We start from the raw sequence: 251082 nt of genomic DNA on the forward strand, positions 1-251082 counted from the left end.
AAGTGTTTCCCCATCTTTAGGAAGAAAATTTTCTCAATTATTCTAAGCACGAAGATATTCTTTTATTCCCAAAATGCTTTATAAGTGGTTCTACAGTGCACGCCCTTATGACACCTGTGTGAGTGTTTTTCTTAGCATTCTAACGTGTTTCTTGAACAACACTGTGTGGTACACCCCCCGGGGTGCCTGAGATGAGGCCCTTCCTGAACTGGTGGTCCGATTGGAAAATATGATGTAGAAACCATAACTCTGACATGATGTGTGTCGTGGTAAGCCACGAGTATCTTGGCCGGTGGTGAGGGGTAAAAGAATTTACCAAGGCCGGACATGGTGGCTCATGCTTGTAATCCCAGCACTTTGGGAGGCCGAGGCGGGTGGATCACCTGAGGTCAGGAGTTCAAGACCAGCCTAGTCAACATGGTGAAGCCTCCTCTTTAACAACAACAAAAAAAGACAAACAACAACAAAAATAATTTACCAAGAGAGTTGTAGATAAAGAAGGACAGATTTATTAGAGAAAGTAGGAAAGTATGGCTGGGTTCGGTGGCTCACGCCTGTAATCTCAGCACTTTGGAAGGCTGAGGTGGGTGGATCACCTGAGGTTGGGAGTTCAAGACCAGCCTGGCCAGTTTGTCAAAACCCTGTCTCTACTAAAAATACAAAAATAGCTGGGTGTGGTGGCGCATGCCTGTAATCCCAGCTACTCAGGAGGCTGAGGCAGGAGAATTGCTTGAACCAGGGAGGTGGAGGTTGCAGTGAGCCGAGATCGCGCCATTGCACTCTAGCCTGGGCAGCAAGAGCAAAACCCAATCTCAAAAAAAAAAAAAAAGAAAGAAGAAAGTACATTGTATGTTGCCAGGGAGCAGTGGGCAAAACCAGCAGGAGAGAAGCTGACTGCGAAGTGACAAAGGCTGGCTGGGGATTTTTATAGGGTGGTTGTTGGGTGAATTGATAACACCAAGGTAGCAGTGAGCTAACCTGCATTCTTCTATCAGCTGAGATGTTTGACAAATTGAGGCATTTGATGACAAGCAGGAAGCCTGTGAGTTCTGCACCGTATTTGCTCAGGAGGGCTGCATGTCCTGGGCCATAAAGAAAGGCAGGCCTATAACTTATCTCCTTCCTCTTTTTGTCTATATGTTCCGGACCATAAGGGAAGGCAGATCTATAGCTTATCTGCTTCCTCTATCTTTTTGCTTTCTCCTGGTCGTGCCAGCCTGACTCCTTTTCCCTAATTAGGACTCCACAACGTGATAGGGAGCATTGTGTTTATCATAGATTCATTCAAGAGGACCATGTTTGTTTGGAAGAAAATGTTATAGGCCTATTTGGGAGAGGAGCTAAGGCTTCAGGAAGCTTGGGAATGAAAGGAGATGCTCTGAGGCCAGAGTGGCATTTCGCGGGTTGAGCCTGAGGGATAAGGAGAAAGGAAGAGCGTGGAACCCTTGGGAAGAGGGAGGTCATGTGCTTCCTCACGTCGCCAGCGTGGTATGACTTTCCCAAACTGGCATGCTGCATGGTGAAGAATAAAAAAGCACCCTGACATAATTATACTGAGATACTGAGAAATCCGTAATCATAATGTGATATTTAACAAATCTTTTCCAGGAATTGATAGCTGAAGCCAAAAAAAAAAAAAAAAAAGTAAAGTAAGCAAAGGTAGTAAAGTTTTAAGTAGCATAATAAAGAAATTGAACTGAATAGGTACATATTTAGAACTCTAAGCCCAAACATTTGAGAATACACACGGCACATTTGAAAGAATTAACCATTACTAAGCCGTAATGTCAGGCTCAACAAATACAAAAGTATTGATTTTATATGGACCTTGTTTTCTGACCAAGGCAGTCATTGATGGCAACACAAGCCCAGCCTCCATATATTGAGAAGCTTATAAAGTAGGCTTCTAAATGATAAGTGGTCAAGTAGAGATGACAAAAGAAATTATAAAATACTTGGGACTTAGTGACAGTGACGACAGTGTATATTACAAATTGTGGGATATAGCTACTGCAGCACTTAGAAAGGATTATAGCCTCAAACATACATATTAGCAAAGGAGGAGATTGAACACAGCATTAGACTCTAGAAGTCTGAACTAGAACCACAGTAAAAATATGGAATTACAATCCAATGCAATGGAGTGTGAGAGAGACGCACCCACAGTGTTACAGAAGCACACAGGAGGGCCACCTAAACCATCCTGGAGGGGACTCTGGGGCCAGGAAGTTCTGCCATGAGGATATGATACTGGAAGGGGTTCCAAGAGGACATGGTGATGTTAGGAAACTGACTAGTGTGAAAGGAAAATAAATCTTGGGACCCCAAAATCACTAAGCTGAAAAGTCAAGCTGGGAACTGTGTCAGGCAAGCCTGCCTCCCGTTTTATTCCTAAATAAATAGCTATGAAGGTATTAAAGATACATACCTCCCTCACAATCTGCCTACAAGGAAATTCCTTGTGGGCCTCAAGGTCTTTACTCTAAAAATAGTTCTATTGAGTTTCACCTTGGCCATGTAAATTGATAGCTTATCTTCACAGGTACAGGATAGAAAGTCATCGCTCTGCTCACCTGAGACAAATGCATATCTGTTTGCTTCTTCTGCTTTATTGTTTATGTAAAAATGCAGATTCACTGAGCTGGACTAAGGCACACATGACTGTTCCTCTACCCCTCTCTCACATGTAAGTTGTGATTTCAGTGAAAAGCTGATCAAAGACCCAAAATAATGCAGCCTTTTGTCTCTTATCTATCCATGACCTGGAATCCCCCAGTTGTCCTGCCTTTCTAGACCAAACCAATGGACATCTTACATGTATTGATTGATGTCTCCTGTCTCCCTAAAATGTCTAAAACCAGGCTGTGCCCGACCACCTTGGGCACCTGTTCTCAGCTCTCCTACCGGCTGCATCATGGGCCAATGGTAACTTATATTTGGCTCAGGATAAATCTCTTCAAATGTTTTACAGAGTTTGACTCTTTTCAGCGACACCAGGCTGATGGGGAGGGTAATACAGGCAGCAAGGACTGCGTAGGCAACTGCAATGGCTCGCAAGAACCTGGCAAGTTTTAAGAACCCCAGTTAACTCAGCGTAGCTAGATTCAAGGCAGTAGATGAGGGGGTGGTATGAGATGCTGAAGCTGTGATGCTCATGAACATAGGGTGTGTTTTTTCATCCATGACTTCTTTAGTCATACTAAGGCAGGGGTCCCCAGTCCCCAGGCCATGGACTGGTAGCTGTTACCAACTGGGCCACACAGCAGGAGGTGTGGGGTGGGAAGGAGAGCGTTACTGCCTGAGCTCTGCCTCCTGCCAGATCTGCATTATTCTCACAGGAGCACAAACCCTTTTGCGAACTGCGCATGAGAGGGATCTGAGTTACATGCTCCTTATGAGAATCTAACTAAAAAGCCTGATGATCTGAGGTGAAACAGTTTCATCCGGAAACACTGCCCCACCCAACCCTTCCGTGGAAAACTTGTCTTCCACAAAACTGGTCTCTGGTGCCAAAAACATTGGGGACTGCTGTACTAAGGGGTGTTAACTATATTTTGAAAGTACTAAGAATTTTAAGCAGGACAACGTGAGCAGACGTTAGCTCTGCAGGGCACAGGAGTCTTATATTCATTCATTCCAAAGATATTTATTGAGCATCTCTTATTGTTCTAGGTCCTAGTCACAATTTTGAAAAGAAACGTCTAGATACAGGAAGACATACCTACAGATCATTTTAACAATCCAGATGAAAAATGAGGGAGCTGATATTGGGCCAGTGCTGGTGGGGGTGGCCACTGCTTCCCTGTGGGGTGTGCGCAAGGAGAATCTTGTACCTCCAAGCCCAGCAGAGTTTCCTGTTTCCTTCCTGTGTTCTGTCTTGGGCAGCAGCTGGTGGTAGGCCTGGGGCACAGGGACAGTGCAAACCTAGGGAACAATGCCCGGCTGGAAAACAACATATTGCCTGGAAGATAAAGGGACTAAGGTATGACCTCTGAGTGTAAGGGTTGCAGAAGCATAGGTGCCCTTTGAGGATGCGGCATTCAAGTTCTCTGTCCTTCATGAGCTGTGTGGCCATCCCCACTGGAGTAGGTCTCCACTGAGTGTCTTGAGTGCTTTCAGGATTCTGAGAATCACCCAAGAGGACCAAATACATCCACTCATCCTGATTCTAAATTTCATGGGAATATAATTTCATGGCTTTAAAGATAGAGTATAGAGTCTTTTCTTTTTTTTTTTTTTTTTTTTTTGAGACGGAGTCTCGCTCTGTCACCCAAGCTGGAGTGCAGTGGTGCGATCTCGGCTCACTGCAAGCTCCGCCTCCCGGGTTCACGCCATTCTCCTGCCTCAGCCTCCCGAGTAGCTGGGACTACAGGCATCCGCCACCACACCTGGCTAATTTTTTGTATTTTCAGTAGAGACGGGGTTTCACTGTGTTAGCCAGGATGGTCTGGATCTCCTGACCTCGTGATCCGCCTGCCTCGGCCTCCCAAAGTGCTGGGATTACAGGCGTGAGCCACCACGCCCGGCCTTAACTATAGAGTCTTATCCAGAGCTCTTATCTGCTTGCTCAAGGGGCATGGTCTTGAATAATTTCTGGGGAAAAGGTTTCCTGTGGAATAACCCTCTTCATGTTAGAAACCTGGGAAATCGAATTATGTCCCCCCATTTCCAGTCCTGGAACAGGGTATCCAGAACCTCTGCAGTGGCCACCACCAAAAAGTATCCTTCCTATCCTGGAAAGCTCTGAGTCACATAAATTACTCTGTCAAATGCCTGGCCCAGAGCTCTTTGGAAGAGCTTTCCCCATTCCAAAGCCCTGAAACCGAGGGTTGACCCTGGCCGGGACTGTGTGTAAAGTGCAAGATCTCAGTAGCAGAGGAGGGAAAAGAGCAGAGGCCCAGGTCTCTCACTGGTGCCACCAGGAAGTAAACACTCCATGGTGTAATTTGTGTGAAGAGAAAATTATCTCTAATTGGAGGGCTGGAATAAAAATAACTCCCATCTATAAACAAAGTAGTTGGAGCATCCTGGAGGCACAGAACTGGAGCACCAGAGTGCTGCAGGTACCCTGTGGGCCACCCCACCCAGATTGTCTTAGCCCCAACCCACAAGCAGCGGGCGCTCCGGGACCTCACCTGAAGCCAATGAAGGCGGCATACCTGTCCCTGGGGCTCATCAGTGTCCTCAGCCCCAAGGCACAGTCCAGAAAACAGCTTCTCACCTTCTCCCCAGGCCAGGGCAAATATTCAACAAGTCAGGTGAAGAGGGTAAAAAAATGCTGGTCTGTTTTATGTCATCACGGGGATCCCTCCTGGAAGGTGACTGGGGACTGCTGTTTACTGGCTATCTCAGACACCTTTTCTCAGACACTTTTTCTTTGGTGTCTGCAGGGGCACCTGCTTCTCCACATCCTCAAAGAAAGAATTGAGGCAGACACCCTGACACAGGCAGCATGGGTGATATTCTTCATGGGGCCTGAAGTGAGAAATTCCCAGGAACATCAGCCCTGGGGAAGCAATTGTGTGTCAAGGGCTTTCCTTGTGTTATTGTCCACTGTTGGTCGTCCTGTTGTGTTTTAAGGTGCACCAGTAAAGAGCCCTTGGCTGATAGAGACACCACCAGTATACTTTAACTCCTGCCCTAGCATAAGGGTGTGACTCTCTTTAACTCCTGGCATGTACTACATTTCTATTTAAAGACACACACACACAAACAAACATATATACACAAGCACACGGACACCTAGCCTTCTTTTGGTGAAATGTGAAAGGTTTATTAAATAGCTGCTTATGAAATCCTCTCTCTAGGAAGCCACTTGATCAAAATCTGCCATTGGTATATAAACTTTTTCAGCAAAGGAGAGAAATGTGCAAATAGATCGAACTGCAGAAGAACTTTTCTTCTTTTGCAGACCACAAGCAGCATATGTTATTGGAGGAGATGGAAGTTTTGTCTGCTACTGTTTCCTTAGAGGGAGGTGGGAGAAGGTTCTCCTATTTAAATAAAATTAAAGAAATACTTGGAAAGAGCAGGCGATAGAGTTGAGATAAAATGTGGGATAACATAGTTGAAAATATTGTGAGGAAGATGGGACTTAAAGAGAGGGGAGATGGAGAAACAGAAACATACCCAGGTGTTTGAAAAGCCCTGAAAAAGAATGCTTTAAAGAAGGACTCTGATTTCAGAGACTTCCATTAGTCAAAGAATCCCACTTATCTCATGCGATGCGGGTTGACTTCAGATGATTGTTCGGGGCTAGAATAGCATAGTAAAGGAACAGAAGTCATGGATCACATTCCTTTTCTTCTTTTTTTGAGACGTGAGGCATCGGTCAATACATGTAAGGTGTACATTGGTTCTGTCTAGAAAGGCGGGACAACTGTAAGTGGGTGGGGTTGGGATTTCATGTCATTGGCAGATTCAAAGGTTATTCTGATAGAAAGGAAGGTCTGGTCTGGCTCTGGGGCAGTGGCTCGCTTCTGTAATCCCAGCACACTGGGAAGTTGAGGTGGGCAAATTACTTGAGTCCAGAAGTTCAAGATCGGCTTGGGCAACATGGGGAGATCCCATCTCTACAAAAAAAAAGTAGAAAAATTAGCCAGCTATGGTGGCACACACCTGTGGTCCCAGCTGCTCAGGAGGCTGAGGTGGGAGGATTGCTTGAGCCTGGAGGTCGAGGCTCAAGCATGAGCCACGATTGTGTGCCACTGCACTCCAGCCTGAGTGACAGGGTAAGACTCTGTCAAAAAAACAAACAACAACAACAACAAAACAAAAAACAAAACAAAAAAAAACAAGCAAGCAAGAAAGGAACGTGTGTGTTAGAATAACGGTTGTGGAGACCAAGTTTTTATCATGCAGATGAAGCCTCCAGGTAACAGGCTTCAGAGAGAGTCTGTTGTATCAGTCTTTTTTTTTTAGATGGAGTCTCATTGTGTTGCCCAGGTGGAGTGCAGTGGCACAATCTCAGCTCACTGCAACCTCCGCCGTTTGGGTTCCAGCGATTATCCTGCCTCAGTCTCCCAAGTAGCTGGAACTACAGGCATGCACCACCATGCCTGGTTAATTTTTTGTATTTTTAGTAGAGACAGGGTTTCACCATGTTGGCCAGGCTGGTCTCGAAATCCTGACCTGAGGTGATTTGCCTACCTTGGCCTCCTAAAGGGCCTGGATTACAGGTGTGAACCACTGTACCTGGCCCTATCAGTCTTAAGATCTGTTTTAATGTTGATGCTGGTCAGTTGGCTTGAATTCCAAAAGGGAGGAGGGTATAATAAGGCTTATCCAACTCCCTCATCATGGCCTAAACTAGTTTTTCAGGTTAACTTTGAAGTGCCTTTGGCTGAGAGGAGGGGTCAATTCAGATTGTTGAGGGGCTTAGCTTTTTTTTTTTTTTTGAGACAGAGTCTCACTCTGTCACCCAGGCTGAAGTGCAGTGGCACGATCTTGGCTCACTGCAACTTCCACCTCCCGGGTTCAATTGATTCTCCTGCCTCAGCCTCCCAAGTAGCTGGGATTACAGGCGCCTGCCACCATGCCCAGCTAAGTTTTGTATTTTTAGTAGAGACAGGGTTTCACCATGTTGGTCAGGCTGGTCTCAAACTCCTGACCTCATGATCTTCCCTCCTTGGTCTGCCAAAGTGCTGAGATTATAGGTGTGAGCCACCGCGCCTGGCCAGGGCTTAGCATTTTATTGTTGGTTTACATTCAGTTCCCTGAGCTCTTTTAAGCATCTCTCCTTAGTAAGCCACACCTTAGAAATAAGCATATTCAGATGGATAATGCTGTAATGGAGGCAGAGCCTACTCAGCCCTGCTCACGGAATGCTTCCAGGACTTTGCTGCTGGCCTTATTGAGCTCTGATTCCCTTCTGCACAGAGTCAGAGCTCTCCAGGAAACAATGAAACCCTAAGGAAGAGCAGACCACTTCACAGCCACGTGTGTCCTACCCCACTCTGCTGCATCCCTAGTTAGACTTCCATTCCAGGAACTGTCTCAGCTGTTGGTAATGACATGCCGACTCCATCTGCGGAGGAAAATCAGTGCCTTACAATGAAGCACCTGCCATCCACTCTCCTGGGAACCTCTGCCCCTTATGGAATATTCATGCAGCCTTTCTTTGTAATCTCGGTCTGAGTTTCAAAAGATTCCCTAGCAGAGAAGACCATTTAACAGACAGACCATTTTACAACGCAAACACTGAAAATTCCGCAGGAGAAAAGAGGTACTGTTTTTTTAAAACTGTGCTCTGTCCACAGTCAGACACCATCTCACATTTCCAAGTAACCCAAACAGTTCCTTCAGTTAGGTAAATATGCCTGGCCATGTGACCAGGCGCTAAAGGGAATAATAGGGAAAAGAGAGGGCAGAAAAAAATGTCAGTGGGCCTAAGACCAATTTTCTTCTTTTTAATTTCTCGATTTTGTGTTTGATAAAGGGAAAGAGGCCACCATTATAAAACAACTTTTACACACTTTTACTTGTGATTTAGTGCATGGTGACCTGGAACATAAAGAAGATTTATGAAAGGAAAGACAAACAGAATCATAGTAGGTAATTGAGTTATTTTTTAATTTTTATTCTGTCTTTATAAGATTTTTGAGAAGGTAATCAATTAACATAAAGATCCGAGCAGTTATAAAGATTTACAAAGAAGATTATACGGTGATGGAAACTGAAGCATATTCTTGGCAACAATCTCAATCTATTTCTCGTTTCCTGGCATTTACATATATAAATTTGGTATACATAATATATAAATATACTTCTATTTTGCATGAAAACTAAAAATACTAAAAAAGTAGCATGAGTATATGAAAAAGTTAAACATTAAAAATATTAGTTGGAAACTGGCTTATTTTACTAACAATTATATTCAGAATTCTGTTGCTAGCCTGCTGTTTCTGGGAACATTGGATATGTACTTTCTATACTTGCTAAAATACAAGCTTTTCAAGTATTTTCCATAGTCTTAAGTGAGACTTTAAATACTCCTGCTTTTTTAGATCTAATTTCTGCTTTAATTTATCCTTCTCTTCATTTTTCCTGTTTGTCCTCATCTTACCTGTTCTTCCCTGGTTTTGCCATCTCCCAGTATTCAGAAATCAGAGCAATTAATTAGTCTGCTATTCTGCAGAATAAACTATTGGGTATGCCATCATGCTTTTGATCTACCACATAAACAAATTATTGTAGCAAGACATCACTTTTATATACTGTATAATGTATGTATTGCTTATGTTTTAAGCAGATTTCAGCTCTCTTCCTTCCACCAATTTGGAATTGGGGGCCCAAAAGATGTGAAGGCAATAATGCTTCCAAGATAACTGGGCTGCATCCTTATTTGTAAAATAAGAAATCCTTTATTTCCCAAATTTTAAAGGAGTGTTCCTTCTCCGACCTGTTGTGATGGATGTATTCTATAGCTATAGAAATATACCCTGCTTCACTCTTGTACATACTTCTTTACTCTCCTCCCGCCAAGTTCATTGAAAGAGAACCCATGTGCCGGTCCAGAGCATCGCTGCATCCGTAAGCAGCTAGACTTCAGCTTCCTCTGTCACCATGGTGCCGGCTCGGCTGGGCCCGGCGGTCGCCATGGTAACTGGGGCGGGTCGCAGGGGCCTGGCCGGCTGGGCGCATGCGCGCGGGGACTACAAGCTGCGCCGCGCGGCCGCGGGCCCCTCAGCTCCCCTCGACATGGCGCTGAGGCGGCCACCGCGACTCCGGCTCTGCGCTCGGCTGCCTGACTTCTTCCTGCTGCTGCTTTTCAGGGGTGAGTTTGCGCGTTTCCGCTGTTGGGGGACTAGGGTCTGGGGACGACGGAAGCAGAGCGGGCCGAAGCTGCTGGAGCCGGTCCGGGCGAGAATAGCGGTCCTGGCTCCGAGGGCTCCCGGGGTCCCGGGCCGGAGGGGCGGCGCGCGCCCGCGTCCCCGCAGCCAGGGCTGGGACCCGGGCCTGGCTGGGGTGGGGGGTGTGGCCCTGGGACGCCCGGCAGTTGGACCTGGGCGGGGAGCTAATTTGGGGTGGGGGGCCCGTCCCAGGCAGTGAGTCGGTCCCGGACAGCCGTCGGACCCCGGGGGCGGGCTCTTCCCGGGCGGCGTCCTGTGCTGGGCGGTGGGCTCATCCCCCGGGTGGGCCTCTCCCGGGCGGGGTCCTGTGCTGGGCGGTGGGCTCATCCCCCGGGTGGGCCTCTCCCAGGCGGGGTCCTGTGCTGGGCGGTGGGCTCATCCCCGGGGTGGGCCTCTCCCGGGCGGGGTCCTGTGCTGGGCGGTGGGCTCATCCCCGGGGTGGGCCTCTCCCAGGCGGGGTCCTGTGCTGGGCGGTGGGCTCATCCCCCGGGTGGGCCTCTCCCGGGCGGGGTCCTGTGCTGGGCGGTGGGCTCATCCCCCGGGTGGGCCTCTCCCAGGCGGGGTCCTGTGCTGGGCGGTGGGCTCATCCCCGGGGTGGGCCTCTCCCCGGCGGGGTCCTGTGCTGGGCGGTGGGCTCATCCCCCGGGTGGGCCTCTCCCGGGCGGGGTCCTGTGCTGGGCGGTGGGCTCATCCCCGGGGTGGGCCTCTCCCCGGCGGGGTCCTGTGCTGGGCGGTGGGCTCTTCCCCGGGGTGGGCCTCTCCCAGGCGGGGTCCTGTGCTGGGCGGTGGGCTCATCCCCCGGGTGGGCCTCTCCCAGGCGGCGTCCTGTGCTGGGCGGTGGGCTCATCCCCGGGGTGGGCCTCTCCCCGGCGGGGTCCTGTGCTGGGCGGTGGGCTCATCCCCGGGGTGGGCCTCTCCCAGGCGGGGTCCTGTGCTGGGCGGTGGGCTCATCCCCCAGGTGGGCCTCTCCCGGGCGGTGGGCACGGCCCTCTGGAGGGAGCGCGGCAGCTGCGGCGTGGGCGCTGGAACTTGCTGGAAGACCCTGCGCAGCAGTGCTGTGCTCTCCAGAAGGGACGGTGAGCGGGGGACGTAGCTGAGGACCGGCGAGGCAGAGCTCCGAGGCCTGGCGGGCTGCGTGGTCACAGCCCTCTGGGGATCTGCAGTTCATTTGACTCGACACAAACAAAGGAACTGCTTTTCTTTTGCAGAAATAAAATGGATATCAATCCAGTACCTTTTTTGTCTCTGGCCTGGCCGAGGAGACCACGCAGACCCTTATCCGGAAATAGCATTCGGGGCATTTGATCAAGACACACTAATAAACTTGAGAGTTTTGTCCATTTTCTTTCTCTCTGTTTGGAATTCTCATTAGATCCATATTTTCCTGGACAGTTGTACAGAGGACTAAAATAGCTTTCGTTTAGTGAGCTCGTACTATCTACTAGGCACTTTGGCGCCATTATCTCGTTTACTCCTTTCAGCAACTCTGTGAGGTAGGTTTCATTAATCCATTTTCAGAGTCAAGTCTAGTCTGCTTTCCAAGGCTGCATTCTGAGTAAGTAGTGAAGCCTCAACTTCATATTTACCTAAAGCAGGACACCACACTCTTCCTCTGGCAGCCATCCGCAGGTAACCAGACCAGGACCTTTTTCGGTTCTTAGATCATTTTATTGTTTAATTGAGTTGCCACTGTCATCCCATGATGTTTTCCAGAATATACAAATTAAAACACGGAGGGACTGTTTAGGAGTGAAGGTGGACAGATTTTGGAAAACAAAGCATTCCTGTGTTTGGTGCTTTATGCTAATGGGATGCTCGCGATGGGCTCTGTGACAAAAGATGAGTTTTAGCGTATAGATGATATACGCCAAGGCAAAATCTATATACTTTGCCTGAAAGTGATTCCCAAAACCAAATGCAGTTGGGAGATAAGTGATCAAAGGCTAGCCAGGGGACAAGGGTGTCAGGAATGTCCAGCGCCCGCTGTGTTGGTCACACTGACACTGTCCTATTCACAGCCTGGAACAACTCTCTATTGTTGAAAAGATCTGTTCACGTGAAAGTTTGCAGTTTTTGTTGCAGAAGCATTTGGCAGTTTAGCTCAGGAATGAATTTCAGCTTGGTAGTTTGTTAGTAAAACTAGAAAATGCGAAGAGCTTCACATACCCTTAACCTCTGATTTCCTTCCCCTAAGGGACTAGTTTTGTGGCTTTTTTGCTGGTAGGGGCTGGGATTTACATGCGGAGTGTAGGAGGAAGAATCAAATTTTGCAAACTAGTACTAATGACAAATAATCGAGGTGATAGGATGTATTAATCCATTTTGAAGGTGTGTAGCTATCTTTTTTTTTAGTAGGGGGCTCTTTTTCCGTTATTTGGTTTATGCTTTAAGCATACTCTAAAACTGTTCTTCCAGAAGTCATGACAACTGTGTCTTTTTTATTTTTTATGATTATTCTCAATTGCTATTTATTTTCATCTTAAAAATTTTGCTTCTTGATATAATAGCAAACATTTCTTTTGTGGTTACCCTTTGCCAGGCTCTGTTACAAGAATTTAATATGTACTAATTTATTTAATCTTGATAACTCTAAGAAGTTGTTACTATTATTGTGCCCTTTTGTGGATGAAGAAATAGAAGTATGGAGAGATTCAGACCCTTGTCAGGAGTGATATCCTGTGCGTTTTAAATGGGAAATCCTTCGTTATTTGTGTTAATCCAATTTTTAGTTATTTGTATTATTGCATTTAACAGTGGAGTTCTTTTAATGGATCAGTTTAAACAAATTATCAAGTTTTCAACACTATGTGGTTTGTATATAAAATATTCTTTTGTTGACTCATGACAGGTGCAGCTCAGCTTTACAAATGTTATGCCACATGTCTTTTTTGAATGATTGTGTACTCATTAGTGTTAAGTTTCCAAATCTTTGATATTCTAGAGAGAAGTGCCTTATTTAGAATTAAAACAGTAACAGTTTTCATTCTTCAGATAAGACAATTTGTGTGCTGAAGCATATCAAAATCTGAAGATCAAAATTTCTGGGAAATTTTTGAAAAAATGTTTAATTCTTTTATTTGCATTTGTTTGGACCCCAGTAACATTTTTTAGAATGGCATATTCTTTTATGTTCTAATTCTTAATTATCTGGCAGATATAATCGTTGTCAGACTTGTGTGTATATTTTAAAAAAAACAAAGAACACCTGTCTTGAAAGCATGCAGTACTTTATATCAGCTGCTCATTCCCACATGACTTGTTGATGGGCATTTGTTCTTCAGTGCTTCAGGCTAAGGAGACTGAATGGATAAGTACTAGAGATACTTTATCATAAGTAATTGCAGTATTACATTCAGGCAGAATTATCCACACAACCCCTAAGCTCCATGGAACTTGTTCTTAAACTCCATGGGGTGGGTTTAAATCAGTTCTTTTGAAAGCAACCAGACTTTCATCAAGTATAAGATGGCCACATAATGTAACAGACGCAGCTATGGATTTAGTACATTCAACTAGCAGCTGTTAGAGATGTGGTATTAGCAAATTCCTTCTCCATAAATTCTTTGAATTTTTTAAAAGCACAAATGTAATAAAAGAAAGGAAAATATGTGTGAATGAAGTTAGGATGTATGGAGTCTGCTGAAGAATACCCTAGTGGTGAAGTTGGATTTTTTTTTTTTTTGAGACAGAGTTTCTGATGTAATGGCATGAGCTCAGTTCACTGCAAAGCTCACTGCAAAACTCCCCCTCCCAGGTTAAAGCCATTCTCCTGCCTCAGCCTCCCGAGTAGCTGAGATTACAGACGCGTGCCACCTTGCCTGACTAATTTTTGTATTATTTTTAGTAGACATGGGGTTTCACCATGTTGGCCAGGCTGGTCTTGAACTCCTGACCTCGAGTGACCTGCCCGCCTTGGCCCACCAAAGTGCTGAGATTACAGGCGTGAGCCACTGTGCCCAGCTGGATTCTCTTTTAAGATATGTTTATAGTTGGCCGGGCACAGTGGCTAACGCCAGCACTTTGGGAAGCCGAGGCAGGCGGATCACAAGGTCAGGAGATCAAGAACATCTTGGCCAACATGGTAAAACCCTGTCTCTACTAAAAATACAAAAATTAGCCGGGCGTGGTGGTGCTTGCCTGTAGTCCCAGCTACTCTGGAGGCTGAGGCAGGAGAATCACTTGAACGCGGGAGGTGGAGGTTGCAGTGAGCTGAGATTGCACCACTGCACTCTTGCCTGGGGTACAAGAGTGAAACTCCATCTCGGGGGAAAAAAAAAGATATGTTTATAGTCAGGTGGTGTGAATGTTATGCTGTCAAAGTTGAATGCAAATTTCAGATCTTTGTATGTACTCTCAGAATTCTAGCAGTATATGCAAATAGCTTCACTGGAGTGTAAAGAGATCCTGAAAGAAAGTTTTGGTAAGCACATTCTTTTACACCTAGTTTAGCAAGGACAGTATCCACTGTGGTACTCTATATGGAGAGCTAAAGCCTTAATTGACTGTCTCTTTGCTCCTTGGCATGGCACACAGAAAACTTCCTGAGAGTTAGCCCTTGTTTCTGATGTCCCAGGAATGCTGTGGTGTTTTGTGTTGGTGTGTTTCTTTTGGTTTTAAGTAGTATCTGTTATGTGTTATATATTACATTTCCCATGAGTAGTTAATACATACAGCAGAGGTTTCAGTGCTGCTTGTATAAAGACATCAAACTATTTAATAGAGGTAGGACAATATGAACATTTTTTCCTTACGTTATCTTTCATTTGCAGAGTTTCCCAAGGTTTCTGTGGTTCAGGCTTCTTCCTGAAAATTATTGCCAAAATCAAATTCTGCCATAGTCATGCTATCTGCTATGTTTGACAACCTCAGCCCACAGCCCTCAATGATCCTTCCTATCTCTAAATAAGCTTAGATCATAGTCTTTCGTTCAGTTTAGTACAACAGCCATTTATTGAGTATCTATGATGTGTCAGGCACTGTTCTGTGTGCTAGGGTTGCAAAATGGGTAAAACATTGCCAACCCTTAAAGAGCCAGGGTAACTGACTCTGATTTACACTGGGCTTTAGTTGTTAGGCGTGAGTGCATTGTATTTTCTCAATGATAATAAAAAATTTGTTGGTAACAGAGGCTGAATTTAATTTTTTTGTATCTTTCCAGAGGTGGTTCTAGTAAATATTCAGTTTGTCTCTCTTTGTCACTTGAAAGTGAGTTAACATTTCTTAAACACTCTTTGTGTCGAGGCATTTTTAAAAAAATGTCTTATTTCTAGTGGCCCTAGGAACTTCTGGAAAAGTGTCAATTTGTACTACAGTAGTTATTGTGGAAGAAAGAGAATGGTAATAATTTATTGACTTGGTTTAATTTCACAATCTTTCTGCCATCTGCTTTTGTGCAGTTACAAGGTTAAGGAGAAAAAGATGGAGAAATGCTTATGATATCATTTAAGTGACACAAGCTGCAGGTATACTAGTATATACTGTATGATTACAATTACACAAAATATCTATGCTTAGGGGAAAAAAAGAGGATGAGAATGAACCAGAATGTTGATAGGGCTGTTTATGAGTGGAAGTGTTACAGCCAATTGTTTTCTGCTTTTCTTTGTTTTTGTTTTCCTGGTTGATTCTTGTATTCCTTTGTCTGTTTTCCAAATGTTCTTTGATGAGGATATTTTTTGTGTAATGAAAAAAATTGCATCTTGGTTTGGCTTCCAGTAGATAACAATAGTGGAATTTTAAATTTGGCACTAGTAATGGGAAAATATAATTTGTTTGTTTAATGTGATAGCATGTGGATTGTGCCTTTTTCTAGCTTCTTAATATCAGCCACATTGGATGAAGGAGTGGCTGACTGGAGGTTCAGTTGCTTGTTAATGTATTCTTTGTGACTCATTTGAGAGATTAGTTGCCACTGACTTTTGGGTGGGGGAGTTAGCTGTGGTGTCCTCAGCAAATGGTTAGCTGGAAAACAGAGCTGCCGAGATTACCCGCCTCCCCCCTTCTTTTTGAACACACTGACAAAACGATCTGAGTAATGGCCTTGGTTCACCTGTTCAAAGCGAGCCAAAATTTATTGAGCACCTACTCTGTGGCAGCCCCTGGAAGATCTCTGTTTTCTTCCTTTTGAGTGATAAAAATACAGGGTGAAATTGACTTCTGTTGAAACTAGACTCTGAAAGATGTTTCCTGAAGCACACTGTCAGCTGATGTGCCCCATCACTTCGTCCTGCCCAGTATGGACTTCCCTGTTGGATGTCTTTCTCTAAGGAAAATATTTAATGTCTTTAGAATGAAGTGCAGCTGCCTGGAAGCTTAGAGACAATGCAACAAATCCAAAGACAGCTGCTTTTTATTTTTTTGGCGGGGGTGGGGCATGTTTTTCCTTTAAAGCATCTCTGTCAGTGTACTGAAACTTAATCAGCCAATCCATATTTATTTGGTAGTCTCCATTTTCATGGCAGTAAAGCATCCCATGGGCAAAACAGGAGAACTTAAGATAATGTCTTCCCTTTACCAGAGGGAACATATAGTTTAGTTTAGTTAAATAACAGAGCAGCATTTGGGTAAATATTCTATGGGTTTAGAAGTGAGAGCACCTACTCTGTCTGGGCTGACCTGGTAGGGGAGAATTTCAAGAAGAAGCTGGACTTGTACAGATAATTGACTGACTTAAGTGTAGATTTGGGAGGGACAGGGTGTGGATGGGAAAGTGGAGGAAATAATGTGGGCAAAGGCATGGACTTGGGAATGCATATGTTGTATTTTGGGATGAGTGAGTTATAATGATTAATAACACCTGCCAATTACTGAAAACTATGTGATAAGCATTGTGCTTATTGCTCTACATGGGGTCTTAGTGAGCTTGGGCTTCTATAACAGAATACCACAAAGAGGGTGGCATAAATAAGACATTGGTTTCACGCGTTCTGGAGCCTGGGATGTCCAAGATGAAGTGCCTACAGATTGGGTTCTTGATGAAGGCTCCATTCCTGGCTTGCAGACTGCTGTGTCCTCACATGGTAGAGAAAAAGAGCTCTGGAGTCTCTTATAAGGGCACTAAGCGCATGATGGAGTTTTCATCTTCATGATCTCATTTAACCCAATTACCTTCCAAAGGCACTACCTCTTAATGCCATCACATTAGGGTTAGGGTTTCATCATGTGAGCTTTGTGGGGACACATACATTCAGTCCATACCATATGAGCTATTGTAATTGGTCTCAACAGTTTTAGAGGTTTCATTTTACAGATATTGAGTCTTACTTAGGCTTGGATAGGCTGATTACCTGCCCCAAGGTCACAGCTAGTAAATTGAAGAGGCAGATTGTCCATCGAAGAGAACATTGGCAAGTAACTACATTGTAAAGCACTTTAAATGCCCAGCTAAGAAATTTGGACTTTATTATGTAGGGTCTAGAAATTCATCTGGCAGTTTCAAGCAGGAAAGTAATATGATCAGAATTGTTTTAGGAATATTAGAGAAGATTGGAGAGGGAGGTCAGTTAAGAAGCTGTTAGAATAGTTTAAGGAAAATTCCTGTAGTGTAGGTCTCAATGTTTAACTAGTTTTTGTTTATATCTGAAAATATGCCTAATTTTGTTCTTGAAGTATATAGATTTGCTAGATACATAATCTTAGGTTGACAGTTATTTTGTTTTAGAGCTTGGACTGTATATGCTTTCTGGTTTCCATTTATTACTGTTGTGAAGTTTGTAGTCATTCATATCTTCAGTCTTTTCTAGGTTGCCTGTCTTCTTTCCAGCTACTTTAAAGATCCTTTCTTTGTCTTTGGCATTCTAAAATGCTACAAGGTGTATAAGGTGACTTTCTTTTCCTTTTCTTTCTTTCCTCTTATTGTTTTTTTCAGACAGAGCTAATTGTTTTTAGCTCTATTGCCCAGGCTGGAGTGCAGTGGTACATCACAGCTGACTGCAGCCTTGACCTCCTGGGCTCGAGTCATCCTCCTGCCGCAGCCTCCCAAGTAGCCAGGACTGCAGATGGGCACCACCTCACCTGGCTAATTTTTTAAACATTTTTTTGTAGAGACAAGGTCTTACTGTGTTCCCCAGGCTGATCTTGAACTCCTGAGTTTAAGGGATCCTACTGCCTTAGCCTCCCAAAGTGCTGAGATTATACACATGCACCACCATGCCCTGCCTGAATTTCTTTTCAGTTATTCTACTTGTTATATGTTGTGGTTTGTATACCTGTGAATTTTTCTTTCTTGAGAATTCTCAGTTCTTATCCATTCAAATATCACCTAGCTTCTACCTGCTTAATTTTTTCTTTCCGTGACTGTGATTAAACATATTTAGTCATTCTGTCCTCCAATACTGTTAACCTTTTTTGTAATATTTTTCATGTTCTTGTCTCTCTGTGCTATTCTGGGTTCTTTATTCATTTTTGTTTTACAGCTAACTACTTCTGCTTCCAACTGTATCTAACTTATTATTTAACCAATACACAGTTTTTTCACCAATTATATTATTCATTTCTAAAATTTTACTTGATTCTTTTTATAATCAAGTTGCTTTTTGCTTGCTTAATTTTTTTACTCCTTTTCTTTTCTTTTTTTTTTTTTTGAGATGGAGTTTTGCTGTTGTTGCCCAGGCTGGAGTACAATGGTGCGATCTCGGCTCACCGCAACTGCCACCTCCCGGGGTCAAGCAATTCTCCTGCCTCAGCCTCTGGAGTAGCTGGGAATACAGGCGGCCACCACCACGCCTGGCTAATTTTTGTATTTTTAGTAGAGACGGGGTTTCTCCATGTTGGTCAGGCTGGTCTCGAATTCCCGACCTTAGGTGATCTGCCTGCCTCGGCCTCCCAAAATGCTGGATCACAGGCATGAGCCACTGCACCTGGCTTACTCCTTTTCAAATTTTTAAAACATTGTGTGCACAGCTGTTTTATATTTCCTATGTGATATTTCAAATATCTGAAGTTCTTGGAGATCTAAATCTGTTGTTTATTTCTTATGACTTGTACATATGGTGGTTTCTTTGCTTGTATTATAAATGGATATTTGGTTGATATTAATCTATGAAAATCTAGGCCTAACCCCAGGATGCTTTCTCTTTTGTTTTTCTGTTGGTGTGCACCACCACACCTGGGGAAGTATTTTTTTTTATTTAATTGTTTTAGAAACAAGGTCTCACTATATTGCCCACACTGGTCTAGAACGCCTGGTCTCAAGTGGTCCTTCTACCTCAGCCTCCCAAATAGCTGAGTTTATAGGCATGAGCCACCACATTTTCTTTATCCAGTCCACCATGTGTGGGCATCCAGCATGATTCCATGTCTGTACTATTGTCAGTAGTGCTGTGATAAACAATGAGTACATGTGTCTTTTTGATAGAATGATTTATTTTCCTTTGGGTATATACCCAGTAATGAGATTGCCAGGTTGAATGGTTGCTTTTAGTTATTTGAGAAATGTCCAAACTGCTTTTCACAGGGCCTGAACTAATTTGCATTCCCACCAACAGTGTATAAGCATTCCCCTTTCTTTGCAATCTCACTAACATCTATTGCTTTTTTTTTTTTTTTTTTTGAGATGGAGTCTTACTCTGTTGCCCAGGCTGGAGTGCAGTGGTGTGATCTCGGCTCACTGCAACCTCTGTCTCTTGGGTTCAAGCGATTCTCCTACCTCAGTCTCCCAAGTAGCTGGGATTACAGGATCTTGCCGTCACGCCTGATTAATTTTTGTATTTTTAGTAGAGACAGGGTTTTGCCGTGTTGGCCAGGCTGGTCTCAAACTCCTGACCTTAGGTGATCTGCCCGCCTTGGCCTCCTAAAGTGCTGGGATTACATGCATGAGCCACCACACCTGGCCTGTTTTTTGATTCTTTAATAGACATTCTGACTGGTGTGAGATGGCATCTCGTTGTGGTTTGGATTTGCATCTCTCTGATGATGAGTGATGTTGGGCATTTTTTTTGCATGTGTGTTGGCCACATATGTGTCTTTTGAGAAGTATCTGTTTATGTCTTGCCCACTTTTTAATGGGATTGTTTTTTTCTTGTTAAGTTCCTTATAGATTCTGGATGTTAGTGTGTCAAGGATGCCTCTTTTTTTTTTTTTTTTTTTCTTAAGACAGAGTTTCGCTCTTGTTGCCCAGGCTGGAGTGCAATGGCACGATCTCGGCTCACTGCAACCTGCGCCTCCTGGGTTCAAGTGATTCTCCTGCTTCAGCCTCCCGAGTAGCTGGGTTTACAGGTGCCCACCACCACGCCTGGCTAATTTTTGTATTTTTAGTAGAGACAGTTTCTCCACGTTGGCCAGGCTGGTCTTGAACTCTTGACTTCAGGTGATCCACTCGCCTTGGCCTCCTAAAATGCTAGGATTACAGGCATGAGCCACCGTGCCTGGCGCCTTTTTTTTTTTGAGACAGGTTTTCTCTTTCGCTCATGCTGGAGTGCAGTGGAAATCTCGGCTCACTACAACCTCAAGTGATTCTCCTGTCTCAGCCTCCCGAGTAGCTGGGATTACAGGCGCATGTCACCATACCAGGCTAATTTTTTTATTTTTAGTAGAGACAGGGTTTCTCCATGTTGGCCAGGCTGGTCTTGAACTCCTGACCTCAGGTGATCCACCCCCCCCCCCCCCCCGCCTCCCAAAGTGCTGGGATTACAGGCGTGAGGCATCGCGCCCGGCCAAGGATGCTTTTTCTTAAGAGTGCAGCCTTCCACTGAGTGACAGGACAGCCTGTCTCTGGGGTGACTAGCTCTTTCAGGATCCCTGGCATTACTTAAAAATCTCAGGCTCTGCTTTCCTCTTGCCTACCTTTCTGCTGGTCCAAGGGCTCAGTGTCCCCACTGGAATGTTTTTTTGTTTGTTTGTTTTTAAGTTGGAGTCTTGCTTTATCGCCCAGGCTGGAGTGCAGTGGCATGATCTCGGCCCACTGCAACCACCACCTTCCAGGTTCGAGCGATTCTCCCGCCTCGGCCTCCCAAGTAGCTGGGATTACAGGCACCTGCCACCACGCCCGGCTAATTTTTGTATTTTTAGTAGAGACGGGGTTTTGCCATGTTGGCCAGGCTGGTCTCAAACTCCTGACCTCAGGTGATCTACCTGCCTTGGCCTCCCGAAGTGCTGGGATTACAGGCGTGAGCCACCGCACCTGGCCCACTGAAGTGTTAAAATGAGCCTTTGCTCTCAGTTTAACACTCCTACCCATCTTTCTGCTCTCTGGTTTTAGCCTACAGCTATATTGGTTTGTCCTTTTAAAAATTTCCCCCACTTCCTTGTGAGACATGGAGTAAAAACTGTGATTTATGTGGGATCTCGTTGTTGGAGCAGAAGGGCCCTCCAGGGCATCTAATCAGCTACACTTGTGAAAACAGGAATTGCAACTTTACTTCACCTGTTCTCCCTCTGTTAATGGAAGAGTCACACACCCTTCTTTAAGTGTTCTTGTTATAAGGGTAATGTTGTTGTTTTCCTTTTTTAAATACAAAATTATGGGCTGAGCGCAGTGGCTCACGCCTGTAATCCCAGCACTTTGGTAGGCCAAGGCGGGTGGATCACCTGAGGTCGGGAGTTCAAGACCAGCCTGACTAACATGGAGAAACCCTGTCTCTACTAAAAATAAAAAAATTAGCCTGGTATGGTGACATGCGCCTGTAATCCCAGCTACTCGGGAGGCTGAGGCAGGAGAATTGCTTGAACCTGGGAGGTGGAGGTTGTGGTGAGCCGAGATCGCGCCATTGTACTCCAGCCTGGGAAATAAGAGGGACACTCCATTACAAAACAAAACAAAATTATGAACTTAAATATTTGCTTTTTTTTTTCATTGCATACACCCCCAGGAAGTTCTGATATTCTTGAGGGTTGGGGTTGTATGCCTCTCCCTAAGAATCACTGCTTTAAGGATGGTGCTCTGTTATTTAAAAAATATACCCAACCCTACAACTATAATCTCTGTCCTTGAATTAGTTTGTCTGAAAAGGAAACATCTATCATTAACTTAAAATTTGGAGAATTATAGCTATTCCACACTAGACAGCCACCTGAAACAGCACCTACTTAGTCTACTAGTAACAGCTATAGATGAAGATATTCAGGGACAAAATACAAAGGTAACTTTACCAAGCTTTCCAGCTGAAATCTGGATTCCGTTCTCCACAGGATGAAGTGCTGGTTTACTGAAAGGTGCCGTCCAATGTACTGTGTGGACAAAAACCACCCACTGCATCTCTGGAAGGCTCCATTGTTTGCAGCCTTTCAGATAGTTTTCTGGGCGAAAAAAAGAGCACTGTATCGTGGGTGTTAGGCATTTTGGATTCATTTCCTAGCTTTGTGTGTGATTCATTTTTTGGACCTTAGGGAAATAATGTTGGTTGTAATCCAAATCACTTGAAAGTAATTTAAACCCCACCTCTCTCACACTACCACCAAAACATCCACATTTCTTTCCCTTTCTTATTATATAACCCACCTTAGCTATATGAGTTTTAGATCCAAAGGAGTGACTTTGTAGGCATATAATTTGTAACTGATTAATTGAATTAGTTCATATTTGTTGATTATAATTGCATTTGAAGGTTTTGAAAATGTAGTCAACAGAAGTATCTTTCTCTTCTGAAAATTTAGGTGTGTTTTGTAGCCAGGTAAACTTGGTTTGAAGCCTTCCTCCGTCGAGAGAGGTTGGAAAAATTTATTCAGAACCCTCGTTTTTGTTTGTTTGTTTTGTTTTGTTCTTTTTTTTTTTTTTTTTTCAAATCTACAGCTTTACTTACTAGAGCTAGTGTTTAAGAATTCCTGTGTTTACTATGAAGAAAAAGTGGATGACCAATTGGTTGGGTTGCTATTTTTAATTCAATCTGATTTCTAAGCATCAGATATGAAGTTTTCATCCTGACCATATTTGGTCTAGCTAGTAAGTCCACTGGTGATAAAGAATGAGCTTAGAACCTTTGCTGTGAATCACTAAAGCAGTAGCTGAGTAAAGAAAAATTCTCAATCTTTTATTTGCCAGACACTGTTTTAGACCTTAGGGTAACATCAGTGAAATAGCTTAGGTTTTGACTACTTCATAGGAAAAGATGAAATCTATGGACTCCTCCAAAAAGTGCTTTTATGCATGATATGGTTTGGCTCTGTGTCCCCACCCAAATCTTGTAGCTCCCATAATTTCCTCATGTTGTAGGAGGGACCCAGTGGGAGATAATTGAATCATGGGGTGAGTCTTTCCTGTGCTGTTCTTTTGATAGTTAATAAGTCTCTTGAGATCTGATGGGTTTAAAAAGGGAAGTTTTCCTGCACAAGCTCTCTTCTCTTGTCTGTCGCCATGTGAGACATGCCTTTTACCTTCTGCCGTGATTGTGAGGCCTCCCCAACCACGTGGAACTGTTTAAGTCTAATAAACCTCTTTCTTTTGTAAATTGCCCAGTCTCAGGTATGTCTTTATCAGCAGCATGAAAATAGATTAAAAGAGTAAACTGGTACCAGTAGAGTGGGGCACTACTGAAAATACCTGAAAATGTGGAATCGACTTTGGAACTGGGTAACAGGCAGAGGTTGGAACAGTTTGGGGGGCTCAGAAGAAGACAAGAAAATGTGGGAAAGTTTGGAACTCCCTAGAGACTTGTTGAATGGTTTTTACCAAAATGCTGATAATGATATGGATAATGAAATCCAGGCTGAGGTGGTCTCAGATGGAGATTAGGAACTTGTTGGGAGCTGGAGTAAAGGTGACTCTTGGTATATTTTAGCTAAGAGTCTGGTGGCATTTTGCCCCGCCCTAGAGATTTGTGCAACTTTGAACTTGAGAGAGATGATTTAGGGTATCTAGCGGAAGAAATTTCTAAGCAGGAAAACATTCAAGAGTTGACTTGGGTGCTGTTAAGGGCATTCAGTTTTATAAGAGAAGTAGAGCATAAAGTTCAGAAAATTTGCAGCTGGACAATGTGATATTAAAGAAAATCTTGTTTTCTGAGGAGAAATTCAAGCTGGCTGCAGAAATATGCATAAGTAACAAGGGGCCAAATGTTAATCCCCAAGACAATGGGGAAAATGTCTCCAGGGCATGTCAGAGGTCTTCACAGCCACCCCTCCCATCACAGCCTGGAGGCCTAGGAGGAAAAAGTGGTTTCATGGGCCGGGCCCAGTGTCCCTGTGCTGTATGCTGCCTATAGACTCGGTGCCCTGCATTCCAGCCGCTCTAGCCATGGCTGAAAGGGGCCAGCATAGAGCTGAGGCCATGGCTTCAGAGAGTGCAAGCCCCAAGACTTGCAACTTCCACATGGTGTTGAGCCTGCGAGTGCACAGAAGGCCAAGAATTGAGGTTTGGGAACCTTCGCCTAGATTTCAGAGGATGTATGAAAATGCCTGGATGTCCAGGCAGAAGTTTGCTGCAGTGGTGGGGCTCTCATAGACTACATCTGCTAGGGCAGTGCCGAAGGGAAATGTGGGGTCAGATCCCCCACACAGAGTCCCTACTGGGGTACCGCCTAGTGGAGCTATGAGAAGAGGGCCACCATCCTCCAGACCCCAGAATGATAGATCCACTGACAGCTTGCACCGTGCACCTGGAAAAGCCACAGACACTCAACACCAGCCTGTGAGAGCAACGGGGAGCAAGGCTGTATCCTGCAAAACCACAGGTGGGGAGCTGCCCAAGATCATGGGAACCCACCTCTTATATCATTGTGACCTGGATATGAGACTTGGAGTCAAAGGAGATCATTTTGGAGCTTTAAGATTTGACTGCCTTGTTGGATTTCAGACTTGCATGGGGCCTATTGCCCCTTTGTCTTGGCCAATTTCTCCCAATCATTTTGGAGCTTTAAGACTTGACTGCCTTGTTGGATTTCGGACTTGCATGGGACCTATAGCCCCTTTGTCTTGGCCAATTTCTCCCATTTGGAATGGCTTTATTTACCTAATGCCTATACCGCATTGTATCTAGGAAGTAACTAACTTGCTTTTGATTTTACAGGTTCATAGGCAGAAGGGACTTGCCTTGTCTCAGATGAGACTTTGGACTGTGGACTTTTGAGTTAATGCTGAAATGAGCTAAAATTTTGGGGGACTGTTGGGAAGGTATGATTGGTTTTGAAATATGAGGACATGAGATTTGGGAGGGGCCAGGGGTGGAATAATATGGTTTGGCTCTGTGTCCCCACCCAAATCTCATCTTGTAGCTCCCATAATTTCCTTGTAATGTGGGAGGGACCCAGTGGGAGATAATGGAATCATGGGGTGGGTCTTTCTCGTGCTGTTCTCATGATAGTGAATCAGTTTTATGAGATCTGATGGTTTCAAAAAGGGGAGTTTCCCTGTACAAGCTCTTCTCTTGTCTGCCGCTGTGTGAGATGTGCCTTTTACCTTCTGCCATGATTATGAGGCCTCCCTAGCCACGTGGAGCTGTAACTATGATAAACCTATTTCTTTTGCAGATTGCCCAGTCTCGGGTATGTCTTTATCAGCAGCACAAAAATGGACTAATACAATGCATATACATGAAAAGTTTTATATACTATTTTGGGGGTTTTATAACCCCCCCAGAAGACCATTTATGCACCACCTCAGGTTGAGAAACCCGCTTTAGGGCCCAAGATCCCTATAGAGGACACATATTTTTAGAGTGTCTGCTGAAATAGATGCTAACTGCATGTAAACTTCAAGAGTGGTATGCAAAAGCATTATGTTATTCTCTTATTTATTCTTTTCATGAATTCTCTTGAAGCCTGACTTTTCTGTTTTATGGATGATGACTATTAGTGTCAAACATCTGGTCATTTTCTATATATATTTCCAGCTTAAGTTACTCTCTAGAGGTAGGTCAGAGATGAGACTTTGATTTAAATTGAAAACAGATTATGTATGTAATTTTAGAGATGCTTACTTCTGTGATTTTCACAGTGTTTCATCCTGTTAGTACAGCTTGTGCAGACTTAAGGCATATGAAAAATAGAACAAAATGCTGAGATGAAATCGGTGGAATTCCTCTTTCATCCACCTCTGGTGTCCATTTACAGCAGATCGCTCCCTCTCTTTCCCTATTTCTCCCTCACTCTTTCTCTCTCCAACATAGGCAATAGTGGTGAGAGAAGGTTTTTATAACATTGGATGAGGGATTTGGACTTTATGGAATCCAGAACAAATATTTTCTCCTTTACTACCCTGGGGCTGGTATCCCACATGCTGTTTGCAAATTGCAAAAACATTCCTTCAAGTGAGTTCGGAGTCAGGTAACTTTTTGAGGAGGAGTGTTTTTGTTTTGCTCTCTCCTGAACTCACAGATTTTACTCTGTGTGCATTTCTTGTCAAGTACGTTTCCTACGCACAAAGTAAGTAAAATCTGTTAAAACTTTGGTTGTCATTATTCTAATGTGTGAACAGCATCTTTTAGCTCACATTAAAAAAAAAAAAAACCAAAAAACCTCTTCTAGTGAAACCTTGAGGAAGAAAATTAGCTGGAGTTTAGAGGCTCTGATTTTAAGCTTCCATGATGGGTCCTTTTCTATACCTCCTCTGTAGTGGAGTAAGGATGTGACATGCTTGGTGTAAAACCTCAGTGTCCAGTGGAAATCACCTTACCATCATGGCAGAAATCACTGGATTTGGCTTTCCAGGTGACAGAAATGGGGCACTTCTTTGCATGTTCTTTGCATCTGCCCTTTCGTAGAGAATTGGGGAGATGGAATTGGACTCTAAAGAAATATTACCTTTTTTTTTCTCTTTTTTCTATGTAAAAGAAAGCTTATGGCTACATAATAAGGAGAAAATTGGTCATAAGACTTTAATTCATTTTCTACTGGGGGATCACAGGATTTGTAGCATGGTCTTTGGCTCTGTAGAATTATTCTGTCACTGTATTCTGAGTAACCCTGAGCATTGCCATTTTTCTTCTTTTGTTATCATTGCCTATCTGCCTCAAATGCAGGTCACGATCTTGTCTTTCTGTTCATCTCTTACCTCATTCCCCAACATCCAGCTTCATATACCTATCTGTAAAGCCTTTTTAATGGGTCTCTTCACTGAGGTGATCTCTTCCTCTTCTGAATTCCTATCATGAAGGAGCATAGCTAGACCGAGGTTTGAATCTCATCTCTGCTATGTGATTGTTGAAGTCAATTTCCTTATCTATGAAAGAGTAGTGATAGTGTAAAGTAGCTTTGTAGGGTTGTTTTACAAAATGGTGACTATATATAAAAGCTCCTATCAAAGTGTCTAAAAGTAACAAAAATAACACTAAAATTAAAAATTAATACAGTCAAGTTAAAGTTAATTAATTCATGTGAAGTGCTAGCAGAGTACCTGTCACAGTAGTAAGCTCTCAGTGTTAGGTTTTGTTTTTCATCAATGAGTGGGAGAGATTTGCTGTTACTAACTGTGCTTGCTCCTGCCACTACTTCCGTTACTACTATGTTGCAGTTCATTTGGTTCTTAGTTATTCAGAGGCAGATTTAAAGGGAAGCTCATCTAACCAGTTTTAGAGCCCCTCGCTTACAAAGGAACCACTTACAAGGCCCTGGATTTCACCTAGCAGTGTGTCCTCAAATTTTCAAAATAAGATGCTTTAGCTACGGTTAGTTAAGATGGTTCTCTTCTTCCACTCTTCTTCCCTCTGTCATACTTCTCTTTATGTTGGGTAGTATTAAATTGCCACTGGCATTTTTCCCAGCCAAGGGAACTTGAATTGGGAGCATATTCAGTTTGGGTTAGTGGGATCACTTAGGTGGTCCACAGCCACTGCTGTGTGTAGTTGTTATTGCTGGGCATCTCAGTATTGGAATGGCTGCCAGGAATACTCTGCCATCTTATTTGACTCACCTAGGTTTGTAACATGAATTTGTAGGGCCTACCGTGAATACTAGTGTAAGCCCCTGTAATGCCATGGCAGTGTGGATGTGGTTGAAAAACCAGGTTATGAGTTTTCTCACGTCAAAGGGTATTTAGGATTAGTCAAACTACAAGAAAACTTGAAATGCCCCCAGATTTAACAGTGGTCCTTAAAACTCTGCATGATTTGCAATAATGAATTATGAAGTGGAAAGAAACCATTCCAAACTATTAATATTAAATTTTAAAATTAACCACGCTAAAGGAAAGTCTTAGCTATTATTTCCTAGGCAGATTACAAGATCATGGGCATATGATGAGGTGATCAAAGATCCTAAATATGTAGCAAAGATTATAGAGACTAAGGAATTAATAAACATATTGTTATTTTTCTAAATTTTGTTTTGTGTTGCCAGCTTTTAAAATTTGTAATATTTTTGTGATTTCTGTTCTCATTCTTAATAAACATTCTTTGTACCTAATGTCATATTCATAACTGTTTGTTTTCCTACTGGGGGCGCCACTATGACTACCCCAGTCATAGTCTTCCTTGAATCATATCATTTGTTGTTGTATTGACCTACTAATTTAAATCTTTAATGGCAATATGCAATTCCTCTGTGTGTATCTTGGCTGTAAATAGTCTGTGACTTGAGGACGGGAAGCTTGTCTTCTGTGTAGCGTAATATTTGGAACATCATATATATACAAATATTCATTGGTGAGAGAACATCACAGTGTAAGGAGGTGAGTTTCTATTCTTTAGTTGTGGGTTTGGGAGTGGGGCAGGTACTTCACTAGCTATTTTGGAAGGGGCTGACAAGTGTTTCTGTTCAAACGTATTATCGCCTTGACAGATGAGAAGCCATGGACGAGTTTGTATGTTTCTTTATCTTTATTTTAAAATAATTTGGAGTTAGAAGACCTGGGTTCTGCTTTGATTGCTGATACTTTGTAGTTTTGAGGTTGTAATAATCTCCTCACATATTTGAGCCCTGTCCTCTTAATCTGTAGAGAGGTGATTGTAATTCCCGCTTTACAGAATCATTACAAGGACCAAGTAAGATTGTGTGTGTAAACAGAATTTTAAGTTATAAAGTATTGTGCAAATATAAAATATTATTCTCTGCTTTGCTTTATTCCTTCTGAGTTCTGAAGTATCATGAGTCCTCTGGTTCTTCAAAACTATAGGTTACAATTCTAATTTACAATAATCTTCTCTTAAAAAAGCTCCCTTTATGGCTTAGTTAGATGAGATAGCAAGTTTTAAAATCTGTTTTCCTATATTGGAAAAATATTTTATCTAGAGGACAGATGAGTATCCTGGATTTTTTTTTTAAAGAAAACAAAAATCTGGTTTTAAGTTTCATGAGTAAAGAAGAAAAATTTCTCTTTGACATTCTTGGATTTAAAAAGTGGTTCAGTGATATTTGTAGAAAAGATTAGACCTCCTATGCCTAGGGGAAATTTTCATGCCTGAACTAGCAAACTTTGAATAATAAGAGGGTTTTAGTGGAAATTCCAGCATATTTTTAAGTAAAGGAGCTGCCAGTACAAATCAGTGAGTTTACATACAAAATAAACAGCTTATTAAATAAATAGCTATTAAGAATGAATGAGTTCAGGACAAGAAAATGCCATGTAAATAGATAGGGCTCCATGTTCCATAGGCTGTTTCCACCTAAGAGGTTTTCTTATTTCAAGTTTTAAAAAGTGTGTGAGTGGTTTTTTGTTGTTGTTGTTGTTTTGTTTTTTTGTTTTGGGGTCTTGCTCTGTCTCCCAAGCTGGAGAACACGGTTCGCTGCAGCCTTGAACTCCTGGGGTTCAAGCAATCCTTCTGTCTCAACTTTCCATGTAGCTGGGACCACAGGGGTGTACCACCATGCCCAGCTAATTTTTTAATTTTTTGTGGAGACAAGGTCTCACTTTGTTGCCCAGGCTGGTCTCAAACCCATGGGCTCAAGCGATCCTCCTGCCTCTGTCTCCCAAAGTACTGGGATTACAGGCGCGAGCCACCACACCTGGCCAAGATTTTAGTATTGTCTTTTCCCAAACGCTCTTAGTGAAATGAAGCAACAGAAATGTAATGTCCTGAGATTATTGTGCCATGAAGTGTTACGATGAAGGAGATACACACACACACACACAGACACAGACTCACACACTTTTTTTGCATATTAGTAAAAAGTAGGGAAGAGTATGAAAGAAAACGAAAACACTGTAAATCAACAAATAAAGTATTTCTGTTTAAGAATCAGAGAGTATATATTTTTCAAGAAATGCTGAAAGAAACCATATGCTTAGGCATTAAACCAAAGCATTATGGACATAAAATCATGACCTCCCAGCTCTCTCTTGTGGATTATATTCATATTCATTTGAAAGTGTTAGTTGAAGTCTTTAGAATCTGGAAGAATTTATTATTGCTTGAAAGTTAGTGGCACTCATTGGAGAGCAAAATCTTGGACTCTGCCTTGTTACACACCTAGCTATATAAGGTACTTTTTAAAAACCTTCCTCTTCTTATGTATACAGTTTGTTGGTGTTAGACTTCTCTGGAAGAAAGAACTGTCTTAGAGGCCAAATCTAGTCACTCAGTAACTGGGCTGATGATCAGGGGACCCAGGTTTTGCCATGGATCTACACTATGATCTCAGCAAGTTACTTAATCCCTTTATGTTAAGTTTTCTACCCATAAAGCAAGTACCTAGCCCTCTTAATTCGCATGGACATATAGGTTCTAGAATCTTAGAGCTTAAAGGTATTCTGTAAACCAGCGTTTCTCAACTTTGGTACTGTTGACATTTGGAGTGGATAATTTTTTGTTATGGAGGCTGTCTTGTGCATTGTAGGATGTTTAGTAATATCTCTGGCCTCTAAATACAAGTAGCAATATCCCAGTTATGGCAGCCAAAGATGACTGCAGGCATTTCCAGATGCCCCATGGGTGGCAGTATCCCAGTTGGGAACCACTGCTGTAAGACAGGATTCAGCAAGAGGTAGCTGATGCCCAGGGATGTTCAGTGCCTGCTTTAGATCACATCACTGTTAAGTGGTGGGACCAGGACTAGAACTCAACTTTGTTAATATACTGCCAACCCATTTATCCAGCTTTCCCCTTAAATTCACAGTTTCATTCCATTCCAAAAGCAGTGGCAAATGTTTAAAATTTTGACACCAAAACAAAAATTGACAAATTCTCTACATTTACCAATGATGTATTACCCACTTGCTTCCATTTTACCACCCCCAAAGCTCTTACCATACCTTGGTAAAGAAACATTGCTTTCCTTATCCTTAAATGCTTACAAAATGCTTGGGCAACATTTATTAAGAGCAGTTGGAATGGATGGTTTGGGAGCTGTCAGTTCACCATTATAAGCCATATAAGTGATTGTAAGGTGGATATGATCTGTGGGACATTGAAAACTATGGAATTCCATGCTAGTGAAGAGCACTAGAGGATCTCTGGAATTGAATGAATGTCTGTTTATCAAATAAATCAACATGCTGCCTTAGGTGTATGCTGAACCTCCTTGTGTCTCCCATTCTTTCTTTATATATTTTCCAGTTTATGGTTTTTAATAAAGGCAAATTCTGCACACATAGTAAGCAGCACTTAGTACATTTTGTTTGGTTGTTTAATTCCATATCTGATGTTTCATTATCATATCCTAGGTTTTCTTTTTTTTTATTATTATTATACTTTAAGTTTTAGGGTACATGTGCACAGCGTGCTGGTTAGTTACATACGTATACATGTGCCATGTTGGTGTGCTGCACCCATTAACTCGTCATTTAACATTAGGTATATCTCCAAATGCTATCCCCCCTCCCCGTACCCCACAACAGGCCCCGGTGTGTGATGTTCCCCTTCCTGTGTCCATGTGTTCTCATTGTTCAATTCCCACCTATGAGTGAGAACATGTGGTGTTTGGTTTTTTGTCCTCGTAATAGTTTGCTGAGAATGATGGTTTCCAGCTTCATCCATGTCCCAACAAAGGACATGAACTCATCATTTTTATCGCTGCATAGTATTCCATGGTGTATATATGCCACATTTTCTTAATCCAGTCTATCATTGTTGGACATTTGGGTTGGTTCCAAGTCTTTGATATTGTGAATAGTGCCGCAGTAAACATACATGTGCATGTGTCTTTATAGCAGCATGATTTATAATCCTTTGGGTATATACCCAGTAATGGGATTGCTGGGTCAAATGGTATTTCTAGTTCTAGATCCCTGAGGAATCGCCACACTGACTTCCACAATGGTTGAACTAGTTTACAGTCCCACCAACAGTGTAAAAGTGTTCCTATTTCTCCACATCTTCTCCAGCACCTGTTGTTTCCTGACTTTTTAATGATTGCCATTCTAACTGGTGTGAGATGGTATCTCATTGTGGTTTTGATTTGCATTTCTCTGATGGCCAGTGATGATGAGCATTTTTTCATGTGTCTTTTGGCTGCATAAATGTCTTCTTTTGAGAAGTGTCTGTTCATATCCTTCGCCCACTTTTTGATGGGGTTGTTTGTTTTTTTCTTTTTTGTTGGAGTTCTTTGTAGATTCCGGATATTAGCCCTTTGTCAGATGAGTAGATTGCAAAAATTTTCTCCCATTCTGTAGGTTGCCTGTTCACTCTGATGGTAGTTTCTTTTGCTGTGCAGAAGCTCTTTAGTTTAATTAGATCCCATTTGTCAATTTTAGCTTTTGTTGCCGTTACTTTTGGTGTTTTAGACATGAAGTCCTTGCCCATGCCTATGTGCTGAATGGTATTGCCTAGGTTTTCTTCTAGGGTTTTTTTCAATATATGGAAATTCACATTTCGCTTGGGAACATGAAGGGGAAGATATACAAAAGGAAAACTAGATGAGAACAAACAAGCTGAGTAAAAGTAGTCAGAAAGTAAACTGAATGATAGGTAAGAAAGCTTCAAACTATTAAGTAAATGCTGTGCTTTAAGGTTAGGGTTAGTAGCCTGAACATCTGGATCCTGGAGTGCTTTCAAGCTCTTTGCTGAGAACATTTCTAGATTTCAGTGTTGTCTGGTTATCAGAATCTTTTCTCGGACAGCCATGTAACAAAGTTGTCTATCTTTTGAAAACTCCAAACTACTAAAGTGTTGAAAACCTGAAATGCTTTGCTTTGAAGGTAAGATGATTTAAAAAAAAATCTATTGAAATATTTGAACTCGGGTATAATTGGCTTGTTATGTAATAAGAATCTGAACATGTATACATACACAATATGAAAGAATTTCAAGTCCCCAACTTGAGTTTGCAAATGAAGACAGACATTTAGAGTAACTATGCACCATGGTTAGGTTTACTTGCTGTTTTTCTATTCCTCCTGTTAAGTACATTATAAACTACCTTAAGCTAATGTATTGGCTGGCTAAGATTCCTACAGGGTTCATTCTTTTCATTGGGCATCAATAGTGTCAGTGGTATTTTCCATTTGAAATGTGATGGAACTGAGAGACACTCTGGATTGGCTTAGAACTGAACCACAGTTAAAAGTGGTCATCTGAGGACCAGCCTGGACAGCACAGTGAGACCCCCATCTCTACAAAAAATAAAAATAAGGGCTGGGCGTGGTGGCTCATGCCTGTAATTCCAGCACTTTGGGAGGCCGAGGTGGGTGGATCATGAGGTCAGGAGATTGAGACCATACTGGCTAACACTGTGAAACCCTGTCTCTACTAAAAATTAAAAAAATTAGCCGGGAGTGATGGCACGCACCTGTAGTCCCAGCTACTCGGGAGGCTGAGGCAGGAGAATCACTTCCCAGAACCTGGGAGGTGGAGGTTGCAGTGAGCCGAGATCGTGCCATTGCACTCCAACCTGGGTGACAGAGCGAGACTCCATCTCTAAATAAATAGATAGATAGATAGATAGATAGATAGATAGATACATAGATACATAGATAGATAGGCATGGTAAGCCCAGGAGTTAGAGGCTGCAGTGAGCTATGATCGTGTCACTGGACTCCAGCTTGGGTGACAGAGTAAAACCCCATGTCAAAAAAAAAAAAAATGTTGTCATCTGAGTAACAGCTTTGGTAGTGGATGAAGTGGAGGGGCAGAGACAAGTTATCACTTAGAATTTATAGCCGACTAAGTCTGGATCACGGATGTATCATGCAAATAAATGTGTGCAATGGATGGAAAAGTTGCCTGAGGCAAGGGAATAAGGGAGCTACTCCAGTGTTGTGTTTGGGGGTGTGGGTTTTTTTTTCTTTAACTGTAGGAATTTATGGATAGTATAAATTTGGGAAGCTTGAAAAGTATACATAAAAATAATTATTCATAATCCTACTATCTTAGGGCAGTATTGCAACAATTCAGTATTTGTAATATATCTACTTCTAGTCGTTTCTGTACATTTTAAAAAATACTTGAGTTCGTACTCTAAACATAATTAAGTATACTACTCTTTTCATTCCCTTTCGCAGAATTCTTTAGGGGCTTTCTGTTGCTCTTGGTACAAAGCCCAAAGCCTTGAGCTTCTTATGACTGCTCCGATTTTCCCTCCCTCCAGTTGCCTCTTGCTCAGTGTAGTTGTGCTCCCTTGGCTCACTTTCATTTTCCCACACATGCCCAGAGCTGTTGCATGTGCTGCCCATTGTGTGTGACGTGCTCTGCAGCCACCTTTTTGCATGGCTGAGCCCTCCTTATTCATCATATTCCATCTTAAATGTCACTTTTAAGTGAGGGAAGCTTTTCCTGATCTCTCAGATTCACACCCCCTATTATACACTTTCATGGCCCCCTATACTTTTATAGTATTTATTGCAATTACAATTAATTATATATGTAGAATTAGAATGTTGTTTATGTGTGTTGTTTATTTGTGTATTATTAGAAGGCAGGGACCATGACAGTAGGAATTGTTCACCGCATTTCTTGGCCCAAATATAGTACCTTCTAGGTGCTCAGTAATGTTCAATATTTGTTGAATAAATGAGTGAATGTATTAATGAATGAAGAAATAGGCAGCAGTCTGCTTCCTTCATACGTAACACATATGTTAAAAGATATGCTTGGTAGTGAATTCTGAAAGTCTAATGTAGTGAATGAAAGTGTAATATTGGGTTCTTTTGTTCATGTGCTGTGTTAAATTTAGTTAAATTTCAGTAATCAGTCTTGGAAAACTGTCAGCATTAGGTCTGTCAAACAAATGTGAGAGGCAGAAAAGTTTGAAGAGAGAAAGTAAACCAGCATTGTTTACCCACTTACTGAAAATAGGTTTTGTAACAGAATGGTGCAGTCTAAATGAAGAAATACACCTGTTAGGAATATCTTCTAAAGATCTGTTTGCATGTACTAACACAAATATGGAAAACTCTTGTTTTTTTTATTGGCACATTTAAGTCTTTTGACTAAGATTTGTTCTAATAGGCCCAGCGCGGTGGCTCACACCTGTAATCCCAGCACTTTGGGAGGCTGAGGCAGGCAGATCATAAGGTCAGGAGATCGAGACCATCCTGGCTAACATGGTGAAACCCGATTTCTACTAAAAATACAAAAAATTAGCTGGGTGTGGTGGCACGCGCCTGTAATCCCAACTATTCAGGAGGCTGAGGCAGGAGAATCACTTGAACCTGGGAGTCGGAGGTTGTAGTGAGCCGAGATCACGCCACTGCACTCCAGCCTGGCGACAGAATGAGACTCTGTCAAAAAAAAAAAAAAAAAAAGATTTATTCTAATATTAAATACAAAATCAAGCAAATCAAATAGATAGAAACAAAAGAGTCTAGGTTAAAGCACTACGGAAGTACTGAGTTACGATTGTGCTGCTAACTTGCTACATGACCACTTACTAAATAGGGGCTCCTTTTTCACCATCTTAGGAAGAAACTGAGTATACCAGACATCTTAAACATAACAAACATCTTAAATGTTGTCATCTAAGATTGAGACAGGTTTCTAAATGTTTTTGTCCTTGACTTGCAACCACTCAGTGGACACATACAGCCCTCTAATCCACTGTGTCTCAAATGTTGATGTACATGATGTCAGTTGCCATGCATTTTATTTGTTTTATTTATTTTTTTTGACATGGAGCCTTACTCTCACCCAGGCTAGAGTGCAGTAGTGTGATCTTGGCCCACTGCAACCGCCACCTCCTGGGTTCAGGTGATTCTCATGCCTCATCCTCCCAAGTAGCTGGGATTACAGGTGCCCGCCACTACACCTGGCTAAGTTTTGTATTTTTAGTAGAGACGGGGTTTCTCCATGTTGCCCAGTCTCTGGTCTCAAACTCCTGGCCTCAGGTGATCCTCCCGCCTCGGCCTGGGATTACAGGCATGAGCCACCACACCCAGCCCGTGTAGAAGTCATTTATATAATGAACTGACATCCTTAGAGTGAGCTTTCAGTTTAGTATAAATAGGTAAGGGTTTGGACTCTCTGATCATCTTCTTGGTCTGTTCACTTCCATCCAGAAGGCCTGGGTCTGGATTGGCACCATGGATCTGGTTGAGACAAACAATAAGGCATGGGATTTATATGTTCTTTCTTTCACTTTATCATACTTCATAGCCAGTACATAGTAGTGTTTTATTATGTTATTTCCTCTATTTTAAGTTCTTCTCAAATCCAGGGGCCAGTTGTTTGGGCAGATGTTTACTAGGGACTCTAATCACCTGCTCTTCCACCCAAGGGAAGGCAGTCTCTGAAGTCTCATTTCTATTACCTAAAAGCTAGTTCTGCATTTTCCCTTCCTGCAAGCAGGGAATGATTTTCTTTTGACGTTTCCAGCTATGGTTTGCTTTGAACTGACTTCTTTCTTGTATTGGGGTGCATGCTCAGTTAATGAGTAATGAACACGTTTGGATTCTTCTTTCCTTGGGTAGATACTGGCCAGAATTATTCTTTACCTATGCTGTACCAGTTAATAAAGGACTCCTCAGTTTGTGCTTTCTCATAATTCACCAAATCTAGCAAATCTAGTATCTTTAATTTGGTTTATTATTACCATTAAATATTTGCTGTATGCCCACATTTTGCTAACATGTGGCACTTTCTAGAACTGTTAGGGGATTACCCAGAGAGAGTGCAGTGGTGTGTCTTGGGGTTGTGGAAGAGGGCTGGAATGTAGTCACTGCCCTCCAGGAGTCCCTTTGTCATATATAATACAGAGAAGCCTTTTCCTTGTCCCCTCCACGCCCCATCCCCCGCGTCCCATCAAGCTGCTTAGGGTGAGGGACACCATGAGAGAGGAGTGGCAATAGTGAAGGTGCCTTGAGTTCTCTTTACCATCCTCTTCCCTCAATAGGTTGAACTTTACTTAGAAACAGTTTCTAAGAGGGAATTTCTTAAGTAAATACTATGAAAGTTGGCAAATTTTGGAAACAGTTTTTAGTATCTGTGGTTGATGTTCTGCATTTCAGGACGCCTTGCCTACAGATTAATCCCAGCTGGCCACTCTTCTATATCACATGCTCAGGAACAGGTTGTATTGACTCCTTCATTTGAGATTCAGTGAAATTCTCAAGTACCTCTGGAATCATTTGATGAACCTCTTTGGAGCGTTAGTGATGCAACTTAATGTCTTTGGCAGGGACATTTCTTCTCACATCCTTATTGATACTGGGTTTGAGGAGCAGGCTGACTTCTGGTTGTGTAGTCAGCTCTCGGTTTTTTTTCTACTAATGGAGAAGGGAGGCATTATAGGGAATGGAAAATTCAAGTTGCAAAGCATGAAAAACAATTTAAAATTATGTTTCATTTAAACTAACAATTGCTGTATTTCTGACCAAATAATGTTTACTTCAGGATAATGTTTTCTTGATTTATTTTTATATTACAAGTTGCCACTTTATAAATTCTATAAATCATGGAAAGTAGTTTAAAAGAGTGATCTTAGATTTTTAAATTTAAAGTCTATTCTTAATTTTCTTTTATTTATATGTATATATATATTTATATACACACACTTTGCACTGTAAGATATTGAGTTTGTGACATTAAGGACTCTGGCCCTTCAGTTCTTGAAAATTTAGTGCTTATAAAATTGTGAAGACTATATTAGTTCTAATCATTTTCAGTCAGTGAAAAACCTATATACTTTATGAAGCACACAGGAAACATCTCCTTTTCTGCTTAGTTTCCCTAAAAATGTGGATCAGATCCATCTCCTGGGCCTAGTCAGTATTGATTGAGGGTATACCCAGGGCATCGTGCTAAAGTGTCACCCAAGCTCTGGCCTCCAGGGGAAGAAGAGCTGGCCATTCTTTTACGATGCATGCATACGTATATAGCTCACCTGTGTCCAGAAAACTTAAGTTTACAAATGGACTGCTTTTTAGGGAAGGAATGGACACAAAAGTTCAACTTCAGAGAGGAAAACTAAGAGCAATGCCAAATTAACTGAAATCTTCTGTTTTGAAAGAGGTCTTTTAATTTAAAAAAAAAGCTAGTTCTTGGAAAAAGCACAACAATCAAAACCAAATGTAGCTCATTGGAAAGTTCATGTGAGATAATTTGGGGTTTGCAAAATTAGTTTTAATGAATTGTGAAGGACAGCAAGACTATTTCTACCTGGCACAGGTAGAAATAGTGTGTATCTAAAGTCAGAACCAGTAGTGTTGGGGCAAAGTATAGATACTCATTCTCTGTAGTTGGGTCAGTTGTCTTCCCTATATGTTTGCCTTAGCTAAAATGGCAGAGAGAAATCCTTTGTTGCATCGTAACAAGGACATTGTCAAAGTACACTGAACTCATGAATTAGACAAGTAGCAACATTGTATCTTCTTTTTCTGGGCCTGATTTTGAGGTATATTGCACTTCCTGAGGGTGATTTCAGAGCTAGCTTGCAGGTGGAGCTCCACCTGCTGATACTTGTGAGGGATAGCTCAGTAAGCACTTCTTCAGCTAGCATATCTTTCCCACTAACATTCACACTGATACTCCATCCTAGAGAAAGACCTTTGGGTTACACCAGTGTCTCCAGAAAGCCTTCATTTAAATGCAACTAGGGAGAGGCATGGTGGCTCACCACCTGTAGTCCTAGCACTTTGGGAGGCCAAGGTGGGCAGATTGCTTGAGCCCAGGAGTTCAAGACCAGCCTGGGAAATATGATGAAATCCCATCTCTGCAAAAAATACAAAAATTAGCCATGTGTGGTGGTGCATGCCTGTAGTCCCTATATACTTGGGAGGCTGAAGTGGGAGGATTACCTGAGCCTGGGGTTTTGAGGCTGCAGTGAGCTGTGATCATGCCACTGTACTCCAGCCTCAGTGACAGGGTGAGACCCTATTTCAAAAAAGAAAAATAAAAATAATGCTACCAGGTTGCATGGGGGAGGAATGAGGTAATTGTAAAATGAAGGTTTCAGGGAAAAGCCTGGGCAAGCAGCTCTTGGCCTGGGAAAGGCAGGCCCAGGAACAGATTTCAGAGTTGTACCAACAAGTTTGGTGAAGTCTGTTTCTATTTTCTTCATTTTCTTTTTCTCTCCTACTCCTCACTACTTAGAAGGGGATTTGAGGGACCCATTTGGTCCTTTTCTCACTGTCTCGCCCTCTCTCTGATGGTGGTATTGAGGATAAGACAGTATTTGTCGTCTGTAATTAACTGTAATGCGTTTGTAAGGCAAGTTGTGCTGTACTTGATTTTTATGTTTCTTTCAAGATTTCTGCCTTTTGCCTCCTGTATTTTTCTATTTGTTTATTTATTTAGAGACGGAATCTCGCTCTGTCGCCCACCCAGGCTGGAGTGCAATGGTGCGATCTCGGCTCACTGCAACCTCCACCTCTTGGTTTCAAGCAATTCTTCTGCCTCAGCCTCCTGAGTAGCTGGGATTACAGGTGTGTGCCACCATGCCTGGCTAATTTTTGAATTTTTAGTAGAGACGGGGTTTCACCATGTTGGTCAGGCTGGTCTTGAACCCCAGACCTCGTGATCCGCCTGCCTCGGCCTCCCAAAGTGCTGGGATTACAGGCGTGAGCCACCGCACCTGTCTTGCTTCCTTTATTTTTCTAACCTCATCATTTTCTGCTTTGCTCAGTGGAGATTTTCCAATAATGTCACTGGAAATATACTTTTAAGTCAATGTGTGCTATTTTTTAAGTTGCTTCTGACTTTAATGTTAGACCTCTCCTTTGATGAAAGTTAAATCTCATGACATGGGAGAGGGACATTATATCTTTAATTAAGATGTTAAATTCTTCTCAAACTTCTATTTCTGATTAGAAAAGTACTTTGAGGTGAATCCCCCTTTCCTCCTTAAAAAAAAAAATAGTGGTCAGTTCCTATCTCTAGTCTTCAGTGAAATGATCCCATTTTTCTGATCCAAACAAGTTTCTGTGGCTCGTCTGCTCTGAAGGGCCCTTGTGTCTTCTGAGGAACGATTGCTTTCTGCATAACATACAGTGTTCTTCGCTGCTTTCCACCCACAGAGCCTTTCTTGCTGAGGAGGAGGTGTGATATAGGAAAATTATGAGGGTTTTTCAAACTCGCTTGCATTGATGGCCCAGATGGTGAGGAAAATCCCTTGGGGAGCTAAAAATTGAATGGGTTATAGCAGATTTTTAAAATCCCTAATTAGACTCTCCTTCTCTTTAAGACCACTTTTGAGTTACCACTGTATTTATGCATCTGAGTCCTGTTTTCCAACTGCTAGTGAGCTCCTTGAGGGCATCCTTGGGTCTGTACACCCTGAAATCTCAGCTCCTGGAAAGCAGTTCTCTAATAATGGCTGATATCATATGAATGCATTCTCTGCGTCAGGTCCTGTACTCAGCACTTTACGTATGCTCTCTTACTCTTACAACTGGAGGAGAAAGGTATTATAATTATCCCCGTTGTATGGATGAGAAAACAGAAAGATTGATGAAGATCCAAGCCAGAAATACTTGGTAAGCAGTAGAGATAGACTTCAAACTCAGATGTTCTAGAGTTTCAGCTCTTAACCACTATATTGTACTGCTTCCTTACTAGACACTTAGTTTTAAAATAAATATTTTTTGAGTAAAAAAGTGAATGAAGTTAACTAAAGTTAATTTTCTGAAATCACAATGATGTTTATGTCTCCTTTCAATAAACCGTTCTCAGTATAAGTGGTCAGCCAGGATGCATGTTGCTGTGCCTGGTGCTCCTTGTAACTCAGGAAGATATTGCCCCATTCTAAACAGCCAGCATGGGGTAACAGTGTAAGCACTGTGAACATTTATTCTCTGTTCTTACCCATCTTCAAACAGAAACAACCAGGAGCAGTTTAACAGTGATACTTGAGTTATGAACTTCATACATATTGCTTAATCGTAATGGCAAATTAATGTGTTAACATTTATAGAATGGTACTATCATTGAAGTTTGAATTTAAACGTGGGTTTTAACCCAGTTCTATAATAATTGCTGTGCTCTGGGAAACACTGAATCTTTTCAAGGGGGACAGCTATTTAACTGTAAGTAGAGTCATTTGAAATGCAGAAGACCAGAATATTTATTCAAAGAGTGGTAGCAAAGAAGTGAGATGAGAACTGAGGTGGAGTGTTCTTTCCATCCTAGTGGAGAGAACACTGGGCTGTGAGTCAGGATATCTGGAATCTAAGCATGTCTCCAGGCTTAAGTTTCTATTGTGAGTTTAGCTAAGGCATTCCTGTTGTTAATACTATTGCTCTAATACCAAATAGTGTCCACTAGAAAATAGAGTAACCTTTGTGCCTTTGTAATGATAGTGTTCTTTTGGTGTAATACTCTGCTACCACAAGTATTGCCTTTTATCATCTTAAAAACAAATCTGATCATATTTCTCCCCTCATTTATTCTTTTTTATTGAGTGCTAGCTATGTGCCAGGAATTTATAAGTCCTTTGTGTGTGATAACTCATTTACAAGCTCATGCCTGTAATCCTAGTATTTTGGGGGGCCAAGGTGAGAGGATTGCCTGAGGTCAGGAGTTTGAGACTAGCTTGGGCAAGATAGCAAGACCTCATTTTTACAAAAAATTTAAAAATTAGGTGTGGGGTACACATCTGTATTCCCAAGAGTCTGAGGTGAGAGGATTGCTTGAGCACAGGAGTTTGAGGCTACAGGGAGTTGTGATCGTGCCACTGCAATCCAGCCTGGGTGACAAAGTGAGACCCTGTCTCTAAAAATTATAGTAACCCATTTAATTATCTCAGCCACCTTACGAAGCAGGCACTAATTTAGACATTTCATGGATGAGAAAACTGAGGCACAGTAACGTACCCAAAGTAGCACGGTAAGGGATGGAGTTCATATAAAACCCAGACAGTTCAGCAGTATTCGCTGTTCTGCAGCCTCCGCTGCTGATACCCAGGCAAACAGTGTCTGGAGTGGACCTCCAGCAAACTCCAACAGACTTGCAGCTGAGGGTCCTGACTGTTAGAAGGAAAACTAACAAACAGAAAAGATATCCACACCAAAACCCCATCTGTATGTCACCGTCATCAAAGACCAGAGGTAGATAAAACCACAAAGATGGGGAAAAAACAGAGCAGAAAAGCTGAAAATTCTAAAAATCAGAGCGCTTCTCCTCCTCCAAAGGACTGCAGCTCCTCGCCAGCAATGGAACAAAGCTGGACGGAGAATGACTTTGATGAGTTGAGAGAAGAAGGCTTCAGATGATCAAACTTCTCTGAGCTAAAGGAGGAAGTTCGAACCCATCGCAAAGAAGCTAAAAACCTTGAAAAAAGATTAGACAAATGGCTAACTAGAGTAACCAGTGTAGACAAGTCCTTAAATGACCTGATGGAGCTGAAAACCATGGCATGAGAACTATGTGACGAATGCACAAGCTTTAGTAGCTGATTCAATCAACTGGAAGAAAGGGTATCAGTGATTGAAGATCAAATGAATGAAATGAAGTGAGAAGAGAAGTTTAGAGTAAAAAGAAACGAACACAGCCTCCAAGAAATATGGGACTATGTGAAAAGACCAAATCTATGTCTGATTGGTGTACCTGAAAGTGATGGGGAGAATGGAACCAAGTTGGAAAACATTCTGCAGGATATTATCCAGGAGAACTTCCCCAACCTAGCAAGGCAGGCCAACATTCAAATTCAGGAAATACAGACAATGCTACAAAGATACTCCTCGAGAAGAGCAACTCCAAGACACGTAATTGCCAGATTCACCAAAGTTGAAATGAAGGAAAAAATGTTAAGGGCAGCCAGAGACAAAGGTCGGGTTATCCACAAAGTGAAACCCATCAGACTAACAGTGGATTTCTTGGCAGAAACTCCGCAAACCAGAAGAGAGTGGGGGCCAATATTCAACATTCTTAAAGAAAAGAATTTTCAACCCAGAATTTCATATCCAGCCAAACTAAGCTTAATAAGTGAAGGAGAAATAAAATCCTTTAGAGACAAGCAAATGCTGAGAGATTTTGTCACTACCAGGCCTGCCCTACAAGAGCTCCTGAAGGAAGCACTAAACATGGAAAGGAGCAACCAGTACCAGCCACTGCAAAGGATGCTAGGAAGAAACTGCATCAACTAATGAGCAAAATAACCAGCTAACACCATAATGACAGGATCAAATTCACACATAATGATATTAACCTTAAATGTAAATGGGCTAAATGCTCCAATTAAAAGACACAGACTGGCAAATTGGATAAAGAGTCAAGACCCATCAGTGTGCTGTATTCAGGAGACCCATATCATGTGCAGAGACACACACAGGCTCAAAATAAAGGAATGGAGGAAGATTTACCAAGCAAGTGGAAAACAAAAAAAGGCAGGGGTTGCAATCCTAGTCTCTGATAAAACAGACTTTAAACCAACAAAGATCAAAAGAGACAAGGCCATTACATAATGGTAAAGGGATCAATTCATCAAGAAGAGCTAACTATCCTAAATATATATGCACCCAATACAGGAGCACCCAGACTCATAAAGCAAGTCCTTAGAGACCTACAAAGAGACTTAGACTCCCACACAATAATAATGGGAGACTTTAACACCCCACTGTCAACATTAGACAGATCAACGAGACAGAAAGTTAACAAGGATATCCAGGAATTGAACTCAGCTCTGCACCAAGCGGACCTAATAGACATCTACAGAACTCTCCACCCCAAATCAACAGAATATACATTCTTCTCAGCATTACATCGCACTTATTCCAAAATTGACCGCATACTTGGAAGTAAAGCACTCCTCAGCAAATGTAAAAGAACAGAAATTATAACAAACTGTCTCTCAGACCACAGTGCAATCAAACTAGAAGTCAGGATTAAGAAACTCACTCAAAACCGCTCGACTACATGGAAACTGAACAACCTGCTCCTGAATGACTACTGGGTACATAACGAAATGAAGGCAGAAATAAAAATGTTCTTTGAAACCAATGAGAACAAAGACACAACATACCAGAATCTCTGGGACACATTTAAAGCAGTGTGTAGAGGGAAATTTATAGCACTAAATGCCCACAAGAGAAAGCAGGAAAGATCGAAAATTGACACCCTAACATCACAATTGAAAGAACTAGAGAAGCAAGAGAAAACAAATTCAAAAGCTAGCAGAAGGCAAGAAATAACTAAGATCAGAGCAGAACTGAAGGAGATAGAGATACAAAAAACCCTTCAAAAAATCAATGAATCCAGGAGCTGGGTTTTTGAAAAGATCAACAAAATTGATAGACCGCTAGCAAGACTAATAAGAGAGAAGAATCAAATAGACGCAATAAAAAATGATAAAGGAGATATCACCACCAATCCCACAGAAATACAAACTACCATCAGAGAATACTATAAACACCTCTATGCAAATAAACTAGAAAATCTAGAAGAAATGGATAAATTCCTGGACACATACACCCTCCCAAGACTAAACTAGGAAGAAGTTGAATCCCTGAATAGACCAATAACAGGCTCTGAAATTGAGGCAACAATTAATAGCCTGCCAACCAAAAAAAAGTCCAGGACCAGACGGATTCACAGCCGAATTCTACCAGAGGTACAAGCAGGAGCTGGTACCATTCCTTCTGAAACTATTCCGATCAACAGAAAAAGAGGGAATCCTCCCTAACTCATTTTATGAGGCCAGGATCATTGTGATACCAAAGCCTGGCAGAGATACAACAAAAAAAGAGAATTTTAGACCAATATCCCTGATGAACATCGATGCAAAAATCCTCAATAAAATACTGGCAAACCGAATCCAGCAGCACATCAAAAAGCTTATCCACCATGATCAAGTGGGCTTCATCCCTGGGATGTAAGGCTGGTTCAACATATGCAAATCAATAAACATAATCCGGCATATAAACAGAACCCAAGACAAAAACCACGTGATTATCTCAATAGACACAGAAAAGGCCTTTGACAAAATTCAACAGTCCTTCATGCTAAAAACTCTCAATAAATTAGGTATTGATTGGACATATCTCAAAATAATAAGAGCTATTTATGACAAACCCACAGCCAATATCATACCGAATGGGCAAAATCTGGAAGCATTCCCTTTGAAAACTGGCACAAGACGGATGCCCTCTCTCACCACTCCTATTCAACATAGTGTTGGAAGTTCTGGCCAGGGCAGTCAGGCAGGAGAAAGAAATAAAGGGTATTCAATTAGGAAAAGAGGAAGTCAAATTGTCCCTGTTTGCAGATGACATGATTGTATATTTAGAAAACCCCATTGTCTCAGCCCAAAATCTCCTTAAGCTGATAAGCAGCTTCAACAAAATCTCAGGATACAAAATCAATTTGCAAACATCACAAGCATTCTTATATACCAATAACAGACAAACAGAGAGCCAAATCATGAGTGAACTCCCATTCACAATTGCTTCAAAGAGAATAAAATACCTAGGAATCCAACTTACAAGGGATGTGAAGGACCTCTTCAAGGAGAACTAGAAACTACTGCTCAAGGAAATAAAAGAGGACACAAACAAATGGAAGAACATTCCATGCTCATGGGTAGGAAGAATCAATATCGTGAAAATGGCCATACTGCCCCAGGTAATTTACAGATTCAATGCCATCCCCATCAAGCTACCAATGACTTTCTTCACAGAATTGGAAAAAACTACTTTAAAGTTCCTAAGGAACCAAAAAACAGCCCGCATTGCCAAGTCAATAATAAGCCAAAAGAACAAAGCTGGAGGCATCATGCTACCTGGTTTCAAACTATACTACAAGGCTACAGTAACCAAAACAGCATGATACTGGTACCAAAACAGCATGATACTGGTACCAAAACAGATATAGATCAATGGAACAGAACAGAGCCCTCAGAAATAATACCACACATCTACAACCATCTGATCTTTGACAAACCTGACAAAAACAAGAAATGGGGAAAGGATTCCCTATTTAATAAATGGTGCTGGGAAAACTGGCTAACCATATGTAGAAAGCTGAAACTGGATCCCTTCCTTACATCTTATACAATAATTAATTCAAACTGGATTAAAGACTTAACCGTTAGACCTAAAACCATAAAAAACCTAGAAGAAAACCTAGGCAATACCATTCAGGACATAGGCATGGGCAAGGACTTCATGTCTAAAACACCAAAAGCAATGGCAACAAAAGCCAAATTTAACAGATGGGATCTAATTAAAGAGCTTCTGCACAGCAAAAGAAACTACCATCAGAGTGAACAGGCAACCTACAGAATGGGAGAAAGTTTTTGCAATCAACTCATCTGACAAAGGGCTAATATCCAGAATCTACAAAGAATTCAAATTTACAAGAAAAAAACAACCTCATCAACAAGTGGGCAAAGAATATGAACAGACACTTCTCAAAAGAAGACGTTTATGCAGCCAACGGACACATGAAGAAATGCTCATCATCACTGGCCATCAGATAAATGCACATCAAAACCACAATGAGATACCATCTCACACCAGTTAGAATGGCGATCGTTGAAAAGTCAGGAAACAACAGGTGCTGAAGAGGATGTGGAGAAACAGGAACACTTTTACACTGTTGTTGGGACTGTAAACTAGTTCAACCATTGTGGAAGACAGTGTGGCGATTCCTCAGGGATCTAGAACTAGAAATACCATTTGACCCAGCCATCCCATTACTGGGTATATACCCAAAGGATTATAAATCATGCTGCTATAAAGACACACGCACATGTATGTTTATTGCGGCACTATTCACAATAGCAAAGACTTGGAACCAACCCAAATGTCCATCAATGAGAGACTGGATTAAGAAAATGTGGCATATATACACCATGGAATACTATGCAGCCATAAAAAATGATGAGTTCATGTCCTTTGTCGGAACATGGATGAAGCTGGAAACCATCATTCTCAGCAAACTATCACAAGGACAAAAAACCAAAGACTGCATGTTCTCACTCATAGGTGGGAATTGAACAATGAGAACACTTGCACACAGGATGGGGAACATCACACACCAGGGCCTGTTGTGGGGTTGGGAGAGGGGGGAGGGATAGCATTAGGAAATATACCTAATCTAATGTAAATGATGAGTTAATGGGTGCAGCACAACAACATGGCACATGTATACATGTGTAACAAACGTGCACATTGTGCATGTGTACCTAGAACTTAAAGTATAATTAAAAATATATAAAAATAAAAAGGCAAAAAAAATGTTTTGAAGTGAACGAAAATAAAAACATGACATCAGAATTCAGAGTAGGCCACTAAAGCAGTAACTAGGGTGAAATCTACAGCATGAAAGACTTAGATTCGAAAAGAAGAAAGGTCTGAAATCAGTGACCTCATCTACTTTATGAAATTAGAAAAAGAGCCTGGGCAGCATAGCAAGTCCCCATCTCTACAAAAAATTAAAAAATGATCCAGGCATGGTGGTAGATGCCTGTAGTCCCAGCTACTTGGGACACTGGGGCAGGAGAATTGCTTGGTCCCAGGAGATTGAGGCTACAGTGAGCCAATATTACGCCACAGCACTCTGGCTAAGCGACAGAGAAAGACCTTGTCTCTAAATAAATAAATAAATAAACAGAAAAATAAGAAAAAAATCAGAAAAAGAACACATCATATTCAAAGTAAGCAGAATAAAGGAAATAATAAAGATCAAAGCAGAAATCATGAGACTTCAGAAAACAAAAACAACAGAAAAAAACCAGTAAGCCCAAAAGCTGTTTCTTTGAAAAGATCAGTAAAATTAAGAAACCTCTACTAGACTAATTGGGAACAACAGAAAAAAGAAACAAATTAACAATGCCAGGAATAAGGTAGGTGAGTATAAACACATTAAAAGAATGATAAAATATTATGAACAACTTATGCTTAAACATTTCACAACTTGGATGAAATAAATTTCTTGAAAGACACAACTACCAAAGCTCACTCAAGAAGAAATAAGTGGCCTGAATAGCCTTACATCTACTTTTTAAAAATAATTTGTAGGTAAAAAAAAAAATAATAACTCCCCACAAAGAAAACTCCAGGCCCAGATCAATGGTGAGTTCTACCAAACATTTAAGAAAAAAAAAAAAAAACCAATTCTAAAGAAACTCTTCCAACAAAGTAAAAAGAAAGAAGTATTTCCCAAAGTATTCTATGAGGCCAGAATTACCCTGATATCAAAACCAGAGGCATTACAAGAAATCTACAGGCCAATTTCCCTCGTGAACGTAGATGCAAAAATTCCAAACAAAATGTTAGCAAGTCAATCATAAAAAAGACCAAGTTCTGGCTGTTTGTGTGTATAGGAAGAAAACAAAAACAAAAGCAAACCAACCGAGGTTTATCCCAGGAATGCAAGGTTGGTTTAACATATGAAAATCAATTAATGTAATTCATCATAATAACGTAATATCACCATTATTACATTCTCAACAGATGCAGAAAAAGCACTTGACAAAATTCAACATCCATTCATGATAAAAAAAAAAAAAAAAAACTTTTGGAATAGAAAGGAACTTCCTGAGACAGACAACAGCAAAACAACAGAGGAAAATCAATAAACCAAAAGCTGGTTCAATTAAGCCAAAAATTAGGAATAGAGGGAGTTTCCCAATCTGATAAACAATATCCATGAAAAAGTTATAGGTAATATTATATCATTGGTAGAAACCAGACAAAAATACCTGCTCTCACCGGCTCTATTTACTTTAATACAGAGTCTCATTCTATCTCCTGGGCTGGAGTACAGTGGCACAATCTTGGCTCACTGCAACCTCCACCTCCCAGGTTCAAGCAATTCTCGTGCCTTAGCCTCCCACATAGCTGGGACTACAGGCACGAGCCACCACCACCAGCTAATTTTTGTATTTTTAGAAGAGAAGGAGTTTTACCACGTTGGCCAGGCTGGTCTCAAACTCCTGGCCTCATGTGATCCACCCACCTCAGCCTCCCAAAGTGCTGGGATTACAGGTGTGAGCCACCGTGCCCGGCCTGCTCTCACCACTTCTATTCAACACTGTATTGGAGGTTCTAGCAGTGCAACCAGGCATGAAAAAAAGAACTTAAAAAAAAATTAGGAAGAAGTAAAGCTGTCTTCTTATCTTTATTTGCAGAGGACATTAGCATTTATGTCAGGGATCAGCAAACTACAATCCAAAGGCCAAATATAACTGTTGCCTGGTTTTTTATTTGCTTTTGTAAATAAAATTTTATTGGAACACAGCCACATCCATCCATGTGTGTACTTATCAACTATGGCTCCTGTAAACCAAAAAGATCTGAGACAGGTCTCAATCAATTGAGAACTTTATTTTGCCAAGGTTAAGGACATGCCTGGAAGAATAAAACATGGAATCACATAAATGGTCAGTGGTCTGTGCCTTTCTTCAAAGATGATTTCGAGGGCTGCAATATTTAAAGGGAAAAAGTGGGCTGGAGGGGAAAGAGGGAGAATATGGTAATCCACATGTTGCAAGAGAAAAGGGGCAGGTAGGGAAATAGTCAATTACGTATTCATATTGTGCTCAGTAAATCAATACATAAGATAAGGTGAACATGGAGTAGCTACCTGGGGAGATACTGAACCTTTTCTCTATAGCTATCTGCTTAGAAACAAATGGAAAGGCAGCTTCTTGTAGGACACAGCTTTCAGCTTAATTTTTTCCTTTTGGCAGAGTGAAGTGGGGTCTGAGTTTTTATTTTCCTTTCATGTTGCTTTCACTCTAAAATGGCAGAGTTGAGTAACTAACAGGTCTTATGAATGGAAAATAAATACAAGATGCTCAACCTAATTTGCATCATTTAATTTGCACCTTAATATGCAAATTAAAACCACAGTAAGATACCACTGTGCATCTATCAGAATGACAAAAACTAAAAAGATTGACTATACCTAGTGTTGGTGAGGGTATCGAAAACGATTTCCCATCCATTGCAGGTGGGAATGTAAAATGGTAAAACCAATTTGGAAAAGTGTGATTAAAAATGAAAAGATAGACCCGTTATTTGATTCAGTCATTATACTCCCACATACTTATGTAAGAGAATGAAATCATATGTTTGTACAAAGATTTGTACACAAATATTTATTTGTAGCATCTAAAAACTGGAAATAACCCAAATGCCCATCAACAGTAAATAAACAACTGGTGGTATTTCCATAAATGGAATATGACTATTCAGCAATAAAAAGTAATACATTATTGATGCATGCTGCCACATAAATGAATCTCAAAATAATTACGCTGAGTGAAAAAGGCCAGACAAGAAGAGTACATATGGTATGATTCCATTTATATAAAATTCTAGGAAATCCAAACTAGTGACAGAATCGCTAAGTGGCTGCCTGGGGACAGGGCAGATGGGGTGAGTGAGGAAGGAAGGGCAGAAGGGCAGGGTTACAGGAGCATTGGGAAACCTTTGAAACCTTTGAGGGTGGTGGGCAGGTCTGCTAGAAAACTTCTGGGAGTTGCTGGATGTGTTTGCTATTGTGGTTGTGGTGGTGGTGGTTTCAAAGCTTTACGTATATGCTAAATTTTATCAAATTATACTGTATAATTTAAATATGTGCACTTTATATGTCAATTATACCTTGAGTGTTTTTTTAAAAGTCCAAAACCAAAAAATTGGGCTTTGATGTGTGGCCATGTGAATGAGTGATCTGGTGAAAAAGGATACAGTAGCTCTGTACCAAATCCCTGACTCCCAAAACTGGACATAGATATGGAGGTATTCTCTCTCTCTCTCTGTGAGAAGCTTAGGGTATAAGAATATATGGCTCACATGAATCCTTGAGATAATTCTTTGTTCTTACTCTACCTTTCCTATGTCTACACTACATGCCTGTACCATACCCAACACACATCCATCTTTTTTTTTTTTTTTTTTTTATGAGGCGGAGTCTTGCTCTGTCGCCCAGGCTTGAGTGCAGGGGCATGATCTCGGCTCACTGCAAGCTTCGCCTCCTGGGTTCACGCCATTCTCCTGCCTCAGCCTCCCAAGTACCTGGGACTACAGGCCCGCCACCATGCCCTGCTAATTTTTTTGTTTTTTAGTAGAGACAGGGTTTCACCATGTTAGCCAGCATGGTCTCAATCTCCTGACCTCGTGTCCCGCCCGCCTCGGCCTCCCAACATTCATCTTTCAACTATGGAAAAATACCAGTGAAAATCAAGGCATTCATTTTCTGCCATTCTGCACAATCATAAGGGAAAAGAAAAGAGTCAGTAAAATCCTAGTATTAAAGAGGAAGAAACTCTACTTCTTCTCATACCATTAATATGATGTTAGGGAAGGATCATTGCATGGTATGGCAAGAATTAGAGTTTCTCAGCATTCAGTTTTTGGCCCTGTTTTTGAAATTCTGTAGAATGAGACCCTACAATGTACCAAGGAATAAGGAAGAAAATGGGAAAGCAGGAAAATGGTTAAAATCACAAGGTAAAAGAAAGCTGAAGCTTAGAAAAAACATTTGCTTTCATTCCATATAAACAATAAAAAGGGAATCTCAGTGTTCTTTCAGATAATGCCTCTCAATTTACAAAGATTTCATTTTCAGTTTCTGTAGATCCATAAATAAGATAGCTACACATCAAATGTCACTCAGTTATAATGGAAGCCCAATGTGCTCACAGGATCCAAACACCTCAGCGATCTGAAGTCTAGCCTCTCCACCTACCACAACCTCCATAATCACACTAATTACATTTTTAAAATCAAGGAAGACAGTGGATCTCTAAACGTGAAAAAAGAAATACCTTCTACTATGTGAAAACTACCCATCTCATATGGCAACACTTTTATTACGGTAAAGCAATTTATTTATTTATTGAGACAGAGCCTCCCTCTGTCGCCCAGTATGGAGTGTGGTTGCATGGCCTTGGCTCACTGCAACCTCTGCCTCCCGGGTTCAAGGAATTCTCCTGCCTCAGCCTCCCAAGTAGCTGGAATTACAGGGATGCACCACCACGCCCAGCTCATTTTTTGTGTTTTTAGTAGAGACGGGGTTTAACCATGTTGACCAAGCTGGTCTTGAACTTCCGACCTCAGGTGATCCACCTGTCTCAGCCTCCCAAAGTGCTGGGATTACAGGTGTGAGACACCACACCCAGCCAGTCAAGCAATTTAAAATGGGTTGTATACTTGGCATCAGAGATGGAAGTGCAGGTTTCAAGTCACTCTATCTAAACAAAACTACTATGTGTGTGTTCATTACATAAATTATATATGCTGACACAGATATACTTAATTATGTACGATGACACACACACATATTTTGCTAACATTTCCTGCAGTATATACTATGTGTCAACCACCAAGTTCCTTACCAACACTGAACTTTTATTAACATATTCCTCCCAACAATCCTATGAGATAGGTACTGCAATTACCCCAATTATAGACAAGGAAACTCACTCACACAGAGGTCACATGGCTACTAAGTGGTACAGGTGGAGGAAATCAACTCAAGTAGCAACTCCAGAGTACATGCTCTTACTTGTTGTGCCTTGCCCAAATTTAAGATAGCTGCCTTCATGTCATGTAAGAGGATATGATCTCCAATATGAATGGGGAGGGGTAGAGCATGAAATAGAGCATGAAAATCTTGTCTCATTTGAGGTCTGAAGCCACAGACCAAAGAGAAAGTTCTATATGCTGCCTTCTGTGTGATGGGCTAGGGCCTGGAGTGGGCCCTAAGTAATACCCAGCAAGGTCATCAACAGAGCACTCCAGTCCAGTGCACTCTGGGAGAGGGATCACTTGAACCCAAGGGCTAGCATCTCGGTCACCTTGAATCTTCAGTACCTAGCACGGTAATTGGCATATGTTAAGGGATCATAAATGTTTTACTCAATGAATTTCAACAAATGAATCTTTTACAGAATAGTAATTGACCATGTGGATGTGGGTTCTGGGACTGGACTGTCTGGGTTTTTTTTTTTTTTAATACTTTAAGTTCTAGGGTACATGTGCACAACGTGCAGGTTTGTTACATATGTATACATGTGCCATGTTGGTGTGCTGCACCCATTAACTCGTCATTTACATTAGGTGTATCTCCTAATGCTATCCCTCCCCCCTCCCCCTACCCCATGACAGGCCCTGGTGTGTGATGTTCCCCTTCCTGTGTCCAAGTGTTCTTATTGTTCAATTCCCACCTATGAGTGAGAACATGCAGTGTTTGGTTTTTTGTCCTTGTGATAGTTTGCTGAGAATGATGGTTTCCAGCTTCATCCATATCCCGACAAAGGACATGAATTCATCATTTTTTATGGCTGCATAGTATTCCATGGTGTATATATGCCACATTTTCTTAATCCAGTCTCTCATTGATGGACATTTGGGTTGGTTCCAAGTCTTTGCTATTGTGAATAGTGCCGCAATAAACATACGTGTGCATGTGTCTTTATAGCAGCATGATTTATAATCCTTTGGGTATATACCCAGTAATGGGATGGCTGGGTCAAATGGTATTTCTAGTTCTAGATCGCTGAGGAATCGCCATACTGACTTCCACAATGGTTGAACTAGTTTACAATCCCACCAACAGTGTAAAAGTGTTCCTATTTCTCCACATCCTCTCCAGCACTTGTTTCCTGACTTTTTAATGATTGCCATTCTAACTGGTGTGAGATGGTATCTCATTGTGGTTTTGATGTGCATTTATCTGATGGCCAGTGATGATGAGCATTTCTTCATGTGTCTTTTGGCTGCATAAATGTCTTCTTTTGAGAAGTGTCTGTTCATATCCTTTGCCCACTTGTTGATGGGGTTGTTTGTTTTTTTCTTGTAAATTTGTTTGAGTTCACTGTAGATTCTGGATATTAGCCCTTTGTCAGATGAGTTGATTGCAAAAATTTTCTCCCATTCTGTAGGCTGCCTGTTCACTCTGATGGTAGTTTCTTTTGCTGTGCAGAAGCTCTTTAGTTTAATTAGATCTCATTTGTCAATTTTGGCTTTTGTTGCCATTGCTTTTGATGTTTTAGACATGAAGTCCTTGCCCATGCCTATGTCCTGAATGGTTTTCTTCTAGGGTTTTTATGGTTTTAGGTCTAACATTTAAGTCTTTAATCCATCTTGAATTAATTTTTGTATAAGGTGTAAGGAAGGGATCCAGTTTTAGCTTTCTACATATGGCTAGCCAGTTTTCCATGCACCATTTGTTAAATAGGGAATCCTTTCCCCATTTCTTGTTTTTCTCAGGTTTGTCAAAGATCAGATGGTTGTAGATATGTGGTATTATTTCTGAGGGCTCTGTTCTGTTCTATTGGTCTATATCTCTGTTTTGGTACCAGTACCATGCTGAAACATTTTATAATTTCCCTTTTGGTTTCTTCTTTGACTTACAGATTATTGAGAAATGTGTTAGTTTCCAAACATTAGGATTTTTCAGATGCCTTTCTGTCCTGATCTCTATTTTAATTTCACTGTGGTCAGAAGACAAACTTTGTATGACTTGAATCTTTTAAAATGTATTGTGATTTGTTTTATGGCTCGGAATATGGTCTACCTTGGTAAATGTCCCATTTGCACTTGTAAAAAATATGTATTCTGCTGTCTTTGGGTTAGGTGTTCTATAAATGTGAAGTAGGTCAAGTCAGTCGATAGAATTTTTAAAAATCAGCATTCTTACTGATTTTCTGTCCACTTGTTCTGCTATTGAGAGAAGTGTTAAAATCTCCAACAAAAAATCCTATGGATTTGTTTATTTCTCCTTGCAGTTCTTTTCAGTTTTTGCATAATATATTTTGAAGCTCTGTTACTAGGTACATACATGTTTAGAATTTTTATGTTCTTTTGATGAATTGACCTCTGTCAATTTTTAAATTTATTGTTATGAAATGACTTCCTTTATCATTATGAACTAACCTTTTTTATTCCTGGTAATATTCTTTGCTCTGAAATATACTTTGATACTAATATAGCCACTCCACTTTTCTTTTGGCTAGTGTTAACTTAGTATATCTTTTTTCATCCTTTTATTTTGAAGCTTTGTATCTTTATATTTAAAGTTGCCTTGCTTTTTTAGGAGAAAATCTAATCTAACAATATCTGCCATTTAATTGGGATGTTTAGACTATTTACATTGTGTTTACTGATATAGTTAGGTTTAAGTCTTTTCTCTTGCACTTGTTTTCCTTTGTTTCATCTGTTCTTTGTTCTCCTTTTGTTCTTTTTATGCCTTCTTTTCTATTGGGTAACTCTGTTTTGTCTTTTTTGTTGGTTTATTAGCTATAACTCATGACCTTGATATATTTAAAGAGTAGTGGTTAGGTGTTTTGCAGAAAGTCTTCAATTTGAGTTTATCTGATGTTTTCTCATGATTAGACTTGGTTTATAGATTGGGGGAGGGGGTCAGGTGCTGTGTGGCTAATGCCTGTAATCCCAGCACTTTTGGAGAATGAGGTGGGAAGATTACTTGAGCCCAGGAGTTTGAGACCAGCCTGGGTAACATGTGAGATCCTGTCTCTTAAAAAAAAAAAGAAAAAAAATTAGCAAGGCATAGTGGCACACACCTGTAGTCCCCAGCTACTCAGAAGGCCAAGGTGGGAAGATGGTTTGAGTCCAGGAGTTTGAGGCTGCAGTAAGCCATGATTGCACCACTACATTCAAGCCTGGGTGACAGAATGGGACCATGTCTCAAAATAAATAAATAAATAAAAAATTGGAGGAGGGGTAGATACCATAAAAGTGCAGTGCCCTTCTCATCATATCAAAGGGTATATAATATCATCATGACATGTTGCTGGTATTGCTACCCTGATCACTAGGTTTAGGTGGTGTCTACAAGGTTTCTCCACTGTAAAGTTAGTATGTTTCTTTTTCCCTTTCTATTTTTTAGGAGTTCAGCCCACACTCAAGGAGATGGGAATTAAGCTTCACTTCCTGGAGGGAGGAGAATCAGATAATTTGTGGATGTATGCTAAAACTACCACAATAATTAATAAATATTTTGGTGGATCAGATATTATGAGGCTATTCAAGTATTCTGATAAAGTTTTTCCATGAATATTGGCAGTCATTAGTGGATGTTCCCTATAGCAGTTATTACTGTGGTGTTCTAATGATTATTTCCTATTTCCCTTATTCTTTCTGCATTTGTTCATTGTAATTCTCCTGTAAAGAAAATCTGGCGTGTGTCCCTCATTTATTTGCTTATTCATCATTTATGCATATTAGTGTGGATTTATGGGTATTGTGTTCTTTGTATTATAATCCAATAGTATCATAATTTTTTTTTTCTTAAAATCTTCCAGCTTTGGCCACTGGAAGCTCTTTCAGGTGGCTGGGATTTTTTGTTGTTGTTTGTTTTATAGCACTTTCTTGCTCTCTGACACTACAGGGTACTCCAGGCTTATCTTGTATTTTCCCTGCCCTAGAATCAGCTATTTTTCAGGGAGCCCTGATTCATTTTACTAGAGAATGGTATATAGGAAACTAGACCTGGGTACTAGAAATGCTTTTGGTTATCAGGTGTCACTGCTTCTAGGCTCTCGGTGGACAGGGCTAGGAGATACATGTATTTATATCCATGTATACACACATATCTATACTATTTCTCTATTTGTATCTATGTTAAAATAAATGTTAGTTTATAGTGGTATCTCTGACTCAAATTCAGCACTACAGGGTTAATTCTAGCATTTTCCCCTTGCGTATTCATTCTTTGACAGTGAGAAACTTGGCTGTCATTACCTACAATGTATTTATAGTTATTTGTTTAACCAAGACAAGGATATCTGCTCACACCATTTCTACTAACACCATATTGGAGGTTCTAGCCAATACAACCAGGCATGAAAAAGAAACTTAAAAAAAAAAAAAAATCCACGACCGGGCACAGTGGCTCATGCCTGTAATCCCAGCACTTTGGGAGGCTGAGGTGGGTGGATCATCTGAGGTCAGGAGTTTGAGACCAGCCTGGCTGAGATGGTGAAACCCTGTCTCTACTAAAACTACAAAAAAAAAAAAGTAAAATAAAATAACCGGGGATGGTGGTGGGCACCTGTAATCCCAGCTACTCGGGAGGCTGAGGCAGGAGAATCGCTCGAACCTGGGAGGCGGAGGTTGCACTGAGCTGAGATCGCGCCATTGCACTCCAGCCTGGGTGACAAGAGCAAAAAACTCCATCTCAAAAAAAGAAGAAAAACAATCCAAATTGGAGGGGAAGAAGTAAAGCTGTCTTGATGTCTTCCCTTATTAGAGAGAAATACTTGGTAGTTTGCAGTCTGTTCTACCTCAGGAGAGACTGCACTAAAACTGATGTGAACATCTCAGAATTTAACTGTTTTGTAAAGACCACCACCCCTTCCACTTTCCTTCAGCATCCCAGTTACCATTGGAATATTTTATAGCATATTTATTTTTCCTTTAACATGTTAAACCTAAAGCCCAGGTTTTGCAGCTTGAATATGTTTCCTCTTGTTGATATGACAGTGGGATATGACAGTGGAGTAAAACAAAGCAAACAAATAACTGGTCCCTATCTTCCATGCAGTGGTCTTTGGTAGGTGAAATTCCCTTATGTTTTCAAGTTCGGTTCCTGAAGTAGCTCATCCATTCAGATTCTGAAGAAGGGTGATCACTCCTGCACTGTCTTCAAGATAACAGCGAAGGCTAGTTCTATGTACCTCCGAAGGGTACTGTGAGCCCTAAAGAGGCTATGCTGGATGGGGGTTAATGCAGAATGTCTGCAGTTGGAATGCAGGTATAACTTTGAATTATTTTTCTGTAGCATATGAGAGCACACATTCCTCTCTTGGAATTCTGATACCAGAATCTGTAATCACATGCAAATAGTGTTTATGGGACTGGGCTCACACAGAAAGTAGCTTCATGCCAAGGTCTTATGCTCAGGGCAAATGTTAGGGATAATGTATTTCCAAATGAGTTATTTTACTGAACAAGAATATGCCTTGACACATGTTCTGTGTTTAGTCATACACATTTGTCATGCCTCAGTACCTCTAAGATGGGTCTCATGGCAACAGGCAGGAGGATTTTATGTGTTCATCTGTGCTTTAGAGCCAAGAATATTTTATAATTGGTCTGACTGGTCTGCAGTTAGAAAAAGTGACAGTGCCAGGCTCATGCAAAGATGGTGACCCTCCCTCCACCCATCATTTTTATATTTCCATTATTTCAGTGTAGAACTGAGCCCATGGTGAGTCAAGTCAAATGCTGTACAGTTCCATCTCCATTGCACAGGTTCTCCCTGAGTTACTGAAAACACTGGGAAGTCATTGCACCACTACAATAGAAGTGGTGCTGTCATTCAGGCTATTCTCACTTCCTCCTCTCTGTCCTCTGGCTTCCCCCTGCCTGTCTCCCACCAAACCCAACCTTGTCTGCTCTGCTGCCTTCACCCTGCCTTTACTCTTCCTCCTCTCTCCCTGCCACCACTGCTTTTTTGATATTTTATCCATGTTTTTACTTGGTGGTTTGATGGTGAAAGTGTATATAAGACCCAGCCATTCCCTTTCTCTTTTGTCTTTCCTCATAGCTTCGATTAACATGGCAATAATTTCCTCCCCATGATAATCCTGGACTTTCCACTTACACTTTAAAAGCCTTTCAATTGGAGATGGGAGGGGGGTTGGTTAACGGTCTTTCCAGGGTAGCCGTTTCTTCAAACACTTCTATTTAAGGTGGCTGCGAGGTGGAGTTTTACTCTGGTGTTATCTGACTGGATTAATCAGATTTGTGCTCAAGAAATCTTTTTTTTTTTTTTCTTTTGATACAGAGTCTTGCTTCTGTTGCTCAGGCAGGAATGCAGTGGCACGATCTCAACTCACTGCAGCCTTTACCTCCTGGGTTCAAGCAAGCACGTTGGCTAATTTTTGTATTTTTTTTTTTTTTTTTTTTTTTTTTTTTAGGAGAGACAGGGTTCTGCCATGTTGGCCAGGCTGGTCTCAAAACTCCTGATCTCAAGTGATCTGCCCTCCTCGGCCTCCCAGAGTGCTGGGATCACAGGCATGAGCCAACACGACTGGCAAGAAATCTTTGGTGGTTTGGGTTTGGAAATGATAGAATCAAATAGAAAGAAAAGATTGTACACTAAGAAATAGCGCCTGCTTGGAGGTCTTCCTGCTGGCTTAACCCTGGGGTGTTACATGGTACTGCTCTGACTCAGCTTTTAGGATCGCCACTGGAAGAGCTTTTCATAGAATGTATATACAGTGAAATGACTTAAGATTTTTCTTTTAAGAAGTGCCGTTGCTAGAGTATTAGTATTTAGGGTTCTCCAGAGAAACAGAACTATTAGGAGATAGAGAGATAGAGATGTATTATAAGGAATTGACTCACACGATTAAGAAAGCTGATGAGTTCAGAATCTGCAGTATGGGCTAGCAGGCGGGAGACCCAGGAGAGTCGACGATGCCAATGAAGTCTGCAGGGCAGTCTGCCGGAGAAGTTTCCTCTTGGAGAGGAGGCCAGTCTTTGTGTTTTATTTAAATGATCAGGTGAGGAGGCCCTCCCTCATTATGGAGGGCAGTCTGCTTTACTGAAAGTTCACAAATTTAAATGTTAATCTCATCTAAAAAACCCTCCAAGTTGACACATAGAATGAACCATCACAGCTAGGTTTATTTGGAATTCTATAATACTTGGTTGGGTCTTTTTATACTTTTATTTTCAGTGGTCTGTTTTGTATATAACCATTTAGTTAAGCCAGGTCACAAAATATAACCAGGACTTCAGCTGGCTGTGCTCTTGTCAGAACCCATATTTGATCGATTTACTATATATTCTTTGCTGTGTATGTGGGTGAGTGAGTCTGTAAAATGCTGATACGTGTTCTTTATCCAACCCCCACCCCCCACCCCCCACTTTCTCTTAAATTCCTTTAAAAATTGGTTAAGGAACTAAGACATTGTTGCAAAGATGCTATCTTATGGAATATATTCTTCTCTAGGGTAGACTCTGCTAAGCAGCTGTACAGCCGTGGTCTGCTGTGAAGGGTAAACATGTAGCCTTTCTCCACTAGAAAGCCTGCACTGCTGTTGTATGTTTAGGCTTGAGCCTCAGCGGCTAGTGCAGCCTCGCAGTAATGCATGCTGACGTGAGTCCTGGTCAAGGAAAAATGTCTTTTGAGCAAGAGACAAACTGGACAGAATGCCAGCAAGCTAAATATAACTCCTTAGAGAGCCAGACGTGCATAAACTAGTTCTTAGTGAGCAACACATCAGATTCAGAGTGGAAACATTTTCTAAAAGAACTTCTTTTCCTTCTTGGCTTACTGTAATGAGTATAAACCCAAATTAATTTAATTTTTCGTGGAAAGCTAAGACAACCATTGATTTTTCTCTCTTAGCATCTCTGCAGTTAAATGTTAGTAGCCATTGTTAATGTTGGAAGCCTCCCGTCTCCCAGTGCCCCAGCATTCTGTTCATGAGTCAACAGGCCTGCTCTGCTATTCCGATGAGTTTTGCTACCACAAGGAAAGAGGACAGGGAATTTGCACATTCAGACCTTGACGAATCTGGGAGTTCAGTTTTTCATGGACCCTCACTCTGCTTCAGGATGCTCACACCATTATGTGAAAACTGTTAGAAAAATCCATCAAAATGAGCCAGCCTCTATGGAATCAGGAAATTTGTGGGCTGAGACTAACATTACCTCAACATCTGTTATGGCTTAAATGTATTGTTTTAATAATATTTTATGTTATTAGTTCTTTTTGCCTGAAGCTGTAGCAGCATTTTATAGCCAGTAACTCTTCAGAATAGTAAAGGAAAGCAGGCATCATCCTCATGCTCAACAATAGAGCTGTGTTTCTGTGCACCAACCCCAGATGTTGGGTCTGGCCCCCACAGAAGGAGTGCCTTAGTAGGGCATCCCAAATGGGGCTGTGCATAGTGTCACTCCGGAGGCTGGGGAAGGCGCAGATCCAGACCTTCCCCAGCCTGTTGAGTTAGAATTGGGGGACTGTGCTCCAGGGCATGGGGAGGTGGGTTGGGAAATGGTATTTTAAACAAGTGAAGTGATTGTCATATAACTTGTCTGGCATCAGATCCCCAGACTCTGGCAGTTTCCTGAAGGTCTCTCAAAACTGAAATAAGAAACTGCAGTTGTTGTCCACAGCTGCTAAAATTGTTCCAAATTAGGAAAGGGAAGGGGAAACAGAACACGGTAGTTCCAGAGAAGAATCTGAGGAGCCGTGTGAGCTAGGAAGGCCATTGTGAACAGAAGCAAGTCAGTATTTCCTCATTTCCTCCCCTGCCTTATCATTCCCATCTGCCAGCTCCCTCCTTTTTTTTTTTTGAGCGTGTAAAATATGTTTTGTTGTTCTTTAAAAGGGTTCAGGGTTTGGTTTTAAATCAGGCTGCACACCTTTCAAATCAATCTGACATCTCTCTATGTCAAACTGGCTTCAGCTAGCAATATTTCATTAAATCCAAAAGAAAAAGATTGCTTTAATGTTAAGGAAAAAAATCCAGTTTTGAGAACAATTAACATTAGTCTTTAATTTAAAACAAAATGAGGGCTAATGTTTCATGTTGCTTTATACATCCTTCTCCTCAATACAGAACCAGGAATGTAATTTTCCTAACTTGGGCAGGCACTGATACTGATGGACAGTGCGTGCATGTGTGCGTGCACACACACAGACACACACACACACACCCTCCCCCCAAACAAAATTCAGAGTATGTCAAAGGGAAAAGGTTTGTTATGGTATTGATCAAAACCCTTGGAGTCAACACTGTCTATCTTAGCTTAGCACGTGTGCGGTTTTGATCTTGAGTCTATATTAGTGGAATCTGTTGTTGTGTTTTGAAATGAAGAATTTTGGATATACCATTATTTTTTACTTTTAAGTCCTAGAAACAATTTCAGAAAGCATTATTTTGTTTTGTTTCCTGGGATGGGAGAAGAGAGAATCTACAGATTTGCATTTAGTTAAAAATCAAAACTCCAGCAATAGGAAATAGGCAGTTCACATAGCCGGCCAACATTTGAGGTATCATCAGTGTGAGACAAGGTCCCCGTCTGTTCCTACTGGCCTAGCTGACGCTAACAAAATGGGAGGCTTATGGCTCTGCACAGCAAATTTCAGCAGGATAAGATGACTTGAAGCCTGTATTCAGAGCCTTAGAAGCAGGGCACTACTGAGAATGTAATACTTAGAGGGAAAAACAGTGCGAGAGCCCCTGATGGTACCCCTCTACCTGCTTGGCCATGCAGCCTGATCGTAACTGCCTTCCACAGAGGAGCAGAAAAACAGCTTTTCTAGATGAGTACACTAAATCCAGCAAAGAATCTGCAGAAATGCTACTACACTGCTTCACAAGCAACACAGTCCCTTCGCTACTCACTGCGTTGCCCGATGTCGCTCTTCTACCCTGTTATAGCCTGTGGACACATACTCACTAGGCATCATTGTTGGTTTTAAACCAGGGATTTTTTTTAATCTCAAAAGAACCTAGTAATAACAAGGCAATCAGTGGTTAAACTGGACTTTACATATAGGGGGCGGTTTGGAAAACACCACAAGCATTTCTCAAGTCGAAAATATGTGAATTCGCTGCTACTTCTTTGACCGTTCCTGAAAATTCACAGTATAAGTCCTAAAATAAAAATTTTAAGCTACCAGCATTCTCTGATACTAGACAGAAAATCAGAGTAACGCTACAGCCCACAATTGTACAGGGTGTAGAAAGTACGCCCACTGCCTGGACATCTTTGTTGATGGCCTGGAGTCCTCCCTTTTAGAAGACAAGTTTCTGGGATATCCACTTACCTTCACTGGTTAGGGAAGAGAAGAATTCAACTCTCAGCTAACTTCTTTGAGAAGAGACTCCTCTTAAAATGCCATTTCCCCACTAATTTATCAAAATAAAACAAAAGGCTCTTGTCTTGGCTACTTTGTCTAGTATTAGATAGGATTTTGAGGAAAAGAAACTAACATGAACACCCTTTCATCAGTAAAGACTAAAAACCACCTGGATCATATAATATATCTATATGTCACTGCTTTTATTTATTTATTTATTTATTTATTTATTTATTTATTTAAAAGTGCCCAGGTGGGCTTAAGGCTGCCAGACTGCACACACATCTACAGCAACAAGGGCTTCTATTCCATCTACAACTTGGATCAGGGGGAAAAGGGACATGTAGGACAGGAAGGAAAAAAGAGGGGAAAAATACACCACCACCCCTGCCCCCCAAAAAAGGGAAAAAAATCCCACCACAGGGAGATCTATGTGCCAAGCATAACGAAGAGTGTGCTCCCCAAACAGATGGTTCTGCACAGGCTAATGTTCTGCTGGTTTTCCTTAGAGACCTATTTTGAAAAAGTTTAAAAAGACAGGAGATTTCAAAATAATTCAATCCTGGCAGAAATTCAAACTCCAAAACTAGGAGCAAAATCATCCTTCACTGAATTAATTCCTTTTCTCTTTTTCTTTTCTTAAACATTTTATTCATTTTATAGAGAGATTTCTTTTTTGTTTGCTTTTGTTCCAATCATGAGGAGAGTGGTTGAGGAGTGGTGAATCCATCACTACTTTGATGACACAGGTAAGATTCCAGATTCACATTTCCAGGTACCAAGAGTTCCCTCTAAATGCCACAATCAAGTCAGCCTTCATTTACATTTCTTTCTACTGAACACAGCAATGCCCATTGGTATCTCTGAAGCGTAATCACATCTTAGGTCGGTATTTCTCCAAGTAAAGCAGCTGTTTGGAATTGAATGCCCCCCTTCTTTTTTGTCTTATAAACTGAACTGCATCTGCGTACTTCATTCCACATTCAATCAAAGCAAGTGCAACCAGCACAGGTGCCCTTCCCAATCCCGCAACACAATGCACTGCAACACAGCAACCTGGCTCTTCACAGAATTTGGTTTATAACAGGTTTAACAAATCATCTACTATCTGATTAGGGGGTGGAGCTCCATCATCAAATGGCCAGTCTAGAACGTGGATTCCTTCTTTTTCAACTGGAGCTTTATCATATGTAGCATCACAAACTCGAACCAAAGTTGTCACTCCATACTTCTTAAGTTCCTCTGGGAACTTGTTGAGAGTAGCATTGGTAGGGTTGTGAGTTACAAGAAAACGCATGTTCTCACAGGAGATCTTGACAGGGGCTGGACGGTTCATTATAGCAAATGAAAAATGTGAGTGTGCGTGTGAGTGTGATGGGGAAAGTGAAAAAAATCAATAAATCTTGAAATGTTTCACAGCAGAAAACATTAAAAAGACCACTAAAATGCCTATTATCAGTGTTTTCTCTGTTCAACTTGTTTATTCCTTATGAAGCTTCTGTCTTCAAGATAAGCAAAGTATTTAGAATCCACTTGAATCCAAATTCAACTTGGGCCTCAATTTCTGCAGATGGATACCTTCGGACTCCAAAAAAATCCAACTACATAAGCAGCCTTTACTACATTTAGGCACTAGTGAGGCAAGTTAAAAGTGTAGGTCGCTTTCCACTTGTTTACTTGATGCTTCATTTTACTGGAGTCATTAAAAGAAATATGCTTGCAATTAAAAATAAAAAAGCCAACTATTTCTGAGGCCGGTCTCTGTGTCCAGGAGTCTTCAAGGCAATATTAATTATGGCACATAGAACCTCTAAGCTTGTCAGCGAAAACGCTGTGCTGAGCCTGGCAGAAGTCTGCCCTCACACTCAGAATCGCCATAAATGTGCAACGTATATTCCAACGAAAAACGCTGGCGAGCTGGGGACTGGGCATTGAAGTCCGGCGGTGGCGGGAGCGAGGAGGCGCCTCTCTCCTCAGTTACCTCTGCGGCAGCGGCGACGACACCCCCCAGCCTCAGCGCGCGACACCCGCCCGGTGGCGGCGGCGCGTCTCCACGAGTCTGTCTTGCTGCTGCTCCTGCAGCCGCCGCCGCCGCCCCCGCCCTGTGGTGTCGCCTCCCGAGGGGCACGGCCGCCGCTGCCGCTCCAGCCGCTCCCGGACGGACAACGGTTACAGCCCGGCCGATCGTGCCGCCGCCACCACTGCTGCACGCGCAGCCGAAAGCAGCTCCCGCCCCCTCTCCTCTCTCTCAACTTAGTTCCACATCTTCCCTGGAAGGAAGAGATGGCTGTGTTGAAGATGACAGTGCCAGCTGCACATCATGTCAGAGGCTTTTTTTAGGTCACTTCCCTTGCAAACTCATCCAAGATAGGGTTTTACTCAAACAATGGGATCTCGTTTTAGGCTTCAGGGTCTGATTCATGTTTTCCTTTTCGTACAGATCCTCTTCCCACTTTATTTGTTGCTTTCTTTTTTAGTTCTGGATAGCTTTCTTTTTTAGTTCTGGATAAATTTTAATATTGTATTTCTTCTTACAAGATTATAAAATAAAGCAAGAAGTAGAGACTAAGAGGCAAAACTCCCAGCTTCTGGTTTTTCCTTTGTACTTGTAGCCATTGACCTCGCTAGCATCCGATCCCCTGTCTGGGACATGAGTGTAGTCATCTTTCCATCGATGGATGCTGGGAAGCTGAATCGGTGTTGAGAACGTGCTGTGAGCCCCGACAATACTCAGGAGAATATACAGCTCGTTCAAGTCCCAGCAGCACTGTGTGCTCACCCTGTAGCTCCTTCCTGCTTTGCTAATTATCAAAATGTTGGTAGGAGAAAGCACAGTGTCTGCTTTGTTCTTTCTCTACTTTAGACATCAGTCCTACAAGCTGGTTGACAGGCCTGTTCAGAAAAAGCACTCCAATGGGTTCATTTTCCTCTTCAGCAGAATAGTCAACTGATCTACAGGAAGCAGCATACCTTCACACTTGCTCTATGTCAAAATCATGCTCTTTGTGAAACTAAAGGTCTCACTTTTCTCTGTCCTTCTCTTTCTGCACACTGCTGATTGGCTGGCTCCTCATATGTGAAAATTCGTGCTCTGTATAGCTGGTAGGTTTTCCTATGACATCCCTTCCTTGTCCCACCCTTGTCTTCCCAGGAAAAGCATATATCTTCCTTGTGGACAACTGTCCATAAAGGTGGAATGCTAGTAATACTTGAGCCTAGAAATTACTTAACCAGATGACAGTGAAACTTAGAAATTGATCCCAAGGTCCTCTGGCTCTCTACCCTGCATTTGCTTTGCTGAGGCCCTCTAAACAAATGAGGAAAAGGCTGTTGTTCAGAGGTGGTGACTCATATGCAGATGGATGGCCACAGTGCGCTCCATCCCTGCCATCTCTCTTTGTCATCCTCTGTCTTGCCCGTGCTGCAGTGCCTTGCAGATTTGTTTATATGCATGACTTGGTCATCTGTTGCTGAGAGCTGAGAGGAAAACCTCCTGACTGGTAAGTGCCTGTGCTGTTTATCTTAGGGCAACCCACGTTTCTACATGCTTCAAAGCAGGCTTCGGAACTGGGTTACTTTTTATACAGAAGTGCATGTTGCCTGAGCTTCTTTATTAGTGTGGTTCAAACATGAGCACACAGATGTGGGAGGGATTTTGCTGAGGACTGTGAGTTGGAGATGATTCAGGAAGTCTATGACAGAGCTAGGATAGCAAAGTCAGTTTCTTGGTCAGGTCTTCCTATGTAGAAAACTGTGCTAGATACCACTGTGCATGGCAAGGGGCATGAATCTGGAAGTAAAACTGTCTTCCGTCTAAACTCTGAATCCTAATTTTGTCTCCACTCTAAATCCCACTGATTATTAGCTGTTCAATACCTCGTTCTGGCCTTAAGGATAATAATAACTTCTCCTTTTCTGTCATTGTGACAGATAAACTGGCACCGATGCATTGTAGGATAGCTTTGCCTTTGGACCATCTTAGTGTCACTTAGCATTTGAGAAATAAGTGGCTAGATTATAGAGAAGGAATGATCAAACTTTATTATCTCTTGCCACATTTCTGGTCAAGCATGCACACAATAAAAACAAAACACCAAAGCATGTAGTTAATCTCTTTCATGAAGTCACAGGAAGAAGAAGAATTGTAGGCATCAGAATGTAATAGAAAGAGTGTTAGACATGGAGTTTAAGAACACAGCTTGAAGTGCTGGCTCCATCACTTGGCTGTGGACTATAGGCAAGCCACTTGGCCACATCATCGGTTGTAAATTGGAAATGATACCACTTGCTCTGACTGTCTTGAAGAGTGACCCTAAGGAATTAATCTGAATCATTTTCACTTCCTTCCCTACCTCTGGAACTGTGATGTCTGATGGCCCTGGTTTCAAGAATAAGAACTAATGCCATTGTAGTGAGTCATTTTAAAACTTGATGCCTTTTGGCCGGGCGTGGTGGCTCACACCTATAATCCCAGCACTTTGGGAGGCCAAGGCAGGTAGATCATATGAGGTCAGGAGTTTGAGACCAGCCTGACCAACATGGTGAAACCCCGTTTCTACTAAAAATACAAAAAATTAGCCGGACGTGGTGGCACATGTCTGTAGTCCCAGCTACTCTGGAGGCTCAGGCAGGATGATCACTTGAGCCCCGGAGGTGGAGGTTGCAATGAGCTGAGATTATGCCACTGCATTCTAGTCTGAGCGACAGAGTGAGACTCCATCTCAAAACAAAATAAAACTTGATGCCTTTGAAAATAAATACAGAATTAGTTTAATATATTTCTAACAAGTAGGCATAACAGAGAATGGAGTGACAACTGCTGCTCCTAGAATCACATTAAGAAAGGCATAGAAGAGAGTAAGTGAGACTGGTCAGTATTCAGGGGGCCTCTCCATCATCACCTGTGCACTCTCAGGACTCTTCTTACTCCTCTCTGCACTGGATGTCCAAACAGACGTGCCTTTCTTGTTGGGAACCAAGTGCCTCTAAGAAAGCACATATTGACTCCCACTGTGAGTCAAACAGTGGTTTTTTTGTTTATAAAAGTGAAATCAGTCTTTGGGGTGTTGCTTACAGTTTTAAAAAAAAAAGGAAAAGAAAGAAAAAAGAAAAGGTTTTCCTCTTGGGCTTTTTAGCCTTGGCCTGAAACTGAGCTGATATATTGTTATTATCACTTGAGAACACAATAGCCTGAGGTCCAGTCTTCTCCTTAGTGTAGCTGGGGATACCATTCCATGTGGTTTTAGAAATCCTTTGTTATTTCTGCTCACCTGCAGAGACAGGCCTCCTGGGAGTGGACCCCAGAGTCTGTATCATCAGAACTCACCTCTCTCTGAGCTGGGATTAAATGTCCTTGAACAAAATACTTAACAGCCTTTGTCAGCTGTGAATTCAAGCATATTTTGGTACTCAAAAATTTAGAATTTCTGTATTTGGTATAAAGTCAGATGATATGGTTTGGCGGTGTGTCCCACCCAAATCTCTTCTCAAATTGTAATCTCCATGTGTCAAGGAAGGGGCCCTGGTGGAGGTGACTGGATTATGGAGTTGGCTTCCCCCCATGCTGTTCTCATGATTGTGAGTTCTCATGAGATCTGATGGTTTAAAAGTGTGTGGCAGTTCCCCCCTTGCTCGCTCACTCATGTGCATGTGTGCTCTGTCTCTCTCCTCCTTTCCCCTGCTGCTTTGTGAAGAAGGTGCCTGCTTCCCCTATGCCTTCCACCATGATTGTAAGTTTCCTGAGGCCTCCTCAGCCATGTGGAACTGTGAGTCAATTAAACCTTTTCTCTTTATAAATTACCCAGTCTCTGGTAGTTCTTTATAGTGTGAAAATGGACTAATACATTAGAAAATACTATTTTTACATTTTTTGTATCTTTCTCTTGCTCTGTATTCATTTCCATTCCCCTCTGTATTAGTTTACTAGGAGTTGCATAACAAAATAGCATAAAGAGGTGGCTTAAACAGCAGGAATGTATTTTCTCATAGTCTTGCAGGCTGGGAAGTCCAAAATCAAGGTGCTGGCAGGGTTGGTTTCTCCTGAGGCCTCTCCTTGGCCAGTAGGTGACTGCCTTCTTGCTGTGTCCTCATATCATCTTTCCCCTGTGCAGGCACATCCCTGGTATTTCTTCAGGTTCTTTTTTTTTTTTTTTTTTTTTTTGACAGAGTCTCGCTCTGTCGCCCAGGTTGGAGTGCAGTGGCACCATCTCGGCTCGCTGCAAGCTCCGCCTCCCAGGTTCACGCCATTCTCCTGCCTCAGCCTCCCAAGTAGCTGGGACTATAGGCACCCGCCACCATGCCTGGCTAATTTTTTGTATTTTTAGTAGAGATGGGGTTTCACAATGTTAGCCAGGATGGTCTCGATCTCCTGACCTTGTTATCTGCCCGCCTCAGCCTCCGACAGTGCTGGGATTATAGGTGTGGGCTACTGTACCCAGCCTCTCTTCAAGTTCTTATAAGGACACTAGTCATATTGGATTAAGTCCACACCCTTATGACCTTCTTTAACTTTAATTACTGTCTCAAATTTAAAGCCTTTAAATTTGAAACTTGCTATTCTCTGGGCCTCTGGAAAGTCATTGGTCCCTAGATAGCAAGTAGAATAATGATAATAAATGGTCCCTCTTCAGAAATGTTTAACTTACTTATCTTCAGTTATTGGTGAAAGAAGGGTAAGTTTTTAAATAATATTTTACATTTGAGAAAAATTGAAGTGTGCAAAATCATATTAAAAGTCACTAAGAGGCCAGGCGTGATGGCTTACGCCTGTAATCCTAACACTTTGGGAGGCCGAGGTGGGCAGATTGCTTGAGCTCAGGAGTGCGAGACCAGCCTGGGCAACACGGTGAAACCCCATCTCTACTAAAATACAAAAAATTAGCTGGGCGTGGTGGCAGGCGCCTACAGTCCCAGCTACTCAGGAGGCTGAGGCAGGAGAATCGCTTGAACATGGGAGGCGGAAGTTGCAGTGAGCCGAGATTGCGCTACTGCACTCCAGCCTTGGTTACAGAGTGAGATTCTGTCTCCAAAAAAAAGTCATTAAGAGTATTAAAAACAGGGCCTCAGGTAGTTCATAGCTTTGGCATGTAACAGAGTTTTGAAGATGGAATTATAAGCACATCGAGTAGTTACCTCTGTCCTGGATTAAGCCACCTAGTTCTGGATTGAAAACACATTTGCTAGTTCTACCTGAAGCAATTAAATCCTGGGAAAACATAAGCCCACAATGCCAGTTTACCAACTTACAGTGAGAATGAGAGCTCCGTTATCAAAGAAACATTGAAAGAGCAAAGACACTAACTCAGTCTATGTTTGGACTGGTGTAGATTTCTCTCATGCCATTTGCCATATTGTATTGAAACTATCTGTGTCTTTTTCCCCTACTTAAAATAAGTAACTTTTCCAGAAACTTCTTGGGTTCTTAGGTATTATGGTTGGGAATCAGATACAAAGATGAATAAGAATTACTAAAAAAAAATAGTGACAAGGCTAACTTATAGTGATCTCAGCAAAATGGTGGACTACGAAGTTCCAGGCCCCTGTTCACCAGCAGAAAAATTAAAAAATCACCCAGTAGCTATTTGAACCGATGTTGTAGAAGCTCTGAAATCAGTCAAATGAAGATTATAGCAACCGAGCAAACATCTAACCAAGAAGAGCCATCTTTAAACCAGTAGGAAAGATTTGTGGTATTTTTACACACCCTTGCCCTACCCTCTCCCTGGCATAGTAGCTGCTTTGGTCTTGAAGAGGCAACAGCTATTCCCCAGCTTTCCTCTCAAACCGGAGGGAACAGAGCAGACATTATTTGCAAATTAATGTGTATGTCTGTTCCAGCCTTTCTGGGGGATACCTGAAGGCCTAATGCAAGGTGCTTGTCTCTGTCTTGTATAATCAGGGAAGCAGGCAGTAAAACCAGTGGGCACTGCTAGTAAAAGCTACAGAGTGACTATAAACCTACAGACGCCTGAAGAGATTCTGGCTGGACATGTACAGTAGGCCCTGTAAGGCCCAGAGGAGAAACTGGGTGAGATTCTTAGGAAATTACGACTCTCAAAAGCATCCACATGTATGATAGAAAATAGCTGTGATCATGTCAGGCAAGACACATGATCAGAAAAGCCCTGAAAAGATACTAAGATTCATCCCAGGCTGATGTCTAGATTCAGAATAAGCCTAGCTAAGAGATGAAGGAGTACCCCTGCACAGAGCCAGTCTCCAAAGACTCAGGCAGCTATAATATGCTCTTTTTTTGTGGGGGGGGGGGAGGTTGTTGTAGTGTTTGTTTATTTCAGCTTTTGGCACTTAAGACAGTCTTGATTATACTCTTATAATAGCTGAACACAAGGTTAAGGAACCTCAGTGACCACACTTGAAAAGGAATAGTCTTCTGAGTTTCAAATGGACTACTACAGCCTTAAACAGTAATTTTTTTAAAAAACACAGCAAATCTTGGGGGAGAGGTATTCCAGAGTTAACCGTATTATAATAATCAAATGCCAGATTTTCAACAACAGCATCAACAACAACAACAACAAATAACAGAGCATACAAAGAAACAGGAAAACATGGCTCATTTAAAGGAACTAAATGGATTGACAGAAACCGTCCCAGAGGCAGCACAGATATTGGACTTATTAGCTAAAGACTATTTGTTTAAAATATGCACAAACACCTAAGGGGAGAACATGGACAAAGAACTAAAGGCAATCAGGCAAACAGTCCCTGAAGAAAAGCACACTATCAATAAAGACATAGAAATTACAGAAATGAAACAAACAAATTTTGGAGCTGAAAATACAATAACTGAAATGAAAAATTTACTAGAGGGGTTCAACAGCAGATTGATGCAGATAGAAGAAAGAATTAGCAAAGTAGAAGTTAGGACGATTAATTATCAAGTTTGAGGAGCAAAAAGAAAAAGAATGAAGAAAAGTGAACAGAGTCTAAGCGACTCATGGGACTAACACGTGGACCATCATATGCATTGTGGGAGTTTTAGAAGGAGGAGAAATACGGGGCAGAAAGATTATTTTAAGAAATAATGAAGAATAAACTCCCCAAATTTGATGAAGGACATAGACCCACAAATCCAAAAATCTCACTAGACTCTAAGTACAGTCAACCAAAGAGACTCACACTGAGACACATGATCAAACTTGACAAAGAGAAATTCTTAACAGCACCCAGAGAGGTGACTCAGCAGATACAATTAATCTTCAAGAAGACTATAAGCTGAATTTTTACCAGAAACCTTGGAGGCCAGAAGGAAGTGGGGTGATATATTTAAAGTGCTGCAAGAAAACAATTGTAAAACACGAATTCTATGTCCAGCAAAACCATCCTTCAACTATGAAGCAGAAATTAAGACATTGCCAGATAAATGAAAGCTGAGAGTTCATTACCACCAGACCTCTACAGGAAATATGAAAGGGAGACCCGCAGGTCGAAATGAAAGAATACTTAGACAATAACTTGAAGGTGTATGAAGATATTAAGTCTCCAATAAAGGTAATTACATGAGTTAATATTTATAATTTCGGTTTATAATTGTGATTTTTGAAGAAATTATAACACAAATCCAGGTCAGTTAGATCCTGATTAAATCCCAGTAGGTTAGACTCTGGTAAGACAATTTCTCTTTTGGGCAGTCCTTGTTAAGGACAGAATGCTTTAGAGGTATTTCAAAATGGCTAACATTTCCCCTCCCTATGCCAGGAGCATGAGGGGATTTTTCTCCCGTCTTCACTGAGAGAACCAGGGAGGGCTCCTGGAGATAAAACTCACAAGAATGTCTGGGGGGGCCTGCTAAGACTGGGCCCCATAGAGTTTTTAACTTTCAGACTTGTTGGCACTGAGCCTCCAATGATTCATCAATCATAGTTTAGGTTTTCCTACTCTGGTACTGGTGGTTCCTGCAGAGGCTTCTTCTGAGTTTCTGCTCTGCAGGTTGGGATTCTTTATCTGCCTGTCTGTCTCTCCAATCTGGAGACAGTGTTTTGACCTATGACCTCAATTCTCTGACAAATCTAAGAAGAGTTGTTGATTTTCAGGTTGTTCAGCTTTTTACTTGTTGTCAAGATGGATGAGGGTTTCCAAGCTGTTTGCATGCTAGACTGAGAACCAGAAGTTCTGCATGTTGGTTTTGTATCCTGCAACCTTGGTGAACGCATTTATTTATTTCTAATATTTTTGGTGTGTGGAATATGTAGGGTTTTCTACACCTAAGATCATGCCAGCTACAAACAGAGATAATTTTCCTACTTCCTTTCCAACTTTGATTCCTTTTTTGTCTTTTTCTTGACAAATTGCTCTTGCTAGAAATTCCAGTATCATGTTGAATAGAAGTGGTGAAAGTGGGCATCGTTGTCTTGTTCCTGATTGTAGGGGAAAAACTTTTGAGTCTTTCACCACTGAATATGCTGTCAGCTATAGGTTTTTCATATATGACCTTTATCATCTATAGAAAGTTCTTTCTATTCCTAGTTTACTGAGTGTTTTTATCTTGAAAGGTTGTTGCATTAGTTCAGATGCTTTTTCTGCATTAGTTGGGATGATCATGTCATCCCAACTTTATTAATATGTTGTAATACTGTAATTGATTTTTATGTGTTTCAGGAAGAAATCCCACTTGTTAGGAACTTAACTCCAGCCGCCTCTAGTCATCTTTCCACCCAAAGGGAGTGGGGACTGAGACACAGTGGTGAAGATCACAGCCCAAGGGTATAGTCTTACTGAAAGACTGAGACCTAATCATAGGTCTATAGAATCCTTCCCCCCTACACACACACCTTATCACCACAACACTAAAGCCTTGTTTACTACAGTTTATTTTCCTGGGTAATCATGTCTGGCTTTCAACAAAAAGTACAAGGCATACTAAAAAGCAAAAACAGTTTGAGGAAATGGAGCAAGCATCAGAACTCTGATATGGAAGAGATGTTGGAATTATCAGACTGGGCATTTAAAACAACTCTGATTAATATGCTAAGGGTTCTAATGGGAAAAGTAGCTAACATAAGTAGATAACATGCAAGAACAGATGGACAGTGCGAGCAGAGAGATGGAAATTTTGAGAAAGAATCAAAAAGAAACACTAGAGATAAAAAAACTAGCAGAAATGAAAAATGTTTTTGATGGACTCAACCTCTGAGCTTGAGGATATGCCAATAGAAACATCCAAAACTGAAAGCACAGAGAGAAAGATGACCTAAAAAATGGAACAGAATATACAAGAAGTGTGGGGCAACTACAGAAGATTAACATACTTGTAAATGATAATACCAGAAACAGAAGATGAGAACAAAAATATTTGAAGCAATTATGAATGAGAATTTCCCCAAATTAATGCCAGACACTAAACCACAGATCCATGAAGCTCAGAAAACACCAAACAGGGTAAATTCCAAAAAAAAAAAAAAAAAAAAAATCAACATCTAGGCATATCATAATCACACTGCAGAAAATCAAAGATAAATAAAACATAAGAAGACAGAGGGGAAATGTACCTTAGCTATAAAGGAGAAAGAATAAGAATTACATCATACAGTATTTGGATTGTATAGTAATTCTGTGTTTAACTTTTCAAGGAACTGCCAAGCTTTTCATGGTGGCTGCACCATTTTACATTCCCATCAGCAGTGTGCAGGATTTGGGATTCTCCACATCCTCACCAACACTTATTATTTCCCCCCTTTAAAAGAAATCATAACCATTCTAATGGGTGTGAAGTGGTATCTCATTGTGGTTTAGATTTAATTTCCTTAAAGGCTAGTGATGTTGAGCAACTTTTCATGGTATATCTTCTTTGGAGGCATGTCTATTTGAATTCTTTGCCTGTTTTAAAATTTGTTCAATTGTGGTTTTTTTGTCGGTGAGTTGTAGGAGTTCTTTATATATTGTGGATGTTAATCCCTTATCTCATATATATGCTTTGTAAATATATTCTCCCATTCTGTATCTTGTCTTTTCACTTTCTTGGTAGTGTCCTTTGATGTTTAAATTTTTTTTGATGAAGTCCAATTTACCTATTTTGTTCTTTTGTTGTCCATGCTGTTGGTGTCATATCAAATCATTGCCTAACCCAGCGTCATGAAGATGTTTCTCTATGTGTTCTTCCAAAATTTTATAGTTTTAGCTCTTAAATTTAATAGTTTTAGCTCTTAAATTTAGGTGTTTTATATGTTTTAAGCTAATTTCTGTATTTGACTTAATATAAGGGTCTAACTTCATCATTTTGCATGTGGCTATCCAGTTTTCCCAGCACTGTTGTTGGAAAGGTTGTCCTTTCTCCATTAAATGATGTTGGCATTCTTGTGGAAAATCATTTGACCATATATGCAAGGATTTATTTCTGGGCTTTCTGTTCTATTCCTTTGATCTGTATGTCTGTCTTTATGCTGTGGGGGGACCCCACACTGTTTTGATCACTCTAGCTTTGTAATAAGTTTTGCAATCAAATGCTGAAATGTAATAAAGATGAATAAATATGGTATTTTTTTAATCCTAAAATGTTAGCTCCATGAGAGCACAGATTTTTATCTATCCTTTTTTTTTTTTTTCTTTTTGAGATGGAGTCTCACTCTGTCGCCCAAGCTGGAGTGCAGTGGCCTGATCTCAGCTCACTGTAACCCCCACCTCCTGTGTTCAAGTGATTCTCCTGTGTCAGCCTACTGAGTAGCTGGGATTACAGGTGTGATGCCCGGCTAATAGATTTTTATATATCTTATTCATGTATTAGCCCTAATATCTAGACAGGTATCTAGTATATAATAAGAGATAAATAAAAGCTGTTGAATGGCCAGGCGCGGTGGCTCACTCCTGTAATTCTAGCACTTTGGGAGGCTGAGGCAGGTAGATCACCTGAGATCAGGAGTTCGAGACCAGTCTGGCCAACGTGGTGAAACCCCATCTCTACTAAAAATGTAAAAATTAGCCAGGTGTGGTGGTGGGCACCTGTAATCCCAACTACTTGGGAGGCTGAGACAGGAGAATTGCTTGAACCTGGGAGGCGGAGGTTACATTGAGCCGAGATCACACTATTGCACTCCAGCCTGGGTGACAAGAGTGAAACTGTCTCAAAAAACAAAACAAAAACTGCTGAATGAATAGAATCTCCCAGAGAGCTTAGAGTATGATGGACAGTCCAAAATAGACAGAAAATTGTATAGGAATAACAGCATTTGACAAATTAGCAGTTTTCCTTTTTCCGCCTTCCAAAAAACCCTTTGCTCAGTCTTAAATAATGTAACTTCAGTATGAGTATTCCTGTAGCACTGGATTCAGTGTGTGCACAATTAAACTTCAGCAGCCACCGCTGCAAGTGGGCTCCCAGAACTCATCTCCTAAGTACTTCTGTCAGAATCTTATCGCCAGGCATCGGGCAGGATTCTGGATGAGTTACTTACGATGTCTTTACATGTTAGATTTGTGCCTTCCAATCCTGACACTACCATTCTTTTATACAGTTACCACTACATTTTAAAGTGGCACCTTGGTCTGTTGACGATGGGCAAGAAAGGAGTTCTACAGTATTAGTAAATTTAAGGATTATTTGGAAATAGAAGGAGAATTGTGAGGAAGTACTCTCAGTTTGGGACCTTATCTGATGTAGTGCCCAGCTGTTGCAGATAGTCATTTAAGCTCGAAATTTACGTGACTTGTAGTGGCCCTCTGCTCTGGAGTCTTCCTGGGATATACGGCCTTCTAGGATTGGCATAAAAAGCTACCTGTATTTAAATCTCATGTGTAGTTCATGAAAAATAAAATACAAAGCTGCTTGTGAAACTTACCTAGGATAGTTGAACAAGAGAGTGGTCAGGCCGAGGCTTCATTAAGAAGCATAAAGAGGCCAGGTGCGGTGGCTCACGCCTGTAATCCCAGCACTTTGGGAGGCCAAGGCAGGTGGATCATGAGGTCAGGAGATCGAGACCATCCTGGCTAACACAGTGAAACCCTGTCTCTACTAAAAATACAAAAAATTAGCCAGGCGTGGTGGCGGGCGCCTGTAGTCCCAGCTACTTGGGAGGCTGAGGCAGGAGAATGGCATGAACCCGGGAGGTGAAGCTTACAGTGAGCCGAGATCGCGCCACTGCACTCCAGCCTGGGCGACAAAAAAAAAAAGAAGTATAAAGCATTCATTTCTTTGCCATAATGCAGAGGGATAAAAGAAGTGACGATTGCCATTATTTAGCTTCTTTGAGGTTGTAAGAAACAAATTGGTTTAGTTTACCTTCCCAGTTTATTATAAAGGTATGTATCTCAGTTGGCCTTCATGAAAATTAAACACCATTTACCTTTTATGTCCTCTAGTTCGCCTGTTGTTACCAACTCTAGTATTTCCACCATTTTGACCAATCAGCCTGTATCTCCTTATAATGTACTACTGTTTCTCTAGACTATAAGCTCTCCCATTGTCTTATTTCTCTTGGCTTCATACTTCTTAAGAGAAAAGATGGGATTGGGTTGTCCAGTCATCATCTAGGTGGGCAGTGCTCTCATGACTCATCTCTCCGGTCCTTGATAGGCTTTGGGCCAGAGCTGATCCCTGGTCACAGTCCCTTAGAGCCAGTGGTGGTGTCTCGTCTAAGTCATGGTGATCATACTGAAAGAAATGTTTATGGCCACTTTCCTTAGAAGGAACCCGTGTGGCCTTGGTAGAGACTCAGAGCCTCGTATATCCTTCTTTACTAATGCACCACTGGGAGCTTTCATTTTGAAGGAGAAGTAGAAAGGGCTGCACATGCATAGGATGTATTTCTGGCTTCCAGAGGGAGTAGCCATGTTTACCCAAACAAAATAACATTATCTTCACTTGTCATTTGTTCTGTAACTTTTTGTAGAAGTGTTTTAGGAACCAATAGCAATTCAGGTATATTATACTTCTGTTTCCATCCCTTTTTATTGGATTATTGTTTAGGGCTTTTGCTAGAATTAGTGAAATCTGACTATTTAGAAAGAAAAGATCCATGTAGCTGAGCCATTAAAGAAGAAAGGAAAAGAATGGGCTGGATGAGGCTGCCCAATATGCAAGGAGTTAAAGCAGCTTGGAGCAGAGTTGCTCTGTGATTTTCTTTAGCGGTTATCATAAGCCAGGACCCAGAGACCTTCATCAGGGTGTTCTGTATGAAGGCCTTCTTTGGGGATGGCATGTTTTATTAGAGGCATGGCAGCTGAAGAATAATATTTTGTAGGTAGTCCATGTACCTACTTGATCTTCTCTCCAGGATTAGTTGAGAAATTTTGAGACCATGGTAAACAGGTTTCTGATGTTTGCCCAAACCCATAAGGAATCAGATGCTAGTTTTGAAAGGGATTGCCATGCGAGTAGTTATCTTGCTTTCATCAATGATATAAACTTAGCTTCGTGAAAATTACCGTGTTATATTATTATTTTTCTCATTTCAACAAAGACCGGTGAAAACTTCTTCGTGGACTGGAACCACCGGGTTGCTCATACAGCAAGGTGGACTCCTAGCTGGTTGATAACCATACCCAGAGAGTGTTGATGCCGTCCCGAAGGGAAGAGTTCCAGCCCAAGAGTCTGGCCCATATCACGTGCCACTGAGGGTGCCTGTGCAGAATTGGAAGCCTGGGGAAGAGGGGAAGATGGAGGGAGGAAGGGCAGAAGGCCCAGGCAGGTCTGGGAGGAGAGGTGTCGAAGGGTCAATAGGAAGTATTTAGACAAAGGCTTTAAAGCTCTGGGGGCTTTGTTCTGGGACTAAAAAGGAGAAGGAATTCTTAGAACTCTTCTCTTTCCCTCGGCTCCTTCCAGTGAAGGTCAGATTTGAGAGAAAGCAGTTAACTTGGCTTACCTAAGAGACTTTATTGTGGAATATTTTTCCATCCTCTGTGGTTAGTAACCATAGCCTACGCAGACGGGAAAACCTGACCTCAGTGCAAGGTTTCTCTGCCGTTTGAGATACATTGTCTCTGATTTTACTTTTCTTTCTCCTTCAGGCTGCCTGATAGGGGCTGTAAATCTCAAATCCAGCAATCGAACCCCAGTGGTACAGGAATTTGAAAGTAAGTACAAAGGAAATGCCTAGGATAATGGGCACCATCTACTGGACATCTGGTGTCTTGCAGCCAACTCAGGACACATCCTTCTCTGTAGTGTGCCAAGGAGATGTTCCGGCTGGGCTGCTCTGCGGTGCACAGGCCTATGAAGCATGGCATCAGCAGGCCGGCAGTGAGCCCTGTGCAGTTTTCCATCAGCTGTCAGTGCACTCCTGCCTGGCTTTGTGATCACACAACAAAGAAATTTCTTTTCTTCTTTTTTGAGATGGAGTCTCGCTCTTGTTGCCCAGGCTGGAGTGCAGTGGCGCAATCTCGGCTCACTGCAGCCTCTGCCTCCCGGGTTCAAGCGATTCTCCTGCCTCAGCCTCCTGAGTAGCTGGGATTACAGGCACCCGCCACCACACCCAGCTGATTTTTATACGGGGCTTTGCCATGTTTGGTCTGGCTGGTCTCAAACTCCTGACCTCAGGTGATCCACCCTCCTTGGCCTCCCAAAGTGCTAAGATTACAGGTGTGAGCCACCGCGCCTGGCCAAGAAATTTCTTATATACAAGCAGGGTGTTTAAGGGAGGGGGCACACTATATAGTAAAATCCTTGCTAATTATCTTCATTGTTTTTCTGGCAAAAAATCCTTTCTCAAAGTCTCTTGGAGTGTGGAGTTGGCTAGGTTTTTAATCTGCATGAAAGGCCTCTTGAATTAGAGAGAGCTTGCAGGGTCTGGGTGCAGCTGAACCTAGAAGCACTCCACATTCACCGAGAATTCTTTTTCTTCTTTGTGTGTTAGGTGTGGAACTGTCTTGCATCATTACGGATTCGCAGACAAGTGACCCCAGGATCGAGTGGAAGAAAATTCAAGATGAACAAACCACATATGTGTTTTTTGACAACAAAATTCAGGGTATGATCCTGTAGTCCTCTTGCCTGCTGACCTTTCCTCTGTCCATAGACCTGGGTGTACACTCTTGGCCAGAAACTTACCTCAGACTGGTAACCTGCATCTGTAGCTAGGACCGTTTTTTTTTTTTCTTAAAGATTTATAATTATGGAAAATTTCAAACATATGCAAAAGTAATGCAAATGGTATATCAAGCCTCCCCTGTACCTGTCCCCCAGCATCAACAAATGCATTTCATTAGCTAGGATCTTAATCTGCTCATAGTCCCATCCCTTTGGGGAATCAGAGTGAACATTTTCCTAGGCCATCTTCTCATGATCCTGATGTGAGTGATGTAGGTGAGTGAATGAGAAGGACCACATGTTTCAGCAGGGGCACAGCACAAATTCACTGAGCCACCCACTGTGTTTCTGGCTTGGTGCTGGGGTTGCCGATGGGGAGAAAACACGGGGTGCCCTGAAGTGACATCCTCTCGGGTGGGAGGACGGTGGTTGGGGAAGGCTCCCCACAGTGGCCTCTCTGGGTGCAGTGTGAAGGGTGGCTGGTTAGCAGCAAGACGGTGTGGAGGGAGCTGGTGGTCAGGAGACAATGCTGTGTATGAAGACGCAGAAGCCACAGATGCACTGGCTGATGGGAAAGACTGCAAGTTCCCCACTGTGGCCGGTACATGGACAGGAAGAGAGGGAGGAGAGGGGCTGGAGAGGCTCTGAATGCCAGGCGAGCATGGGCGGTATCTGAGGGCCCGCTGTGAGGCTCTCAGGGGAGGTGCCATGGCTGCATCTACATTTCAGAAGACTGAAGTGGCTGCTGTAGAGAAGAGATTGGAGGAGGCACAACTCAGAGCAGAAGCCCAAGTCAGAGGCCTTCTGCAGAGTCCAGGAGAGGGCTGGTGGGGGGCCCCAAGCTGGGGTGCAGGCAGGGAGAGAGACTCGAGGGGAGGCCTGCTGGGGCTTGGCTGTGCCAGGGGGCACAGAGGGAGGCAGGCAGGTGGCTGGAGAGGAGGATGGCACCCTTTTTCTGACAGGAGGGCGGGAGCCGCAAGAGGTACACATGCAGGCTCGTGCATCAGTCGGAGCCTGTGGAGTTCTCAGAGAAGTTGAGAGTTGAGAGGGGTTTGTGGAAGCAGCTCCAACACAGTCTTGCTTTGGGTTCTCAATGTCGCCGGGAGCCTGAGTCTCCTCGAAAGAGTTTTGCTTCCCACTCACGTGAAGTCCCTCCTTTGCCTCTTATTTTTGGAGTGATGGAAATGTTCTTCTCAGAACACAGATCTGTTTTCTTTGGCTACTCAGGCTGACCCTGCTAAACCCTGAGCATGTAGTTTAGAGCATCAGAGGAACCAGGTGAGAAATTCTTTAAAGAACTTTCCTTTTCTGGGGATTAAACATCTGGCTGTTAGCCACAGGGATGGGGAGGCTGAGGGAGACGGTTTCCCACACAGAATGCCGGGGCTCGGGGAGGGTGCAGCTGTACTTGGCTTCTTCGCTCACCTCAGTGCAGGGCTGCACCAAAAGCACCCTGGTGGGGTTTATTTACTCTTTTCTCACATGGTAGAGGTTCGAATCCTCCACTAATGGGTGGCTGTATAACAAAGCTTCCCTTCCGAAAATGTTGTTGCCAATGTCTGTGCTCCATCGGAAGCATCTTTTAGTGTGCTGTTTTTAGTGTATTATGGCAAGCCCTTCATGTCCTTGTCAGCACTTGTCAGGTTTAGTGATGAGTAGTTGCTACTCTTTTGTGTCATGTTTTCCTAACTCCTTCCCCTATTTATTGTTTTCCAGGTTCTTCCTGCTTCTTTGAAAGTGTTATTATGTCTTATGTTTAAAATCTTTTTTTATTGAACTGTAATTCGTACTGCATAGGTCCCATCCTTTTAAAGTGTGCAATTCAGGGGTTTTTAGTATATTCACGTAGTTGTGCAACCATCACTACTATCAAATTCCAGAACATTTGCATCATCCCACAAAGAAACCCCGTACCCAGCAGTAGTCAGTCCTCCTCCTACATCCCTGGCAGCTGATTCCACTTTCTGTCTCTGGATTTGCCTGTTCTGGACACTGTAGAGAAATTGTAGTCTTCCATGGCTGACGTCTTTCACTCAGCACCCTGTTTTCAAGGTTCATCTGTGTTGTAGTGTGTGTCCATACTTCATTTCTTTTTATGGCTGAATAATGTCCTATTGTAGATATACCACATTATTTTATCCATTCTATTGATGGACATTTGGGTTGTTTCCACTTTTTGGCTATTATCAATAATGCTGCTATCAATATTTGTGTACAGGTTTTTGTGTGAACCTAAGTTTATCCAGAGAAATGTCTCTGGGATAAATGACCAAGAGTACAATTGCTGAGTCTTATAGGGTCTGAAATGGCGTCTTGTGGATTTGATTTGCATTTCCTGGTGACTAATGATGTTGAGGGTCTTATTTGTGTATTTTCTTTGGAGAAATGTCTGTTCAAATTTTATGTCCATTTAAAAAGATTTTTTTTTTCTAGAAACAGGATCTCACTGTGTTGCACAGGCTGGACGTGAATTCCCAGGCTCAAATAATCCTCCCACCTCAGCCTTCTGAGTAGCTGAGACTACATGTGTGCACCACTGCACCCACCCTTATGTCCAGTTTTTAAATTAGGTTGTCTATTTCTTACTGAAGTGTAAATTCTTTATTTATCCTGGATGCTAGGTTGTATGTACGATTTGCAGGTATTTCTCCCATTGTGTGGATTGTGTTTTCACCTGCCTTTATCCTTTGAATTTTGATGAAGTCTGGTATAACTGTTTTTAGTGTGTGCTTGTGCTTTGGTGTCATATCTAAGAAGCCACTGCCCGATCCAAGGTCATGAGGGATTTATGCTTATGCATTTTTCTGAGTTTTATAGTTTTAACTCCTATGTTAGGTCTTTGTTGTATATGGAGTGAGAGAGAGGTTCAACTTCATGTGTTTGCAAGTAGATATCAAGTTATCTCAGCATCACTTATGAAACATCGGTTGTTTTTCTAGTGGTGTTTTTTTCTATTCATGGGAGGTCCTTCCTGGAAATGAGGAGGAGGTGAAGTTCCTGGTTTAAATGACGGAGACACATGGTAATGAGTGCGTCTTGCACACCAGGAACTATTTTTGGTGTTTAGGTTACAGATAGGAATAGGTCATGGTTCCTGTCCTCAGAGAGTTCACTTCTGTACTCAGGAATAGGAATAAAAATTGATCTGCAGGCTTCCTTGCTGTGGCATCCAGTGCTGGCCCCAGAAACCACCCTCTTCAAGTGGCAAAGATTTCTATAAAGAGTTTTTTAGTGCCTCATGTCTTTTCTGCAGGAGACTTGGCAGGTCGTGCAGAAATACTGGGGAAGACATCCCTGAAGATCTGGAATGTGACACGGAAAGACTCAGCCCTTTATCGCTGTGAGGTCGTTGCTCGAAATGACCGCAAGGAAATTGATGAGATTGTGATCGAGTTAACTGTGCAAGGTAGGAGCTCATGCGAAGTGAGACGTTGCCACCATTTTCAGGCCTCATGGGTCTGTAGCCATAGGGTGCAAGAGATCAGTTAGTGTCTTGGTTTCTTTCCTTCCAGAACTGTATCCCTGAGGGCTTCACATGGCTTAGGGAGGGGAGAACTGTTGAGAGCTGAGACTGCCTGAGTTGGGGTAGAAGGTGAGAAGGGAAGTGAAGTTCCTGTCACTTCCTTCCACCAGCTAGAGGAGGCACGTTAACGTACGGGACGGCAGGATGCAGCGGTGGCTTGTCAGTCTGCAGTTGTGATCCTGGGAACAGCAGTGGCGTGGGAACCCCTCGACTGGCTTTCTTGTCTTTGGAGCTGTTTTCTTCTAGGCTTTAATAAGAATAGAGCCCTGTCGCTGAGATCTTAAACACCACCCCCTTTTTTCCCACAGTGAAGCCAGTGACCCCCGTCTGTAGAGTGCCAAAGGCTGTACCAGTAGGCAAGATGGCAACGCTGCACTGCCAGGAGAGTGAGGGCCACCCCCGGCCTCACTACAGCTGGTATCGCAATGATGTGCCGCTGCCCACGGATTCCAGAGCCAATCCCAGATTTCGCAATTCTTCTTTCCACTTAAACTCTGAAACAGGCACTCTGGTAAGATCTCTTCTAAGAGGTGAGGATGGAGATGTCTTTGTTGGGGCAAGAGATGCTTATTGTGAAAAGAAGAATTATTAGGAGAGATACTGAAACTTCTTGATAAGACAGGGGTCAAAAATCTAGAATGTTAGGGATTCTACAGGAAAAATGACCCTTCATCCTTTTATAAACAAGTACATTCTTGGGGGTAAAATAAGGAAGAGAAAGAAACCATAGATTGAGACTGAAGAGGGATATTAAGCAAATGTTACTAGGGCCCTGATCGGATAATCAACTGTAAAAGTCATTAGACAATTGGGGAAATTCGATTACTAGCTGGCATTTGATGATCTATTAAGCAACTGTTAATTGCTTTAGGCATGATGAAGGTATTGTGGTTACGATTTTTTACAGTCTTGTAGAGATACTGAAGTATTTGTGGATAAAAGGTGTTTGGAATTTGTTTAAAAATAACCCAGTGGTGGTGGTGGGAGGTGGGGGAGGAGAGGAAACAGATTGGTCATGCACTAGAGAACAAAGTGACCTGGCCAGCAAACCACACCAGGCTTTTACTGCATGTGGTTCTCTCCCGGGAGGCACCTTCTGATCTGTGGACCATCCAGCTCCACGTAGTCATCAGATATTATAATCGGGTCTTCTGTATTCGTTTTGCCAAAATGTTGCCCCAGGAGCAGTCATCATCGAAGAGCCCTTTTACCAGAATAAAAGCAAGGCTCCATCTCACATTTCGGATGTTGCCAGGCTTTGGTGTCTCCAGTCCCAAGGGGATTGGTTGTTGGGGAGCTCTCAGGCAGGTTATCAGGGAGTGGGTCAGGGAGGAACATGCACAGTGCTGGGGGAGCCGAAAGCAAGCGAGCAGGTGTCGACCTAGTTCTGGACCCAGCTGGATGTGCTCTCAGAAGTCGGCCCCGTGATGGGTCCAATTATTTACTTGTCATTCCCTGAAACAGGTGTTCACTGCTGTTCACAAGGACGACTCTGGGCAGTACTACTGCATTGCTTCCAATGACGCAGGCTCAGCCAGGTGTGAGGAGCAGGAGATGGAAGTCTGTGAGTTTCTTTTTTGAAAAGGTTTCATCGCAAGACTGGGAAGTGAATAGAACATTTTAATTTAATATTATACCATCAGCTTAGAGAACTCTTCTGCCATGGGTTAGCTTTCTTCTAGAGCTGACTAGATCCACCAGAACCCACTGGACAGTGAAGGGAAGGCTGAGAAAACCGAGTCCAGATAAGCAGGTCCTCAAAACAAAACCTTCTGAGATCTGCTGGTGTTGGGAATGTGGCCAGCCTTGTAACTTTCACTGCAAGTTTAGTAAACTCCATTCTTTGGTAATTGATAGAATTATCAAAATGTAAGGTGGTGTCAGGTCTCCAGAAGTTTATCCAGTTACAACCCTTTTGTAGAAAACTGACAGAGTTTTAGCCCTAGTAATTTTACCTGCAGACAAAGCTTTAGCCCCTAGAGTAATATTATCTCAGGGCTCTGGGCTCTGTTTCCCCTAATGGAGGGGTATTGAGAGGAGGATGGGGGCAGATAGGATGTGTCCAAATCACTTGGGGAGCTTTTTTTTTTCTTAAAAAAAAAAAAACAAAAAAAACACAGGGTCTTGCTTTGTTGCCCAGGCTGGAGTGCAGTGGTGCAGTCACAGGTCACTGGATCCTCAATCCCAGACTTCAAGCCATTCTCCTACCTCAGTCTCCTGAGTAGCTGGGACAACAGGCACACACCACCATGCTCAGCTAATTTTATTTTTTGTAGATACGGGGTCTCACTGTGTTGCCCAGGCTGGTCTCAAACTCCTGGCCTCAAGCAATCCTCCTGCCTTGGCCTCCCCAGGTGCTGGGATTAACAGGCATGAGCCACTGTGCCCAGCCAGGAGCATTTTTTGAATCCCTCCCTCCTCCCTGTTTGGAGCTCTCCTCAGAGCAGCGTTTTCCAAAACTGCCTGGTGATACCCATTTGGGACCACTGTTTCACATACAGATTCGAGCCCACCTCAGACATATGCTAGAAACGTCTGTGTGTGAGACAAGCGTTCCAAAGGATTCTTCTCATCTGTCACGTTTGAAAACTCTGCTCTAGGGCTGTTTTCTCCTGCAGTTTTGCCCCAGACCTACTTTAGCCTATTGACTTTTTAGTGATGAAACTTGGGAATTGACATTTTAACATCAAAATTGCATGGCCAGGCGTGGTGGCTCACACTATAATCTTAGCACCTTGGGAGGCTGAGGCGGGTGGATCACCTGAGGTCAGGAGTTCAAGACCAGCCTGGCCAACATGCCAAAACTCTATGTCTACTAAAAATACAAAAATTAGCCTGGTGTGGTGGCAGGCGCCTGTAGTCCCAGTAACTTGGGAGGCTGAGGCAGGAGAATCCCTTGAACCCAGGAGGCGGAGCTTGCAGTGAGCCGAGATTGCACTACAGCACTTCAGCCTGGGTGACGGAGCAAGACTCTGTCTCAAAAAAAAAAAGAAAAAGATTGCAAGTTTACTTTTTTTTTTTTTTTTTTTGAGATGGAGTCTCGCTCTGTCGCCCAGGCTGGAGTGCAGCGGTGCAATCTCGGCTCACTGCAAGCTCCGCCTCCCGGGTTCACGCCATTCTCCTGCCTCAGCCTCCAGAGTAGCTGGGACTACAGGCACCCGCCACCACGCTCAGCTAATTTTTTGTATTTTTAGTAGAGACGGGGTTTCACCACCTTAGCCAGCATGGTCTCGAATCTCCTGACCTCGTGATCTGTCCGCTTCCGCCTCCCAAAGTGCTGGGATTACAGGCATGAGCCGCAGCGCCCAGCCTGCAAGTTGATTTTTAAGTGTGCATTCATATTTGAGAACCCATACACTAGGATAAAGGAGATTTTTTAAAACTTCCAAGTTACTTGGCTCTTGATAAATTCCCTGCATAGTTTTCCATGTGTTGCTTGCTTAAAGGAATGGCTGCCAGAGCCCCATGTGAAGGTGACCCAGTGCCTTTGCCCAGTGTATAGACAAGAGAAAAGGGTTCCAGGGGGTTTCCTCTCAGAAGGCTTATAGATCAGAGGTCAGGCAGCCGGCAGAGACAAAGCTCTAGTTCTTACCTAGGATTCTTTCCTTTTTGTTTGTTTTTTGAGACAGATTCTTTACTTAAGTAAGGCTTGAAACTAACTTTCTTCCCCGCAGCAATCTACAACAAAGGGAGGCCCTGGAAATTAGGGATTCTTTTCTTCTTGGGATCCTGGCTCCTCATCTTGTCCTCGTAACCATTTCCTCCATAAGTAATCTCAGGCATTCAGCCAGAGGATTTTTAAGCCTACAGTGCCAAGCCCACTTTAATACAGTTTTCAGTGTGACTGCATTTCAACTGTAGAAATCTCAGTACTTTTCACATGTGAAGTTAGGAGTTATAGTGTCCTATATGTTCTAGGCTGGAAAGATTGTAAGTGTTCTCTCTTCTAGCTGGGGTAGGCCTGAGGGGGCAAGTGGGCTGGGGTGAAGGAAGCAGGCACAGCAGGGTCAGGGCCTTTTAAAGAACAGATAGTGTGTATCACGGCTTCCACCAAACCTCCTTTTCTTCAGATGACCTGAACATTGGCGGAATTATTGGGGGGGTTCTGGTTGTCCTTGCTGTACTGGCCCTGATCACGTTGGGCATCTGCTGTGCATACAGACGTGGCTACTTCATCAACAATAAACAGGATGGAGAAAGGTGAGCCTGCCTTATGTGAAAAAAGGGAAGTTCAAGCTGGCAATAATATAACAACCCTGTTGCTAAACTGCTCTCTTCTCCTCACAGTTACAAGAACCCAGGGAAACCAGATGGAGTTAACTATATCCGCACTGATGAGGAGGTAATCATTTCGTAAACCTGGAAACCTAGGTGTACCCAGCAGGGAAAACAACATTCCTCCTTGGAAACCACACGGGTCTCCTAGGAAGATTTCTGAGGGACTGTGCAGCTCCTGAGCTCCTCAGCCCCTTCACAGTAACACACCCACACTAATGGGATTTGTGCTTTGCAAGCGCTAGTGATGATACTTTTTAAGAATGATTATTCCATTTGTATTTAGCCCATGTTAGACTTACTCTGTGTTTTTCCCTTCTTGCCACCAGGCCCCTTGGTGGCTCTAACTGTTTGTTGGCTTTGCAGGGCGACTTCAGACACAAGTCATCGTTTGTGATCTGAGACCCACAGTGTGGCTGAGCGCACAGAGCGCACATGCACATACCTCTACTAGAAACTCCTGTCAAGGCAGCGAGAGCTGATGCACTTGGACAGAGCTAGACACTCATTCAGAAGCTTTTCGTTTTGGCCAAAGTTGACCACTACTCTTCTTACTCTAACAAGCCACGTGAATAAAAGAATTTTCCTCAAGATGGACCCGGTAAATATAACCACAAGGAAGAGAAACTGGGTGCGTTCGCTGAGTTGGGTTCCTAATCTGTTTCTGGCCCGATTCCCACACGAGTATTAGGGTGATCTTAAAGAGCTTGCTTACGTAAATGCCTCTGTGCTGGGCCCTGTGGAGCCAGCGTGTTTACCACTGGTCGCTCAGCAGCCAGGACAGCACCACGTGAGATGGCGAGGTGGCTGGACAGCACCAGCAGCGCATCCCAGCGGGAACCCTGAAGAGGCTTCTCACGCAGCAGCCTTACTTCCTCGGCCCACCACCGCAGTTTCTTCTTAAAGGCTCTGCTGATCGGTGTTGCAGTGTCCATTGTGGAGAAGCTTTTTGGATCAGCATTTTGTAAAAACAACCAAAATCAGGATGGTAAATTGGTTGCTGGAAGAGGGGGGATCTTGCCTGAGGAACCCTGCTTGTCCAACAGGGTGTCAGGATTTAAGGAAAACCTTCGTCTTAGGCTAAGTCTGAAATGGTACTGAAATATGCTTTTCTATGGGTCTTGTTTATTTTATAAAATTTTACATCTAAATTTTTGCTAAGGATGTATTTTGATTATTGAAAAGAAAATTTCTATTTAAACTGTAAATATATTGTCATACAATGTTAAATAACCTATTTTTTTAAAAAAGTTCAACTTAAGGTAGAAGTTCCAAGCTACTAGTGTTAAATTGGAAAATATCAATAATTAAGAGTATTTTACCCAAGGAATCCTCTCATGGAAGCTTACTGCGATGTTCATTTTCTCACACAAGTTTTAGCCTTTTTCACAAGGGAACTTATGCTGTCTACACATCAGACCATAGTTGCTTAGGAAACCTTTAAAAATTCCAATTGAGCAATGTTGAAATCAGTTTGCATCTCTTCAAAAGAAACCTCTCAGGTTAGCTTTGAACTGCCTCTTCCTGAGATGACTAGGACAGTCTGTACCCAGAGGCCACCCAGAAGCCCTCAGATGTACATACACAGACGCCAGTCAGCTCCTGGGGCTGCGCCAGGCGCCCCCGCTCTAGCTCAGTGTTGCCTCGCTGCCTGCCAGGAGGCCCTGCCATCGTTGGGCCCTGGCAGTGGCTGTGCCCCAGTGAGCTTTACTCACGTAGCCCTTGCTTCATCCAGCACAGCTCTCAGGTGGGCACTCCAGGGACACTGGTGTCTTCCATGTAGTGTCCCAGCTTTGGGCTCCTGTAACAGACCTCTTTTTGGTTATGGATGGCTCACAAAATAGAGCCCCCAATGCTATTTTTTTTAAGTTTGTTTAATTATTTGTTAAGACTGTCTAAGGCCAAAGGCAATTGCAAAATCAAGTCTGTCAAGTACAATATTTTTAAAAGAAAATGGATCCCACTGTTCCTCTTCGCCACAGAGAAAGCACCCAGACGCCACAGGTTGTGTCGCATTTCAAAACAAACCATTACGGAGTGGCGGCCAGTCCAGCCTTTTGAAGAATGTCAGCCAGGTGAAAGGCCTGGCAGGGAGGAAAGTGAAACGCCTGAATCAAAAGCAGTTTTCTAATTTTGACTTAAAATTTTTCATCTGCCAGAGACACTGCTCCCATTTGTGGGGGGACATTAGAAACATCACTCAGAAGCCTGTGTTCTTCAAGAGCAGGTGTTCTCAGCCTCACATGCCCTGCCGTGCTGGTCTCAGGACTGAAGTGCTCTAAAGCAAAGAGCTGCCCAGAAGGAGCACTCCACTGTGTGCCTGGAGAATGGCTCTCACCACTCACTTTGTCTTTCAGCTTCCAATGTCTTGGGTTTTTTATACTTTGACAGCTTTTTTTTAATTGCATACATGAGACTGCGTTGACTTTTTTTAGTTCTGTGAAACACTTTGCCGCAGGCCGCCTGGCAGAGGCAGGAAATGCTCCAGCAGTGGCTCAGTGCTCCCTGGTGTCTGCTGCATGGCATCCTGGATGCTTAGCATGCAAGTTCCCTCCATCATTGCCACCTTGGTAGAGAGGGATGGCTCTCCACCCTCAGCGTTGGGGATTAACGCTCCAGCCTCCTTCTTGGTTGTCAGAGTGATAGGGTAGCCTTATTGCCCCCTCTTCTTATACCCTAAAACCTTCTACACTAGTGCCATGGGAACCAGGTCTGAAAAAGTAGAAGTGAAAGTGGAGTCTGGGAAGTAGTTGCCTATAACTGAGACTAGATGGAAAAGGAATACTCGTGTATTTTAAGATATGAATGTGACTCAAGACTCGAGGCCGATACGAGGCTGTGATTCTGCCTTTGGATGGATGTTGCTGTACATAGACTTGTACTAACACACCTGTAATTTGGTATTTGTTTAACCTCATTTATAAAAGCTTCAAAAAAACCCAAACATTGCTTCATTCTTTCTTGTTTGCTCTTATGCTGGGTTTGTGTCTTCTTCCTAGCATTTCAGTGGCTAGGTATGCACGCTACAAATGCTATCACCCATCCACCAGGGAAGTCAGTGCCTGGGCAGGAGGTCAGCCTGTGCGCTTGAGAGCAGTGCTGCGCCTCTCCACCACCAAGTCCACCTGTGTTGCGGTTCCCACTTGGGATAGCAGTGGGCAGAGCTCAGTGGCATCCCATCCCCCAAACCAACCAACACACATAATCACTTTGTACTTTAGCTTTTGTAATACTGGGATTAAAAAACAAACCAACTGCATTTCTTTCTGGATATTCTTGAACAAAAATAGCATTAAGTTTACCCAGTAGTGCTAACAGAAGAGACTCAAGCTGTTCCCCCATCACGGGAGCAGCCCTTAGCAGAGGGCTGCACAAATCAGCAGTGCTGCTCTGGGCAAGGCTGCAAAGCCATTTTTTCCCAAGCAGGGATGCTGTTTTTGTCTATTAGGGAAAGCACACCGCCTCTGCATGGGCACAGATGAACTGCCCTTTAAGACAATCAATCAAATCAATCATTTGTTTTCTAATAGGAAAGATTTGGTTTCATTCCTCTAACATGCTTTATGTAAAATTAAAATGATTACCAATAAGAGCTCTGTTCTAAAGACAGAAAAATTCTATTGACTACTGGAAGGCTGTATTTATGCTAAACCTTTATTACTTTTAGAAAGCTGTATACTTTTTTAAAAAAAATTTGCACTTATAAATAATAGAAAAAATATCAATCAAAATTTTGTCATTACAGATGGGAAAATATGTACTATAAGGAATTAAAACAAGTTAATAGAGGCTTGATTTATATAAAAGAAAGCTGCAGTTTTAAAGTTGTGTTCCTTAAAGACCAGATTATAGCTTATCTGAATGGGCTTGACACTTTCAAATGGAATAAAGTTACAATATTAAACAGATTAGGCTTACGGTAAGAAAATCTAAATCTGGCACATCTCTATTAATTACAGTGTTTAACCATATACATCCTACAGAATAGAAGGTGAGTGCCAGGCCCCTGAGGAGGAGCTCTCGTGTTCCACAGCAAAGCGCTGCCCAAGGACTGCGGGAAGTGATCCAGCTGCCTTTCCACACGGAGGACACGAGACTGCTTCCTCAAGGGCTCCTGCCTGCCTGGACACTGGTGGGATGCGCTGTTTAGTTGGCTGTTTTCAGAGGGGTCTTTCGAAGAGACCTCCTGCTGCAGGCTGGAGTGTCTTTATTCCTGGTGGGAGACCTCACATTCCACTGCTGAGGCTGTGGGGGCCTAGGGAAAGGACACGTGCAGTCATTCTGGAACTCAGAAAAACCCTGACAAAAACATCCACCTCAAAAGGAGCACTGCTAAACTTACGGTTTATCAGGCAACGATAAACATAAGATGTCATTTGCTTGACTCCGGGCTTCAATTTTCTCTAAAAGGGAGTCAAACAAACACATTCAGTTTTCCCAGAACCTCAAAGGCAGTGCATATATCAGCCCAGAAGGAAACCAAGAACTTGCCTTTGGCTGACGAAGGAGTCCGTGGTGTCCCGATGTAACTGACCCCTGCTCCAAACGTGACATCACTGATGCTCTCTGCATAAAGAGGAGACACCACTGAGTGAAAGCCGCGTGGTATGTCGGAGGTCTCTGCTCTAGTTGTCCGTGGGACGTAGGCACGGTGTCCACATCAGTGTCCCAGCGGCGGCCCTCAGACCTCCATTGGACCCAGTCCCAGGGCCTGGCAGTGTTGAGGGCCCCTCCTGGGGATGTTCCTTTCCGTCTCTCTGACCCCCTTCTCTGACCGCAGCCCTCCTTAGGCACTCGGCTGGCCCCTGGGCCTCACTGTTCACGCCTCTGGCTTCCCTCCCGCCATCTTCCGTCATCGCCCGTCCCAGTGGCCGCCCGGTCCCACTTACTACACTTCCTACTGTAGCTCACCCAGATCCCCCGAGGACACTTCAGCTCCTTGCCTCTGCACCTCCACGCGTGCCTGCTAGTTTCCAGCCAGGGACTGGACCATGCGAGCTGGAAATGTGGCACCGTGAGCAGCTCCTTCACATGGAATCAGCAGCCAAGTCCTGTCCCTTCTACCTCCAGTCGCCGCCTTATCCTGTCCCGTCGTGCCACACTGGGAGCGGCTCAGTCCACCTCGCCCCTCGCCCTTGATTTTTCATGGCACCTACCCCTGATGAACCCCCCTCCAGTTTGCCCTCAGGAATAGGAGCAGATTCCACCGCAGCTTGGGTGTGAATTCTGGCTTGGTGTCTTACCAGCTGTGTGAGCTGCTCTGAGACCCTCAGGTTTCTTCATCTCTTAAGTGGGTATAAATACATAGCTACCTCATTGGCTGCCAGGACTACATGAGGTTATTTACGTTGAGTGCTTAGCATGGTACTGGCTGCGAGGGCAGTGCTCAAGAGATGTTAGCAGCCAGTGATTTATTAGCAGTATCATCCCTGCATCACTGGAGTTATGTTTAATCAAGAAGCTGGTAAATTTACTGCCCTGCTTTAAGACACCTCGATCGCTGTGTTCCTAGGAGAGCCTAAAGTCCACCCTCAGTCTCAGCTGGTCCCAAGCTGCCTTTACAGACTTACCTGTTACGCTCAGGTGCACGCGTGCACACACACGTCCACCCTCCTACATCCTCTTCCTCAGCAGGCCCTGTCTGCACGTTATGCTCCTCTGCCCCCCCACCCCACCTGTCTACACACGCCACCCTGTCTTGGAGGCCTGGGTGGTGCAGCCTCGCCCCTCCTGGGTGGTGCTGTACCCGGTGCATAAGCTGCCACCAGCACACTCCCGGGAACGGCACGGGCTGGGCAGCTGCTTGCTGGTGCCACTGAACCTGCTGCCTTTCTGCAAGCACACGCGAGGAGGCAGCTTCAGAGCTCTCCCCGCTCTCCACATGGTGTCCTGAGTACAGACTGTGTCTTCCCATTTACAGTTTAAAGCTCATTAGCGCACTGCAGCTATGTACCCGATGGCTACTTGAGTGTCATTAACAGACAATGGTAGAGAATTCCTCATCACTGCTAGATCTGCTTATTCTGTTTCTGTGAAGTCTGTCCTTGTGCTGTCACATGAAATTCCCTTCCTTACACACACACTGCTCTTCCTGTTTGTAAGCCCATATGCACTCCAGGAAATTCGTCTCCCATCTTTACAGAAGCCCGGGTGCGGGGGCTCTGACATCCCCCATGCACTGTGCGTAGAATCAAAGGCAGCAGCGTCTGTGCCACCCGAATGATAACAGTAACAGGGACTTGCTAAAACCCCCACAGATATTCAGTTAAAATCCTAGCTCTGAAAATTGAGTAATTTTCATTTCCATTTAGCAAAGCCACTGTGAATTGGTGCTGAACTGGGTGGCATCTTTCCTGCCAGCTCTGAAGAGCTGAGACACTTCCTGACAGTCACCCCCACCTAAACTAAAAGTTGCCAAAAGAATCTGGACGTATAAACCACAGAGAAAACAGAACTGAGTGCTTTTAAACTACCTAACAATTCTCCCAGGAAGGAGAGCTAATAGGAGACCTCCAAGCACTTCTTCCTGGTTGAGTATAAAGAGAGATGGACAGAGACTGCATCAACAGGAATATTATGTCCAAGAGCCTGGAGCAAGAACAAGTACTCTACCAACTCAATGACAGCAGGCGCCTGATTTCCAGCACAAAGCGTGGCTCCACACACGCAAATGAGGGCGGCATGAACCCTCCACGCCAGGCTGCTCTGTAGAGAAACACGGGCTGCTAGGAAACAACCCAACACTGACATCAGGGACTCACAGGATGAGCACAACTAAAATGAGATGCATTCTCCCCGTTTCTTCAGCATATGGCACCTCACTGCCAAAATAGAAGCTCTTGGCACTCCTGAGCCAGGAACATCGAACACACAGCAAGCTCTAACACACAGAACATCGCACCTGTCCACGATGCAGGATCCCAAATTACCCACTGCCTTTAATGACAAATGCTGTCGATTCGGTTGTCGTCTGAGGGTGGGGGTGGGATAAACTCCCTTCAAAGGGGGACTTGGATGAAAATTACCTCTAACCTGTTAACTATTCTAAGAGATCACGGCATCAGTGTGACAGAACCAAACAAGCAAGTAGCTAGAATACAGCAGGTGCTCCATACACGTGAGCTGACTGAAGCAGTGACTAAACGAATGGCAGGACACCTTGCTGCTCTGTTACCACCAGGAAGAGCACCTTAGCACGCTCTCGTCTTCCCCTGCAGACAGGCTGGAGAAGGGGCACGAGAGGTGGGACCAGAAGGCCTGGGCTCAGCGCCCAGCTCTGCCCTCCCAGAAGTCTCCGGGAGGAGATCTCTGACACCTCCCAGGTTCCAGGCACTGTGGTCTGTGGAAACAGTGAGGAGTGGAATGGCCAGGGATGAGCGGGGCTGGATGCAGCTTGCTGAGGGCACTGTGCACAGCCGGGCGCAGAGCGAGGGGCACACAGGGACACGGCGGCAGGGCCTGGCCACTACTCCACAGATTTGGGACAGGAAGCATTTCTTCTTCCTGTAAGAGTTTTCTCAAAATAATGGTTTTTATGAGGTTTGAGACAATATGAAGCTATCAAACAAGATAATAGGAAAAGAATACTCAACTCTCCTAACTCACCTCTGTTTTGAAATAAAAGGAAAAGCACAAACAGTAGGAAAAAACATGGAGGGGAGTGAGACACAGGCTCCAAGCAGGGGTCCCCAGGTCTCTGGTCTTGGCAGTTGCAGAGCACGCGTGGTACCTGCTGGTGCTGACGTCTGCCCGCCCTGGGAGCAGGCCCACCCAGCAGCGCCCAGTGCACCCGGACAGCCCAGAGACATGGAGGGCCGCCTCCAGAACGCACCACTGGGTCAGTCACCCGACCTACCTGTGCCTCAATGGCATTGTCTGCCCCACGGGGGCCCACAGGCCACTATGGTGTTTGACTGACTGAATGTAACAACACTGGAACAACATACTTGGTCAGTGCTCGTGGATCAAGCGACCGTAGTCACTGTGAAACATTCCCCCTCAGCAGTGCACTCATGGTTCTGACCATGAGGACTATCCTGCACCGGAAGGAGTTTTACTACGACTCTAGCAAACACATCGCGACTGCAGGAGAGACTGAGGAGAAGCCCACGTATTCCGATCAGTTACTCACTCTCAGGGGTGCTGATGGCCCGCTTGGTCACGTGCTCAATCGCGCCATTCGACTCTTGCTCCAAACTGTATGAAGACACTAGAACAGAAAAGCTGCAGCTGTCCAGAAATACCCCCAAACAATAACCAAGAGCAAAACAACCACATGAGAAAACATATCTGCAAGATATAAAGTCAAAATCGCTAGTGTTTAAAATTTTCTTATAAAGAGGCAATTCAGGAAGAAATACAAATAAATGATAAACATGAGAAAAAAAGTCCATTCTCATTAGGATTCAAAAAAATAAAAGAGTCTAACTTGGCATGAGTGATAGAGGACAGTTTGACACTACCCAAAGTTTTAAAATATCCATGGCCTTTGACCGCTGGGAATTAATCCCAAGGATTACATACATACACGGCTATATGTACAAGGATGTTTACTGTGACAGTATTTATATGAAAAAATTGAAAATCAACATTTCAAAGAACAGGATAGTAATAAATGAGTTATTTCCACAGACACAATGCTATAAAGCCACTGAAAGCAAAGGTTTGAAAGAAAAGTTCATGGAAGCTGTCTACTACATCTGACTTAAGTATGCAGGGAAACAGGTCATAAAACAATGCACGCACAGATCACAATTCCATAAACAAAACAAAACACGTGTGTATAAGAGGAACAGAATGGCTGGAGGAAGGAATGCCTTACTGCTATGGGTGAGTTTCATATTTCACTCTATTTTCCAAATCTCCTAGAATAAATATGCATTGTTTTACTACCCATGATGCTAAAAGCCCAATTAACGTTATTTGTTTTAAAGATAAGAAAACACACCGCTTTAAACGGATGAGAAGTAGCTTGTTCTGTGTTTTCATCTGTAAATGCTCTACTGTGTCTGGCACCAAAAGTAAGGCTTACCCTGACTGCACGTTTCTTCTGGGCTTCCAGAATTTAAAGTGAAAGGCAGCACTCCTAAGCTCCGACTCCGATGCCTGCTCTTTGACTCCACGGCTTTCTTGACAGAATTCAGGATTGCAATGGTGCTCAGGGACATAGGCCTGTGGAGAACAGCCACAACCGCTGACTTTCTCACTGAAAAACCACCGCAGAGGTGACAGCGCTGCACTGTGTCCCCGCGTGCCTCCTCGCTGGCGCATCCCTCACCACCCTCATTCAAACCTCCCAGGGCAGAGTGTAGAGCGGGGTGGCAGGCCAAACAATGACAATGACTTTCCTGCCCACGCTTGGTGGGAATGGCAGGGACACCTCTGAGAACATCGCCACAGAGAACCAGCCCTGACGTGGCCTCCAGGGGCTCTTTACCTGGCTTTGGGCAGCAACCTCTGCAACGGCCCAGTTTCAGGTGTAGGAGATGATACTGGTACATGGCCAGCACTTGCCCTGGGTGTGCAGGGCTGGCTCACAGCAGGTGACACGGCGGGGTTTTCTTGGCCAGCAGGAACTGGCACTGTTTCTAAACACAGGGCAACCTGGTGGAGAAGATAAAGAGTATGTACATTCTAATACTTTTTAAGTTTTTAAAAATGGATATATGATAGTTGTACATGGTTGGGGGTCCATGTGAGATTTTGATACATGTGTACAATGTAATGATCAAATCAGGGTAATTGGGATCTCCATCACCTCAAACATGAGTATCTTTTCTTTGTGTTGGGAACATTCCAATTCTTCTATCTACTTTGAAATATAGAGTAAATTGTTAAACTGTAATATCTCCACTGTACTGAATACTAGAACTTATTTCTTCTATCTAACTGTATTTTGGTACCCATTAACCAACTTCTCTTCATCCCCCTTCTCCCACCCCTTCCCAGCCTCTGGTAATCAACAAAAATCCACTCCCTAACTCCCTGAGATCAACCTTTTTGGCTCACATATATGAATGAGAACATACAATCTTTGTCTTTCTGTGTTTGGCTTATTTCACTTAATATAATGTCTTCCAAGTTCATCCATGTTGCAACAGATGACAAGATTTCACTTTTTATAGACGAAAAGTACTCCACTGTATATATGCACCCCATTTTCTTTATCCATTCATCCACTGATGGACATTTGTTTCCAAATTTTGCTATTGTGAACAGTGCTGCAATAAACACGGGAGTGCAGGTATGTCTTCGACATCCTGATTTCCTTTTTTTGACTATATGGTCAGCAGCAAGGTTGCTGGCTCATATGGTACCTCTACTTTTAGTTTTTTAGGAACCTCTATACTGTTCTCCATAGTGGCTGTTCTACCTTCCATCCCTACCAACAGTGTACAAGCCATTCCCTTTCTCCATTTTAACACTTTTATTGGAATAGAATCTTCACATACTACGAGCAAGTCCATAAGTAATGTACTTTGAAGCCATATCAACCCTGGGTAAGTTGAATTTTCTTTTCAGAAACAGAATACTATGAGAAAGCTGCCACGTGTAGATGCTGTGGCATGACAGAAGAGAAAAAGGAGTATGCTACTTTGTGCTCATTGGTCTTTCCTACAAGAGATCTGCCTGCATTCCTCAGGATAGTGAGCAACAGCTACTCCTAGAAATGGCCGTGTGCCAATCTGCTCTAAAGAGGGAGTGCCGGGGGAAGATGCAAACACACTGACACACCCTGGCAGACCTAGGATCTATAGTCACCAGCTACTGCTGCTGCCAGCTCGCTTCCTGCACCACATCCTCGTGGAAGGGAGGTCTGGAGCACAGTAAATCCATCACAGACAGAAAGGCACAAGAGAGTGGCCAACAAGCAGCACTCTCGAGGCCTTCGGGCTGACTAACCTCTGATGACGGAGATTTTGAGAGGTGCTAGACAAACGACAGACTGGTAGCAGACAGCAGACTGGACCATCTGGTCACACTGCAGCGGGCCCCAAACCTACCTGTGCCACAGGTGCCACCTCGGCACCTCCAGCCGTCCCGGCCACGTCTGCATGTTTTGCTAGCTCCTGCTCCTGGACGAGCTGTTCCTGGTACTTCTTCATGTCATACTCAAGCTCTGATGCCAGCTGTTTGTCAACTGCAAAGAAGTCCTTGACCTCATCTCGGTAATCCTGCATCACCTCCTAAAACAGACCCAGGAGCATCCTTTAATGTTTTCTTAAATAAAGAAGCCCTGAACCCCCATGACACACCTTTGCCTATGTAACAAACCTGCACATCCTGCACATGTACCCCTGAATGTAAAAGTTAAAAAAAAAAGCCCCCCAAGTCATGTTGCTTGATAAATAATAATAGGAACAATAGGACTGACATTACTGAAAGCAGATGATTTCCATTCCAGTAACTAACAGGTACAATGGTATATTTGGAGCAAACACTACTGGCCACACGAGCAGATAAATATGTGAGTAACTAACAGTTCTCTCTCTTAGGAAGCATCCTGGCTATTTGGCAGTTAATGGGCAATCTCTCCCAGGTTCCCAATGGGAGAAAGACACGCTCAGACACAGCCTCTGGAGCAAGTCCCAGGATGCCATGGATCTAAAAGCTACTCATCTGTCTACATTAGCCTCCCCATTGGCTCTCAGGGGATTACAACTAAGGCTCAAATCCCATCTTTGTGTCTTCTTCTGAAGATTTTACAGAAAACCTTTTCTCATACCTAGGGAAAAACATTCTTAGGTCTTAAAGAGGGGTGCCAGGGGCAAGACCACTTTGCTAAGAGAAAGAATCATTCCACCTAACAGTAACAGGGAGAAGAAGACACTGTAGTTCCAACTAGGAGGGAAGTCTCAACAAAGAGAAGGAATCCATGCACTTTTCCAGCTGCCACTAGGAGTGGGTTCCACAGGCCAATGAAGAAACTCCCTCAAGCTACTGACAACAAGCAGCGTGTGGCCATCCTCTGGGTGTGTGCCCACAAGCGGGAGGAAGACTTATTTTTCTTAAGTGTCTTATGTTTCTTAAGTAGTCTATGTAGGATCTAAGCCCTGTTTTGTTATTTGTGGTTTTTTTTTCCTTTCTAGGGTCTAAAGTAGGGCAATAAATACAAGAATATTTGGAAGTTTTTATTTTTATCATACAATGAGACTATCTTGCCTACCTTGGCTTCCTAGTATAAAAAGCTATTTGAAAATTTATATTCAATGTAATTTTTATTGAGGCCTTTATTGGAAAAAAATTGTACCTTTTTTTGAGGAAGAAAAACACATAATGTGAACAGAAATATAACTGCTGAATTAAAGAAAAACTATGTTGCATTTATTTCTTAGTAAACTATTTTGCCAGAAAGGTCTGAGGCCCCATTTAGGTCTGCCCTGCAAGTCAACACGTCCTGGGTTTGCTCAGACTGAGCTCCTCATGGTCCCCTTGCTTGACAAAGAATTCAGCCCAGTGATAGCAGCTCCCAAGGCAGCTCCTGCAGGGCAGTTATTTCCTGACCTTATGAATGTGAGTCAGTGCAAAAGGTAAGCACCCTGAAATCAAACCCGAAGACTCACTTTCACCTTACCCCGCCCCCAGCAGCATGAACGAAGATGACTGTGTTCTTGACCCCAGCTGGGAAAGTTTTCCAGATGGACTCGAACTCCATCAAGGGATGACTTGCTTGGCACAGTGGACTGGCTCTTCACGGCCCTGGCTGCACATCCAAGGGAAAGAGTGGCTTTGGTGGAACCCACAGCCAACCCCAGCTCTACAGCAGTTATCAACGTAATGTTGGGTTCGCAGAATTTGGGGTTCTAATCATTCACTGATTGCCTGCACCGTCATAACTGGCAGAAGATCCTAAGTAATGAACTGGTAGGAGGACAACAACCACAAAAGCACAGGCTCCACCCTTACCCTGAGATAGTGCATGAGTTCCCGCAAAGCTGGGATCTTATTTTTCTCCAGCACAGTCTTCAGGGAGACGATAATTGGAATAATATTTTCTATGAAATTCCTCTTCTGAACCTGGTAACACAAACAAAGACATGTTTTAGATGTATGAACTTCTGAAAGACAAAGGCCTCTCCTTGATCTAGTTTTTTGAGTAGAGCCATCCTACCACACTATGTAAGTTTATTTTTGCTTTTCATTATGATACTGGGGATGTAGAGGACCTCTGCTTTTCTCTGGGAGACTTTGTAAGCATTACCTCAAAACATTCTGAAGGCTTTGTAAGATAGGGTGGGGACAAATACTACTCATATATTCTAAATGGGGAAAAAGAATTAGAAACATGTTGAGTAGCTTTTGACAAAAGCCCCAAATCTCCACAGAAGACCCTGAGGGACCTTGGCTCTTGCTCCACCTTCAGTCCTCAATTCAACACCCTCCCCTTGGAACAGAAGTCAGTTTGTTCTGGCTACCCAGAGGGACACTTTGTATTCCTGCTGGTGAAAAGACAATGCTCTAAAAATGGCTAAGCATGAAGACAGCCAGCTCTGTCTCTCTCTCTCTCTGTACACATCTACAAAATACTATGAATTGATATATATAGTACCTGATTTGACCAAGTCTTCACACTTTACCTTGAATGACCACTAACCACAAATATTCTGCAGTGAATCTCTTTAAATTAAAAAAAAAAAAGCACTATAGTAGCCCACATATGCAAGATTTATCCTCCTGAAGCTGAAAGTACTCTTTTCCTTCTCATTTAAAGTCACTAGTATATGTTTCTTCCTTGTAAACCACTCATTTCTAAAAAGTCTTAACAGAGTTCCTGAAACAGGAGGACAACAGGTAGAGAAATAATCAATTTAATAAACCCAGATGTGAGCAGATGTTACGTTCAGGAATAGTCTTAAGAAGTGGCTTCCATGCATTCACTTGACAAGTATTATCAAGCACCTTCTCTGTCCAGGCAAAGAGCTAACCCTCTGAGGATGCAAAATGAAGCCAAGCATCCCTGCCCTCCAGCTGCTTCTAGACAGTGTGTGTCTCAAGGGAAGAGGTGTTAAGTGGCAGGGTGTTAGGGAATTTAGGTATGGAGATGGGATGCCTAAGGAGTGCATGGCCATCTGATGGATGATCCTGAGGATGTGTGGAGAAGGGAGAATGGGTGGGTGAGGGCGCTGCAGACTTTAGACCCAGAGGCAAGAGCACAGGAGCAGGGTGCAGCTTGCAACTGAGGTGTAGATGGCAATTTGAAGTGGAGAGGTTAGAGGTGAGGATGGAGGGAGGTATGGGAAAGGTGGAAGGCACACCAGAAGTTCTTGTTTACCTTGAAAAAGAAGAATCAGGGTTTATTCAGAAGATGATAGGAAGCAACCAGCATAGTTTTTAAAGATTTCACTAGTGAAGTATAACATATGTAATAAACTTACCCATTTTAAACAAAGTTCCATGAGCTTTGACAAAAGTCTATATGGAATAACCAGCACTACAGACCACTCACCATCTATCACCCAAAAGCTTCCTGCCACCCCTCACAGCCAATTTGCCTTTAGTCTGTTTCAGATATAATAAAATGATCAAATTTGTACTTAAGAAAGACTGCTGGGCTGGGTGCGGTGGCTCACGCCTGTAATCCCAGCACTTTGGGAGGCCGAGGCAGGTAGATCACGAGGTCAGGAGATCGAGACCATCCTGGCGAACACTGTGAAACCCCATCTCTACTAAAAATACAAAAAAATTAGCCGGGTGTGGTGGCTGGCGCCTGTAGTCCCAGCTACTCGGGAGGCTGAGGCAGGAGAATGGCATGAACCCAGGGGGGGCAGAGCTTGCACTGAGCAGAGTTCATGCCACTGCACTCCAGCCTTGGCAACAGTGCGAGACTCTGTCTCAAAAAAAAAAAAAAAAAAAAAAAAAAATTAGCCAGGCATAATGGCAGGGGCCTGTAGTCCCAGCTACTCGGGAGGCTGAGGCAGGAGAATGGCGTGAACCCGGGAGGCGGAGCTTGCAGTGAGCTGAGATCGTGCCACTGTACTCCAGCCTGGGTGACAGAGAGAGACTCTGTCTCAAAAAAAAAAAAAAAAGAAAGACTGGTCTGGCAGCAAGGTGGTACATGGTCTGTGACAGAAAGAAACCAGAAACAGAAAGAGTGGTAAGGAAACCATGGAAATGGGATAAGCTTAAATAAGGTCAGAACTAGAGAGATAGATTGGTAAGAGAAAACAGGCAGGATCTTGTGGCAAAATATGATCAGAGTCTATATCCTTGGACTCAAAAGCCTTCAGGGGCCAGGTGGGAAATACACATTGGCAATCTAGACTAGGAGAAAAACACAGGCCTGCAGAGGCCTGCGGCAGCCAAGCTCTGCCCCAGTCATTCAGATCCAAATTCTACACTTCCTGCCAACAAAAGCCTCAGCCTGATGCACCAGACTCCAGCCTGCAAGAGCACCATAAACTGTGGGAGAAAGAGGAGATGAAGAGCAGAAAGAGATGACTGAGTGAGTTTTGACAGAGTAAGTCAGAGACACCTGGAGCACGTCCTGGCAGCAGGGGGACCTGAGCTCAGACTCATGAGAAATGCTACAGTGGGAAACAGTTTTGAGAACTGTCACCACCTGGCAAGAGTTAAAGCCACCAGTAAGAAAGAAGTCAGCACTAGAGCATGGCACCAGGATTCCAGGGAGAACAGGGAAGCCAGTAGATGGTGGGAAGAATGGGACACTCACTTGTGACATGAGCTTAGGGGAGCTGCACACTCACTTGTGACATGAGCTTGAGAGAGCTGCACACTCACTTGTGACATGAGCTTGAGAGAGCTGCATACTCACTTGTGACAGCTTAGGGGGAGCTGCACACTGACTTGTAAAATAAGCTTAGGGGAGCTGCACACTCACTTGTAAAATAAGCTTAGGGGAGCTGTACACTTGCGACATGAGTTTAGGGAGCTTCACGCTCAATTGTGACATGAGCTTAGGGGGAGCTGCACACTCACTTGTGAAATGAATTTAGGGGAACTTCACACTTGTGAAATGATCTTAGGGGAGCTGCACACTCACTTGTGACATTAGCTTGAGGGAGCTGCATACTCACTTGTGACATGAGCTTAGGGTGAGCTGCACACTCGTGAGATGAGCTTAGGGGGAGGGGCGCACTCACTTGTGAGATGAGCTTGGGGGAAGGGGCATGCTCACTTTTGAGATGAGCTTAGGGGAGTGGCACACTCATTTGTGTGATGAGCTTGGGAGGAGCACACTCGTGAGATGAGCTTGGGGGAGGGGCACACAAGACGAGCTTAGGGGGAGAGGTGCACTTGTGAGATTAGCTGAGGGGAGCAGCAGGCTCACTTGTGAGATGAGCTGAGGGGGAGCTGCACACTCGTGAGATGAGCTTAGGGGAGTGGCACACTCACTTGTGAGATGAGCTTGGAGTGGCACACTTGTGAGATGAGCTTAGGGGAGCAGCACGCTCACTTGTGAGATGAGCTGAGGGGGAGCTGCACACTCACTTGTGAGATGAACTTAGGGAAGCAGCGCACTCACTTGTGACATGAACTTAAGAGGAGCAGCACACTCACTTGTGACATGAGCTTAGGGGGAGCTGCACACTCACAAGATGAGCTTGGGGGGAAAGGCACACTCACTTGTGAGATAAGCTTCGGGGAAGGGGCACACTTGTGAGATGAGCTTAGGGGAAGGACTGCACTCACTTGTGAGATGAACTTAGAGATGAGCTTGGGGGAGGGGCACACTCACTTGTGAGATGAGCTTGGGGGAAGGGCGCACTCACCTGTGAGATAAGCTTCAGGGAAGGGACACACTTGTGAGATGAGCTTAGGGGAAGGAGCACACTCACTTGTGAGATGAGCTCAGGGGAGCTGACACTTGTGAGATGAGCTTGGGGGAGGGGCACACTCACTTGTGAGATGAGCTTGGAGGAAGGGGTGAACTCACTTGTGAGATGAGCTTAGGGGAGCAGCACGCTCACTTGTGAGATGAGCTGAGGGGGAGCTGCACACTCACTTGTGAGATGAGCTTGGGGGAGTGGCATGCTTGTGAGGTGAGCTTAGGGGAGCAGCACGCTCACTTGTGAGATGAGCTGAGGGGGAGCTGCACACTCACTTGTGACATGAGCTTAGGAGAGCAGCACACTCACTTGTGACATGAGCTTGGAGCAGTGGCACACTTGTGAGATGAGCTTAGGGGAGTGGCAAACTCATGAGATGAGCTTGGGGGAGTGGCACACTTGTGAGACGAGCTTAGGGGAGCAGCACGCTCACTTGTGAGATGAACTGAGGAGGAGCTGCACACTCGCCTGTGAGATGAACTTAGGGAAGTGGCACACTCACTTGTGACATGAGCTTAGGGGGAGCTGCCCACACTTGTGACATGAGCTTAGGTGGAGGGGCACACTCATGAGCTTGGGGGGAAGGCTGCACTCACTTGTGAGATAAGCTTTGGGGAAGGGGCACACTTGTGAGATGAGCTTAGGGGAAGAAGCACACTCACTTGTGAGATGAGCTTAGGGGAAGGGGTGCACTCACTTGTGAGATGAGCTTGGTGGAAGGGGTGCACTCACTTGTGAGATGAGCTTGGGGGAGCAGCAGACTCACTTCTGAGATGAGCTTGGGGGAGGGGCACACTTGTGAGATGAGCTTAGGGGAGCAGCACACTCACTTATGAGACGAGCTTGGGAGGGGCACACTCACTTGTGAGAAGATGATCTTAGGGGAGCAACACACTCACTTGTGAGATGAGCTTCTTCTGAGCTTCCTGCATGACTACATTTGCCAAGGCCACGTCATCTTCTTCCATAAGGAGGTCCTTGTCTGGTTTAGATCTCATTGCCAAAAGCTTGATCTCCTTTGAGCTGAGGACCTCGAACGTGTCAGAGAGTAACTCACTGGCGTCCAGGTCCAAGGGTAGGATGCCATCAGCAAAGCACGCTGAGAGACAGAGAGAGAGAAAAACGTGAGCTTCTGAGGAATGCTCTGGCCCAGAGAGGAGGTGTAATTCACACAACTGGGGGGCCATCTGAGGCTGTCAGGGGGTCTTGCAAGGGTGTTTTGTCTGGGGCACAGCTGATGCTAGAGAAGGACAAGATGACAGGGGTCTTCCTGCAGTGCCAGGGTCTCCCTTACTAGAGGACTGCTGGGTCATTATCAACACAGCATTTCCTTTGCAAACACACACATTTTCTCCCACACACACTGGGCTTACCCAAAATACTAAGGCAGATTTTGGAAGTGATGTTGAATCGCTGTTCATCTGTGAAGTGCTCTAGAAGAAATTTGTAGATTTTCATTCGTCTCTCTTTGTTTGACTTTCCCTTCAATGAAAACAGCCGCTTCTCTCTGTGGCAGAATAGGACAATTTTACTGCATCTCATGGGCATGGGTGTAAGGGATTTAACACTGCATTTTAACTGCATCCTAAAAGCTGCACGCCAAAGACTCAAGTACACTACAGAGATCCCAGTGCTCATCACAGGCACGCCCTTAGGAAGCGATTCTCATAACTGCATTTTCTTACGCCATCCTGCCAAGCCACAGTAAAGACCTGGGGCAGGGTCTGTGTCCAACCACTACATGCAAAGAGCCAAACCTCCCCGATTCCCCCAGCTCTTACCCAGATACAAGGAGACCAGCCTTTGCTGCTTCACTGACCTCTCTGACTGGGGGAACTTGTTATATTTCTCATGCTTCTCATAGTTATTAAAGTGAAAAATACATTCAATGAAGTGTTGGAAGAACATGACAGGGTTCCTTTTCAGTAACAGGTGAGCCAGGCAAAACTCCCCGAAGCTGCAAAGGTGAGAGAAACAAAGAGGGAGACCCATTTGCTATGTACCAACAGTCTCTGAATACACCAAGGACTCTGCTGAGCAGAAGAGAGCTGTACATAAGCGTAGGGATTCAAAATCTATCCCAATAAACAGTTCCCTCGGATCCAAAGAAAACAGATATTCAGCTACTTGGTCTGTCCTTGCTCCACAGCTTCCTTTCTAATCCAAGGTAAGTATATTTTTTCCACCAGGTTTCCTCTCAAAATTGACACAAGGTGTTGTTATCCAGCTGCAGTTCAAGTGGGGAAAGCAATCAACCAACTTAACCCCAAAGCTGCTTCTGCAATTAGAGGCCAGTGGTCTTATAAGACTGATACAATGACAACGGTCACCAGACAAGGGATATCTGGCCTTCACCTCCCAACTTCAAGTTTGTCGCCCACAATTATGAACAAAAACCAATTTTAGTAACTGGAACTTTTTTCAAGAATAAGGATTAATGACAAGAGCTTCATAGTTTGGATCAGGAGGACAAGTTCCCTCTGCAAAGCAACTGACTCAATGTGCTTTGGAATCACCAGCAAGCCCTGGGCACTCTCTTCCACCCATGCCCTCAACACATCTGTACAATGCTGCACATGGGATACAGATGCCACCAGGACCCCACCAAAATGAAGATTTTCAATGCCAGATGTAAACAGGCAAACTGTTTGACTACAGGCCACCAGAGAGTTTCTGTTCATCACGATAGTAGGTGACAGAATGCCAAAGCACTGATTTTTGCTCAGGGGTCAAACTAACATGGTGCAGGGCTCACTGTGATTCATTCACACTGTCAAGACCAGTGTTTTAATTTAATTTCAAGCTCAAATGCAATTTCCACCCACACAGGAGCACCAGTCAGCTCTCCTTGGGAGAGGAGCAGTGTCAAAGACTGTCCAAACAGCAGACACTGGCTCTGGAGGGCATTGGGACTGTGTAGGAGACTGACCTCTCCTTTCCCCAGTGGTGGTCCTTATGCCAAAATTCAAATCAGTTTGTGTTCACAGCACACATATCAATTAAAAATCAGAGAAGGTGGATGAGAAATCATGATGGAAGTAAGCCCAGACAAAAATTCCACTGTAGATAATTACACCTTGACTATTCACCTAGGAAATAAGGGAGCAGCTTGACCTAGAAATATGAAAACAAAATAAATAAAACTCTATTTAATAACGAGAATTCCTTGAGGCAAAATTCACTTAAGGACAACTAGAAGCACCTGTCTGATCTAAGAGTAGTCAGTTATATTTTGTGCAAATTATGTTGTTTAATGACCCATGTTTGAAAGGCAAAGGTCATAGCATCAGATGAAGTTATTTCTAAACAAGGGTTACTTTGGTAAACCATCTGTGACAAGAATGAAAAAAACCACTAAACAAACAAGGATTTATCTTCTGTGGTATTTTATTACAGTTAATCTACTACGGCATGGTGGTTTCCACATTATGTGAACTTCCTCCTCAGAAATGAAGTCACATATACGAAAATGTAAAGCCAGATAGAATCAGCAAATCTTCCACAAGAAGAGGGTTCCCTCTGAGTTTGGACTTGATGTCAATGCCAATCGACTCAGTTTAGGTCAAGAATACACATGGGTGGAGGTGACCAACAGGCAAGATACTGTGAAGTTTAAGCCCTAGTGAAAAACTCGCTGAACCATCTATACAAATAAATTCCATAGCAACATAAAACCATGCCAGGATTCACATGCTCAGGGTTGAAAATGTAGTCACAGAGCTTTCTAGCAAGAGAAACTGGAAGCCACAGCCAATGTGTGATATCCACAACTCATCTTGGCTGCTGTATTCCCTGGGACTTTATTAAAAGGGCAAGTTTCAGCCTTGATTAGATTAAGATGCACAGATCCTGCAAGCTTCCTAACTGGAGAAGAGGGACTATTTTGTTTCTTGTTTGTCTGCTGAAAAGTTAGGAGAAATTAACATTCCAAGTAATGCTTCCTAGAACATTCCTTTAGAGTGACAAGAGGCAGTACTCTCTAGGTATGTGGATTAGGAAACCTCCAGGATTCTCAAGAAATCTTAGTAAGCTGGGAGCTCGGTCAGCACCCTCTCCCCAGCCCTCAGGACAACCACTAGGAACACACATACCCACACCACCAACTCAGGGATGCGGTCTACGGATTTCACACAGCACGAGCTGCATGAATTATATGGAACACAAAGGGAAGACCAGCTAAATCTGAGTGATTACCTTATTACAGCCTTGTAAAAAGAAGTTATTACTCTCTTACTAAGAATCGAAATCCAGGATGTTCAAACAGCCCAAAAGGCCACAAGGTAAGAGCCATGTGTCCACTTCTGTTTTCAGCTCTAGTAGGAAACAAAAATCTGACTTCAGATTTCTTCATGAGCTGAATGCCATTCTGAAGCAGGGTGTCTGCTCAATAAAGGCAGACTCATGAGTTCATGCTGAACTCATGTTCCTGACCTGGCCTACAACACGTCTATCTCAGGTTAGGACCGGGGCTCAGACCCATTTATACCAGAATTCTACCTGAGGCTTGAAGCAGTATTTCCTACACCCTAGTTCTCCCTGGCCACCACCCCAAATCCAAGTGCCTGTGATGGTCTGTCTAGACCCTGGTCATCCCTGCATTGCTGCTTCCTTCCTCCATGTACTCTGCTCTCCAGGTTCCACGGTGAATCAGGCCCTACCCTCCACAGCCAACTCTCCCTATGCTTCCTCTTCATAAATGTAGGCCAGCTGTCCTCCAAGCACACCAGTTCTCTCTCAGCCCTCCCAAGGGGAGGCTGCTTCATCCCTCAGTCAGAGGATGAGGAGCACATTTCCTGGACCCCCAGTGCCTTCCTGCCTTCACCCACCAAATGTTCACGGCATGTCTGCTTGGTTTCATGTTCCTTTTCTAGGGATGCGGAATAACAGAACCAAACTCATGCCCCTCAGGAAACCTATACATAGCGTGTGGACCAGATAGTGTGTTGCCAAAAGTGCTCTGACACTGGAAGACAGCTGGAAATGGGTCCAGTGAAGTGCAGAGAGTGTGGGATGGCTGCTGTTAAGACGCCTCCACCTACATCTCCCTGTGGTGCTCCCACCATCTGCCTCTTGCGCTCTCTGCTACCTGGTTCCCAGTTTTGCTCTGCATTCCAAATCCCCACAGGACTCCCCAGGCAGATGAGCTACTGAATGCCCTAACTTTCTGCTTTCCTGACTTCACTGCTTCCAGTGACCATCCCATCTGGACCCAATGTCACCAGTGCAGCCACGCCCTGGACCCCGTTGCCACACTGGAGATCAAGGAGTCCACTGATGACTACCCTGCTGATCCTTCCAGTGGTCCGGCTCCTGACTCCCTCACCCCATTCCGACTGTTCCACGGCTTCACCAAGCCCTCCAGACAGTCCAGTGCTTGCTTTTCTCCCAAACCAGGCCATCCTTGTTGTTGTCCCCTTTTCTGTCTCAATGGTCCGTTATTTGAGGCCCTGTCCTGCCTTGAGCTTCGGGCCCTGCCTCTCTGCACTCCTGTGGCAGTGCCCGCAGTGCCCAGTTAAACTACAATAATCTGCTTATTACTTGGCTGTCGCCCTGTGATTACAAGGCCCCCACCTATCGGGCAGACAGGGAAACAGATCATAGAATTTTGTAGCCTTCAAATTTGGGGTTTATACCAGCAATTAAAAATGTCATACAGGCCAGGGGTGGTGGCTCATGCCCAATCCCAGCACTTTGGGAGGCTGAGGTGAGATTGCTTGAGCTCAGGAGCAACATAGTGAGAACCTAACTCTACAAAAAATAAAAAATTAGCTAACTATTGGGAGGATGAGGTGGGAGGGTCACGTGAACTTGGGAGATTGAGGCTGCAGTGAGCCCTGATTGCTCCATTGCACTCCAGCCTGGGCAACAGAGCGAGACCCTGTCTCAAAAAAAAAAAAAAAGTCACACAGAGCGGGCAGGCAGTGCAACGACCTGCAGGGGAAGGCAGAGCCTCATTCTACAGAATGTGGGCGATGGGGAGGTAGGGCTGCAGGAATGAGCGGGGTCCAGCTCTAGCCCCCGTGACCAGCCTCAGAAGTGACCATCGTCCAGATGTAGCCTGTGGCCGACCAGCTCTCTGTGGAGGAGCTGTGACTACTGAGGCCCCCAGCCTCATAGCTGTTCAGTAGGGGGCTGCTGAGGAGGTGCTCACAGCCCCAGATCCCAGGGAGGCGGGGGATGGTGGGGCCAGCACAGGTGTGGTCCAGGATGTCCTCTTTGAGATACCACAGATGGATGAAGGCTCGCAGAGCATATGCTGCTGAGCGGGGCTGATGGGGAGCAGACCTGGTTCCATGTGCAAGAGGTAGAAAGCCTTCCCCCAGGGCTGTCCGAGCTACCTGCCCCTGGCCCACCCAGACAGAAACTCCTCATCATCCGCAGCACCCCAGCTACTGAGCTGCTGGAGGACAGCAGCACTGGGGCGGCCCCACCATGCTGCAGCCCTGGCGGCCCCACCATGCTGCAGCCCTGGCTCCCTGCCACCTGGCCTGGCCTCTGCCTGCACAGGGCTCTTCACTCAACCTGGATGGAGGGCAGACCCCGACACAGGGGCTGCCCTCCATTCAGATTGTCCAGACTCTATCTGCAGTCCAGCTGGTGCACACATCTTGAAGAGAGCCACTGGTACCTTTTCCCACCCCACACACAGACCCCAACTCACTGTCTGCTTTGTGTGGGCTAGGGTGGAGGGGGACTACAGGCTGGGCTCACTAATAAAGACCCAGAACCTCAAATTAGCCAGGTGTAATGGCGCATGCCTGTAGTCCCAGCTACTCGGGAGGCTGAGGCAGGAGAATCACTTGAATCAGGGAGACAGAGGTTGCAGTGAGCCGAGATCATGCCATTGCACTCCAGCCTGGGTGACAGAACAAGACTCCATCTCAAAAAAAAGAAAAACAAACAAACAAACAAAAACAAAACCCAGAACCTCAAAGAAAAAAAAAATCATAAAAAATTCAATAGGCTCTGTCACCATAGTCTCTTCCTAAGATCTGCATTAGCAGAAACACACGAAAAAACGTATTGCCTGGTGTGGTAACTCAAGCCTGTAATTCCCACACTTTGGAAGGCCGAGGTGGGTAGATTGCTTGAGCCCAGGAGTTTGAGATCAGCCTGGCAAAAACCCGTCTCTACAAAAAAATACAAAAACTAGCCAAGTATGGTGGCATGCACCTGTAGTCCGAGTTATCTGGGAGGCCGAGGTGGGAGGATCACTTGAGCCCAGGAGGTCGAGGCTGCAGGGAGCCATGACTGTACCATTGTACTTCAGCCTGAGCAACAGAATGAGACCCTGTCTCAAAACAACAACAACAACAACAAGCAATAAAAAAAAAACAGTATTTAACATAGCAGATAGGCATAGCCTTTGGCCTAAAAATCAAAAGTCAGGCACAGAAAGATATATATATATATATATATACACCACACATTCTCACTCATTATGTAAGAGTTAAAAAAAGGTAGGGTCATAGAAGCACAGAGAAGAATTGTGGTTATTAGAGGCTGGGAAGGGTAAAGAAAGGCTGGTTAACAAATATAAAATTACAGGAGGAGTATATTAAAATGCTCAACAGCACTGTAGGGTGAATATAGTAACAATAATTTACTGTCTGTTTTCAAAAAGCTAGGGAGAGGATTTTGAAAGTTCCCAACACAAAGAAATGATAAATGTTTGAGGTGATGGTTATGCTAATTATCCCGATTTGATCATTACGTGTTCTATACATGTATCAAAATATCACTATCCCATAAATATGTATAATTATTACACGTCAAATAAAAATAAAAGGAAAATTTTCAGAGAACAGACTAATTTAAATTACTGTTAGCAAATGTAGTCATCAGCTTTTCAAAGCTGAAAATCATGGTCTGCATTTGAACCATGGTTTCAACAAACCCAGGATGCAGACACAGAAGGGAAAGATTAAGGGGGAAGTATTAAAATGCTAGAAGAGGCCCTGGTAATCTTACTACACGGTAAAGTATCTCTATGCTCTTCATTTGATTGATGATCTGAACACCCATATGTACAAATCCCACATACAGTTTACTCATTGATCATTGCTCTTTTTCACATACACGTACAGGAGCTAACAACAGCGGGGAAAAATGAGGAAATGCAGGTTAAGTAACTGATTTTACCTCCCAGGTGCCTCATCTGAAAGCATTCCCAGCCTGTCTGATTACACCTTCTCCTGGGCCACGCACTGCGTAGAAAGCCCTGAGAGTCAGTACAGTGGACACGTTGTAAAGGTAAGAGGGTGTGTGAAGCTATCTAAAAAAAGGTGACAGCCTTAGCTTTTTGCCTCTGGCTCTAGACAGCAGTAAGTAGAATGTTAGTTTTACTGGTTTGTTATGTGAAATGTTCCCCCTCCTTAGAAAATTACACCTACAGAAAACTGAGCAGAAACTTCCACAGAACTCAGAGTAAATTATTGGTGGCTATATTTAGATCCAGAGGGACCCACTGTTACCAGCCATTTATAGTTAATGAGCTCTATAAAGACCTCTTCCCCGCTGTGGGGCTTTTGCCATGGCATTCAACATCCTACTTTCCAATTGCAGACTTGCTTTAAAAAGTATTACTGTTACAACAAACTCTAGGGTAGCAAATTCTATCAGACCATTTCTCAACCCCTTGAAAAAAATCTTTAAAAAAAAGATGCAAGGATAGAAATTAATAATTGCCAGTCACTCCCCCACGCCATACCAGTCTGAAGAAATGCCCATTTCCAAGGAGTCTTGTCATCTGTACGCTTGATTCCACATTGTGCAATTTCATCTTAATTCCTAGTTTCTTCCCTAAAATTTCTGCACTTAAAAGTCTCAGCTCTTTATCAAAATTAACTTTTTTTTTTTTTGCCTAGAAATTAACAGTTTCTAGTGGCTGCTCCTCTATACAGTGTAATACAGCAAGCATATAATGTTCTTCAAGCTCCTTCAGGAACAGCAAACACTGTCAGCAAGTGCAGTCAATGCTGAGATTATTCAATGATGAATCTAACCATTTTCTTTTAAACTTGTGTGCAAAACAAAGGTTGGTTATATTGCTTAGCATCTTAAAAATCTGCTAATTTTCCTGGCACCTACCGAAAGCTCACTAAATCCTACTTAACTCTAAACCAATCTGAAAAAAAAAGAAATCCAGCATACATCAGAAATGAGGTAAACTGTTGAGTCGTCTGACGTGAGGAAAAGATTTACCTGGCAATGTCTGGGTGTGAATCGATCAGAGTGCTGACAAATCGGAAGAACAGGGAGCCCTTCCATTTCACAAATTCCTCCTGTGCAGAGAGAAGCCGGCATGTTTCACAGTGCGTAATCATGGGCAAGCCTCACTGTTCCCAGCCACGCTCCACCCACCACGCGGTCTGTCCCCGGCAGACTGGCTCAGCGCACAGGCACACGCTTCCAAACAGTCGGAATGTAGTGCAGAGAAGTGTATGTGCAGAACAACATCACCGTTCTACCACAGGAGAAAAATGACTCAAAGCACATGGCATTAGAGGGATGGTGCCACCCTCTATTTATAATACAGTTTGTAATACATGAAAAGATGAGCATACAGAACATACCAGGACAGACATACAACCTAAGTGAAAGGTGCTCTCCCCATTATAGGCCAAACACGGGCTCTCAATGTGTATAAAAATATCTAACGCTCTGTAGAGCTCTATAGTTCATTACGTTCTTCTGCACAAGGAAACATCCCACTAGACTCGCAGAGCCCAGCACAAACACCATGATCCCCATTTTACGAAGGGAGAAGTTAGCTCTCAGAAATGTGGACTTGTCCAAGTTAAAAAAGAATAACAGAATTCAAACTAGAACTACTTGTCTACTGAATGTGCTTTTCTCTACATGGTACTTATTTTCAAAATGAAACTTCTCACTGCTTGACAGGATGTCTGAACAAAGTCCCAAAATGAACATTCATAAGTAACACTGTTTAGAAGGTTGTGCTGAACATCAGAAGAGTAATACTCCAGACCAGAGATGAGACAACTATTTTTGGATTCTATTACAAAGCAAGCACATTTCCTATGCTACTCAAATATTCCCTTAAACCAGAAGCAATGGTGAAGGGAAGGACAGGTTGAACCCTCCTACGCACCTGCAAGAGACTGGTAAGCAAGATGAGTGTCTGCTTCCGGATGAATGGGTCGGAATCCTTCAGACACATGGAGATGTTGGGAATATACTTGTCCACCATGATGGTGTAGCGAATGCAAAGATCGCACATCACAATGATGACGTTGTTGCGGACAGCCACGTCCTCACACACCTCGAGTTCTCGCACCAGGGCTGGGATGCTCTTCTTTGCCAGATCCTCGTGCTGTAAGCACAGCTTACCTGGCACAGAAGACAGGAAGAGGTCTCAACTGTATTCTAAATCCTAATTCCATTCCTAAATTTTCTCCAGATACATCTTGCTAATGGCTTCTATTTCATCAAAGTTAAAACATCATGGCCACAATCACAAACGACAAAAAACTAAAGGCAGACAGACCCATCTTGAATATTCGAATAAAAATACCTAAGGAGAAATAAACTCCCCAGGAGTTATATACTATGGGGTGTTCCTTTATACTAATAAAATCATCTTCCTTTTAAAGTCAACATTTGAATTTCGCAGTTATCCACTTACCTGGAAAATGATCAGCAAAGCCTGAGAGATGAAACATTTTACTCCTGAGTATACATATCCTCTACAGACGCTAAATACCCATGCTGAATTTGAAATCTGAGCTAGGTAAATAGGAAAGAATGCATGTCCCCTTTCTTTCTTTCTTACTTGTTCATAGTTGAAAAGGCTGCTGAGTTTTGTTTGTATGTTTCTTTTGTGCCTGGGAAATGTTTTGCAATTCTTAGGTATTTGAAAAATAACTAATATTACAAAAAAATTAATAACTTAGGTAGCATGAAATATACACTCACAGTAAAGGAAAAAAACAAACAAACAAAAAATACAATTTCCAGCACAGAGGTCAGTGTTTTCAAGATTAAAAATAGTTTGAGTTCATGGAGAAATATGTAAATAGTCATCTAGCCAGTTCTGGAAAGTATTAAATAAACCATTTCCTTTTATGGAAAATTTATTTCTTCATTTCCAGAACTCAGTGCAGTGCCCGGCACAGTTCTTGATGAATAGACTTTGTGGTGCTGCATTATGAATATAAAAAAATTACAGGAATATTAAAGTCAAGTGAAGGTATTGAAAAAAAATTACAGAAACAGGTATAATTGTAATAAATTAACATAACCCTACTAAAAAACAAAAGCTCCCTCTAGACCCTCTAGAGAGTACCTGAGTCTTGGGGAGTTATCAGTCTGAGGGCTCTCATGACCAGCACGTGGTTTATGCAGAGCTCAGCACTCAGATCAGAGCCACCTCTAGGAACCACATGGCCGAGAGCAGACACAGACAGGCTCCGCAGCCCCTGACACGGTCCCATGGCTGGGCTTACTTAAGACAACAGCTACACACAGAACTTGATGTCAAGCCCCATTCTCCCACGTTTTTCTTACCTAAGGTAATGATGGCATGTGCTCTAATCATAGAGGGCATGACAGAACCTCTGACCTGGGAGGGTGGCTGAGATGCTGGGGCATCACTGCTGCCTTGAGATGATGGTACTACAAGGAAGGGAGAGAAAGTTACTGACAGAACCTTGAAACGGCATGCATGGTACAGAGCATGATTTCAAATGCCTTACAATGGTCAGCATCAGCAGACGAAGCCAGGACGGACTGAATCAGAAGGAAGATGCGCTTCTCCACCCTGGCTGGACACAGCTGGGCTACATCCCCTAAGGTAAAAATGTACTTCACCTACAAAGATAATTGTTTTTACAGTAAAAATAAGGCAAAAGAAAAGCGAACTCTAGCTAGATTAAGGACATGTCAATGGAGTATTTCCTTTATCCCCCAAATTTAAAACAATGTTACTACTTTTCGTTTCATAAAAATACATGGCTATTGTAAAAACTTAGTCACTATGTAATGAAACTCATCCAAAATTAGGGCAAGCATATAATTTTATCACCTAAATCTAGACACATCTGCAAGTAAAAGGGGGTGCTATTAATAATTATGTTGTGAAAATAGGTGTACGCCAGGGTTATCTTGGGTAAACTGGGATACATCTACCTATAACCCTACCACCCAGAGACATCATTATTGTTTTTGTGTATAACTTTTTCAAAGTATTTCTATAGTCACATGGCTTTATGTTTACTTTTCTTATACACTTCACCAAGTATAGTATTTTGAAGTCTGCAATGATTACTTTGAATATTAGGCATCGTTTCATGTCAATATATATGACACATATGTTTAATGACTACATAAGTAAGCCATTTTAAAACTAGGACTGTCATCATAACTTACTGCACTATTCCAGTATTAATGAACACTGATGCTGTTTCGCTTTGCTAATGTTTCGATTAGCTCTGGTGAACATCTGTGTATCCTTAGATACTGCTGTCTTTCCTCAGAAGTAAAATCCAAGGTAAAGAGTATATAAAGCTATTTTACATTTTGAAACATATTTTCAAGTTGCCCTCCAGATTATTTTTCTATGAAGACCCCATCCAAAACCTACTCACAGCTGCCACACTGTGTTTATTCATAACATTCAGTTTAACAACTAAGTAATATTGTTCTTTTTTTATTTACACCCCAAATGGAGGGATGATGCTGAATAGTAAAATGTCAAATAAAAGCTTATTCTAGGGTAAGAAAGCCAATAACAAAGTATATGAGTTTAAAAGAATCTTGAAATACTGTATCTCTTCATTAAAAAAAAATTTAAGCTCTATTTAAAGAAGCAAGAATGAAACTACGTATATAGGGCAAAACCTCTCCATATATATTTTGACTGAAGAGTAGATTTTGATGACACGGTTAACAGTTGAAAAAAACCTGGGGGAGGAGGGGTGGGGACAAGACTCACTGACCATAGTAAGCATCTTTCTTAATGTGGGCAGAAATGAGAAGAGCAAGACCCTCTAGAAACCCAGGGCCAAGCCTGTGCTACACTCGCTGATGCTCTTACCTAAAGCATCCACACTCCCATAGTGAGGCTTTGTATTACTCATCACGTGCACAGTAGTGCCTCAGGCGCAATGGTCTTCTCTTTTAACAAATCTAACCTTGGTCTGTGATCACTGGGAGTTAGGAGAGCCAGGCCAACAAGCAGAAACTGAACACAGAAAAGATGTGCTCTACTAATTTAAATATATGAGAAAAATGGCCCGTTTTGGTTAAATGATGACCTGTACTGAATGGCATCAAAAAGCAGCTCATTATTTCCTTTACTGGACAAGTCAGATGTTGGAACCAGAATTACTGCCATACATCTTGTCCCCAGTCAGCCACTGAAATCAGTCAACTGTCCCGTCCTGGCTCACGGGAATCTCTTGCACTGTTTACAGTTTCTAAAGCAGGGGTGCCATGGAAAACAATCTTGGGGCTCCAAGGTCATCTGTGTTTTGAATTGTCAAATCTCTCATTTTATTTCAGTCATTGCTTTGCAATTGCTCAGCACTATTCCCCAGTTCTACTGTCTGATGTTCAAACAGCTCAGAAGACATGTTAAATTTCTAAAAAAGCAAACACACAAACCAAACACAGTATACTCACATTATTATTTCTTACCTTATATTTCTAAGCTTCACTATACCAACCTTACAACACATACTGTGTCTTCCCTACTGAAATCAGGCTTCTCATAAGACTGAACTAGATGAAGCGTATACCATTGAGTTTCCCCCCGATAACAAGTATATAAGAAAAAAATGAATAGGTTATCAATTTAAAAATATCTTCTAAAAAGAGAGAGTAAGCTCTAGGCTAAGACAGCCCTTTTGTTAAAAGCATTTAAAGTGTACATTACAAAGTCATCTTTAATAAAACCTCACTGATAAAATGGAAGCGAAAAGAATGGTTACGAAAAGCAGTCGCTTACCAACAGATCTTCGTCCATATTCCCTGTTCCATTCTCCTTGAGAACGATGTTGGAGAGGTGGTGCTCGCAGGTGGAGAGTACATCCCCACACACCTGCTTCAGCAATTCCTATGGCAAGTCAAAAGTCATCTCTGAAGGGCCCCGCACATCTCCCAGACTACCCATGAAACACCATGTTCTCAGAAGAAACTATGATCTTCAAATGGATAGGCTGTAGGGGTGCTTTCTAGCTTTCCTCTTTCCCACAATTTGTCCAAAACCAGAATGACATGCATTTAGCAATCTAGCCATGAGTACTGGCTAAGTGGAATTTATAAAGAACGATGTATATATCATCTTTCTTTTTACATTTGCCCTATAAGAGCAAAAGGCCAAATATTTACAACGACCCCATGTAGTAATTTGTAAGAGATCTATAATAGTAGTGCTCCTCCAAAAATACAGAAATAAGCTGTAGTTTTGCTGCCATATACAGATGATGAATTAACTACCGTGATCAACATTTTTTAAAGACATAAAAGAGAGTTGCTATTCTTCTGAAATTTATTCATTAGGGACAAGTGTTCCGTGTCTCTTACTGATTACAATAACTTTAAGGGGTCACTTCTAGTGCACACTGGACTGTTCCTCTATGCCAAGGAAGAGAGAGAGCTCCCAACCACGTTCTAGAATTCTTGGACCTCATTTTCTGTAGGAAACCATTCCAAAACACCTAGGTTGAGCTAAGTGCCTCCACCTCCTTGCTTCCATGTTACCCGATGCCGACTTTTATTTTAGGAATGATTACATTATGTTGAAATTATCTGCTGATGTGCATGCACCTCCCCTACTCCTCTGTAGTGCCTTAGGAAGGGACCTGTGTTAACCATCATCCAGTGCCTGGCAAGCCACCACTATGAGCAGTGTTTCTAGTCTGACTTGCCCTAATGTATCTTGAAACTATTGCCTTTATTACTTTTAAAAGAACTATTGCATTTAAAATTTTAATAGATTGCACAACCTGGACCACAACATTGACCCAAAGAGTTTCTGCAATTCTTATGCTTGATCCCGATGAGGCCAGAACCCGGGTACTATGACTAGTAAGTTTCGGTATTACAGAATCTGGGAAAGCCGACAAGGCCACCCAATCCTGGCACTCTCTCCACATGGCAGCCTGTTCCAAGTTCTTGTCCAGCTTCTCCTGGATACCTCCAATAACAAGGGACATGCTCTGGGGCAAGCCCTCCATTTTGGGCAGACCTCAGTAAGTTTTCTCTGCAGTTCACCAAAATTTATAATTTCCATTCATCAGTCCAGACAGGTTGTCTGGGAATACCAAATAAATCCAATTCTTTTATTTGAAAGTCCTTCATAAATTTGAGTTTAGCTAGGCAGCCTACCATCCCCAACCCTTCCCTTCGCCATGCTAAAGACTCCAGGCCCCTCTGCAGTTCCTTACATAACTTGCTTTGTGATGCCCTTATTTAACTGCTCTCCTCTAGTTATATTCAATTTCATCAACACTTCTCTATAAATTTGTCACTGATACTGAATTATCAGCCAGGACACAGGACCACTGCTCCTCTTGTTCTAGACACTATTTCTACTGATACAAGATCTCATCAATTTTTTAATGACAGTCACAAAACAGACAACAAAAATGCCCAAAGACCACAGTCCTTTCATATATACTGCTGCTGAGCTATATCTTTGGATAATCTGTTGCTCTCAGTAAAATAAATGATATTCACTTACAGAGAAAAGAAAAGGAGCAGTGTGTTTAGGGGAAACAAGCGGGTCACATGGATTGAAAATATCCTAACATTCCAGAAAATCTCAGGGCCTTGCTCCTCTGTCAACCACCAAGTGAGGTTGTGTCGGCAGATTAAAACCGTGGCGGTCTTTGCTAATGCAGTAGTGGGCCCCACCCGTTTCCAGCTCTCAGTGTCTAACCTGAAGACAGTTCTTGCCTTCCTCATAGGCTCTCATGACAATGTAACCACCGTCCTAATGGCCCTGGGCCGGCAGCAAGCGGCAGATGACTTCCTAGGCCCTGACTGCGCGCTGTACACATGATTCTTTTTCCAACCAGTGCTGGTGAAAAGAAAATTAGGAAAAAGTCAGAGGCCTTAGTTCTAGTCCCAGCTCTGCTGGTAGTAAGTTGTGTACCACTGAGCCTGGAAGACTTGCGGTTTCATAGTCTGTTACGTAAATTCCTCCCTGATCACTCTTTCCTCAGTCTTACCACGCCTGTAATCCCAGCACTTTGGGAGACTGAAGCAGGTGATCACGTGAGATCAGGAGTTTGAGACCAGCCTGGCCAACATGGTGAAACCCTGTCTCTACTAAAAATACAAAAATTAGCTGGGCCTGATAGCGTGTGCCTGTAATCCCAGCTACTCGGGCGGCTGAGGCACGAGAATTGCTTGAACCCGGAGGCGAAGGTTACAGTGAGCTGAGATTGCGCCACTGTACTCCAGCCTGGGTGACAGAGTGAAACTCCATCTCAAAAATAAAAATAAAAGTTTTTCATATAATTTCTTGGGTCTTGAGATAAAGGGTTAGAAAAATCAAATAATGCAAGTATCCCTTTCATCAATAAAAGAGCTTAAAGATAGATACCAGAAAAACACCAGACACCATTTCATAAGAAATAGGTCAACAGTCTTAAGTCCCAAGAAAAAACTTACAATCATTGTTTTAACTGATCTGTTAGAAGTAGAAAATGTAACATCTTAAGGAAGGGCTTTCTCTAATGAACTTGGTCAAGAAAAGGAAACATAGGAAGGTACTTGGGGAGATCAGCTGAAGCCATCATTTTCTTTTATTCTGGAAAACTTAAATATATCCCAGCAATTATTTAATTTTTGTTTTCTATAGCCATTATTAATAACCCCAGCTCTAAATTTTTTCATTATGATTGGTACTAAGAGTGTATCTCATGATAAAAACAGAATAAACACATAGTAATAAAATGATTACTTCAGTTACTGGTATGCATACCTTTTGAGGAGTCAAAGTACCTCTCTGCCTCCCATAAATCACTGATGTGGATTTCTGTTTATGCATATATAAAAACATTAGCTGTGGGCTATAGGCAACTTTGGGGACATGACACCAACAAGAGATATTTGAGTAGTGTAACCCCATAGTAACAGGACAGGCATGTCCAAGATCATGACTTATCAAAAGGTCAGAAAACTGTTCTGGAGGGAACTTCCTGCTTAAGTGGAAAATTGCCTATAAATGTTCTTGGAATGAGAGTGGAAGTCAAGGAGAAAGATAACCTTGCAGAATTCTCACCAGGAAATGACAGACAATCAACAGGAATGCCTACCTAAAGACACTCGCACCTGCGATCGAGGTGGTGACCATCTAAGGGAGCCATGTCTCTTCGGCAGCTAAATCTTCTTGGGGAATAATTGCTAGTTATGTAAACCTTGCCTTGTTGCGGCAATAGCTGCTGGGGACGTCCTTACACGTCCTCTTATTTACAGAGAATGCTCCTCAAACTTCAAAACACATACAGTAACATCCTAAGCTCAAATAAGTCAGAAACATATCAGGGAAAGTCTGGCCATACCTGCTCCTCTGCTGGTGTCTCTGCAGATGCTCTACAAAGCCTCTGCAAGGCGTCAACAGCTGAACTGATCACTTCTAGAGACCACTGAAATCCATTCAGCTTACACTTGACAGCATCTATGAAGGAAGTCAAAACCCCTGAAGTTCAACTGCTTAAATATATTCAGGTATATATATATACACACACACACATACCTGAAATGAACAGCAATGCATTTTCACGTAAGATTCTCCAGCAGACACTCACCAGTCACTTTGTCCCGGGTGCTCTTAGGAAGATGCTTTGCAATATGCCCAATCACACACAGAATATGTCCTAAGGTGTCTGAATTGGGATTCTGCTGACTAGAGAAAGGGCAGGAGAAATACGAAGGGAGAAGCAAGTTAAACACTGCTGCCAACAAAGGCCTTTCTTCTGGATTATTAACACTGGAGGAAGCAGGGTAGGTAGCATGGCTTAGGAGTCAAGCTGTGGGAACATCAAGGCACTTAATGTACTTGGACAAAGGAGAAATGGGTTAAACATGATTCTTATTTTTTTCACGCTTGTTTTTATACCAGGTTTTAAACAGAAGGTCTCTGTATATGAATAGCTATGAAAAAGCCCACTTCCTTAAGCCTTGGGCTTTGTTTCTAAGACTCTTCAGTGTCATTACTGGCTAAATTAGAAGATACAAACCTGCTGATTTTCTCCCAGGATTGTATTATTCTGCTGTAGTCCAGCCTGGGTGAGGAGCCAGCAATCTTGGAGAGCAGCATCCAGGCAGGTGCCGAATGTTCCGTGCCAGTGTGAGATATTATATTGTTTATAAAAGTGGGTGAGAATTTTTCTTTCTTGGACCAGATATGAAAAGCCTTATTTAAATATCGGCTGGAAAAAAAAAGATAGCAAAGCAGAATTGCAACTGTAAATACACAAAATGACTCAGATCAGCACCTCACTGAAAGGGTATCAACTTCTGCTGCTCCAGGACTCATGTGGTGCGTGAAACTTTTATGCAGACGTTCCTGATTAGTGGCGTGTCTGATACCAAACTAGGTATCTTTTAAATTTTTATTATTCTACAATCAGTTATATTCATTTTTCCCCATAAAATATTTCTTAAAGTAAAGAGTAAAATTTCACAATTCATTTGAGACTCTTCTTATCCTCCCCCCCTCCAAAATTTCTACATAACTGCATGGGGTCAGTTACAGATACATCCAGAGCTTACACAGTTATAGTGACAAAAATTAGTAACATTGTCCTTTTTTCTTTTTTTTTTCTTGAGACGGAGTCTCGCTTTGTCGCCCAAGCTGGAGTGCAGTGGCGCGATCTCGGCTCACTGCAAGCTCCACCTCCCGGGTTCACACCATTCTCCAGCCTCAGCCTCACGAGTAGCTGGGACTAAATGGCAGGATTGTAAATGACAACCTAACAATTAAATATCATGACATTAAATGAACTAAAATATGCAATAACTTAATACCACTCAGAAATAGATATTTCAAACCTTTTCAAAATAAAAAACAATGCTTCTGATGTACTAAAGTATTTGTGTTATATTACTAGTTTTTGAGACAGGGTCTCACTCTGTCACCCAGGCTGGATCACAGTAGTACGATGACAGCTCTCTGTGTAGCCTCCACCTCCTGGGTTCAATCAATCCTCTTCCCTCAGCCTCCAGAGTAGCTGAGACTACAGGCATGGTCACCATACCTGGCTAATTTCTCTCTCTCTCTCTCTGTCTGTCTTTCTTGAGACAGGGTCTCACTATGTTGTCTAGACTGGTCTTGAACTTCTGGGCTCAAGCCATCCTCCTGTCTTGGCCTTCCAAAGTACTGAGATTATAGTTGTGAGCCACTGTGCCTGGCCGTCACTGTTGTTTTAGAACTATCTCTTACTTTACTTCTTCCCAAGTCACTGAGTGGGATCATATGACTCATAAGACAATGCCATATTATATATTTAAATGAAGAGAAAAATACACTTCTTCCCTTGATTAATTTTTCTTAGACTTCTGGGAAAACACATACACATACATACACACACGTGAACATCAGGAATTCCTCATTAAATTGTTTTTAAAAGGGAAATTCTCAAAGCTTACAGAACAAAGTAACTGTAACAAAATAAACACATCTATATACCATAATAAGCATATGCATATAAAATGAAGTTTTGTGAATATATCAGTTATTGATTAAAAATCCATCCACAGATGTCAAGTCTTACTACAGTCAGTTTACAACATGATTTATGTCTGATTTATGTCCAAATACCACAAGACATAAGCAATGAACAAGTATTTTTAAATTTATTTAAAAATAATTATATAAAATATTAAGTAATGTTTATTATATGTAGCCAACAGAATGGGGAAAAAATCCTCTGAACTTGCAGAAATCTCAAACTTGGCTCCTCTTTGACAACTCCCAGCCCTCCACTCCCAGCCAGCCTCCCAGCCCAGCTAAGGGCCACAGCCATTCTCCACCTGGGCAGACTGTGACCCAACACACTAACTTCTGTCTTAGTACCAAAACCAATGGCCATGCTTCAGGCCCATCTCCATGGCCTCCACCAGAGGTTACTGACTACTTTTGCACTGAGACTCTGGTCCACCAGTTGGATCTCTTTTCGTCTCCTTTAACTAATTCCTGCCTCCTAATAACTAATCGCTGATTTGAAAAGCTCTATTCTTAGTCCTCTTATCTCCAACCTAACTCTGGATGACCTCATGCATTACCAAGAGCTCCCAACTGAGATGTGATAAAGCACTCAAGCTGAAGCTGGGCTTCCATCTCCAGCAGTCCCTCCGTCGTCGACCTGCCCGACCTCTGCTCTCCACACCTCAGTCAACGGCAATTGATTTAGGCATTTTCCTGAGATTCTGTAGAGCCTTCTGGCCTCTAAGCTTTTGCATGACTGTTTCCTTCCTGGTAACCCTTACTATTCTGGCTGCTTAATTCCTACACATCCCCAAATATTCTGCCCCTGCCACTACTTCGGGGAGCCATCCTAAGCTAAAAGGAGAGAGGAGGAGGACAGGAAGAGGAAAAAGAGGAAGAAATAATCACCAAAATGCCATATGCCCTTCCTCTGTTCTCCCGTAGCTCCCTTTCCACTAAAATTGTGACTTGCTTTTGTCTATTTCACTAGACCAAGAGCAACTGGAGTAGAGGAAGTGCACTGAACTATTCTGTGAATCTCCAGCACTTGTAACCAGTCCTGGAAAATGAAGTCCTCAAAATATGTTTGTTCAGTTGAATAAAATATTTCCTCTTCCAATTCCTCCAAACCTCAGGCTCAGCTTTCATTACCTCTACCATTCCCTCCTATAGAGCCTTTACAGAGGTGATGAAGTTAAAACGTGGCTGTTAGGGTGGGCCCTAACCCAAGCTCAAGGTGAGAGGTGAAGCCAGTTGGACTTCCTGGGTCGAGTGGGTACTTGGAGAACTTTTCTGTCTAGCCAGAAGATTGTAAGCACACCAATCAGCACTCTGTGTCTAGCTAAAGGATTGTAAATGCACCAATCAGCACTCTGTAAAAACGCACCAATCAGTGCTCTGTGTCTAGCTAAAGGATTATAAATGCACCAATCAGCACTCTGTAAAAACACACCAATCAGAACTCTGTGTCTAGCTAAAGGATTGTAAATGTACCAATCAGCACTCTGTAAAAACGTACCAATCAGCATGCTGTGTCTAGCTAAAGGATTGTAAATGCACCAATCACCACTCTGTAAAATGGACCAATCAGCAGGACATGAGCAGGGCCATATAAGGGAATAAAAGCTGGCCACCCGAGTCAGCATCAGCAACCCGCTCAGGTCCCCTTGCACGCTGTGGAAGCTTTGTTCTTTCGCTCTTCACAATAAATCTTGCTGCTGCTCACTCGTTGGGTCCGCACTGCCTTTATGAGCTGTAACACTCACCACAAGGGTCTGCGGCTTCATTCCTGAAGTCAGTGAGATCACAAACCCACCAGGAGGAACAAACAACTCCGGACGTGCCACCTTTCAGAGCTGTAACACTCACTACAAAGGTCTGCGGCCTCACTCCTGAAGTCAGCGAGACCACGAACCCACTGGAAGGAAGAAACTCCAGGCACATCTGAACATCTGAAGGAACAAACTCTGGACACACCATCTTTAAGAGCTGCAACACTCATTGCAAAGGTCCGTGGCTTTATTCTTGAAGTCAGTGAGACCAAGAACCCACCAGAAGGAATAAATTCCGGACACAAAGGGTATCCTTATAAAAAGAAATGCGGACACAGAATGAGACACCAGGGATGTGCGTGAGGTCACAGCCAAAGAGAGAGGCCTCAGGAGAAACCCACTCTCCTGGCACCATGATCTCAAATTTCTACCCCTAGAACTGTGAGAAAATAAATTTCTGTTGTTCAAGCCACTTACTCTGTGCTGTTTTGTTATGGTGGCCCTAGCAAATTAATACAAAGAGCTGTATCAATTAAAACTTTAGACTAAAAAATGCCTATATAGAACTGTGCCCTTTAAAAAATACTAATACATTCTGAATACTCTGTTTTTGAATGTATACTGACCAAGACATTTGTAGTTGTATCACCCATTTCATCATTAATATTATTTATTTGTACCTTTTTTCTTGTCATATTTCAGCAGAAGTTTATCTTTTCCATTAGGCATTTTGAAGACTGTTTTTCTTTCCCAGTTTTTAAATTTCTAAATTTTAGCATTTCTTTTCCTCGTTTATTCAATGACTTTTTGTAACTTCTTTAATTGAACCTTTAGCTCACCAGTTTTCAGTCCTTTTCCTTTTCTAATACACATTTAACATTACACATTTCCTTCTAAGTACTCCATTAAATGCATTTTACAAGTTTTGGCACGTATTCAGTTCCAAAAATCTTCCAATTCACTGGTCTTTGACCTTGGAGTTATTTAGAAGTATCTGTTTTAATTCTTCAAATGCTTTTTTGAGGTTTTCCTCTACTACTTATTGTATAATGCTCAGAGAACATTATCCTATTAATACAGAACTGTTGATATTTAAGACTGACTCTATGAAGTTGTACATAATCAATTTTTATAAATGGTTCACATAAGCTTAGAAATGTGTGCTTGTTGGGCATGGGGTTTTATACATATCCTTTAGGAACACATACCTCTTCCAGGTATAATTCCTTTATCATTATAAGTAACTTTCTTTACAACTGATGACATTTTCCGTTAAATTCTATTTGACTCTATTTTAAATTCTATTCTATTCTATTTGATACAGCCTTCTTTTTGCATTATTTTTCTAGTAACCTTTTTCTTACTTTCAGCATTTCTGGTAATTTTATTTTAGGTGTGGCTCTTATAAACAGTATGTAGTTGGATTTTGGTTTTTATATCCAAAGATTTTGTCCACTAACTGTTAAATGAAAGTCATTTACATTTATAGAGATTACTGACCTATTGGATTAATTCACCCTTTTATTTTATGATTTCGATATACCATGCTTTTTATTTCCTTCTCATTTTTTAACCTCACTTCTGTTCTGCCTTCTCTTGCACTGAACTTTCTTCAGTGTTACTTCTGTTCTGCTGGCTCAGAAGTTACATACGATTATCCCTGGTTGTCTGCAGTGTTGACTCGAGTTTAATGCTAATCAGCATCTCTAGTCTCCTCCTATCCAATGCTAGAAATGCAAGTAAATGCACCCTCCAGCTCATCCTACATACCTTTTTTATAATTTTGCTTCACCTTGCTTTCAGTCATCCCAGTTAGTCATCCTCATATCATTGTTGTTACTGATTTTTAATGGCTATGCTTAATTTAGATTTATCTATGTGTTTATCGATTTCTTAGCAACCTTTCCTTCTCATTCCTCCCTTCTGAATTCAGTTTCCATCCTTCTGAAGTACATCCTTTTTATTTTTTTGAGACGAGGTCTTGCTCTGTCACCCAGGCTGGAGCGCAGTGGTGCGATTACGGCTCACTGCAGCCTCCACCTCCTGGGCTAACGCGATCATCCCATCACAGCCTCCCAAGTAGCTGGGACTACAAGCATGCGCCACCACAAATGGCTATTTTTTTTTTGTAGAGACAAGGTCTCACCACATTGCCAGGGATGATCTCAAACTCCTGGTCTTAAGCAGTTCTCCCGCCTCAGCCTCCCAGAGTGCTGGGATTATAGCCTGGCCTGACGTACATCCTTCATAGATGGCCCTTTAGTGGAGGGGTAGTGGCGATAAACACCCTTGGTTTTCTGCTAGTCTCAATATGGCTTTATTTTACCCGGTATGTTGAATAATCTGGTTGATGTGAATTATGTGAACAAGTTTTGTTTGAAATGTTTTTGAGACATTTAGAATTGTCGACTACTTGTTTCGCTTGAAATCCTCACTCCCTGTTTCCATTTGAATAATTTTCTCCTAGTTGTTCCTCTACCTCTTCATACTTCTGAATTCTTTTTGACATGGCTATCTTCCTTTGCTGAAGCCTTCAATGCACATCTTCTGCAAGGTTCCTCTTCTAAACTTGCATTTTTTCTTACTCATTTTATAATCTCCTTAAGCAGTTTCATCCACAACCTGATTCCAGGTTTCAAAATGAGCCCACGTTTCTTTGTTTTAATGTCTCCTTAAAGACCTCTGAAATAAACGAATACCAAAAATAAGACAAAATTTTAAGCAACACTGGAAAATAAGAAGAGTTGCCATGAAATCAGAAGTCAAGAGTAATTTCAAAAAATGTGCAGCACATGAGTTCTGGGCCACTTTTTTTCAAGTATTAGCCAACTTGGGCACAGGTGGCTATCACCTACGATGATAAACAGAGATTGCATGGTGGTTACACACAGGTATACTTTCTTTGTGATATTTACTGACTTTATGGTTTGTATACTTTTCCAGACATGCTACACTTCAATACAAAAGTTTTTATAAAGAAAAATAAATTTTAAAACCTCCCAACAGCTTCTCAGGAGCTGTAGAAGGCCTCTCCTGCTTTTTTGCAAAGAATGACTACTACCTTTCATTACATTAACATGAATTAATACACTGAGCGTGCATAAGGAGGTATCTCTAAGAAAAGTAAAAAAGCAGTAGACTCTATTATTGGCTAAATCTCTCCCTTCTAGAAATCTCAGGAAAGCACAGGGTGGGTACAGGCTGAGTATCACTTATCTGAAATGCTTGGGACCAGAAGTGTTTTGGATTTTGGAATATTTGCAAATACTTAACAAGATATCCCGGGGATGGGACCAAAGTCTCATATACACCTTTTATGCACAGCCTGAAGGTGATTTTATTTTTCGCTTGGGGATGCTGAACAGGCTGTATGTTTGAGCCTGCACTCTGACTGTGACCCATCTCATGAGGTCAGGTGTGAGATTTTCCACTTGTGGCATCATGCTGACATTCAAAAAGTTTCAGCTTCCAGAGCATGTTTGGATTTTAGATTTTTGGATTACAGATGCTCAACCTGTACTGAGAAAACCTTTACTGAATGAACACATTTTTTCAGGCATAAAGCTGTAATACCTAAAGAGACATGAAGAGATCCTAGAGTACAATGGCTGCTCTTACAAATCAGGAAACTAAGGCTCAGAGAAAAGTGATTTTTGCCAAGGCTGGAGAATGGCATTTTTTGATACTAAATCTATTTTCTTTCTACCGCATGATGATTCCTCCATCACAGGTCCTAACTCCTAAATACAATATTCACTGTACAGTGTATGTTCAGTAAATGTTATCAAAGGGGAAAAAGCCTGCAGCGTTAGTTAAGTCAATTAATCCAATAAGGTGTTAAAAACAGTTTAACTTGCAGGAGCTAGGAAGTCATCCTTCATGATAACCAGTATTGGGGAAAGGGGATATTAATATGTATTTCCATCAGTGATGTCTATTACATATTAAGACACCAATCCGAAACTGGAAAGCGTCAGACAGATGCAAAGGAAGTGACCAAAAAGGTGTAACAAACATACAGTCGATAAAAATATCTAAGAGATTTGAAGTAAGTCAAGGAAACAGAGACCAATACTGAATCTTCACATATACTAAGTAATCTGGAAAGCTGATTTTTCAAGGACCAGCAGCAGAAATTTATTAACACAAAGTCCTACGGCCTTCTTCTACAGGGAACACAGGCCACACAGTTAACCTACCTCAGTTCCTGGCTTTCGGTGGTGAGGAGAGTAAAAAGCGCCCAGGCGAGGATCTGGCTGTCGTCCCCAGAGTCCACAGGTCACACAGTTAACCTACCTCAGCTCCTGGCTTTCGGTGGTGAGGAGAGTAAGAAGTGCCCAGGCGAGGACCTGGCTGTCGTCCCCAGAGTGAAAATGACTGTGATGCCGGATGTTCTGCAGCAGAAGCTGGTCCAGGAACTCCAGGGCCTTCTCCTGCACGGTGCTCTCGCAGTCCATCGCCACCGGGACCACCCCCCGCAACCAGGCTTTCTGGATCTGCACGCATCTAGGCTGAGCCTTAGGAGTGAAAGATTATGACATGAGAAGGTCTAAATACAAGTCAGGGAAGTTGTGATCAACATTTTGAGATGTTAAAAATAATCACACATTCAACTGCAAATAGACCATAGAGTGAAAAAAGAAAAAAAATCAAAAAATATACAAAAGCAAAGCCAGCTTAATGTAAATCAGTGCAAACCAAAATTTTAAACTCATACATTAAAGTCACTATTTTACTAGTAGCTACGAGTAAATCAGTACTTTTTTGGTCATTAAAAATCAAGAGCAAATAATAAATATCCCAAAGAGCAATTAGAACAGATGCTGACAGAAAAAGTCAAAATATGCATTGCTTAATGCCTTCTATCATGAAATAAAGAAATAACATGCTTTTAAAATTCTTTGACTAAAATGCTAACTAGTAAACAAAAGTAAATTAAATATAGTACTTGTGAGTCTGCTTTTTTGGCAATATCACCTCTCTATGCCCTAATTGACTAAATTTAATCTAGGCCTCTAGCTTAACCAAATCAATTTTAAATTTTATTTTTCTGTGTGAGATTTAAAGTGAAGAAAAGGGCCGGGTGCAGTCACTCATGCCTGTAATCCCAGCACTTTGGGAGGCCAAGGCAGGCGGGTCACCTGAAGTCAGGAGTTCGAGACCAGCCTGGCCAACATAGTGAAACCCTGTCTCTACTAAAAATACAAAAATTAGCCAGGCGTGGCAGCACCTGCCTGTAGTCCCAGCTACTCAGGAGGCTGAGGCAGGAGAGTTGCTTGAACCTGAGAGGCAGAGGTTGCAGTGAGCTGAGATTGTGCCACTGCACTCCAAGCCTGAGAAACAGAGCAGGACTCTGTCTCAAAAAAAAAAAAAAATCATCATCATCATCATAAAGTGAACAAAGGGCTAACAATTGGCATTCCCTAGCATTAGTTCCTAATTATGTTTAATAGGAAGCACAGTCTATCATACATAATTAAAAAATACCTCCTCCCTTATGTTGTACAGTTCTACAGTGGACTTAGTAGAGTTTTTAAAGGTCAACTTAACATTTAGCAGCAGGTAATTACTGTGTGGAATTACTTTTAATATAAAATACCATGCATTACATATATAATGTCCTGCCTCTCACCATAAGGAGTTCAGTAAGAGACTGGAGGGCCTGCTTCCGGACAGACACTGCAGGGTCCCGACACTGGTCCTGCAGAATCCACAGGTCTTCCTTCATGCCCGAGACATCACAGTGTTTCAAAATACTCACTAATACCTAGAAGGCATATACGCAACATGAAGTGATAACTGCATAGCATCAACTGACAAAGATAAACTGTTAACAAAAGAACACTTCCTTTAAGTTTATGGTTCTTAACATTTTGGGGTCATGGATCCAACCTTCCTCCTCACAACATCCCATTTTTCAGAATCCAATTTGCTAAGGCCTCTCTCAGAGAAAAACAAATTTTATATAAACAAATATTTACAAACAATTTTATGAACCTATTAAAATCCACCCATGGTCCCTAGGTCAAGAATCCCTATTCTAAACAAATTAAGGATATAAATTTGTGGTTCTTAAAAAAATCAGAAACCCTATAGGAAAGCTTAAAAATAAAATATCTTCCAGTTCATCTATGACTCATATATAACAGGATCAGGGTCAACTAACAGTTCAGCGAAAAGCAAATTAAGTAATGAATATGGCCTAAGAGTTTAAAAAATATTCCTTTGCATTTCCAAGTTTTTAGTGCTTAAAAAAAAATGTGCAGAGAAAACTCGCACCTGCAGTGCAGACTTCCTAACGTTGGTCTTCTCATCCCTGATCCTCTTTCTCAGCATTGCCATGACACATCTTTCTGTAGAGGGAATACCAAAGGGTCACCACAGCCAGAGAAAAGTCACACAGCAGCTAACATTTCACCACACAATACCCAGAAAATACACTCATCTTAAAGACTCACTAGCTTGTTTTAAATCCTAGGAAATTACAGTGTGGAAAAAGAAGAAAATGTGAATAATTAGGTATTCACTGTAATGCATATAAACTTTGGAATATTAAAAATTTGGTTTTAAATCTCGGCCCCTACCTCTAAAATTGTGAATGAATTATTTATCTCTTCCATTTTGTTTAGCTACAAATAGGAGTATCTAACCCATATGATTATTTTAAAGATTTGATGAGGTAATATATAACAGCAGCTTTAAAATGTTTGACTTGAAGACTTTTTTCTATGAGACAGGGGTCTCATTCTGTCGCCCAGGGTGGTGTACAGTGGTACAATCATAGCTCACTACAATCTCAAATTCCTGGGCTGAAGTAATCCTCTCTCCTCAGCCTCCCAAGTAGCTAGGAATACAGGCATGAGCCACCATGCTAATTTTTATTTATTTTATTTTTTTGTAGAGACAGGATCTTGCTGTGTTGCTCAGGCTGGTCTCGAACTCCTAGCCTCAAGTGATCCTCCCACCTCAGCCTCCCAAAGCAGTGAAATTATAGGAGTGAGCTACCACGCCCAGCCTTGAGGCTTCTTTATATTCTTAAAAATTACTGAGGACCCCAAAGAGATTATATCTTTTAATACTTAGAATCAGAAATTTAAACGGAGAATTGTAAAAATACTTACCAATTCATTTTAAAATAGCAAGATATGTTACTGTTAGTACTTTTTCATAAAAAATAACTATATTTTCCAAAACAAATAAACAAAAAATAGTGAAAAGGCTGGATGTGGTGGAATGTGCCTATAATCCCAGCTACTGGGGAGACTGAGATCAGAGGATCACCTGAGCCCAGGAGTTCGAGTCCAGCCTGGGCAACACAGCAAGACCCCATTTTAAAAAAAAAGAATGGCATTGTTTTAGAGTTTTGCCAACTTTAAAATGTCTGGCTTAATATAAGCCAGCTTACCTCTCATCTGGCTTATATTAAACAGGATTCTCATCTCTGTTTCTACCTGCAATCTGTTGCAATTTGATAAGTCATGGGACCACTGGAAAACTCCAATATACGTGAGAAAATCAGAGTGTGGAAGGCAAATGAACACTGCATTCATTTTTACTTCAAGGACCCCTGAGGGTTCCCAAAACACACTTTGGGAACTGCTTATATATAAGAAGGCAGCTTAAAAAATAAAAGATGGAAAACAATAGAGAAAAATCAATGAAACTAAAAGTAGGTTCCTTGATAAGATTAACAAAACTAATACACCTTTAGCTAGACTGGCGAAGAAAATAAGAAAGAAAATTGAAATTGCTAAAATCAAGAAAGGAGGGACATTACTATTATTAGCCTTACATAAATAAAAAGGATTACAAAGGAATACTATGAACATTTTATGCCAACAAATTAAGTAGCCTACATAAAATAAACAAATTTTTAGAATGACAAATTTTAGAAAGACACAAACTACAGAAACTGTCTCAAACAGAAATAGAAAATCTGAATATACCTGTAACGAGTAAAGAAACTAAATTAGTGGCTGGGCACGGTGGCTCACGCCTGTAATGCCAGCTCTTTGGGAGGCTGAGGTGGGTGGATCACCTGAGGTCAGGAGTTCAAGACCAGCCTGACCAACATGGTGAAACCCTATCTCTACAAAAAATACAAAAAAATTTGCTGGGCGTGGGGGCAGGTGCCTGTAGTCCCAGCTACTCGGGAGGCTGAGGCAGGAGATCTGCTTGATCCCAGGAGGCGGAGGTTGCAGTGAGCCAAGACTGTGCCAATGCACTCTAGCCTGGACAACAACAGCGAAACTCCATCTCAAAAAAAAAAAAAAAAGAAAAGAAAAGAAAGAAAAAGAAACTAAATTAGTAATCAGAAATACTTTACACACACACACACGCGCACACACACACACACACACACACACACACACAGCTCCCTAAGGACCAGACACTTACTGGAGAATTCTAACAAATGTTAAAGCAAAAATGAACAACAACCCCTCATGAACTCTTTCAAAAAACAGAAAAGAATATACTTTCCAGCTCACCTTAGGTAAGAACTACCCTGATAGCAAAACCCAAACACCTCAAGAAAACAACTGACATAGTTTTGAGTATTTGTCTCCACCCAAACCTCATGTTGAACTGTAACACCCAGTGCTGGAGGTGGGGCCTGGTACGGGTGTTTGGATCACTGGGGCAGATCCCTCACAGCTTGGTGCTGTCTTCAGGACAGCAATACTGAGTGAGTTCTTGTGAGATCTGGTCATTTAAAAGTGTGTGGCACCTTCCCCCTGACTCTCTCTCTTTCTCCTGCTCCCACCATGTGAAACGCCTGTTCCCTTTTGGCCTTCTGCTATGATTCTAAGCTTCCTAAGGCCTCCCCAGAAACAGATGCCAGTGCTATACTTTCTGTACAGCCTGCAGAACCATGAACCAATTAAATCACTTTTCTGATAAATTACCCAGTCTCACATCTTTTTTTTTTTTTTTTTTTTGAGACAGAGTCTCATTCTGCTGCACAGGATGCAGTGCAGTCGCGTGATATTGGCTCACCACAACCTCTACCTCCCGGGTTCAAGTGATTCTCCTGCCTCAGCCTCCTAAGCAGCTGAGATTACAGGCAGCCGCCACATGCCCAGCTAATTTTTGTATTTTTGGTAGAGATGGGGTTTCACCATGTTGGCCAGGCTGGTCTCGAACTCCTGACCTCAAGTAATCCACCCACCTTGGCCTCCCAAAGTGCTGGGATTACAAGCATGAGCCATCATGCCTGGCCACGTATTTCTTTATAGCAATGCAAGAATGGCTTAATACAACAACAGACCAATGTTCCTTATGAATATGACACCAAAATTCTCAACAAAATACCAGCAAACCAAATCCAGCAAGATACAACCATTCTTGGGATTTATCCCAGGAATGAAATGTCGTCAACCTGTGAAAGATCAACCAATGTAAATTACAGCATGGTAACAGAACAAAGAAAACCACACAATCATCTCAAAATAGATGCAGAGAAAGTATCTGCAAATTCCAACACCTTTCCATGATAAAAACTCAGCAAGCTTGAAATGGAAGAAAACTTCCTCATATTGATGAAAGTCATCCTAAAAACCTCACAGCTAATACCGTACTCAGCAGTGAAGACCAAAAGCTTTCCCCCTAAGTAAAGAAAAAAGACAAAGAAGTCTACTCTTTGACTTCTTTTCAACATCATTCCACAGACTGTAAACCAAAAATAAAATTCTAAGGCTCTCCAACCATCTGAATGGACTTCCTCCTCAGCCAGGGCACTCTAAAATTTAACCTGAAGACTGGTGCAGACCATGACGGGAAGTGGGGTTCAGACATGCCTCATTATACCCTCCAGCATTAACATCAACACAGACTTTAAGTCTGATAAGAAACATTTACAGTCTATTCTCTCTGAAGCCTACTATCTGAAGGCTTCCTCTGCAGTAATGAACTTTAGTCTCCACCATCCTTTATCTTAACCCAGACATTCCTTCCTATTGAACCCAGTTCCTTAGATAAACTCTACCAATTTTCAACAAGAAAAATTTAAAATCTACCTATAAGCTGGAACCCTCCCCACCTTGTCCTGCCTTTTGGGACCAAACCAGTGTATCTATTAAATGTATTTGATTGATGTCTGATGCCTCCCTAAAGTGTATAAAACCAAGCTGCACCCAACCACCTTGGGCACATGTTCTCAGGACCTCCTGAGGGCTGTGTCACGGGCCATGGTCACTCACATTTGGCTCAGAATAAATGTCTTCAAACATTTTACAGAGCTTGACTCTTTTTGTCAACAAATAGGTAAGAAAAAGAAATGAAAGATATCCAGATCGGAGAGGATAGAGGTAGAACTACCTCTATTTATAGATGACTTGTTCTTATATCAAGAAAATCCTAAGGAATCCACAAAACAATCATTAGAGCTCGTAATGAGTTTGGCAAGGTTGCAGGACAGAAGATCAATTATCAAAAATAATTTGTAAAAACTAGCAATGAACAATTCAGAAATGAAATTAAGAGAGCAATTTAATTTGCAATACTATTGAAAAGAATAAAAACACTTAGGACAAAATTGAAAGAGCAACAATTGTTCACTGAAAACTACAAAACATCACTGAAACAAATTAAAGACCTAAAGCAATAAAAAGACATCTGGTGTTCATGGATTAGAGGAATTAACAAATGAACATGGCAACACTCCCCAAACTGATGTACAGATCAATCCCTATCAAAATCCAAGATGGCTTTTTTTTTCTTGCAGAAATTGGCAATTGATCTTAAAATTCATATGGAAATACAAGGGACCCAGAATAGCCAAACTAATTTTAAAAAAGAACAAAGGGACAGAAGGAGAACTCATACTTCCTGATTTAAAACTGACTATCAGCGGGGAGGAGCCAAGATGGCCGAATAGGAACAGCTCCGGTCTACAGCTCCCAGCGTGAGCGACGCAGAAGACGGGTGATTTCTGCATTTCCATCTGAGGTACTGGGTTCATCTCACTAGGGAGTGCCAGACAGTGGGCATGGGTCAGTGGGTGCGCGCACCGTGCACGAGCCGAAGAAGGGCGAGGCATTGCCTCACTCGGGAAGCGCAAGGGGTCTGGGAGTTCCCTTTCCTAGTCAAAGAAAGGGGTGACAGACGGCACCTGGAAAATCGGGTCACTCCCACCCGAATACTGCTCTTTTCGGAAGGGCTTAAAAAACGGCGCACCAGGAGATTATATCCCGCACCTGGCTCAGAGGGTCCTACACCCACGGAGTCTCGCTGATTGCTAGCACAGCAGTCTGAGATCAAACTGCAAGGCGGCAGCGAGGCTTGGGGAGGGGCACCCGCCATTGCCCAGGCTTGCTTAGGTAAACAAAGCAGCCGGGAAGCTCGAACTGGGTGGAGCCCACCACAGCTCAAGGAGGCCTGCCTGCCTCTGTAGGCTCCACCTCTGGGGGCAGGGCACAGACAAAAAGACAGCAGTAACCTCTGCAGACTAAATGTCCCTGTCTGACAGCTTTGAAGAGAGCAGTGGTTCTCCCAGCACGCAGCTGGAGATCTGAGAAAGGGCAGACTGCCTCCTCAAGTGGGTCCCTGACCACTGACCCCCGAGCAGCCTAACTGGGAGGCACCACCCCCAGCAGGGGCAGACTGACACCTCACACGGCCGGGTACTCCAACAGACCTGCAGCTGAGGGTCCTGTCTGTTAGAAAGAAAACTAACAAACAGAAAGGACATCCACACCAAAAACTCATCTGTACATCACCATCATGTACAGATGTGCTGGTGCACTGCACCCACTAACTTGTCATCTAGCATTAGGTATATCTAAAGACCAAAAGTAGATAAAACCACAAAGATGGGGAAAAAACAGAGCAGAAAAACTGGAAACTCTAAAAAGCAGAGCGCCTCTCCTCCTCCAAAGGAACGCAGTCCCTCACCAGCAACGGAACAAAGCTGGACGGAGAATGACTTTGACGAGCTGAGAGAAGAAGGCTTCAGACAATCAAATTACTCCGAGCAACGGGAGGATATTCAAATCAAAGGCAAAGAAGTTGAAAACTTTGAAAAAAATTTAGAAGAATGTATAACTAGAATAACCAATACAGAGAAGTGCTTAAAGGAGCTGATGGAGCTGAAAACCAAGGCTTGAGAACTACATGAAGAATGCAGAAGCCTCAGGAGCCGACACAGTCAACTGGAAGAAAGGGTATCAGTGATGGAAGATGAAATGAATGAAATGAAGCGAGAATGGAAGTTTAGAGAAAAAAGAATAAAAAGAAACAAGCAAAGCCTCCAAGAAATATGGGACTATGTGAAAAGACCAAATCTACGTCTGATTGGTGTACCTGAAAGTGACGGGGAGAATGGAACCAAGTTGGAAAACACTCTGCAGGATATTATCCAGAACTTCCCCAATCTAGCAAGGCAGGCCAACATTCAGATTCAGGAAATACAGAGAACGCCACAAAGATACTCCTCGAGAAGAGCAACTCCAAGACACATAATTGTCAGATTCACCAAAGTTGAAATGAAGGAAAGAATGTTAAGGGCAGCCAAAGAGAAAGGTCGGGTTACCCTCAAAGGGAAGCCCATCAGACTAACAGCGGATCTCTCAGCAGAAACTCTACAAGCCAGAAGAGAGTGGGGGCCAATATTCAACATTCTTAAAGAAAAGAATTTTCAACCCAGAATTTCATATCCAGCCAAACTAAGCTTCATAAGTGAAGGAGAAATAAAATCCTTTAGAGACAAGCAAATGCTGAGAGATTTTGTCACCACCAGGCCTGCCCTAAAAGAGCTCCTGAAGGAAGCACTAAACATGGAAAGGAACAACTGGTACCAGCCACTGCAAAATCATGCCAAAATGTAGAGACCATCGAGACTAAGAAGAGACTGCATCAACTAACGAGCAAAATAACCAGCTAACATCATAATGACAGGATAAAATTCACACATAACAATATTAACTTTAAATGTAAATGGACTAAATGCTCCAATTAAAAGACACAGACTGGCAAATTGGATAAAGAGTCAAGACCCATCAGTGTGCTGTATTCAGGAAACCCATCTCACGTGCAGAGACACACATAGGCTCAAAATAAAAGGATGGAGGAAGATCTACCAAGCAAATGGAAAGCAAAAAAAAGGCAGGGGTTGCAATCCTAGTCTCTGATAAAACAGACTTTAAACCATCAAAGATCAAAAGAGACAAAGAAGGACACTACATAATGGTAAAGGGATCAATTCAACAAGAAGAGCTAACTATCCTAAATATATATGTACCCAATACAGGAGCACCCAGATTCACAAAGCAAGTCCTGAGTGACCTACAAAGAGACTTAGACTCCCACACATTAATAATGGGAGACTTTAACACCCCACTGTCAACATTAGACAGATCAACGAGACAGAAAGTCAACAAGGATACCCAGGAATTGAACTCAGCTCTGCACCAAGCGGACCTAATAGACATCTACAGAACTCTCCAACCCAAATAAACAGAATACACATTTTTTTCAGCACCACACCACACCTATTCCAAAATTGACCACATACTTGGAAGTAAAGCTCTCCTCAGCAAATGTAAAAGAACAGAAATTATAACAAACTGTCTCTCAGACCACAGTGCAATCAAGCTAGAACTCAGGATTAAGAATCTCACTCAAAACCACTCAACTACATGGAAACTGAACAACCTGCTCCTGAATGACTACTGGGTACATAACGAAATGAAGGCAGAAATAAAGATGTTCTTTGAAACCAATGAGAACCAAGACACAACATACCAGAATCTCTGGGATGCATTCAAAGCAGTGTGTAGAGGGAAATTTATAGAACTAAATGCCCACAAGAGAAAGCAGGAAAGATCGAAAATTGACACCCTAACATCACAATTAAAAGAACTAGAAAAGCAAGAGCAAACACATTCAAAAGCTAGCAGAAGGCAAGAAATAACTAAAATCAGAGCAGAACTGAAGGAAATAGAGACACAAAAAACCCTTCAAAAAATTAATGAATCCAGGAACTGGTTTTTTGAAAGAATCAACAAAATTGATAGACCACTAGCAAGACTAATAAAGAAAAAGAGAGAGAAGAATCAAATAGATGCAATAAAAAATGATAAAGGGGATATCACCACAGATCCCACAGAAATACAAACTACCATCAGAGAATACTACAAACACCTCTACGCAAATAAACTAGAAAATCTAAAAGAAATGGATAAATTCCTCAACACATACACCCTCCCAAGACTAAACCAGGAAGAAGTTGAATCTCTGAATAGACCAATAACAGGAGCTGAAATTGTGGCAATAATCAATAGCTTACCAACCAAAAAGAGTCCAGGACCAGATGGATTCACAGCCGAATTCTACCAGAGGTACAAGGAGGAACTGGTACCATTCCTTCTGAAACTATTCCAATCAATAGAAAAAGAGGGAATCCTCCCTAACTCATTTTATGAGGCCAGCATCATCCTGATACCAAAGCCTGGCAGAGACACAACCAAAAAAGAGAATTTTAGACCAATATCCTTGATGAACATTGATGCAAAAATCCTCAATAAAATACTTGCAAACCAAATCCAGCAGCACATCAAAAAGCTTATCCACCATGATCAAGTGGGCTTCATCCCTGGGATGCAAGGCTGGTTCAATATACGCAAATCAATAAATGTAATCCAGCATATAAACAGAACCAAAGACAAAAACCATATGATTATCTCAATAGATGCAGAAAAGGCCTTTGACAAAATTCAACAACCCTTCATGCTAAAAACTCTCAATAAATTAGGTATCGATGGGACGTATCTCAAAATAATAAGCGCTATCTATGACAAACCCACAGCCAATATCATACTGAATGGGCAAAAACTGGAAGCATTCCCTTTGAAAACTGGCACAAGACAGGGATGCCCTCTCTCACCACTCCTATTCAACATAGTGTTGGAAGTTCTGGCCAGGGCAATTAGGCAGGAGAAGGAAATAATGGGTATTCAATTAGGAAAAGAGGAAGTCAAATTGTCCCTGTTTGCAGACGACATGATTGTATATCTAGAAAACCCCACTGTCTCAGCCCAAAATCTCCTTAAGCTGATAAGCAACTTCAGCAAAGTCTCAGGATACAAAATCAATGTACAAAAATCACAAGCATTCTTATACACCAACAACAGACAAACAGAGAGCCAAATCATGAGTGAACTCCCATTCACAACTGCTTCAAAGAGAATAAAATACCTAGGAATCCAACTTACAAGGGAGGTGAAGGACCTCTTCAAGGAGAACTACAAACCACTGCTCAAGGAAATAAAAGAGGATACAAACAAATGGAAGAACATCCCATGCTCATGGGTAGGAAGAATCAATATCGTGAAAATGGCCATACTGCCCCAGGTAATTTATAGATTCAATGTCATCCCCATCAAGCTACCAATGACTTTCTTCACAGAATTGGAAAAAACTACTTTAAAGTTCATATGGAACCAAAAAAGAGCCCGCATCGCCAAGTCAATCCTAAGCCAAAAGAACAAAGCTGGAGGCATCACGCTACCTGACTTCAAACTATACTACAAGGCTACAGTAACCAAAACAGCATGGTACTGGTACCAAAACAGGGATATAGATCAATGGAACAGAACAGAGCCCTCAGAAATAACGCCGCATATCTACAACTATCTGATCTTTGACAAACCTGAGAAAAACAAGCAATGGGGAAAGGATTCCCTATTTAATAAATGGTGCTGGGAAAACTGGCTAGCCATATGTAGAAAGCTGAAACTGGATCCCTTCCTTACACCTTATACAAAAATTAATTCAAGATGGATTAAAGACTTAAACGTTAGACCTAAAACCATAAATACCCTAGAAGAAAACCTAGGCATTACCATTCAGGACATAGGCATGGGCAAGGACTTCATGTCTAAAACACCAAAAGCAATGGCAACAAAAGCTAAAATTGACAAATGAGATCTAATTAAACTAAAGAGCTTCTGCACAGCAAAACTACCATCAGAGTGAACAGGCAACCTACAAAATGGGAGAAAATTTTCACAACCTACTCATCTGACAAAGGGCTAATATCCAGAATCTACAATGAACTCAAACAAATTTATAAGAAAAAAACAAACAACCCCATCAAAAAGTGGGCGAAGGATATGAACAGACACTTCTCAAAAGAAGACATTTATGCAGCCAAAAGACACACGAAAAAATGCTCATCATCACTGGCCATCAGAGAAATGCAAATCAAAACCACAATGAGATACCATCTCACACCAGTTAGAATGGCAATCATTAAAAAGTCAGGAAACAACAGGTGCTGGAGAGGATGTGGAGAAATAGGAACACTTTTACACTGTTGGTGGGACTGTAAACTAGTTCAACCATTGTGGAAGTCAGTGTGGCGATTCCTCAGCGATCTAGAACTAGAAATACCATTTGACCCAGCCATCCCATTACTGGGTATATACCCAAAGGACTATAAATCATGCTGCTATAAAGACACATGCACACGTATGTTTATTGCGGCACTATTCACAATAGCAAAGACTTGGAACCAACCCAAATGTCCAACAATGATAGACTGGATTAAGAAAATGTGGCACATATACACCATGGAATACTATGCAGCCATAAAAAACGATGAGTTCATGTCCTTTGTAGGGACATGGATGAAATTGGAAATCATCATTCTCAGTAAACTATCGCAAGAACAAAAAACCAAACATCGCATATTCTCACTCATAGGTGGGAACTGAACAATGAGAACACATGGACACAGGAAGGGGAACATCACACTCTGGGGACTGTTGTGGGATGGGGGGAGGGGGGAGGGATAGCATTGGAAGATATACCTAATGCTAGATGACAAGTTAGTGGGTGCAGTGCACCAGCATGGCACATGTATACATATGTAACTAACCTGCACATTGCACACATGTACCCTAAAACCTAAAGTATAATAATAATAAATTAAAAAAAAAAAACTGACTATCACAGGACACTATGTTAATGCCAAAATATGACTCTGACATAAAAATTATTTCTGGGAAGACAGTTAAAGCAGACAATTAAAAAGCAGCAGCAAACAGAGAAAAAGCTCTGTCTATCCTTTCCCTTTTCTTCCTATGGGCAGTATATAAATTCTCCTTTACACACGGGGTCTCTAGACCCTTATCAGCCCAGAGCAATTCACAAAACTCACTCCATTATTTTCCTCCCACATACAGGCAGTCCCTGACTTAGGATTTTCTGATTTTGCAATAATGTGACAGCAATGCACATTCAAACCATACTTTGAGTTTTGAATTCTGCTCACTTCCCAGCTAGTGACGTGCAGGATGATACACTCTCACGATGCTGGGCAGCGAGAGTAGCTCCCATCAAAAGGGGACAACAGAGAGTCTCCAGTGTACTGTGCTGCCAGCATTTTTTGGATATGGTGTTTTGTGTTATGCAAGTAGAGTTCTAAGCCCTGAGTTACTTTGCATTGAGATCTCTCCCACATAACACGCACTAGACACGTTAATAAACTTGTTTATCTTGTTACAGGGATCCATCCCGAGGAAGAACTCATGAGGACTGAAGAAAAAGTTACTTCCCCTCTCCTACGCTAGAACACAACAGCAATCAACACAATGTGGTACACAAAGACAGACATATAGATTAATGAAATAAAATTCCATTAATATAGAATATAGAGCACACAAATAAGCTCATGAGCTTATTATACAAGGCAGTCAAGTGATTTTTTTACAAGGGTGCCAAGACACTCACAGGTGAAGGAACAGGCTGAAAGCAACAGTGCTATGTCAACTGGATAGGCACATGCAAAGGAGTGAAGCTGGACCCCCCATATCACACCATATGCAAAATTTAACTGAAAATTGATCAAAGACCTAAATGTGAGAGCTAAAACTATAAAACCCTTAGAAGAAAACACGGAAGTCAATCTTTGTGACTTTGGATTACACAACGATTTCTTAGCTATGTGATACCAAAAGCACGAGTAAAAAAAGAAAAAGATAAATTGGACTTCATCAAAATTAAAATGTTTTGTGCCTCATAGAATACCATTTGAAAAGACAACCCACAGAATGGGACAAGTCTTTAAAAATCATATATCTGATAAGGTATATATATAAAAATAACTCTTTCAACTCAAAAATAAAAGATAACCCAATTAAAAAATGGGCAAAGAGCTTGAATAGACATTTCTCCAAAGAAAACGTATTTATATGGCCAATAAGCTTATGAAAATTTACTCAACATCATTAGCCATTAGGGAAATGTAAATAAAAACCACAAGCAGATACCACCTCATACCCAGAAAGATGGCTAAAATAAAAAAGACAGACATGGCAAGTGTTGGCAGGAATGCAGAGAAATGGGATTATCATATGTTGCTAGCAGGATTGTAAAATGGTGTGGCCACTTTGAAAAAGTTTGGTGGTTCCTCAAAATGTTGAATATAGAGTTACCATATGACCCAGCAGTTCTACTCCTCGGTATACACTCAAAGGGAATGAAACCACACATCTATACAAAAACTCATACAAGAAACTTATAGCAGCATTAGTCACAATAGCCAAAAAGTGAAAACGACCCAAATGTTCATCAACTGATGAACAGATAAACAAAATGTGGTGTATCCTTATAATTGACTATTACTCAGCACAAAAAGGAATGAAGTACTGATAGATGCTATAACATGAATGAGCCTTGAAAACATGCTATAGGTGAAAGAAGTCAGACACAAAAGACAACATAGTACATGACTGCATTTATGTGGCATGTCCAGAACAGACAATCTTTTTTTTTCTTTTTTTTTTTTTTTTGACAGAGTCTCACTCTGTCGCCAGGCTGGAGTGCAGTGGCGCAATCTTGGCTCACTGCAACCCCTCCTGGGTTCAAGCGATTCTCCTGCCTCAGCCTCCTGCGTAGCTGGGACTACAGGCGTGTGCCACCATGCCCAGCTAATTTTTTGTATTTTAGTGGAGACGGAGTTTCACCATGTTGGCCAGGATGGTCTCGATCTCCTGACCTCGTGATCCTCCCGTCTCGGCCTCCAAATGTGCCAGGATTACCGGCGTGAGCCACCGCGCCTGGCCCAGAACAGGCAATTTTATAAGGAAAGAAAATTAGTGGTTGCCAGTGGTAGGAGGAAGGGGCATGGGGAGTGATTGCTAATGTCTACGGGGTTTATTTTTCAGCTGATGAAATGTTCTGGAATTAGTCTGTACAATCTTGTGACTATACTAAAACAACTAAATTATACACTTTAAATGGTGAATTTTATGGTGTGTGAACTCTACCTTAATTAAAAAAAAGCAAAGAGAGCAAAGTGCGTGGCATCTAAGTGACTATACAAAATTTTTAAAGTACTATTAATGCCAACAATATATGTCCTTTCAGCTTATGAACAAAACACTGGAAACATGGGCTCTTTGCGTCTCCGAACTTTCATAATTTTTAAGCATCATTAAATCACCTCAACTTGATACTGCTTGAAAAAGTCTGTGCCACAGTAAACCCATAACCTGTTTAGACGAAGTCTGGAGCCAACACAAACATTCAGCATTTTTCCAGAGTACATTTTCCTACAACATTTAGAAAACCTGTTTATTATAAATGCAGTTATTGTTCTGGATTTGAGTAATACATGCTAATACCTAGCCTCCCGAACCTAATTTCAGGCTGACCTTCTAGGCTGAATAATAAAAGCAGTAATGTAATCATCCTCAGGGCGCTTTCTGTGCGTCTCGGCACCTATCTCAGTGTTCCGCATACGTGTGTGTGTACAAGTGTATATATGAGAACACTTCTGTGCACAAGCACCTGTCTCTCCACTGCTCCTTAAGAGATGGAGCTCTGTCTCACAGACTTGTGCATCTCCAATTTCTGGAACGCATTGGGAAGGACCAGATCAAGGTTTATTGAATAAATTAATAAACCCAATTATGTAATTAATCCTCTATGTACATCTCTTTCTCTCTCTTATCTGTGTCTCTCTCTTTAAATCACTTTCCTAAATGTTGTTTCTACAGACTTTCCCAACAGTCGTCTGGGAAAGATGGGAGGGTGTTACAACTGGAAAACGACAGGCATACCCTAGATCATGCAGCTATTTAGTAACTAAGTTGGTACAAAAAAGCAGACTGCCCTACAGTGTTATTTTCATTTTTTTATTTTTTAAACAGACTGTCGCCCAGGCTGGAGTACAGTGGTATGATCACAGCTCACTGTAGCCTGGAACTCCTGGGCTCAAGCCATCCTCCCACCTCAGCCTCCTGAGTAGCTGGGACCACAGGCGCGTGCCACCATGCCCAGCTAATTTTTATATATTTTTTTAAGAGATGGGGTCTTGCTGTGTTGCCCAGGGTGGTCTTGAACTCCTGGGCTCAAGTGATCCGCTGGCCTCAGCCTCCCAAAGTGCTGGGATTAGGGGATTACAGGCATGAGTCACCACACCCAGCCAGCTGTTTCAACTCTTAGGGGTGAATAAATCAGAAAAAAAAAAAAAAAAATCCAAGGTTTTAGACTCTACTTACGGTTATCTGAAATCCAGCAGCATTACCTATCTGACAGTGATAAAATCTGACATACCTCCAGATCCAACTGTTTCACCACTGCTGTCCATGTTGATCTCCCCTGAGGGTTCGGAACGGTTAGATGTCTGCCTTTGGTAGGAAAAAGCTTTAAAAAAAAAAATTACAGTCCTTAAGCTAAAAATGTGTTACACTTTTAATAACATTAGCAGGGCACGTTACTCATTTAAGTTATTATTACTGAAATGAATTTCAACTTCTCTGATGAAAAAAGTACAATGTTAAAGCAGGTAAATAAGGAGGTAAGAAAAACATTTTAAATATTCCACAAATTTTTAAAAGATAATCATTCAATATTTGAAAATGTATTGATCCATTACCTGATGAATTTCTCAGTAAGGTACCAGGGTGACTCTCTATTACTGAAAATGTAGGACCTAAAAACAAGAAGAAAGATAAGAAGGAAGAAGTCAGTATCATAAACTGAGTAAATATTCACAGAGGAATCAAAATCAAGATAATTAGGCTCAAAGACAAGGCAGACAGATTCTAAATTGCTGACAACTGATAACGTTCTCCTTGGGTATGCACTGAAACGGAGATTCGTCCTAATAAGACGAATGCAAAGCAACAGTAAAGGTAGCCACCAATGTCACCTCTCAGACATGAATACCTGAAATCCTTTCAAAAGGCCTTGCAAATGTATCAGGCTTGCCTATTTAAAAAGTTATTTGGCAACAAAATATACTAAAAATGGTTTTGAGAGTAAAAATAGATCATACCATACCTATTACTTTTGCCACAGAAAAGAACGATTCCCTTGAAGTCTGTTTCTCAATGAGCACAAGACCGGTTTCCTGTCCCAACAGTCGCCATACTCACTGTTAATCAGGAGCTCCAGGATACTCTCCGACGCATTGGTAACAGTCAACTCCAGACAGTGTGCAAAGCTGGACAGTGCCTTGCTGCGGACAGTAGGCGCCTTGTCTAAGCAACGATCAAACATAATTTCCTGCACCAGGAACTTATGCTTTAAGAACTTCTGATGCTCCAAGGAGAGGGTGTTATCCACCTCTCTTTCAGGCAGTTCTAACAGAGCTAAGACAACATCAAGAGTAAAAACCCGATGTGGGATCTGGTAAAGCAAGATCATAAGAATTGCCATCAGATAGGAGTAAGAACCAAAGAACCCTCCTCATTCAGACCTAGAAAAAAAGACCCTTTTAAAAAGAGTTTAAAAAGGACCCAAGGTTTTATGCAGAGCTATCTCCTACCTTGGAACTTCGGGAGTATTTGTAAAGCCAGGCAATGAACATAGCGTATTCCCCACAAGGAAGTTTACTGAGCAGCTGGACTAGGGACTGGGCTGCAAAAGTACGATACTCTGATTTATCTACCACCTGAAAAGCAAAAACAGAAGTTGACCAACCAACATCCACCCGCAGGATGGCTGAAACATATTTTGTAATACAAGTTGAAAATCAGTGAGTACAACTAGTGCAATGACCTTTAAATGTTAGGTAAATGACTAATAAATATTAGGTTTTAGAACCCTTGAAAACTAATCTAAAGGAAATCTATAAACCATCTCTCCAGAAAAATGCACATACAAATTTAGTATACAATTTCAGCGAGTTTTTAGATCCCCAGGTTTCATAAGGTTCAAATTAAGAATCATTTGTCTAAATGGTTATAAAAATGTAAGAGATCATCATGGAAATTTGAACACTGGATATTTGATAATATTAAGGAATTACTGTGAAAGGATATGATGGAATTTGCTTCAAAACACAATCCAGTATACACATGTTGGGGGATGTGGGGTAGGGTTTAAGTGACACAAAACTGTGGAAGTCGGTGATGGGTATGTGGTGGTTCACCATCCTATTTTCCCTGTTTCTGTGTGTATGATCAACATTTTTCCAAAATAAAGTTTTTTTGTTTTTTATAGAACACTTTTGTCTAGCGGACCATCTAGTGAACATTAAATAAAACCACTTTAAGTAATAATGCAGAATCATTCCCAAGAACAAATACACACACATACACACACACACACATTTATCTTCACACGTGATATACTTCCATGTTATTAATATTACTAAGGCAAACGGTACCTTGGCACAGATGTGCTGTAGTAAGATACGGACGACTGGGAATATACTCTCCTTTAATTCATCCACAAGGGCGCTTTGTAAAAGAAAAACACATCCACTGCTCACAATACAGTCAGTGACTGTCCTCAAAAACCACTACTCCTATATTTAGAAATCCTAGTTATTAAAACACTCTACCCTCACGCTGTAAGAGTGGTTTCAGTAGAATGAAGAGTGAAGACATAAAATGTCATTGTAGAAAACTGTTAAGGAGTTCCCGTGCAGTTTCGAGAGCTGCTGCAGAGGAGCTAAGTCATCAGGTAAGAACAAAAATGTCATCTTCATACAATTCTTTTGACTACTTACTAAATTTCATATTAAGATGTAAAATATATCCTTTGGGGATAAATACAAAAATTGACTAAGACACAGTACCACCTCATGGTAGCTCAGTGAAATGCATTAGTAACATTACTTCTCCAAACTTTAACCCAATAAATTTCTTTTTTTTTTTTTTGGAGATGGAGTTTTGCTCTTGTCGCTCAGGCTGGAGCGCAATGGTGTGATCTCGGCTCACTGCAACTTCCCCCACTGGGTTCAAGAGTTTCTCCTGCCTCAGCCTGCTGAGTAGCTGGGATTACAGGTGCCCACCACCACGCCTAGTTTCTGTATTTTTTAGTAGAGACAGGGTTTCACCACGTTGGCCAGGCTGGTCTTCAACTCCTGACCCCAGGTGATCTGCCCGCCTCGGCCTCCCAAAGTGCTGGGATTACAGGCATGAGCCACCGCGCCCGGCCTCAAGAAGAAACTTCTATAATGCCCAGACTTGATCCATTTTTAGTGATGTTTATCTGTAACATTACATGAAGACTATTGCAACTGGCATATGAGAAACTCTCATGGAAAAAACAAAATGATAGTGTTTTCACTTAAAACATTTTAGTTACTTAATGTTTTAAAAAGTCCTTAGTGAGAGACATTTGCTCAGTCACAAGATGACGTCATCCATGCCCCATGTCTCCAACTACACTGCATACTGTGCACACCTAAGGGGTGCACACACTTGCACATACATACCATGTCTCGGCACCACCTCCAAGCTGCGTGCCAAAAATCAGTGAAGGAGGGAAGGAAAAGCCAACGACGCAGCAAACGTGTCCTTGCCAATGAAGCTAAGGCATGAGAGTTTTTAAGTGAAGCTGAGTGACCCATGAGAGGAAAAGTAGTCTAACAATGATTGCTACGGAGGTAAAAAGCAACGCAATCCTTTCCTTCAAGTCATTTCTATAGAGGGAAAGGAATAGAAAAGTGCAAAGAAACAAGAAGAAAGTGGCAAAGAACAAAAGCAAAGAGCTGCAAAGTAGAGAGCAACAGAAAAGGGAAAGAGGTGGACTGGCTGCAACGAAGCAGACAAGGGAAAGGAGGAGAGGCCACCATCCTCTCTCTGAGGCTGACCCACAGATTGAGCGCAAACAAGCTGGAGGCTGGCGCTGGCCCGTGCTCTGCAGATTGCTATCTCCTTAACAGCGCCCCAGCTGGGAGCCTACCAACAGAGACCCAGACACATAAAGCACATTAGCTATGAAGTGCTTGGTTTTCACCCCCAAAACCACCATCAGGCCAGAAATTTTAACTCTCCATGTATCAGAAATCTTAGCGCAGGGCCCAGAGTACTGAGGGAGACTGACAGGTGAAAATTCACGATTTGTGTGCTTCACCTGATAAACTGGACCGCCTGGTTTCTACAGTTGATGACTTGGGAGGTAACAGCAAGGGGGGTACGACGGGATCCTTCACCAACTTCTAACATTAATATTACACTGAGCATTTGATGGAAAACACAACTGATAACCTAGAAGAGAAAAGAAAATTCAATTTAAGATCGGATAGAGAACGCAAGGGTCTCAGACATAGTGATGCAGACTGTAGTAACCATTTCAAGCCATGTGAAGTAGGTCAGGTTGGCATAACTGCTGGCTGAACACTAGGGATATATTTCTTAAACAATGAGCAGGTATACAATAAATGCACAATGTAAACAGTGTGAAAGAACGGCTGACAGATAATATGTCTGATAAAAACAATACCTAGTTTCTCTCCCCACCCTTTGCATATCATAACCCAGAATTTAGGACAAATAGGGAATCAACTGTCATTTACAAATGGCAAAGAATGCTACTAATGTTCCCTTATTTAAAAGGGGAAAGAATGATACTTTACACCTGCTTTTTGCCTCCAGTTTACAAAGCACTTTCCAACATATTATCTCATATAACATAGTCACTAATTAATTTATTCATCCAATAAATAAAACATTTACTGAAACCCAAGTAAGTGGTAGGTATTGCATCAAGCACTTTCATCTACATAGCTAGATTTTACTACATATAGAAAATATACACTTAATTTTAAACCTTACAACAATTCCATGATGTAAGCAGGACATGTATAATTTCCACTTCACAGATAATTAAAAAAAGCTCCAAAGCTGAGCTGTCCAAGATCAAATAATCAAAGATCAGGCTAAAAACCAACATTGCCTGACATCAATACTTTCACAATTAAAAAAAAAATACCGGCCAGGTGCGGTGGCTCACGCCTGTAATTCCAGCACTTTGGGAAACCGAGGAGGGTGGATCACCAGGTCAAGAGATCAAGACCATCCTGGCCAACATGGTGAAACCCCGTCTCTAAAAATACAAAAATTAGCCGGGCATGGTGGCGCGCACCTGTAGTCCCAGCCACTAGGGGTGCTGAGGCAGGAGAATCGCTTGAACCCGGGAGGCCGAGGTTGCAGTGAGCCGAGATCGTGCCACTGCATTCCAGCCTGGCGACAGAGCAAGACTGCGTCTCAAAAAAAAAACAAAACCATATTTAGAGACAGAGTAGACCTAAAGGGATGAATTTTCCCATCTGTTATTGTTTAAAATATTTAAAAGGGCACGCAAATTAAAAACATTACCATAAATGTTATCACATTCATATTTCAAGCACACAGAAGTGATAAAGATATAAAACTTATAAAATACCGAATGTTTCTAAACAACAGGCATTGTGCTCCACATGTGGCGTGCTGGACTTCATTTAATCCAGTGACAAATCGATAAGGAAGGTAGACTTTGGTCCTTTTTGTCCACAAGTGAAATTTAACGCTTTAGCAAGGGTGAATGACTCATTCAAGGACCCATAGCTAGTAAGTGGTGGAGTCAGAATCCAAACACAGATGTGCGGAACCCCAAGTATCCCCAAAAATATCTTAACCACGTTACTGCCTCTGCAAGTGAACGCATCGCAGATACCAAAAGCCACATGACCTTGATCCAACACATTTTTTGCAAAATCTTATTGTTTTATTTAAGACATCTAAGTTTAGTAACACCATAATGCACAACTAACTCTAACTCCAAAGTTTATAGTAGTGATAATGTTCAGGTAACTTAGAGGCAAAACCCAGTCATCTATGCTAACCACGGATGACAACCTACAAAATTTCTGTAGAACATCAACAAAAATAATACAACTACTAATAGAAATACTGAAGCACACATGAATTGCCAAGGGAAACTTGAAAATTCTCTGACTATTCTACTTTTTAAAATGATTTGGGAAATATTCCTGTAGAAGTAACTGTTCAGCAGCTTATCTGTTCCTACAGAAGTAACTGTTCAGCAGTTTATCTGTTCCTCCTATTTTATTCACAGCAGAACCATTTTTTCTAACTGGAGCCTAACAATAATTTGCTGCAGCCACCAAGTATTCTGATATAAAGTTGGCAATAAAGAACAGAGAGCAAATAGAAATAGTGACATTTTTTATTATGCAAATAATATAAGGTCATGAAAATGAGCTAGTAAATTGAAATGGCATTATATCAAATGCTTTTAATATATTTCCATCATATAGTTCGTGTGCCTTCGATTCAACTAGTAACCAAATTAGGTTCTCATCTCCTTTACCTTATCTCCTTCTCCATGAATGGGAGAGCACAGCAAATACAATCCATAATAAGCCAGTTCTGGTATGTATTTTGCTTGGTTAAGGTCTCTAAAAAAAAAAAAGACAAAATATTAGTTAATGGATATGATTTTACTTGGAATATTTCTTAGTCCCATAAGCCATGTTTAAATGAATAAATTCTACCTGTGTGCCAATCAGGATAAAATGGCATTTCCATTTCTGCTGGAGCAAAAATTAGTACACTATACTTAATTGTAGCACTGGAAGGTTTAATGGCTCACCTGGCTTGTGTAACATGACATTCATGAAGAACTGGCTCAAAATTAGTTAATGAAACAAAGACCTAGAAAACAGATATGAAGAAAAGGCCTGATTTTTCTGCTCATTAAGTATTGGCCAGAGTCTACATCCTCTGAAGTTGCCCTAAGGTCCCTGGAATTGTCACTCACCTCTATGCAGTTCTGTACGCACTGTGGCTTTTCTTTCAAGGAAAACTTTGGTAGGAGCCTCAAAAAATTCTTTAAAAGGTGAAAGACGGCATTTCGAATCTGAGAAAGGTCCCGGGCAGAAAAACAAATGTTCTCATCTTCTTGTTCCTCTATAATTTCATCCATCTAGAGTATGAAGAAATGTACAGGTGACTGTAATAAATGCCAAACACTTCGTCCCATGGTTTTCAATTTACCCAAAGCAAGTCCAGATAAACTCCAGGCAGGAGCTGGCGTTGAGGTGATATGACTTTGACCAGGTTGCATGACTGTTCTAGGTCTCCTTGGCCACAACAGTCAATCACTGGACTAGATGACTGCTACAGTAGTTTCTAGTTTTGTGTCAATGAGGAACCCCTTTTTTCAGAATTTTTGCTGTCTATGAACTTCTATCATTCCACGGTGTCACACAAGGAAATGGAATTAGGCTGGGTGTTGTGGCTCACGCCTGTAACCCCAGCGGGAGGCCAAGGTGAGTGGATCACTTGAGGCTAGGAGATCGAGACCAGCCTGGCCAACATGGTGAAACCCCATGTCTACAAAAAAATGCAAAAATTGGCTGGGTGTGGTGGCACATGCCTGTAGCCCCAGCTACTCGGAAGGCTGCAGCAGGAGAATCACTTGAACCCATGAGGCGGAGGTTGCAGTGAGCTGAGACTGCACCACTGCACTCCAACCTGGGCGACACAGCAAGACTCTGTCTCAAAAAGAAAAAGAAAAAAGAAAGAAAGTAAGAAAGAAAGAAAAATTATAGGAAGCCCAAGAGACAAAGCAGTATTGGATAGCTTATGACGGTTTAGGACCGTTTGCCTATAATCATGATGCCTGAAACCATGTTTAGTATAAAGTCAATCCTTAAATAAAGCAAATCGTGTGTTGGTATATATGTTTTATACTCAACTTACTTCTTACCTCAATATCTTCTTTCCTGGGTGGCTTTCCCCTTTTTCTATGCCTCCCGGGATTAGCCTGAGAGTTCTTAGGCTGTTCTTTCTTTCTTTTCCGATTCAAGTTAGATTCCTGGGGCCAGCTCTTCTTTAGAGTCTGAATGCATTTGTCAAACATCACTGGGTGGAATACTTGATTGGCTACACTGCCTATTCATGAGGAATAAAGAGTAAGCAGGTTAGATTTAACTGTCTTGAAATATGTCTATAACATCAGATGAAAAGTTACAAAGCAAAACACAGGCTTTTCATGACTGTGAATAACAATGAACCTGTAGCAAGAGTACCGTTTCCATCGTCAGCCTTAGTAGAGGAGACAGCGCTGCATCAGAGATGAATAACAAGATTTCCAAATCTGGCCAGGACAGAGGAACTGGCTTTACATTTGTTAATGACTAGAAAACTGGGCAAAAATTTATAAAGTAACTATTTTAAGACACTGGGCACCAAGCAGCATAAGAAGGGCAATCCCTGAAAAAAGGGAAACAAAGAGGTAAACCCTCAAGTTGCCCCAGTATTGTATGCAGAGGGAATTTCTGGACAACAGCAGAGAAATGGTAAAACCACACAAATTATAATGGTCTTACTATGTTGAAAAAGCAGAGCCAGAAAGACAGGGTAGATGGAATTTATAGAACAGAAGAACCTACACAGAAAAAGAGTTCTAGAAATCGGCCCAGGGCTGAACATAAGCTACACATGCACAGGATAAAATTCTAAGACAGAGAGCAAAGAAGTATTTCCAAGGAGCAAGAGGATGAATTATTTTCACCACTCATACAAGGCTCAGATACATTTGAGTTGTGGCCAGCCAGTGTGGAGTGATCTTGTTAAACACCTAGAGCATTCAGTAGAGACCTCAGAACAAACACACCTTAACAGTAGGGCTAAACCCGATGTAGCGTAAAGGCTACTTTACATCTGCCCTAATAAAGCTTTAAAACCAGCCTCAAAAGGATCAAGTTAATCCACCAATAGCTGCCTATCAAAACATACTTCAATAGTATTTAAAGGCAAACAACAAAATCCAGACACTCAACAACACTTCAAATGCCCAGCATCCTGGCTGAGGGCAGTGGCTCACGCCCGTAATCCCAACACTTTGGGAGGCTGAGGTGGGCGGATCACTTGAGTCCAGGAGTTTGAGACCAGTCTGGGCAACACAGCGAAACCCTCTTTACAAAAAATATAGGCGGAAAAAAAAAACAAAACAATAACAAATGTCCAGCATCCAGTAAAAAAATTACAGGCAGTGCTAAAAAGCAGGAAAATGTGCCCCATAAGAAAAATCAGTCAATAAAAACAGCCCAGGTAATGACAGAGATAATGGAACCAGCTGACAACAACCTTAAAGCAGCTCAAGAATTAAAAGTAAAACATTATCATGAGGAGAGAAATGAAAAAAAAAATTTTAAAGAAGCAAACAGAACTTCCTTGATCTGAAAAAGAAACATTCACTAGATGGGCTTAACAGTGGCTTGGTTATTACTGAAACAAAGATAAGTGAACTTGAAGGCACAGCAGGAGCATAGAAACCAAAAAGCTAATAAAGACTCAGTGACCCATGGGAGAACATTGTGCAGTCTAACACAGGAGTGACTGAAGTCCCAAAAAAGGGGAAGGAAGACAACATTTGGAGAAAAAGTCACTGAAAAATTTCCAAGTTTGTTGAAACTATAAGTTCACAGATCCAAGAAGCTCAATGAACCCAATCGCAGTAAGCACAAAGGAAATCACAACAGAGCATAGATAATCCCACCAAAAAGCAAAAAAAAGTTAACTCAGAATTTTATATTCAGCAAACAGATTCTTGAAGGTAAAATAAATATATTTCAAACAATCAAAACCTGAGAGGGTTTATGGCTTGCAGACCTGCACTAAAAGAAATATTTAAAAATAAAAAGTTCTTCAGGCAGAAGGAAAATTATATGAGATTAATCTTTCAAATATAAAAGCTGTTTATTTTGTTTCTAAAAAATTCTATAAAAGATAAAGAAGCATTAATGAAATGTAGACTTTATAACATGTAGAAAAAATAACACGCAAGAGGAGAGGAGAAAGGAAAATATACTTTTTGTTGTTGTTGTTGTGTGTGTGTGTGTGTGTGTGTGTTTTCCGCTGGAGTCTGGCTCTGTCGCCCAGGCTGGAGTAGAGTGGCGTGGATCTCGGCTCACTGCAACCTCTACCTCCTGGGTTCAAGTGGTTCTCCTGCCTCAGCCTCCTCAGTAGCATGCGTTACCACATCGGGCTAATTTTCCTATTTTTTTTTTCTTTTTTGGTAGAGATGGGTTTCACCATGTTGGCCAGGCTGGTCTAGAACTCCTGACGTCAAGTGATCTGCCTCCCAAAGTGCTGGGATTACAGGCATGAGCCACCTCGCCCAACCTACGAAAATACACTGTTTTAAGGTTGTTCTTACATTATATATAAATTGGGAGAATATTATCTGAAGATAAACTGTGAGAAGTGCCTACTGCATACACAAAGCAAGCACATAAAACATACACATACATGCAATGTTTTATGACATTGGAGACAAGGGATACTAAAATCCAAAACAAGGCAGGAAGAGGAAAAAATTGAGCAAAAAACAGATTTAAAAAAACAAAATAAATAGAAAAATGGCAGAAACCCAACTATATTGATAATTACTCTAAATGTAATCAGCTAAACAATGTAAACATTCTGATATAAAAGCAAACGTTGTCTGAAAGAAGCATGACCAAATGGACTGGGCGTGGTAGCTCATGCTTACAATCCCGGCCATTTGGGAGGTGAAGTGGGAGGATCGCGTGAGGCCAGGAGATTGTGACCAGCCTCGGCAACAACATAGCAAGACCCTGTCTCTACAAAAATAAAATAAAGTAATAATAATTAGCCTGTCATGGTCACTCACACTTGTAGTTCCAGCTATTCTGGAGGCTGAGGAGCCCAGGAGTTCAAGGTTAAAATGAGCTATGATTGCCACTGCACTCCAGCCTGGGTGACAGAGTGAGACCCTGAGACCCTGTACCTCTCTTTTTTTATTCTGAGATAGAGCCTGTTACCCAGGCTGGAGTGCAGGGGTGCGATCTCAGCTCACTGCAACCTCCGCTGCCTGGGTTCAAGCAATTCTCCTGCCTCAGCCTCCCGAGTAACTGGGATTACAGGCATGTGTTACCATGTCCGGCTAATTTTTGTATTTTTAGTAGAGATGGGGTTTCACCATGTTGGCCAGGCTGGTCTTAAATGTCTGACTTCAAGTGATCTGCCCGCCTCGGCCTCCCAAAGTGCTGGGATTACAGGTGTGAGCCACTGTGTGTGGCCCTCTCTTAAAAAAAAAAAAAGAAAAGAAAAACCACGACCACATGACAGGCAGTCTACAAGAAAACCTTTAAATATAAACATATGGATAGGTTACAAATAAAAGCATGAGAAATGATGTACCAACCAAGGACAAATCTTAAGATAACTATAGTGGCTATCTTAATATTAGACAAAGTAGACTTCAAGACAAGGAATATAACCAGACAAACAAGGACATAACATAATACTAAAAGGACCAATCCATCAGGAAGACATGACAATCATAAATACATCTGTATCTGTCAGACTTTCACAATATCTTAAGTTAAAAGAACTGAGAAGAGAAATAGATAAACTGATAATTATTCTTAGAGATTCCAACATTCCTCTCTCAATAACAGATAGAACAAATAAACAGAACATCAGGAAGCATATGTAAGTGTTGAATAACATTTGCAACCAACTTGACCTAACTGACATTTACAGAACACTAGATCCAACAAAGGCAAGGTACACGTTCTGTTAAAGTGCAAATGGAAGATTCACCAAATTAGACTCTAGGTCCATTAAAAAAAAGGCACAACTAAATAATTTAAAAGTATCATAATCATACGAAGTATGTTCTCTGATCCCACCAATTAAAACTCAATTACAGTAAGACTTCAGGAAAGTTCAAATATTTGGAAAATAAACTCAATTTACTAAACAACTCAGAGATGTAAGTAACGACAAGAAAAATTAGAAAATCACTTTGGCCTGCACAACAGTAAAAACATATCATCAAAATTTGTGGGCTGGAGATGAAGCTGTACTTGGAGGGACATTTATAGTATTAAATACTTGTATTAGAAACAAAGAAATGTATGTGAGAACAAAGATCTAAGCATCTACCTTAAAAAGTCAGAATAAGAGCAAATTAAACCCAAAGTAAGAAGAAAGGAAATCATAGCCGTAAGACCAGAAATCATTGAAACAAGAAAGGGACAAACAACAGAATTTAATTAATGACATCAAAAGGAGGTCCTCCAAAATGAACAGTAAAATGAATAAATCTCGATCTAGATTGATCAAGAAAAAACAAAATACAGATCACCAACATCAGGCATGAGAGATCACTAGAAATTCTACAAACATAAACTTCTTTCAAAAAACTCCAGGCCCAGATGCTTCACTAGTGGGTGCTACCAAACATCTGAGGAAAAAAGAAAACCCAAAATCTTCCAAAATGCAGAAGAGAAGGGAATACTATGTAACTTATTCTATGAGAGTGGTATTACCAAGATACCCAGATACCCAAACCAGACAAAAATATCTCAAAAAAAAGAATATCCCTTATGAATATAGACAGAAAAACCTTCAACAAAATATTAGCAAACACTCTGACAACATATAAAAAGGATTATACACCATGACCAAGGTCATACAAAATTGGTTTAATATGTGAAAATCAACCAATGTAATATACTATATTAGAATAAGAAACAAAAACCACATGATCACTTCACGAGTGCAGAAAAGCAAATGACAAAATCCAACAGCCTTTCATAATGAAACACTCAGTAAACTAGGAATAATAACTTAATAAGGGCCATCTTGAGAAACCCACAGGTAACATCACACCTAAAGGCAAGACTGGATGCTTTCCCCTTAAGATCAGGAATAGACAAGGATCCCCACGCTCCCTTTCTATTCAACATTATACTGGAGGTTCTAGCCAGGGCAAGTAGGTAAGAAAAATAAATAGAAAGAATGCAGACTAGAAAGAAAGAAGTAAACCTGTGTCTATTCATAGATGACATGATCTTACATAAAGAAAACCCTCTTGGAACCAACAAATGAGTTTGGCAAGGTTCTAGGATACAAGATCAATAATCAAAATCAATTTTGCTTCTATACAGTACTAATAAACAACCCAAAATAAAATTAAGAAAACAATTTCATTTACACTAGCATTGAAAATAATACTTAAGAATAAATTTTAAAGAGGAGATGCAAGAGTTGCGCACCAAAAATTATAGAGCATTATTGAAACAAATTAAAGAAGATCTACAATAAATGGAAAGACATCCTGCAGCCAGGGATTAGAAGACCTAATGTTGTTAAACCGGCAATACTTCACAAACTCATCTACAGTTTCAATGCAATCCCTGTCAAAACCGCAGCTGGCTTTTTTGTTGTTGCAGAAATTCACATGCAGATCCTAAAATTCACATGGAAATGCAAGGGAGACAGAACAACCAAAACGATCTTGAAAAAGAAGAATATACTGTGATCCAATATTAAGTATCGACAGCATCCCAATCATAAACCCAAAACATTTAAAAACAGAAGGTAACTGGCAGGAATATGGCTTGCTGGAAAGCTGCAAGTGGCCCACGCAATTAGTAACAGCCACCTCTTTGCTCTGGCATAAATCTCAACCTTAATCAGAAGAAACTGCATCTGGCAAGAGGAGAGTGAAACTGGGTTTCTAAAACCACTACTTTTTTGAGAGAGGGCCTAGTTACAACCGAGACACTGCTTAGCAACACAATCCTTTAGGAACTTACTCATTTCCAAAGTCATTACGGGAGCATTAACAATAACACAAATCAATGTTCAAGGCTTTAAATATAATACCTTTTTGCCCATTCCCAGATCATATGGAATAAATCCTTTGCTAAACATTTGTAATTAAACAAAGATAAGCAGCAAGGTGACTGATCTTGTCATTTTCTTTCCCATACGAACTTTGGGTTATCTGACTCAATCTCTATGTTCCACTCTCTCTCACCTTGGGTTTGGAGTAGGGAAGAGAATGGATTTCACTGTCATAGGAGGAACAGCCTCCTCAGTGCTCTGACAATAAAGTAAAACAGTGCTCAAAAACAGACTCCTGGTCAGTGCTCTCCTTCAAGTATTAGTAGCTGCTTTCCTGCTTTCTTGATTAGAACGGTTTTAACCTATTTTTCAATACCAACATCGGAGAGGTAAAAAGCAATGACTCCACACAGCAGTATTTCTCAGTCTAGACAAGGAATCATGAGAAGAAAGGGCAATACCACAATTTCAGATGGCGGTGGTGGAGGGTGGGCGTGGAACTCTTGCAGTCCTTCTCAGATTATTTTTATTAGTTTATAGATAGCATAATTTCGGATGTAAAAAAAAAAAAAGGGAAGGTTTTCAAAGACCTATAACATGCCATGTACTTTACAGACTTGCTCCTCAGAACAACTCTCTGCCATGAGTTAGCACTGCCCCATTTATAAGTGAAGAAACAAGAAACAAAGTATAAGAACTGAAAACTGTAGAAAGAAAAAAATGACAGAAGATTTATCCTATCATATCAGGTCTACATACCTGGTACTTCTAGTAGCAAAAAGTAAAGCCCAGCAGCATGAAGGCCATATTCTCGATACTGTACACTGACATTCTTCTTATGAACTATTTGAACAAAATGATAGAACAATGCCACCAGTGTACTATGGGAAACATTGTTCTCAATGAAGAAGGTCCAGATACTCTGTGGGGAGAGGGCAAATCACAAAAGCCAGTCATTAGAGAAATGGAAACATTTCCTATTATTTGACTTTTGTAAGTTCTTGGTGCCTTACAAAAAGAGGAATAGACTAGCCTGGCTCCTATTGCTAAATGTTTACCATCTTCAAAGGGACTGAAACAAAATATCAAAATTAAAAATATATTATTCAAAATTACAAAGATAAATATGTATATAACATATTTAAGTAATTAAACTTTCAAAAGAATTTTTTGTTAAGTTTGTAGCATATATACTTCAGAAATTATAGCTTAAAACTACACTAAGACTTTTGGGACACTATATATTAGTGATTATTCAGGAAAGTTATCCCTCTATTTATATTAAAAGGAACTCAAATCCCTTTACCAATAATTACTAACTGAGGAAATCACAGCCCTTTATTTAAATGTTCTGCAGATTGCAGGCAATGGGAGCAGGAAATGAAAGAGATCTCGGAAATAACCCAGGTAAAGGAGATAAACCCTAGAAAAGAAACTACAATTGTATTAACTCTATCTTCATTCCATGTCTTCTCCTACTAAACACATGAAGAAGAAATGGGTTATTTTAATAACCTAAACATAGCAGGAACTAAATATGGTTTATTCTTGAGTATCATAACAAAAAAAGGCCCACAAAATTCAAGTGAGCAGAGCACTCTCCTTTCCTTAACTAAAAAACTTGTGGGAGAAATAATCTCCACTGGGCACAATGGCTCATGCCTGTAATCCCAGCACTTTGAGAGGCCAGGGCAGGAGGACTGCTTGAGCCCAGGAGTTTGAGAACAGCCAGGGCAACAAAGCAAGACCTTGTCTCCACAAAAAATAAAAAATTAGCTGGGCGTGGTGGCACACACCTATAGTCCCAGCTACTCAGGAGGGGGAGGTGGGAGGCTCGTTTGAGCCCAGTAAGTTGAGACTGCAGTAAGCTGTGACTGTACCACTGCATTCCAGCCTGGGTGACAGAGCAAGACCCTGGTCTCAAAAAGGAAAAAAAAAGAAATCATCTCCTAACTTTACAGTGTCACATCCTCATTCCTAATGCCACCTGCCCTCCACTTCACTCACCAGGGTGATCGGTTGCCCCAAACCATCTGCTCACCAGGGCTCTGCGTATGGGTTCACCTTGGCCCCATGTGATCCCATGGCTGCTGTCTACTCTGGGCATGAGTGACCCTGCACTCCCTACACTTGACTGCTCCTCTGCAGACCCCTCCCAATCAGCTCTCCATTTCTGCCCTGGCTTCTTCTCCCCCTCGGTGATCTCTGCATCACTGTGCTTCAACCCATTCCTCGATGTGAAGAAATCTCCTCTCTCTCCTGGTCTCACATTTCTACTACCTATTAAACTTCCCAAGGATCTCCTGACAGAATCTCAAGTTCAGAAGTCTAAACAGAACTGTTTCTCCATTTGACCTTGCTTTCTTTCCCTTATTCCCCACCTTGGTTAACAATATCATCATCTTCCTAGTTTTGAAACTCTGGGGATCACTGACTTCTTTCTTTTTCTAGTTCCCTATGCCCAGTCAGTTTAGCACTTCACACTACGTTTTTAAGATATCTCAAAAGGGCTTCCTAGTTCACAAGGCCCTATTAATTCTAACTCCAAAAATGTCCCTAGTTTTTAGTCCTCCTTTCCAGTTCCCAAAATCGTAACTCCGGATCATGCCATTATTACTCATAACACCTGGATCACCAATACAGTCTCCCAAGGGCTCTCCCTGCACACAATTTTTTCCCACTTCAGTCCACCTACTGTCAAGAACATCTGCTTAAAACAGATCTATTCAGGTTACCTATCTATTGCTCACTGTAACCTCTTTCACACAGGCTGCTTGTGAGGATTAAATGAGTTAATACATGCAGGACACTTAGAACAAAACCTCATACACACTCTACCAAACATGTTCAAACTCCACTGCTGAACCTCACGTAAAGCTACCGGTGACCTACCATTACTCTACCTTACCGTCCCGTCCCACCACACACTTTTTCTGTATGCCTCTTGACACTTCCTGCGTGTTCCCATTGGGTGGCTCCTTCACTAGGACTGCCTTACAACCCAAGCTTCTGCTCGTCATCTGTGAAGATTCGCTGCTGGCCACTTTCTTTCTGGAACTTTCCCAACCTTACCATACTCCCTTTTCACAACCTATCTAACAAATCTGCACCTCTCTTGGAGCGTTTTTCACAGTGTGGTTCGTAGAATATTTCCAGGCGCCCAAACGCACAGTGGCACTGCACTCTCCACCCCTGCAACTGCGTATGGCTAGTGTTCAACTGTCCACTCTTCCTCCCTGAGGTCCCTGGGGAGGACCTCAACCTAGGGAGATTGTATCGTAATCCCCACTCTGTCAACTCAGGTACTTAAGGCAGTGCTTAGCGTTATGCTGAAGGAATGTTTAATTAGATGATTTAATTTTGTGATGTGAAACTTGGAAGTGAATTTTTTTTTTGTTCATTTAAATGTTTCAGAGATGTTAATATCCAATTAGCTTTTGTTCTGTTTCCCAACCCTTTGGTTTTTTTTGAAAACTAACAACCTAAATATTAATAATAATTTATATTTCTATGCATTGGATAGAACTCAATATTTACAGGAACTTTTTGGACAAACCTGTTAATTCAACTAGTCATTCCTCAGTTTAATAATATCAGACTTTCTTTTTTTGTGAGACAGAGTCTTGCTCTGTCACCCAGGCTGGAGTGCAGTGGCGTGATCTCAGCTCACTGTAACCTCCGCCTCTTGGGTTCAAGCAATTCTCTGCCTCAGCCTCCCGAGTAGCTGGGATTACAGAAGTCCGCCACCACAACCAGCTAATTTTTGTATTTTTAGTAGAGATGGGGTTTCACCATCTTGGTCAGGCTGGTCTTGATCCACCCACCTCGGCCTCCCAAAGTATTGGGATTACAGGCATGAGCCACCATGTCTGGTAGCAGATTTTCTTAAGGTTAAGGCATGTCTGAATTGTTATTTCCATTTTCCTTGGTCTAGTTTTCTTGTTTTTGCCTTTTTATTTTTCCTTTTTTTTTCTTCTGAGATGGGGTTTTGCCATGTTGCCCAGGCTAGTCTCAAACTCCTGAGCTCAAGCAACTGGCCAGCCTCAGCCTCTCAAAGTGCTGGGATTACAGACGTAAGACACCACACCTGGCCTTATACTTTTCCTTTAATTTGCTATTGTAAAAAACGGTCGTGTCTTAAAATCAGACGAGTACCTTGAACCTTTTGGAGGAAAGCTCTTAGGATATTCCAATAAATTAACCACATTCTTTATGTTACTCACATTGTACTCCCTGTGAACTGTACACCAAGAAAGCTAAGCTTTAGATGATAATAATGACTTTCATCTTCTAACACCAAAATTTGGCTAGTTTGTTTTTATTTTTTTACCTCCATAGATCCATGTTCTCCAGTAGCAAAGGGTAAAAGGCTTTCGTAGAGTTTTGTGAATGCAGCCAATCCAGTCTCTATGATGTCTGCTTCTATGCTGGGATCCAAAGGCTCAGTCTCTGTGAAATCCAGTTCCCACACTGTGTCAACCCATTCTAGGGGAAAACGCAATGAAATCTGTAAGTACTCCGTAACAAGTAAAAAAACTAATCACCTTTAGATTCCAGGTATGTTCAAGAGGAGAAAAGTTTATTAGTCACAATTCACATTTAACTTGTTTCAATAATATAGGTGTAGCATAATAAAAGAAAACCAGAAAAGGTTAAGAGAATCTTAAATCACAACTGACATTGGCTATTAAGCTAATCATCTTCTAAAAATATAAAGAAGGAAATACTTTTCAGATATAAGAGTTTTGGGAAAGGACACTTCAAAACATTCGGTGATCAGGCTTTCCCATATGTTCAATCTGGAGAAGAAACAGAGGTTAATCCGATTGCCCAACATGTTCCTTTGTGAAAATATCATAACCAAGTTAATAAGTGGAAATAAAATATATAGCACTTTATTGGGCCCTTGGACAATAATGTAGCATTTAAAAAACACATATAATTTCTCCAGGAAGTTTAAAATAGAGGAGGCAAGCCAGATTCAGACTCACAGGAATACTTGGTGACTTTAAAACACACTGATGGAAAGAATGTACATTGAGGGGAGGGGTATTAAGACAGCACGCTGGCTGGATTCCACCAATCTCTCTTAACTCTAAATCTTCCCATTTTTTTTTTTGGATAAACTTTTTTTTTTAACTTACAGTTTTGGGGTACATGTGCACAACATGCAGGTTTGTTACATAGGTATACACGTACCATGGTGGTTTGCTGTACCCATCAACCCGTCATCTACATTAGGTATTTCTCCTAATGGTATCCCTCCCCTATCCCTCCATCCCCCCTTCCCATTCGTTTCTAATACACTATATTTCTTCAGTGTTTTCATTGTTATTTTCCCAAACTAAAATTAGGACTAGATGGAAATGTGGACATCTCAAATTATTAATCAGTTGTTCCTTCAAATTAATATTAAAAGTATTTGTTCACCACTGATTTAGAGAAGTTGGGCAAGGTATAAATAAGGAAAAAACAGAGATGGGAGCGTTACACTGCACTCAGCAAATGAAAATGAAAGGCCTTACACTCAACTAGATCCATCCTTAGAATACAATCTGGTCATCATCTTTTGTCACTTGAACTTGACCCTGGAGGAGGGGGTCTCTGTACCCTAAGTGACTGTGCACAGCACTCCTCCCAAAGACAGGCAATATGCTGCCTGAAAGAAGATCTGAGAAATACAATTGTTTCTTTCCAAATTTCCAATAATGTTTTAAAGGTCATTATAGACCACAGCAAGTTATCTCACTCCTTCTTTTGGTTTTGCTTATAATAGTTCCCTACTGTAAATACCATCAAATCTAATTTGGATGGCAGTCACCGGCCCTGTTATCTACCACTTGGTCACAGAAGTCTTCAGTGTTGATTGTTGAGTGAGAGTATAGGAGACACTGAGTTAGATTTTTTCCCTCAGTATCTTTACACTATTCAAATCCCTCACTACCTATTTTCTCAGCTGTCGAATGCAGGTAACTTCTGCTCTGCTACTTCACTTAGGATGGAAGATGGGGAAGAAATACATCACCTATTCACTCAACAAACACTTTGAGAAAATACTAGGGAAGCCACTTATACTTCTAGGGATACAAAGATGAATACTAGAGGGTTCTTGTCCACAAAGATCTCAACATTTCACACTTAGGATACCAAAAAAAGCAGCCTATGATAGAAGAGAGACCACTGAATTTTGAGTCAGAACAGGGCAAATATCCTGACTTGATCACTTATACGTAATTAATCTCTCCTTCATCATTGGAAATACAGGATTTTTGTGAAACATAATGTGTATAAAGGCCCTAACAATGTGCTAGCCACATAAAAAACAGTCAATAGATGGTATTTATTATTTTTGCTATGGATGAGTGTTAAAATAATAGATATGTAAAATGTAAAATGCTACAGAGCTTAACAGGGAATATTACTGGGGGAGGAGGGAGACGAATAAGATGATTCTTCAATTGGACCTGAATGTAAGAATTTTTCCAGGCAAATAAATGCAGAAAAGTGCATCCCAGCAAGCACAGTGTAACAAAGCACAAAGGGAAAGAAATTAAAGTGTTTCGAAATGAACAAAATTGTTACAGTGTTTGCTTGTGGGTATCTATTCAGCAGTTACTATGTGGCAAGTACAAATTTATCTTTACAAAAACCCCTGTGAGGAAGATATTGTACCCCCCACATGAAAGATCAAAAAGCAGGGGTTTAGCAAGGATAAGCAACTTGCACGGTAATACCTGGATGCTATGGGGTAGAGCTAAGGGAACAATCCAAGTGTGTCCGACTCCAAAGGTTATGCTCTTGGAAAATCAAACTGGAGAGAATGGCAAAGACCTTACAAAGCATGCCAAGGATCTGGTCATTTATTTAGGAAACAAAGGGGAAACATTAAAGGTGTACAGGCTTGACACACTCAAAGCTGTGTTTTCAAAAGTCGTTCTGCAAAAGTGTGGGGGATGGGCTGGCACAGTTAACATCAGAAAGCAGCTAAAATACTCCTGCAATTGCTCGAGGCTGACTACGATGAAAGCAGCAGCATCAGGAATGGAGCGGGGCTGCCCTGAGACACCTCAGAGGCAGGACAGTGGTGGTGGGTATGAAAGGGGAAGCAGAAATGCCATGACTCCTGGGTTGGTGGCTTCGATGGTGCCATTAGCAGGCAGGCTTTGGGAATCCCATTTTCACTCATGTGACGTTTGATGATGTCTGCATATGAGACATCCAGTTGAACCTATGAACATGAAGTTCAAGAAATAAGTCTGGCTGAAGAAAGAGATTTGCAATTTAAAACCATCTTAAGAGGTAAGAATAGATAGGTGCACGAAGACGTGCACAGGAAGAAGGGGAAGGCCGAGAAAACAGATGCACAAGCGCTAGAAGAGACTGGCCAACATTCGCTTATTCTAAGGGTGGCCTGGCCGGCTTGAGCCCCCACGGGAAACCTGGCTGGCCGCAATCCTGGCGTGGCACGGCCCTGGGGACCCCAGGCACCGCCGACAGCCGGGCGCCCCCACCCCGCCCCCACCCGCACCCCGGCCCGGGCTTAGGCATCGTCGGGGACGCAAAGGACCCTCGCCCTGGCCCCGGGGCCTCCCGGCTGCGTCTGCTCACCGAGTCTAAGATCCAGCGGACACCAGGGCTGCAGGCCGCTACCAAGGCCCCGCAGCGCCACCATGATCCCCGGGGCACCGGCTCGCCGCCGCCGTGCTCAACTTTCAAAGCTCGCTCCCGCGCGCGCGCCGAGTCGTTCCTGTGGACCAATCACAACGTACAGAATTTCCCACTGGCCAACCACCGCGCCGAGCCGTTTCCATTCGCTCAACCAATCACCGGCGTCGTCCGCCGCACGCTCAGAGAACTGGGCGGGCCGAAAAGTGGAAGCCAAACAAGGTTCCTGCGGGTGTTGCGCCAGTTGGTTCAAGAAGGAGCCTGGCCCTGAGTTAAACCCTAACAGCGCTTTTCCCGCCTCGTTTTTCTTTAATGGGGGAAAATCTAAAGGGTAGCTGAGATAGGGCACTTCCGGTAGTAACTGTCACCTTTGCCCTCGTCAGGCGACATTTCGCCTGCGTGTCAAAGGGCTGCCTTTCCCGTCAGCACTCGAACAGCGTAATATCCGAATGTGAAAGGCAGCCCAACGTGTATCGAGCTAAAGTAATAAGGGAAAAGTAGCCGAAAGCACTCCGAGAAGACAACTGCAGTTCTGTAGGGACTGCGCGGCACGCGTGGGCCCAGAGCATGTGCCATGCCGACCGCGGGAGCGCCGGCCGCGCTGTACCTGCGCATGCGCAGCGAGCTCTCCTCCTGGCTGCCGGGAGTCCCAGGAGCGGAGAAAGGGGGTGCGCATGCGCGCCGCTGCTCCAGCGCATCCGGGCTGGAGCTCGCCCGCCCCCTCCCCCGCCCGGAGCCGCCGAAGCGCTTCGGTGCGTTGCACCGCCGGAGGCTGGGCAGCTCGCAGCGCTGCTCGGCGCTGGACCCCACCCGGCAGGCGCGGGCCACGCACACCCGGCCGTGTGCGGCTGCCCCCCGCAGCATTGCACGGCCGACCCTCGCCCGTCCACTGCCACCGGCCGCGGGACTGACTGGGACTGGCTCGGCGCAGGGCACTGCTCCTCGGTGCATTGCTGCTCGGGCGCCGCAGCCCGCAGCCGCCAGCCTCCCCCGGCCGTGCCCCTCCCCCGTGGAGCCGGCTGTCGGTCGGCGCCCACTGCCCGGCGGCAGCGGCGGAGCCAGGCAGCGCCGCGGCGGCCGAGCGCCCTCGCGCATCGGGCCCTCTGGCCTTCCTTACCTAGGGCAGCCCGCGCCCCGGTGCGAGGGAGCGGTCTTCACCGAGACCCGCCCGGCCCGGCGGTGCGATGAGCTTCTTCGGCTTCGGGCAGAGCGTGGAGGTGGAAATCCTTCTGAACGATGCAGAGAGTAGGAAGCGGGCCGAGCACAAGACGGAGGACGGGAAGAAGGAGAAATATTTCCTCTTCTACGACGGGGAGACGGTCTCCGGGAAGGTGAGCCTTGCCCTCAAGAACCCCAACAAGCGGCTGGAGCACCAGGGCATCAAGATCGAGTTCATCGGGCAGATCGGTGAGTCGAGCCCCGGGACCCCCTCCCCCAGCGCCGACAGCCGGCCGGGGAGCAGGGTGATTCAGGGCCCAGCTCCTCCGGCGAGGCCTGTCACAGTCGCTTGTCAACTGCAGTCTGAGGCCTGGGGTTCAGCTACAAGTCCCGCCCGTGGGCGACTCCCCCTGCGTTATGTCCTCCCTGCCAAAAGTGACAGCGCGCTGCCAGGGAGATGGGGACGGCGAGGGCGGGAGGAAGCGCCCTGCTGTGCCTCGTGGGATGGGCACCTTGCCTATGGGTTCTCCCCATTGTCTCCAGCATGCACTCGGCTTTGCTTCTTGTCCCCAGGATTTCTGGGTGAGGTGCTCTGGCCATAGCCTGCAGGTGGGTTTGTTAGGGGGAGACCGCTCTGCCAATACTGGCTTTCCCATCGCCCGGCCATCTGCAACTGCCAGACGCAAAGTGAGGCTGGTCCCCTGAGCCCCACTTCCCAGCGCCCCCACCAACCCGTTTTTCTCTTTAGATGTGGTGTGAGAGAGCTAACCAGTTCTCTCTTACCTCACCTCAGCCCTGAACTACCTATGTTTGTACATGTTTCCAGAAAGAAGACCCATGATCTTCAGTCTAAATCTGACTACCTAGGCTGCGTTTCTTAGACTTCTTTATTAGAATGCGAGTTTTCAGTTACCACATTTTCTCTTTAAAGACAAAGAAATGATGTTTCTAAAAACCACAATTAAGTGATCAGAGTTTCTCAATGCTTTAAACATGATTATTAATCATTGGAACTAGACAGCGCCAGGCACAGTGGCTGATGCCTGCAATCCCAGCAGTTTGAGAGGCTGAGGTGGGAGGATTGCTTGAGGCCAGGAGTTGGAGACCAGCCTGGGCAATATAGCAAGACCTGCCTCTACCCCCCAAAAAATTTTTTTAATTAGCTGGGCGTGGTGGTGCATGCCTGTGGTCCTAGCTCCTTGGGAGGCTAAGTTGGGAGGATTGCTTGAACCCAGGAGTTCCAGGCAGCAGTGAGCTGTGATGACACCACCGCACTCCAGCCTGGGTGACAACCAGCAAGACCCTGTCTCAAAACAATAAATAAATAAATAAGAACTAGACAGTAAAAGACAGTAATGGTAAAGTGATTTGGGGAGCTCCCAGTCAAGACTGGGTTGTCTCCAATTCTAAGCCTTATTTAGACTCTTGTGTATTATTAAAATGCTCGGGTACTTTTAAAATAAGTTGTTTCTGTCGTTAGGTTAGGAGTAGAAGCACGGTAAATACCCTGTGAGCTACACACCTCTGCTGGAGAATCCATACGTATACCACACGCTGCACACATAACTCTGTTTTTAGAGACTTCCTTGGGGAATCTTTGTTAAACTCTCTCTCATGCTAAACCTGAGAGTTTAGCAAAGAATTTGCCCTCTCCTTTTCACAGAGGCAGGAGACACTGAGACACAGGTAGGAGAAACCCTGGGAAAAGGAGGCCTTGTGGCCTGGCTCTTGGGTTCACTGCTCAGCCTCAAGCATTTTGCCTCTGGTATTGAAGAACATGAAATCAGGTTGAAGACTGGCTGATCCTACAGGAAGCTCTTTGTTGTTATTTTAAAGCCAGAATATGAAAGTCCTGTTAGTGTACCAGAAAAGGGGCCAAAGAGTGAGTTCCATGCCTTCTGCTTTCCTGCTTCTGGGTTCAAGGGTGGGGTAGATGGCAAGGTTCCTCAGTAGCAGCACTGTGATGTCTGGCATCGTTTGGCATGTTGTCATGGGATGTTTAGCAGCATTCCCAGCCTCTACTGATCAGACAACAGTAGCATCCCCCACTTGTGACCACAAAAATGTCTTGAGATATTGCTATATATCCCCTGGAGGGTAAAATCATCTCTAGCAAAGAACCCCAGGATAAACAGGATGAGTCCAAAGCATATTCTGCTAAGCACAGTAACTAGTTGAGAAATCCTTGCCTACTGAGCAAGGGTATTTTTTAGTAGCAGTTTTAAAGTTATTGCATTGATTCTTTGGCTCCATAATAATAGTGTTGACAGGCATGTTTAGTCTGTGTCTATACTATCACTCCCAGGTGGTGGTACCTTACCAGTATGTGAAAGATAACCCAGAATGTCTTCTGCCCCAGATAGTGTGAAATGAGCTGTTATAGGAACAGTGTCAAGGCCTTCCTCTGGTCTAAATGAAAGGGAGTTGAAGAAGCTGCTTGCTGTGCCTGCCCCACCTGATTTCTTGTCTAACTCCTTACTCCTGAGACATCCATCATCCCTGCTGAATTTTCTCAGAACCTTTTGTTGCTTCCACTGGTAACTCTTCCCGGGCCCTGGCCACCCTGCACTGAGTTGACCATGAGACTTTTGGGGAATTTAGCCACTCTCTTGGCCTCGGCTTTCTCAGCTACCAAGCAAGGAAAATAAAATCACTTGGTGAGAATGTTGGGCATGCCAGGGGATCATGTATGACCCTTATAGAGGGTTCCTTTTTTTTTTTTTTTTTTTTTTGATACGGAGTCTTGCTCTGTCGCCCAGGCTGGAGTGCAGTGGCGCGATCTCTGCTCGCTGCAAGTTCCGCCTCCCGGGTTCACGCCATTCTCCTGCCTCAGCCTCCCGAGTAGCTGGGACTACAGGCGCCCGACACCACGCCTGGCTAATTTTTTGTATTTTTAGTAGAGAAGGGGTTTCACCGTGTTAGCCAGGATGGTCTCGATCTCCTGACCTCGTGATCCGCCCGCCTCAGCCTCCCAAAATGCTGGGATTACAGGCGTGAGCCACCGCGCCCGGCTGAGGGTTCCTTTATAAAATTATGGTGGTTGATGTAGTGAAATGTTTCCATTTCACAAATTGAGTTATCACTCACTGGCTTGCTGCTCTTCCTCCTGTACCTGTTTTACCTGAAGAAGATCATCCTGTCTACTGATAGGGAGTGCATGTTCCAACCCTTTGCCTTAAATCTCTTACTTTGGCCTCATGGGCCAGTCTCAGTTGGTGTTGTAGATGGAGCCAGTCCCAGCTTTGTGCTGTGTTGTAGATGGAGCCAGTCCCAGCTTTGTGCTGAAGTATATTGTTCACGCTCAATTATCCATGGTTACGTGAGGATGTGGAAATAGAATAACACAGAATGATGGACAATATGTTTCTTATTATTTGGCTTTGGGATGTATTTCTTGATCAAGAACAAGGCATTAGAATAACCTTTGTAGTTCTATTTGATGTAAAAGGGAGTTTGTGTTCCTGAAATACACACATTGACAGGGAGTAAAGATGTACTATTTGGAAGTCTGTTTGGAGGCACAGAGTGACTTTTCTTAGACAATATGTTTCTTATTATTTGGCTCTGGGATGTGTTTCTTGATCAAGAACAAGGCATTAGAATAACCTTTGTAGTTCTATTTGATGTAAAAGGGAGTTTGTGTTCCTGAAATACACACATTGACAGGGAGTAAAGATGTACTATTTGGAAGTCTGTTTGGAGGCACAGAGTGACTTTTCTTAGACAATATGTTTCTTATTATTTGGCTTTGGGATATATTTCTTGATCAAGAACAAGGCATTAGAATAACCTTTGTAGTTCTATTTGATGTAAAAGGGAGTTTGTGTTCCTGAAATACACACATTGACAGGGAGTAAAGATGTACTATTTGGAAGTCTGTTTGGAGGCACAGAGTGACTTTTCTTAGACAATATGTTTCTTATTATTTGGCTTTGGGATATATTTCTTGATCAAGAACAAGGCATTAGAATAACCTTTGTAGTTCTATTTGATGTAAAAGGGAGTTTGTGTTCCTGAAATACACACATTGACAGGGAGTAAAGATGTACTATTTGGAAGTCTGTTTGGAGGCACAGAGTGGCTTTTCTTAGACTCTTATGTTCCTCGTATTTTATCTTCCTGGTTCCCCGAAAGAAGCATGTTGTGAAGTATTTGTGTCATACACCTGTGTCAGTCATTGTAAACTGAGCGTGGGGCACCAGAGCGAGGCTAGTGAGTGAATTTGCTGAAGCTGCGGTCGTGTGGTTTTCTCCTTCATTGCATTCTTTGACTATGTGCGAAATGGGTGGAACTTCGGTCTGTTCTGAGGTCTGGCTGACGGGGTGGCATATGGCAGTAATCAAGTTGATAGCACTGAGATCTGTCCCTCTTCCTTGTTAATTTGGAGGCAGGCCGGCAGAGGTGTCACTTTTATCCTGTCACTTGCTGTGGCAATCTCATCTGCACCGATGACTTATTTTCTTTATTTTTTATTTAAAAAATTGTTTGAGACGTGGTCTCACTCCATCACCCAGGCTAGAGTGCAGTGCCACGATCACGGCTACTGCAGCCTCAACCTCCTGGGCTCAAGCAGTCCTCCCATCTCTGCCTCCCAAGTAGCTGAGACTATAGGTGCATGCCACCACATCCAGCTAATTTTTTAAATTTTATGTAGAGACAGGGTCTTTCTTTATTGCCCAGGCTGGTCTGGAACTCAAGCAATCCTCCTGCCTTGGCCTCCCAGAGTGCTGGGATTACATACATGAGTCACTGTGCTGAGCCCCATGAATTATATTCTGATGACTCCCAGACTGTTTCTCTGTCCTGACCTGACCTCTCTTCCGAGTTTCACACGTCTTTGCAGCTGTCTGCTAGACATGTCCACCGGGATACCCTACAGGTGCCTCAGAAACGCATGCAAACACAAACCCCTCCTCTGTCTCTGCCCCAGCCACAGCCCCACTGCTTCTCCTTTTTTCCCATTTCGGCCTGTGTCAGCTGGGATCATTTAGCCTCAGAAATCTAGAAGTCATTTTGAAGTCTTGGCTCCTCCTCCCACACATGCAGTTTGGCTGCTAAGTTTTGGCCTTCTCTGCTAGTTCTGCAGTATATCTCAAACCAGCATCTCCTCTCTATTCTCAATGCCACTGCCTTTTATTTTCTGTTTGTAGCAGCTTCCTAAGTGGTCTTCCTGCCTTTGTCTTCCTCCCCTTTCAGGTCATTTTCTGTGAGGATGAAGTTTCTTAAAGGCAGTTCTATCATTGTCAGTCCTTCCTTAAAATTCTTCTCGCCTCCCTATTGGTTAATGGGGGAAAGTATATCCAAATCCCTCGTGCTCTGGCCCTCCCTCTCTTTCCAGCCTCGTCTCCCCCTAACCCTTCACTCTCACTGCTTGTAGGTTCCACAAACTATCCTTTTCTTCTAGAATCTTGGTATTTTCCCTTTGTATAGTAACATCTTTCTGCAAGATATAACCTTCCACCCAAGCTCTTACTCCTTCAAAGCCTAGCTAACATCACATCCATCAGAAAGTCTTCTCTGACTTCCCCAGGCTGACTTAAGTGCTTCCTCCACTGTTCTGGAGGCCTCACTAATATCTCTTTTCAAGCTGGGTATGACAAGGTTGTGACTTTTTTTTTTTAACTTGTCTGTCTTACTAATTTCTGAGCACTTGTGATGAGGGACTGCCTTCAGCCCGTCATTAGTGCAGTGGCTAGCACGTAGAAGGTGCCTAGTAAATATTTGTTGAATGGATATATTGGTCAGAGCTAAGAATTTACAGAAACTACTCTTTGTTGTTGTGTTGTTTTGTTTTGTTTTCCCTCATCTCCTCCCAGATAAGCAAGAGTTATTTTAATGAAAGAAAGAAAGAATTCAGGTTTGCTTTGGTGGTTGAGCAGCTGAGCTTCCTGCCTTTGTTGTGGAGGAGGCACTGATGAGCAACATGTAGCTGTCCATCAAGGCCACTGACAACTCAGTGACTCTCCAGCTGGCTTGCCCCCACTGGGGCTGCGTCCTCACTGGGGGAACTGGGATAAGGAAGTATTAAAGCTGATGTCAGTTTACCTGCCTTTACATCTTTCTTTCCTCACACTCTCCTGTGCCAAGTTGAAACTGATATCCCCTTGCGTGTAAGAACATAAGAGTTGTCAAACCTCTGGTCCATTTGGTCCTGCACCACTGCTCAGATGTGGCAGTTTGAACATTGCCCCCTGAGACTATAATATCTTATTTATTCACTTATGTGGTGGACATTTTTTTGTTATCCTCTGCAAGTTTTTGAGCCACACTGGGATCCTTCCTGTACCTAGGATACTTTTCCAGTGGCTTGGTCTGTGTTCTAATAATGCCAACACATGTGGCGAGGGCATCTCTTGGGTCAGGCCCATGGGACAGAAAGGTCTAAGACCTAGTCACCCTACTGGCCCACGTTTTTAGAAAGATGCAGTAGTCTATAAGGAGCACTGCAAGGAAAAACTGTAATTGTGAGAAGAAGAGACTGTTGTTGAGCCAGAATCCTTTGGGAAACAGCAGTGAAGGTTAGAAAGCAGACCTGGGCCGCCTTGGAGACTAATGGGGTTAAATAAACCAAACGTAATTAGAAGTTCAGACATGCGGAGGAGGGCAGACAGGAATATCCCTGTACTCCAAAGCCAACAGACATTATCTGGATTTTTTTTTTTTTTTTTAGGTTTTAATAAGCCCATTAATACCAATCAAGCCCATACTTTTAAAAACTTGAGGGGCTTTCTGTATTTTAATTCATTAGCCCTTGAAACACTAAGTAAAAGGCACCTTAAGATGAGATGGATTGATTCTGGCCTGCTTAACAAGCTGCTGGTGGGACTGGAGCAGAGCTGCGCCTGGCGAGGTGTGGGCCGCCCAGAGGTGCCAGTGCTTGTGGGTTTCACAGGGTTGACAGACAAGGGTAGGGCGTGGCAAGCATGAATCCTGACAGTGGCCAGCCAGCAGACAGTGGCTGGGAGGGTCTGATGAAGAGGAGGCTCTTTGGAGGGCTTTTTTTTTTGAGATGGAGTCTTGCTCTGTCGCCCAGGCTAGAGTGCAATGGCACAATCTCAGCTCACTGCAACCTCTGCCTCCCGGATTCAAGCGATTCTCCTGCCTCAGCCTCCCGAGTAGCTGGGATTACAGATGCCCACCACCTCATCTGGCTAATTTGTGTATTTTTAGTAGTGACAGGGTTTCACCATCTTGGCCAGACTGGTTTCAAACTCCTGACCTCATGATCCACCTGCCTTGACCTCCCAAAGTGCTGGGATTACAGGCATGAACCACTACGCCTGGCCTTTGGAGGTCTTTTTACGCTTTGCTGACTTAGGTTTCTTCCAAAACTGCACGAGGCCTAGACTAAACATGGCCTTAGCCAAGCAGCAAAGCTCAGGGCAGCTGTCATGGGTGACCTGTGATGCAAAACTGGCTCAGTTTCCTTCCAGAATGGCAAATTCACTTCTCAACAGTTGGTGGCAAGTTTCACCATGAAAACATCCTGAGTACAAAAGTTATTTCCTCCTGTTGGACTGAGAAGGAAGCCAAAGACAGGATAGTTACCTTAACCAAAAACTTACTCAGTTCCTGCTTCTAGCCTGACACGTCTGGTCCCTGAGGACTGGTGGTTGGGAAGAATGAAAGATGACTTGTGGTTGCTTCTTTGGGATGGAATAGAGGCTATTTACAGTCTCTTTAGGGCCCAGACCCCTCGTGAGAACAGCCTTGGATTTTTGTTTTAATTTATGCAGGAGGAAACCAACTTTCTGGCAAATAGGAAGCATCGCTGTGTCTGCCCCTTTGCCCCACAGTGTTTGCAGAAGTATTACAGATGGCTTATAAAGGATAGATTAAAAAGGCCGGGCCAGCCCTGCTCTGACTGCACACTGGCCACTCTTCCATGACATTTGATGTCAGAGCTGATATTAATGTGTGTCCACGAGGAAGGGCACTAGGGAGAACGTGATGTTATGCAGGGAATGACTTGTCCTGCTCCAGGTGCCCTGCTGGGGCAGGCGGAACCTTCTGCACTGTTGCTAGGCTCCACAATGCTGGCAGCCGGAGCGCTCTCTGTGCGTTCTCTGTTTGTTTATTTCTGATGTTGCCTTTGGGCTGTGCGATCACATTTGTGTATTTTTCCATCCTTTTCTTCTCCTCTTCCTCTTGACTCTGGACCATTGATTCTGGACACTGGGGCCTTGCTCTGCCTGCTTCTGTCCCCTGAAACTATGGCCAGAATCTAGTGCTTAGAAACTGAGGTACCAGGTTCCCAAGTCAAGGTTTCGGCTTCCACACAGAAGCCAACACCATCAACCAGGACTCATACAACAAGAGTAAGCCGAGGAGTCCCTGTCCCTAGGGCTGGCCGCGGCTCTGCTTCCGCCTGTCATATACTTCTGACTTTTATTGGGGGGCACAGTTACTGGATTGCTTACTTTCTCCCCATAATGTGGAGCTGCCACCTCCCACTCTGAGGCTTTGTGGATTATCACTCACTAACCAGAATGCTGCCTACTATTGAAACCACTGAGTGTTTGGAAAGGAAGGTCATTGTTTGTAATAAAAGATTGTAGCTGATTGTAGTTACACAGGAAATCAGCCACAAGCCACAGCCACACAATACATTGTGAATTCATACAGAAGTGGCATCACTAGTATGGGATCCCAGAGACTCCAATCTGTGGACTCGCCTCTTCCTCCCCAGGCAGCAAACAACAGAGGCAGTGAGTGTGCTCCGCCTGCTCTGTGTTCCCAATTCATCTGCCCTTCTGCAAGTTGCAGTCTAGCACGGGACTTGAACACAGAATCCTTGAGGAGTGGTGGCTTGAACTGTAATGTGGCCATGCATAGCCACAGTCAGTATTAAGAGCTTGCCTCGGCCGGGCACGGTGGCTCGCGCCTGTAAATCCCAGCACTTTGGGAGGCCAAGGCAGACAGATCACGAAGTCAGGAGATCGAGACCATCCTGGCTAACATGGTGAAACCCCATCTCTACTAAAAATACAAAAAGAATTAGCTGGGCTGGTGGCGTGTGCCTGTAGTCTCAGCTACTTGAGAGGCTGAGGCAGGAGAATTGCTTGAACCCAGGAGGCGGAGGTTGCAGTGAGTCGAGATCACACTACTGCACTCCAGCCTGGGCAACAGAGCGAGACTCTGTCTCAAAAAACAAACAAAAAAAAAGCTCACTTGTGCAGGGCCAGGTTCTAGGAAGCACCAGGGAGCTGGGGATGTGGGCCTTATCTTCAAAGGGCCTGCAGTCCACAGTGGGAGCGGGGAGAGACCAGGTATGTAGCAAAACTTAAATAGAATATAAGCAAACATAAAATAATATTGGGCAAATGGGTGGCATGAACTTATCATCAAAAAATACCAGAACTATTTCCTGAAGAGGATAAATTTAGAGCAATGCTTCTTAAAGTGTGGTAGCAGCAGTCCTGGGGAGCTTATTAGAAGGGTCAGTTCTCAGGCCCCATCCCAGACTCCTGAATCAGAAACACTAGGGTGGAGTCCAGCAATCTGTGTGTCAACCAGCTCTCTCAGTGACTCTGATGCACACTAGAGTTCGACACCCCCCTGATTTCGGGGGAGGGAATAACATGAAAATGTCCGGGTTCGATTGGCCACATGCCTTCCTTTTGGAGTGATAACAGCAGCTGGTAACGATGTTTTTGAGTATTTGCTGTGTACTAGATACTGTTCTAAGTCTTTTACCTACATCACCCCTGCTACTTCACACAGAGCCTTGTGAAGTAGGTTGTGTCATGACCTGCATTATACCAGCTGATAGAAATAGATGCAGTCTAGAAGGAGACCTGCTCTAGTCTCAGCTCTGCAGCCAGCTCTGCGACTCTAGGCCAGTCAGTTAACCATGCTGTGCCTGGGTTTCCATCATCTTTTAAACGGGGTGATAAGGCCTGTCTTAGCTGTCTCAGAAGATTATTATTATAAGGATGATATAATTAAATAGCTATATCCTTTCAGAAGTTGGAAGTGTTAAATGCTGTTTAAAGAAGTGTGGCATTTCTTATATTGGCTCCCGTGACTTACCCTTATTAAAAGATGTTGTCCGAGTGTCTTGGAGCAGGATTATTTTGGGTTCCTTTTCTGCCACAGGATTTTACTATATAAGACAGAAGAGCCTTTGGAGAAGAAGGAGGGAGTGAAAGAGCAGAGGTCAAGAAAACAAGGCTAGAAGGGGTCTGTTCTTCAGGGAGGTCCTTCCGAAAAGCAGTTCCTCCAGCCTAGAGCCCCCTTACTCGGCCGGTGTAGCTCAGGGTCTGATAAAGGAGGCATTGCTCTCTCTCACCAGAACTCTACTACGATCGCGGGAACCACCATGAATTTGTGTCCCTGGTGAAGGACCTGGCCCGGCCTGGAGAGATCACCCAGTCGCAGGCCTTCGACTTTGAATTTACCCACGTGGAGAAGCCGTATGAGTCCTACACAGGGCAGAATGTGAAGCTGCGGTAAGTTATGTCTGCTGGTTCCCCACTGTGCCCTAGAACCTTCCCCATGTGGACGAGGACCTGAGGCTGTCCCCACTTTGAGGATCTTCACAGGGATCCTGAGAAGAGTATCGCGAGCTGTGGCGTGCTGGTAAACCATTAACCATGGGCCTTCTAGGAGGAAAGTGCCCCTAGTTTGTAGCATGTGTCAATTTCTGTAGTGTACATAGCCCCACCATGGCCAATTTCAAGCTACCTAATGTTCCTGAATGTAGAGGTGGGAGACATGTGCTATTACCATCATATGGAGACACATTCCCTCAAGAGCAGAGAGCATTGTAAAGGGCCGGAAAATAGGAAGTGATGAGATTTTCGCATGTCTTACCTTTGTTTTTAATATGATTCATTTAATTGTGAGTTTATATAATTTAACTTTAAATAATTGCTGTGTTTAACAGCCAGTTCATAAAATTCCTGAAAGTTCAATGTTAGCCACCCCCAGCACACTCCTGCTGGCTGGGTGTCAGGAGATCCTGACCTGCTGTCCGGCTCTGCCACACAGCTGCAGTGTGACCTTGAGCTCTGTAACTCAGCTTTCTCACTTCAAAAGTGGGTAATAGATTTGGATTCTAATTCTAGATGTCCTCTTCTTTTGGGGGTGATAAGAAAATAAAGTTCTTAAAATGTGAACACATAGGTACATGGATTGTTTTTACTGTTGTAGTGTTGGAAACTCTGAGAATAGGGACTGATGCCAAGGTCTCTTGGGTGAAAAAAAATCCACAGCAGATATAGACTGTTAGGTGTAACCTTGAGGTTATGTGATGCTACTGGGATAAAGCAGTCTCCCCTGTCACTCTGAACACCTGATTCCAGGTCTTGATACCATCTCATAAGATCAGTTTGTCTCCTCACCCGAGGACCTGAGTTTAGGATGGTACACACCACAGCAAGACCTTTAACTTCTTTTCTTTCTCTATCCTCCCTTCTTCCATCAGAAGAGTGAAGGCTCTTTTTAAATCTTTGCAGAGGTGGTGGCTCATGCCTGTAATCCTGGCACTTCAGCCAGGAATTTGACACCAGCCTGGACAACATATTGAGACCCCATCTCTACCAAAAAAAATTTTTTTAAATTTTTTTAAAAGAAAAAAATCTTTGCAGAGAGGTCTAAGACTGACATTACACCCAGTAAAGACAGTGTTTCATAATTGCACCCAGAGAATGCAGCAACAGCGAGGATCATCTAGTCATCACTTCGGTTTGACCGAGGGATTTATTATTTAATTTTTTTTTCTTTTGCAGTGGATTTGTCTGAAGTGTTTGTACAGCAGAAAGAAAGGTGTTGAAACCAGTATAGCGGTGCCTCGAAAAATTAAACAGAATTACCATATGATCTAGCAATTCCTCTTTTGGATCCGGAAGTGGATCCAAAAGAATGGAAAACAGGATCTCGAACGGATATTTGTACACCCATATTCACAGCAGCATTATTCACAATAACCAAAAGGTAGAAGCAACCCAAGTGTCCATCAGTGGGTGAATGGACACAGGAAATGTGTTTTGTCTGTACAGCGGACTATTATATAGCCTTCAAAAGGAAGGACATTCTGTCCTATGCTACAACGTGGGTGAACCTGAAGGACATTGTGCTATGTGAAAGAAGCCTGTCACAAAAGGACAAATAATGTCTGATTCCATACATGTGAGGTACCCAGAGCAGTCAAATTCATAGAGACAGAAAGTAGAATGGTAGAGGCCCAGGGCTGAGGGAAGGAGGAAATGGGGGTTGGTGTTTAATGAGTAGAGTTTCAGTGGCAGAAGGTGGAAAAGTTCTGGAGACTGATGGTGATGTTTGCACAACAATACGAATATCATTAATGCCACTGAACTGTATAATTAAAAATTGTTAAACTGGTCAATTTTATGTTATGTGTATTTTGCCACAATAAAAGAAAAGTGTTAATGTCCAAATCACATGAAGACTTTAGGATTCATGTTGTGAAAGAGAGGAGGTAGAGATGGGAAAATTAGTTGAGGACAGTTTAAAGATGTAACTTCCAGATTAAAAGCTTTTTCTTATTACACAGCAGAGGGAAAACATGAAAAGATTATTGTGGACTTTTCTTTTGTCTTTAGGCAGGGAAAAGGTTATTTTGGAAGATTAGAGTCCATATGTAGCATTTGGTGGATGGGAAGAGTGTAGAGACAAAACTATCAGAAGGCTATTGTGAGGTCCTCAGAGTATGATTTTGGCGGCTGTAATGGGAACAGAGAGAAAGTGAGGAATGTAATAGACACCAGCAGAGATTACCAGTGAGTGGAGGCATGCAGCCATGGAGATGGAGACAGAGGGCTATCAGGAGGAAGAAATGATCTGGAGATAAGGTGATTCGTCCAGCTCTAGAGGGCAGGCTGAAGTACTGGCAAAACAGAGAAAGCGTAAAAGTTTAGCAGACGATTGGAAGCGCAGACCTGGCACTAAGGACAGAGGCGACACTTAGAAACGTGCAGTCAGGACTGATCTGCTCAGAGGTCATAACTGACAAAGGAGAGCCAGGACCCACCAGGGCATGGCAGGAGGAGGAGAGGGGGTGAATCAGGGCAGCGCCCCTGCGGAACCGCGGGAAGTGTGTTTCAAGGAAGAAGTGCTTCACGGGACGCAGAATCAAGGGCTGCTGGATTTGGCACCTGGGAGGCCATGGGTTACTGACCTCGAGGCGAGCGGTTTCTGTTGGGTGGTGGAGACAGAAGCAAGGGGTTGGGAGGAGTGGTTTGTGGAGAAGCCTCAGCCGTTGGTGCAGAACCCGCCTTGTGACAGTTGTCTCTGAAGAAAGAAAGAGAAAGTATGGTAGGTCAAGAGGGTAAGGGCTGGAGAGGGTTCTTGGGATTGGTGACTTTGGAAACCAATTTTTTAATAAGCCCAGAGAAAAAAGCCTTTAGCTAGAGGGAGATTGATGATCTTGGGGAAATCAGAATATGTAGAAGGATCCAGATGCCGGACCAAGGGTTCCACATTAGCATCGTGTGGAAAGCTTTTTAAAATGCAAATGCCTGTGTCCCTTTCCAGGCAATCACATATCAGGTGTGCCCCGGCAGCCGGATTCTTAAAGGCTCTCCTTTCCTGGTGATTTCATTGTGCATCCATATGGAGAGTTCTTGTGCCGGAGTGGGGAGGAGAGGTCTTGAGAGGGAGAGGTGCTGTTGGAGACAGGATGGGTGAAGATGCAGAGACATGTTTAGGCCCTGAGTAAGGAACAAAGCAGAGGAAGGAGCACATTGTAAGTCTTGACTGGGAAGGCCTTCATCTTCTTAGTGGAGTAAAAGTCAGTGTCTTCGCAGACAGCAGGGTGGGGAGACTTGGGAGCTTGAGCAGTTAGAAGAGGGCTAGGGACAGATGTCTTGGGCAGTGTGATGGGAGGTTACTGAGGTGAACCGAAAGGATCCCCAAGAAGCAGCCAGTGCCACACAGAGGATAGTAGCCGAAATGTGTAGTTGGTCTGGTTAGCATATCTTTATTTTTATTTATTTATTTTTATTTTTATTTTTTTTAGACAGAGTCTCGCTCTGTCGCCCAGGCTGGAGTGCAGTGGCGCAATCTCGGCTCACTGCAAGCTCCACCTCCCAGGTTCACGCCATTCTCCTGCCTCAGCCTCCCGAGTAGCTGGGACTACAGGCGCCTGCCACCACGCCCGGCTAATTTTTTGTATTTTTAGTAGAGACGGGGTTTCACTGTGTTAGCCAGGATGGTTTCGATCTCCTGACCTCATGATCCACCCGCCTCTGCCTCCCAAAGTGCTGGGATTACAAGCGTGAGCCATATCTTTATAACTTTATCTGATAATGCTTGACAGATGGTGGGGATTATCTAAGTTTTATTTAAAAGAAAATACAATTTATTATATTACATTAGATTATATTAAAATAATGTTTTATGAAGAAGGAAATACAATTAAAGAGCTCCTCCTCATTGAGTGTTAGCATAGTGTTAAGTGCCAGGGATGACAGTGCTGCACTGGCGGGCCACAGAGGGCAGCTTGTTAAACCCTTCAGGGCTGTGTCTCTGTCTTGTCTCTCATTCCCTCCACAGCAGCGTCCTCCCCAAGGATCCTAGGTTCAGCCAGAGACTTGTTATTCAACAGACCAGGTCCTGTCTGCCCCTGGGGCATATAAGGTTTGCTCTTCTGGAATGCCCTTTTCTCCCTCCACACAGCACTGGATTGCAGCATCTCAATTAGCCCTTTCCATGTGTTCCCATTTCTCTATTTGCCCATCTCCCCCGGTGAACTGTGAGCTTCCCATGAGACTGTATCTTATTCATCCTGTGCTTAGCCCAGTGCTTAGCTCAATAAATGTTTGTGGAATGAATAGCTGACTTAATTTCTCTCTTTCCCAGTCCCCTCTTCTTAACTTAAAAAAGGTTTATTGGGACACTTTAAAAAGGTTTATTTATTGAATATTGTTCAGTGAACAAACATGCAAAGATAAAAATACGAGACGGACTCCTTTGCCCCAAAAGCCAGGAGTTAGCTGATGAAATAAAACCTGTACACAAATACATGGTCAGTAGTGGGAAGGGCCGTGAAAGGCCCAAGAATAACATGTGATTGGGGTACACGGCAGAGAAATCACTTTCCCTTACAGCAGGATTCTTGACCCGGGGGCTTGGGCTCCATAGAGGGATTTGGGGGAAGGGTCTTTGAACTCCCTAGAATTGTGGTTGAAAAGGTGTCTGTATAGGTACATATGTGCATCTTTCCCTGGAAGAGGGTCTGTAACTTCTTAAAGGGATACAAAGCCCTCAAGGGTTTAGAACCTTTGTACAGGCTTCTCTCAAGTGGGCCAATTTGGTACCTATATCTAGGTAGCATCTGGAGACTGGGAGTGTTTATTCATGACAGTTCCATCTCCTACAGCTATTTCCTTCGAGCTACCATCAGCCGCCGCCTCAATGATGTTGTCAAAGAGATGGACATTGTAGTTCACACACTCAGCACATACCCGGAGCTGAACTCTTCCATCAAGATGGAGGTTGGGATTGAGGACTGTCTGCACATTGAATTTGAGTACAATAAATCCAAGTAAGTGTCTCGGTGCCAAGGTTGTGAAATGATTATTTAAGGAGGTTAAGATGGGACTTATGCAAATGCAAACTGATGGCCCTCCGTGACTTGACTGCTGTGCAGTGGGATGCGGTGGGAAAACCGTAGGAGCGATCCAGTGAGTGTCTGTGGCAGGCGTGGGAGCGATCCAGTGAGTGTCTGTGGCAGGCCAGCTGCAGCTGGACCGACCACGACGTAAACACTTCATTTACCTAAACTGAACCATATTCAACTCAGGTGGCATATTTAAGTTAAACATCCTATGATGCCTCTTAAAGTCAAGCTAAACTAACTTGAGGTTATTTGTTTTGGAATTCCAGCTTCAGCTGTTTACCGCTACTGCTAAGAACAATCTCAGAATACCATTCCATTATCATGTGCTCCCTCCATCTATGTCTTCAGAAATCAAAGCGAGGAAACCAAACATTGGCCACGATTTGCTGCTTCCTCCCTGAACTAAAATAAATTATAGCAAAGAATATTGGATTTTTTTTTCAAGATGGGGTACAGTGGCAGAGTCATGGCTTACTACAGCCTTGACCTCCTAGACTCAAGCATTTCTCTCACCTCCGCCCCTACAAGTAGCTAGCACAGGCATGCACTGCCACGCCCAGCTAATGTGTGTCCGTGTGTGTGTGTGTGTGTGTGTGTGTGTGTGTGTGTTTGTAGAGCCAAGGTTTTGTAATGCTGCCCAGGCTGGTCTTGAACTACTGAGCTCAAGTGATCTGCCTGCCTTGGCTTCCTAAAGTGCTGGGACTACAGGCATGAGCCACCATGCCCGGCCCTGATGTATTTGTTATAAAAGTCTTAAAATGACTTTATTTTAACTGGCAAGTTGGGAAGATGTATATCTTTTAAACTGTGTTTACTGTTAGAACATCAAAATAATTAGCCGGTTATAAATAAATCACAAAACTTTCTGACAGGGTATTTCAAAAGCATCTTTCTTTTGAATATGGTATTCCTGAAAATGTTCAGAACTCATATTCAAAAGTAGAAAGGGTATTCTATTCACAGAGAGCTATACAAAAAAGCCACAAAGTCTCTAAGTAGGATTTTCATTGTGGCACCCCCTGGACCCACTGTCATCCAGAGGCTGGGAGCAGTGGGAGCTGCACTCACCTTTGAAGGGTCAGGAACAGAACTTTTTAAAACTAGCAACATATGTGGTTCTTGGAACAGGGTTGGAAGAATGGTGTGTTTTTTACCCTGGCAGGCCTGGAACCTAGAGGGCTCCAGGAAAATGACCAGTGGGACCCAGAATTGGCTCTGCCTGGCCTAAGCCCACCAGTGAACAGAGTGGGGCAAGATGGGACGGAGGCTGATCTGGGCCTGGCATGGAAACAGGCTCTTCCCCTTTCTCCTTATAGCCTCGGGGCTCTGTGGTCCTGCCCAGAAAGGAGCCATCCAAAGTGCCTACCCACTAATGTCCTGGCCACCTGGTGAAGGCAGAGGCCAGCAGCTGTGCCACCTGTAGGAGCTCAAAGCAGCCACTGGTCATCAGTGCACGCCAGACCAAAGCTAGTGTGGAAGAGGTGCTCTAGAGAGGCAGGGACGGGACACTTCCACACCACACCTCTCCTTGCACAGCGAGCTGCTCCGTGTGAGTGCCTGATTTATATGTCGGGGAACTCCAGACTTGGAACCGGGTCCTGTTCTGCCACTAAGAAGTTGGGCTAAGGTCAGCAGGTACTAACATTTTATACCTCGGCTTCTCATCTGTAAAACGAGGAGCTTGGACCAGGTCAGCGGGTTTCAAACACACAGAAAGTGTGAGGTGGCAGAGGAGCCGAGGTCCTTAGACCCTCTGGCCTTCCATTTTTCTTCCATCCACAAGCAACGTTTTTGTTGTTGTTTTTTTTTTTTAACTCTCCCCACTTATACCTAGAGCAGCTTTTGCTTCTGTATAACATTTAGAATAAAGGAATGTGTGATTTGTAGGAGTTTGAAAACATCTGGAATCCATGGTCTCTAAGCACCCCCTGTAAGATGGCGCAGGTGGTCTCCTGCTGCTTTTGCAAATTTGCTGAGGCTGTTTGCTCAGGTGTCTGCAATCTTCCTGTAGCCTGTGCACAGAAGGGTGGTGTGAAACAGTGGGGAACACTCCAGCCTGGGGACTAGGATCCTGGGTTTACCACCTTTCTCTACCCCCTACTCACATCCTGGTTATCCAAGAGAACATTATCTCTTTTCTTCCGACTTCCTTTTCTTCACCTGTAAGGTAAGGAGGCTGAATTCTGATGTCCATGCCAGCATTCTTACCCTGTGAGTGAGCATCAGGTTTTAAGATTTTACTCTCTTTCTCTCTTGCCTGTTACAGGCTGTGCACATGTAGACTATTGACTGACCCAAAGAAAAAAGCCTGAGGGACAGGAAGTGTTACCCAATGTGGCTCACTTCGTAACAGCTCACAAGGCCAGGCCAGCGGAGCCCAGAAAGCAGGCGCTGATGCCGAGAGTGATTTGCTCTTCTCAGTCTACTGCTGCTGCCTGGCCTGTTGGCCTAGAGCGGGCAGAACTGTGTGCTTTGAGCCATCCAGGTCCAGTTCCCTAAAGACGTTGTGTGGAGATCAGAGGAAGGGAGAGACTGGTCCCCGCGCTTGTAGGACTAGCCTCTCATACATTAGGATATCCTTCAAAAACACAAATATAAAAGGTACTAAAGCAGCTGCATGCTGGGGAGATAGAGCAGATAACAAACATGAATGGGTACCATGCAGGAGAGACGTCCTTTGCGTGGGATGTGGAAGGGACAGAAGCTACTTTAATCCAAGTAAAGACCGCACTGGGAAAACGTTCAGCCACAGCCGTGTGGGCAGTGATGGGTGAGTGTGTCCTGCAACTGGACCTTTAACCAGCACGCTTGGCCGTGGCATGTGCGCTCTCCTGAAACAGAAAGGTCTGGCCACAGTACCAACATCCTACTTCCTGTACTTTCTGTTCCTCAGATACCACTTGAAAGATGTCATTGTAGGGAAGATATACTTCCTGCTGGTGAGAATCAAAATCAAGCACATGGAGATAGACATCATCAAGCGAGAAACGACGGGTACAGGCCCCAACGTGTACCACGAGAACGACACGATAGCCAAGTACGAGATCATGGACGGGGCACCAGTGCGAGGTGAGACTCCAGGCCCAGGCCTCGGCTACCACAGCTTTTCTCCCATGTCCTGCACAGAATTCTGGAGGGGCTTGAGGGATTACACTGTCAAAATAAGATGTCCTCTTAACCTGTAACTTCTTAATCTCTCAATTTACACCGTGGGTGGCAATAAGGAAGAAAAGGAAGGCTGAGTATATAGAACTTCAGGCTACTATCCCATCTTCACCCTGAAAAGTTCCACTTAGACTTGGATTATATATCGGGCTTGTACTGAAGATTGAACCTCAAGCGTCGCTTTGGAAGGTCCAGGTTTAGCAGATGTGGTTAGAACACGTTTCTGCTGCTTCCTGTTGACATTCTGGCATTCTCTGCTGCTCGGGAGCAAGGGATGCATGCACAGCAGCCTGTCTGTGACTTGGCTCTAGCTCCGATTTATTCTCTGAATTCACCTGTCAGGTAGAGCACTATTAGATACTTCAGCCAACACCACCAGGTACCCAGATAGCCCTGGAACTTGCTGGAAGCATCCTCTCCCAGCCTCGGGGAGCTAACATTACATCTGAGTTAGTGGAGCTGGAAGCCCTTTGTCATTTGGGGACCGTGATTATCTGGAAGAAGCAATCATTTACGTTCTTCATTGGCTCTTTAGCCATTCTTCAGGAATGGCGAAGACTCTCTTCCTTTTGAAGTGCGTGGTGCTTCCAGGGTTTTATTTGGCTTCCTCCTTTTACTCCCACAGGCTGTTCCGTGTGAAAGGAGGAGCGCCACAGATTTAGCTGCCTGCAGCTCTGGGGACACGCGGGTGTTACCATGCCAGGCCCTTGGAGGGCTGGGACCAAGCTCTCCTGACGCTCTCTGATGTCCCATTTTGTCACTGGCTGTGCAAATAGAGCCAGCTGTCATTTTTCCTGTACAAATGAAATGGGTCACTGAGAATGAGTGTAAAACAGCAGATAGTGATAAGATGGCTTACATTTAGCTTTACACCACATTATGGGTTTGGCCTTTCTCGGTAGAATTACTGCCCTAATTTTGTTCCACTGATAACTAGAAAAGGCCTGATGTTAGAGCTGGAAGGGATCTATAGTATCAGGCAGTCCGATTCTCTAATTTTCCACATGAGAAAACAAAGGTCCAGAGGAAGCAGCAGACTTAACTCACAAATCAGAAAAGCAGTTCATGCAGAACTGAGGCCATAGTGAGGACTTTCTGCTTTCCAGACCACCATACCACCCTGCCAGTCCACACAAGAGGGAGGATGTATTTTGGGGGGCATACACTGAGGATGGAGAAAGACGGCATCAGAACTGCTGGGTGAAATGGTGACTTAACTGGACTTTGACAGCTGCCTTTTGAAAACCCCAAAACTAAACACACTGCATGTAATCCACAGATGCTTATACTAATATACCCGTGTGCTGTTCCCACTCAGTTGTTGTCTGTTGTGGAGAAGACATAAGAAGCTGCAACATGACCTGGAGTGGAACTGGAGAGTCACATTTTTGTTTCAGCCACCTGCTGGGCAGCAGAGCGACTGCACCTTCCCAGAAGGCTGAAGTGCCCCTGTGCTGCACTCCAGTGGCATCTCTGCAGTGGTCAGAGTGACCTGGTATAAGGGAGAGGGCATCACCTTGCCCCCGTGCTGACTCCTGCCCTCCCCCTACAGGAGAGTCCATCCCGATCCGGCTCTTCCTGGCCGGGTATGAGCTCACACCCACCATGCGGGACATCAACAAGAAGTTCTCTGTGCGCTATTACCTCAACCTGGTGCTGATAGACGAGGAGGAGCGGCGCTACTTCAAGCAGCAGGTGAGGGCCAGGCTCCTCCAGGCCCCGACACCCTTGGGACAGAACAGGAGGCTCTCTTTCCTATGGAAGGTCAGGCTCCATTTTTGCCAAGAGGTGGGAACATTAGGTGGCCCACAATTGCACAACAAGAATGAGGATTCCCACTTGGCCTTGGAGTCTGCTTCCTCGGGCCTTCTTCTGCAACCACCTGCCCTTCTGGGCCACACCAGGGACAGGGAGGTGCTGGCAGCTGCTGCCTTTGGTGAGAGAGAAGCAGAGGAGGTCCTTGCCCAGATTCCCCAGGACAAAGTTGGGAGCCTCTAGGAAACCTGTCCCCACGCCTCCCTCTAAGGTGTCACATTGCCCCCTTTCAATTCTGCAGGAAGTGGTGTTGTGGCGGAAGGGTGACATCGTACGGAAGAGCATGTCCCACCAGGCGGCCATCGCCTCACAGCGCTTCGAGGGCACCACCTCCCTGGGTGAGGTGCGGACCCCCAGCCAGCTGTCTGACAACAACTGCAGGCAGTAGGCCCCCAGGGCCAAGAAGATGCTGGGCATCCACCCAGCACCCCCATCTACCAACACCAGCGGCTGGGGGCGGGGGCGGACCTTGTGAGGCTCAGTTGACCCGTTACTTGCAACCTGAAAACAAATCATGTTTTTGACTTAAATTCTTTTCTCTGGAGAACCCAAGGGGCTTGGGGTGGGAAGCAGTCTCTCCTTGGGATTCTGCGGCTGATGTGGGATAGGGGAGGTAGCATCCTGGAAGCCAGCCTCTCTGGGGAACATGAGACCCCTTCCTCGGGGGGCTGCCTTGCATCTTAGAGGAGGGAGAGCAGAGAGCACGCATCCTTGGCTCCTGGCTCTCCGAGCTTCCTGATACAGGATCTGAGCATGTCCCTGGGATTCTGAGCTGCCAACAGGGCCCTGGGTGGTCACATCTTGTACTCCCCTCTACTGTCCCTGAGGTAGTAGCAGGAGTTGGGCCAGCCCCCACTAAATGGCAGGGGGAAGACTCACGATTGGGAAGCTACCTCTTTGGGAATCTTGGATGTGGTGATCTGAAGTTCCCACAGGCCACCTCCTTCAGGCCACTCACTGCTGGGACCCAGGCACCTCCCTTCTCCATCCTCTCTGGATTGTCAGTAATGTCCTGGAACAGAAGCCTGTGGAACAGCCTTGGGCACAGAGAAGCCCTGGGGTCAGTGTTGTGCACGGATGGCGGCAGTGTTGAACCCAGGAGGCTGAACCCGGCCCACCACGGAAGATCAGTGCATGGCAACTGCCTGCCTTCACGTCGCTCCACCTGGTAACCCCGAGGTCTGGGCTGAACCCAGCCCACCACGGAAGATGAGTGCATGGCAACCGCCTGCCTTCACGTTGCTCCACTTGGTAACCCTAAGGGCTGGGCTGTTCTAGGTATTGCTTCATGCCCAACAAGCCCTTAACAAGAGGGCCTGTTTCCCTTAAGAACCAATCCCAGGAAAGGGCCTTGATCCCTCCGCCTTGCTGAGAGTGAACCCTCGTCTCTCCTCACCCTCCATTTCATTTCTGGGAATTGGGGCTTAGTTTCGAACCTTTGGCAAGGCTGTTCTTACTAATGCCCAAGCCCCTTTACCCCTCTCCCTATAGGTTACACAGGGGAGACCAGGGCCTTGGCAGAAGACTGCTGCCACACTTCCCAATCATTCTGCTTGCCAAATATGTCATCTTCACCAGTTGACTGACCCAAGTTTAGGACCATTGGTATCGTGTGTTTAAAAAACACATATAAAAAAAAAATCTTGTGAATATTCTTGTTATGCTAGAGAGGAAGGCACTTCTCCCTCTACATCTCTGCGCTGGGGCCTATGGTAGTAAAGTTGTTTACTGTCCTTTTTCTGCCTCTCCTGGAAATGACAGGCATTACTCTCCCATTGGCCTCCCTTCCCTTTATAGAAAGACCAAGCAGGCCCCACTGGCCAACAGGTACAGTATGTGGCGGTCTGAGTTCTCAGTAATTTGGAAAGTTAAGGAGTTGGTTCCTGTGTCACCTTTCAGTTAGTGTGGGAAAGGAAGACTCCTGTTTCCCTGAGATCAGTGCAGTCTCAGGCCTTTGGCAGGGCTCATGGATCGGAGCTGAGACTGGAGGGAGAGGCATTTGGGGTAGCCTAGGAGGGTGACTGGGAGCAGCAGAACCAAGGAAGGCAAGGTTGTTTCCCCCATGCTGTGTCCTGTGTTCAGGTGCGACGCACAATCCTCATGGGAACAGGATCACCCATGCGCTGCCCTTGATGATCAAGGTTGGGGCTTAAGTGGATGAGGGAGGCAAGTTCTGGGTTCCTTGCCTTTTCAGAGCATGAGGTCAGGCTCTGTATCCCTCCTTTTCCTAGCTGATATTCTAACTAGAAGCATTTGTCAATTCCTTTGCCTCCCAACTGACAACACACGTTCATTTTCCAACCTTCCTAACATCTTAAACCTTTCTTCTGGGAGAACTAGAAGATAGAATTTGCTTTGATTCTCTCAGGCGCTGTGCACAAGCCAGGTCTTCTGTTTTCTCTTACTCTACCCACATTCTTGCCTTCTCTATCCAACTGTGAAAGTGAGGGGAGGCTCCTGTCCCCCTCTCTTAAGGTCCCCAAACCTGGGAGTGCATAGGTACTAAATCAAGCAGTGCAACTTGTAATTAAGCAGCTGCAGTGTTTACATGTTTCTTAATGTGTCATCTTTTCAATGGCTGTATTTTAAAAGAAGAACATTTGTTTTAATGGTCTTTCTGATTAAAGGAAGCCCCTGGGGCTTTGGAGGCATCGTGCCCATGGTCCACCAAGTTCTGTGGTCTCTTCCGTCTTACACAGTCCCATCTCCGACACTCAGGGACAGACAGATCCGCGCCCTGATTTCCCTACATCGTGCCTGTGCTCTCACTGTATAGCCCCTGGTGAAAAATGATGAATACTTCATTAGCCACCTGTTTGAGACAAGCACATGGCTGAGAAATGAATTCAGTTCTTATCTCTATCTGGCAATTTATCCAGAACTGCTCATGGGATGGTTTAAACCTCTGTGGGACCCAGAAGATGTAAGGGGCAGGTGAGCAAGGCTGGTGTAGAAAGAAAAGTTCATTCCAGTGGGTGTTACCAGACTGAGGATCTCAGCCCTACATCATGCAATTTGCTACAGAACTACTAGTGATCGTAAAGAAAGAAGGTGGAGGCAGCCCTGCATCTTGGAGCGGCCAAAGGAGCCCACTTGGAGGTAAGAGGTCTGCAGTGGGGAGTTTCCCACTGCACTCAGTGTGGTTTTAGAAGAAAAGTTCTTCAACTTTGATATTTTATTGAAAAAAGTACACAAAAACCACTGAGGTACACAAGCCCAGGTGAGCATACCAAGCAAGCCCCCTCACACCTTCTTTTGTCTGAAAAAAGCTTGACTTTGGAGCAATGTCTTGCCCATTCCAGCAGCAGTATCTCAGTTAACTTGGTTCTTTTTCCTCCAGGCTCAAAACAAAATCAAACTCTTCTACAAAAAAAGGGAAAAAGGAAGAATTAGGTCTTAATGTCTCCTCTTGAACAGGAAAGTTGTGCCAGGCACAGGTACATTTTACATGATACAAAGGCGAGCAGTCATTCGTTCAAAACTATTTACCAGGTGCCAAGCACTGTAGAGTACTGGGTAATAGTAACAGGTAACTCAGGCCACATTCCCTCCCTCATGGATGTTACAGGTGAGGATGCTGACTGAGAAAGGTGAAGTACCATGCCCAAGTTTAACCAGCTAGTAAGTGGGAATTCATGAGGTCATTGTGGTATATGGACAATAAAGGAGAGGGCCCACTCTTACCTTGGGTCAGGGGCTGGATTGATAATCTCTGGCGAGTGAAGAGAACCATATTTTTTAAGGGGCCACCAGTAGCTTTGTGAGCTTGATGATAGGATTTGAGCTCAGCCAGGGGAATGAAACGCTTCATCATCCGAACAAACTGTACATCCACCTATGTGACAACAGTGTACATGATAGAAAGATGTGTCTAGGCTGATTGTGCCCACTGTATTTTTAACCGCCTGCAGGAAGCTCCTATCTCAGTATCACCTCATCTGAGTAAGTGCTGGGCTGTGTACCTTGACCTACAGTCACCCCAATCGTCTTCCTCCCCTCCTTGTTCATCCTTCCCCTGTCATGAAATAGAAAGCATAGTCTTTACCATGGACCACTTAGGGTTGTCCTCTTTGCTAGATGGGTCATAATGGGGATTGTTTTTCTCAAACTGTGTGTGGTCTGGGTAAGCCTCTTTCACGATCTGAAACCAAAACAAAAGTTTTGAATCATTTGCCTGCAGTCAGCTCCACAGCCAATCTTTAATCCATATCCAACTTTCATTTCTTCCCTGCACATTCTTACCCCATCTGCCTTGCTGTAGAGCCAATGGGGGCTCAGATATTTTGAAATAATATATAGTCTAATATACAGACTAGGAAATCAACTCTGTTTTTACAAGTCTTAAAAACATGCTCTAAAAACAAATGGCAAAGGTTATTACTGGTACCACTGTTTTTTTCCCACCTGCACAGTTAATAATTTTATCCTGATAAGCTTGGAGGAGCTACCATCAGGCCTGTTTTCGAGTGAGATCAAGACTTAGAGGTGGAGTGAAGTCTGTGCTAGTGGGACCTGAATGAAGGCCTGCTTTGAGTTGTCATATAGGAAGGGGCCAGGGCAGTTTTTCCCTATTCCTGTACAAGGGGGATGGGGTGGGGGAGAGTGTACTTTTTTGTTGCCTAATTAAGGTATATCCCTTTATATCTACTTAAGTTAGTCTCCCTGGAGGGAAAGGGATTCACACCAAAACCTGCCCAACTAACCTTCATGAGTCCTGCGATGCCTGGCTCTTTGCAGTTGCTATGATAGAAGAAGGCTGCTTCTCCCAGCTTCATGGCTCTAAGGAAGTTCCGAGCCTGTCTCAGGGAAGAAGAAAGAGTAACTATCCTCCCACCAGCTGGAAAGTACTAGCTTTTAGCAGAAATCAAGTCTGGTTTTAATAGATGGCTGTCTCTTGTCTGCAACTTCTCAATTCATTAGAAAGTCCTTCCCCTTTGCCAGGACACCCAGACTTTTACCAGGACATTGGCCAGAACACAGGCCAATTGAAAATTTCATGCAGAGTACTTAAGGCATTTTTTAATACATTATCGGTTTGGTTCTGAGAAAAAGCAACCTTGGCCAAGAGGTTCTGCTACTGAGTAAGTCATGAGGAGGAGGCAGGCATTTATCCCACCTGGGTCTCAGGGGACCTCCTCCTTACCCTCTTACCTGGTAGTTACGAACACCGTCCCAGCATGTTGTCTGTTTGGGCTGTGCTTTGAGATCCTCAATGCTGAACTAGGCAAGAGGAAATAAATTCAATCATTAAACAATCCTTGGCCAGTTAGTAAGCATATATGGAAGCAGACAGTTCCTTCCCCTACAGTGAGTTCCCCCCTACACTGGCTATAGAGGAAGTATGCAGTTCACCGGGAAGTGGCTCCACAGAGACTTTTGTTGGGTGAATGTGAGTAAGCCTTGTGTTACCTTGTTATCCTTGCTAATTATGAGGATTAGCTGAATGAATAATCTAGGTGATAAAGTAATCTGCTAGTTACTTGCATTTTACTTTATATTTCTTCTATAATATTTCTGCTTATATTTTTCCCAGGCTATATTAAATTCCCTGAAATATACATCAACTGTTGGCAGGGAGACACCTAGGAGCATGGCAGGTGTTCAGAAAAAGGTAACCTAAGATTGAGGTTGGCAAACTATAGCCTTCAGGGCAAATCTAACCCCATGCTGGATTTCGTGAATAAAGTTGAACTTGAACACAACCACAGCTGTTTACTTATTATCTGTGGCCACTCTCTTGCTACAAGGGCAGGGTTGCAACAGAGACTGTAACACGCAGAAGCCTACAAAATTTACTCTCTGGCCCTTTGTAGCAAAGGTTAGCCAACCCCTGCCCTAGATGGACAGGTTCACAAACCAGTTGATGATAATAAACCCTGCCGATTTTATTCATTTTTACCTTTTTCCTTCCCTTCAAAGATAAGAAGCTGGGGATGGAACCCTATGGTGTCCCATATTCACTTCTCATTTAAAAAACACCATGAAGGGACTGGAGACAGGTCAAGGGTCTCACCTTCACATCTACACCTTTCTCTAGTCGGCTCTCTGGCTCTGACTTCATCAGCCAGTGGCTGCTTAGATTCTTCAAACAGTTTTTAGTGGCTGAAGTCTTCTGAGGGTTGGAGTCCTCCACTTTAGCTAATGCCTCACCTGAGTTCTCAGTTTTGGTGCGTTTTCCTGATAGTCCCTTGTCTGCAATAGGAGAAGCAAAAAGAAAAGATCATGCTTGTTAGAGGCAATGTTTCCTAATGGAAAAAGCTTAGCTTTGGAGTCAGACCTGGATTCAAATCATGGATCCATTACCAGCTGTAGGAACTTAATCTTACTATTAAGAAGCTTTCCTTATCCGTAAAAATTAGACAAGAATACCTACCTTACAGGGTATCTTCTGGATTATCTATTCAATAGGATAAGAACACCTTACAGGGTTGTTCAGGATTAAAGGTCCTGACAGTAGTCAATACATGTTTTCCTTTCCTCACTCTCTCTTCTATGCCTTTGCATAGGAAAGAGGAAACTGAGCACCTACTTGCAACTACTTTGAAGCTTAGATGAGATAATACAAAGGGCCTAGACAATGCCTGGCATTACAATAATGCTCAATAAAAGCATTATTATTCTCATCTCATACTTCTTTCCTTCTTGCTCACTGTGGCTCCTGGCCCGTCTCCTTTCTGCTCCTTGAAGGTGCCAATAAAAGTTGAAAGAAACAGTTCATTCAGGACACTGTAGAAATGGTGATGATTCGATTTCATCCCAAGACAATTAGAATGTGCCTGGAACACAGTAGGCATTCAGTAGCTAAGTTGTTAAATTACTATATGACAGGGCCCAAGGTCTATGTGTTACCCTAACCCTAACTCGGTTAATCTACATAACCTGTGAGATGTTATACTCTTCATCTGGGAAGCATGCTCCAGATCACACATCCAGTAATGGTGGAATCATATGAGGTCAGCACCTGTCACTGAGGTCTATCTGAAGCTACTTAATGACTATACTGCCTCTGAATTTAGTCAAAGTCCCTACATCAATTGTCATTAAATACCATTTATGGCTGTCTAATGCTCTGAACCCAGCATACCTTCCTAACCTAGTTTCCTAATGGCCCCTTAGGAGTTAACAGGCCCACTGCAAACACCGCATATTGATAAATAACTACAGTGTGCTGTAGTATATCTGGAACCCCTATCATTCCCAAAAGAGGTACCTTCTGTACCTTCCAATGTGCCGCCTCCTCCATCCACTTAGAATGCAATCCATCTTTGTGATTATAAAAACGACATCACGTTTTCTTAGTAGTAAACTTTTCCCGTGGAAAGTCTCGCATTCTTCAAGGCTGGGCTCAAATTCCACTTCCTTCTCGAGGCCTTCCCTGTGATTCCTCCCTCTATAACCTTAACAATCCATTCTCCCGAACCCCATCACATCTGTTTGCAGTTTACCCGCAAGCAGGCGCTCTATATTCTTTAGCACGCCACCTGGTATCGCAAATAGTCTTTGTGCGTAACAACCATTGCCTGAATAAACAAGAAAAAGGAACTCTAGGTAGGAGCTTGGTGAGACAAGTAAAGAAAATGGAGAGTGATTAAGGATAATGGAGTAAAAATATCACAAAGGGTTCTCTCAACAAGCAGGGAGTGAAAAATGAAGAGTACTAAACAGGCTCGTCGAGAAAGGTTTTTTCTTGGGCTGCCTTTGTGCAGCCTAGGGGCAGCTCACCTGAACCAGAAGTCCCAGCCAGCCTCTTCCGAGGTCTCGACATGGTCACCCTGCAGAGGACTGAAGTGCGGAAGATTCTGGAATCAACGGAGATACAAGAAAGAATGCTAATGTCCTCCAAAACCCGCGCAGAGCGAGATGGAGGCAACGAGAGGCAGCCTAGAATGTCTCCAACTTTTGCGAAACACAGACACCGTGTTTGAGCCCCTCAAATCCTTCCCTCCGTTATCTGCAACATTTCCATCTCGCATAACCTGCCCCTAAACTCTTCTCGGTTCTGTCCTTGGTCCTTCTCATCCAGGAACCCCTATCTCAGTATGTAGTTCACTGGGAAGTGGCTCCACAGAGACACTTTTGTTGGGTGAATATAAGTAAGCCTTGTGTTACCTTGTTATCCTTGCTAATTAGGATCAATTGAATGGATAATCTAGATGATAAAGTAATTTGCTGGCTACAGACCCACCACTCCGCAGACGTGACGGGTCCTCCTCCGCTGCGCCGCAGGCAGTGCAGCGCGACCCCGCGGCGCTCGGTGGGCGGTGCATCTCTGCGGCGCCGAGGCCTCGAGGACTTCTGGGAATTGTAGTCCTGGCCCTTTGGGAGCCCGCCTGGCACCTGGGTGGTTACGGCTCGTGGGAGGACTACAACCCCCAGGCTGCAGTGGGACAGGCGTTGCCGGGTCGCAGGTCCCGCCAGTGCGAGCGCTACGGAGGTCAAAGGCGTTCAGAGTCTTAGCTGAACGCGGAGCTGCGGCTGCTGTGATGTGGAGCGGCTGCCGGCGTCTCGGGGCGCGCCTCGGCTGCCTGCCCGGCGGTCTCCGGGCCCTCTTCCAGACCGGCCACCGGAGCTTGAGCTCCTGCATCGACCGTAAGGATCTCCTGGGCGGGCAGGAGGACAGGTGTCCAGAACCCCGGCGGACATATGTCCGCGAGGGGCTGCAGTCTCCCCGTTCCATCCAGTCACCCCGGCGTCAGCTCCCCTTCCGGCCAGTCACCCCCCTGGCCTGGCTCCCTACTCCGGCCGGTCACCCCCGGCCCGGCTGCCCCCTCCGGTCGGTCACCACTATCCGGGTCCCCATCTGGCCTGTCACCGCCGCCCCGGTCCTCCTCCGGCCGGTCGTCCCCCCGCAGGTTCCCCTCCGGCCGGTCACCCCGGCCCGGGTCCTCCTGCGGCCGGTCACCCTCGGATGCTTAGAGAAGTGAAGAAATTTGGGGCTTGGTTGTTGTTGGGTTGGTTGGTTTTTAATCATGACAGTAGGTCATAAAGGCAGTGAGAATGTAAGAAGCTGGCTGGGCGCTGATGGTGACAACTGAACAAGAACTCCAGGTCATACAAGATTTGCTCACACACGAAGATTTGGTATCTTAACACCTCTGGCTATAAGACACTTTTAGTGTTGAAACTCAAGCAGGAAAAATAATTATTATTGCTAGTGGGAAACTGCCAGAGCTGACAAACTTGAGTGTCTTTAGGCTGAACAGTAACTTGAATGTAGCAAGGAGTGGTGGAGACCCGGCCAGTTCGTGACTTCTCTGCCAAGAATCTTTATAAACACTTTTTTCTTCTGAAATATTTTTAAATTTATTTTAAATAAATGACAGTTTTCTTCACAACAGAATAAGTCCCTTAGATATCAGATCTATAAAGTACAGTAAGGCATAGAATACTGTTTTCTTCTGAATGTCCTAAAACTCATTCAAGAGGTGCTGCCCTGTCCTAGCGCTTAGAATTTGATAACCCAGCTTACCCTGGTTGATACCAAAGCAGATAAGGAATTATTTAGAGGTGGGTTTTGTTGTTGTTTGCATCTTGCCTACACTTGAGTGGCTCTGCAGTAAAAGGCTTTTCCCATTTCATTTGGACTGTTTTTCTATTTAGCTTTACCTTTTTAGTGTATATGTATTGGCATCTTGAACTCTGCTAGTAACTACGTGTTCGCATCTTGAACTCTGCTAGTAACTGGCAAAGTTCATGAGTGGTGGTATTTGTTTTGTTTTTATAGTGTATTTCCTTCTGGGAACTTGTGTTTACTTATGCATATGATTTTCATAAAACTATTTCCTTCCATTAGAATGCAACTCAGATTTATTTCTTAAGCCTGTGGTTCCTTGAACTATTTGTTTTAGGAAGTAGCCATTTACAGAAGAAGAAGATTTGTTAACATTTAATGAGCTCTTGCTAGGATTGAAATAGTCATCCTTTGTGTGAGTGGATCTTATTTATTTATTTTTTTGAGATGGAGTCTCACTCTGTCACCCAGGCTGGAGTACAGTGGCGCAATCTCAACTCACTGCAACCTCTGCCCCACGGGTTCAAGCAATTCTTGTGCCTCAGCCTCCCAAATAGCTGGGATTACAGGCACCTGCCACCATGCCCAGCTACTTTTTATATTTTTAGTAGAGATGGGGTTTCACCATGTTGGACAAGCTGGTCTTGAACTCCTGACCTCAAGTGATCCACCTGCCTTGGCCTCCCCAAGGGCTGGGATTACAGGCGTGAGCCACTGCGCCTGGCTGGATCATATTTATTTTTGTAACCCCAGCACTGCTACCTAGTAAACACCCAATAAACATTTTTTGGAAATGATCTTTGAGCCATGGTCTACAGTAACAGCAACGCTTGTACAAAATTGTGTAAATAAATGTCCTGACCCCAGTCAGAGAACCATGAATTGTTTATCCCTAACTCTGTTCCTGAGAGTAATACCCAACATAGGTTTCTGCTCTGAGTTTCTCAAGGCAGCCTAATCGTTAATCCTCAGAACTCTTCATTTCTGACTTTCCCATTTTAATGAGAGTACTGATCACAGAAAGCAGTGCCCTCTCCAGGCTCACATAGCCAGCCATTACTGATGCCCAGATTTGCCCCAAGGAACAGACTCTGGCACCTGCACTTGTGTTCTTCTGTAAGGACTGCATCGCTTGTAGGCACTGAAGTAAATTATTGTCAAGTGTGGCGCCATAGTCTTCCCATGGTGCTCTTTTTTCTTTTTTTCTTCTTTTGAAACGGAGTCTTGCTGTGTCACCCAGGCTAGAGTGCAGTGGCATGATCTCAGCTCACTGCAACCTCTGCCTCCTGGGTTCAAGCGATTCTCCTGTCTCACCCTCCCAAGTAGCTGGGATTACAGGCATGCGCCACCACACCCAGCTAATTTTTGTATTTTTAGTAGAGGTGGGGTTTTTCCATGTTGGTCAGGCTGGTCTTGAGCTCCTGACCTCAGGTGATCTGCCCGCCTCGGCCTCCTGAAGTGCTGGGATTACAGGCGTGAACCATCACGCCCAGCCCATAGTGCTCTTCAGTGTCAGTTATAATGACCAAAGTTCTAGCACTGTGGTCTCAACCTCTAGGTCTACAACTGCATTTTACTAAGTGGCTAGGATAAGAGATGTCTGGAAGTCCCCTATCCTGTTCTAGGTTGATCTGGATGTGTGCTAGAACTGTCGTTTCTCCATATGACAAGTGGAATAATGATAGAAGATGCCATTCTCTGGCTGTTAAAGGCCGTACTCTGTATGGGAAATACTACAGTAGATCCACTTTCACAACTTCATGGTGCTTCTTGTTGGCAACACCCTTCCCTGACCCTGTCCTAGAACTGAGTATATGCAATCCTGCCCACAGCTTCCGTGGGACTTAATGAAGAGCAGAAAGAATTTCAGAAAGTGGCCTTTGACTTTGCTGCCCGAGAGATGGCTCCAAATATGGCAGAGTGGGACCAGAAGGTAGGAGTTTTTCTTGTGCTTAGACGTTCTAACAGATGTCTCAGGCAGACCTTTATCTTTTTCTCCTGATAATGTAATTGTTAAATGTCTTCTCCACTTGCCAACTCTTACGGCAAGTAAGAATACCGGTAGTGGATGATTTTTCCTAGAAGGCATCCTGATCATCTTGTACATAACTTTTTTTTTTTGTCAGTTGAATAAAGATTTGGATATAAAACTAAAGCAGTTCTATAGATAATAAAAAGAAACTTCTTAATGCCAGAAAAAATTTTTACAGAACCCATGTTAACTGATAACCACTGTAAGATGACAAACAGGCATATTAAGAGAATTCATATGCTTTCGCATGTGCAAGCATCCTAATCCCCTCACTGTACCCTCTAAAAGGTAGGCCGTCTCTGAATCAGTTGCTGATCACCCTGCTCTCTTTTGTACATAGGAGCTGTTCCCAGTGGATGTGATGCGGAAGGCAGCCCAGCTAGGCTTCGGAGGGGTCTACGTACAAACAGATGTGGGTGGGTCTGGGCTGTCACGTCTTGATACCTCTGTCATTTTTGAAGCCTTGGCTACAGGCTGCACCAGCACCACAGCCTATATAAGCATCCACAAGTGAGTGCCCAAGCTTGGAAGGCAGAATGAAGTGCTTACACGGGCTGACTGTGAGAGTTCAGATTCGTAGGAAAAAGATTGATCTTTTGAAGCTGAGTGTCCTCAAGGAACTGGACTTAAAAGTATACTCTAGGGGCCGGGCACAGTGGCTCATGCCTGTAATCCCAGCACTTTGGGAGGCCGAGGCAGGCAGATCACGAGGTCAGGAGTTTGAGACCAGCCTGGCCAACGTGGTGAAACCACGTCTCTACTAAAAATACAAAAAATTAGCCGGGTGTGGTGGTTGGCGCCTGTAGTCCCAGCTACTCGGGAGGCTGAGGCAGGAGGATGGTGTGAACCCGGGAGGCAGAGCTTGCAGTGAGCCAAGACAGACCACTGCCCTCCAGCCTGGGCGACAGAGCGAGACTCCGTCTCAAAAAAAATAAATAAGTACACGCTAGGTCTGTTGCTGCCTATTGGATTTGATTCTGTCATCCTGTGTGTTGCTTAGGGAATCAGGTCAGCCAGCTTTCTCAGAAATCTTATTTTGAGCTGGTACCAGGAGACTTCTCCAACAGAGTGATCAGGGTCCTCTCACCCTTTTATTTATTTATTTATTTTTAAGACGGAGTCTCACTCTGTCGCCCAGGCTAGAGTGCAGTGGCATGATCTCGGCTCACTGCAACCTCCGTCTCCCAGGTTCAAGCAATTCTCCCGCCTCAGCCTCCTGAGTAGCTGGGATTACAGGCACATGCTGCCACACCTGGCTAATTTTTTTTTTTGTATTTTTTAGTAGAGACGGGGTTTCACCATGTTAGTCAGGCTGGTCTCAAACTCCTGGCCTTGTGATCCGCCTGCCTCGGCCTCCCATAGTGCTGGGATTACAGATGTGAGCCACCGCACCCGGCCCCTCTCACCCTTTTCCTCAATCCAAAGATGGAACTGCCAGTGATTTGAGGAAGTAATAGAAACTACTAATAGAAAGTACATATAACTCTGATTTTTAGAGGCTCGTGTAACCTAACTGGAAGTAGTACAAATGTCCTGGTGAGAAGTACCTCAGCCTGGTTATCTCTGGGTAGTCCTTATTCCAGGAATATGTTTTAATCCAGCCTTTGCCTTTAAAGAATCTTCCCAATTGCGACTTTTCCCTTCCCACTCTTCTGCTTTACTCTACTGCCCTGCCCTTTGTTCTCCTTCACCTTCTCCCCCAATGTTTTTTCTTTTCCATCTCTATTTCTGTCATTGTCTTTTCTTCTTGGTGTACCTATCAGCATGTGTGCCTGGATGATTGATAGCTTCGGAAATGAGGAACAGAGGCACAAATTTTGCCCACCACTCTGTACCATGGAGAAGTTTGCTTCCTACTGCCTCACTGAACCAGGTGAATTTGCCACACTGCACTGAGATGCAGCAGGGGGAGAGGCTTCCTGCTCAGATGGCGTGACCGAGCACACTGAGATACAGCAGGGGGAGAGGGTTCCTGCTCAGATGGCGTTACCGAGCACCCCTTCCAGCCTCTTGACACGCTGAGCCACTGTTTATCTAGCTGTTTGGTTGAGGAGTCATAGAGTCCTATGACCTGATGTCACAAGGACCAAGAAGCCTGTCTGGTGTGTTGGGAGGTAGACAGTGGCCTGACTGGTATGAGCAGTTTCCACCAAGTACAGAGAGTTCCTTTGGCCACCTGGGTTTTGCAGTGGCACACTCTGAGCAGTGTCTGTTTAGGGAAGGTTTCCTAGAAGATAGAATTGTGCTGGGCTCCCTCGGCCTCACTGACTTTCTCACCTTCTCTCTGCTGCCTTTTGATCCCTCCTCAGGAAGTGGGAGTGATGCTGCCTCTCTTCTGACCTCCGCTAAGAAACAGGGAGACCATTACATCCTCAGTGGCTCCAAGGTACTAGCGTGCGCCCTCCCAGAGCACTTCGGAGATTGTTCCCAGCTTCCTCCTGACATCTTCTGGTTCCTTCACATCTGCGGGTTTATACTCCCATAGGATTTTTATGTGTTGGGAAGAGAACCTCTGACCCATTTCTCTTTCTTTATTCTCACTGTTTCTATCTCTCCTAATCTGATTCCAGATCATTTCATTGACTTTTGTCTATCCTTTTTATACTCTCTTCAACTGTGTCTCTGATTCCGCAGTCAGTGCAGCTACCTTTTACCCCACCTCAGTGTCTGTGCCATTGGACCTTATTGTTAGGAGGACCCCAGTGGGGCTCCCAGACGCTGTGAGAACTCAAGCATTCCCTGGAAGACCCCAGTGGTGCTCCCAGACGCTGTGAGAACTCAAGCATTCCCTCGTCCTTTTGCACCCCTTCTACCCCCACAGGCCTTCATCAGTGGTGCTGGTGAGTCAGACATCTATGTGGTCATGTGCCGAACAGGAGGACCAGGCCCCAAGGGCATCTCATGCATAGTTGTTGAGAAGGGGACCCCTGGCCTCAGCTTTGGCAAGAAGGAGAAAAAGGTGAGTGGCTGTTGGACAGGAAACAATTCAGATTATGAGACTCTGCCACCTGCCAGCCCAACTCCTGCTCTATTTCAGAAAACAGGTTTGCATACTTGCTAACCTACCTTTGAAGCAGTTGCTTCTATTAGGATTTTCAACAGGAGCATATGAAATACAACAGGGCATTGTTAAATAAACACTGGGCCTCTGGGGAAAGTGACAACGTTTGCCAATAAGTTCTTCAAGCCACCTGTTAGTGTTCTGACCTCTCCTGCCTCTGCTTTTGGCCTGTGTTCCTTATCCAGCTTCTTACGTTGGTGCACTTTGTTGCTCCAGGAAGAGACACTTAGAGAAGACCTGGTGTTGACCACAAGTCTCAGTAATGGAAGGCATGTGGTCCCTTTTTCTTCTTTGATTAAAAATAAAGTAAAACTCATTGGAGATGATTGTGGGTATTTCAGCAACCTAAGAAGGACACTTAGGTACTGTAAGTAATTTGAAAAGTAAGATACTTCTATTATTAAGAACCGCCATGGCCAGGGCATGAACAGGAGACCTGTGATTATGTAACCGTAATTGGCAATAAGGGCTCAAGACCCATTCAGATTTTTTAGGCCAGATGCTCAAAGCAGTCACCTCTTTCTAGTTTGTACTGTTCTGGGGGACTTTGTGAGAGAAGGCAGGTAATGAAATGACCCCTAAGTGTACCTCTTTCTCACAGCTCCTCGGGTTTCCGTATTCTCCTACAGGACCCTTCCTGGTCCTCTGTAACTGCAAAGCATTATGCATTTCAGCACCCTTCTCTGTGGCAACACAGCAACCATTTCCTAGGCTTCTACTGTGTGCAAAGCCCACGCTAACTCCTGGGCAGGAAGACCTTCAATAAAAGGCTTAGAAATGGAGTTTATCCTGCCAACAAAAGAGAGCAAGGAAATGATGTAAAGGCAGTCGTATTTTCAGAGCCAGAGAGGAACTGGGAGATTGTAGATAGTTTGTGGTTTTCAATTAGAGGCACTGAAATTGGGGGCAGTTGGTGTCACAATCCTAAAAGAAGTTGTGAGAAGTGTTTGTAGGTTAGTCAGGTAGAGTAGACATTAGAAAGTAGATTCTCTTAATAAGTTAGAAAATGTTTAGCTGAAACAGATATCTTTGTGAGTGCTGACAGGCCTTTAAACCTGAACTTTTTCTTTTTCCTCATTTTAAGTTCTTGTGGGTCCATACCTCACAGGCTCCTGTCCCGAGGGAAGGCCGCCCTACCTGCTGGATTGTTGGGCAACCACACAGTCCCTGATTTTTGCCAGGTGGGGTGGAACTCCCAGCCAACACGAGCTGTGATCTTCGAAGACTGTGCCGTCCCTGTGGCCAACAGAATTGGGAGCGAGGGGCAGGGCTTCCTCATTGCCGTGAAAGGACTGAACGGAGGGAGGATCAATATTGGTGAGACACGCAGGGGTGTGGCAGGGAGGTAGCGGTCCGGGACCGGCAGTGCTGTTTTCCAGCTCGGTTGGAACGTCGGTGCTCTTCCCCTCTAGCTTCCTGCTCCCTGGGGGCTGCCCACGCCTCTGTCATCCTCACCCGAGACCACCTCAATGTCCGGAAGCAGTTTGGAGAGCCTCTGGCCAGTAACCAGGTAACCTCTCCCTTGCCTCCACATGGCTTTGCACTATTTGCAGCCCGGGGCCTGCTCTAGGGCCCACATCTAGGAGAGAAGCCAGGAAATTCCTGTCAGTCCCACCACTGTCCTAGCCAGAGCTTGTGCTTTATTTCTGTCCATCTTTTCTCAGGATATCTTTAACGATATTAAAGTGTCGGGCGAGTGAAGTGGACTTAGCACTTAAAAGCAATAAATTTCCTCTGTAGAAAAAGCAAGAGACTTTGAAGCTTTGGATCACTTAGAAAAGGCGCCTCAGAGATGTCTTACCAAGGCTCCTACACCAGGTGCTGGTCTAAGCCCCTCAGTCTTGTCTGGTTCTCTTCTCCCTGTGCTGCAGTACTTGCAATTCAAACTGGCTGATATGGCAACAAGGCTGGTGGCCGCGCGGCTGATGATCCGCAATGCAGCAGTGGCTCTGCAGGAAGAGAGGAAAGATGCAGTGGCCTTGTGCTCCATGGCCAAGCTCTTTGCTACAGATGAATGCTTTGCTGTAAGTGATTCCTCTGGCTTTCCTGGATGGACAGGAAACAGCTGCTAGGCCCAGGGGTCTTGAGAGACATGAGTCAGCTTTGGAACCCAGCCCTCCTGGAATCCCACAAGGATCACCTTAAGCTTAAGGATATAAATTAACTCATGAGCGGCCTATGTGGGAGCTCTCATCGCTGGCTTTTAGGCCTGCTGCATGCCATTATACACTTCATTATGTCACTGTTGTTTGGTTGTGTTCTAGGCGAGAAACCACCTTTGGAAGGTTCACCGCAGCCCAACTTTAGCACTCTGCCATGTTTACATTGTCAGGCTGCATTGCCACTAGGGGGAACCGTAGCTTTTTATCATCGCAGCCAGGGTGGCTGTGGGCAGCTTCTGCCTGGCAGGTAGTAAGGGAGAGGGGTAGAGGGCTTTGAGTCGCCTGTCTGGGGGGAAGTGACAAGTTTAGTAGGTGAACTTCCCTTGTCTCTAACCATACAGAATGTGGAGGCCCTCTTTGAGCTTGGCTGTTTGTGGTTCTTTCATTAGTTTATGGCGGGCTGCCAGATCGTGGGCTGGGGTAGGAAGGGAAGCTGCTTGCTCCACAGTCTTCCCAGAGTCCAAGACTAGTCCCTGTCTCCCTGCAGATCTGCAACCAGGCCTTACAGATGCACGGGGGCTACGGCTACCTGAAGGATTACGCTGTTCAGCAGTACGTGCGGGACTCCAGGGTCCACCAGATTCTAGAAGGTAAAAATTGCCAGAGGTTAATCTCTTCCCTTCAGAACGGGGGTAGGATCGCTGCTTTCCCCACTGTGTCTGTCCCCATGCCTCCTGGGCCTCAGGGTCCAGTCAAGCCCTGTCTGTCTCGAGGCTTCCTCCTCCCTCCCTCTGTGCAGAGCTGTTCTGGCAGGGGCTTGGTGCACAAAAACAGCTCCAGCCTGGAGTCCAGAGCCTCAGCTTCGTCACCGTGGGTGGGCATCAGATCGCTCTGCTACTGCCCTTTTCCTCTGTAGATTTGCGAGAAGGGTGAACTGAGATCATGGATGAGAAAGCATGTTGAAACTACAGCCGGGGCTTTTCTCTAAGGTTATAGAGTACGTGGTTCTCAGGGATCCAAGAACAGTGATGTACAAGGCAGATGTGAGCCAGTATGGTTATCAGTAGCTCTATATTGATTATCAGCCAGATGGCCTAAAAGATACCTGATTCAATATTGCTAGTGTATTTTTCAATAAAATAAACCATCAGTATATGAGTATCTTCTTGGTAGTCACAGACATTCTGTCTAGGAAACATGGAAGCCGTTGGGGTTGGGCTCGGAGCCTGGCTGTCTCCACTCTCTACAGCCAGTGTGGAAGTCTTGAAATGACACGACTCTTGGAAAAGCAGGAGGGGCAGAGGCTTCTTTGAGTGACTTCAGTGAAGCAACGTGAGGCTGCCTTGCTGGAAACATCATATGATGGGGCTTCCCTGCCCCTTTCACAGCACCCTTCTCAAACCTCAGCCTGTGCTGGAATCGCCTGGAGGGCATGGGAACACAGATTGCGGGCCTCAACCCCAGAGCTTCTGCTCCAGAGGGTCTAGTGTGGGCCTGGGAATTTGTATCTGCAACAAGTCTTCAAGTGAGGCTGCCACAGCTTGTCTGAGAACCACACTTTGAGACCCACCACTCTGGTGTTAGTGTCAGAGTCACAGGCTACCACAGGTTAGACTACTGCTTTCTTCTGCAAACCTCATTCCAGAAAGATGTTTATGGGCTCAGTCGCCAGTGTTCAAACTGAATTCCCCAGAGTCGTTTTCCTTCCATTACTCTTGGAATTGCTTTCTCACTGAGCTTTCTGTGCGCAGGAAACTTCGCCTTCATTCTGACTCTGTCTCCACCCTGCAGTAATAAGCGGGAAAACATTTATTTTAGGCCACACCGTCACCCACTTACAGAAGAATCGGGGCACTCATCACTGTATCACTTTGTTTCATCGTGGACTTTACTTTTGGATAAATCTACAGTTTATGCTTTATTTGAGACGATGTGACTACTGATTCCTCGAGGGGGTTTATATTTCTTTTTGCATTAAAGGCCACTGCTAAAAATGAAGCAAATAATTGATACCCTCCTTTCAGGGAAAATGTTCTCATTCTTTTATAAATCAGTTTTCTGATTACCAAAGAAATGTGTATTTATTGTTGAAACCTTATAAAATTAGGAAAAGTAGGCTGGGTGCGGTAGCTTATGTCTGTAATCCCAGCACTTTGGGAGGCTGAGGCGGGTGGATCACGTGAGGCCAGGAGTTCGAGACCAGCTTGGCCAACATGGTGAAACCCCGTCTCTACCAAAAATACAAAAAATTGGCTGGGCACGGTGGCTTACGCCTGTAATCCCAGGTGTGATTTGGGAGGCCGAGACGGGTGGATCATATGAGGTCATGAGTTCGAGACCAGCCTGGCCAACCTGGTGAAGCCCCGACTGTCTAAAAATATAAAAAGTTGGCTGGGCGTGGTGGTGCACGCCTGGAATCCCAGCTACTCGAGAGGCTGAGGCAGGAAGATCGCTTGAACCCAGGAGGTGGAGGTTTCAGTGAGCTGAGATTGCACCATCGCACTCCAGCCTGGGTGACAGTGAGACTCCATCTAAAAACAATACAAAAAATTAGCCGGGCCTGGTGGGGCCTGGTGGCACATGCTTGTGGTCCCAGCTACTCAAGAGGCTGAGGCAAGAGAATTGCTTGAACCTGGGAGGCAGAGGTTGCAGTGAGCCAAGATCACACCACTGCACTCCAGCCTGGGTGACAGCAAGACTGTCTCAAAAGAAAAGTAAAAGAAAAAAAATCACTCATGTTTCCACATCCGGAATGTTATTTTGGTACATCTCCTTTTAGGCATTTTACTCTGCCTTTGTTGGTACATTTTTAATTTTAATTAGAATTATCCTGTATATACTGTTTTTATTCTGCCTTTTTAAACTTTATATAAGCATTTTTACCATCAGAAGTTTTTAAAAAAGTATTATTTCCTGACATTTTTCAGTACTTTGTAGAGAAGTCTGATAATCTCATCTCTCCCAGGCTAAAAGCAATGATTGTAGTTTAAATCTGCAGCTACTCTGAACTAGGCCTGGAGCAGCCTGGTCAGAGCTTTACTAAACTCTCAGACTTTGCTGCTATGAAATTCTTCCTCCTTCCTCCCTCTTACAGGTAGCAATGAAGTGATGAGGATACTGATCTCTAGAAGCCTGCTTCAGGAGTAGAACCCACACTTGTTCTGGCCTGGTGTTCAGTGCGACTGCAGTCAGTGTTGAGTGGTGCCATGTGGGCCGCTCTATTCCAAATGAATCATGGATTAGACCCAAGGGCTGAGCTCCTCTAGGGCAGGACCTGCACCCTGTGTGTTGGCAGCAGCATCGGGTCTCGGACTGGGGCAGAATCCCCAGTGGAACCGGAAGAGCTGGCCTGATGAGAAATGTCAGAAGAACACATACTACTACCTTGTTTTCCTAATGCCAGAAAGGTGGCCAGTGAAGATTCACCGTCAAACCATGAAAGTCCTTTCTTGGATCCACTTTATCTTGACTAGTCTGCATTTTGCTGGTTCACTGGATCCCTCCTCTAGGGGCCTGGGGACTTTAATTGAGGCTCTTCCTGATTCTAGAGCAAAGCTGTGCGAAGGGGAAATGGGGGAATGCCCTCCTGTCTGTGTCGTTCTCTGTGCCACAGCTACAGATGCAGAAGGTTTCTCTGGATAGCACATCTCTGAATGTAAATCACGATAAAATGGATATTTGGGAAACTTACTCCTAAGCTGTGATTTAGGGTATATTTCTACTTCTGGACTGCCTCAATATCAAGGGCTGAGACTTTTGAATTTTGAATATTCGTTGGGTTTCATATTAAGAAGCCTGTGGTCTAGGAATGGTATTCAGTGTTTCTCTTCCTGATAAACACTTTGAATATTTTTTTTGTGTTTTTGTTTCCTTTTCTGAAGTTATTCCTCTTTTTAAATATTTTTAATCACATTGATAAAATCTACCCTTCACCACCTCTGGTTCTACTAAAGTTGATTTTTATTTTAAATGTTTAATTGTATTTGATTAAACACTTAACTGGATTTTGGAATAATAAAACTCTCGTCCAATTTGGCTTTTAAAAAGCAGGCTCCTTAAATTATTAATAACTTTGCAAACTAAGCATTGTTTATGATGTATGAAAGTAGAATTAAAGTGAGATTCACAGATGGGACTTCAGGAGACCTTGTTTATTTGTTTGTTTGCTGTTTTTGTTATTTGTGAGACAGAGTCTTGCTCTGTTGCCTAGGCTGGCGTGCAGTGGCACAATCTCAGCTCACTGCAACTTCTTCCTCTGGGGTTCAAGTGATTCTCATGCCTCAGCCTCACAAGTAGCCGGGACTACAGGCGCAAGCCACCACGTCTGGCTAATTTTTGTATTTTTAGTAGAGACAGGGTTTCACCATGTTGGCCAGGCTGGTCTCAAACTCCTAGCCTCAAGTGATCTGCCCACCTCAGCCTCCCAAAGTGCTGGGATTACAAGCGTGAGCCACTGTGCCCAGCCAGGGGAACTGTTATAACTTATTACGTTACTCCATCCCCTCATCCCTATTGAAAAAAATACACAAGACATTAACTACAAGCCAATGTTTAGAGAGAAGAAAATATGTGTCTGTAACAACAACAAATACTATCTTTTTTGAATGAAGGAACTTTTGGGCACTGCAGGAGGACAAGGCGTGGGTATACTACAAAGTTTAAAATGTATTTCTGCCGTCCAAGGCCTTATTTAAGAGAGGATCTAAGAGCTGGATTGCAAGGTAATTATATATATCTGTATAAAGCTGAGAAGGCAACAACCTATAAAAGTGATGAGGGAGGAAGGGATTCAAATTAAGCTTTTATGAGAATGTGGTCAGGCATGGTGGCTCACACCAGAAGTCCTAACTACTTGGGAGTCTAAGGTGGGAGGATTGCATGAGCCCAGGAATTTGAGGCTGCAGTGAGCTACAATCATACCGCTGCACTCCAGCCTGGGTGACAGTGAGACCCTTGTCTCTGAAGAAAAGAAAAAAAGATTTTATGAAAACATAGAATCAAGAAAGTCAATTTCAGACAGGAAGGACCCAGGAGCAGGAAAAGTACAGGATTTATGTGAAAGCTGTTTACACTTTGGTTTAATTGTGGTTTGGGGTTGGCATGAGGCAGAAGAAAAATGGAAGTTGAATCCGGATGGAGAGTTGTGAGAGCCAAGGGTGGGGCTTTATTTGGTAAGCAGTGGAGAGCTATGGAAGGTTTTCAATGCGGAAGATAGGAGATTGATTCATTCATAAGAGTGTTCTGGAATGTATATGTGGGGTGAATATGAGTGAGGCAAGAGAAGATAAAACATACCAGTCAATGGGTTCTTGAAATAGTCAAGGAATGGGGCAATTCACGCTGAATGTGGAAGGTGAAAGGAAAGACAAGTGTTAGCAAATGCAGACCTGTCTGCTGTGGAACTTGAAGACCTCGCTAGTAGTCAGGCTGCTTCCTGGTGTTCCAGTCCTGAGAGGCTTCTATTTTGACTCAAAGCAAAAACAAATGTTATGTTAATGTCTTCCTATGTGTCCCCTTCATAAGATTTTGGTGAAATCATATAAAAGTGCATTTCTCAGTATCACTCTCAGTTATTTAGAGATTTCAGTTCCCCAGTGCCCTGGCAAGGGATTTGACGAACGTAGCAAGAACGTCGTGAACTTTGAGCTAATTTATAACATTGTTCATTTGTCTATTTCATAAATAGCAGCAAGAAAACCAGAACAACAAATGTCTTAAGGAAAAGCCTGTGTGTCAGGGGCCGTATAGGTGCAGAACACATACAGGTAAGGAAATACAACTTCGCTGGACGGACCTAATGGACTGGGGGCTGGGAAACAGGAGACACAATTTCAGTAGGAGGCGGCAAGAACAAAGGCATACACACCGTGCTCTGAGGCATGAGAGGCCTTGTGGTCATAACACCATGACTTAGGTCAGAATTGGATTTCCACGTGGTTTTAATCCTAATAATTCCTCAAACTGCCTCCAATTATTACAGTTGTGAGGAAAATCTAACAGTATATATATATATGTATCTTAAAATTTTCTTCCTTTATAGATTTGATAAATTAGAAATGCCTTTTTTACTTTAGTGCTGATCCAATAATACTTTTACTTTAAAAACACTAAGATTCCTCCAAAGCATTTTCTGCGTATCGATCTCTCGGGTTTTATGAGAGGTTCTGGCACAGAGGAGACATTCAAGAAATCATAGCGTGAAATTGACTGGAGTAAAACAGCAACTACCAGTGCTGCCAGCAGCCACAGTTTGGGCCCCGGATCCAGACTCCTACATCTAGATGTGATTGCCTGCTCTGCCACTGACTAATTGTGTGGCTTTGTTACCAAAACTCCAGGGATTCAATCTAGGTCCCGCTGCTCACTGCACAGAAAGCCAGTGACTGAGATGACAAGTATTGAGAGGAAGAAGCTTTAATCGGCTGCTGCAGCAGAGGAGATGGGAGCTCAGTCTCAAATCCATCTCCCTGAGGACTAAAACTAGGGAGTCCTATACCAGGGAAGAAATGTACCGATGTGTAAGAAAGCAGGAACTAGGAAGGGGCACGGAAGCAATTGTGATGAATGAGGGGTCTGGCATCTCGTTGTCTGGATGTAGTGATCTGGTGAGTTCCAGTTCTTTGATACCTGTTTTGAGAGGCCTGAAGGTCTCTGAGGAAGGAACTCAGATAAAACAAATATAAGGTTCAAGCTTTAACACCAGAGGGTCAATTTCTATGTTTATCCAAAAAACTACCTATGGGACTGCTGGGTCACTGGGTCGCTTTCAGCTTTAAGCAAAATTACCACAACTCTCTTCGGCTTGTTTCCCCATGTATACTGGAGATCATAAAAGCTCCTACCTCATAACATGGTTGGTGAATCAAGAGGAAGAATAAAGGGCTTAGAACAGAGCATATCAAGCAAAGCGTTCTCAATCAATATTAGCATTATTAACCTCTTTCATAAATGAACATAGTGAGCCCTCCAGAGAATGAAGGGCTCTCTTAGACGTACGCGGGTGGCAGGCTGAAGGTCTAAAGCACAACTCTTCCCAGGACCTTTAAGGTATTTAAGATTGTGTCTGGGAGTCTGTGGTGCTGAACACCTAATATTTCTGGTCTGCCTCTCTTCTGGGTAAATGACAGGAATGCATTTCCCTTTTGCCAATTTTACAAAAACACAAGCACATGAACACATTGCTAAGATTTTTTCCCAGGGTCTTAGAAAGAAGGGATCCATACAGGCCAGGCCTGTAATCCCAGTGCTTTGAGAAGCCTAGGTGGGAGCATCGCTTGAGCCCAGGAGTTTGAGGCCAGCCCTGGCAACATAGCAAGACCCCATCTCTGTAAAAAATGTAAAAACTAGCTGGGTGTGTTGGTGCGCACCTGCAGCCCTAGCTACTCAGGAGACTGAGGTGGGAGGTCATGGCTTGAACCCAGGAGTTTGAGGCTGCAGTGAGCTATGATTGTGTCACTGTAGTCCAGCCTGCACTAGTGACAGAGCAAGACCCTATCTAATAAAGGGAAAAAAAAAAAAAAAGGAGGGGCCCATATACAGGTTTCACAGGTTAGGAGCCCAGAAGCTTCAGCTTCATCAGCTTCACAGTGAATTTCCCACTGTCCATAAACTTTGCATTGTCTAAGTACTATTTGTTTTTTGAGACAGAGTCTTGCTCTGTCACCAGGCTTGAGTGCAGTGGCTCAGTCTCGGCTCACTGCAACCTCTGCCTCCTGGGTTCAAGCGATTCTCCTGCCTTAGCCTCCTGAGTAGTGGGATTACAGGCGTGTGCCACCACGCCCAGCTAATTTTTGTATTTTTAGTAGAGATGGGGTTTCACCATGTTGGCCAGGATGGTCTCGATCTCCTGACCTCGTGATCCACCTGCCTTGGCTTCTCAAAGTGCTGGGATTACAGGCATGAGCCACCGCACCTGGCCCTAAATACATCCATATGCGTTATTCTTACCACAGATTTGTTCCTCTTTGGCACTCAGAAAGCTTTGCTATTCCAGGGCATTGTGGTCAGTAAAACCCCTGTGTGGCTGGAAGCTCTCCATGTCCGTGTGGACCTGGTAAGGGGACGGGGGACTGCCGCAGTGGTGCGGTAAACAGGCTGGAGTAGCATGGCTCTGTGCATCTCCACCGCAGCAATTCCAGGTTAGTAACCCACACCAGAAGGAAGAGGAGAGGGACCCTCAGGGGCCAGAGAATGAAGTGGGATGCCCAACTGGCCAGTCCTTCCAGCTGAAAATAAACCCCAGACACCAAGAGGTGGATGAGGAGGGACAGAATCAGCCAGGGTGACAGAATGTCTTTCCATTGCTTGGAGTGGAGGAAAATTTGCCACTGCAACCTCCCTGTGAAAAGGCAGGGCCCTCAAATCTCCCACACTGCAGGCAGAACCCAGGTTCTCTGCCACCACGTGCGAATGTCGAGTGTGGATGCACCGGCTCCTTGTCCCTGTCTTTCCCGGCTCCCTGCCCCTTCCACCCAGTCTCTGGATCTGGAGCCAGAGCATCCTGGGGCTGGGGAGAGTGCTAAAGCACTCACCTCGTATCACCACAAACAGAAAGGAATCTCAGCTTTCCTCCACTAGGAGATATTTAGTCCCACAGAAAAGAAAGGGATGCCCAATTCCCACCCCAGCTGAGAAGCAGGTGTCTCAAGTCTAAGGCAGCCATCACTGCCCAGGAAAGATGGGGCCTGGGGTTAATTTTCTAGTGTGCGCTATTCGACATGGTTCAGTTCTCTGCCTCCCCAATTTCAGTATGGGCATCACCATTGCCTCAAGTCTTTATATAAACAATGCTCCAAGACAGTCCACTGGTTACTTTCCCCAACCCTCACCTGGATGAAGATCCTGAGCCTCCCACACAGAAATTCTGGTCCTTCAACAGAAAATCTGGAAGTTTCTATTGAAACTTCCATTTTGTCTGTAAACCAATCTGTGGGCATAAGAGTCTTCCACCAGACTTGAAGGTCATCAGAGTCTGAGAAGCATATTTGATTCATCTCTTTATCCTCAGTGCCTTCCTGGCACATAGTAGGGAACTCAATGTTTATTGAACAAATAGAAAAAGACTGGAAAAAAGGGATCATCAGCAATGATCGCTTCTTGCAGCTACTGGCAAATCTCACACAGTAACAGGGAAGGTACCCCATCAAAAGTCAACTCATGGCTGGGCGCAGTGGCTCACGCCTGTAATCCCAGCACTTCGGAAGGCTGAGGCAGATAGATCACCTGAGGTCAGGAGTTCAAGACCAGCCTGGCTAACATGGCAAAAACCTATCTCTACTAAAAATACAAAAATTAGCAGGGCAAGGTGGTGGGCGCCTGTAGTCCCAGCTACTCAGGAGGTGGAGGCAGGAGAATCACTTGAACCCGGTAGGTGGAGGTTGCAGTGAGCCGAGATCATGCCACTGCACTCTAGCCTGGGCAACAGAGCAAGACTCTGTCTCATACAAACAAGCAAACAAAACCAAAAAACAAAACAAAACAAAAGCAGCACAGGGAGTGAAAAGGCAAACTCAGAGGGAACACGCTGTAATCCACTTATGTGGCATTCTGGAATCAATGCCATTATGGAATTTGAAAACAGGTTAGTGCTGCCAGGGCTTAGGGTTGGTGATGGGAGGAATATCTACACATGGGTGGCATGGGAGCCCTGTGGTATCCAGGCAGGTCTGCAGACAGGCTGTACAGGGGCAGCCCAGTATTGCCTCCCTCCCTGCCCACAGTTCCGAGCTTGCTTAGGGGAGAGCGCAGGTGATCAAGGATTTGAGCTAAGGCAAGGTGGGAGAACAGGGCAGTGGCGAGACAGGTGGTTGGGTCTGGGCTTCAGTGTTTAAGTGAGGGGTTCTGTGCCTGAGATTCAGGCCCCAAGGGCAGGGTTCAGGAAGCGCCTGTGCTCCACGGCATTCCTCAGGGAGAAGCCTGACCAGAGGCAAGACTTTCTGAGGCCCAAAGCTCTGAGAAAGTGATCGTGCCCCCTCCCCATCCCCACAAACAATATTAAACTGTAAAAGGGTCTTGTATGCCAAGGAGTTGGATTTTATTCTGTAGTAACTGATATCCACATACAAAAGAATAAAATTGGCCAGGCGTGGTAGCTTATCCTTGTGATCCCAGTACTTTGAGAGGTTGAGGGGGCAGATCACTTGAGCCCAGGAGTTTGAGACCGGCCTGGGCAAAACTGTGAGACCCCATCTCTACAAAAAATACAAAAATTAGCCTGGCATGATGGTGTGCACCTGTGGTCTCAGCTACTCAGGAGGCTGAGATAGGAGGATGGCTTGAGCCCGGGAGTTCGAGATTGCAATGAGCTGTGATTGTAAACCACAGATCTGATATGGGGATAATTTCCAAAATATGTAAGGAACTTAATAGTGTAATGCCTAACCTTGTTTTTACTAACCCTGTTTTTAGACTCTCCCTTTCCTTTAATCACCTAGCCTTGTTTCCACCTGAATTGACTCTCCCTTAGCTAAGAGAGCCAGACAGACTCCATCTTGGCTCTTTCACTGGCAGCCCCTTCCTCAAGGATTTAACTTGTGCAAGCTGACTCCCAGCACATCCAAGAATGCAATTAACTGATAAGATACTGTGGCAAGCTATATCCGCAGTTCCCAGGAATTCGTCCGATTGATAACGCCTAAAGCCCCGCGTCTATCACCTTGTAATAGTCTTAAAGCCCCTGCACCTGGAACTGTTTACTTTCCTGTAACCATTTATCCTTTTAACTTCTTTGCCTACTTTACTTCTGTAAAATTGTTTTAACCAGACCCCCCCTCCCCTTTCTAAACCAAAGTATAAAAGAAAATCTAGCCCCTTCTTCAGGGCCGAGAGAACTTTGAGGGTTAGCTGTCTCTTGGCCACCGGCTAAATAAACGGACTCTTAATTCATCTCAAAGTGTGGCGTTTTCTCTAACTCGCTCAAGTACAACAATAGCAAAATTCATTTCCAGTGAAAAATGGAAATGAAGAGCTCGGATGGATATTAAGATGGGAAGGGCCTTAAAAGCTCTGCTTTTCATAAAGCATGTTTGGTAGAGGTGAAGGGAGTGTACTGGGTTGGACAAGACAGGGCAGGGAGACTAGTTATTAATAGACAGTTATGCCGGACAGGAGAGCAGTGCCGGGGCCTGCACTAACTCCACGAAGGCAGGAAAGGGTGCATCAAGAGGAAGGCTGAGAAGACCTGGCCACAAATCACACGTGGGATGATGCTAGGAAGGGCTAAGAATGACTCCCATACTTAGAGAAAATGGGAACATCGGGGAAATGAAGAAACACAGGAAAGTTTGAAGATAGGAATACCGAGAGAAAGTTCCCAAGGCTGGGAGGACGCTCATCTCAGCTGAAACACTGCGTGAACTATAGAGCAGGCAAGTGCATGGGTGAGTATGGAACTCAGAGAAGAGTGGGTGGACACGCCAAAGCTTGCTCAACCCAGACTGAGTCAGACCGAATGTCCCTTTTTATTAGGGCTCCATGCCATTACTGCCCCTAAAACTTCCACTCGGTCGTCCTGGCTCCTGAATGTAGTCTTCATAGTCTTCTAGGATTTAAAAATCTCTTCTCTTTGTCCTCCTTCCAGCCTTTCCACTATTTCCCCTGTTCACTGATGCTTGTGCCAACCTAGTTTACTCATGGATGAAAGAACTGGCTGTATAGATAAGCCTGTAGATATTTTTGACCGGAATATTTAACATGATGCTACAACCACAACTTACAACCAGGGAAGTGCTGAAGACCTAACCATACTCGAAACCAGCATTTCTTGCAGAGCTGGCAAGAGAGCAGCCCAAAGTGGTACCACGGGCTTTGATAACTACAGGAGTTAATGTCAGGGCAGCCGAAGAAGAGAGAACCAGATCCAGGCGTGAGAAGTGAGGTTGGCAAGATCCAGGCGTGAGAAGTGAGGTTGGCCACTTACTACAGGAGTTAATGTCGGGGCAGCCGAAGAAGAGAGAACCAGGTCCGGGCGTGAGAAGTGAGGTTGGCAAGATCCAGGCGTGAGAAGTGAGGTTGGCCACTTACTACAGGAGTTAATGTCGGGGCAGCCGAAGAAGAGAGAACCAGGTCCGGGCGTGAGAAGTGAGGTTGGCAAGATCCAGGCGTGAGAAGTGAGGTTGGCCACTTACTACAGGAGTTAATGTCGGGGCAGCCGAAGAAGAGAGAACCAGGTCCAGGCTTGAGAAGTGAGGTTGGCCACTTGGGAGGTTGAGGCAGGAAGGTCGCTTGAGCCCAGGAGTTCAAGGCCGCAGTGAGCTGTGATTGTGCCCCTACACTCCAGCCTGGGTGACAGATCAAGACCTTGTCTCTAAAAGAAATAATAAAAATTAAATAATATGTTTTTTTGTTTGTTTGTTTTTTGAGATGGAGTCTCGCTCTGTCCCCCAGGCTGGAGTTCAGTGGTGTGATCTCGGCTCACTGCAACCTCTGCCTCCAAGATTCAAGCAGTTCTGTCTCCACCTCCCGAGTAGCTGGAATTACAGGCATGCGCCACCAGGCCTGGCTAATTTTTGTATTTTTAGTAGAGATGGGATTTCACGATGTTGGCCAGGATGGTCTCAAACTCCTGACCTCAGGTGATCCACTCGCCTCGGCCTTCCAAAGTGCTGGGACTACAGGCATGAGCCACCGTGCCCAGCCCATTCCTTTTATTGTGGGGAAAAGAAAGAAAGATCAGACTGTTACTGTGTCTATGTAGAAAGAAGTAGATGTAAGAGACTCCATTTTGTTCTGTACTAAGAAAAATTCTTCTGCCTTGAGATGCTGTTAATCTGTAACCCTACCCCCAACCCTGTGCTCGCAGAAACATGTGCTGTGTCGACTCAAGGTTTAATGGATTTAGGGCTTTGCAGGATGTGCTTTGTTAAACAAATGCTTGAAGGCAGCATGCTTGTTAAAAGTCATCACCACTCCCTACTCTCAAGTACCCAGGGACACAAAACACTGCAGAAGTCCGCAGGGACGTCTGCCTCGGAAAGCCGGGTATTGTCCAAGGTTTCTCCCCATGTGATAGTCTGAAATATGGCCTCGTGGGAAGGGAAAGACCTGACCGTCCCCCACCCCGACACCCGTAAAGGGTCTGTGCTGAGGAGGATTAGTAAAAGAGGAAGGAAGGCCTCTTTGTAGTTGAGATAAGAGGAAGGCATCTGTCTCCTGCTCGTCCCTGGGCAATGGAATGTCTCGGTGTAAAACCCGATGATATATTCCATCTACTGAGATAGGAGAAAACCACCTTAGGGCTGGAGGTGAGACATGCTGGCGGCAATACTGCTCTTTAAGGCATTGAGATGTTTATGTATATGCACATCAAAAGCACAGCACCTTTTCTTTTACCTTGTTTATGATGCAGAGACATGTGTCGCATGTTTTCCTGCTGACCCTCTCCCCACTATTACCCTATCGTCCTGCCACATCCTCCTCTCCGAGATGGTAGAGATAATGATCAATAAATACTGAGGGAACCCGGAGACTGGTGCGGGTGTGGGTCCTCCGTATGCTGAGCGCCGGTCCCCTGGGCCCACTTTTCTTTCCCTATACTTTGTCTCTGTGTCTCTTTCTTTTCTCAAGTCTCCTGTTCCACCTGACGAGAAACACCCACAGTGTGGAGGGGCAGGCCACCCCTTCATTGTATCTTTATCAGATTTACCAGATATGCATGCATTATGTGACTTTCTTGTTTTTTGTTTGTTTGTTTGTTTGTTTTAAGATGGCGTCTCGCTCTGTCGCCCAGGCTGGAGTGCAGTGGTGCGATCTCGGCTCACTGCAAGCTCCGCCTCCTGGGTTCACGCCATTCTCCTGCCTCAGCCTCCCGAGTAGCTGGGACTACAGGCGCCCGCCACCACGCCCGGCTAATTTTTTGTATTTTAATTAGAGACAGGGTTTCACCTGTTAGCCAGGATGGTCTTGATCTCCTGACCTCGTGATCCGCCCACCTCGGCCTCCCAAAGTGCTGGGATTACAGGCACCGTGCCCGGCTGGCTTTCTTGTTTTAAAGACAATTTTTTTCTCCCTCTTTAAGCCATTTAATTAATTTTCAAAGAGAACTGCTTTCATTTACATTGGTACATTACAGAACCCTGACCAAATCCTGTAATTATATAGTAATTGAGTTAACTCTTTATGGAAGTCTATCAATTTAGTTTTATTTAATTGAATTATTTTTCTAAGTTTTGCTAATTCTCACATAATATTCTATCAGATTATTTCTCTAATATCAGTATTGTTCCGAATTTTGGATTGATTGCTTAACAACTTTTATGCTGAAGAAAATAAGATTTTCTCTTCTTGAAATTTTCTTTTATCTTACTTTGTGGATTATTAAATTAGAATTATTGGAGTTAAAGGTGGTCGAAGGGAATGCTAAGAACATCTGACTCCAACCCTGTCAACCAAACTCTCTGTGACTCTCATATCTAATTATGTTTGCGGAAATGGCCTCAATCACTGTGAGGCAGGAGAATAGGGTCTGGAGGCAGGCAACCTAACTGACTTACTAGAACTAAATTAAAAGGAAAACTCCAACTGTCCACCTCCAAGTAACAAAAGAACAGAGGTTATTCCCTTTGCAAGGACCTCCCTCAACTTTCTGCATGCAGATAAGAACTGGAAAGTACCTCTGATTGCTCCCCTCCCACAACTAATCAGACTGGTCACAGGCCTTGTCTTCATTTGCATAGAGTTGTAACTTTGTAAGCTCACTTCAGCCTCTGATTGGTCCCCTCCTGTGACAAACCATGCTCACCTGTCCAAACCCAAAGAATGGACTTAGAGGCAGGAAGAATAGTGAAAGTGAGACTTTTAATAGGGGTCTTGCAAGATCAGGTGTCTGGTAGGCGGGGACACCCGGGACAGTCACAACAGGTAATTTATCTCCTAGCATGCAAGCCCCTCCCTCTGTTCCTCAGTGGTCGAGTACTATGGGGTTACAATCTTCCTGGACATTGCCCAAGTTTCATGATCCCCCTTATAAGGTTATATCCCATCCCCTTCCCTCCTTAAGTTTCCATTTCCCAATAACAAAACTTTCTTCCCTTTTGTGGGCCAACCCCTCCTCTACATTCTGTTTGCTTATTGTGACCTTGTAGGTGCATGAGCCACGCGGTTTGTTACATTTGCAGTATGGCCGCCAGTACTTAGATTTATCATGCCTTGAAAATGGACCGCTTAAAATGTTTTCTCACAAATTCCCTCCTGTCTTCTATTTATTTCCTTTGGTCTCATTTTCATCTAAGCCCTTTTGGTCGATGAATCGCTTTAGAAGTCATTTACTTTCTTCCTCAGAGGAGAGTGAGTTTAATTTGGTTTCTAATGGTAGTAGGTTATTTTGCTAAAAAGTCATGGGCATTTGTTGATTAATAGCTGTTTCAATTAACTGCTGTGCTAGTCTCCTCACACAAGGAATAATACAACATCCCACTGCTGTTAAGACTCCTGCCACAATTATGACAGATGTAAGCACTGAAGCTACCATGCCTTTCCATTTTCCAAACCAACCTTCTAGCCAACCTATAAATAGGACATCAATTCCAGCATTTTCTGCCCATTTGTTAGAGTTGTCAGTCCTTGTAAAGCTTCTCTAACGGTCCCATCTCAGGCAGTATTGTTGGGAATGGAAGTACATTTCCCAGCCAGCATAACACATATACCCCCCTTTTCTGCTAGTATCATGTCTAGTGCAAGCCTGTTTTCCCAGGCCATTGAGCTGGTGGCATCTAACTTGGTAGCCACCCCTTTGAAAGCATCTCAAGTATAACTGATGAATCTCTGTTGATTATAATGGGTGTAGTTAATCCAATCCACATTCTTATTAATAGTTGACCACCAAACGAGTGTGGACTCAAACCTGGCAGCTATTTGGTTTCAGGCCTTAAGTTCATTAGGCACCTCCCCTCCCCCACCCAGGGACTCCTATCAAGTCAACATATATATTGGGATCAAAAGAATTTGTCGGCTGGGCGTGGTGGCTCATGCCTGTAATCCCAGCACTTCGGGAGGCCGAAGCAGGTGGATCACTTGAGATCAGGAGTTCGAGACCAGCCTGGTCAACATGGTGAAACCCCGTCTCTACTAAAAAATACAAAAATTAGCTGGGCATGTTGGCACATGCCTGTAATCCCAGCTATTTGGGAGGCTGAGGCAGGAGAATAGCTTGAACCTGGGGGGCAGAGATTGCAGTGAGCCGAGATTGCACCACTGCAATCCAGCCTGGGTGACAGAACGAGACTCTGTCTCAAAAAAAAAAAAAAGAAAGAAAGAGTTTGTCAAATCTCTCTGGTCTCGGAGGCCATGTATTTTTGGTTATCTTATGGAATGCCAGGGTGAAGGGAATGGCCAATTGGACTAAAGCACAAGTCCCAGTCCAATTGGATGTTAACAGGTTACGGAGGTTCCTTTTCCTGCAGTACCACCAGACATCAGCCTAGAGAGACAAGAGGAGTGGTTCATATTCCCTACAGAGAATGAGGGGATTGCTCTGGGATCTGACCTGTACAATGCGGGAAACAGCAATGACAGACTCTTACAAGTCTCATTTTCCCAGGCATCCTCATCCTGGTATACAGCCAACATGCAATGCATTCCTTTAGAATCTGTACCCCATTCTAGGGGAAACAGAGCCACCTGTGCCCGAGGTCATCCCACAGCACATGTTTAGCAGTTACTCTTGTTGACGGCTTGTACTGAAAATTTGACTCACTCGACCCAAGCATTCACATCCCCCATACCCTATCTCGATTTCTAAGTTTTGCCTTAAATCTTTTACCTCAGTTATTTTTACCCTTTTAGGGTCATTATTTGGTGGACTAACGTGTTTATTGGGGTTTGGGGTTGGAGTAGTCCCAGGCAAAATGGGAGGTTGAGTTCTTGATTAGTTTGAGAACAAATCACCTCAGGAGGTCTTTCCCTGTGATGTCTGCCCTTAACCCATATACCTGAGACGCTACTTTTGGTTCTTGGTTTAGAATGGCTGGATTGTCAATGGTGATGAGTATAGGATTGCATTATAAATTCTGGCAGTTATTTGGTGGGGAGCCCTTGGACAGATGTAGTTTATTCTTCAAGGGTCTCCAGCTCAGAGTTACCCACCCCATGTTTACTGTCCAACTCTGAAATTTGGGTAGTCTACCATACATCATCCCAGCTGAAGCAGGGTGATGCCCTACTGTAACCTGTATCTGGTTCAGGGCAAAGATATTTATCTGCCTGTGAGAGCTGTCTCTGATTTTCTAAATTCCTACAAGGTAAAACCTGGCAGGCATCAAATCTTACAGTCTGGGGTGCTACCTACCATCTTGGTTACCTTAATTACCAACCTGATTGGGTAGGGAGGAGTCCCCTGCCAGTTTCCATTTTGACCTTCTGCTCTTTGTATAGTAGCCCATCCCAGCCATACTAACTTCCAGAAATGGGACCAGCCCATGTTTTCTTTTTAAATTTTTCTCAAAGTTAACTTTAAGATTCCTCAGGTGACCTGTGCACTTTCCACTGGTCTTTTTCCCTCCCTTCTGGGATCTCTTTTACCAGTCCCATGATTCAAGTATAGTGAATCCACCCCAGTTCAGCTGTTTGCATAGCTGTCTCAGTGGCCAGGAGCACTTGATGGGGACCTTTCCAGCTTGGGTGGAGCTTAGCTTCTTTCCAAATCTTAATCAGCACCAAGTCACCAGGCTGGAAGTGGTGAACTGTGAACTCAAGAGGTAGAGTTTGAGTCAGAAGTCCTTTTAACCTGAGGGATGGCAGGGTGGAGGATATGGCCAGTATATAATTTCTTAAGAATTGATCCTTGGTTTCCATAGTAGGAAGATCTGTAGCCCTGCCCAAATATGGGAGTCCATATAATAACTCATAGGAGGACAATCCCAAGTCTTTTCTTGGGGCTGTCCTAATCCTAAGGAGTGGCATTGGGAGACATTTGGTTCAAGGCATTTTAGTTTCTAAGATTAGTTTGGTGATATGCTTTATGAGAGTTTGATTTATTCTTTCTACCTTTCCAAAGGAAGGTGGATGCCAAGGGGTGGGATAATCCCACCTAATTTGTAAGCCTTCCATAATTCCCCTTAACACCCTTGAGGTCAAATGGCTCCCATTGTCTGAATCAATATTTTCCACCAGGCCAAATCTAGGTACAATCTGTATTAATATTATCTTGATCACATTCCTGGCAGTGGCTATTGGAAGGGGAAAGGCCTCTACCCAGCCGGAAGGGTGATTTATGATCACCAGTAAATACTTTAGTTTTCCTACTTTGGGCATTCTGTGAAATCTACTTGAGTGCTTTGAAATGGTTTTAGTCTGGGAGGTCTTCCTCCTGTGGCCTGTTTTCTAATTACCTTTTTGATTATTCTCTGACAAGTTACACAACTTTTACATACTTGTTTAGTGAGGTTATAAATCCCTATACACCCATAATTCCTAATGTTATAGGAGGCAGGAAGAAATTATTTAGGTATACAGTTAGGGTAAAGTGAGTCCCGGGGAGAAAATTTTCCTTCTAACATAAAGCAGCTCAGAGATAGCTTCCTTTATAACCTCATGCAGTTCAAAGATATCACTTCTCTTCTAATAAAGGGCAGCCTGAAAGTTCAGTCTGTTAATCACAGATAAACAGCTTAAGCACAGAAGGAGCTGCGGGGGAAGTCTCTTGGGTAATCACTGAGCTTCACACTCATAAAATGGGCCCAGCAAAAACAGCAGGCCTTAATAAGCACCTTCCTTTCCCTTTAGGTACAATAAGATAGGAAAGCTAAAAGCAGACTCGGGGGCGGGGGGTGCCTGCAGCTGTAAGAAGATGTCTGGGAACAGACACAGAAACTCTCCCCCCAGATAAGCGACACAAAGCTGCACAGAGCAGCATAGACTGGGAGAATTGGAGTATTGTATGGTGACACACAGTGTTCTAATAGTCCATCCTATTATTACTGGTTGGAGACCTTTTCTCCTTTCAACAGAAATAGGAAGTATGATATTCCAATGCTTCTCCTGGTTGTTTTAGTTCAATCTGTAAAGGTGTGATTTTTAACCCTCCCCTGTGGCCTTCCCCAACCCATATAAGGGGATTAATTTTTCTTTCCTCCTCCTCTGTTAGGAGGCCCATCATTACTTTTATTTTTCCTTCCTTTACTCCTAATCCTAAACCCAATACACCGGTTAAGCTTTTAACAGGTTACAAAAGGGTTTCAGGTTCCCTACTTCCTTCCCAGACAAATTTCTGTTTCCATGGTTGGAAGAACAGGAGGCTTTCTTATTACTCAGGGACCTCTGTATGATGGACAAAGCTCTCGGTTGGCCTCCAACTTCTTCACCTTGCCTCTGGAAAAATAAAAATGCGCTTCTGATACAGCAAGCATTTAGTGCCGCTGCTGAGATTTGGGGCAGAATCTGGATGGGAGTATGCAGTGCAACTAAATTTAGCTTATTTGTATCTCCCATATGCCTAACACTGTGATGAGCCCTAAAGACAAAGTTAAAGAGGAACAATAATTCATTACCCAACTCACTTGGGTAGAGAAACTTTCAGCTTCTATGATTTGATCTGGCATTCCACCTAAGGCACTAACCTCAGGGTGTCAGGGATAAATCACCATCACCAGCACCATGAAATCCCCCTGATACTCAGAATGAGGATTGTGCCAAAGAAAACCAGGGTCACAGCCTACTGTCCTGAGAGAAGATTCTCCAGGTTCCTTCATCTTTGCTCTTTCATTTATGAAGGACTGATCCATGAGGCCCAGCTCCCAGTGCTCTCCTGGAGGGTCAGAAACACATCCTTCTGACCGGGATTGCTGGCGGCTCCACAGAAGAGCTTTCACCTGGAGGGATTCTCATCCCCACAGAACACTGGGAGGTGTCTGCAGACACTTTTGGTTGTCACGACTAGGAGTGGAGGCTGTGCCCCCAGCATCTGGTGGGTAAGACCGGAGGATGCAGCTAAACACCTGGCAATGCCCAGCATAGTCCCACCACAGAGAATGACCTGGCCCCAAACACCATGAGTGCTGCGGGTGAGACCCTGCTCAATGGCAAAGGTCCTCAGAGGGGGGTCCCAGAGCAGCACTGTGAGCCCCACGTGGGACCCCGCTAGAAACACACCCCCTCAGGCCTGACCCCAGACCCACCCGCCAGCAATTCCAGGAAGGCCCAGCCACCTATGCTTGGGCAAGCCGGCCAGGTGCTGTAATGCACCTGAGGTTTATGGAAGTAAGAGGCCATGATATGGGAACTCCTGGCACTTTCTGGCTCTGCGCCCTGGTGGTGAAGAGGAGGAAGAGACCGAAGAAGGGAGCCAAGCTGCTATCTGTGCTTCTTCCTTCTCTGTGGGCTGCAGCTGAGAGATGGAGCTTGGGATGGGCAGCAAAGGAGACACCTGAGCAGGCAGCTCTCACCCCATGACCTACTTGCCACTAGGGTGACCCACTCCTCCAAGCTCCCCAGAGAGCCTGTCAGGTAACCCTGAGCCTATTTGTACCACTTGGGAACTTGTAATGGCTTAAAAAAGCAAAACACCAAAAATACTACAGGTCTTCCCTCTGCCTGCCCGTGCAGTGCCACCAAGCTGACTCACTCTGGGGCTGGGACGGCTCCCTCTGCCCTTGGCTATGGCTCAGAAGGACCAGTACCACCCACAGGAAAACTGGGAAAAGAACAGGGAACCAGCAGGGCTGTGAGTTAGGTGCCCATGGTGATTAGGAGAGGCACAGTGGGTTGGCATAAATCTCAGAGAAGCAGGGTTTCTGCCTGAGTATGGAAAACCAATGGTATGGAAAACTATGGGGAAGGAAAAAGAACATACTTAAAAAAAAATTATAACACTGAAAACACAAAGCATCTATGAACAGCCCGTAGTCTCCTGCGTTAGCCTTTCTATTTTATTTGATTTCTTGGATTTTTTTTGATTTGCTCCAGATTTTCATTTGCACAGTCAAGTATTCTGAGCATCTCCTTTTTTTTTTTTTTCCCAACACTTTATTTGGGGGTCAAACAGCTTTTGTTGTAGCCATATGACAAAGGGTGTGCACTGGGTGGGCTTATTCTGTTGTAAGCATCAGAAACAGGTGAGCCGACTTAAGCCAAGCGAAGAACACACTGCAGGTTAGAGGGTGGACAGCGGACCCAACGCCGGGCCCGGACAGACGGAGACACCGGGGCAAATCCCGCGACCCAGGTGTCAGGACTGCCAGCTACTCACGCACCACTGTGGAGGTGACTCAGCTCTGTCCCCTTCCTGCTGCGCGTCACACCCCTTGAGCCTGGAAAAGAACGTCCCACTGGCCTCCTGTGTGCCACACACCCACGCAGGGCAGGGGCAGGAGTGCAGCTCAGTTATTAGGCCCACAAAGCTTCCACTGAAGTGGGGTGACTCCCAAAAGCATGTCTGGGTCCTACTGCTAACAAAAGGAGCTGGGGAGGTGGGGGCCCATGGGCACCCACTGCAGCAGGCACCAGACGGCCGCAGTGCAGCCTCACATAACTGGTCCAGGCTGTTCCAGCCTGCGCCAACCTGGGGAAAGGTACTAGAAAAAGTGCCCTGGAGCTACCTCCACGGCAGCGGGAGAAAGCAGTGGGAGGCAGGGTACGCTTCAGAAAGGCCGGGATGGAGGCTGGGATAGGTTTACAGTGAGACAGGGATCCCGAAAACAGTGAAGACGTGTAGAAGTGGGGCCGAGGGAGCTGGGCTCAGGCTGTTAGAGGAGAGGGCTAGTTGGGTCATTATAAAATGAAAGGGGACGAGCGGGGCTGGGCAGGCCCGAGAGAACCCAGCCATCAGGCAGGGATGGAGGCCACTTCGGGGCCCTGCAAGAGCACACATCCTGCCTCCTTTGTTCCAGTCTCAGCTGGAAACATCCAGAAGTTCATCCCAGATACCACAAAGGACCCTCAGAATGCCGTACCCAGATGAGGCTGTTCTGTGAATGGATCTCTAGACCAGCTTCCACTTCCTCAAACGTGATGATCTGTCAAGGACAGTGGGGGGTGGCTGTGAAATTCAAGTTCTGCCTCTGGGTGGACCTGCGGGCAGGGGCTGTGGGCAGAGTTCACCTCATTTGTTCCAGAATGAAGCCACGGTGCTGGAAGGTAAAGGTTTTTCTGGGGACCTAATGTCCAGCAGCGACCTAGGTTTTGTCCATTGATGAACACAACTCCTTTTGTCCAGTCCTGAAAAAGATTGGAATGGCAGATTCAACATCTGAGTTCTAGAGGTAAAGACACAGGGTGAAGACACACACACACACACACACACACACACTACACACTACACATACACAACATGCAACACCGACACACCAAATCAGATCAAGCAAAGACAGAGGCTGCTTCGGGTTCCTGCAAGAATGCATGTCCTGCCTCTTTTGTTTCTGTCTCAGCCAGATCTATCCACACGGGATGGACGACCAACTGGGTCCCTGGATGGGAGGTGCCCCAGGGAGCTCTGTACCGCCACTGGCCTGGGCTTGGCTTGGCACCCTGGCCTCATGGAGGAGGGCTCTGATTTCTAACGTGTCTCCCTGTGTCTGCCCCACACCAGCAGAGGCCGCGAATTTCCTTCCACCATCAGGTATTCATCAAAACACGCTGGGCGCAAAACACAGCTCGTGTTGTAGAACTTTCGGTGTGGAGCAAATGTATACTGGCATTTTACCCACCACATCCCTGCCGTGGGTTGGATGATGGACTATGTCTGGGGACTAGTGGGTGACTGTCCCGTTTCCTCATGCAGCGGCCGCTCCACCCATCCTCACTGGAACACAGTACTCATATCTGTGCCATGCAGAGTGGCTGAGGCCCCAGTATTCCCTCGCACAAGGCGGGGCCCATGCCCCAAGGAGGGTTTGTTAAAGATTCTTTAGGGATGGCAGCTGGGGGGGACAGACACAGGCAGGAGAGAAATGGCATTCGCCTCCAGTTTTATAAGGGTACCTCTGGGGGGGTCACCAACTCTCAGTAAACTGAGGAAGGCAGGGCCCTGCACTCAGCTGAAGAGGGATTTCCAGATGGTGGGTAGGGTCCTAAGAGAGAGTCAGGGACCAGCGAATGGCCACGGCTTCCTAACGTGCCGGCTGTGACTTCGAGGTGAGCCTCTTCCCTGGAGCCTGAAACCCTCTGCAGCACAAGTGGTGCCTTCGGGGTGCGGGGTGCAGTGACTGAGGCGCTGGGCCAGGAGGCGGGGATGAGGGATGGCACCATTCGGCCCCCAGGCAACGGTGAAACGTGGGGTCATCTCCTTCAACTTTCTGGGTCTCTTACTGAAAACTGGAGGGAGGTTTGTCTGGATGATTTCTGAGGTCCCTTCCACCCCTAACCACTTGCCATTTTCAATCAATCATCCGGAGTTAATGATCAGACAGCCACCACCATCTCCAGGCTATAGATTACAAATTTTCTTAATGGAGTATTGTCCAGATAAGGATCCCCAGTTAAGCCTACTGCAGGAGAGGGAAGAAAGGGAGCTTGAAGGAGGCAGGAGGGGCACGGAGATGTCAGGGCTGTGGGCAGGGGTCTCTGGAGGAGGTGTTCCTGGCCTCCTACAGCTGGAAGGTTTCGGCAAAATCTTGCACAGATTTTTCCTCCTGCTTGCACACCTCTCAGAATGGTGCCTGCACCTTCCACATTCACAGCAGAGAAGTGACTGAATTCCTTCCAGCTCTGGCCAGCAAGGGGCTCAGGCCTAAGTCTTGGAGATGTCAGAGCATTCAGGGTGAGGGAGGGAAGGCGTGTGACCCTGTCCGGGAGCGCGGGGCCAGGGAGGACAGCTCAAAGGTGCTGGGCTCTGGAGAAGGAAGGAGGCAACCTCCGCAGGGAGGAGGCCTAACCGTTCCTATTCTCCAGGGACATCCCTACAGCTTTCTCCTTACGGAGCCACTTTCAAAACCCTCCCAAAAGAGGAAAGGCAGCCTGCCAGCCCTGGCTTGGTGATTAGAGGACTCGCTTGGGGGAACTGAGGAGAAGGGACATCACCACCCTTCCCAGCAAAGCCCAGTGTCATCGCAGGTTCCACACGTGGGTGTCTCAGAGCCGGGGGCCGTGGGATCTTCCACACCACCTGCCTGTGCTCACCGCCCTCAGCCTGGGGTGACAGCAGCAGGGGCTAGAGCCCACCTTTTCTCTCCACGCTGACGTCCTGCCCATAGGCGAGTCGGCCTTTGTTCTCCATCAGGATCCTTAGAGGGCCACTGTCCTGGTGTCCCTGCCTGGGACAGAACAGCCAGGGTGGGCACCATCAGGCACTCTTCTGTCCTTCTGGGTCTCCTCTGGCACAACGAGGGCACAGCCGCAGGACTGGCGGGCAGTGGGCCTCAGAGCCTTGCAGACCCCGGCATGGGGCCAAGCAAACCCCTGGCTCCAGCTCTTCCTGCTCACCCCCCCCCCCGCCCCCCCCAGGCCAGACCTTGCAGGAAAAGTGCATCCCTGGAACATTTTATGAGACTCCTCTGGGGCAGGGGGCCAATTCGGAGTTTTTTAAGCAGCAAATCCTCAGGGTGGAAAAGCTCGGCTTACTCATGGCAAATGTGCCTGGACCTCAGAAACCCACACAACTCTCCCTCCTCCGCGTGGGGCTCCTCTGTGAGGAGCCAGCCAAAGGGCAGGGAGGAGCAAATGGGCTGCATAGGGTCAGGCCACGCCCTTAACCCACATGGGCCCTGGCCAGGGCTACACAGGGCCAGGCCTCACCCACGACCCACGCGGGGCCTGCCAGAGCTACCCAGGGTGAGGCCATGTCCTCAACCCACATGGGCCCTGGCCAGGGCTACACAGGGTCAGGCCTCACCCACGACCCACGTGGGGCCTGCCAGGGCTACACAGGGTGAGGCCACGTCCTCAACCCACACGGGTCCTGGCTAGGGCTACACAGGGCCAGGCCTCACCCACGACCCACACGGGGCCTGCCAGGGCTACCCAGGGCCAGGCCTTGCCCACATCCCACATGGGCCCTGCCAGGGCTACACAGGGCCAGGCCTCACCCACAACCCACGCAGGGCCTGGTAGGGCTACAACTTATTCCTCACTGGGTTAGATACATTTTTCTTAATAGTCAGCTGATGGGTGACATGATCCAGGGCTCCCATATACTTCTCATTCAAAAACATCTGCCAAAGAAAGAAGGCAGAGCTATTAGGTCCTCATTAAGAAAGGGAAAACTGGAGCCTTAAAGAAGCAAAGAAAAAGGCAAATCGAGGGGAATAATGAATTCTTTGACTCCCAGAATAAGCCAGTTGACCGTGAGCTCACAAAAACCAGCTGGAGTTCAAGGGGCACAGTGACTCCCTGCACAAGGCGAAGGCTGAGGAAGTGCGGCCAAGACGACCCTCGGGCTCCAGCTCCACTGCAGGGCAAGGAGGGGAAATTTAAAAGACCTGCAAGGAATGACGGAGAAAAGGAAGGTGGAGGATGAATACATATTGTCAAGAAAACGGTGATAAAAGGGAAGGCAGTGAGCCCATAGGAACATCAGTTGTTTCTGTGTCTGCCCGCCTTGCCACCCACGTTCCTCTCTACCGCAGATCCCATTCTGCCAGGCTTCCTCAACTCTTTTTTCTTTTTTTAAATTTAAAAACAGGGTCTTGCTCTGTCACTCAGGCTGGAGTGCAGTGGCTCAATCACGGTTCACTGCAGCCTCGACCCCCTGGGTTCAAGTGATCCTCCTGCTTCAGCCTCTTGAGTAGCTGGGACCACAGGTGCACACCACCATGCCCAGCTAATTCTTTTAATTATTTGTAGAGACAGGGTCTCTCTGTGTTGCTCAGGCTGGTCTCAAACCCTTGGGCTCAAGCAGTTCTCCTGCCTTGGCCCAAAGTGTGGGGATTACACCACGCCTGGCCTCCAATTCTTATTTGGAAAGGCTGCTGCCACCACCCTGTCTGGTTTGGGGGTGATCTGAATGTAAACCTGTTTCTTTTCTATTTCCTACAGGATTGCTTCAGCCCCAGATACAGCCACCCAGAAGACTCCACTCGGGCCATGCAAGACCAGATAAGGATAAATAATTTGCTTCTTAGATTGTTTAAGTTAAATCACAATTTTTCAAATCAAATTTGACTCTAAAACTGTAACAACTGGATTGTGGGTTTGGATTAAAATATGTGTGTGTGTGTGTATAAAACAATAAAAATCCACATATGTTAAAAACATGTAAATGTTAATATTATTCTGAAGGAGCCCCTGGTGCCTGTCCATGGCCTGTTAGGAACTGGCCCACAAAGCTGGAGGTGAGCAGCAGGCAAGCCAGCATTGTCCCTCGAGCTCTGCTTCCTGTCAGATCAGCGAGGCATTAGATTCTCATAGAAGTGCAAACCCTATTGTGAACTGAGCATGTGAGGGATCTAGGCTGCAAGCTCCTTATGAGAATCTAATGCCTGATGATCTGAGGTGGAACAGTTTTGTCCTGAAACTGTCCCCCACCACCATCTGCAGAAAACGTGTCTTCCAGAAAACTGGTCCCTGGTGCCAAAAAGATTGGGGACTGCTGCTATACAGAATACAGAATTCACAGTTTAAGCTTACTAGAGTCTAATTACATGATCATTTATTAGACACCTACTGCATGACTCAGTATTTCCCCGGGGAAGCATCACTTAGAGAAAACATAACCCTGATTGTTGAGGAACTCGGAGAGTTTCACAGAGGCATGGTCAGAACACACAGCAGCACTGCCATGCAGCTGTGGACAGGCTGCCAGGAACCACGGAGAAAGCAACAATGAGTCCTGTCCAACCACAGAGCCTGGCTGCTTCCCAGGTGTGGGCACAGGTGGCTAGGGAGAGCAACGGAGGGTCGAACAGAGAGAAGCGGTCTGGCGAGCCTGCTGCCTCGGGAAGAAACTCCAATGGCGTATGCGGGAGGCATCCAGCATGAAAGAAGGAACCACAGGGTGAAGGTGCACAGTCTGCAACAGGAAGTTCAGCTGCGGGGGTCTCACAACAGAAGCAAGACACCAAGGCGAGACCGAGGCAGAGGCATCAGCAACATTAATTTTAAAAGAAGAATCCAGCAACGTGGCACCAGAAAGGGGCCAGTTGAAGAGAAGGAACGAAGAAAGAGGAAGGAGAGCACAGGGGCAGCATTTTCAGGTTGGGGAGCTGTGAGTCCAGGAACCAGTGTGAGCTAATGGCATGAGGAGTTTAGAAGCCTATGGTACTACCTGAAGATAAATGTCCAGCAAATAGCAAGAAATATGGGTCCACAGCTAAGGAGAGGGTGGGGAGGGCTGGAGTCACACACACACGAGAAGGCATTGAAGCCTTGGGGGAAGATGATCTAGAGAGCACAGCGAGAGAAAACCACGCTGAACTTGGGGTGAGACGAGGCCTTCAGCCTCGGCTCTGCGACTCCCCAGATGAATTTCATTTGACTCCTCTGAGGTTTCCTCACTGGGCATAAATATCTCAGGTATTTTAAGAGAGAAGAGCCAACTGCAATATATATACCTTGTAAATGTTAGGGGTTGATGTATAATAAGTACAGTGAATTTATGCTCTTCCCAAATCACCTTAAAAACATACCATCAGCTCCCTAAAAGTTCGGCAGGTGCCCTGCAGTGACATTCGTGTGAAAGATTGCACTGGAGACATTCGTGTTGAGAAACATCATTTTTTGAAGATCAAAAAGTTCTGACCATTATTTAGACATCCACCCCAGCAGCACAGCTGGGCTACGACGGCAGACAAGTGCCCCGTGAGGCCCGTTCATGGTCTCCTACCTGCCCCCAGTCTCGAACATGACCCCTTGAGGACAGGAGGCTTCCACCGGAGATGTAGGTCGCATAGAGTGTGTACCCGGAGGACTGACCGCTCCCTTGGTTCACGGACAGCATCTTCACGGACAGCAGCTTGGTAGACTGGACCAGCGGTGGCAGAGACAGGCACAAAAGCCAGGCGGAAGGTTCAGGGTGGACAGAGGATCTCAGAAACCTCCACCTGAAGCCCATTTATCTGAAAGAATGGCCCCAAGAGCCTTGGAAACAGGAGACTGAAAAAGGAACATGCAGCCGGGCGCGGTGGCTCACCCCTGTAATCCCAGCACTTTGGGAGGCCGAGGCGGGTGGATCACGAGGTCGGGAGATCGAGACCATCCTGGCTAACATGGTGAAACCCTGTCTCTACTAAAAATACAAAAAAAAAAAAAATTAACCCGGCGTGGTGGCAGACGCCTGTAGTCCCAGCTGAGGCAGGAGAATGAGGCAGGAGAGGCTGAGGCAGGAGAATGAGGCAGGAGAGGCTGAGGCAGGAGAATGGCGTGAACCTGGGAGGCGGAGCTTGCAGTGAGCTGAGATCGCGCCACTGCACTCCAGCCTGGGTGACAGAGCGAGACTCCATCTCAAAAAAAAAAGGAACACGCAACCGTAATCATTCTTAAGCATGGCATGAAAATTGTCCTTTTTGTTTTCCAAACCAACCTCATATTAGTTGCACATTCTCTGCAGGTGCTAGCTATAGGTATTCTTATTTTTTTTAATGCAAAAGCTGAAGTCAAGAAAAGGGAGTGATTTATGGGCCTTGCTCATCAATCCATAGCAGAGTCTGGGTTAGACTCTTGAGGGCAGGAATCCTAACCCAGGTCTGCCAGATCCACGTATCCCAGCCTTCTCTTCTTCTTCTCTTTATACTACCTAAGAGAAATCATGTAGCCCATGGCCTAACCAGCTGGGATTATTCATAAATCTGCTTATCTACCACTGCCCTGAAGCACCCATGCCTGTTTCTCCTCATGTCTACTGAACTTCTCTTCCAGAGGCCCATACGCATTCCCAAGGCAGGATCACTGAACTGCATTTACCGCAACACTTCCCCCTCCCACTCTCTTTCCTTTAAGAAGAGCAAACACCATCCATCCAGTCAAAAAGCCAGAAAGCCCAGACATGTCTTCTCCCTCCCTTTCCCTCTCTCTCAACATCCCACATCAACCAGTCATCACTTCCTGTGCAGCCTGACTCTAAGTGCCTGTATCACTAATCTTCCTTCTTCATTCCTACTACCTAAGCTCAAGTTCAGTAGACTTCGACTGGGTTTTGGGTTCTAGCATGGCCCCACACCAGCAAAGAAACCCTTCTGAAATGCAAAGCTGGCCACCTGACTCCTGGCCCTGCTTTAAAATGACTTCCAGCCGGGCACTTTGGGAGGCGGAGGTGGGTGGATCACCGGAGGTCAGGAGTTCGAGACCAGCCTGGCCAACATGGTGAAACCCGGTCTCTACAAAACTATGAAAATTAGCTGGGGCATGGCAGCACACACTTGTAATCCCAGCAATTCGGGAGGCTGAGGCAGGAGAATTGCTTGAACCCGGGAGGTGGAGGTTGCAATGAGCCGAGATCGCACCACTGTACTCCAGCCTGGGTGACACAGTGAGACCCTGTCTCAAAAAAAACCCAAAAGAAATAAAAACAAAAACAAAAAAGCTTCCCATAACTTTCAGGGAGCGTTCAAGCTTCTTAGCATAAAAACATGGCCCTTTGGAACTGGCTGGAGAAATACACGCCTCTGCAGCCTGAAACAAGCTGGGGGACCAAAAAACAAAGAAGATACCAAAGCTATGCGAGTCACGTCAACCCCGTATAGTTTATACACAGTGCCGTGCTGGAGGCGGCTTGTGCTAGTTCACGAGAGCCAGCCGCGCACATCTCTTCCCAGCTCTGTTTCACTGTCGTCATCTTAGTAACCCCAAATTACCCACGGGCAGAGGATTTACACCTCAGAAATTGGCAAACGCTACTAACCAGAGTTTTTTCTTCCAGACAGCCAGCTGCTAAACATTTCCCAGCAAATCTCAGTCCTTATCTTTCAAGATCATAGTGAATGATTTACCACTAAAATTATATGACGTCTAGGGCCTGCTTTAAAATAAAGGGCAGGGAGGGAAGAGTATGCAGATGAAACAAGGCTAACCACGTACTGATCAAGTGGAAGCTGGGTTCTGAGCTCATATGGGCTCACTGCTATTCTCCCTGCTTTTTAAAATTCCACAGGGAAAAGCTAAAAGGACAAACCACCAAGGTCCCCCATATGTGCTGCCAGCTTCCTTCCCAACACTCTCCCACACAGACCTTCCACTCCAATCCTAACAGCAGTTCCCCAATACACACTTCCTCCATGTCTTCACAGTCGGGCCCCTGCGCCTCCCTGCATGCCTTTCCCTCCCCCCCCGCCTCCCTGCTGTCTTCCAGCAGCTCCCACTCATCCTCTAGGTCTCAAAATCACTCAACTGGAGCGTCACGTTGCATCCTGCGACTGTCCAGCATTCTACAGCGATGCCAGCAGCAGCGAACACACATTCCGCTCTCACTCTGCACCACTGTTTAATCCACTGCAATGCCCTGAGGCAGGTGCAGTTATTCTCCTTACTTTGCAGATGAGAAGACTTAGACAGAGAAAGGTTAAATGACCCCCTTAGGTCTCACAGCTGGTTAAGACCGGAAAAAAGATTCAAACCCAGGCAGCCTGGCTCCAGAGCCTTTGCTCCTCCACTACCACCGTGTCCCCTTCACAGTGCTGTGTTGCCTTCCCTCCTCTGCCATAGGACCCGGGACCCTCCCATCTCTCCTATACTTGCCTTTCTTACCCATTAGACTGGAGATGGCCTAAAACAACATCTTGGTAATACAGTTCCCCAAACAGTAATATTTAGTAAGTGTTATATGAGTAAGTATGAGGTTTTTCCCCAGGCCAGTGGTTTTCAAACTGTGTTCCTCAGAAGCCTAGGGGCAAGTTGGATGTGGTCCAGGGTCCACCCTAGAGAAGGGACGGCTGACTATTATGGAGGAGCTACAGAACCACCACCCCCAATTTATCCAGTGTACATCTCAGGTACTGAATTTTGCAGTACATTTGGAGAAAGAGTCCCTCTACTAAATCAAAAGCTTGAAAATCATTGCCCTATATCTGGTCAAGGTGCCTTCACTCTAACCAGAGTAACAGAAGAGCAATAGTTCCTCTACTTTTCTTCAGAAAGCAGGGATCTCTTCCCAGCTAGGCCAGGAAAGGGAACCTCCCCAATATTCTGCAATGTTCATATCATTTCTTCAAATTCAATTTTTTTTTTTTTTGAGACAGTGTTGCCCAGGCTGGAGTGCAGTGGCGTGATCTCAGCTCACTGCAACCTCCCTCTGCCTCTTGGCTTCAAGCAATTCTCCTGCCTCAGACTCCCCAGTAGCTGGGATTACAGGTACACACCACCACTCCTGGCTAATTTTTGTATTTTTAGTGGAGACGGGGTTTCACCATGTTGGCCAGCTAGTCTCAAATGCCTGACCTCAAGTGATCCACCTGCCCCAGACTCCAATGTCCAACCTTTTTCAGGGCTAGATGAAAGGAGCTGTGTCATCAATGGACAAAACCTAGGTCACTACTGAACATTAGGTCCTCAGAAAACCCTTTACCTTCTAGCACCATGGCTTCATTCTGGAACAAATGAGGTGAACTCTGCCCACAGCCTGCCCCTCAGTCCACCCAGAGGCAGAACTTGAATCTCACAGCCACCTCACCTTGTCCCAGTCCACACTTGCCTCTTATCTTGGAGTCACACACACTCGACCTCCGAAAATGCAACGGAAACAGCTGGAGACAGACGAAGAGAGCTGTTTTCCCGCAAGGGAATAGAACTGTTTTCCTGTGAGGGAAACATCTGGAGACGACGAAATGATTATTGGGGTGTGCAAGAAACCTCCAGTAAGGGAGTTTGAGTACACAGGGAGAAGCTCAGACACAGAGACTGACCGAAAATTGGAAACAGGAATTCTAGGCCTAGGGGACAAAGGAAAGAGGGAGCCAAAGGGACTCCCTCTGACATTCCCCCAGATACTCCTTTAGGGAAAATGCTGAAGGTTTGGAGGGACAACCCTTGAACCAGGGACAAGGAAAAGCAAAAGATGACAAAGTATTGCTGTTTTATCTGGCCTAAGACCCCATTCATAAGCCTTCAGTCTTTTGGTCTAAGTCTGGCTCAGATGAGGACTGGGTATGCCAAGTTTTAATTCTCTATGTGAATGATAAAACCGCATCCTCACAAGAAGAGATAGGTTATGCTCTCTGCTGGATCAAGGAATTAGCCCCCATGTTCCCCTCAAAGAAGAAGAAAAAGAGCCCAGTGAACATCCTTGCTCAGTGAAAAGCCCTGGGATCCCCTATCATGCTTGCCCCTCCATACGTCTCACATAAAAAGGGACAGGAAGATCAAGGGGCAGCAGGAGAGTTAGAGGAAGAAAGACCCAGAGACCATGGGGGAGCCGAACCAATTGCTCCTTTAAATCCTTATCCAAATGTAAGAAAAGAATTAGAACTGTGTAAGAGGGATACTGAGAGCTTCCCTATCCCTTCCACACAGCAGGCATCTAACATGTTCCCTCTTAGGGAAGTTTCCATGGGACAGGGAGAGATTGGCTTTGTAAATGCTCCCCTTACAAGTACTGAAGTTAGGAATTTCAAGAAGGAAATGAAACCACTCCTAGAAGACCCCCTCGGTTTAGGGGGATCTTTATTTTTTATGAGACGGAGTCTCACTCTGTTGCCCAGGCTGGAGTGCAGTGGCATGATCTCGGCTCCTGTTGGCCCCTGAGTTTCCCTGTTTCTAAGCAGGTCACTTCGTGGAGCAGGGAGCTCCCACTTTGGCAAGGTCACCTAGAAGTGCTTTGCCTCCCTGAGCTTATAGATACGCAGTGTGGCGAGAGTAGGGTCCCTCCATGGGGGCATAGCTCTGGCACACACAGACTATGCTGTGAGAGATGAGAGCTGGGGAGGCATGGGTGCACCACACTACCCCTCTGCTTGATTTCCCCAAACAGCTTCTGCTGTATCTACATTGTAGAGCACTAGTGGTGTGTGCAGAGCCCTTTTACAGCAGTTGTGATGATTGAGACAAGGTCTAGGGGCAGGACCCGTGCCCTCTGTCTTCCTCATATCAGAGCTTATGTGGCTGCTACTTTGATGTGTATGTGTGGGTGGGTGGGTGGGTGGACCTTACCTTCTGTTCTTTCCAGCTGTATAATTGATATGGTTGTTTTCGGTACAGAATGCTCTGCGTAGATGTATGAGTGGTTGCATGCCCTGTGACCTGTCTTTGGCACCTACGAAGTCAGCCAAATACATAGCCAGTAATGACCTGTAAATCATGCCAAGATGGCACACAACGTGTCAGACCAGGGGAAGGAAGGTACTTGGCCTTTTCACACAAGATTTAATACAGGCAGGGATGCTATACAGCACTGTAAGTTTAGCAGCTCTTTCTGGCCAGTGGAAACCACTTCATCTTGGAGCATTACTGAAGACTATAGATGATGAAACAAAGAAGTGACCGCTGCCACTCCCTCTGTCCTGACATCATGACAATGGCTGAATGTGTCACTACGGTTGGTAGATGGCTTGAGCAGTGGGATGGTCGGAGCTTGGGGAGATTGTGTAAACTCTGCCATTTCACTGCTGGTAAGTTTGTCGTCGATAACACATTGTGTATCTGTATGTCATGGCACCAAAGGTGTATGTTCAGCATGTTTCTGCACAGTACTCCCCAGTATTCATGCCTTTACACTTCCTGGTTTATAAAACTCAAGTTTTGTGGTGGAATCTATACCTTAGAAAATATAACCCTAACTTCTGTGCAGAGTAAATTTTAATTGTCCCAAGCCAACTGTGTAATCCCATTGTGTTTGTCAGTGATAGGCCTATGGCTCTATAGTGAACCGTGAGACATAAGAGCAAGGCAGCTGAGAGTCTCTTGGAGAACTCTCTAAGGGTATGTGCTGGTGCTGGACATCACTGAGTCTGCACTGGAGCCTGGAGCCACTGCAGCCGCCATGCCACTGGGAGGGCCGGCCTGAGAGCAAGTGGACAGTCCAAGGGCAGCAGGGAGAACAGGTGACACCACTAAAATAACTGATCCTAGAATCACTCCGGTCTGATTTCTTTTTTCTTTTTTTCTTTTTTTTTTTTGAGACGGAGTCTCGCTCTGTCTCCCAGGCTGGAGTGCAGTGGCGCGATCTCCGCTCACTGCAACCTCCGCCTCCCAGGTTCAAGCAATTCTCCTGCCTCAGCCTCCCATGTAGCTGGGACTACAGGTACTGGCCACCACGCAAGGCTAATTTTTGTATTTTTAGTAGAGACAGGGTTTCACCATATTGGTCAGGCTGGTCTCGAACTCCCGACCTCAGGTGATCCGCCTGCCTCAGCCTCCCAAAGTGCTGGGATTACAGGCGTGAGCCACCATGCCTGGCTTGATTTCTTATTTTTAGAGATTACAAAATTTTCTCATTGTTTGAGCTAGTTTAATAAAAACTTTCTGTACTGGTACAGACTTGATCATGTACAAGAATTTCCATTTTTTATATTTCTGGTTCTCTAAAAGCATTACTTTAAATTTTATAATGGATGTGTGTGGAATGCTTTAATGCATCTATTGAGATGATTACATGTCATTTTTCTTTTGATTCGTTAATGTGGTAAATTACATACAGTTTTTTCCATGTTGAAAATGAACAGTTGCATTGCTCAGATTAACCCTACGAAGTCATTATATTTTGGCTTTTTAGTCATTATATTTTGGCTTTATTGGATTGGATTTGCTATATGCACTTAGCATTTTTGCATCTCTGTTTATTAGTGATGTTTACAATGATTTCTTTTCTTATATTCCCCTTGTTTAGTTAGTTTGCCTCATTAAGTGAACTTGGTAGATTTCCACCTTTTCTATTACCTGGAACAATGGGCCCTTGCTTGGGCTTGGAGTCTGTTTTGAAGCACACACTAGTGTGCAGGATGTTCAGCAGGTGTGCTTGGGACCAACACCTGTGGAGGGAGGAGCAGAAGCAGCGCTGGGCAGAGGGAGCAGCTGGGCAGCGATGCAGCCCCGGAGGAGGCCGCACGGACCCCTGAGGTGCGAATGGCCTTCCTCATTGTCCCAGGCTGGGTGAGATGGCTGGACTTTGTAGGCGCACAGGGATCCATCACTGGATGCGGGACGAGGCATGACTTTCCGGGCGGCACTTGGTCTCTCCAGTGCAGTCCCTACAAAGGACTGGCAGCTGGGGGTTTTCGGGACATCTTCTGAGAAAAAACCTTTTTTTACACATCTATTTTATTTTTACATTGGCCTAAATTATCTAATGGCTTTTGGGTATTTGAGTTTTCTTTTTCCACGTGGGTCAAATTTAATAATTTATGTTATTTTTCCCTAGAAAATTGCCCTTATCATCTTTTTATTTTTTCTGTTGTGAAATTAAAAAAAAACTTTTTAATTTATATTGTAACTGTGATCATTTTGCACTTCATTCCTAATATTGCTTGGCTTTGCCGCTTTTTCTTGGTCAGTATTCCCAAAGATTTCTCAATTTCACTAAAGTTTTCAAAGTGCTAATTTTATGTTGTTACTTATCTCTATCGTGGTGTTAATTTAGTTTATTTCTGCTTACACCTTTATTCTGTATTTCTTTCTACTATCTCAGTGTATACTGTGTTTTTCTTTTTTCCCACTTGAATTATTAGCTTCTTTATTTTCTTTATTTTGGGTTTCTTAATGAGTGAATTTAAGCTTATAAATATTATCTAATTGTCATTTTAACAGCATCCCAGAATATTTTTTCTATTTTAAAATTATATTTGAAAGAATTCTTGTTATTTCTTTGTCATCCCACATAAAGAATTACATAGTTGACTCAATCAAGCCTGCACTCCCAGCATTTCATCTCATCTTAGCATATCACAAAACACCATGATCCAGCAGACGCACCTACATAACATATGAAGAATGATAAAACCACTACTCATTGGCAGTCACGTAGCGTAATCATTAGAATAGTAACCGAATATTACCGATGTCCACCTTTACATTTCCTCCTCTCTCCTGCTCCTGGTAACTGGAACAGCTTACATTTTGTGCTTATTATCCTCTTGGTGTACTTTAGTGTTTTACTATCTATGCATCTATCACTAAGATACTATTTGCATTTGTGCGTTTTGAGTACCTTATATAAATGGTGTTGTATTGTGTGTAATTTTCTTAGATTATTTTGGCGTCATACTATATGTATTCTTCTGAGACTATTTTTTTGTTGTTCAACATTGAGTTCATTACTTATACCGCTCTATAGAAATCTACTTCTGAATGCACCAAAGATCCTAAAGATCACTCATACATTGTCTTTGTAGTGGACAGTTAGCTTTATTTAGTTTGGGGATATTATGAACAATGCTGATGCAAACATTTATGTGTAGGTTTCACAGTGTGCATATGAAAACGTTTCTATAGGATGGACAACTTGAAGTAAAATTGCTGGTCTTAGGACTTAACACATTGTCAATTGCACTAGATGATACCAAATTGCTTTCCAGAGTAGTTGAGAATAAACTTCTACCATCGTGCCAATCAACACGTGTGTAGAGTTTTATCTTCTTTTAGCTTTTAAGCTGTATTTCCTTATTAGTAAGGAAGTCAGTGTCTTCTAATATGTTTACTGGCCATTTATACCTCTTCTTCTGTGAAATGAGTATTTCTATCTTTTGCCCATTTTTGTAATGTTTTTGCTTCAGTTTATTTTTTGATTTCCTTTAGAGATGATTTTGGATGTTTATTCTTTGAAGAATATAAATGTTTCAAATAACTTCTTCCAATTTATGGCTTGTCTTTTCCTTTTTGTAAAAAATGGGGTCTTTCTATGAACAGCAAGCTTTTTATTTTTAGTAGTCAAGTTGACCTAGCTTTTACTTCATGGCTGTGCTTTCATGTCTTATTTAAGAAAATAGTTTACTGTAACAAGACTGTAACAACAGTGTCTCTACAATTTCTTCTAAAAATTTTACTGTTTGTTTTAATTTTTAAATCTTTATGTATTAGGGGCTGAATTGTGTGAAGCCCTAATTCCTAGTACCTCAGAAAGCAACTGTACTTGGGGATATGGTCTATAAAGGGGTAACTAAGGTACAATAAGTTCATTAAGGTGGGTCCTAATCCAATGTGACTGGTGACTCTGTATGAAGAGGAAATCATGACACAGAGGAAAGCCATGGGCACACATGGGGAGGGGATGGCCATCCGCAAGCCAAAGAGGGGCCTCAGAAGGAGCCAGCCCTGCGGACACCTTGATCTTGGACTTCCAGCCTCCAGAACTGTGAGAAAATAAATTTCTGTCATTTAAACCTGCCAGTCTATGGTATTTGTTACAACAGCCCCAGCAAACTTATGCACCATTCAAATTAATTTTTATATATGTTGTGAGGTAAGATCCAGTATTTTAAAAACATATTAACCAGTTGTTCTAGTACCGTTCTTCCCACAGGAATCTGGAGTGTCATCTATATACGTGAAGTTTTTCAAATATTTTTTGGGTTCATTCCCTCAATGAAGAGAACTCACTGCTTGAGAAAGACACTGAACAAGATGAGATTGACAGCCAAGCTGTTTATTTGTCCTGGTTGGAAATTCTCTGCAGCCCATAATCCAAATAGTTTACATGTCTAGATGCTTGAAATTTATTTTTCAGTTCTTGTCTTAACTTCCTAAAGTTAGGAAGTTAGGTTCCTAACTATAGGAACCGAAGTTTTGTCAAAAGCCAATTACCCTGTCCCTGTTCACACGCACGCAGCAGTGGACAGGATGAACACCTGCCACAAGAGCGTACAGAGAAAAGCAGAGAATGTTTGCTTTCCATACGTGGTCTGGCTCCAAAAAGCCATTGCAGGAATTCTGATGTAAAGCACATCCAAGTTCATTCACTTCTAAACGTTTAAACGTTTGTATTCTGATTTGCTTTTTAATGCATTGATTATTTTGACTGTAGTTCCCAAATATGTGGCTTTTTAATCTTTTTGATGTTGATTTCTAATTTGCCTTTTGTGTATGGAGAATGCCTTTTCTAAAATGTCAATTATTTGAAACTTTCTAAGACAGATTTGGAATGCAACACATGGTCAAGTTTGAAAAGTTTTTATGAACAAGACAGCTGCATGAGTTGATTACTGAGGTAGAAATGAGATAACAATACTTAGATAATAAAATTTAAACATCGTTTAGGTTTAACCACGTTGTAGGCATGTTTTCATGCCATTAAGGTGATCTTTGTGCTTTAGTGATGGTTTTATAGTGGAATCTATATTGACCCTAAAATGCGGCCCTCTACTACCATGCAGAAGAGCCCGCTGAAATATGAATCTGAGCATGTCTCCCTGCTCCTGGTCTCTGCCTGTTGAGATGAGTGAACCCTCTCCTGAGTGAATCCCATCTCCACCATAATGCCTTGAGCAGAACTCTCTGTACTGTGGCACTTACGTATTGCATCATGTCTTGAATTTCTTTGTACTGGGGTTCCCCAGGGAAACAGAACCAATAAAATGTATGTAGAGAAAGACTTTTATTATAAGGAATTGGCTCAAATGGTCATGGAAGCTGAGAAGTCCCAAGTTTTATAGTCAACAAGCTGGAGACGCAGGAGAGCTGATGGTGCAAGTGCCAGTCTAAGCTGGAGCTGGAGGCAGGAGAAGACCAATGTCCCAGATCAAAGACAGGCAGAGAGAGTGAGCTCTCCCTTACCCTGCCTTTTGTTTATTTAAGCCCCCAACAAATGGGATGGGGCGCATGAACTTTAGGTGGGGCAACCTACTTTACTCAGTCTACTTCTTCAAATATTAATCTCATCCTGAAATGCCCTCATCTACACAGAACAATGAGTAACAAAAGATCTGGGCACCCCAGGCCCAGCCAAGTTGATAAATAAAATTAATTATAATCTGCTTAGGCTGAAAGTGCCTGAGGGTAGGAAAAACACTCCATTGATCTTTAAATCTCCAGAGTCTAGCACACGACTCCACCTAGGCAACACACACATATTTTTGAACAAATAATAAATCATTTCCATATCTTGTGCATGGTTCCCTAATTCTATGTTTCAGAAAGTAAGGTGATTTTTAGAAACATATCTACTTCCTCTGCTTCCAGCAATCCTGAGGTCCATGTTGAGCTGCAAATGCAGGTCTCTCTTGTGCGGGATGGGTTTCCTTAGAGTTGTCAAGAATAAGGCCTGCTTTCAGAGACACAGGTGAAATTCAGAAGATGGTGAGCAGGTAAAACTGATGACTGAGCTTGGAAACGCTTGGTGATACAGGCTAAAAATAAGTACAACACACCCAAACACAGGATGATAGCTCATGTGGCAAACAGAGATACCATTAGTTGAAGTGCTTACGTCCAGATAGGAGATGTGATAGTGTGTGCAGCTTATGCACATGAACTGCTAAGATTCGGTGTGAATGTTGGCTGACAGGTTGGGCTGCAGCATGTTGTACTGGCCTGTGCTGGCTCCAGCTTCTCAACAGGCTTGGCATGGGCAAGATCCATGAAGGCCAGGGGGAGATGACTGGAGATGAACATGGCGTGGCGGGCACTGACAGCCGGGGGGCTGCACCTGCTATTTGGATGCAGGCCTTGCCAGAACTACCACTGTTAAAGTTTTTGGGGCCCTGAAGGGAGCTGTGGATGGAGGCTTGTTAATTGCTCACAGTACCAAACGATTCCCTGGTTATGATTCCGAAAGCAAGGAAGTACACTGGGAGCGCATCATGGGCCAGATGTTGCAGGTTACATGTGTTACCTAACAGAAGAAGATGAATAGGCTTACAAAACACCACTCCCTCAGCACAGAAAGAACAGTGTCGGCCGGGTGGTGGCTCATGCCTGCAATCCCAGCACTTTGGGAGGCCAAGGCAGATGGATCACCTGAGGTCAGGAGTTGGAGAACAGCCTGGCCAACATGGTGAAACCCCGTCTCTACTAAAAATACAAAAAAATAGCCAGACATCGTGGCGCGTGCTTGTAGTCCCAGCTACTTGGGAGGTTGAAGCATGAGAATTGCTTGAACCTGGGAGGTGGAGGTTGGCAGTGAGCAAGATTGCGCCACTGCACTCTAGCCTGGGTGACAGAGTGAGACTCCATCTCCAAAAAAAAAAAAAAAAAAAAGAAGAAGAAGAAGAACAGCATCACTCCAGGCCTGGTGGAGTAGATGTAGGAGAAAGCCCATGCTGTCATATGATAAAGTCCAGTGTATGAGAAGCAGCCCAGGAAAGAAACTCAAAAGAAGAGGTGGAACTGTCCCCAAACGTCCCTTGCCCAGAAGAAAGATCGGATGGCTCAGAACAAGGCAAGCTTCCTCAGTGCTTAGAAGAGGGCTGCTGAGGGCAAAACCAAACCATTTTCTATGATGATTTTTCAGATAAAGACAATATATTTATTGACTAAGCAAAAAAAAAAAAAAAAAAAGAAAGCAAGCAAGCAATCTTTTTGAGGTCTTGTGACAGCTCGGATTTGTGGCTGCTTCCTGATTGTCTTGCAAAATAACTGACACACAAGACACAATGAAAAAATGACAGATTGGAGTAAATTTAACCAGGAGGAGAAACATCCCAGAGAATGTAGTAGGTTCTTTGAAGTATGCATTTAGACAGTGGAGGGACTGGGTTAGAATTCTGGCCTTGGATTCAGGGGAAAGTTCTTTTTCTTGTCTTTGCAAGTGTCCCTTCTTCAGTTACCAGCTCTTTGCTGACCTCCTGATGAGACCACTCCTCTGTCATCTGTAAGTTTATTCATTTCTTTGCTTGTTCTCCTATAGTATTTTAGTTTTAAAGAGAACCTCTTTTCTTTCGTTTTAGTCAACCCAAATTTTCTCTCAAAGCAAGTTGCTTGCTGGGTTTATTTTCTATAGTGGTTACACCAGGGAGATTAGACAAAATCTCTAATTGTTCAGTAATTAAATAAAGCAGCCACAGTGACCTGGCAGCAACAACACAGACTCTTCTGTGGAATTGTTCTCTCCACGGAGTCTGATTTGCATAACGTCAGTCTGCTGTACAGGTAGGAAGGGTGCCTGTGAAGAAGGTAGTAGAGAATCTACATCTCTTTTATGTATTATTATTTGTTTAAGAGATAGGGTCTTGCTGTGTTGCCCAGGCTGGTCTCGAATTCCTGGCCTCAAGCAAGCCTCTTGTCTCAGCCCCCAAAGTACTGGGATTACAGGTGTGGGCCACTGTGCCCGGCCTGTTTCTTTTAAAGTTTTATCTTCATTTTCTCTGGATACATTTAAACCAGGGTGGGAGGATGCTGGAGTTAAACTAGGGTGGGAAGAGACTGGAGGTAAGGGCTGGCGAGGAGAAGGTCTCATCCTCCTAGCCTTCTGCCTTTCTAGGAGCCAGGAGGCTGTGCCTGGCTCTCTTCCTCACAGTTCTCTGGATGTTTCCAATTCCCTCCCACTCTGCAGCTCGCCCCACTCAGTTCTAGCATCTCGGCGGTCTATGACCTTTTGGCTTGTCTCCCTGATCTGGTCCCACCTCAGCTCTGGAAATGAAACCTGAGGTTAGTGGCACTTGGTTTATTGTATCTGTCGTCCTCTCCTTCCTCTTCCTTCTCCTCTCCTTCTTTCTTCTTCCTTCTTCTTCCTTCCTTTCTCCTCCTCCTGCTCCTTCTCCTCTTCCTCTTCCTCTTCCTTTTTTTTTTTTTTTTTTAAAAACCAAAAGAGCCTTTCTGGATCCCAGTCCTGATGCTGATCCATTTGAAAGGCTCCCGGGAGAAAAATCAGACTGCTCTTTTTCATTAGGATCTAGTGTTCTGATCCTTCCCCTAGCCGGAATGATTTGTCTCACGCTTGTGTAGTATCTCATTTTACCACAGATTCTCTAAGACCCGTACTTAGAGTGGTTGAACAGGAAGCATTTTAATCAAAGGGAGACATCAGTATGTTCCTAATTCTGGGTGACCCCTTCTAGTATATGGAGTACCCTTAAAATACACCTGCCCGTCTCTTCAGTGACAGCACCTGTTCCTGAAAGCTGTCCTCACCCTGGTCATGCACTTCGGACGGGTTTCCTGGGCAGTCCTCAGCCTGCCTGTGGGACAGCCTCTCAGGCGCACACCGGCACACTGAGTTAAGTTTGGGTTCTCAACGCACTAACCTCAGATCACAGAATTAGTACAAAGACACTTGAGCTCATAATTCTTATTTTGTAGGTAATTTTATTAAATTCAGCCACTGCAGTAAAATTAGTGGACACATTATTCTCAAAGCCAAAGCGTCAGTGTGGGACACTTGTTCAAAACCAAAAATACCTTTGACTACTCAATTCTAATAATATTTCTATTAAGTCATGCATGTTCTTTCTTAGGTTGAGGGTAGTTGGCATTATTTGACTAAACTAGTTTCTCAAAGAACAATGATTTGCTGTTTCTTTTTTTTTTTTTTTAATCTCAGGGGATGGCTAGTCCTGTCCTCTGTGCTTTTTGAGGCCAAAATTTGTTTCCCAAGACTTCGAGGCCTCCCTCATTCGAAGCCCATATTTCATGTCTTGGGCTGACCTCGCAGTGGGAGCAGCCAACCCTCTTCCTGCAGCTGCCTAAATCATCGGTATCATCAGCAAGCACATATCAGGGGCCCCCTACATGTCAGGCAGTGCTAGGATCCAATAGTAAAGCTGACATTCCTGCCCTGGTCACATCCCTGCCCTCATGAAGCATACATTTGTGAGAATTGAATATCATAAGCTCCAAATACTTTGGGGCAGTCTTGTTCAAGAAGCGTAGTTGAAATCAAGCTCACCGTTCACAATGGCATTTGAGGAAAAAGATGGTGGTTGGTCATCAGTTCTCATAAAGGCACACAGAGTAATGAGCATTCACCATGTGGGGTGGTGGTGCGGCTTGAGTTAATTGCGCACGTTCTCTGTATCTTGTCACCATACAATACCTAAGCGCTACTGTGCACATCAGCTCCCAATGATCGTTATGTCATAATCCGTGATCTCACTAATTATATTCTGTAATTGTACCATTCCATAAGTAGATGATTTACTTGCTAGTCATGAAGCAATAGGTCCTTTGTTCTGACTTTCTGCTCATTGTACTGATTATAAAAAATAATTTTGTGATTGTAACAAATTAATTTCTCAATGCAATGAGGAGCTTGTTTACTTACCTTTTATAATGGGGAACAGCCCAAAACAACAAAACAAGAAGTGAGCAGACAAATAAATAAATTATATACCTGGTAAGCGCTATAGAGGAGAGGAACAAGGGATGGGCCAGGAGAGAAAATACACGCAGCCCTCTAGATCCGTGGGCTCTGCATCTGTGGATTTAACCAACTGCGGATCGAAAATACTCAGAAAAAAAAAGAGATGTCTGCATCTATACTAAACACATACAGATTTTCTTTCCTTGTCATTATTCCTTTAATAATACAGTATAATTATTTCCATAGCATTGACATTTTATTAGGTGTTGTAAGTGATCTAGAAGTGATTTTTAAATATATGGGAGGATATGTGTAGGTTATATGCAAATACTATGCCATTTTCTATAATGGACTTGATCATCTGTGGATTTTGGTATCCACAGTGTCCTGGAACCAATCACTCATGGATATTGAAGGATGACTGTAATTGAAAGGGACACGTTCCTATTTAGATTTAGTGTGGTCAGAGAAGGCCACTGTGAGGAAGCGACACTGAATGCGTTACTTAAAGGAGGAGAAGGAGTCAGCCACACAAGGCATCATTTCAACCCTGTAAACAGTGTGTGCAAAGAGAGGAGGGACGCGGGTTGCTTGAGGGCATGAGCAGAGGTCAGAGTGGCTGGCAGTCTCTCTGGGGTGGTGCAGTCGTTACACACCACAGGAGGAAACTTCAATTTTCTTTTCAGTGATATGGACAGTGACCCACTCGGGACGTCTTTGGTGCAGTCTCTGTTTTGAGGCCACCACTCTTGGTACTCTGTGGCAGAAAGGCTGGGGGGAGTGGAAGCTGGGGAGAAGAGTCAGGGCCTGCTGCACGGGATGGACGGGGGATACTGAAAGAACTGCACAGACCCCAAATGCATTTAGGACTGACACCGTCTGCAGCTAGGTCGCACATTAGCCACTGCTTTGTAATAAATTTCCCCAAAACTTAGTGATGTGAGATACATTTAGTATCTTGCAGTTTCTGTGAATCAAGAATCTGGACACTGCCCAGCGGCCGGCCCTTTCTGGAAAGGGGCAGGATAAAAGGCAGATTTAAAGCAATTTCTGCCTTCAAAAGGCTCATGGTTAAACAGTGTAAATATTTAGTTAGAATGTTAGGTCATGATATATGTTTGTTAGAGGGAAGTATTTCTGGCTGGAAGGATTTAGAAAGAAAAGATTCATGACAGAGGTATAGCTTCGAGTTCAACCTTTACAAATAGGCATGATGTTGGAAGGGAACGAGGAAAGTGCCTCCCACCAGGCAGGGCGGGAAGGGAGGTCCAGGGTGTGTGGGGTCGGGGGTGAGGATGTTTATTTTTTAGCGTATGGTTGTCTGCGGTGAACATGGAGAAGAAAGCTAAGTAAGGTTGGAAAGGTAAGTTGAGTCTGAACTCAGAGGATTATAAATGCCAGGCTAAGAAGTTTAAATTTTATTTAATAGGCAATCGTTAAATTTTTTTAAATTTAAATTTGATTTGAAAATTAAAATGGGCCAGGCGTGGTGGCTCACACCTGTAATCCCAGCATTTTGGGAGGCTGAGGCGGCTGGATCATGAGGTCAGTTCAAGACCAGCCTGGCCAAGATGGTGAAACCCTGTCTCTACTAAAAACACAAAAATTAGCAGGGTGTGGTGGCGGGTGCCTGTAATCCCAGCTACTTGGGAGGCTGAGGCAGAGAATTGCTTGAACCCAGGAGCTGGAGGTTGCAGTGAGCCGAGATAGCGCCACTGCACTCAAGCCTGAGTGACAGAGTGAGACTCCGTCTAGAAAAAAAAAAAAAATAAATTAAAAAAATTAAGTTAAATATTTTAAAATTAAAATAAAATTTACAATTTTTAAAATTAAAATTTTTAAAATTAGGAGATCTATGGAGAGTAATACATTTGAAAGAGAATTTGAAGGACGATTATAAATGGGGAGGCAGCAAATAAGAAACCCAGCTGGGTGGTGATGATGGCATTCAGGTTGTGTAGGAAGCCGTGCCTGAGCTTGACTGCGGCAAGGGGTGGGTGTGAGGGGGAGGAAGGCAGCACTCCGAGTGCCCCACAGGCAAGAGGTCCTCCCACGGGCTTCCACAGAAGTAAGGGCACGCTGAATGTCACCTTAATCTGTTTCATGGTTTTCCTCCCACTGATGGGCACTCAGTGCCACTGTGGTTTATTAAAAGCACGTAGCTCACAGACTCCCTCAATTTTGTTTTCAGAGGACGTTCCCGCATGGAACCAGCAGCTGGCAAGGATGTGCTGTGTGCAGCAGAGCACCGGAGAGCTAGCTGGGGCCTCTTCTGCCATTTTCCAGTGAGCTATGATTCAGCAACAGAGTGGGACCCCATCTCTAAAAAAAGATTTTGAAAAAAAATGTAAAACCAATTAAAAAAAAGAGTTTTTTTTTTTTTTTTTGAGACAGAGTCTTGCTCTGTTGGCCAGGCTGGA

At 43.9% G+C, this 251082-nt stretch overlaps 5 protein-coding genes and 1 pseudogene across 14 annotated transcripts; 3 read left to right on the forward strand and 3 right to left on the reverse strand.

Moving 5' to 3' along the window:
* Window positions 1-9496: 9496 nt before the first annotated feature.
* On the forward strand, window positions 9497-90468 carry JAM3 (junctional adhesion molecule 3). The gene is made up of 9 exons (XM_024255165.3): window positions 9497-9775; window positions 78709-78774; window positions 79554-79667; window positions 82980-83132; window positions 83558-83760; window positions 84714-84813; window positions 87320-87449; window positions 87537-87591; window positions 87891-90468. The coding sequence occupies exons 1-9, from the start codon at window positions 9565-9567 to the stop codon at window positions 87924-87926; spliced, it is 1068 nt and encodes a 355-aa protein (XP_024110933.3). The 5' UTR covers window positions 9497-9564; the 3' UTR covers window positions 87927-90468.
* On the reverse strand, window positions 63373-64310 carry LOC103891946 (protein tyrosine phosphatase type IVA 2-like; annotated as a pseudogene).
* A 692-nt stretch (window positions 90469-91160) lies between the features above and the next one.
* On the reverse strand, window positions 91161-168820 carry NCAPD3 (non-SMC condensin II complex subunit D3). Its single transcript, XM_024255163.3, has 36 exons — window positions 168401-168820; window positions 167227-167365; window positions 163949-164103; window positions 160378-160540; window positions 153719-153903; window positions 152768-152932; window positions 152600-152661; window positions 152318-152405; window positions 150080-150213; window positions 148383-148455; window positions 147540-147665; window positions 147148-147400; window positions 146646-146702; window positions 146324-146413; window positions 132044-132117; window positions 131397-131531; window positions 130061-130281; window positions 122524-122715; window positions 122092-122189; window positions 121846-121961; window positions 118281-118388; window positions 116029-116143; window positions 115841-115948; window positions 114426-114664; window positions 113516-113595; window positions 106131-106268; window positions 105685-105818; window positions 105211-105410; window positions 100431-100541; window positions 98528-98710; window positions 96961-97127; window positions 96556-96695; window positions 95656-95733; window positions 92016-92090; window positions 91867-91927; window positions 91161-91779 (listed from the first exon to the last, which is right to left on the reverse strand). Exons 2-36 carry the CDS (start codon window positions 167288-167290, stop codon window positions 91671-91673), a joined length of 4497 nt encoding a protein of 1498 aa, XP_024110931.2. The 5' UTR covers window positions 167291-167365; window positions 168401-168820; the 3' UTR covers window positions 91161-91670.
* VPS26B (VPS26 retromer complex component B) lies at window positions 168022-191675 on the forward strand. Its single transcript, XM_002822715.5, has 6 exons — window positions 168022-168690; window positions 178736-178892; window positions 183785-183949; window positions 186918-187093; window positions 188742-188884; window positions 189246-191675. The coding sequence occupies exons 1-6, from the start codon at window positions 168468-168470 to the stop codon at window positions 189390-189392; spliced, it is 1011 nt and encodes a 336-aa protein (XP_002822761.1). The 5' UTR covers window positions 168022-168467; the 3' UTR covers window positions 189393-191675.
* Window positions 191676-192161: 486 nt separating this feature from the next.
* THYN1 (thymocyte nuclear protein 1) lies at window positions 192162-197362 on the reverse strand. Of its 8 annotated transcripts, none has more exons than XM_024255170.3 (8): window positions 197190-197362; window positions 196727-196803; window positions 195018-195196; window positions 194156-194224; window positions 193708-193800; window positions 193050-193145; window positions 192689-192839; window positions 192162-192367 (listed from the first exon to the last, which is right to left on the reverse strand). In XM_024255170.3, the coding sequence occupies exons 2-8, from the start codon at window positions 196767-196769 to the stop codon at window positions 192321-192323; spliced, it is 678 nt and encodes a 225-aa protein (XP_024110938.1). In that variant the 5' UTR covers window positions 196770-196803; window positions 197190-197362; the 3' UTR covers window positions 192162-192320. The 8 variants fall into 8 exon arrangements, with proteins under 8 accessions (XP_024110938.1, XP_024110936.2, XP_054381436.1 ...); XM_024255168.3 differs by having other exon boundaries at window positions 197186-197307; XM_054525461.2 differs by having other exon boundaries at window positions 196727-196786; window positions 197190-197243.
* A 28-nt stretch (window positions 197363-197390) lies between these two features.
* ACAD8 (acyl-CoA dehydrogenase family member 8) lies at window positions 197391-209845 on the forward strand. 3 transcript variants are annotated; one of them, XM_024255176.3, is made up of 11 exons: window positions 197391-197593; window positions 200348-200448; window positions 200888-201057; window positions 202311-202420; window positions 202857-202933; window positions 203369-203506; window positions 204790-204925; window positions 205021-205118; window positions 205480-205632; window positions 206258-206360; window positions 206903-207784. In XM_024255176.3, the coding sequence occupies exons 1-11, from the start codon at window positions 197488-197490 to the stop codon at window positions 206980-206982; spliced, it is 1272 nt and encodes a 423-aa protein (XP_024110944.1). In that variant the 5' UTR covers window positions 197391-197487; the 3' UTR covers window positions 206983-207784. The 3 variants fall into 3 exon arrangements, with proteins under 3 accessions (XP_024110944.1, XP_002822765.1, XP_009245549.1); XM_002822719.5 differs by lacking the exon at window positions 206903-207784 and adding an exon at window positions 208805-209845 and having other exon boundaries at window positions 197403-197593; XM_009247274.4 differs by lacking the exon at window positions 206903-207784 and adding an exon at window positions 206627-206871 and having other exon boundaries at window positions 197422-197593.
* Window positions 209846-251082: the final 41237 nt, after the last annotated feature.

This window comes from Pongo abelii, chromosome 9, assembly GCF_028885655.2.
Source record: "Pongo abelii isolate AG06213 chromosome 9, NHGRI_mPonAbe1-v2.0_pri, whole genome shotgun sequence".
NCBI lineage: Eukaryota > Metazoa > Chordata > Mammalia > Primates > Hominidae > Pongo > Pongo abelii.

Bases quoted from the DNA above. Each gene is read 5' to 3' on its own strand.
- JAM3 (XM_024255165.3), top strand. From the start codon at position 9,565: ATGGTGCCGGCTCGGCTGGGCCCGGCGGTCGCCATGGTAACTGGGGCG. The intron at 78,775-79,553 runs GTAAGTACAAAG...TTTGTGTGTTAG, and splicing joins AGTGGTACAGGAATTTGAAA to GTGTGGAACTGTCTTGCATC. The intron at 83,761-84,713 runs GTAAGATCTCTT...TCCCTGAAACAG, and splicing joins ACTCTGAAACAGGCACTCTG to GTGTTCACTGCTGTTCACAA.
- NCAPD3 (XM_024255163.3), bottom strand. From the start codon at position 167,290: ATGGTGGCGCTGCGGGGCCTTGGTAGCGGCCTGCAGCCCTGGTGTCCG. The intron at 148,456-150,079 runs GTGAAGCACACA...TCTTTTACAAAG, and splicing joins CAGGCGGTCCAGTTTATCAG to CGCCCTTGTGGATGAATTAA. The intron at 147,401-147,539 runs GTAGGAGATAGC...TTGCTTTACCAG, and splicing joins AATACTCCCGAAGTTCCAAG to ATCCCACATCGGGTTTTTAC.
- VPS26B (XM_002822715.5), top strand. From the start codon at position 168,468: ATGAGCTTCTTCGGCTTCGGGCAGAGCGTGGAGGTGGAAATCCTTCTG. The intron at 183,950-186,917 runs GTAAGTGTCTCG...TCTGTTCCTCAG, and splicing joins TTTGAGTACAATAAATCCAA to ATACCACTTGAAAGATGTCA. The intron at 187,094-188,741 runs GTGAGACTCCAG...CTCCCCCTACAG, and splicing joins GGACGGGGCACCAGTGCGAG to GAGAGTCCATCCCGATCCGG.
- THYN1 (XM_024255168.3), bottom strand. From the start codon at position 197,271: ATGCACCGCCCACCGAGCGCCGCGGGGTCGCGCTGCACTGCCTGCGGC. The intron at 194,225-195,017 runs GTGAGACCCTTG...CCTCTTGCCTAG, and splicing joins AGAAAGGTGTAGATGTGAAG to TTCAGCATTGAGGATCTCAA. The intron at 192,368-192,688 runs GTAAGAGTGGGC...CTTTTTTTGTAG, and splicing joins AATCCAGCCCCTGACCCAAG to AAGAGTTTGATTTTGTTTTG.
- ACAD8 (XM_024255176.3), top strand. From the start codon at position 197,488: ATGTGGAGCGGCTGCCGGCGTCTCGGGGCGCGCCTCGGCTGCCTGCCC. The intron at 197,594-200,347 runs GTAAGGATCTCC...TCCTGCCCACAG, and splicing joins CTTGAGCTCCTGCATCGACC to CTTCCGTGGGACTTAATGAA. The intron at 202,934-203,368 runs GTACTAGCGTGC...CTACCCCCACAG, and splicing joins ACATCCTCAGTGGCTCCAAG to GCCTTCATCAGTGGTGCTGG.